Raw genomic sequence first — 288358 nt, forward strand, 5'->3', positions numbered from 1 at the left:
CGAACCTGCAACCTGGGCATGTGCCCTGACTGGGAACCGAGCTGCGATCTCCTGGATCCTGGGTAGACCAGGTAGATCCATGGCTCAACCACTGAGCCATGCCTGGCTGAGCCCTGCTCCATATTTTAAAGACTTATTAATCAAAAATCAAGGTCCATGGAAAGTTACAACTTAGCCAATCCTCCAAAGAATCTACTCTCAGGGGATATAACTACTAAACACTGTCAATCTGACTCTATTGGTTATAAAATGCCATGGTTCTTTTTATTGTAAAGAGCCTCTAGTATTAAGAAATTTTCTTCACATAATTTATTAAATTGCTATCCTAGAACTTCCTTTCTGGGTTGACTTTAGTAAATCTTCATGGAATAATGGAAATTGGTAGATGAACTAAATTATTTGTCAGTATCTCTCCCACTCCTCATTCTATAATTCTAAGTACAGGCTGAAACTCTTTTTTTTTTTTTAATTTTTAAAAAAAATATCTTTATTGATTTCAGAGAGAGGAAAGGAGAGGGAGAGAGAGAGAGAGAGAAAAATCAATGATGAGAGAGTCATTGATTGGCTGCCTCCTGCACGCCCCCCACTGGGGATGGAGCCCACAACCCAGGCATGTGCCCTGACCGGGAATCGAACCCTGATCTTCTGGATCCTAGGTCGATGCTCAACCGCTGAGCCACGCCCGGCCGGGCCAGGCTGAAGCTCTTATTGCTACCTCCTAATCCGTGCACATGGCGATTTTAGGTGATATCTGGAAAGACAGAGCACAGTTGTAACAATCTGAGTCTATCAGGAATTTTGAAATTTATAAGGTACTTTCCAATGTGTTTTCAAATTTGAGTCTCAAACAACCCAATGAGGTGAGCAAGGCAGAGGTCATATCACCACGTTTGTAGGTGTGGAAACTTGACTTTTAAACAACTTGCTGCTCCCACAGGTCTTTCAGTTCATCATTCATGAAGAGTGGCTCCATCACTTTCTAGCTTGTGGTAATGGGCAAGCTACTTAATTTCTCTGAGCTTCAGTTTTAAAAATTGGGGTAATTTTTGCAAGTTTGTAAAAATTACATTATGTAATGCATATAGTTACAATAGCACAATGCCAGGCACACAGTAGGTACTTCACAAATGTCAGTTCTTGTTTATAAATCCTATTGTCCCTCGAGGCTGAGCACAGTCACACAGAGAGCCTGTCCTGACCCCTCTCATTTGCCCCATTTACTCGGAGCCCTACTTAACTGTCCTCAAATTGTTTTATATGTTCTTATTTTTCATTTGTTTTACGAATATGTAATAAATGCAAACTCTTTTCAGAAACTGCACTAAACTCTGGATATAAGCTCAAGGAGCTTACAGTCGGGTAAGAGGCAGACCTCGTACCGGCAAACAGACAGGAGCAAGCGGTGCCAGGTGTGTGGATGCCGAGGCTGGAAGCACTGTGGACGACTGTTCAGCTCGTGTGGGGAACGCGTTCTCTCAGCGACCTTTAAACAGAGACATGACGGGTTAGAAAAAGCCGACCAAGGAAAGATAAAAATACTATAATATCCCACAGAGTGAGAACAGCAGGTGCGTGAACAGCCTGAAGTGGAGAGAAAAACTCTTTTTTTTTTTTAAATATGTCTTTATTGATTTCAGAGAGAGGAGAGGAGAGGGAGGGAGAGAGACAGAAACATCAATGATGAGAGAGTCATTGATCGAGCCCACAACCGGGCATGTGCCCTGACCGGGAATCAAACCCCGATCACCTGGATCCCAGGTCGATGCTCAACCCCTGAGCCACGCCCGGCCGGGCTTTTTTTTTTTTTTTTTTTAAAGAGAAAAACTCTTGAAGAGCAGGTGTGGCCGGAGCACAGTCAGTGGGAGACGCGGCCTACGTGAGGTCAGAGACGCAGCCCGGGCCCACCACGAGAACCTCGGACTTCAGCCGGACTCTCCCAGAAGCAGGTCCTGGGACAGGGTTTTGAGCATTACAGTTTATTTAGGAGATAGGGATGTGGGAAAGTTAGAAAGGGAAGAAACTGAAAGCAATGAGGCTGTGTTACCAAAGCAGGTCGCCACTGGGAACACCTGGAGCTCAGTCCCCTGGGAAACCGGGACACAGCAGGTGTCAGACGCACCCCGGGAGGCAGGCAGCTGGGCTCTTCGTCAACCATATTTCTATGTCCCACAGCATTAACTCTCTGGTACTTCTGGCTTTCCACATCCAGGCCCAGCACACTTATGGAGGGAAGGAAGCGAGGGAGGGAGGGAGGGAGGGAGGGAGGGAGGGAGGGAGGGAAGAGAGAGGGAAAGGGGTAAAGACCTAAACCACCCCAAGAAGACGTATTATCCATGGTTTTCGCTATCTTTTAAGTGCTCAGGAAGTTCTTCCCTAGCTCAAAGTCAAATTTCTCTTATTGCCATTGAATCTCAGCGCACGTTTACCTCCCCTGGGAGATGAAGCCTGCTGGCACAGGGAAGGGTGGTAGGGGGATGTGCTAAGCACTCTGCCGGAGCCGGAGCCGGAAGACTTGGGTTTGCAGCCCAGAGTCCCCGCTGGTTAGCCACGCAACAGCAGACTCTCCCAGCCATCCCGTATTCCGTTTCCTCATAAGCTGATAAAAGCAAAGGCCGGTTTCCTGAGGCTCTGCGGAGGGAGAGGGCCCTGAGATGGGGTCCAGGTCCTGCGCCCAGATGGGGGGCTGGGGGCTTTTATTCCTTGGAACAGGGAAGTTGCTGGGTTAACCGATCAGGGTGCAGGTTGGCTGCTCTTTCCCTTGTAGGAACGCTGGGGGCCCACTGAAGTCCACCTCCACGCCAGTAAAGCGAGGCGTTCTGGGATTATGCAAGACTTATTATGGGATGCAGGAAAGGACATTTACCAGCCAGGTATTGAGTTTGTCTCTGGGGTTTGTTGCTTGGCCTTAGCTCTGAAACACAGGCTCTGAGGTTTGAAGTCGGGTTAGTGGACCTTGTTTTACAGCTCCCTGTTGAAACCTGCCGGGGTCCCGGTAGGGCTTAGCTCGGCAGAGCACTTTGGGGGACACCTTATTCTTCCTGTTTCAGGGTTGCGTTATGCACCATAAAGGCCTCTTGCAGAGGGACTAGGATGTTATTAGAACTCAGCTTTCTCCTTTTATGAACAATTTTCCCCCCAATCCTGGCTTTTCCATCTCTCACGTCTATTAACTGAGTCTTTCTGTTCTCCTTCCCTCAGCCTGCAGCAGGGCTGAAACCCTTACAATCCTCTCAAAGGAGGCTTGTGCTCAACTTACCCCTGCTCCCCCGGGGGAAGCACCGTTACGCCTGCTTCGCTTGTCATATTCAGCCCTTGACCAAATGTCCACAGGACTGGGCCGCCTCCTACTTTAGGAGCCCATAAAGTAATACGTCACCCTGTCACACCCTCCTCAAAGTTCTCTGCCAACTCTCGGCACTTTGCCCATTTTACTCAGGGACTTCTGAAGAATGGTTACTCCCTCTTCTCGTTCCCACCACCACCTTCAGAAATGTCAATGCTTCACGCTAAAAATGCTTCTTACATTCTGGCCTCACATGTTCTTTTCATTTCTTTTAAATCCCAGAGACCAGTGAACTTTCAGTCTGGTCCAGCTAAATGTTTAGTGAGTTCAGAAACGAATTGCTGATTTACTGACCTGGATATGAACCTGAGACTTCTCTGTTCCTTTGAATGCTATAACTTTTTGTTTTGATTTTATTGGTTTTTAAATCTGGCAGTAATATTTGCTTGTTGGAAAAGTAATTCGAATTTGCCCAGAAGTATATAAATTGAAAAATTTCTTATATCTGATCTCCTTAATTCCAAGGAGTCTTCATTTGCAGTGTACTCAGTCACTCAGCAAGGCCCCTTGTACAGACTTGCATAGCCCTCAGTGTGACTCCACACTGAAGATGCCAGACCCTAAAACATCCTGACAATTATCCCCTGCTTCTCCTCAAATGCCTACAACCCCTAAAACTGCTTCTTAAACTTATTGTCACCACCAATCTCTCTCTGATACTTTAGTCTTTTCTATTACATCTGTTAGACTTGGCATGTCACTAACCATGTCACGAACGTGCTTATTGCCACTCCAGGATGCCTCAACCTCGAACTCCGCCTGTTCCACCTTGCCACCCTCCAGCCTTCAAAAACGGTTGCCAAGTGTTATTGGAGAAAACCTTGAAACCATTTGGACTGGATTCACAACAGATCTATTCTTTATTTGGTCTACTGATGCTTTATTTGGTCTCTAGAGATTTTTCAATCTCTCATTGTCCTCAAGGCGTCAGTTCTGCCAAGCTTCTCACTCATAGCGAATGACTTTATTGCCTATTTTACTGACATATGATCTCTTTCATTCGAGCAATTTCAAATTCTTTTCTTCCTACCTCAGCATCTCTGTGTGTCTTTCCTCTTCCTCTCTCCCTTGTTCTATAATCTGGGGTTGAAATGTCAGGCAGTGTTCTTGGTCCAAGTTCCTCCCTCCTCTTTGGCACTGAGTTTCTCCAACAGTTATCACCCTTCTCCTGAATCTTGTCTCCCTCTGACCTAACTTTTAAGTGCTTGCTTATATGACCTTCCCTAAGAACCCTTACTTATCCTAAAGTCTCCTCTCGTCACTTTCTTATCCCTCTTTAATTCCCGCTAGCAAATGTTTTGGAAGTATAATCAAACCAATCACATCCATTGGTTTTGCACCAACACTTCTTAACTTTTTCCATTAGGCCATGGCCCTCTCTTCCCTCTGCAAGGTCGTCAGTGATTTCTTCATTTCCAAGTCTCCTAGCCAATTGTTATGCTGATTAACTCTGCTTCAGCACTGGGTGGCATGGGCTATTTTCTCCTTCCTCCCTGACACAGCACTATTTCGATCGCCAATAACTTTGATCACTCTTTTTCCATCTCTGTTACTGGTTCCACTGCTTTCTCTGCCCTCCCCAATTTAAGTGTCCTTAGATTTCCTAACTCTTTATAGTCTCTTTTTCAAATATCATCCATTTCCATTACTTTATCACTCTATAAGAATGACTCTCAAATCTTGATTTCCAACCTATTGTCTCTTCTAAGGACTAAATTTACATTTCCAGATGACTTATCAGTATCTGAAACCCAAAATATACTAAGATCCATGATCCATCATTTTTCTCCCCCAATTCACCACTTCCGCTATCTTCTCTATAACTTCTAATGATGTAAAAGTTTTCCTCATCTGCCATTGTTGCCAGTGGAAATTGTGTTCTTCCACAGGATCATCAGGAAAGCATTCCATGGGCCCATGTATGGGAAATTGTAGTGTGGCAAGGTTAATTCAAGTTGAAATAGGAAGATGCCCCTTCAGTGTCCCATCTCCATTGTCCCACCACGGAAAAATTTCAATCTTATCTTCATCAAGGCCAAAACAAAGGCCAATGTCCAGAGTTTCTGCTTCATATTAAAGCTTAGTCCTTTGGAACCCGTGTGGTCTGCCGTTGGCCCGGTTGGCTGCTAGACCTGCATGGTTGCATGTTCCCTGGAGAGAGAGAGAGGGAGAGTGTAAGAGAGAGAGAGAGAGAAAACTCTGTTTCCTGAGGATTTTATCACCTGGGCTGGGGAAGAACCAGGAGATTTTTCAAAATAACCAATCAACTTCCTAAGCTTTGGTGGACTTCTGATGGGTCCACCCCGTAGCCTATGATCCCTTTCCCAGGTTAGACAAACAGGCTTCTATGGTCAAGCACCTCCCCCTGCTTATTTTGACTTCTATTAATCCTGGGCTTACTTACCTCCCCCTGCTCCCCCCTCCCCCCCCGCCACACACACACACACACACACACACACACACACAATCTGATACTGGAGGGAGGGAGGGATGAGTGTTAATCTTTGGAGGGGCAATGCTGTGATCCCCTAGAGTGTGTGTGAAGCTGTAGCTTCCTGGTGAACCAAACACGCTCATGCTCCCCAGCCCATTAGGATCAACAATGTCTGATTCCTTTCGCTTCCTTCCTTCCTTTATCAATATCTAGCTACCTACGCTAGCGCCACGACTGGCCTTTCCTCCCTCGCCCCACATCTGATCATTTGCCAAATCTAACGTAATAGACCTTCACATCCTCTCCAGAGTCAGACTCCCCCCTCACCCTGCCCTGCACCGGCTCCTCCTTTCCTCTTACTACAGCTACTGCAATCATTTCTCCTGTCCTTTCCATTCCATGTCTCCTATTCAGCCAGATTAATTCTCTAACCCATTTTAAATCACCTACATGCTTTAAAATCTCCAGTGACTCCTAACTATCTATCAAACTAAGTCTAGATTCAATAGTCATTAAAAACTGTTTACTTATTTTTCCAACACTGTCCACCGTTATTTCCCTAATGTGTGCATTGATCAGATAAGCAAAATCATTTAATTTCCCCATCTCAGATCTGAAACTTTCTTACTTCTATGCTTTTGTTTATGCTGTTTTCCTGCTAGAATGTCATGCTTCTCAGGAACTTTCTGTTGAAATCTTATCTTTGTTTCAGAAAGGCTCTTAATGTACCTGCACCGTGTACCTTTACTGTTTGAGATACAACCTTCCTTCATCAGATACTCTGTATCTTACTCTTAATCTGTTTTGTATCACGATCATTAGTGAATGTGCCACCTTCTCACCACTGGTGTCATGCTCACCATAGATTGTTTTTAAAGCTGTTTTTTCCAAGTACTTTGCTCATTTCTGCAGATTTAAAGATGAATAAACATTTTCCTACTTTCCCTGGGAAATAGAAAACCTCTTTACCCAAAGAAAGCCTGGGTTTATGTGTCTCCTCCTCATTACCCAGCGCAGGTTTCTCACTCACCCAGGAGGTGAGCCAGTGCCTATTGCCACTCCTTAAAGGATGGAGCACATAGACTAGAGAAAGTGGGGCCATCTTCACTGTTGTGGCAAAGGAGGGTTGTCTCAAATCCCCTGTTAGAATTAAGAATGCCCATCTTTGCCTGAGAGGGAAGATCATAGACTAGTGATAAAGACAGACTCCAAAGCACCCAGTTACAAATTTACTTGACAGAAGCTATGGTAGGAGTGTGCAATCTGGGAGCTGTAGGAGCCCAGGAGTGGACACAGGGAAAATAAGTCTGAAGGCAGGATGGAGGAACTTGGCAGCTACTCAGCTCAGTGAAGTTGTCCCGGCGTGACTTCATTAAGCGTTCCGAAACACAAATATCCCAAACACTAGACAGTAACATTCTCCTGCAAGTACTTACAGAAATGCAATAATTTTTAGAAGCTATGCTATTGTTTTATATGGTCTGGATGTAGAGGCCCTTCCCTTGCCTCCTTCAAGTGCTGGAGTTGGTGTGTTGGGCTCTTCCTGGCCACACCTGGCTGCTAGGGAAATCTGCGGCTGTTGGAGTGGCGAGCGAGGCACATCAAAGAATGGGAAACAAAGAATTGATGGTTCTGCCACATGGCGGTTGAGTGATGAAGTTATTGAACTTTTCTTGAATTTAGTTTCCTAAAACACAAGAAGATAGAAATAGTGCCTACTCCTTATTGCTGGAGAAGGCAGAAGAAAATAATATTTATTAAGTTTTTGCTAAGGGCCAGGTGACTTATATGTTTAATTCATTTAATTCTTATAAATAGCTACAAAGTAGGTAGTATTATTCTAATGGCTGAAGAAACTGAGGCTCAGAGGAATTCAATAACTTGCCCAGGGTTACAGAGGTGACAAACAGAGTTTCCAGAATAAACTAGTCTGATCCCAGAGATGCAGTCAGCCCCTCCAAATCACAACCTTACTTAAAAATGGCAGTGGCATTCAGGAAGAGTGCCCCAAATTAAGGACCTGGAGACTGACCCCTGCATCTACAAGGTGGGACTCTCAAAACACCCATTATACCCAGTTTTTCCTCTTCTTTGTGAAATTCCTCTTCTTTGGGAAATTCTACTCAAATGTCAAGGTTGCACTCAAATGTTACCTCTTTCAAACTTTTCCAGCTTGCACCTCCCCACTTGCCCCAAAGAAGAATCTGCGGCGCCATCTCCCAGGCCACCTGTATACAATCGTCCTACCACACAATTTTATAGTTCAAAGCCAGAGACCAGCAAGGTACTTGGCAGAAAGTAAGCACTCAGCAAACGCTTTCTAAATGAAAGAATGAAGTATAGCAGTGTGCCAGTCACTTAGTCTCCCTAGCTATCAGTTTTTGTCATCTTTAAAATAGATTTCTAGTCTTCCATATCTCACAGATATGTTAGGAGAATTCAATGAAATATGTTGCATGTCTTAAAAATGAAATCATTAGATAAGGCCAAGTAGTTGTTCTTTTTACAAAAAGAAAGAAAAATAGAAGGAAAGAAGGAAGGAAGGAAGGAAGGAAGGAAGGAAGGAAGGAAGGAAGGAAGGAAGGAAGGAAGGAAGGAAGGAAGGAAGGAAGGAAGGAAGAAAGAAAGAAAGAAAGAAAGAAAGAAAAGAAAGAAAGAAAGAAAGAAAGAAAGAAAGAAAGAAAGAAAGAAAGAAAGAAAGAAAGAAAGAAAGAAAGAAAGAAAGAAAGAAAAGAAAGAAAGAAAGAAAAGAAAGAAAGAGAAAGAGAGAAAGTTTAACATCAGGAGGTTTTCATTCATGTTAATCCATGTGAGCTCTCTAAATGATAAGTGATTGTAAGCCTCCCCTAAAAAGAAAAGTACATTGAAGTTTCTCATGTGTACTTTCCTAGATCCCCTACTTTTCTGTCACACTAGACATTTGTGAGTAAAGGGAGATGCCTACTTTCCCTCATGTGTAAACACACAAACGCAGAACTCATCTCCAAACTTCCCATTGCACAAGGAGTCACCGACTTTCTGACTGATTTGCACATGCCTGTGTGTTTTGATGGTGCAGATCTGCAGGAAGAAAGGTCCTTCAGGCTTTGTAGACAGAGAGCCTTGAGTCTGAAAGATAGTCCTGCCACATGCAAGTTGAGTGAGCAAGTCATTTAACTTCTCTTATATTTACTGTCCTAAAATTTTAAAAATATTTTTTAAATGAGACTAATGATAGTGCTTATTCCTTAAAATTGTTGGGTGGATTAAATGAGCTGATCCATATAAAGTGTGTAGCCTTGGCCTGGGGTAAGGCGTGCCCTCAGATATTGTTACGATCATGACGTTGATGAAAATAATGATAATGGAGGTGGTGATGAACCGGGGAAGCCGATTCTTTCTCACCATGCTGAGCACATCTCTTTTAGGATCAAAGAAGTAATCTGCACAGGAGCCCGCCATCTCTTGGTTTTACAGGTTTTCACAAAATCGAAAACATATCTACACGCAGTATCTTGTTTGTGCTCCCAGGAACTCTAGGAGACAGACGATTAGAGAGAAAGCATTGGTTCAGAAGTTAGTGAGCATGTGAGCACTACCTCAGAGTAGCTCGAGGCCAGGGGCACTGGCCTCCTGCCCCACCGGGCCACGCTTTGTGCTTTCTCTTTCTACTCCTTCAATAACGTTTCTGACGAGCATTGAGTCAGGCAGGGCTCAACTCCTCCTCCTGCCCTGAGCTAAAAACAATAGTATTTAGATCCAGCAAAGGTAATAACGATACTTATTTCTCCAAGAGACATTTTCCTTCTGCCTAGACTAAGAGCTCCAGCCACATGAATGCCAGAAATACATTTAAAAATTATGCCAAGCTAACAGCAGTAATTGAAACATATTATAACGGTTTTTCTGAAGAGCTTGCTACCGATTATATTTTTCTTATTTCCATCCCAATGTTTGGATTATCATAGCCACCTGTGAATAGCTTTCTCACTGAGGTACGACCATGGGCTTCCTGGAGACTGGGCGAGAGCAGTGACTCCCAGAGCAGGGCCCTCCTGGTGGCAGGAAAGTTCTGGCTTCCTTAACATTCAGACAGAATTCAATTCAACAAACATTTTTGGCACCATCGTACCTGCCAGGTTCTCTGCCATGTGCAGATCCAGGAAGGGACCGCATAGTCCAGCCATCGTGTCACTGTTTCCTGTTCTAATCCCAAACTTCCCTTGACCGGTGACAGCAGCCACACAGCTGGCAGGCAGGCCGAGGTAGCAATCTGGGGGAGCCTGATATCTCTCAGTCCCATATGTGTTCTTTGGTCACAGTTTAAATAAACATGTTTCTTTCCTCTCAGTCTCCCTTAGGGTGTGTACTATTTTTCAAAATCCACGGAGAATAGCAAAAATAGGTCACCTAACTTGCCTACGTTGGGCTCTGATTTCTGCACCTGGACTCAGTGCCGGTATCTGTTAATCATGAAATGCTCCCCTGGGCATTCCTCTGTGCATCAAGGAGGGACCCGCAGTGATTCCAGATCCCCTCTCTTGCCCTCAGTTCCCCTGCCCCTCCCACCCATGCTCTCGGGATAGTTTTGCTTCCTACTTTGCCAGGATCGGTTCTATGTGCATCTACAGGTCTCCTCCATTACCTTTGCTCACAGCATCACTGTCACCTTTGCTGTCTCTGATTCTTCTCCCATTATCTTAGTGACATGGTTCCTTTCATCAGGAAAACTAATCTCTCCCTGCATAGCTCAGATGCTGACCTTTTTTCTCTTATCAGAGTCATTCCCTCCCTCAAAACCTCTGAATACCTCAGGCCCCACACTCCCTATTCTGTTTCCCAATCCCTGAGCATAATTTGTTGAAGTCCCTCTAAGCAGGAGTGTCCCTCAAGTCTAGAGGTTCTCTCTTTCTTTGTAAACTGTGGGATTGCGCTTCTGGATCTTCTCTCACTTCTCTGACTATTCTTTTCCTGTTTCCTCTATTGATTATGGCCTCAGCTCTTCACCCTTTCCACACTATTCTCACTCACTCATCCATCCATCCATCCATCCATCCATCCATCCATCCATCCATCCATCCATCCATCCATCCATCCATTCATTCATTCATTCAAGATTTATAGAGGATCCAATATCTGCCTGGTACCCATCCTGCTATAGGACGACAACAGTGAACAGAACAAACAGGCTGCTTCCACAGAGATTTCACCTGGTGGGAGTAGACAGAAACTAAGCAAGTACATAAATGAAGAAAACAACTCGATATAAGAGAAGACAGGAAGAGCAAGAAATAGGGTAATGAGATAGAGAGCCGCTTCCGGTGGGGAAAGCGGGCAGGAAACTAGTTTACAAAGAGGAACCAGGGGGTGCCACTCTAAGAAGTCATTTCAGGAAAGGCCGAAATGCAAGAAACCAGACACAGGGTAAAAAGCATTCTGGGCAAAGGGGATATTTGGAACAAAATCTCTGTAATGGGGGAGGGGGGGAACTTGATACATTTGAGGTGCATTTAAAAATATAAATGTAACTGGAACATTGTGAACAAGACAAGAAATGGTAGACATGAGTGTGAGGAGAGAGCCAGGGCTCAGGGCAGGCCTTGTTAGGCTATGGTGAAGAGTCTAGATTTTGTTTAAGTGCAATGAGATGCCACTGAAGGGCTTTAAGTGAGAAAGATGCATGATTTTATAGAATGCAAAGAAGGCTCTGGCTACTGGTTGGAGACTAAAATAGATGGTTTCACCTATCAACAGTAAGGGGAGATGAACATCAAGCTGGAAAAAAGTAAGAAGAAACACCCAGCAAGGATTGAGTCCAAATGGCAGAAATAAAAACTCTCAGACAAGGCCAAATCTACTTCAAGGAACTTAGGTACTTGCAAAAGTAACTGAGAGCCACTGCCAAAACTCAAGAGAAATTTCAGAAAACTAAAAAGAAAAATGATCCTATTTTCAATAGAAGAGAGACAATTACATTGTTCTTACACCTCATGTAAAGTCCTCAAAGTGGCTATTTAAAATGGAGTTGGAAAATATTTATAAAATAACTATAATTATTAGGAATAAGCACAAAAAGAAGTGAGGACAAATTATGTAAAACTAAGCCAATTCTCACTGTGGTGTTGGTGGTGATGGTGATGGTGATGGTGGTGGTGGTGGTGGTGGGGGTGGTGATGGTGGTGGTGGCGGTGATGGTGGTGGTGGTGACGGTGGTGATGGTGGTGGTGATGGTGGTGGTGGTGACGGTGGTGGTGGTGGTGGTGATGGTGGTGGTTGTGGTGATGGTGGCAGTGATGATGTTGGTGCTGGTGCTGGTGGTGATGGCAGTGGCGATGGTGGTGGCAATGGTGGTGGTAGTGGTGGTGGTGGTGGGGTGGTGGTGATGGTAGTGGTGGTGGTGGTGGTGGTGGTGATGCTGGTGCTGGTGCTGGTGGTGATGGCAGTGGTGATGGTGGTGATGGTAGTGGTAGTGGTGGTGGTGGTGATGATGGTGATGGTGGTGGTAGTGGTAGTGGTGGTGCTGCTGGTGGTGGTGGTGATGATGGTGATGGTGGTGATGGTGGTGGTGGTGGTGGTGATGCTGGTGCTGGTGGTGATGGCAGTGGTGATGGTGGTGGCGATGGTGGTGGTAGTGGTGGTGGTGGTGGTGGTGGTAGTGGTGGTGGTGGTGGTGGCGGTGATGGTGATGGTGGCGATGGTGGTGGTGGTGGTGGTAGTGGTGGGGTGATGATGGTGGTGGTGATGCTGGTGCTGGTGCTGGTGGTGATGGTGGTGATGGTAGTGGTAGTGGTGGTGGTGGTGCTGGTGCTGGTGGTGATGGCAGTGGTGATGGTGGTGGCGATGGTGGTGGTAGTGGTGGTGGTGGTGGTGATGATGGTGATGGTGGTGATGATGGTGATGGTGGTGATGGTGGTGATGGTAGTGGTGCTGGTGCTGGTGGTGCTGGTGCTGGTGGTAGTGGTAGTGGTAATGGTGGCTGTTTATAGAATTATCAGACTAAAAATATCTCTATGTCACTCTCTATATTTTGGTAAGCCTTTCAATGATAGAATCTCACAGATGATTGGAACTTTTCAATAATCCATTTCAAACTTATAACCTATAGAAGGTTTTATATTTCCAAAATATCCCAGTAATTGTTTGGGTAACAGCTGCTTGAACATAACAAAAGGCAATTTGCTTCATTTTGGAATTGTTTGAAATACATTGCTGAAAATCTATTTACTTGTTAATGTAAACCATTGATCCTACTTCTTTCTCTGGATTATTATAAGGCAAATTCCTCTCACATGTACTCTTTGTTTGAAATTTTCTGACTGTGTCATGCTATAAACATGGAAAATCGGCAGATGTGTTTGCATTTTTATTTGTGATTGGGGAACCGTAGCAAAGACGTGTAAGTTGCAGCTCGTTGTCAAGCTAGAGTACAGTCTCTAAAATCATGACAAAGAACTCTTCCTTTTTTTCTACCTATTTTTTAAAATCTATGTTTGGATCCCATGATTGTCAAACCTAGAGATGAATCAAAGCTAAAGAAGAGAGATATGTTAGATTTAATTTAGATTCAATAAAAGTATTAACAGCATGTGATAATTGGTTGACACTAATAAATTTTAACAGCAATAAGTACAGAGTTTCATATTAATTTTTCCAGAATTCCCTGTGTAAATACAAAATGACTCAGTAACAGTTTGAGTGGAAAATACCTAAGGATTTTAATTGACCATAATCTTATTATGAGTGAGAGATGGCTGTAAACATATTTGAGCAGACATACCCTCTAAAGCAAATGTGGCCATAATCCCCTTGGATTTATGCTGGTCACACCACATAGAGAACAGTCAGTTCCTGTTCCGGATCCCACTTTGAGAATTATGCTGACAAACTAAAAATTCTGCTAAGAAAACGATCAGGGTGGTTAAGGGTTGGATACCACTAGGAAGTACCTGGGAGGAAACTTACAAAGCTCAGCCCCAAACAAAAAGTCTGGGGTGGGGTGCGGGGAAGCAAAGCTCAATTAAGGAAAATAGATTGAGGACACTTAATGGAGTTTGTAAAGGGAGGAGTGTGCAGAATTTAACTGAATATAAAGAACTTCCGAAACAATAAAAGGTACTGACTTATGAAGCAGAAAGCTGTCATCACTGAAAAGGTGAAGCCTGTTCACTAGGAATGTTCTTGGGGGATTCTTGAATTGGAAAAAAAAATATGTTGAATTAAATCAACTTTAACTTCTTGTCCAGCCCTGGCAGTGTTGCTCAGTGGTTGAGCGTCACTAGGACCCAGGAGATGGCTGTTTGATTCCCCGTCAGGGCACATGCCCCTGTTGGCCCTCGGTCCCCAGTCGGGGGCGTGCAGGAGGCAGCCGATCAATGACTCTCATCATTGATGTTTTTCTCTCTTCCTCTCCCTTCCTCTCTCTGAAATCAGTAAAAATACATTTTTAAAAAAGAAATTAAAGAAAAAAACACAAAAAGTCCTTCCCATCCAGGTCTAACACATTGTGCTTCAAGGGCTGCCCTTCAAAACACCATATAGTTCATGGCCTGGTGGCTCGCTGTCCAAGAAGATTCTATCTTGGGGACATTCCCTTGGTCTCTGAGGCTGGGAGGGGGGCTCCTGCCTGCGGCTCACTTGCCGTCAGCTGTCACCCTGCCCTTCTGTTTTGGAATATCAGTGTCAGGCTTCCCGCGTTGGGAATGAGAAAGGGTGGGGTGCGGGGGGGGGGGGGGGGGCTCTTGAATTAATCTCAGTCAGTCCCAGGCATTCCTAACCTGTTAGGTCAGTTTGGGTTTATAACTGAAGTGAAAGTCTCAGGTTTCCTCGGAGAGGAAGAGGCACTGAAACAGCTGCAGGACAAGGGAGTGGCCGCCAGCTGGAAGAAGCCAAACCACAGTATATCTGCTTTTAAACTGAATGAGTGAACGAACGAATGAAGGAATGAATGAACGCATGAATGAATGAATGAACGAACGAACGAACGAGTGAACGAAAGTGCTTGGAGCAAGGCGGAGCTGCCCGCTCCTCTAAGCGCGCTCGCACCCACGCCGGGCACGGACACCGGCCGCCGCCCTAGGTGGAGCTGAGGGAACAGGTGCGCCTCGCCCGCGCCCACTTCTCCGGAGCAGGGCCCGTCTCCGGCGTCCGGCGTGCCCAGAACCTATCAGTCAAGGCCAGACAAAGGAGAGAGGAGAGGGGATGGCGTGGGGTGGGGGACAGCAGCGGGGAGCCACGTGCACTGCAGATGACATCACTGCCTGAGGAGAGGTTGGCCCTCCCCTTCCCGGAGCTGCCGGCAACCGTCCGTGGGGGAGCAGGAGTGGGGTCGCTCGGAGGGGCTGCTTGGAGGGTGTGAGTTGCGGGGGGCGGTTCCGCGCTGGGGAGGTGTGGGGACGCGGCGGGGAGGCCTGGAGGCGCGCCCGCGGCGGCCGAGTCCCCGCGGCTGGAAGGTTTGCGCCGCTCGGAGCTCCGCCCCCGGCGCGCGGGGCCCGGGGCGGGGACGCCTGCTGGGGTGGGGAGCGCGCGGGGCCCGGGGCGGGCGCGCCTGCTGGGGTGGGGAGCGCGCGGCGCGGGTGGGTCCCTGGCGGCCGTGGGGGTGGGGAGCGCCTGCGCATGTCAGGACTGACAGCGCACACGGTCTGGGGGCGCTGGAGAAGGGTAGCTGGGCACCCGCCTCCCAGGGTCGGGGCCCGGCGAGATCGAGGGGCGGGCTGCGGGGAAGGGGCCCCCCTCCCGTCACCCCCACCCCATCTCTGAGGTCTCGGGCCAAACAGCAGCTTCCACCTCCCTCCTGGTCCTTCCGGGCCTCCCGGGGAGCCGAGGGCGGGCGTGGGCGGCACCGAGGTGGAGGGTTTGTAGCTCCGACGGCCGGCGGCTCGGGTGCGGGCACGCCCAGCCGGGGTGGCCCCGGGCGGAGGCAGCCGCAGCGCGGGTCTCGGCGCGCCCCGGCCGGAGCGTAGCCGCCCCGCGGGGAGGTGAGAGGCGGAGCCGCACGGTCCCCGCGGGCCGCCCGACCGCCGAGAGCGCCCGCAGCCGCCGCGCACGCGGCATCGGAGCCCGGGGCGCGCGGGAGGCGCTGTCCGCGGTGCTGAGCCGCTCCCGGCCCCGAGAGCGCGCGGAGCCCGCGACCCCCGCCCGGCGCGGGCGGCCCGCGGGCCGCTGCCAGCCGAAGCCGCAGCCGACTCAGCAGCCCCGCGGGCCCCAGGCAGGGCGCTTTGCCCTGCTTTCAGCCCGAAAGTCGCCCCCTTGGGGCAGTTCGTCCCAAAGGGTTTCCTCGAAAGTATCTGAGAGGGCGCAGTTCCCGACCGAGGGAACCTCTCCGCCTACCCCGGAGCCCCCGCCTGAGAAGATGCCCGCCTTCAACAGATTGTTTGCCCTGGCCTCCTTGGTGCTCATCCTCTGGGGTAAGTACGGGCGCCCTGCCGCGGTGCAGGCGGCACTAATAATGCCACCCACAGGAACGCCGCCGGGCCGCCGGTGCCAAACGGGCCTGGCTGGCTCCCTCCGCGGTGTCTGCGGGACGTGGGATGCATGAGGGTCCTGAGGCGGGATCGTGAGGCTGGAGAAACGCTCCCCAACCCCCTGTTGCTTTATTTCTGGACAGGCTCGTCCACCCGCCCTCTCATTTGCTAATTATCCCAAAGTATTTTTTCCCCCTTTGCTAAAAGGGAACGCAGGCATAAAAATTTTTGGCTGCCGTTACGTTTCTCAGTGAGGAGTGACTTGGAAACCTTATTGGGTCTTTGAGTGAATTTCTACATATTAAAACTAGCTGGGTGCATGCATTTTGAGGCTGAAAATACTTAAGCTGTTGCTCCATCTGCTTAATAAGAAATGCGGGGGGGGGGGGGGGCAGGCTTCAGTCATTGGCTGCGATGTGTTAAATAAATTGGCACCTGAGAACTGCATCTTTCTTTTTTTCATGACCATGGTGTTTGGGGAGCTGGGCTTTTGCTTCCAGTGATGAGTACTCGCTTGCTTGGTGCTGTGAGGGGCTGAGATGACTTTCTCCCTCCAAATAAGGGCACCCTGCACTTGCCACAGTGAGGCTGAGCTGAGTGAGCTGAGACAGGGACTCGGAATGGGGTGCCTGATGCGAGTAGCGGGGGTCAATGAGGCTCCGTGATACTACCTGAGTGTGCAGTTGAGAGAATACTTTGCTGTGTACCAGCGTATGCCTCAGTGGCTGAATGTGCGCCCTAGTGTGTGTCTGAGCATCTTAGGATGGACATCTGAATGGATTGGTGAGGACACTGGGGTGTGCGTGTGTCTGTGTGTGTGTAAAGAGTTGTGTAGTTCTGGGTATCTCTGCCTTGGCTCTCTAATGAGATCCTCAGGGGGAAAAGAGGTGTTTTTCAGTTGATATATTGCTTGTATATGATCTTAGTTACCTTCTTCCATGCTAAAAATTAATAAGTATAACTAGAAGTGATTGTGCCAGTCTGCCTTATTGACACTAGGCATGTGGAATTATGCTCCCATGGTTGGCATGAAACTCCCTGTGACTGTGCAGTGGCAGATATGCTAATGGGACTTCCCTCTTTGCCTTGGTATCACTTTATTAAACCTCTGAGATGAACTCTGACTGCCGGCATTATCTGGGTTTTTCATGTGACCATAGACAGAGCCGAGCCGAGCTTCCTGTTGAACAAAATGCCTGATGAGACAGTCTGGGAAGAAAGAGGAGGGGGAGCAGGGGCAGTCCCAAGGAATGCCAGTCCCAAGGACAGGCTCTGCCATCCAGCCCCAGTAGAGGGCACTAGACCTGGAGATGAAGCAGACACAATAGGTTGCCAAGGATCTCACCTGCCTTGGAGATTTAAAGCTGGGATTTTCTCAGGGGAGGCTAGACTAGGGACATGGGAAATGAAGTTGTAGAGAAGGGTTGGGGTGATATTCTGTAAAGCCTTTCTTCCCAACTTCGAATATAAGTTTTAGGGTCCCTGCCTGAAACCAAGTGGATGGGGAAAGCATTCTACAGACCAAAGACCTTTTGATTAAGACTTGAAAGGTGTAGACTGGAGTCTTAGCTCTGCTGCTAGCTTGCTATGTAACAACCTGGTTCCTCATATGTAAAGTTTGGAAGTCGGTGCTGATGACATCTGACATACCTTTCAGCTCCACATGAATGGTAGGGAAATATTTACAGGACATTACTAAAATTGGCAGGGTGTCCATTCCTCTCCTCACCCTCATTCGCCCCAAAATAACCTGTGGAAGAAGCGTGCATGTTTCACCCATCCTTGCTGTTTCTCAGCTTATTCATAATCTGAACATTTGTTCACCAAACTGGAAAGATGCAGAAACAAAAGAGGGGTGCTTCAGGAATCTTGGTCACTACATGTAAGAGAAAGGGCCTGGCTTCACAAAAGAAACTTCATTTTATTTGCATGAATTTCAGTATTGGAAAGTTCTTACCTTAGATGCACCCTCCCTTCCCAAGGTGACTTTTCACATGATGCAAATATGAGTACAAATAATCTTTTCCATTCTTTTACTTTCTGCACATATTGAAAAAGGTTCCCTTATTTCCTTTAATAATGCATATACTACTAATAATAATAAGTAATAACAATAACTAATGAAAACCCTACACTTGTCTGGGGCTTTATAGTTTACAAAGCTCCGTTACTTTTCAATCCATTACTTCTTTTGGCCCCCATATCGATCCTATGGGGTAGTCAGGAGAAGTAGTATTTCCAATTTAAAGGTGAGAAAAGGCACTCAGGAAGGGAACAGGGCTTCCTAGAGAACTCTGGTCTTGGATTTGATTCTCCCAGTGTTTGTTCTAGCACTTCTTATGAACACATTGCTGCTCTGCAGGATTGCCAGGTGGACACCTACCCTCTCATCTCTTCTCTGAGCCACCCTTTCTTCCTTCCCTCCCCCATGCCATTGCATTTTCTTTAAAAACAAAACAAAACACAAAAAAACAATTAGAGAGAGAGGGAAGGGGGAGAGAGAGAAAGAGAGAAAAATATAGACTTGTTGGTCCATTTATTTATGCATTCATTGGTTGATTCTTGTATGTGCCCTGACTGGGGATCAAACCCACAACCTTGGCATATCGGGGCAATGCTCCAGCCAACTGAGCTACCTGGTCAGGGTGCCATTGCCTTTCCTAGGGCCTCACTCATCCTTCAGCTTCTAGCACCTTCTCTACTCTCCCTCTGCAGGTCTACGGTCCAGATGTCCACTGTGGGGGAGTGTTTTCCTCTCTTACCCAGTGGCCCTTCTTGCATCCTGTCTTTTCAAAGCTCTGCTAAGTGACTGGCTAATCTGATAGACCAAGTCATTACAGGGTACTAATATCTGCACATAACTTCATTCATTACTCTTTGGGGGAAGTAGTTACATTCCAATCAAGCATTTATTATCTTAATGCGAAGGAAAGCATTCTAGGGAAAGCTCCCGAGGAGCAAGACAGCGATGCCCAAATAAGAAGACGATCTGGGCATATTAGAGGAGTTTGTTCACTATGCATTACTAACCACCTCACCATAAGTTGATGCTATTCCTTAGTTAAATATAATCACATTAATATGTCATATTCTCCCTTCTCATAAATTTCCTCATTATTACTGTGGAAAGTGGAAAGGAGACCAAAGGTGAAGTGACGTATCCAGATTATTCCAGGACTTTATTATTTATAGTCAGCAATGTGGGTTGAACACCTACCATTTCTACACTGTACCACGTGCAGGCTTTTCTTGGATATCTAGAGTATCTAGAGGATTTCAAAGAAACAGGAGCAGCGGTGTGTGGAGACGCATGGGGTGGAGAACCAGACCACCTCTTGATGGAAGGAGCAGCCAGTCACAGTGCAAAGGGCAAGCAACCCGGGTGAGAGGACTCTGAGGCCACTTTGCAGCATACTATCCGGGACCTCACAAGGAGAGTTTCTGTGCCTTGAAACAGGACTTGGGCTAGGAGGAGGGAATCAGTGGGGCCTGCTCTCTGCCGGTACCTTGGGTTATTGTCATCTCAGGGGTAACTCAGGAAAAAGAGAGGCCGCCATCCCACATTCACCAGCCTGATGGCATATATTCTGCCCTTCCTCCTTGGACTATAAATGAATGAACTGTGCTCCTATTTAAGACCAACTGATCTACTCCTTTATTAGAGCACATCACCTCTCATCTATTCAAGGATGTTAATCCAGCAAATTATTCCCTTTCAAACTCCAACAGCTTCTCTACCACCTCATCCAAGCAAAACCACTGACCAGCTCTCTCTGATCACGTACCAGCCTCTGAGCTGTTATTTTTGCTCCCACCCTGACGCTTCCTCACCTCTTTAGTTTATTCTCAACGTAGCCAGTCATGTCATGCAATTTTATATAAATCAGATCATGTCATTCTTCCACTCAGAACCCTCCAGAGCTCCCCATGTCCCTCTAAGCAAAAGCCGAAGCTCCAATCAAGGCCGACAAGACCAGCCCGCTCTGGCCCCGGCCTCTCTCTCCTGCCCGTCTCCTCTAGTCTCACTTTGTTTCCTGGACTTTATCATGCTCTTTGCTTCCAGCAGACACACTCCCCCGCTAGGCCCCTTGAGTTGCTGTTTCCTGTGTCTGGCACACTTCACACAGTCACACAACTGCTCCCCAGTCCTTCCCTGCGGCACCTGCTTGCTGTCCCTGTCTCGGGGAGGCTGTCTCCAGTCATCTTACGCCCTCCCCGTCTCCTCCATTCTGTTTCATTTTGTCTCATAGCACTCATTGCAGTTTAAAGTTGCTTATTTTCTCTCTCTCTCCCCTAGTGCAGGCGCCATGAAAGCAGAGATGGCCTCTGTGTCGCTCCCTATTGTACTTGGTGCCTGGCCCCCAGCAAGCTGAACAGCGAGCCTAGAAATGAAGGGTTTTAAAAATAGCATCAGCAAGTGGCATTTGTGTAAAGCGCACCTGCATAAATTATTCCATGGAATTTTCATGGCAAATCTATTTGATAAATGTTATTTTCAGCATTTTTGTTGGTGAATAGATGGGTCTCAGAGAGGTTAAAGAGTAAATCAAAGCCAGGCCTTCAGCTGCCAAATGCCACCTTCATCCTGCCTCGACGCCTGTGACTGTACCAACCTTGGAACATTTTCCATTCTGTTTTGGAAGCCATCCTGGCTGAACCAGCTTCTCTCTACCACAGCTCCTTTTCCTCCCGTTCTCTGTTCAGCCAGGCCGGTACTCAAGGCTCCAGACTCACCACAGACCATGTGCCCGTGAAAGTGGTGATCTGTCCCAGAAGCAGGCGGCCCTCCTGCAGACTTCCCGACAAGACCAGCCCTGCTTGCCCGAGAGTTTGAAACCAGTGAAGTTTATTTTTCCTTAATATGTGAAAGTTTGCATTAGTGCCACTAGTTTTTAGAGTCTGTGTTTAAAAATGAAACTTGTTGCCTTCTAAGTCAGTCAAATATAAAATTTCATTTTTTACTCAAAATTAATTGGTCAGTCTCATTTTAAGCTCTAAGTAAAGCTTCCCTCTGCTTTTAGAAATAACTGTCTGCCAGTAAAGGAGCAGACAAGCCATGTTTTTAGTTCTGTTTTTATTATTAACTCATGAAACGCTAGCACCAGAGGGACCTTAGCGGTCCTGATGCATGAACCTCGGCGGTCACCTCACTTTTGCGTCCTACATGAGCGAGTGCACACTTTCTTACCAAAGAGTGCTTTTCCTTTGCGAACAGCTTCAGCACAGAAAATCCTTTTTTAAATGAGCGAAACTTAATTTCTTGTCACTTTTAGACAGAATCAGTTTCATTTCCCACAGACCTAGTCCTGAGGAGCTCCTCACCAGAGTGGAGCCCAGGCCTCCCCCGCTTGCTCCCTCGGGCGTGCCCTTACTGGACGGCTGCTTTCTGCAGAATCTGACGCCCTGAGCGGATGCTCACCCTCCGACCTGCTCTGAGCGGGGCGGCGGAACTGGCTCTCCCACATCAGGCTCTGTTGCTGTGGCCCACCTTTGCACTTGCCTTGTTGGCAGCCACATCCCACTGTTGGCTCATTCTGAATTTGCAGTCTGATCTCTTTGCCTTTTTTAACAGGGCCGTGAGTGTCTGGAGGGCAGGAGCTGTGAGTCCCGACCTCTGTGTCATATGCAAATTGTCCCTCAGTCTGCGCTCTCTCCACATTTTGAAATTTGTCTCTCTGTACTTCTCTGCATAAAGCATTGCCCTGGCCTAGTGGTCAGTCAGCTCACCCCTTTCCTCCTTGCTGCTCCAGTCACCACCACCATGCATGAGAATTACCGACATTTTTCTTAAAACACAGATGTCTGACCCCTCATATTGTGAAGGACACAGTGGTCTTCACAGCGTGGGTCCTATCTACCTTTCTACCGCAAGTCTCACCACCCTCCTCTGTCGCTCTCCCCAGCCCCACCAGGAACAATTCCCCTCCTCTGGGAACAGAGCAGCCACTAGTGTGTCCCTCACCATGGTCTGGTTTGACCATACTTGGGAGTGTGTGTTCCCTGCTAGATTCTAAGTGTATCTCAGCCTAGCGTCAGCCTGGCACAGAGCAGGCCTCGGCCGTGGTGTCTGAATGAAGGGGCGCGTGGGTGGTGAGCGGGTGGGCACACCTCCTGTGCCCGTCTCCCACCTCGGTTAGATGTCTCCGAGGGCAGGGCTCAGGTGTGTGCTGCATCCCATCCCCCTGCTCCCAGGGAGGCGTTCAGCCCCTTCTGGGCCATCCGGGCCCCCTCGATGCCCTCCTTGCCTGTTGTGAGCTTGTACACTCGGGAGCACAGGTACTTAAGTATTTTCAGACTTATCTCACGGGCCTTCCTTCTCTGTCTCTTCTCCCTCCCTCCTTGTTCTCAACGCCTCCCTCCCGGTGCCCCGCCCCAACCCTGCCTGACCCCCCTTCCAGTCGGCGCCTGCTTCCCTGTGTGCGTGGAAGTGCCCTCGGAGACAGAGGCGGTGCAGGGCAACTCCATGAAGCTGCGCTGCATCTCCTGCATGAAGAGGGAGGAGGTGGAGGCCACCACGGTGGTGGAATGGTTCTACAGGCCCGAGGGCGGCAAAGACTTGCTGGTACGCCCGCCCGCCCGCGCTGGCCTTCCCGTGGGTGCCTCCGTGTGCGCCGGCTCCGGGAGCGGGAAGGGTGACCCATGCCGCAGACGCCGGCTCTTTGTCTTCAAAGCACTGGCTGCTTCTCAGCAGATCCGGGCAGCCCCGGTTCCCGAGCCTCTGTGGAAGGAAGGGCACTCGGGCAGCTGCGGGACCCCTGGGCACGAGAGGGGACGGCCGAAAGAGATAGTTGGCCCTGAAAGCCTACTCTGTGCTAGTCGCCTGGCCGGACTGCCCGGGGGGAGAGCTCGGAGTGTGAAGCTTGAGGCCGGGGCCTTTGCTCCACTCACCTTCCTCTGCTCTCTTACCTTGCTGTGTCCACATGTCCTGATACCTGTGTGTCTTTGCCCATCTTCCCTGCTCCTTCCTCCGAGGCTCCTTATCCCGCCCCACCTTGGCCCTTGTAACCTTGGCCCTTGTAACCTTGGCCCCTGTAGCCTTGGCCCCTGTAACCTTGGCCCCTGTAACCCTGGCCCCTATAACCCTGGCCCCTGTAACCTTGGCCCCTGTAACCCTGGCCCCTGTAACCTTGGCCCCTGTAACCTTGGCCCTTGTAACCTTGGCCCCTGTAACCTTGGCCCCTGTAACCTTGGCCCCTCTCCTCCTGTGCCTGCACACGCATGTTCCTTTTCCTGCCCTCAGCGCCCCTACCCCATCTTCCCTTTTGGCCCTGCCCTCTCCCACCCTCTGCGTCTCTGCCTGCAGATCTATGAGTACCGGAATGGCCACCAGGAGGTGGAGAGCCCCTTCCAAGGACGCCTGCAGTGGAACGGGAGCAAGGACTTGCAGGATGTGTCCATCACTGTGCTCAATGTCACCCTGAACGACTCCGGTCTCTATACCTGCAACGTGTCCCGGGAGTTTGAGTTTGAGGCACATCGCCCCTTTGTGAAGACCACACGGCTGATCCCCCTCCGAGTCACCGAGGAGGGTGAGGCTGGGCCACAGGGTCTCCAGAGTCCCTTGCCCTTGGGGGAGGGAGAACAGTGGGTTCCACACAAATGAGACCTTTGTAGAGTGCAAAGCCCATGTATTTTGGAGTGGTGGTTTCTAAAACGATCACCACTGACTTGTCTTCCTTTCGTGGCCCGCCTCCTGCAAACTGCCCGGCCAGCTGGCCTCTGCCTTTCCTCAGAGCAGAAAGGCCTGGAGATGATAGTACAGTGACGTCTCCCTAGTCATCGACCCTCATTCCAGGAGAAAGGGGACAATCTCCAAGAAGCCGCAAGCTGCCGAATCAGCCCGCCTTCCTCTCGGGCCTGGGCTGGCCCCTGCCTCAGTGGGCTCAGAGAAACTTGCCCTGCTGCCTGTGAGCCATGCACACCTCCAGACCAGCAGTGCTCAGCTCCAGTCAGCCTCCGAATCCCCTGCAGACTTCTTAAAACTCGGCCTTCCTGGTTCCATGGGTGGAACCTGAGAGCTTGCATGTCTAACAAACTGCCAGGCGGTGCTGCTGCTGCTGGGACGTGACTTGGAGAACGACTGCGCTAAACCAAAGTGTCTTCTGTCCTCCTGCACAGGAATCACGCAAGCAACCCCTCTCCCATCTGCAGCACCTGCATCTCATCACAAAACCTCATTCCCAGTTGGGAGAAGGGGAAACATTGATAGCTCTCGAGTTTTAATGTAAAATCTTCAGATTTCCTAGAGCTAATTCCTTGTTAGGGCGGGAAGTCCTTTCTCAGGTCTGACTCAATGTTTCTGTTGCGGTCAAGTCCAGGAGTCGCAGGAACACGGAACGTTCTCCTGCATGTTTTTGTTCTGCATTCAATGGCCTCGGAACTGTGGCGCCCGCCCCTGCAAACGTGCTCCACCTATCAGAAGGGCGATGTGCGCGGCTCCCTTTGTGTTTTCTTACCCAGGCTACTGACACTTCCACTTTACTCAGCCTTTCTCACACACTGAATTTCCAGCACATTCTTAGCATTCTTGCTACCCCAAGATGCAGTTTGGTGAAGAGGCAAAAGGTGTGGCATGAAAGAAAGAAGAGGTCAGATTAAAGGTAGGCCTCTCCCTAGAGAAGGACCCCAGGAGTCCAGCTTCCAGGCCGCACATTTATTTTTTGTCATGTTTTGTGATAAAATTTATGAAGCAAACTTGAATGTGAAAGACAGATGTCACGATCTAGACAATGTGACTAGAAGAAAAGGTAGGTCAATTCTGAAAGGTCAGAAAGACTCTCAGGCCACTTGAATCTGGATGTGATGAGCCACTTCCACTCCCAGCCATCGCCTTGTGTGTAAGGGGAGGGTTGGACTGGAAGCTGTCTGAAGTACTTTCCTGTTCAGAAGCTCCAACCTCCAACTCTGGTTGCACCAGGGAGGGAGCCTGGCACCCTCCACCATTCACCACCAGGAGGCCTGTGAGTGCCGGATGCCAGGGAGGGGCCTCTGTCTCCACCTCCTGCTCTCTCAGGCCTTCGCCTCCAGAGACCCTCCCACAGCAAAATGGAAAGAATGGCAAAGTTGAGCCAGTGCCTGCCAGGCACCCGAGCAAGGCTTGAGCAAAAATAGAAGGAAACCCAGTTTGTTACTAGAGCCAGAGTGCCTCTGGGGTTGTTAGGTTCCAGGCAAAGAATCACCCAGGGGGCTTTCTCTCTGCACCACTCTCACAGGTTGGGGTGCATCTGGCGCATGGAAGTTGGCGGGTGCAGCTCTGGTGCCTCTTTCTGTGGCTGGGAGGAAGGGCTATGGAAGGGCCAGGGGCTTGCCCAGGACACGAAGCCAAGGAGCACCAGAAGCAGGGCTGCGATCCAGAGCTTTTGCCTATCAGGCAGCTGTGTCCATGGCATCCTTTCCTTCCACCACCATCCTAATTCCTGCCGCTTTTTCTTTCTCTCCCTCTGTGGCCCCTCGGCAGCCCTCCTCCAGCCCCGACACCCACTGCTCCCTCCGACTGCTCAGAGCCACGCACGCTGCCAGGGCACACGCACCACCGCCCACCCCTGGCCCCAGAGATCTCCCTGGCGTTCTGTTCACGCGGGACTCGCCCTGGTGTAGGCTCTCGCCTCTCAGCTCTAAGGCAGAAATCTGAGGCCCCTTCACCTGGAGGCGACTGGCAATATGGGGACAGCTTCCTGTGGTGCTACTTCTGGGCTACTGCATTTAAAAAAAGAGAGGTGCTTTAAGCCGAGCACATCAGAGACTGGCCATAGCAAGCCTAGGAGAAGACACGTGGCGTTCTCCTGTGTCCCAGGCTGCGGCGATGACCCCTAGCTCCAGTTAGGAAACCTGGACGAACCTGGAGCCCTTGGACTGCTTCTCAGAGCTACAGGTCGTGATCGGCCACACTGTGCTTGTAATGGGCAGGGCCTGGAGGGGGACTGGGGCTCTAGGAATACGCAAGGACCAGGAGCTGGCCAGGACAGAAGCGGCTGCATCCTTCCTTCCCACTAGGAAGGCCTGTGCATCAGGCCATGTGCCATGTATTATGTCTTCATTCTCATTTTTATTGGTCATGAAACAAAGACGACCAATATTTATATTCATTCATTCAACAAATACTTTCGGAGTATTTCGGATCTTCTAGGACGAGACAACCAGCTGCCGGTTCAGAAATGAGTAAGACGTGTTTTCAGTAGGCACACGGTGAGCAGAGAGGAGAGAGACGCATCACAATACGGCCCGAGAAGCGCTGCCAGGGGCGGATGAAGAGAGCACAGGAGGAAGGGTGTGGACAGCGAGGAGAAGCCCAGGGAGGCTTCCCGGAGAAGGGGGCTTCCGGGGAGTCTAGAAGAATGACCGGGAGACTGAAAAGCAGGAGGGATGTTGGGACGAGGTAGCAGTGGGTGTGAAATCAATCTAGGAAGAGGGGAGAGGAAGCAGAAATGTTCACAGAGCCCCAAAGACCACAATGTGTATGAGGAGAGAGGTTTCGCTGGATGAGAAAGGCTGGATGGCACATGGCCTTGCAAGGGATACTAATATAAATAGGGCTTTATTCTGAGGGCAGAATGGGACCCTGAAAGGTTTTAAACAGGAGCATGGTAGGCTCCGAGCTGCGCCTCAGAAGTCGAACCTTGAGGACAGCGCGGTTAGGACATGGACTCCTCCAGCCTCACTCCTGTGGGCGTGGGAGCTGGGAAGGTCCTCGCGGGGACGCACCCCGTCACCGGGCGGCTGACTGCACTGGCCCCGCCGTGCTCCTGACGCTCTCCCCCTCTCCACTCTAAGCTCAGGGGACAGAGGCCAAACTAAGACGTATTACTTACATCTGTATAGACATTTAAATTATTCTTAAGTACATCGGGTAATGTGATAATGTAAATTATTTTCGTCACTTTGCAAATTAAGAAACTGAGTCTCAAATAAGGGAGATGACTGTTCACACACCAGTAAGTAGCAAATTGGGGCCCGCTATGTGCATGTCGCCTGGTTCCAGGGTCCCTCCCGCTGCTCATCTTCCCCACCCACCGGTCTCCCTCCTCCCTCCCTCCCAACGTCGGTGGGAGTCAGGAAGAAAGCTGGCAGGACGGCCAGCGGGTGTTCAGTTCCTTTGACGTGCTCGGTTCCCTCGGCCCCAGCGCCGTTTAAGCCGTTCTCGAAACAGGCCCCACAGAGCTGAGCCCGATGGCGGCCGGTTTGTTGCCATTCTGAGCCTGTTCTCCCTCTTGCAGCTGGAGAGGACTTCACCTCGGTCGTCTCAGAGATCATGATGTACATCCTCCTGGTCTTCCTCACCTTGTGGCTGCTCATTGAGATGATATACTGCTACAGGAAGGTCTCAAAGGCCGAGGAGGCAGCCCAAGAAAATGCGTAAGTCCAACGATGCCAAGATGACGACAGGTGGCACCTTAGCGCGCGTTCTCCCCGGGGAGATGCCAAGCAACGTACATAGCCACCACTTTCCCCACAACCACCTTTGAGGTGTCCGCATCAAAAATACTCATTGTACAGAGGAGAAAACAGCCTGGGCGAGTTTGCCCAAGGGAAAGCAAGGCTCGAATTCGGGCCTGCTAACCCTCGGCCTGTCCTCTTAACCAGTGATGTAAAGCTCATCAGCTGCACCACAGTCCCAGGAATTAGCATTATGATGACCATTTTATAGATGCTGGAATGGGCTCGTAGAAGGTAAGCGGCTTGCTGAGGCCACACAGGTGATGAGAGGAGAGGCTGGGACTTGAACCTGAGCCTCTCCATTCCCAGTGTCCAGGCTCTTTCTGCCTCGTTTGCTGTGCACCACGGAGCTCGTCAGGCCACCTGGGCACTTCATTAGTTCCAGGCAACATGTTTGTCCCTGGAGCTTGGGAGCAATTAGATACCTGGAGCAGGGGCTCTCGTTCTCAGTGTCCAGACGATACCTTGGCCACTTTTGCCCCGGCCCCAGTCACTGAGGAGTGAGCTCACGTGAGAAATAATGTGGTTTAAGGGATTAAGAGACCATGCTGGCCTGTTATTTGGGGAGAGGAAAAATTAGAAAAGAACCCTCAGATTTACAAGGCTCACAACATTGCTGAGGTAATAACCTAAAAACACTAGGCTACTACCACCTAGAAATGTTTACTAAAATAAAGCATCATTTGCATGATATCTATGATCTTAATGAAGAAAAAAATTACAACTGACCAGATATGGGGATAGATAGAATTGCTCTTCTGGGGGAGGCTGTCATTCCTGGTGCGTTAGGTGCTTGGATTTTAGTGCTTGGACAGGAAGTGCCCACATGTGGACAGGAAGTTCCCATGCTTGGGCAGAACGTGCCCACAGTGAGGCTGGCACAGGAAACAGCTTGAGCCAAAGCCCCCAGGAGAGCTAGGATCCTCAGAGAGCTAGCGCTCACACAAATGATAGATCAGGACATAATCAGCCCACCAGCCCAGGGAAAAGCCCAAGAAACTTATCCATCTTGGTCTGACTCCAAGTAAACCAAATAAAAGATTCTTGAGAATCAGTAACCATAAGCCTGCTCTCACAATGTTTGGGGTTTGAATTTATACTACTCACATGATCCAGGAACCTCAAAGCTGAGAAATTTAATAATTTAAGTTAAAAAAAGGCTCCCTAGCCAGTGACAGCCATGTAGAAACAAATGGAGACCATTCTGAAGAGACCACCTCCGGCCGAGGCTTACAGGATTCCCCGGATAAAGCGATGCTGAACCCGATTTCACAGTCTGATCCCAAACTGAAGGGCACAGCAGGACACCACCCAGCATGGGCAAGAGATGGAACGAAAGGCAGGACTAAGTCCAAGAACTTCAGACACAAGAAGGACCTAATAGAATACAGAAAATAAGTTTGTTCAAAAGAGTTGAAGCAATAAAAGAAGGAACCCAAAGCACAAGAATATAGTAAGTTGCTAAGAAAAAAGAACAGGCAGATTTGAATGAGAATTTTAAAAATTGGAAATGAGCCCAGCCAGCGTGGCTCAGCAGTTGAGCATCGACCGAGGATCCAGGAGATCATGATTGGATTCCCAGTCAGGGCCCAGGCCTGGGTTGCGGGCTCGATCCCCAGTCGGGGGCGTGCAGGAGGCAGCCGATCAATGACTCATCGTTGATGTTTCTATCTCTCTCCCTCTCTCTGAAATCAATAAAGACATATTTAAAAAAAAAAAAATTGGAAATGAAAAATACAGTTGAGAGGTGCAAGAGAGCTGTGTGGAGAAAGCACATAGGCGGACACTGAACTTGCCCCTCCCATGAGAAAAATCAAGTACACACACTTACAGAGAGCAATCACTCCTGAGAGACAACGGGAGCTATACGAATAGCTTCTGAACAACCAACGACGGCAAGAGACCAAGTAGAGAAGGCCGGGAGCCCGAGGGAGCGCTGCGGGAACTCTCTGGGCCAGAGGAGCCGGGAGCGCCCTTGTTTACACTGCCCTCCGCTGCCTTTGGGCAGCAAGGAGCTCTGCTGGGTGCTTTGCCGCCTGGGAGCCAGCAAAGGAACAACTGGGCTCCACCACGAACACTGGCCTCCCCGCAGGGAGCCGCTCCAGCTCAGCCCCACGCTCCGGGCAGCTGGAGCCCTCCCTGCCTGGCTCCCGCTGGCTTCCAAACCCCGTGGCAATGGAGCCTAGAAAGAGGTGGCTTCTACACAAATCCACTTTTTGTACAATAAACGAGAGAAAGGCTGTAAGCAGGCTGGGAGCCACAGGAGCCGTCCTGGGACTGCGGGGGCTCTCCGGTTCAGAGGTGCCTGTGAGCTACGGCTTACATCCCCTTCGACGTCCACATAGCGTGGGTGAGGGCTCTGGCCAGGTGCTCTGGCCTTCCTGCAAGGTCGCCGCAGTGTGTCCTGGGACACATCACTGGAGCCCCCCTTGGCCCCGAACAAAGGGCGCAAGTAGGATCAATAAAACATTACCGCCTGCACCTGGCCTCCCCACCAACAGGCACTCCGGCTCGGCAGGCCAGTGCCCCGGGCGCTCAGCACCCCACGGGCTCCTGCCAGCCGGGCCGACCACCCGCACCCCGCCTACAGGTGCCACTTTCTCTGGAAGGCTGCTTTTTCAAGACTGGGAGAGGGAACTATTTTATCTAATTCACATAAACAAACATAGAAAGTCAAACAAAATGAAAGGACTGAAGAATACTGTATCTCTCAGGTGAAGGAACAAGAAACATTCCCAGGAAGAAACCCTCAGGAAACGGAGATGTGTGAGTGCTTTGCCTCATAAACAATTCTAAGAAACTTGGCGGTGGACTAGGAGAACTTGGAGAGCTTCAACAAGGAGTTAGAACGTACGATGAACCAAGTCGAACTGATGGGAGAAGATATTCGCCACTGAAACATCCAATAAGCGATTAATGTCTAATATACATACATACAGAACTCATCCAACTTAACACAAAAATAGAGAAACAATTCAGTTTACAAATGAACAAAGGACATGGACAGATGTTTCTCCAAAGAGGACATACAGATGGCCAACAGACATATGGAAAGATGCTCAGTGACACTAATCATCAGAGATGCACATAAAACCACAGTGAGGTCTCCCCGCAGACCTGTCAGAATGGCTGCCATCAGTAAGCCCACAGCAAGTGCTCGTGAGGATGCGGGGAAGAGGGAGCCCTTGTGCACCGTTGGGATTGTAGGTTATTTCAGCCACAGTGGAGATTCTTCAATAAAATTACAAATCAGACAGGGAGCAATGCTTCGGGAAGCTTTGTTCTTGAGTAACAAGCACCGCGTTGGGGGCTGTGTGTCGCATTCCTGCCTTACCCCGTGCCAGTGTGGGCTTCGCACCTTGCTTAGTGCTCTTCTCTGTCTGAAGTTGGGGCCCAATAATGTGTGGTCTCAGCCACTAAGACCTTTACTTTCATGTGTAGGGAAAAGGCCCATTACTTTTATGGTATGTGGTATTTTATTAAGGCAATAACTTTTTCAATTGCTAACGGTTGCTTTTTTTCCATCAAAATAAAACTTGTTTAAAAATTAAAAATTAGAGGTGCTGTATAATCCCTCAATTTCACTTGAGTATTTATTTTAAAAAAAACCACACCCCAAAACACTGATTCTAAAAGATATATTCCCCCCATGTTCATTGCAGTGTAGCTAGTAATAGCCGAGATGTGGAAGCCACCTAGATGTCCATCAGTGGGTGGCGGATAAAGGTGTGGCACATGTGCACAGCGGAATAAAAAGAATTAAATATTGCCATTTGTGACAACATGGATGGAACTAGAGAATATATTAAGTGAAATAAGTCAGAGGAAGTCAAATACCATATGATTTTAATATATGTGAAATATATTAAAAATTAAAGAAACAAAACAGAAAAGACCTAGAGATATAGAGGTATATAGGTTGCCAAAAGGGGTGGGGGGAGGAATGGGAATAAAAATAAATATATAAAATTAAAATAAATAATAACATCAAATGCTGGCAAAAAAAGGAGGAGGAAGGAAGAGGAGGAGGAAGAGAAGGAAGGAAGGGAGGGAGGGGAGGGGAGGGGAGGGGAGGGGAGGGGAGGGGAGGGGAGGGGAGGGGAGGGAAGGGAAGGGAAGGGAAGGGAAGGGAAGGGAAGGGAAGGGAAGGGAAGGGAAGGGAAGGGAAGGGAAGGGAAGGGAAGGGAAGGGAAGGGAAGAAGGAAGGAAGGGAGGAAACAGGGAAGGAAAGAAGGAAGGGGAAGGAAGGAAGGGGAAGGGAGGGAGGAGGGAGGGAGGGAGGGAGGGAGGGAGGGAGGGAGGGAGGGAGGGAGGGAGGGAGGGAGGGAGGGAGGGAGGAAAAGAAATTGGAGTTAGGTGAGGGTAAGTAACATTGCCAAGGCTGCTGTGAAGTGGGGTGGGGTCTGTCTCCGGTCAGGTTCTTCTGGCTCCATCTGGCCCCCTCCAGGGGATTTAAGGCCACAGCTTTTCCTGAATAATATTGATTGATGGTGGTGACGCATTAGCACATGAAACCAGTCAGACCTGGCCTTTCTCTGTCTTCCTCCCCAAATCACACCCAGCCCGGGAGCTCTTCTAACCACTTTTCTATTTCACCTGCTCTCACCTACCAAGCTGCCTAGAATCCCCACCCTTTAAAAAAAGCACTCATTTTGTTTGAACCACCTCAGATAACTCCTATTTAAAAATTCTTTATTTAAACTAAATTCCCCAGGGACTGCGGCCAGTGACTCCTCGGTCTCTCTCCCCACAGTGATGCACACAGCGATGCTCAGTACGAGGTTAGTGTTGGGAGGATTAGGAAAAGATGGAAACCAGGCCTCTATGCAGCCTGGGGAGCTGTGAGCTTTATGAGCTCTGTTTGTGAGTCTTCTCAGTAAAGCCCTAGACCTCATGGTCTGGCAAGAAGGGAAAAATAAAAAATAAATAAAAAGAAAAATACAGTTACTACAATTTAAGACTCCCATGGATTGGCTCACCAGAAGATAAATGTAAAGATGTTACACAGAATGAAGAACGGAGATATAAAAAGATGAAATATCACAAAGAAACATGAAAAATGAGAAGATCCATTAAAGTAGAACAGGGAACAAGGAGAGGAAACCATTTCAGATACAGTGGCCAAGGACAGGCAGGGCTTTTCAGGTTAAAAGCACGAGATATCCTGAGCAGGATAAACACATATAAACCGAAACCCCAGCAGCGAGCATCTTTCGGCTGACCAAGGGCAGCTACTGAGACGACCTACAGCAAGGGTCGTCTGTGGGTCTCGACTTTAGAAGAATTGCCTATAATCTCTTCAATATTACATGGGCGATCCTTCGTAGTGGACTAGGTAAATACAAAGAAAAAAGAGTAAGAATCAGAAAGAAAAGTAAGTTATCATTATTCATACCACTATGATCACCTGCGTAGACAATCTAAGGGAGCTGAGGGTTGGCGAACTATTAGAACTAGCAAGAACATTCCACAAGTTTGTTGATATAAATAAAAATATAAAAATCACTATATTCTAGCCACTAAAATTTAGAAAAGCATTGAAATATTTAAAGCATTAAATTTTTTCAATTATAATAGCAACAAATACTCTCTGACAAATGTGCAAGACCTTCAAGGACAAAATTACAAAGTTTACTGAAAAACTTAAGAAAAGATTTAAATGGAGAATACAACGTTACTGTTGCGAACACAGTAGTTCTCTCCAAAATGAATCTGCAAATTTAATTAAATTTCAATCAAAATATTTCCTGGATTGTTCAAGGAACTAGATAAGCTGATCTTAAAAGTCAAACTAGCTAAACCAAGGGACAGCCAGACAGTAAATACTTTAGGCTTTGCAGGCTACACAGGGTCTCTCTCACATAGTATTCTTTGGGGGTTTTTTTGTTGTTTCTTTAAATATATCTTTATTGATTTCAGGGAGAGGAAGGGAGAGGGAGAGAGAGAGACAGGAACATCCATGATGAGAGAGTCATCGATAGGCTGCTCCCTGCACGCCCCTCACTGGGGATCGAGCCCAAAACCTGGGCCTGTGCCCTGATCCCGGGAATCAGACCGCGATCTCCTGGATCATAGGTTGATGCTCAACCGCTGAGCCACACCGGCCGGGCTGGTTTTGTTTCTTTGCTTGCAACCCTTTAATCGAGTAACAACCCACTGGCCGTAGTTTACTGATTTCAAAGAAAGAACAGGAAGTTTGGGGGAGGTGGCTGGCAGGACTTTTCCTGCCAGATGTGAAGATTTCTTAGAGCACTGTCAGAGCAGAGTCTGTGGTACTGACATAGGCACACATGTAGACAAGCAGAAGCAAACAGCCCCAAGTATGTGGCCCACGTGGCAGAACAGCCACTGAAAAGAGAGTGGGCTGTCCACAATGGATGGGGACAATTCCCTAGCTGCATAGAAAATAAAGTAGATTCCCTATCTCTCACACTAGCCAAAAACAAACTGTGAGTGGATTTAAAGGCAAGGTAAAATGCAAAACATGAAAACTCTGTTAAGGGATATAAGAGAATATCTTTGTTACCTTGGACTAGAGAGGATTTCTTCAGACAGAAAGCAACAAGGAAAAATGATCATTGGGATTATACTATATACAGGGGTGGGCAAAAGCAGGTTAATAATAATAAATAATACAAAAATAAGTAAATAAATAAATAATACAAGACTAAAGTCTGCTTTGTGTACTCATAATTGTAAATGTACTTTTGCCCACTCCTGTATGTCAAAATCACTTCTTCATTATAAGAATCCATAAGCAAAATTTAGAAACAAACAGACTGGAAGGAGAAAATTTCAAGATATGAAATCAATGAGAAAAAGACAGCTATCTCAGAAGAAAAACTAGCAAAGCAAACGAACAAATTACAGAAGTAGAAACCAAAATAGCCTTAACCTTATGAAAAGATGCTCAGCTTCAGCAGTAATGAAGGAAGTGAAAATTATAGCAACTATAAACTAGAATTTCACACCCACCAGCTTGGCCAACACTTCAGTCTCACAGCACTAAGTCCCGAAAACACTGTGGATCAATGAGGAGATGGCTGGCGGAAGTAAAAATCAAACACAAACTCCTATTATTCTAGCCCACCGCGAGGGCCCTTTAGCGTCCCGCTGGGAGGCACAGCCCGAGGAAGTGCGGAGCTGCTCTGCGGACACCGTCGCTCCTGCCCTTTTCTTGCGTTCTGTACCCACCTCCGGGTACAAAAGTACTGATTCTCTTCCCCCATTTGTCCTCCTACAGGTCTGACTACCTTGCCATCCCTTCAGAGAACAAAGAGAATTCTGTGGTGCCAGTAGAGGAATAGAGGGGTGACTCGAGGTGATGTACAGGCAATGGGGGGGAAGGTGGATTAGGACGGCAGGTGTACAAGTGACAAGTCACCCACCATCCAAGTGGCTTTAAACCTGGGCCCTTAGGTTAATTTCTACCCTCCCCAAGTCCCCACCCTCAGGATACTTCTTTAAGGTCAGGCCCAAATCACGAAGCTCCGTGTGGTGTCGGACCCTTCAGAAGGTGAACTGCTTTGGCCTGAGTGTTGGGGCCCTGGAACCCCTTCCCCAGTGACAAAGGCACAGTAGTTCTCCCTCTCCCTCCCCTGTGAGGGCTGTGGATTTGGTCAAGGAGTCTTTGGCAGGGCCGGACTCGGCTGGAAATGCTCAGTGAGTTGTTTTATCATTGATAGGTGACCTGAACACTGAGGGCTTGGATATGCCAGGTTCAGTGATGTCAACAGCATCAGGAGGGTGCCCCAGAGGCCACATCGCTTCCCATCCTGCATTCACCCTTCAGTTCACGCCTCATACATCCACTCGCTTCTGACTTCCTCACGCCATCGGACCCCTGCACACCATGAGACTTTGCCAGAACTGAGGAGCCGACATTCCCACACAGACTCAACCTCACCCCATCTTAGCTTTTAAGCAAGCAGCACCCATGCCAACTGGACTTCTCCCCTTGCGCCGAATGACCTTGAACAAGTGCTGGAGGTGGCGCGTCCTCTGTCCGTTACTGTCTGGAACTGGCTGCAGGCGAATGGATGTTTTAAGGAAGGAAGCAAGAGTGATTAGTTTAGGTTAAAGCAAAAGAGTGGCACGAGGTGGAAGCTTCTGGTCAGTTTTTCCAAGGTCCTGGCCCACTAGACTAGCGCATCAGAGCACAGCCCGCTTTTCTAGGTTCGCCACTGATGGAAAGTTCCCTAAGCATGGACTAAATGTTCTCTGGAGCTTGGTACCACGACTAGAACTGGTGAGGTCTCTAAGGCCTGGGTTGGTCTCAGTCCTTCAAGAAGACAAGGACAAGAGACTCGGGAAGGGTTTAGCAATTTAAGTGGCTTGTAAAAGTCACACATGTTCACGATCCTGTTGGCATGTATGCCCTCCTGCCCCCCCCATTCTCAACCCACCCCCACGCCAAGTGAACACGCCATATGAGTAGCTGGGGAGCCCTATTTTCCTGTGGGCATCGGAACTGAAATTCCTAAGTTCTTCCTCTCAAAGCTTTTGTGGATCAATATTATTGCTCGTGCTATGGGAGGCAGCTGAGACTCAGGGCTCAACTTGACTTCAGAGGATAAACTGGAGCAGGTGAGCCATAGGTGCTGCCGGGTTAAACTGCCCAAGGTGGGTAACTTTGTTTTAGAAAAGACTTCGAAATTGAAATTGGCTGTGACCACGCCTCTTTCACAAGCACGGATTGGGGTGGCTTGCCCGGCTGATGTTAACCCTGATTCCGGTAGCTAGAAATTATCCGAGAAGGCAGAGAGAAAGACGTGAAGTAGGCTGAGGGATTTCCTTAGCGACAGGACTGTGAACCTGAATCATCCTCAGAAGAATGCACCTTGGAGCGATATTTAAGAAACGTGGGTGACAAGCAAATGAGTGACATGATAAGGGAGGGACGGGGCTAGGTGGCTTCCAATATTGCACCTGGGAATCTATAATGTCCAGGTTTTCTTTTCTTCTTGAATTTGGGAGAGCAGATGAACACTGGATAGACTTGTCAAAATCTTTTTTCCTTTTAATGGAGTGATTGGCCCAAGCGTGGGAAGTCCTTCAGCACCTAGTGATGAGAAGGAGGATGCTTTACAAAATCTAAGATGAGCGTGGCTGGGACTTGATGAAGGAGATGGCCCTTAGATCTGCAGGAATTTATGGGGAAAGTCTGTACTTTGATGCTTTGAGCCTCACCTGAGAAATTCATTTTTTCATCTCTTCCATCCCTGGGGAAGTACTTAAAATAAGTCCTTGTTCACATCTTGAAGAAAATACTTTCAATAAATTCAAGGCCCTTCTCATTGGCAATTTCCCACATAATCTTTCAGAAATAGGGGACACTATATAGATTTTTCTCACTTTATAGTTGGGGAAACAGGCCTGCATAGCTGAGCTTTTCCCAGTCACGTGGCTGGTTGACAGCAGAGCTCGAGTAGAAGCAAGCTCCTTACTGCATGCTTTCCTCTTGGTTCCAGGGGACCATGCACCTGACTTGTAACCAAGTCATATGCATGACTACCTCTTTTTTCCTTTAAAAAAACAAACTCAAATGTTTCCTAAGTGGTTTTTAATGGAGCTGAATACTTTTTTTCCTTATGTATCCTTTGCAAGTAACCTCCCTATTTTTGCTTTTCTAACTTCTCAGCGTTAATACTTTCATTAGAACTAATGGTTTACAAAGCATTTTGATTTCTATTATCTCATTTCTTCTCCACAACTAGCCTCTGAGGTAAATATTACTAATGCTCACGTTACAAATGAAGAAACTGAGGCCGTCTGAGGCCAAGTAGATTTCTCACACCCTTAATTCACACAGTTGGCAAATGGAGAGCTGGAATCCAGATCTTCTCACTCATAGCCCAGTTCTCTTTCCATTTAGATCACAGTTGCTCCATTTCCTCTCCTTTGCTAACTTCCATCTAAACTTTGCCTCTCTCGCTATCCTGAGATATTCAACATCTCTCAGCCCTAATCCCACTCAATTGCTCCTTCTACCACTTTGCTTCTTGGCAGATGCTAGAAATGTGCGTTGAGTCAATCTCATTTCAGTTTTACCTTTCTAGTTGGTTTGTGTCTCATTATTTCTCCTGAATTGCAATTAAACTCCTTCCTGGGAGACTTGATGATGACTATAAATCTGCCAGGCACTGTGACCACCAGCCTCCTCCAAATCCTTGCCCACTGTTTCTCCTTGTATTCCTTCAAGGACTAAATGTGCATTGTGCTTGATCTGCATGCCGTTCTTATTAAAGGGCTTAGAAATGTTCTCAAGGGCTATTATCACTTTAGGAGCCCAATCTGTTGCCTTGGTGCTAGGTATTTCCCATGACTGATCCTCAACAACACATTTCACTAAAGGCCAAGCGAGGCTGGGTCTTATTTCCCTTTTCCTACTGCTTAACAGCCATGAACTTGGTTGCTCAACTCAACTGGCCCCTAAGCACTCTGACCGACTGACCTTTACTGTTAGCCTCGTGCATCACAGCCCCGGCTCCCGGGTGGGAACGCTTGGTCAGTGCCTGTCCCTGCCCCAACCTTTAGTTTCAGTCTATTTAAAAGCATTATCCTCTATCATTTTTCTATTCCAAAACATTTACACACACAGATTTCTGATTCTCTGAGCTTCTGGTTTCCTTAGATGCCAAACTAGAAATGTTCATAGGGAAGGAAGTTTTCAAAGCAGGAATATGGACAGAGCAGTGAATGGTTACGAGACAGTAGCCCCTCCCCCAACACTACTAGATCAAAAAGGCAAGTGCAGCCCTGTCTCAATGTGTGGACCCACTGCCATAAGTCAGAGGGCAAGGCCACGTAATTGCTTCTTTGCAGAAGGAGCAGCAAGAGCTAGACACATTTCAGATATTCTGGGTTCCCCTTTCCCAAGTTAGCACAGAAATGAAAGAAACAAAAACAAACACAAGCCTTCCTCTCACCACCTTTTGTAAATGAGAAATCCCTAATGCAGTGAATTCATCTGGTCACTGCAAACCTATGGGAATAGTATTTGGTGTGCTCACTGCTCCCTTCATCTGTTCATTCCTCATCTCAGCTCCACTGTGTCTAGCGCCATCGAGACCCTCCATGCGCCCCATGGTTTTAGGTCTGAAAAATGTCCTCACCCAAGACTTTGCTAATCTCTAAAACTCTACCGTGGTAGAGAACTCGTGTTTAGTTTCCTGCTTCCTTGAGTTTATAGTAGGACCCAGTAGGTAAGCACTTTAAGCAAGTCTGAGTTGTAGACCAGACTCAGTCCTGGTGTCAAGGCTCAGGCCAGCTAAGCCGTGACACCAGGAAGCCTCTGTCACCTGCCCCCACCCCCCAGTCACCATTTGACAAGAGCGGCTATCTGTTGGGCAGTGTGACGATGGGGGGGTGGGGTGACTGCCCAACTGCGAGTACCCGGTTTGTGAGGCGCCATCAAACACAATTAGCAAACTTAGTCTTGCAACCTGATGGACTCAACCACACTGTCACTTTCACATTGCCTTTTCTTGATTTTCCACAGCCATTATTTTTCTGAACTTTAGAGATGTTGTTTAGACCACCCAAGCTCTCCAACCTAATGCCTGTTATGTCATGTTTTTCAGTAAACTCCCTGCTCACGTCAATAAAGTCTCTAAACACTGCTGCTCTGGTTTTACCCACTGGTGAATAGCACAGGCGTGTGTGTCAAGTGTACTATGGCTTCTACACACCTCCCAGCCTGCGTCAGTTCCTCGGTGCACCTTCAGAGGACACATGCCCATAGAACAGAAAAGTCAGTAGTCTAGAATATATGGTGAATGTGTGACCTAGCCTCTCCTTTCCCCCTTTCGTCCCTACCCCAACACAAAGGAATCCAAATCACTTGTGTTCTCGCCTGCCTGACATCAAGTAAGTTTCCTACCAGGTGACAAAGGGCTAATTTCAAGGAGGACCTAATGACGGGAGGGGCCACACTCGCTTACCAGTTCACGTAAGTAAGGAAGTAAAGCCACGCTGCCTCCCAGTCCCCAAGAGGGAAAGTCTCAAGAAATTGTCATCAGGATTCGCAGTCCAAAATACTCTCCTATAATTCAAAAGTGCTGATCAACCATGAAATTAAAAATTATTTTACTATGGTACCAGCCACTATTCTAAGAAATTCACACACATTTTATATTACCTCCAAAAAAATGAAGGCTTAGAGTAGCGAATGGGGCCCAGTTGGTAAACAGTGATAGCGTCACTTGTACCCAGGTCTGATTCCTAAACCTCTTACCTATGACCCATCACCAGGTTGCCTCCCGCCCCTGGGAAGAAGTCCTACCTATTGGGTAGATGGCTGTGCATACGTGTGCGTGTGTGTGTGCCTACACACAAAGGCTTCCAGAACTTGGCCTGATCACATCTGGGAAGACCAAAAACATCTGGGACAATGAGCACTAATGAATCAAGCAATAAACACACACACACCATTTATTATTTGTACTTCAATACTTTTTTCTTTAATTCATACAGTACTTCCATGGCTCTAGCTACTTTACAGTAAGATTTGGCTGGGAAGCCTTGTATGTTCCTAGGTGCTAGCAGTACGTTTTCAGACCTTGCGCACAGCGCCAGGCAAAGTACAGTCACAGATCCAGACACCGGCGGCCAGACCACTCAGCTGCAACCGACCTGCGCTCCTTCCCACATGGCCCACTGTGGGTGCAGGGGCTCCACCCCATGTCAGAACTGTCCAGGGGCCACTAGAGCCTCTGACCCATCCCTCCCCACCTTGGGATCTAGGTTGAATGGGGTTGGGGGGTCGCCGGGGAGAAGCACCATGGGTTTGGGAAGATGATCGGTCCATGCAGAGAGCAGCCTGGCCCTAGAGTGTGGGATCGGGAAATGCATGAGCCACACACTATTGTTGGCAAAAATGGTTGCTTTACTATGCGAGCCCAGCACGTGGTACCCGAGCCCAGGGCCAGCTCCCCAGACACAGCAGCTGTCCTGCCTGGAGCTGAGGCCACCACTTCGCTTCTGCAGGGTCTCACTGTGCTGAGAGGCAAGGAGGACCAAGGGGCAGAGACGACAATGTTCTCTACGCTTCCACACGTCAGGCACATCGTCTGGCGGCAGCTCCTCTTGGCAGGCAAGGTGCTTCTCGCCAGCGGCCACGGCTCCGTCCGGGCTCCCAGGCCTGCTGAGGACCTCAAGTCACAACAGAAAGCACTGCCCAAGACCCCTGAGCCGTCCTCCCAGAACACCAAACGGGGAGCCGGCTGGGCCCTCCCAGCCACAGCCAGAGCGGGAGTGAGGTAACGCGGCTGGGCAGAGAGGCGGGAGGGGGCGCTCTACAGCGTGTGCAAATCCTGCTCCAAACCAGGAAGGCAGGGCTGAAAGGATGGCCTTCCAGAAAAACGCTCCTCTCGGACCCAAAGCGCATCTTCTGGAAGAAAACACAGAGGTGGAGAGTGGGACCCGCCGGCCGCAGGTTGGGGAATGAGGGTCAACGATGTCAGGGGGTGGATGGGATGCCTGTCCCACGGCCCAGAGACAGGAGGAGGGCGCTGGCGAGAGCAGGTAGCCGGGCGCATGGGGAGGGGGGACCACAGCCCTGCCCCGGGGCCGAGGGAAGAGCGCTTTCTTCAGGGCCAGGGAAGGGCTGGCTTTTTGCTGCCCCGCAGAGCTAAAGCAGCAGCATCGAATGGCACAGACAGAATCCTTCTGAGACCATACCCAGTCCACAGAGACTCGTTCCCTAGTCTTTTCTCCTGGATTTCAGCCTCGAGGTGCTGCCAGTGAAAGTATCAGACATGGTCTAAGCTCCGGTGGGGGACAGGGACACGGAGAGGATCGCTTCCAACAGAGCATTCCTCCTGAGGCTTCTCCGTCCTCTCCACCCCCTGGAACCCCAGGTGCTCAGCGCCAGTGCTCTAAGGCAACCCAAGATTTTCACCAAAGCGTCACACTTAATCCAAACCCCAACAAGGTTTGGGTTGAGCCAAAAGAGAAGTGCCAGAACCAGGAATGACTTCTCTGCACTGTTTCCTCTAGCAAGTAGGAAGGGGGCGAATTAAAGGCTTCGTAGCCTAGGGGTGAAAGACAGCATCAGTCCAAGATGGTGCCCTTCTTGCCATGATCCTCCTAGCTCAGAGAAAACCCAAAGGGGGGTCGCCTCCCAAACGAAGACCAGGCCAGCAAAGGAGGAAACACCATCTTAGGTTAATACTGAGCAACACGGCAAGCCTAATCTCTCTCTGTCCCTCCCCAAACCCATCCCTCCCCCATCTCACGGGGTCTCCCTAACCCTCCTAGCTCATAAAAAAGAGAGTTTAACTACCCATAACTTCCTGGGAACCCAGACACTGCCCTACCACTCATCTAAACACCAGGGGAGCTCTAGCCCAGAAGGGAACCTTCCAAGTCTAAGGAAGCCCAGGCTTGCCAGTCTCTGATGTAGCCTCCAAGACAGTGCCAAAGCTAGAACCTACATCAGAGATGGTCTAGACCAACCCTGTCAGAGACGGGGAGTGACTTGTCTAATAGCCGAGCCAGGACTTAGGCCCAGGTCTCCCGACTCTCAGCTCAGTGCTCTAACAGAAGCAAGTTGCTGCTCTTACTGTCCTAGGATGTTTTCCCCTTTACCAGGGAGGTGGATGGGGGAAAGGGGAAGAGCTGTAGACACGACTGGCTTCTCCAAGGCCAATCTTGTTAATTCCTCCACAGTAAGCTGGAGTAGAAGTGTAGACTCTATAAACTTTGCAAAATCTTTGAAACTGAGTGCAAGCTCTCAAATGTTTTACCACGTGAGTCCTAGCTGAAAGACTACTATGTGACCCAAGTTCTTCCATGAACAAAAACAAAAAAAGCAATGGCTGGGAGAAATAGGGTAAGAGGTAAGACTATGATTCTCCTGTGCAGACAGCCACAAGCCAGGCTGCCGACTGTGAGCTCCAGGGCTGTTTATGTCTCAGCCCAGACTTATCTGCAAGGGTGGGTGCCCTGCTCTTTCACAGGTTACTGAAGGAGGGAGTGAACAGAGTTGTTGGTTTTCTCCTGGTTTGAAAATCAGAACATCGTTTGAACAGAGAGCATCCATGAAACATCCATGATGGGTACACACTGTCTCCTGGGTTCAAATCCTGAGGGTTCCTCAAACCAACGAAGTACTTTGCTCCCTGTCACCTACTCTTCCCTGGAATGGGCCTGAGAAGTAAAGTAAAGTACATACGTGTAGCCAGGTCAACTCATGTCGCCTTACTCCCAGCAGAGAACCCTTTCATGTCACACCAAAGGCCACCAGGGACCTTTAATAACCTGAATGATTTAAATACATAAATAAATAAATATGGAATAAATTAGAGAATTTACCTTTTTTTTTTTAAAGTTTCTGGGAATAACCTTGGCTTCTCGCTACCCCAGCAGGACAATTTCTAGCAGTCTGCACGCTCCTCCTCTTTTGGCTCAGGGCCCATGGGCACGGTCTCCCATTCAAAGTCCTAGGAAGGTGAGCAGTGACCCCCTGGCCTGTGGGCGTATGCACCTGTCAACTCCTTTGTAAGCCCCCCTTCACTCCCACGGGAGGCAGGTACGCCAGCGGCTCCCGTGGCGCCCCCTGCTCCTCCCGGGGGATGACCTGGGCAGGCAGTTTTGTCCTCTCGTCCTGCCTGCACGGCAATGACAAGGCTACAGTCTCAGGCAGACTGAAAGTCAAGAACTTTTAATTGTCAAAGTGGGATGCTCAGGCCATTCCAAGAGGGGAATACAAACTGCCCTTCCTTTGGGCCAAATCAGGATAAAGTCTTCCTTTCCTCCGCCCCTTGCATCGAGAGGCCGAGCGGAAGACAAGCCACCTGGCAGAGCTCTCCTTGCCAATCGGGTGCACTCTGTCCTGACCAGGAAGCTCTGTGAGCTCTGCCTGGCTGGCTGGTTCCTTTGGTTGTTAGATGCAGAAGTAGTAGTTAGTGTATGAAGGGCAATAAGCGTGCCCAGGAGGGTCCCACAAAGTCGAGTAAGTGCATGGGTCCCAGGGAGCCAACCCTGAAGAGGCCCTGGAGGACTCCCGTTCCTGACCTGAGGTCTCCTTTCTACTTGTCCGTGATGTCAGACCCCTCTGGTTCGGATACTAGAGAAGACTTTGCTCCCTCTGCCAGGACTCCCATGGCTGAGACGCTGAGGACCTGGAGTGGCCCCTTGGGGCAGAGACTTCATCAGGCTTTTTCACGCCAAAGACACGCACCTTTGCCAAATCCATTCCCTCCAAGGGCTGAGGTCTTCGTCCACATGCAAAGTGTCTCAAACAGTTGTCTCCCTTGACCAACGTTGGTTTTCACTGAGAGTAAATGATGCTGGAGCCAAATCAGTGCCTGGGTGTTGGTGCTCACTCCTCACACAGCATTCTCTGGTGAGACCCTACAATCCTACACTGCTGGGCATTCACTCTCAAACCCTGGAGGTCAACAACACTCTGACTCACCCTGGAAATCAACTGACAGCTCAAAGGGAGGGAATCAGAGCCACAGACCTGACGTGCTTACAACCACAAAAACAGATTTAACAAGATCAAAAACACTTCACCCTGGCTAAGAAAGCATGTGCTCTTGGGGCACAGAGAAAAAAGAGGGCTTTAGGCACTAAAAAGTGACACTTCACCCAGATCCAGCCTGGGAGAAGTCCGGAGAGAAAGGGTGAAGGTGGGGAAGGAAGAAATCCCCAGCCCTTGTTGGGTCCACACCCTACCCAGGTTGGAGGACGGTGCAGGGGTGATCGAGGAGACTGTTCTTCAGAAGACAAGGCCTCAGGAGCCTGCAGCTGCAAAGCCCAACCCACAGGTGCCGCCTTCCTAGCTGGCCAGCAGCCCTCTCCACCCACTCAGTCGATGGTCCACATGACAGGTGGCCCACAGGGAGAGTTTAGGTCGGGCTGCTGCCTTCGATGCTTCCTTGTTCCCAAGAGAACATCTGCGGAAGTGCGGGGCAGGGAAGAAAGATTCCCTTTATTTTGGAAACAAATCAAAAGGGGATTAGGGGATGAAGCACCTTAAGCAATGCCCCCTTGAGACTTCTTTTCAAGACCCCAGAGTCTTCACAGGCATAACTTTGGCTCAACATTTCCCTTCTCAGAGCCAAGAATGGCCATCAAGGGAAAGGGCGGGGACTGGAGGACAGGCGGGAGAGTCGGGGAGGGTGGCTGAGAGGTGGTCCCTGCCTCCTCGGCCCCTCCCCGGCCAGCACGGGAGGCGGTGCAGCTCCTTCTCCCTGGTACATAGGCGTTATCTCTTTTTAAAATCAGTATATAATATATATTTATACTCTGTATATATATATATTTATATATATATATATTTATATGGTCTATGTACATGTATTGCACAGGCCTCTTGCAGCCACCCTGCTCCTGCCTTGTCAATGATAGCGGTTCCTCTTCTCTTCACTTTCTGACGTGTAGTCGCGGGACCTGATGCCGTTCTGGAGGTTGATGAGTGAGTCCTTCATCTGTAAGACAGGGAGCCCCGCCCCAGCCGGGTTTGTGCCCTCAGTGGGCTTCTCCATGCAGCAGCACCCGCCCAGCCCGCCCACAGCAGGGCTCCTGCCTGCCAGGGAGCTAAAGGGAGCCGGGCCCCTAAGTCAAGGGTGAGTCTCCAGGGACACAGTCTCAGGCCGACAGGGAAGAGTCAGTCTAGCCGGGGACTCCTAGCGTGCGGCTCGCTGTGTCTTAATGACTTGTGGCCCTTGATCACTGAATTTTCAGAACTCTCTCAAGGCGTCGATGGCTACAAGCAGCCACATGAGGCTGCCATTTCCTCCGTCTTCTACCCATCCCTCGGCTTCCCCACCGATCCTGACTGTGCTGTGCTCCTGGCTTCCTACCCTTTGCCACAGGTTCCGCCAGCCTGGGACTCTTCCCTCTCGCCTGTCCCAATCTCACCCATCTGTTAAGGCCCAGAACAAATCGACACTTGCTCTGGCTCATGACTGCCTTTCTTCTGCCCGGCCTCGCATACACCCCTCACTAAACCTGGGGGGCAGTCACCTTTACCTGCTTTGTTTCCTGAGTGTCAGGCCTGCGCCATCCCCTACCCTTCCCCAGCCGGGTGCCAAGCAGGGCCGAGCAGCCTGCGAGTTGTACCTGTGCCACGGACTTAACCTTAGCAAACTTCTTAGCCTCCTTTAGGAGACAGACGCATTAACTTTGTTAAGCTGTGGGATGGAGTCTAAATGGGGCAGTGCCAGTGGTGGCATCTACGCATGGCCCGGCAGACCGCCGCACACTCCGTCCTGGCCTCGGCAGCTGCTCTGGGACGACAAAACAGGGTCCGCTTCCGCAGTGCACGGCGGCAGACCCGAGACTGGCTTCTCTGCCTAACCGACCACCTTCTTCTCTGGTTCTTCTGTATCCTCTGCTTAATAGTTAGGAGGAGGGACCATTACTGTTCCTTTATAAGTTATTTTAAAGGCAATGAAACAAAGTCCCCACCTTAACACGATCCATCGTCCTATAAACCTGATGGCTCCAATCTCCAACATAAGGGGACCCACCCTGAAACAGGATGGCCATCCAGTTCAACCGCAACCCCTCATTCAATTCATAAGTTCCTTACCCAGCATCATCTTGTCACCCCTTGAAGCACTTTCAGGGATGGAATCTCAGTCCTTCAGAGTAGCCACTCCACCGCCAAGTAGCTCTAATCAGAAGTACTCTGTTTCTACTTGATAACGCAAAAATCCAATGCCCTATAACTCCCAGCCCTCATTCAGCCCCCTGCACTTTTACAAGCAGTCTAACCTGCTGGACCTCAACGTCTGAAGACGATCCTGTTCACTCCCATCTTCCCTTGTCCTGAACATATCTCCAATTCTGTCAACCCCTCCTGATACGACAGGGCTTCCAAACTCCTCGCTATGCTGTTTACCCTCTTTTGGTAAAAAAAAAAAATGTCCTCCTTAAACATGGCTCCAAAGCTAGACAGGACACTCTAAATGCATTACACTAGATCCTGAAAGCAGCATTAAAACACTCTCCCTGGCTCAGAGCTAAGACCAAACCATGAAGGGAAAATAACTCAGTACTAATGAGCGCCTCCAACTGCCATCGAATCCTCAGCAATTTCATGCAGCAATGATTATAATTCCCACTTCATAAGTGAGGAAACTGAAGGTCAGCACTATTAAACCGCTTGCTCAAGGTCACCAAACTACTCAGTGGCGAGGTTAGGGGCCCAAGTCAGGTCTGGCCGACCACAAACGTCAGAAAGAACCCCCTCGGGAACAGGATGTTCATGCAACAGAACCGGCCCTGCCTCCCGGCTTCCGCTCCTGCGCAGCGGAGGCAGCCCCACGGCATCGACGCTAGAGGTCGGGGGAAGGAGGAAACTCTCCCCTCTGATAAAAATAAGCTCCTTACTGATTTTGCCCCAGGACTATTTTCTTAGATAGATGCACCTAAGTTTTAGAATACAGGCAACTGTACTAGGAAGAAGGTGTTATGAAGAGAAGACCCAGAGCAGCGATCTTCCCAGGGGATCAGCACAGCCTCGGGGCAGGTGCGTTCGAGGTTGTGTGTCTGTGTGTGTCAGATGGCAACGGGTGCCCCTCCCTCCAAAAAAACTCTCCTTTATCTAACCTACAGCCTTCTCGTTGTAAATCCAGTGTGCTGTTTTATTATTTGGGGGAATACACCTGTGCTTCCAACCGCTCACTCAAAGATGGCTTTAAAATCAGAACAATGGATGGCCCAAGGAAAGAATGAATGGGAGGATGAGGTCTGGGGGGGTGATGGAGATGGCGATCTTTCTAGAACCCAGGAAGGAGCTCCATCTCCAGGAGAGGGAGGGGGGCATCTTACCTGGTCGAGGAGCATCACCGAGGATTTGATGATCTCTCTCCACTTTTGGAGCTCAGTATCGTGGTACTTTTGCTGGGACTCTAAGAGCTGGGCCCACTCTGTCTGAGACTGGGGTAACCTGTGGGGTGGAAGAAGGGGTCCCCCAGCAGCTGGAGTTATGCTCAGTGGGCTGTCCTGTGCTCCCAGACCCCTAAAGGACAGAGAATCACATCACAGCGCTGTCCTCTGCTCCCTGCCCGCGTGCCGTGCCCCGAGTCAGAAGCAGACTGAAACTACGCGCACGGTTTTCAGAGCTTGCTTATGGGCTCGTCACAAGGGTTACCCCTGGCCAAAGGCAGCAGGGCAGTTCCCAAGGGGACTGGGAGGCAGGAGCGAGGGCACAGTACTGGGCAGGATGAAGGTGGTGGCAAGGGGGAAGAGGCCAGGGTTACCTTTCTTGGAGCCGCAGGCCCTGCCAGGCAGTGAGGGTCTGGGTGGTGTATTCCAGCATCCAGAGTTTGTAGAAAAGCATCATGTTAAGGAGGACCAGCAGCACCAGGCTAGGAAAGAGACATGGGGGAAAGCAATGGCAATGAGACGTAACCTGAGAAAGTGTGCTCCTCTGTGCACCGGGGACACCCACCCCGGGGGCTGTGATCCTTGACCAGCAGGTCACCTGAGACACTGCCATGAGCGAGCGAGCAGAGGGATGCAGCGAGGGGAGAGAGAGGCTCTAATCTGGAGGGCTCAGAACAGGACAGGAACGCTATGAAGAGGTGTGTGGGGTGAAGGCCTGGAAGGGACAGGCACGCAAAAGTCACCCAGACTCTGAGTGCCTGGGGGAGAGGGGTTCAGATAGAGAGGAAAAGAATGAGAGGGTGAAGGAAGCCACCACAGAGCCAGGACCTGAAACAGATCCTAACAGGAGCGGGGCAAGAGTAGGGAGCAGGCAGGTTTAGAAACAGACTTGTGTGGGGAAGGGGAAAGCTGCCCTTAAACTGAGGCAGGGGGAGAACCGGAGCAAGAACACCAGGAGCGGAGGCCAGCCGGTGACCCGCGACAAAGGAGCTTCCATGAGAAAGCAACTTAAACGAAGCCTTAGGATGTCAAAGCTGATACACGGAGGTAAGAGTCCTTCACCAACCCAACTTTAGGGCACACCCGAAGGGCGAGCTGTAAGAGGAGTTCGGTGGATCCCAGCTCTGTCCCGAGTGTGCCTTACAGATGTTGGCAGCAGTCTCCTCGCACCCGCCACAGGCCCGCAGGGGTCACCAGGACCATCTGATTTCCCAGAGAGGGGCCGGGCTGGTGGGAGGAGGGAGGTGGCAGGAACAATCCGGGAGTCAGAGGGCCAGGAGACGGGACACCCTCCTACCCTGCCTCAGTGGCTGCCTAAAGACCATTTTAGGACAGTTCACAGGACAAGGGGATGAAGACTCGGGTAAAGAGGGGCTCCAGAGATGTGCAGCTGGCTGCGATCAGGCTCGCCACTTAAAAGGTTAACTTCTGATCAGGTCTGTCACTTCTCTGAAAGGGGGGGACACCTACCCTGCGTCTGCTCTGGGGATCAAAGGGAGACACGGAGAGGCCTGCACCCAGGCGGCCTCCACAATGGGCCTTATTTTCATTAAAGGGGGAGATACAGACCCACACAGGGAAAAAACGACAGACGAGAAGATAAAACAGAGATGGAAAAAGACCACAAGGAAAGAAAATCTTATGCTGTGCCTTGGACCTTACAAAGTACATGTGGAGCATGTGTGTGTGCGTGTGCGTGATGCTGAACTTCTCACCTGTGCTTCCAACTGGCCCCTGCAAACCCCTGAGGCCCCTCAGCTGTGTTCTCAGGGCTCCTAGTCGCCCACAGAAGTTCTACATTGTGTGCTGATGTCAGTGGCCCTGTGCGCAATCCGATCAGTACACCGGTCACCTGAATGCCCACCTTTCCAGTATGAGCTGAGACCAATCTTAGCAGCTGCTTCGGGTTTGTGTTAATAATCCTGCCTGTGCTCAGTGAAGGTCAGGGCCACCTTTCATGCAGTTTAAGCGAAGGCTCAGAAGTGGTGTAAAGAGAGAGAAAGGTGGTCACGCACAGGCACACGGTGGCCCGGGCTGACCAGACTCGGGGTGACTGGCCCTGCCAGTCTGTCCACACGCTTGCCGTCAGCATGCCCCCGGGGCCTGCTGGTGTCGAATGACGAGACCTGATTACCGTGTGGTGACAAAGGCCCAACAGTCACTAATACCAGGCTGTGCAGTGTACTTTCTTTGAGCAGGCCTTTTCTATCCAAATAACATCAACACGTAGAGCGAGCTAAACACAGAAGCATCTACCAAACCCCAAACGACACCAACAACCTTACAGAGTTGAAGCTAAATGTGAATTCAGTGGCTTTGTCTTTGTATTTAATGCTGTAAAACATCTCTTAGGCCACATTCAGAAGAATTTTACTTCTCCTTGTTATACAGGGTGGGCAAAAGCAGGTTTACAGCTGTTCGTATGGGAGACTCCACGCGGGTTACGCTGGTCACAGCAGCCCCATTAACTCAGAAGAATGTCACAGCGACCGCGAGCCTCCTCCGGCCGCCCAGCATGCGCGGTCAGGTGAGTAAGGAGGCCCCCTCGCAGTCCGCGCGCTCCTCTCCTCCAGGGGCCACAGCCTGTCCTGAGCCCCACTTTCTTTCTCACTCCTTCTCTCTGGCGATCTCAGTCACACCTGCAGCCTGGACGCTGCCTGTAATTAAATCAGCAGCCGCGCCTACGCTTCCCTCTTGAGCCCAGGTCCACATCAACAAGTATTCATCCGTCACCTGCATTTGGGTAACCTGTGGCCCCTCAGAGACATCCAGAGCCCACAGCATCTTCTCTGACAACTTTTCACTAAGTCCCACCTACAGACACGGGAATCAGTCAGTCACCTTCCTCCCTGTGTAACCGAGGTCGAGTCTCTCCGCAGCCCCTCATCTCAGGCTGCCAGCCACTCCTGCCACATCACCGCAGCTACTGCTCTTGGCCTCCTTGCCACCAGCCCTCTCTTGTCTCGTTCACCCATCACAGTGCAATCAGGGGGAGGTTTCCCCAAATGCAAATCCGACCCAGTTACTGCAGGGCATCCCTTCCTGAGGGCAGGGTTGTGTCCTTGCTTCTGCCTCTGAAAATGCTTTAGTGACGGCTGGGGTAGTGGTGGGTCACAGAAGCAAGACTGCACTGGATACAGTCCAGTGCCTGACAGAGCTGGTACAGCAAACATCTGGACAGCTCCTGTCCCCCACCTGTGCCCCACATTCTCACAGCACGGGACCAGCCAGCAAGGGCCAGGCGTCAGGCAGTGGGCTGGAGCAGGTGCAGGAGCGGTCTGCACTCACCTGCCCCAGCTGCTCCCTGCTCGCGAAGCTTTACAGAGTCCTGAGCGGCTGTGGCCTGACACACCAGGAGCTGTGTTCTCTCATCTTATGCCTTCACTGTTTTCAACCAACTTTCTCCTGAGTCCAGCACCCTTCTGTGTAAACTACTGAGCCTAGAGTTTTATAGCACTATGGCAAATATTATAAATTGTTTACAATAAAATCAGCATATACTTTTCCTGGACTGAAGTCATTGATTTCACTTGGCCACCCTGCCAAAGTGTGGGCCCCACGAGGGCACAGCTCTAATTCCTGGCACAGAACAGACCCCAGAACATCTTTCACAAACAAGTGAACGGGCTCCTAAATGCTCTGTAACATCCCAGGTTAGTGTCTGCAGCGGTGGGGTAATTTTGAGTTTCCTGTCTGCACCACCTACTTGAAACTGAGGCCCTGAAGGGCATGGATGCTGCATGCCTCCTGGAGGCACAGCACAGAATCACTGCTGAATAAAACACAGGAAAGAAAGCAGAGGCAAGAAATGACAGAAAGAGCAACTGACCCAAAGAGAGAAGACTAGAGGACAAGCAATATAAAACCCAGGACAACAGTAAGGGCCTCATACAGCTGAGGAGCCCGGGAGGAAGCAGCAGCAGGAAGGGGGGCAGTGGGGCAGGTGGGAGGAGAGCCTGGAATCCCTTACACACAGCTGATCACCAGCAGCAGCTTGGACACACTCTGCAGGTGGAAACCGTTGGGGGTGTCCTCGGGGATATGCCGTGTCTGCGTGGAACCTGTAGGGAAAAAAAGAGGCCATTACCATCGTGGCCCACAAGTCCACCAACGGCTGATGTGACACGGGTCATGCACAGAGCTTCAGGGAGTGGCAGAGAACTGTCCATGTGCTGCCATGGCAACAATGCTACACCCTGCCTTCCACAAGTAAAGGGAAGATCCTCAAGGGCAAGGGCATGGGTTGGGTCAGGCAAAATGAATATTAAGAGTCACTGAACAAAAAAGGAAATCAACAGACCTACACAGCTAGGACATCAGGTGCAGGGCACGTGATCTGCAGCTGTGGCAGGAAACAGCACTCTGTGAGGGCTAGAGACAGCGCTCAGCTCTGGCCTTCTCCATACCGGCCACATGGCGCTGAGCATGCCACATAAGCTCTCTGCGAGTGGCTTACGCAGATGCGATGCTAGTCAGCAATCCTGTGTGCAACATGCAACCTAGGTGTACTCTGGTGGGAGCTGGGGGAAGACACGAGCTGGCCCTCTCCTGCTCTGCTCCTGCCTCCTCTCCTGTCCCCATCTGCCCTGGGATGCTAAGCTGTGTGCAAAGCACAGCGTGACAAACCCTGGATTGGTTAGTTCCTAAGGCCTCTTCTAGCTGCAGGTTTCCATGACTGAGTAAAGACATGAGGTTGTGCATGCTGGATGGGAAGAGGGAGACATACCAGGGAACCCACCACCTGGTAGGGCAGGTCCTTGGTGGCCTGCTTTGGACTCCCTGATCTCTGTGGGTTTGAGCTCTGGCTTCTCCTACGTGCAATTCCCAAGAACTTGGAACCTGCATACTTGAGTCTATCCAGGTGGATAGGAGCCTACGCAGCTCGGAGGCATAAACCCAAAGGCCACTTCTGTTCAGCAAAGTGCACATATGGGTTCAGCAGAGGCTGAGTAAGTTAAAGGGCAAATGGAAATAGGAAGAACATCCAGAGCTTAGATTTAATGAGTTATGTGCAAATTATAGACAATCCATGTGCAGGAGCTCACGCTGGCACAGGCGTGCCTGCAGCCTGAAGCCCTGAGAAGCTCTAGTCGTCCCCACCTGCACACACCTGCCACTTGCTTGATCCTGTGGCCCACATCTTCATCAGTGGGTGTGGTGACGGGGCTCATCACCTCTTCCAGGTGGGGCACCCGCAGGTGGGCATGGGGACGCTTCCTCCTCCGCACCGTGGGAGGCTTGCCGGCCTTCTCTTTGGGAGACTGTCTGTGCATCTCCGCCAGGTAGCTGCTCTCGATTTTGGTCAGCTCGCTCTCTGTCAGAGACAAAGGGGCCGCGTCAGGGGCGACCTGCCCCACCTCCCACCCAACTCACCGCCTCCAGGAGCAACTCTGTCTGCTCCCAGCTGGGTCCTCTCTAAGGACAGCATTTCTACATAGTTCTCTGGGGTGTGGATGGGAAGGGCAGGGTTCCTCAGGGATGCCCTGGAGCCTCAGGAAGTTCTGCAGGGACCCAGCCCTGCCCAAACCCTCCTCTGGGTTTTTCAACACTGTGTGGAAACGTGAGTTCCTGACATCTGCATCCTCGTGTATATAATTCAGGGCGCGTCACATTTCCTAATGGATGCATTCACAGGCTACCTCCTCTCCACAGCACTAAGCCCCAGCGTGGCTAGATCTGAGGTGCACTGCTAGGGGGCGGGGGTTGTAGATCCCTCAATAATCTCATAAAAGTTGCAGGCGCAGTCTCTGGGAAAATGCACATGTCCACACACATGTCAAAATTTTATATCCACTTCTGGGGCAGACTTAGGGGCCCTGTGACCCCGTCAGCCTCTCCTGTTCCCCTGAATGGTGACAGCGGGACACTGTGTGCTCACCCAGGTGGCGGAAGTAGTCCTCCAGCCCACTCCAGAAGTTCTTCTCGATGAAAGTCTTCACCAACCCCCAGGGCTGTTTCCGATAGCGCAACTCTGTGGAGACCCTGGGGAACAAGCCGGAAAGGAGATCAGCCATTTCCCAGACAGGTCAATCCATGTCTAAGTCCAAAGCAGCTTCACAGGTAAAAAGTCCCTTCACATCCATCGCACCACCTGGCCCCACGGCCGCGCTGAGGTCAGTGGAGCTAGTGGCTGTACTCTCATTTCTATACGGAGCGCGCCGAGTTTCAGATATTTAAGCAGACCAACAGACAAGGGCTCGGACTCCGAGGCCAGAGTGATCCCTGTCACCAGGCTGCCTCCCCCAGAGGGCTCCTGATGGTGCCCAGCAGCCTGCCAGCCACGGTCCTCCTCTCCTTCTCCAGGGGCTCCAAGTCCACACAGGCTCTGGGGTTCCACCATTTCCACCTTGGAGAGCACCCACTGCCCCGGTCTTGGCTCCTACCTCTCCCCTTTCCCCTCTTCTCAGCAGCCCTGGCTTCTTCCCGCGCCTGCCCTCCCAGTCCTGCATCTCCCCGGCCAGAACGTGTGCAGCTTCAGCTCCTTCCTCCCCTAACGGCAGCTCTGCTCTGTGCCTCTCCTTAGGTTCATACTTGTCTGTCGATACTTTCTTCCAGTTTATGCTCCCGTGTTAAGCCTGACTGCCTGCCTTCATCTCCTTCCTTAGGGACCCCGGCTCTACCCTGCCATGTTCAATGCCTGTGCTTGGAGCCACCTCCCCCCACCCAGCACCCCACCCAGCACCCGTTTGCTGGGGTGAGAGTGGGGAGCCCTCTAAAGGTCTGTCTGAGGTGAACCCACTACCTCTGTGTGAACTGGACAGAAAGAGCATCCATTTAGAAGCTCCTCCGAGGAAGATGGGGATGAAAAACCTGGCCCCTGTGGGGAGAGGGGTGGAGGACAGGAGAGCAGGAGAGAAGGGAGGGAAAGGGAAGCGAAGGGGAGGGGAGAGGGAGAGGGGGAGGGGGAGGGGAGGGGGAGGGAGAGGGAGGAGTGGACGCTGAGAGCTCCACGGAAACAAACGACTTTTTGAGAGGACCACGAGAGACACAGGCCCTTTTTCAGGTGCGGTGTTCAGATCTTCCTGATCCCCAGTCCCCAGGACACCTCTCTGGGGCCTGTCACTAAACAGCTATCTTATTTGAACTATACGAGTGAGGTTCCGTTCCGTACAAGCAAAAGAACTTGGTCTAAGACACGGGCATCCAAACTGATTATTGTCAAACACGGGGTGTCTGGAGCATGTCTAGACTTCAGATTACAGCTTCTTAAAATTTCAGGGTCTAAATTCTTTCCTTCCTCGAATGCACATCACAGTGCCCAGGATACGACTGCCCAGACAGAATCCTAATCGTTCACTTGACTCTGACAGTTGTGGGCCCTGTGCTGAGGGCTAACGGGAGTGAGAGGCAGGAGGCGTCTGTGCGGGGCGGCGAGCGCAGGCACGTGGGTCTAGACCTGGGTTTTAGCTCTCGCTGGGGATGTGACCCTTGGCAAAGTTATTAACTTAGACGACCCTCAGTTTTATCTGCAAAGTGAGAACAAATCCACCTCCTCTGGTCACCCTAAAGAATGTGCTCTAAACACAGTACTTTATAAGCTCCAGGCAATAAGGAGCAGTCGTTATGAGCCATGTACTGAGGAGAAGCAGAGCGGTAAAGGGGCACATGGGGAGGAGAGGAGCTGTCAGGACAGAGGGGTGGGGGGGGTCTCAGGAAGACTCGGAAAGATGGCAGAAGAAAGGGTGAGTCAGCAGGCCAGGTTCCCACCTCCTCCTACTCCCCCGGAAGCAAAGGAATGTTCCCAAACGCAAGGACCTCATGAACTTCCTTCCGGAAGCTTCCTACGGGCCCCCCCAGCGCTGAGGCTGCACCTGAGCCGGCTCTTGTTGCGGGCCACGCGCGTGAGTGTGTAGCGGTTGATGGTGTAGAAGTAGTCGTGGTACGGCACGTCGTGGGTGAGGACCTCGGCGTCTATCACGTAGCACTCACTTTCCTGGCTCGCCTTGTACATGGTCTGTGGGAAGAAAGGCCGCTGGGCGCAACTGAGAAGCAAGATGGGAAAAGGACCTCCTTCCCCGGTCTCCCCACCCGACCCCCCACTTCTGAATGGAGGACCTGGAACTGCTGGAATCGGCGGCCTCCAAGCGTGTGAGGTGCTGCCATTTCAGGTAAACACCTGCCCAGAAACTCCCCCTAACACCTGGCTCAGTCCTTGGACAGGACAGGACAGGACAGGACAGAGGCGGCTCGGGCTCTCCCACTGCCCCCGTCCTCGCCTCACCTGTGTCTCCCTGACAGTGGCAGTTTTGGGAGCCAGGGGGTTGGTGAGGGTGATGGTGTAAAGAATCAGTCGGCTCTGGTTTCCATTCTCTTCCTTCTTCCATGGATGGAAGATGATATCTGAGGGTAGCGAAGGGCCCTGGAATGAGGGAGGGAGACAGGCATGCCCTCCCCACAGCTGAATTCCCCCCATGCTCCCACCCCCGCCGGGGGAACGGCTCTTCACTGCGCTGAATGCCAACTGGCCTCCAAAAGGAAGTCAGTGGGAGCCTGAGAGCCGGAGGAGGGGGGTGGGAGGAGGGGAGTTGAGGCAGAAAGAGGCTCATTGTGGCACTGCCGAGATTTTACACTGGCCCCAGTATGCTCCTCGTTCCTGGGGCTGGGCAGGAGGTCGCAGGGCCACCCACAGGGGTGCTGCCAACACTGGAGTTACTGTGAGGAGGGCCTGGGATCCTTGGGAACAAGCACTCTCCCCTAAGGCATGACCTCGGTGCCCCCAGCCTGCCCTCTGCTCCTGGCTGCAGGTCCGCTGATGCCCAGCCACTCTTCCAGGCTCAGATGCCCAGCATCTCGGCTGGGCCAGAGTCGCAGCCCCTGCTGAGCTGCAGGACAGGGGCAAAGGGCGAGACAGGAGCACGGAGGTGTAAAGCGTGACCTCTGCGACTCCTAGATTTGAATCCTTAGCTGCATGGCCTTGGGCAAGGAACAATGGTGTGAGTTCCAGTTTCCTCGTGGGTACGGTAGGGTCACGATGCTCCCACACAGGGCAGAGCTGAGGGTTAGATGAGGTCATGTAACGTGGTAGCTGCTCCCCTTCACTACACGGTGAGCCCTGTAAGGCCCTGATCTCTGAGCCCCTGGGGCCTGGCACCACACGGGAGAGCCTCGGGCTGCAGCACCCGGGGTGGGGGAGAAGCACACAGAGCCCTGAGGGAGCTCTAGCACTAAGGCCAGAGAGAGGTGCTCAGGCTACTGGGTGACCAGGAAAGGAGGGTGCTTGGGAGGAGAGGAAAAAAGGGTGGTAGAGAGGGAAGGATGGGAGGCACCAGGCTGGGGAAAAGCCAACCTGAGAAGCGCCGCTGCTCCATGAAGTCCCGCTGGAAGGGCGAGTCGGTGAACAGGAGGTCATAGAGCTTGTCCACGCTGAAGTTGAAAATCTCATTCACATACTGCCGGCCACTCAGGTCCTCGTAGAAGGCCTGGACCTCCCCTGCACGAAGGGTGAGGAAATGACAGTGAACGGGAGGGGCAGGTGACCCTGGGGAATCCCAGAGCACTTGTCTGGATGCAGCTGTGGGAACGGCCACCAAGGGCGGGGGAGACCATGGAGTGAGGCAGCTGCCTCCTTCCCTCAGATGTCATTCGACTCATTCAGCTCTGACCAGGCGCTCAGGAAGGTACTGTTTGCTTTGACACTTCAAGCCTCCCAAATTAAGGTGACCTTAGACTGCAATTTAAATAAACGACCACTTCCTGAGCTTGCCTGAGCCCAGAGGATCAGTTATCTGGAGGGCCTTGGGAGCCCCCTCCAGGCCACCGCCCAGGACTGGGCAGGACGAGCAGCATGGGGGGAATGTTTACTTCTCGGTTTATATGAACGGCACCCCCGTCATTATTCAGGACCTAACCTGTACAGTCCTTGCCTTGCCTTGCCCTGCCCTGCACCCTGGATGGGAGTGAGGAAACCAACCAAAGGTGAGAAAGCCACGGCAGGCGACCCACAGGAGTGACCGTCCACAGCCTGAGGATGAGCACTGTCTGCATCTACTCACTAAGTCAGAACCCTCCGCCCACTCCATGGAGGCGAACCATCAGCCACGTTCATCAGCACTGAGCATTCGGCTTCTCGCCCTGGAGTGCAAGAAGCAACATGTTCCCAAGCGAGGGCCCAGAAGCTGGCCCTCTGCAGGAGGAAAGTAAGAAGCTATCCTCTAAGAAATACTAGAGAAGGGCAGTGTCCAGAGCCTGCCTGACCTCTTTTCTAGCCGGGTCTCAAGCCCCATGCTGGAGTCACTAAAGCAAGTTTCGACTGCAGCCTACTCATCTGTAGGTGCAGCTGGCTGACGGGCACTTTCCTGGTGGCACGCACATGCTGCCATGCCTGGCACCTCTCTGAGGGACAGAGCTGCAAGGCCAGCAGTGTCAACGGGTAAACTTAGTGACAAGACTGGGGAGCAGGACAAGGCATTTATCTGTCGAGCAAAAAAGGGCAAACACGGGATGATGAGGTTCACGCAAGCAAGCACCTGAAAAAGAGACCTAAGCTAACAACGAATGTACGCTTTTTTGAAAAAAAGCTCTGCTACCACCCAGCCTTCCACCGGGAGCCTAAAGACTGACTCTAGTCTCCATGTGGGGACATCCTTTAAGCCTCAAGACAGAGAGAGGAAGGGCCGCTCTGCACCCATTCTCAAATGCACCTTCATCGTGGGTGTCAGAGGAGTCGCTGAGCTCGGTGGGGATGTCCTCATTGTCGTTGAAGTCCAGCGAGGGGGAGTTCACAGGCGCGAGGATCTCCATCTTCTCTCCCATGATACTGTCGATAGCAAGCGCCTTCTCTAGGGCCCCGTCACCCTCCAGCCCCTCCTCCTCCAAGGGCAGGCCGTCAAACTGGGTGGAGACAGAGAAGTCCCGGGGCAGTCAGGGCCCTGGCCTGGGAGCCCTCACGCTCACAGCAGGAGCTGATTTCCCGAGAACAGTACAGGGTTCTGCCCTCCTCTTGCCGTCCCATAGCACAGCGTTAGCTCCCCGGCCACAGGTCCGCTCCCGGGCCGCACCTCCACTGTGGTATAACAACGCCAGCCTGCCTCCCGCTAGGACCTGGTTTTCTAAGAGGCTCAAAGGCTTCATAAGCATTTTTTATTCATTTTCCCATTAGTGCTGGAAGGGAACAGATACAAGCCTTTATATTTTAAAATAACCCCGAGGCTGGAAATGGAGCCTTGGCATGAAATGGTGTCCGTGTTCCAAGGCCAGGTAGGAGGACCCCTGAGCCACTGCAGTGCAGGGCTCCCATTCCTGGGGGTCCTTTCTGAGGAAGCCCATCCCGCCCCCTACCTGCCAGCTCACCCCCGGCACTCTTCCTTCACCCAGCTTCCGTTTCCTCTGTGACCCGTCCCAGAGGACAGAGGTCCTTCTTATACATTTTATCTTTCACAAAGTCTGGCACAGTGGGAAAATACATCAGAGTGTGTATAGTAGGGACTCAAACTATTATTTATTGAATAGGTGATTAAACAGTTCTAGTCTCACACTCATGGACAACTTTGCCTTAGGTCCAGGCTGTGAAACCCGGACCTGGCACAGCTCTCCAAGGGCTGAGTGGAGCCGTCAGCATGAGCAGAGCTCACAGTGAACCTGAGTGGTTTTCACCTGCTCAGCAGCCAGACAAAATCCTAACCCGCGACATGGAGAGCCCAGCGCAGGCCCTGGGACTGCAGTTACTGCGAGCCAGGCAGCCCCCTGCTCCGGTGTCTCCTTCACAAAACTGACTGCAATGCGCCACCTCCCCGCCGCCCACTCCCAGGTGCGGGGCCCACAGGGTCAGCCAGGCGAGGACGCGCTGGCCGGACGAGGGCTCACCGCCATACCGAGACAGGGGCTTCGCTGCTCCCGGTGGACGTCAGCGTGCTGTTGGTGACGGACTTCTTGGGCAGCTGCGGGCTGGCGTCTGCCTTGGTCTCTATGCTGCTTTTGGACGAGCTGTCATTCACTTCATTCTCTTCTACGGGGATTTCCTCACAGTAGCTACAACAAGACACCATACGCCACGCTGACCTCAGGGGACAAAACTGTTCTAGGACCCTCAGACCTACCTATCTGCCCAAAACTGCGGCTTTCCTGTGTCCCTGCTTTGCATCTGAGCCCCCTCTAACTACCCTACTCCCAAAACCTCTCCTAAAACCACACCTCCAACCCCCAAGTAAAATTTCTGGCTCCAAACTCACCTTTTCTAGGCACCCTCCTTAGATATATTCCTAGTAAAGTAGGACCATTATTTGTCTTAAACTGTTTTTCCCACCCCAGCCCGACCATTTGCATCAGACGCCTGGACTCTGACCACACACTGTCCTCCCCACACAGTGACAAGGACAGACTCGGACATGAGTGTCCTTTGGGGGTGTTGTCCAGATTCCAGATCAAAGCTGGTCAACTTCTGGGCATTGTACACCTAAGGCAGGGGTGGGGAACCTTTTTTCTGCCAACGGCCATTTGTATAGTTCTAACATTATTCACGAGCCACACAAAATTATCAACTTAAAAATTAGCTATGAAAAAAGCTCCTAGGTATACTGAATTTTGAGTCCCGCCTGCGGTTGCCTTGGCGGGGCCAGACCAAATGATTTTGACCTGTGGGTCCGACGTTCCCCATCCCTGACTAAGGGGAAACCCTCCTTGAGCTAAAGGTGGGTGCCCTTCTAGGGATGCCTCAGACATGCCACTGCAGCCTCTAACAAGGGAGAAATCGTCATCATCATCAATGCCTGACTTATACTTTATACTGACCTCACCTGGAACACACTGAGTAAGGCATTCCATGCATTTTAGAGATAATCAAGTAGACATCCCAGAAGTTAAGTGAGAGCACTACTCGGAGCCAGTTCCTGCCTGAGCCCTGGTCTACGTAGCCCACATCGGATGCTCTTTCGCGGCATCCTGCTCCTCTGTGCCTCTCACACTGCCACCGAGCCTCTACCTACCTCCAAACCTCAAGCATGCTTGTATCACTCTGCAGTCCCATCTTTCTTAACTACCAAGGCACGTGATACAGTGAGCCACCCTTCTCCTTCAAATGTCCTTCCCTTAGCTCCCCGGACACAAAGCTCGCAGCGTCCTCCCCCCTCACTGAGCATCCTCTCGGGATTTGACTCTTTTGCCGCTTCTGCCTCTTGCTGAGTATCCTCAGGCCCAGACCCTGAGCTTCCTACGTCCATCTAGTCACCTGGGCATTCCAGCCAAATTCACGGCAGGGGCTGTCCACTAAAACACCACATGTGTCCCCAGCCCAGACTCCCTAGAGAATGCCACAGACAGACGCCATGTGACATCTCGTTCCGACCGAATGACAGTCATCTCAAAGTCAGGTTGTCTAGAACCAAGCTCCTGTTCTTCCCCCTGAATTTGCGCTGTGATACTAGTGTCCACCTCAGTGTGGAACAACTCTATCCTTTCAGTTGGTAAATCCAAGAAAAACTTAACCACCTTGGGCTTCTTCTGGATGCATCAGCAAATCATTCAATATACTTCTGGTTCTACCATCAAAATATATTCAGAAACTGACCACTCATTTCCACTTCTACTGTTACCCTCCTGGTCCAAACCACCATCACCTCTCATCTAAATGATCTAAATTATTCAATAGCCTCTTAGGCAGTCTGCTCTTACTCCCCTTCCGTCCATTTTCAACCCAGGAGGCCGGGTGATCCTGTTAAAATGTTAAGTCAGACAGTATCAATTATCTACTCAAAGCCGTTTCACAGCTCCTCCCTCGGCTCCGGGTAAAGCCAATCATCACGTTGGCCCGAAGGCCTCATACTCTGCCTCCCGACCTCCCTGACCTCGCCTCTTCCCATTTGCCCTTTTCCAGTCCGCCCAGCTGCCATCACTGTTCCCTCTGCCTGGGAGGCCTTCCTGAAGGTGACCTCTGGCTTACTCCTTCACTTCCTTCAGGGTATACTTGGGTGTCATTCCCCAGTGTGGCTTCATGCCATCCTCGCCCCTCCCCAAAAGGCTCCCTGGCAGCCTCCTCTGCCTCTCACCCCATCGTGTTGAAGTCGTCGTCGGGGGGCACGTAGTCCTCGTCGTCACTGGTCAGGCCCAGCTCGTTCCCGTAGCACTGGTGAACGAAGTGCCAGAGCTCCTTGGGACACAGTGGCTGCAGGAACAACAGAGACTGACGCTTCCTTCCTCAGTACCCCTCTGCACAGAGGCACTGTTAGCTGGTCTCCCCTGAGGGTAGAACAGCCAAACTCCACTCCCCCTAGCAGAACAGAGGGAGCAATGCCTCCATGGTGACCTCGGCCACCTCACTTGCCCTCCTCTCAGGATCTCAACAAGGCACCAATCTTCTGTGCAAGAATACGTCTTTTATCAAAGCCAGGAACCTGGCCTGTTCACACAACTCAGGTTTCCATATGGGACCAACTGGCCCCTTGTCCACTTTCTGCTCCTGAGGATGAGGTCCAGCATTAAGCAGCATGATCTGATGTCACTGTGGGCCAAAGCGATCACAGAGCTTCTGGTTTGGAACATGGAATGAGCAGCAGAGATCCTCTGAGCCACTTTCACTGGGGCTGCAGAAAACTCCTTACGCTAACAGTGACCAAGCAAACCCTGCAGGACGCCATCCAGGAATGAGGCACGACCTCAAAGGTGGCCCACTGCCCAGCTGCCAGTTCCTGTGCTTAGAAAGAAGTCCTCCTTCTCAAAGATTAAGGGGCCCCAAAGGTCAGTGCATCTAAACTTCTCCTGACCACCTGAATGCTTCCTTCTTTATTCTTACGTAGATCAGTTTGCCTACAGCTCTATGCATCAGTTCTAGTTTTCCTTATTTCACTGGGTGTCCTCATTTCCTCCTCAAAAGCACTGTCCTAAGAAAAGTTAGCTCTCATGAAGTTCAAAGACTTGGGAAAGAGGCAACAGATTTTACAAAGAACTGAGATCAGAGGTAGAGGCCATGAACACGTCTCGGGTTGGGAGGAGGGGGAGAAGGTGGGAGGATAAGTACATGAAAAACAGAAGCAGTCAATGCCATCAAAAATAATTCAAATTATTGAATAATTATTCAATTACTCAAACTAGCCAACCCTAAGTCTGCTTGGCCTGCCTGCTCTGCCTCACCTGTTCCTTCTTGGGAAAACCAAAGGCCCCTGCCATGCTCTCTTTGCCTCCTGACTGACCCTGATGCTTCCCCACGTGGCCCTGCATGGCCCTGCATGATGTGACGTGCCTCTGCCTCCAGAGGTTAATAAAAGGCTGTTTTCCACCAACAGATGTGATAGAGAACCTGAGTCCTCTCCAAGTCCATCCTTCAAGGTTTAGTTTAAGAAGCAGAAGCCATCAGGATGCCGTGAGCCAGGTTCCAGTTTTCCAATGAAGGAGACCTGCCCAGGATACCATAGGCAGGGCTCCCCTAAGCTGGCAGGGCTGGGGTGGCAGTTCTGTGCTGGCCCTCACAGTGCCAGAGGAAGGCACTTCTCTTATCTGGACCTCCTCCTCGCTCTGGCCTTATGTCTACCATTAATCCTGCCTGGGCCACACTTGTACCTCTGCCCCTTCTGAACAATTTCCCTCCTTCATGCAGCCTTCCCAGACCAGTTCCACATGCTCAGCTTGTCTGCCATCGCCAGGACAAGCCCAGTTAGCAGGTCCTGTTCATGAGGCAGGACTCTTAGTCACTTTGCTAGAACTTTAGTGAACCATATGGACGACTCTGTCTTACTCAGAAATGACAGTAATTGTGAACTGAAAATTCAGACCTGCCAGTGGAGACTCAAATACATTATCGCTTTACCATTACTGACGGCTAATGAAGGCGGATGATCTCAGACCAAACAGGCTACCAGGACATACCAGGGCTGTATGGACTTTCGGGTTGGAACAAACTCTACATAATAAATCTACTCAATTTCCTTTTGATAGTAATAAATTTGGGCTAGAGTCAAAGTAGATACACTCATATTTAAACATGTCATAGATAATATGATTATAACCATATTATGTAATTTTCCCCCCATGTCCCTTTCCTGGCTTGGAGGCTGTCTCTCAGCACCTCACGGTACATCCTAATGGGAGTTCTCGAAGGGCTGCCACCTTGACATCTTCACCTACATGTCCACAATGTCCTTCAAACACTCAAGTAGTCAACTGTATTAACTATTTTTCTGGCATCTGAGGCCTTGCTGAATGGGGCGCACTTGCCCCTCCCAGGGTCAGCTAATTCCCAGACATAGAAAACTCACCTAAGAGCACACCTTTCACATGTAACCAGCCAATCCAAAGCTCATACCCCAATACCTTCTTTATCTAGCTCTTAGGGTGCACGCCAATATTCCCCCGCCTTCATTACCTAGGGACAGGTACCAGGCAACTGGAGACAATCTCTATACCCCAAAGCCACACTCAGTTGTTCAAACTAGCCAATCCTGGCTGCTTGGCCTGCCTGCCCTGCCTCACCCGCTCCTTCTGGGGAAAACCACAAAGGCCCTGCCCGTGCTTCCCCGTGCTCTTTGCCTCCTGACTGCCCCCGGTGTTTCCCCACGTGGCCCTGCGTGGCGTGCCTCTGCTTCCAGAGGCATATCTGTAAGTATAAAAACTTACAGGGAGTCTGTGTCTCATCATACATGACATGAACAAATCCTGGACCATTTAAAACAGTGGGCTGCAGTTAGTGAGGGCCCTGGCTGAGCAGCAGGCCGTCCACAGGAGAGAGAGGCTACTTCCAGGACTCAGGCCAGCACTGCCATGAGAGCCCACGAGAGTCCAGAGGACCTCCAGGATCACGAGGAAATGAGGGCTTCCATGGACCTGGCCAAAGCCCCAGTAAAGAGCAGCCTTTCCACAGGGTCCATGCCCAAGGAGAAAGAACATTCTAGCTGGACCTGCATCATTCTCAGGCTGAAGGAAGGGGCTGGGCAGGACTTACCTTTTCAAGGAGCGCATTCTGCCACAGCCGGAACATCATCATGTACGTCCTATCCCGGGCCCCAAACGAAGTAAAAAAGTGCTAGATTGTAAGAGAAAATGGAAAAAGTGTCAGTTAAGACTTATAACATAATGAAGACCTGCTGCTCTTTCCTTTGAAAACAAGCTACTGACTTTAGCCTCAAATGTGATGACTCTCAGCCCCCGTGATCCCGGCACAGGTGCTCGAGAGATGAGGAGCACAGAGGTACCTGGGCCCTCCAGCCCCCCTGTAATCCAGTCCTGCCACAGCCACAGCCACAGCCACTCACTTCCCTCGGGGCTCCCTTGTCCTGTCTGAAGCTTTCATCTCCATGAAAACCTTGCTTCACTCACCTACTGGAACTGGGTGAGTGGGAGCTGTGAACTAGCCTAAGGGAAGGAAGACAAGTCCCTCACCCACTAGCCTAAAGGGTTTTCATTCAATTCAACCAGTAGTCCAGTATGAGCATGTGCCAGGCTCCATTCACAGGCTTGGGGTAAAACAGCAAACACAATGGAAGGAGATCCCTTCTCTCAGGAGCTTGCTCATTCGAGGGGACCCTTTATAACACGCAGGAAGCAAGACAAAAACCAGATGTGACTGAAGATGTTCTGGGTGCTTCACAAACACTGCTTTATTTACACCATACGAAAGCCTCAGAAAATAAACAGAGGTGCTAATACCTAATAAAGAGGAATAGGCTGGGAAGCTGGGTGACTCCTGTAATCACAAAGCTGACCTGTGCCAAAAACAGAATTCACACCAAAGACTATCTGAGCCCAAAGTTCTTGGCGGCCCGAGTGCAAGGGCACCGTGAACTGCGTGGGGCAGAAACCTGATCCGCCCCAAGGCCTGAAGGCATCATAGCATTTTCTCTGCCCTAAATTTTACCTTCCACATTTTCCCCAAGCCCATAGGAACAATTCATTTCCTCCCAGACTCGCATCTCTCTGGATGAGCTACGCTGATACACAATGATAACAACCACATTTGTATTATGCCTTATAGTTCAGTGTTTTCAAATGTGTGATGTCATTTCAAGACTATTAAATAGGTCTTGCCGGCTCCATGTTACACACGAGAAACTTGAGGCAGAGAGGTTACATATGTGCCTACAGTCACAGGACTCGGATGCAGGTTTCTGGCCCCAAGTCCATGTTCTGGCACTCCTTCCTCAGCCCTGCCCTTCCCAGAGGTGGTTCTGCAACCTGGATGGCTCCCCCATCTCGCAATCCTACCACGTCCACATTAATGCTACTGAAGAGCAGAAATACAGAAGTTGGGGGGCTGGGGCTCAGGGGAGGGGGAGTAAAGTCCAAGATTAGAATCCACTTACCTTTTCTGAATCAGTGCAAACTTGGATGGCATTGGGAATGAGGCGAGCTGTTTTTTCTTTAGTCATGGAGCAGATGTCTTTTAAACGGACAGTCAGCTGGCATTCCCATAGGGACAGAGATAGGATAAAAGCAAGAAGAAGCATTAATGCAGCCAAAGGGGTCCACACGGCACCAGTTCAGACAGAAGAAATCGGATCTGCCTACATATCTCTAAACCTCCTAAGACCTCATCTGGGTTAGTCCCTAATTTCACAGAGGCCCCACAGTGAGGCGGTGGCCAAGCCTTGCCCAGAGCCCACAGGTGTCTTGGCTCTTGATCCAGGAGCTTCCTGTCTCGTTTTCACAGTCTGATAAAAGTGCAGAGGTCCCTTCACTATGCCACTTACAGAAACATGTAGCAGTAGCACTGGAGGGGACATAACAGTCACCTAGTTCACCTTTCCCCTTTGCTTTACAAGCTGAGGAAAGAGAGGCCAAGGAAGAATAAAGGACTGGCCTAAAATCACACAGCTAATTAGGAGCAGAATCCAAAAAGTGCACAAGCCAGTTCTTCTGGGTCCCACGGCCAATGCCCTTTTTACTCCACTATACTGCCTTCTGCAGTGACTCTTGCCAAATATTTGCTTTTAGCAAATGCTTTCGGCACTTCTTTTCCACACCCAAGAGGGTGGGAGGGGCACACAAAGTACAGGAGATCCAGCCTTCAAGGCTCAGGCACCTGCTTTTGTTAATTATGTGAAGCCTGGATAGAGCATAAAGTCCACAAAGGGAAGGAAGGCGGCAGCTGGCTGAGCCACAGCCAAGGGGACAGCCCCAGGGAGCACGCCCAGGTCTTTACCAGAGTTTCCCAGCGGAAGATGTTGCTGTAGAAGCAGATCCAGTTTTCAGAGAGGTAGAGTCGGCCCTGAAGGAGAATGTCTCTTTGGAGTGCACACGAGTAATCTGTGTTGGGACGAGGGACAGGAGCTTAGAGATAGCATTTTCCACCAGCTGCTCCCACACAGGCGTGCCATCCCTCCCACCAGCGGAGCCCAGTGCCTACCACTGACTGGGCAAATCTGAACTAGTGGCCAAGGGAGCCCTTAGCATCTCACCATCAGGAAAATGAAGGATGTGAAATACACTAGTGCCCACAGGCACAGGAATGGCTGAGATGATAGAGGGGAACACAAAGGTGGAGGCAGAAAAGCCTATAACATCATCAAAGGCCCCTCTCCAACCCACGATTCTCCCACCCCTTCAGTGCTGAACCATCTGCAGAGCTAAGGGTGGGAGTGACTCTTTCCAGGCTGGGCTCTCTCTTGAAGCCGCCATACACGAGGTGCTCAGCCCTGGGCCCCAACCGTGGGGGTCAGCGCTCTGGACACCCTCTCTCTCTGTTCCCAGATAGACTTTCTTACTGGAATTGACTCCTACTTGGGGAATCTCTAGACAGAAGAAGCCTGAGTGATATCCTAGATCCCCAGACTTCCTTCCTGGCCCCCCTCACCCAGCACCCCACTCACCAACAATGAGGCGCTCCGTGTCTGGAAGTTGCTTAAAGAGCTTTCTGAAGTCTTCGTTTCTCTGCTTGTAAGTGGGGCTTAACACCTGCGTGACAATGGCCATGGTTAGCGATGTTCCCAGATTCTGTGGGTTGGGGAGGAAGGTGCAGGAGGAGCACCTGCCTGCGTATTTAAAAGGCAAAGATGAGGCCATTACCCTACAGACCCTAGGAAGCCAGGGCGGCAAAGGGGGCAAGGCACGGGAAAATCATTGTGGAGAGAATTCGATGCTGTGAAAGGCTTTGTATCCAGTGTCTGTCAAGGAGAAAAATTACTCCTGAGCAGGGCCCACACTACAGCCCAAGAAGATGCAGGGTGAGGGTCGACCTCCAGGGAGCTCCCTGGGACCCACCACATCAGGTATTGCTGTTCTGCCTTCAGCCAGCAGGAGCACTATCTACCTTGATAATAAAGCCAGAGCCCAAGGGCCCCCCGTTCCCCAACAGGGCTCAGAGTAGGAGCCCATCACACTCCTCAGGACAAGTTATCATGACTGACAGCAGGCACTTGCTGGGTGTGACATTCATGACTGGAAAAAACGTCATGAAACACAAGACTAGCATGATGTTATATGTCAGTTATCTCTCTCAGGGAATCTCATTTTTACAAAGACTATTAACAAACCAACCCACAAAATCAGTAACTAAATAAGCACACAGTAGAGAACTTGAAAGTAATTAGAAGCAATTAGAGACACCTGAACTCATTCCCTCACTATCCTTTACAAGATTATCAAAGCCAACACTTATATTATCAGTGAGGAAACTGAGGCAAGAGAGAAGCCTCCCCCTGCGCATGGCCCCCGGGCTGGTCAGTGGCAGATCTGATTCCTGGTCCAGTGCTCACCTCCTGCCACCACCTGTGTGTCTGGATGCCCCTGTGCCCACTTAGCTTTTCAGGTACCTCAGTGCAGACTCATGCCCAAAAACTGCCTTGGGAATACCAGGAGCCAGTTGAATACACAAAAATCCTGCTTTTTCCAAGCTCACAATCTTACAAAAAAGAAAGAAAAAAAAAAAAACATGCCCTGTGGATGAACAGCACCAACGATGATACATAAAGTGCGCGATGCAGGCAAAGCCTTACATCGCAACAGAGATGACTGCACTCCACCCAGGCCCGCTGATGACCTACTTATGCCAGGAGCACATGCACACACGGACTGTTCTGGTGCCAGCGACAGACGGGTCTTGGCCATTTACACTTTCTCACCACTTTCCTAGGACTCCACCAGCACACAGCTGTTGCGACAAAGGCATGAGCGTTGGACCTTTCAACTTTAGTCTTTGTGCAAAGCTGGACGGCCCACAGGAAGCTGGGGCTGTGGCCTGACCACATTTGTATTGCTCACTGACTGCCTGCACCCGTGGCCTTGTGGCTCTCGTGCTGGCGGGAACAGGAGTGCTCCAGGGAGTTAGAGGGAGAGAAGGGATGGCGACTTCAGTGCAGAGGTTTTCCAGAAAAGAGGGAAGAGAAAGTTTTCAACTGCTTGTCTAGTTAATCTGAATTTTAAACTTTTGTTTGGCTTGCTTATAAAATGAGTTGTACTTGCAATAGTGGACATCCTGCCCCCGGTAAAGCAATGCTATGTTGTAGAATCCAAACTTCAAAAGCCACCGGCCATGCTTGAACCAAGTATAGGGGCGACTGGGAGTGACTATCTGGCAGCCAGCCAATCCCACGACTTCCACGGGTAGAAAAGACCTCAGAACACAGCATGCCTCCAGCCCAACCATCACGTCCAGACTGATCCTGAGGTGTCCAAGCCAAAGAGCCCCTCAGTCTCACAGAACGGAATCCACACACTGGAAACCCTTGACTATCTCTGAGCTCCTAATGATGCCTATGTGACCTCTAGAGCTACAATTAAGCTAACACGGAATGTTATCACCACACGCCAGGCTCTGTCCCAGGCCCTTCACCTGCAGCATTTCATCTGACCAGAGTTTTTATCGCATTTTACACGAGTGAGTTGAGGCACCGGAGAATGCGGTGACTAAGCAGAGCGTGGACTATGAATTGAGGAGGCCTGACCCAGCCCTGGTCTGAGCACCAGCCCCCTGGCCTCAGGTCACTGTGCCAGAGTGAAACCACAGAGGTGCCCATCAGAACACACTCCTTGGGAATGAGATGCTCACCTACTTTGAGCTGCCCACTAGCCTTCCATGCCCACAGGCAGGTCTTTTTATAGAGGATGGGAGATTATCTAATCCAATCCTATGTTGCCGGTGGGGAAAGCTAAGGCCCTGACCGGCCTCCTGTTCTCTCCTACAGAGCTGTGCCCAGCACGAAACTGAGAGGGTGTCGCGGGCAGGGTTCTGGGACAGGCCAGTCCCCGGGACCGCGTTCTGCTTCACCCGCTCAGCTCCCGCAGTGTGGGAGGTCTTCTTGCTAAGGGTGACCCAGAGGAGGTGTGGCTTTGCAAGATGCAAAAGCTCTGGAAACTGATCGTACAACAATGTGAATGTTCTTAACACTAATGAACTGTATATTTAGAAGTACATATGATGGTCAATCTTATGTTACTGTATTTTACCACAGTTCCAACATCAACCTGAGGATGAGCCTCCCAGGTAGCCCCCAACCCCTCCAGGTAAAACTGGACTCAGGCATCCCGCAGCCTGGCCAGCCTCCTATTTCTGACTTTCCTTCCATATTGTCCTCTCGCCCTTGCATCTCTCATGTCCAATGGGAACTCAGGCATGTGGAGGCCAGGGGGTCTGGCCATAATCTCCACACCGCTCCTCTCCTCTCCTTGGAACAAAGCTGTGACAAAGGGAGGGGAAGTCCAGCCCTGCCCTCTGAAGTCAGCCCATTCTACAAGGACTGGCTTGGACACAGGAACTCCTTAACCCAGGCTTGCGAATAAATGCCTGATTCTACCAGGCTGCCGGTGCGGATGGTGGGCCAGCCTGCCTCCTAGAGTCTCAAGTGCAGAGGCACAGTGGATCGGCTGCCACCACACACCCTTTGACACAAGACCATGACCCTTTCCCTCCAGCCCCATGCTCTGAGAGCAACGTCCTCCAAAGGCAAGGCTCACCTATTTTAATAACAAATTTTGGTTCAAGGGTTGTCAAATCTGGAGCCCTCAGGGAGCAGGGCTGAGTGGGGAGTGACGGGGGCAGCGGGATTGTCACACAGGCATAGAGAATGAGGCTGCACACTCACGGCCGGGACGTCCTCAGATCCGTGCCAGCAGCAGAGCTCCGCATCAGCAGGTACCTCTGCAACCCTCTTCAGGTACCACTGCAAAGGCTGGCTGTCCTGCTCCAGCAAGAGGCTCCAAAGGATCCCAGATTCCGTCAAAGATTCCATTGCTCCCCAAGGCTGCACCTCTCAATGGAGCCCAGCAACTTGAGCTCTGAGTCCCTACTGTCCTCACAGGATGAAAACAGTCGGGCTCGCTGGGGCTGAACGCAGGTGAGTGACCTTTGGCTTCTAGGCAGAGGGTCTACGTGTCCCTGACTGGCCTCCTTTTTTCTCCTAGAGCTCTGTTCCAGCACAAAACTTCACAGTGGGAGGGTGTGGTCAACACGGTTCTTGGGACAGTCTGGCTGGCCTGTCTCCCATGGCCGGGTTCTGCTTCACCGGCTCAGCTCCCAGTGTGTCTGGTTTCCGAGCTAAGGGTGACCAGGAGGGATGTAGTGGCTCCCTCCTCCTGGTCCGTGCGGGCAGCCACTCCAAGATGCCAGCCGAGGCCAGCGGAGGCAGTCGAGACGGCAGGTGCACAGAGCTAGCTGAGGTCTCGGAACAGGCCCCCGGTAGACAGGCACACTGCACAGGAAGAGCACGACCCCGCAGCTAAGTCCCGAGGTCCACCCCACTGTTACTCACAGACAGCGGTGGCTCAGGGTTGGTCTGAAACTCCAGGGAGAGAACTAACGCCCAGCTCTCCAGCTCCTTCTGCCCTGTCCCACAGCACAGCCCATTCACTGTGCAATCTCGCCTCTGGGCGGACAGTGTGACTCATGGCCCTCGCCCAGGCAGAGCAGCCACCAATGGCTGTGCCAACAGAGCCTGCTCTCACCCCCACCCCACACACACCCCTTTTCTCCCAGACCATATTCCTCTTGGCTGACCAGCAAACAGCTTCTTTGTTAGACTGGCTGGTGGCAGGAGGGAGGAAAGGAGGGAGGGAGGCAGGACGGGTGGGCGGGCAGGGCCAGAGCCCTACACATGCTTCAAGTTACAGGATCTGGTGATGGACTGGCCAGCGTCCTCCAGTAACCCCCAACTGGCCTGGCCTCCCAGCAGATGTTTCCTGCAATGGAAAGTAGCTGGCCAGGGTGCCAAGTGGGGGAGGGGTGAGAGGTGCCAGGGGCACTGCTGTTATGATGAAATCTGAAATTTGAGGCTCAAACAGCCAGGGACTTCTTAGAGACAACTCTTCCCTCGCTGATCCATCCATTTACTAAATTCCCTATAGCAGCAGCAGCAACAAGAGATTTGGAAGTTTAACTCATTGCATTGCAGACGTTGGACAGATGGCCTGGGGAAGTCGAGGTCAGCAGCTCTGGGGGCTGAGGCATCTCCTTCCTTTCCAGGGAGCCTGCCCTGCCTCCAGCACTAGCAGGAGGGGGACCAAGGCCAAGAGAATTCCCAGGCAGCCCAGACCTTAAGGGCCAAGTAGCAATACTAAGAACAGAGAGTCTGGCCCAGGTCAAGAGGAGACGGCCCAGTGCAGGGAAGCTGAGATCTCCCGGAAAGGAATGGGAGCCAGGCCAACGAGGGCACAAGGATCTGCAGAAAGAAGCTGGGGCAGGAATCGGACAGCACTAGCGCTGGGAAGGCTGATTCCAGGAGAGGCCAGACCTGGAGACTAATGGGCCCTCCCTCACCCTCCCCAGCTATGCCTACTTGCCAGGAGGGCCTCGGCCTGCACAGGATGAGTGGTGCCCTTGCCCTGGAAGTCTCCTGATTTGGTGAACAGCACTCAGACGGCAGTGCTGAACAATGACCTAACGCATTGAAAGTGTGGGTTCTCGACCCCAAACCCGAAGATCCTGATCAGAGGAACCCGAGGTCTCCCAGTTAAATGGTGTTGGAGAAAGTGGAGGAAACATCTGAATCCTTCCCCAAACTCCTGTCCCCTTCTCTCAATGTGCACACACTGGGCACAGCCACTGCCTCCACCCACCACATCACATCGCGCAGGGCGATGGCTCCGTCACATGACTGTCTCCCCCAGGAAGGACCGACACCTCAACTGCTTCCTATCAGCTGCATCGCTCCGCATGATGTGCTTCAGCTGTCACCTACTCCAAAACCATTTACCAAACAAAGCATCACTTACTCACCTGTAAACTGCTCCTGTTCACAGGGCATTGTGTATGCACGTGCCCACACAGACCGAAATCTATACGCATGGGTTCCCGGTGTCATGTCCCTGCCAAATTTCTCCAACCACACATCTGAGTACCTCTGCACCCCTGCCAGCCTGTTCTCAGCCATGTTACACAACTCGGCAATCCATTTTCCAGGGTGAACATGCCTGTCTTGGGTGACACCAGACCCACAGGGCTGATCCTCACAGGGATTCCTTAGAAAACCTGAATACTGCTGTGGGAGCTGACTGATGGGTACACTGGGGTGACGCTGGTGCAGGTCAAGCAGAAAGCTCAGGCCCAGAGATGAGTTTGGGTGTGGCAGCCTTTGTCTCCCACACCCCCTCACACAGCCACCCGAGGAGCAGGGTGGCAGCAGCTCCAAGCCTGAGAGGGCACTGGCCCTGAGCTAAACATTAACTCTATGGCAAACACTGGGAGCTGGGACAGAGTGGTACCCCCTCCCTGGGCACAGCAGGGGGGAGGAAGGCGGGGAAGAGCCCAGGAGAAAAACAGGTGGATCTTGGTAGAGTGCTGGCCTTGTCTAGGGGAAACTAATTAAGACCCTCAAAGGAAGCCCCAATCCCCAACCAAATCCAGGTGGGGAGGGGCCAGATGTGAGATAAGGAGACTGGGGAGAGATGGGAGAGATAGGGGGGTGACTGAGAAAAGAAAGGAGAGACATGGTGGAGTGGGTGTAATACAGAAAGGTGGAGAGGGAGTGGGTGGGAATGGTCTCCTCCAGATATGGGACACCCTGTGGAAAGGGAAGGATGGCTGTGGGTGGGTAACAGGGGGGATGAACGAAGGCAGAGGGAGCAGTCAGTCCCGGAAACAACAGCAACTGCCAAGACTGTGGCTGGTAGCTCCCTTTCTGGGCTCCCACTTCACTGGCCCTCAAACATGCAAATTTCATTCCTACAAAGCTTTGTTCTCAATCTGATACCTGCCAGCCATGCCAGACCTTTCCACAGAATGGGCACGACCCCTTCCTCACCACCAGAAAGCCAGCTCTGGTCCCTAAGCAGGGGCATTAGGCAATGGGGCTCTACATCTAGGGAGCTGCCAGGGTCTGGGTGCCTGTCCTCTGACCTCAGAAATGCTCCTTCAGCCGGTTGCTATGGAGCTGACTGACCCCAGGAGAGAGGTGAGGGAGATGAGGGTGGTACCTCTGCCCACCTGAGGCACCAGGAAGACCTCTTCGGCTGCTTCCCCGAGATGCAAGCCCACTGGGCACAGAGGGGCCGTCTGCAGGGACAGCCTGCACCCTCCAGCCTCCAGCTCTGCCCTTGGACCCCTGCTAAAGCTAAAGCCCTGTTCCTGCTATCCCTCCATCTCCTGTCTACAGGGCTACACCTCCCGAACTGGGGGCCATGATGAATAAACCTGGGACGGTTGAGTGGGGGAGTAGGTGTAACGAGGCCCGAGAGGGACTTGGGCAGTTATAGATGGTGCGCCCTTCACACCTCGCTCTTGCCCTGAGGAGCCTTGGCTGGAGAAAAGTAGCTTCCAGGACTGGGCCTCCCCACATGGTCCTGGGGTCTAGCCACTTCCCCTGGTGGGGACCACTCTTTGGGCCGAGGTGCTCCGTCATCATGGCTAAGTATGTAAAAGTAAACTGCAGACGAGACAGATGGAGGAGGGGCTGTGGGTGGGCAGGGAGGTGCTGAGTAGCTTCTGCTCACAGCATGCCCAGGCCACCCAGCAGGCCTGACACGTCCCCACAATGGTCAGCAAGGCTGCATGGCTCTCACTGCCCCGACTCTGGCCAGGGAGTTTCTTTCTGCCCCTGGGGCGGGGACTGCAGGGCCCCCTCCTGTCTGCAGGACTTCAGTGCATGGTGGGGCCCAAGCGGCAGGAGTGCTGCACCACCGCAGTGGCGAGATTATAAAGGCTGTGAGCAGCTCTGAGGGGACCTGCAGTTCCTCCCCAGAGGTCAGGGTCCAGTAGCTCGGGCAACACAGGCTGGTAGGAGGAGCAAGCAGATTAAGGGAAACAGAAGACCAGGCCAAAGCCATAGGGGCAGGGCAAGGGTCCTGAAAAACCACGGACAGACAGCTGGGAGGCAGTTCTGCAGACCAAGGGGGAGCGGGTTGAACCAAAGTTTCCTGGCAGAGTGTTTGCACACAGAGCACAGACACATACACAATGCACTGCACAAGCAGGGTGTCCAGCCCCGAGGGCAAGTGCACTAGGCGGATGGGGCTCCTAGGCCCAGGGGCAGTGATGCAGGTGGCTCTGCAAACAGCCAGGCCAGAGCTTCCTGGTTAAGGCAGGCAGGCGACCTAGGGGAACAGCCCACAGGCAAGCACACAAACGAGGGGCATAAATGGGGGTGATGTTTGTTGTGTGGAACAGACACCCTGAAGTGGACAAGCCCAGAGCCAGAGCATGGTCTTGACCTTAGGAAGAGGGCCCGGTTTTATTGGAGGAGGGGCAGGAGGGGCCTGGTGTTACTTGAAGCCAGTCTCTCCAGGCTCTACCCACTGCAGCAGCTGCTGATTACTCTTTGGCTCCTGACATCTGTAGCCCAAGCCAGCTGGAAGTCCCTTGTCACCTCTCAGCTTCTGCCTCTTTCTCCCAGTATTTCCTGCCATTTCTACCTCTGCCCTCCCTGTCCTTCTGGTCTGCTCCCTGCCCCTACCCGAGTCAGGCCATCCAAGTGGAAGTTCAGCAGAACTGGGGACAGGGCAGCACCGGGCTCAAGGAGCCACATCTGCCTGGTGACCCTAAATCGGGGAGCAGCAGGAAAACATTATGGATGGGTCCCAGGACATCTGGCACCACTGAGAACCTGGAAGGACCTTCAGTATGACAGCCTGAGCCCAAGAGAGACAGGAGAGAGTCACTACACATGGCTCAGCAGTCCCCCGTGCCCTTGGCCTCTGTGAGTGGATGATCTGCGAGGGATGGAGAGTCACCCATGTGTCTGTAATTCATTCGGGGTGAGGGGTGGAGGGTGAAAAGACATGACCAAGGATTAACAGGGGGGAGAGGCAGGAGAAGCCTGAGGACCAGCGTTCTGGGGATGGTTTTGTAAGGAGATGTGCAGTCAGTAAGGGCGGACGGCCTCCGCACGCCTCCAGCCACGCCCGCTCCTCTGCTGCCTCTCACTCATCTGTCTCCAAAGCCCTTGGCCTCTGGGCCCTCAGATGGCAGCCGGCCCTTCCAGCCAAAAGGCACATGCTCTGCTGAGCGCTCAGGCGCCAGGATTCAAGTGTGGGGCCGAGGGAGGAGACATCGAGGGGTGAGGCTGGGAGGACAGGATAGAGTAAAGCCTGCAAGAATCTGAGAGGGGGAAAGCTGCGAGGAGATGGGAAACCAGAGAAAAGAGGTGAAACAGAGGTGGGAAAGGGAAGGGGGGCGTCAGAGCGGAAAAGGCAGGGAGGACTCAAGGGAAGGAAAAGAGATGCCACAGAAAAGCGTGATTGAAAAGCAGAAAGATCAGAGAGGACAGTGTAGGACCTGCAGTCCCGATTTGAACATGTCCACTGTTTGATGGGTCTGCAGCCATGTGTCCAGTTCCCCTTTGGGGGACCTAATTTGCCACATGGCTCAGAGGGTAGGCTTCCTGAGGCGAAGGATGCTGAGGTCTCACTGAGCCCCTAGAAAGCCCACCGCCCCCCTCGCCCCACTCAGGAGCCTCTCTGCCTCCAGGATATGGGCTCTAAGCAGCTGGGAGGCCAGGAGGCCGGGGGAGGGCCATGTGGTCCAAGGCGCAGGGAGGGACTGAGGAGACAAGCTGCTTCTTCCTCCTGCGGGGAAGTCAAAGTCCCTCCCATCAGCACAGCCAGCGTTCTGCCCTGTTTGTGCCGGTTGGGCTAAGCCGGGCGATTAATGAATACAGGGAACCCACCCAGGGACAGGCATGCCCGCTGAGCAGCATGTGCTTCATTTGGGGACTCACTAAGCTGTGTGGGAAGACATCTCCCTCCTCCACGCCCAGGTTATTCTGACGCAAGTCCCTACATCAAACCCAAGTCTCTCCTCTATCCTGACCCTGCCTGCCGCTTCCCAGAGTGTCATCCACAACCTTCTTGGCCCACACCTTCTCCAGGCCCACGTGACCTGCCAAGGCGGAGCCTGGGGAGGGAACAGGGAAGGGCAGCATCCACCTGGTTAGTCAGGATCAAGCGTGGGGATAGCCTCAGAGAAGCACGGACAGGACCTGAAGCAGGATGCGGGCTGCCAGGCCCTGCAAGTGCAGCCTAGAGGGTGGGCACAACCCGACCAATGGGCCAGCCAAGACCAGCCAGCTGCTCATCAGAGGAAAGGGTTCAAAACCCTGCAGCCCAGTCTCCATGCCCAAGTGGACGTGGCCTTCAGATGGGGTGCCTACTCCCCAGGGCAGTCTCTGGGTGTAGGGCAGCTGGCTGAGCCACCCATGACCACCCCAGGTCCCAGCAGTGATGTCTCCTAGAGGGGCTTCTGAGGCATGCCTTGCAGGGGTGGGGGTGGGTGGGTACCGGTTGTCAAATTCCATGACCTGCCTCAGTCTCTCTGTACTCCTAGGGGAAAGTGTTCTTGCTGCATTTCTCTTAAGCATCTTGGTTAAAGACACCACGGCCCTAAGTTCTAGACCAGGGCCATCTCACTCCCAGATTGTCTGGTCTCTTGACTGGTCTCCTATAATCAGTGTAAGGAGCCCTGCCCAGGCAGCTGGGAAGGACAAGGTACAACAGCTCTCCTTGGTCCCCCTGACAAACCCTCCCTCCTCAGCAGGCCTAGGCTACCACCAAAGACCTCCACTGCGGCTGGGTTTGATAGAGGGGCTGGTGAGGGAAGAGGCCCCCCTTCTACGACCCTCTCTTTGCTGCAGATCACAGGCCGCCCAGCTGCGCTCCACGCTGCTCCGTTCCCCAGCACGGCCTCCCCCTCCCACTCCACACGTACCAACAAGAAGAGAAACAGGGATACTTACATTATACCAGCTCTGGCTTTTCTGAAAGGACAAAATAAGAGAAAGTAACGTCAGTCAAGGGGGAGGTGATGGGCACTGCCAGGTATTCCTGGCTCCAGAGGGCGGGTTACACAGACAGCGAGGGCGGGCAGGGAGCAGAGCCCAAATGCAGCTGAAGGCCTCCCACGCGGCTGCTCAGGAGGGGCCTCCCTTCTCAAGGCAGCTCCAGGGGAAGCCCGGGGAGCAGCCCATGCTGGGTGGGAGCTCTGCCGCGCTGGGTGACAGGCAGGGCAGCACCAGCGAGGGCTCAGCTGGAAGGGAGTCGGAGCCCCATCAAGCGTCTGATGGGGGGGGATGCACACAGGCATCCAAGACCCAGTCCCCATGGCCCTGACCAGAAGCAAAGTGCAGACAGAGAGCAGCCCGCCCTACGCTCCGGGTCAGCCTGAGGAGGCAGGACAGGGCGCTTCAGTGCCAGGGAATAAAAGGGTCCCCTAGGAACTTCTTCCAACTGCGTTGTCAGGGAGCAGGTGAGTCGGTGCCCACTCCTGCTCAACAACGCTGATGGCCTTGGTGATAAGGCAGGGCGGGTGGGGCTCTGCACTGGGGGAAGGTCAGAGCTAACACCCTCCCCAACCTGGGGTGCCATAACTCAGGCCATCTAAACCAGACTCTGCCCTAGCTCCAGAATCCCGGTGCTCGCCAGGCCCAGCCCTGGGCAGAGGTTACTCATCTTCATGGCAACAGAAAGTTTCTAGGGAAGAGAAGGAAGGGCCAAAACTATGCCTCGTCTGTCTCTGATCTCGATAGCCCTGGTCTTTCATGCCTCCCCCCCCCACTGGAATCAGACAGATAAGAGGAGACACACACACAGACATGCATGCACTGGCCTAGGCCTGGCCCTGGAAGGGGCTGATCCATAGGTTTAGCTTGGGGCAGGAGTATTTCCAGTTTTAAAAAGCTTGCCAGGGGTGTCACTCAGATGGAAAATCATTAGGGAGAGAAAATTCTGCCCACAGGTCAGCATCATAACTATAGGCAGAGGTGCAATCCTGGGCACGATTAACAACCTTTATCACTCTACCAGGCCTGAAGGGGCCCAAACTCCCAAGGGAGGAAGAGGGCGTGTCTGGTGGGGTGCAGGGCAGGTGCCCGCATCAGTGGTGAGGAACGCAGGCCCTGTGACCCCCAGCCATCAGCTCTCCCATTCAGCCAGAGCTCTAGAGACTCCCACCTTTTACTGTGAGGGGAACCATGTGAGCAGAGGGGACAGGCGTGGATGATGCCGCCTCTGACTGGTTTTATTTCCACCTCACACCTGATCTCAGAGGCCACGATGTGGCCAGAGGGGCAGATGGCAAGGCAGGCCCTCAACCTCTTCCCGCAAGATGCTTTCCAAGGTCATTCCAGATGGAGGCTATTCCCACGGCCCCCTGGAAGTCACATACTCCCACTATGGCCTCATCTCCTCCAATCCAGAGGCCTTAGCAGGTAAAGGGGCCAAATCCAAACATCTGAGACCAACTATGTCACCATTGAGGGACTTACTACCACATGGGATCCGGGACCTGGAGCTGGAAACTAGCCTGTAGGCATTTCAGCGCAGGGACTTGTAGCTCCCGGGTCCCAGCTGCCATCACAGGGCACAGGCTATGCAGATGTGCCCCAAAATACACTCCCAGGAGTGAGAAGGCTGCTCTGGGAGCGGCAGCCTCCACTGCCGAACAGTTTGCCTGCATCTCACCAAACCAAAGCCAGGCTGTCAGACACCTGTCTCACCCTGAGAACACTTTGTGACCCACCCCCAGCTCCTCACCCCACGGTCTGGCCTTCATGTAAGGCCCAGGAGTAGAGGGGCAACAAGATCCTCTCTGATTACTCTGCCCGTGTCCTCCCTGCCTCTCAGGTAAACAGATGCAGAAGTTCTCTTCCTCACATACTGCACACAAACACGTGTCCCTCCTAAATCTGTTTACACAAAGAGCTCCAGAGTGACAGAGTCACAGCCAGAGAAGCCGTCTCATCTCCAGTCAGCTATGTGATGCCTCTGTGTGGAATGTTTGCTCTTCTGTAAAGGGAGCTAAAAATGTGTGTTCTCAAGTATGAAAATGTGAAATACACCATCGAGAGCAAAACTTTTGTCCTGTGCCCCAGGGTGAGACGACCCCTAGGCAGCTACTTCTGGGCAGCTTCTTACCTGCCCCCACTGAGGGCGCCACTGGGAAAAATGGGCATCCAGCCCTGCAGCCCAAGCCATGGTAGTCCCTGAGAACCCCCGCTGTGGGCATGAGTCCCTGAACTCTGACCTGCCTCTTGGAGGCAGATTTGCTCCTTCAGGCTCTGCCCCCCAGGACTGAGTCCTGACAAGGTGAGCCCAGCTAGTGGGGGCAGGAAGCCAGAGGGGCTGCGGGCCTCAGGGGGTGAGGGCGGTCGTCTGCTGGCTGGAGGGGGCTGCTGCCCTGTGGGCTCACTGGATGCCCCACCTTGTCCAGGGCACGCGGAGTGGGGAGAAGGGCTCTCTGACAGGTTATAAATGGATTTGGCTGAAAGGGGAGGAGGACATCAGGAAAACTACCCAAGACAGAGCTGCTGGGGTGGGAGCTGAGCAGAGCACATTCCTGCTGCCACCCAGAAGAGGTCCAAAGAGCAAGCGCCTGAGGGAATACAAGACCCCTGCAAACGGACCCATGTTCCTTAAAAACACCTCCCCAGTGGCGTCTGGAAGGTGAGGGCGAGGGGAAAACAGCGGGTGCAAGAGGACTCTACGTCTAACTGAGGTTATGAGGAAAACAGCTTCTTACTTTGATCAGGTTAAGTCTGTCATACTGAAAAGAAAACCACAAAAATTAGGAATGAAAAACAGGGAAAAGTCAAAGGGACAGGAGCCCAGAGACACAGAGCCAGCATGACACAGGCACCCAGCAGAGGGAGGACTTGCTGGGCTACTGGGCACCTCCCGGTGGCCTCCTAGACCAGAAGCTGGCAGGGGCAGGAAACAGCCTCTAGCTCCCTCTAGTGGCTCCCAGACAGCAATACAGGGCGGAAGCCGGTGGCAGCAGGACTCAGGGGGTCCTGGGAAGCGGAAACAAGCCTGCCTGCCGTCTCCTAGCCCTCTAGGGCCAGGGCTGCACTCAGGTCAGCCTCAGCAGTGTCGTACAGATTCACAGGACAGGGACACTGCTGTTCATCTAGTCCAGCCCCTACACGTTAGCACTGGAAGAAAAGGAGGCTTGGGGAAAGGCAGGTGGCACTGTATGAGGCTGGCTGCAGAGGAGTGGAAGCACTCTCCAGCCTGCCCGACCTCATGAGGCCACCTCCTCTATGAGGTGGGCTGAGGACTGGGAGTGGGGGGCCTGGCTTGCAAAACAGTGACAACAGCTCTAGTTACCAGATCCCTTGCCCTGGAAACATTGGTCAACCTGAGAGCAGGTTCCATGGAAGGGGAGGGGGCCTATCCCCACCATACAAGCACTCCCCTCCTCGCTCCACCTCACCTCTGCAGCTTTCTTCACTGTTCCCTCCAGGCCCCGACCATGTGAACCTAATTGCTATAAAGTCTGTGTGGCCCACACAGAGGTTCCCACACCAACCACAGCTGCTACCACTCCTCCCTGGGTGGTGGGGTGCTGCTCTCTTATTTTAACTGCATTTAGAGGATCATGGTGTTGGTGGAGATGGTCAGTGGCTGGTGAGAGAATGGGATGGGGAGGCAGGTATCCCAAGCCAGGGACTCAGAGAGTCTGTCTGTGGAGGACAGGCACTGCCTCACCCCAGCTCTACAGAGGGAAAGGAAATGTAGAGGCCCTCAGTCACCCCCTCTGCAGCTCCCTATGAAAGGGGCACGCACGATTAATGCTCAATTCACACTCAGCTTGTGGTCCCTTCTTAAAACTCGTTTCGCCTTTCCAGGACCTCAGAGACCAGCCTGGCTCAGGCATCCAGCTCCCTGAATGTGGCCCAGCTACCCACTCACAATGAGTCTCCTGCCTCTGAATTCATGGAGCATCCCAACTACTCCGTGGTTCCACTTTCAGGTTCAGTCTGTGGATAATCTGGGTAGTTTCTTATCTCCCTTCTCAGACTGTTCTGCCTGAGAGCAGAAAACCCGGTTTTCTCCTGTTCCAAAGACCTGCTCAGGACAAATCCGCGTTCCTGGGTCCTCACCCCAGCCCACCAGCTGACTGGAGGAGGCACCTTTATGTGCCCCGGTGACTAATGACATAAGCAAGTGCTGCTCTGCTCACTGCGCACCTCACTGGGTGCAGGGGAGGAAGATCAGGAAGCTCGGAGCTGCACCTGGGGTGGAAAAGAGTGCCAAGCCTGGGGGCAGATGTGGAGAGATGGGGTAACCTGATGCCACACAGGCAATGTCTGCCCTCCCCCCACCAGAGGTGTGAGGGGCTCAAGAACGGATGACAGAGGTCATCTCAAAACCCTGTTGCCAGATAAGCCTGCACCAGCCGAGCTGCCTGAACACACAGGGCACTCCTGGCTTCCCCCCTCTAGGTAGAGCTGGTGTCGACACCCCTTCCCGGGTTCACAGCCAGCAGCACTCATTTAACATGCGTATCATATCCTGATCCTGACCTAAAACACCTACTGCTCACCTCCACTCCTCCAAGTTCTCAGGCCTCTGGCACTGTCCCCCTGACCTGGTCACATCGCTGCAAAGCCCAGCAGGGGCTACTACCAATGTCCAGCCACTCCAGGGTGCTGGCACCATGCCCTCTGGGAGAAGAACTCCCTTCTGATCTTTCTCCACCATCCTAAGAACATGGGGAGCCCCGGGCCGGGTAGTGGAGTGATGGGTGGGAGTGGTAAGGGGTGCTCAGGCTGAGCAGCTATTACTGGGCAGGCGGAGGGAAGGAGGTGCCAGCTAGGCCCCTGAGGGCATTCTACTGCCCCACGGAGCTCAGCTATAGGAATCCATGACCCTCAGTCGACTCATTCAGGGAATCAGGAATCATCCACCAAAGCAGATCCAAGGGGGATCAGTACAGAGGCCCAACTGGACAGAGCCTCCCTTCCCCAAAGAAGTGAGACTGAGCCCCGGCCAGACTCTGCTTCTAGGTGGCACCATGTAAGGAGGGATCAGAACCCCAGCCCAGGCAGAGTTTGGGGAGCAGGCAGAGACAAGGGGGGGGGACGGGGCACAACAGCTCTGTTCTCTGACTTCAGGTGCAACGGAAATGGTCCCTCAGTCACTTCAAGTCAGCCTGCCAAGGGCAGTGGGGCCGGCCTTCTGGGAAAGGGACCAAGCAAGACACGGGCCAGATGGGCGACGGCAGAGGGAGGGATGCAGAGCTCTACAGACAACTGGACAGCAGAGGGGAGACCACAGACAGACGAGAGATGGCTTACTTTTGAGAGGCGCTTGTGAGACTAAGACCATGCATGCAAAGAAGTTATTGGGGAATGGTGGGGAGAAGAGGGAGAAAAGGAAATCAGAAGACACGTTCAGGGGGATGCCAGTTCCCGTGCCTCCCGGCCCCCCACCCAGCCCAGGGTCTGCGAGTCTAGCAAAGGGGCATGTGGACAGATATGTCTCCCACTTCCCAAGGACTGAGGGGGAGAAACTCTCTGGGCACCACGAGCAGCCCAGGCCCCGGGGCTTCTTTATGCCCATCCTTAGGCAAGGGCTTGAGCTCAGGTGGCAGTGCTGACACACCTGGGAGGGATGGAGAGGCCCGGTCACCGCCTTCCCCCACAGATGGACAGGGGAGTAGCAAATGGGTATTACCAACGGCAGACACGTGAGCGCGGGCGGAGGCTAGATACAGCATTCTGCCGCACTCCCTGAGGGCTCTCCCTGGCACGCTAGTCACTCCAAAGAAGGCTCCCTTCTGCCTCAAGGTTGAAAAAGATAAAAGAGCTAAACTGATGAACCCCCTGATCCCCGGAGCATCCCTCCTCCAAATCTCAAGGTGTGTGAGGCTCCCTCGCTCCTACGGAGAGCAGCAGCATGGAATCATTTCACCAGCGCCTGGGCCCTCTGAGTGCTCAGCTGAGAAGATAAATTTCACCAGGGTGGCCATGCCTGCCCCGCCCTCGCCTCACTGAGCAAAGACTCTCTGGGTCCCTCGAGGAAGGGGTGATAACCTCGCCACCCCTCCAGCACCACCCTCCCTGCATCAGCTAACAAGCAAGTCGAGTCCCCGGCAGGGCAGGGACACCCAGCTCACCTTGGAATTCTTGCCACCACTCCTGCCCGACTGTGAGGAGCAGCTGCGCTGCACACCCTGCTCCGGCGTGGAGGGCGACTTGTCCGAAGAGTGGTCTGATCCCTTCTCCACCATGGTGTCTCCGTCAGGGCTCTGTGGGGTTGGCGAGCGAGACCGCTTCCGGAGGACCGGGGAGCAGGCTGGCGAGCTGCGGTTGGAGTTACTGGCAGTGCTGCAGGGGCAGGTGAGGAGGGGGCGTGGGGAGGGGAGGAGGGCGAGGAAACACAGGCCATGAGTGATTGAAGGTCAAGTGGGGTCAGGGCTCAGGGAGCCGGGGTTTGGGGTTGGGGAGAAAGGGAGACAAGGGCCCAGCTACACTCACTGCACCATAATACCGCTGCCGGCCAGAAGAGGGCGGTGGTGTCAATGTGAAATGGAAGTAGGAACAGGAAGGCTACGGAGGGCAAATGGACATTTAGACATCCGCCCATCCACCAGCCATCTGTCTGTCCATCCACCCAAATATTGTTAGAGCCGCTAGTACAAGCCAAGAACTGCCTGGGGAAAAAACGATTTTAAGGGCTGAAGACTCCTTAGAGATTACCGAATACTATCAGCTCATTTTACACATGCTGCCAGTCCAGTTTTTACATTTTGATTGGGAGATATTTGTCCATATAAATAACAATAATGATGCTACTTTTCAAAGCATTCACGTGCATATTATTTCACTGGGTCTTAAATCATTCCACCGAGGTAGTAAAGAGAAATGGCATAATCCCCACTTTAAAAATGAAGACACTACATGGCAAAGAGACCTTAGTGTCCTCAGTCGCAGAGTGTTTAGAAACAAAATGTGGTCTTCTGACTTGTAACCCCCCACGCCACACAGTCTCCTTGCAAGCCACAGCGGCTGCTGCACCCCAGCCCAGGGTAAAGACAAACAGGGCGGCAGGTCTCACACCCGTATCACCCTCCTCCCAAGTTCACTCCAGCAGCACCTTGCACAGCCCACGGTACCAGACTCACTCACAGCAATACTCACAAGCGGCACAAACATTTACTTCTGGACTAGCTTGTGTTCTTAATGGAATAAAGGAGAAGAGATGGAAAAAAGGAGACAAAATTAAATGTGGTTAAGCTCTCATAGGTGTTGGCTTAGCTCTGAGGGAATGAGGGGGTTAGAAAAAGGGCCCGGTGAAGTAGGAAAGAGACAGAGGAAGCGGGAAGGAAAGCAAGCGTGAGACTGGAAAGCCAAAGAGGCACAGGGAGGGAGATGGGACGCCGAGGGTCCCGCTCATGCACTCAGCAGTCGGAGAGCACGGGTGGGCTCTGGAAACAGCCCAGAGCCCAGGCTGCAAGGGCCCCAGCGTTTGCTCAAGGCCTTCCCAAAGCGAGGGGAGTGCAGCGTAGGGAACACTCATTTGCATGAAATTCCAGCTGCAACCTCAGATGTCCCATCGGACCCATTTGCAATGAAAACCATGCCCCTTTCAGCAGAAACTTCCACCTCGGGACCCTTAGCAGAGAGAACGGGAAAGAAGCCCAAAGGCCAAACCAGCAGGTCAGAAAGAAGGGCGGCACTGGGGAGAGGCAGTGTTCTAACCTTTGGAAGAAAACTGATGGAGGGAGGGGGGGAACAGAGACCAGAGAGGGGGAAGGCCAATGTGACCCAGGATATTTGAAGACACATGTATCCCCAAACAGAATTTGAATTAGAAACTCATTTGTTATACCAACATTAACTGTGATTCAGAAAATGATGCTCTTCAGGTTCTCGCCCGTCCTCTGACTCTGAACTCATTCACTGCTACAAACCCGAAAAAAAGGAAGTCACGCCCTTTCCCTCGGCTGGAAAAGCTGAAGCAAGTGGACCTTCGCACACACCCTTGGGTGGAGGGTCCTGAGAGCGGGCTCAAGTGCTCACCTTCCTGGGCAGCCTCTTTTCTCTGGGGCCAACTGCAACCCACAGCCAAGGGCTCCACATTTCCAACTGTCTTCTGGGATTTCTCTCCTGGAAGACCAGCCAGGAACTCCACCCCAGCCTCAACCAGCTCGCTGAGAGCAGCACTGCAGCTCGGCTGGCATCTAGCAAAGCCCATCCCAGACACAGCGAGCCCGCAGCGGGGCTCCCGTCCTTTCCTTAGATAAGGGACATCTTCACATGGGGGGATGCGGACTCGGGAATGGAGGGGATCCCTTTGTCCTCTGAATTGCTAATGGGGGGGATTCAAGCAAGGGGTGGGCAAAACGTTCTCTCCTACAGGAAACTCACGCCAACTGTCCAAACACCACAGGAATGTCACTCAAACAAAATGTCCCCGACTTCCTCACCCCCGGTGGCCCCACATCGGCTGACCCAACACAGGCCTCCCAAGGTACCTAAAATTCTGCTCTCAACACATCAGTCAATGAACAACTGATAGTGTCATTTGTCACTTTAATCTCTGCACCCGTAAGACTGTTAATCCCCGCTGCTATCCTTGAGAGCCTGTCCCCTCCTGGTGACACCCCCCATTCTTCCTGTCTGGGCCACTGGCTGCTCTCTTGCTTCCCCGAATGACAGGCAGTCCCTCTCCGAAGATGAGTCCTTTACCTCCCAGCCGCTCCCTGCCTCCTGGGACTTCGACTGTGCCCCCAAGCAGAGGCCTCTGCTGCTGCTTCAGTCCTGCAGGAGGACACTTCCTCCAAACAGATGCCTCAGGAGCACCCCAAAGAAACCCATCCTCCCTCCCCTACCCCTCCCACTTCCCATTCAGGAGCATTATCATTTCCTGGCCTCTCAGGCTGCAAGCCCACCTCTTCCACCTCACCCCACAAAAACTGAGTCACAGATTCCTGTCAATTGTATTTCAGTAAAGCTCCTTAGCCCATCCTTTCCTCCCACCCCCAGGGCAGTAAGGCCGGCTCTCGGTGCCTCTCGCCTACACTGCCAACAGCCTTCTCAGTGGTACTTGCTTTCCTCTTCCACGCTCATTCATAATTTTGTCCTTAACTCTGTCTAAATATAAGCCCGACATTACCTCTCTGCCCCCTACCAGCATTCACATTAAAGTCTAAAATCCTCAGAATGGAATTCAAAGTTCTCTACTGAAAATAATCTGACACATACCTGTATTTCGATACCTTATCTCTCCTGATACTGGGTGTAGTCTTGTTCATGCTTTAACGCCCATCTCAAACCCCATCTTTTCCAAAAAAGTTTTCTAAATCTCCACCTCTGAACTGCTGAAAGCATTTAACACATCCTGCCTGGTATAAAATTAAGCCCTACAACACTCCTGGAGGCACAGACCTTCGCCCCCCATATGGCCCAGTGTGAAGCTCTGTACTTGATGGTTTGACTCTCACTGCAGTGAACGCCCTCACACCCAAGGCTCTCACACCCCCGGTACCACCACATCCCCAAATCCGAACCTCCAACTGTTAATATTAATAAAATAGCAAAACGTTTATCAATGTTCAATAATTCCTGGCACAGTGCCAAGCATCTATTAAGTATTATCTTACTTAATCTCAACCAACCTAGGAAGCACTAACGGATATTATTATTAGTCTTACTTTTCAATTGATAAAACTGAATTATTGACTGATTAAGTGATTCACCCAAAGTCACCCAGACAGGTAAGTGGCAGGACAGGATTTGAAGCACAGGCCTATCAGATTATCGAGTTTGTTCCCAGAGCGACGCATTCAAAAATGCTTGTTTGCTGGGGTGGATGGGGGGCTTGGTGAGCAGCAAGAAGGAGGAAGCAACCTCCTGCCTCCTGTCTTCAATCTGTTCTCTACTTTGCTCTCAAAACGAACCTTATAAAAAGTAAATTTGCCATTTTTGACGCTCCTCTCCCATGGTTAAAGCCCTCTACGGTTCCAGCCCAAGTACCCCCCACACACTCTGACCCTGCACTATGCAAGAAGTTAGGGAGCTACAGCTTCAACTCAGCAACATCACTACTAGACTTGCTGGGGTCCTAAAACTCTTAAAGGCACCTGATAGATTTGGATGTCCTGCTGAGCAAATAAAACCAACTCCAGCCCTGGCCGGGTGGCTCAGCTGGTTGGAGCACCGTCTCCTACACTAGAAGGTCACAGGTTCAATTCCCGGTCAGGGCACATGCCTAGGCTGTGGTTTGGTCCCCAGTCGGGAAGTGTTTGGGAGGCAACCCATCAATATTTCTCTCTCACATCAATGATTCTCTCTCTCTCTTTCTTCTGCTCTCTCTAAAAATCAATAAACATATCCTCAGATGAGTAAATGAAAATTCCTATGTATCTCATAACCTACAACATTGTGTCTTTCACACAAACTCTTAAGATGTGCCATTAACCTGACCCTGCCACCATTACTAATAATAGTATTGCATTATATTTCAAAATCTTGGGATTTTAAAGCTAAAAATGACCTCAGATTTGCTACAGAAAGGGAAGAAAGACTGGTAATGAGGGGCTATTGGACTGAGATTCCCGTCAGAGTTTAGAATTAATATATCCCACTCTTTACTTCACTTGTGAGAAACCTGAGAAAAGGGGAGGTTAAGTGCCTGGCCAAGGAAATGTGACTTCACATCTGGGTCTCCCTTCCACAGGCGTTTGCTGAGCACCTGGCGCAACGCGAGGCATCTGCGCCCGCACCGGCGAGTGAGCAAGGTCCTCGCGCTGGGACATCACAGTCAGGAGGAGCTAGGCACGTGCTTCTCTCATTCAGCACCCGCAATGAGTGGGTGACAAGTGAGAGAGCAAGGGACTCTCAGCCGGACCAGAGGGACCAAGGGAGGCTTCCTGAGCGTGTGGCCCTTGAGACGTAAGCTAGGCTCAGAAAAGTGTGTTAGAGTGAGCGAGCCGAGAGCCATGACAGCAGGAGAGAAGAGAATGTTCCCGAAAAGAAACAAACCAGCCCCCCAGTGTGAAGGAAGGTGTGCAGGCCTAAAATAGCAGGAGGTACACAGGGCATTGCCAGACACCGTGTCGCTGAAGCAAAGCCTGCTTGAGCTGACGCTTTAGAGGCTCCTGTAATAACCCTCCCCAATAAAAGGTGCACGGAGACCCCGCCAGCCACCGTTAACCCACGCGCGGGGCTGGGGAGGCGGGCGCACTCCCTCCTCTCCTACTTCTGAGATCTCCAAGGAAGGCTGTTTACTCCTGTCCTGGTTACCTGGCTAGCAAAGTGCTTCCTTAGGCCTGGCGACCAGATCTCATGCTACAATCTGGTCCTACTTCCTATAGTGAGGTTTGGCTGAAGTCCTCGAAAAAGAGGGACACATAAAACGAGAACAAAGGCTGCCTGGGCCTCTGCATCTCCACCCCCCTCGAGGCAGGGGGGCGCCACACTGCTCTGCTTGGCATTCTTTTCCCACCCTCCTGTCCTACGGGCACAGGCCGGTTTTGTCAGCAAGCCAGCTCCCTGGCCAGCCACCCATACGCTGTTCAGAACCCTGAGCAGACAGAATAGTTAGGTAATGTTCCCGAGTTCCTCATTCAAGTTAACTTGTCTTCAAAGAGATCAGTTATTTCTGCCCCAGAGATCACAGACTGTACCTGTCGCCCTCCACCCTGGCCTCCACCTCTGGGACTGGGGCAGCTCCTTGCCCTGTCTCTTCCCACAGCACGTTCCACCGCCCTGCTCCCTCTCAGTCATCCCCCACCCCCAGTCCTGGACACCTCATTTCACTCTACTGTTTCCCCGAAAGCCCAGCCCTGCAATGACCCGGAAGAGCAAATGTAGAGCCGGAATCCTCCCAGTGACAGGCACTAGTGGTTTTACTAAGACTGCCTGATGCGTCCAAAGCACCCCAAGCTAAGAGGAGGCACACTTAATTAAAACTTTAGAAAGCAGCTTTCACAAGGAAGGTGTTTGCTGAGGGCCTGCCTGAGTGCCGCAGGGCCAGGAATAATTGCGTCTATGGCATCAGCAGGCTCAGGTTTGAGTCCCAGCTCGGCCACTTGCTGTGTGACCTTGGCCCCTAAGCCTCATTTTTCTTATCAGATGAATGAGAGATACTAATACTTATCTCATAGGGCTATTGTCTTAAATGAAATAACATCAGTATAATACTTAGGGCAGGGCTTCACACATAACAGATGCTCAGTAAGGATCGCTGAGGGGTTGTTGTTATAAAGGCTACGTTCCTCCCCGGGAAATGTGGAATAAGGGTCCTCGCCCCCTTTCCTCCCAAACATTACGTCCCATAGTGGGGACCAGATACACCTGGCTGGTTCCTTACAGGGCAGAATCCGGCCCCACCCCCACTAGATTATGACCACTGCCAGGGGCTGTCTTATGAATGTGCACTTTAAATGAGCACACAGCTGATTCTGATGTGCCCTGAAATGTGAGCGTCACTGCTCCCAAGGACTAATCCTATAGGTATCAGGGAACTGGTGACGGATCTGCCCCCGGAAACAGAAGCTGGCACACAACTCTGAGCGTATCTGCTGCTCAGTGTCTACCACGTGGGGGGACTTGCTGGAACAGATATCAGTTGATCTTGTCAGACAAACTGCCATGGTGAGGAGTCTGGAGCTGATGGGAAATGAGCACAAAGATGCGGTTCTCAAGGTATGGCTCCAACTCCGTACCTGGTGGGGTAATGTCACCTCCCCACGCCAATTCTGAAGGTTCGTCCCTAATCCTCCGCAGCTCTCTATAACATCACTGCAGAACCCATGCGAATTTCCAGCTCCACCATGAATTTCCCACAGCACATGCTCAGTGTCTGAGATATAAAAACCACAGGTGTGTTTGCATAACATTTGCATGAAATTTACATACTTCCTGCAAATGCCTCCATGTAGTCAGTCTACCTAAACAGGTTCTAAACCCAGAGTTTATTTTACCAGGACTCCCTCAATTCCTCTCTGCATTTCTGCGTGTCACTTAGCCATCTCTGTGCCCTCATGAAACCACAGCACGGCAGGTGGGAAGGACAGACCCAACTAGAACTTTGTAGAGGGGGAAATGGCCCAAATCACAAATCCCAGCAGGGCCCCAAATTTCCTTGGAAAGCAAAATACCAAGTCACTTAATCAAAACATCTTCCCAGGCCTGCTCACTGCTTCTTATAATATCCTGGACCTCCTGGTCTTGGGCCCCTATTACCATGAAAATAAAACCTTTGTCTCAGGAACCCCAAAGATGACTGGTGCAGAGTCAAAAGGGCTCCTCCAGTCAAATGCACTCACCATGATGCTGGGAAGTACAGGTCCAGAGATGACATGACTGTCTGCCCTGGGGTTTATAGGCTCCCCTTCCTCACTTTTTAGGATATTGGATGGGAAGGGGGTTTGAAAGGGTGAGAAATGTACCACTGCTCCCCCAAAGAGGAGCTCCCGTGACCACACATGGAACCCACTCTTTGTGAGCCTATCACCTGGAATTTAAAACTGGAGGCAACTCTACCACCAGGTCCCAGTTCCTTTTCTAAGGGAGGAAGGTTCTGTGTTAAATTGTGATTACCTGGATGAAGATAGGGCCACGCAGCTCTAGGACAGAGGCTTTTTGCTGTTGATATTTATTTATTTTAAAAATATATCTTTATTGATTTCAGAGAGAGGAAGGGAGAGGGAGAGAGATAGAAACATCAATGATGAGAGAGTCATTGGTCAGATGCCTCCTGCACGCCCGCGACTAGGGATGGAGCCCGCACCCCGGCATGTGCCCTGACCCAGAATCAAACTGTGATTTCCTGGATCCTAGGTTGATGCTCAACCGCTGAGCCATGCCTGGCCAGGCTGCTTTTTATTTTTTAATGGCGTAGAGCAGCGATTTTCAACCTTTTCCTCTCATGGCACATAAACTAATTATTAGAATTCTGTGGCAAAACCAAAAATACATTTTTTGCTGATCTGACCGAAAAAAGACAACGGGTATATTTTTGCTTCATTCACACCGAATGGCTATTGTGTTGGCTACTGACATTTTTTTTCTTTGACAATCCCGGGAAAATGCGGTCAGTGCTCCTGACTAAATAGGTATTGCATGTTTTAAAAATTCTTGTGGCACACCAGTTGAAAAATCACTGGTGTAGAGGTTCTCTCCCCCACTTCTGATACTGCAGGTCTCAGGCCTGGCCCTACATGCCATAGCTGGGCCTGGATGCAGCAGCACTCTACACCTGGCCCCGATGCAGCAGCACTCTACACCTGGCCCGGATGCAACAGCACTCTACACCTGGCCCCGATGCGGCAGCGTTCTACACCTGGCTCCGATGCGGCAGCTTTCTACACCTGGCCCCGATGCGGCAGCACTCTACACCTGGGCCTGGATGCGGCAGCACTCTACACCTGGGCCTGGATGCGGCAGCACTCTACACCTGGCCCCGATGCGGCAGCACTCTACACCTGGCCCCGATGCGGCAGCACTCTACACCTGGCCCCGATGCGGCAGCACTCTACACCTGGGCCCCGATGCGGCAGCACTCTACACCTGGGCCCCGATGCGGCAGCACTCTACACCTGGCCCCGATGCGGCAGCACTCTACACCTGGCCCCGATGCGGCAGCACTCTACACCTGGCCCGGATGCGGCAGCACTCTACACCTGGCCCGGATGCGGCAGCGCTCTACACCTGGCCCGGATGCGGCAGCGCTCTACACCTGGCCCCGATGCGGCAGCGCTCTACACCTGGGCCCGGATGCGGCAGCGCTCTACACCTGGCCCCGATGCGGCAGCGCTCTACACCTGGCCCCGATGCGGCAGCGCTCTACACCTGGCCCCGATGCGGCAGCACTCTACACCTGGCCCCGATGCGGCAGCACTCTACACCTGGCCCCTATGCAGCAGCACTCTACACCTGGCCCCTATGCAGCAGCACTCTACACCTGGCCCCGATGCAGCAGCTTTCTACACCTGGCCCCGATGCAGCAGCACTCTACACCTGGCCCCGATGCAGCAGCATGTTGCTGTTTAGCAAGGGGCAGGTGAGGTGAGAGCTCCTGAAATAGTGCCTTTCTCTCCTGTCACAGTTCACACACTGCAGACCACAGAGCCTGGCAGAGAATGGTCCTCCTTTTACTGCCACAAGAGCAAGATTTTGGCAGAAATGAACATCTTGTCCTCTTGCTTTGGGTAACTTGCTAAAATTCCCTGGGGGCTTTCCCAATTGGCCTTTGAGTAAAGTACACAAGGTTTCGGGGACAGGTTCCGTCTGCCCTGAAATTTGGAACCAAGAAGGGGAACTAGAACTCATTCTAGTTCAGACCCCTGGCAGAGAAGAGATAACTCACAGTGGACGCCTGACAGTTCTCCAGACTCACTAACAAGCCACTGCTCATCCAAACACTGGTCCCAAGATCCACCCTGGCAGGCCACACCCTCTCTCAGCACTTGGTCCCCTGCTGGTCACCATCTCTGTAAACATTGTGCAGACAGTTAAGGGCACTTCCTGTGACCAACAAGCTCCACTGACTCATTTCTGCTTCTCTGTCTTGTTCAAGTACATATAGAAAATTAAAAAAAAAAAATTTTAAATCCTGCCAATGGAGTAAAAGGTGGCAGAGCCCACCTAAAACACTGCATCCAGCTGACTAATTAAAACCCAGGCATGTTCCCATTGGGGATCTACGTGAGCCTGGAATGAACTGCTTGTTGTGGGGAAAATCTGAGCAGGGACTTCAGTTGTTGATTAATTTATTGTAAGGGCAAGGTCCACAGAAAGTCTTTGGCCAAGCAGAGTGAAGAAGAACTTCAGTTACCCTTCTGCTGGTGTGCTTGGTCCAGAGGGGTGATGGGTGGAGGGCTGGAGACTGGGCAACAGCTGTTTGCCTTTCCTGCTTACGCCACAGAGAAGAGACCCCTCATCACAATGGCTAGAGCCTGTATCTGTCCTACACCCCCACTCCCTGGCTTTCCTGCAACTTCTGTTCAGCCCAGAGATTGGAATTCAATCCAGGAACAGGCATGACAAACACTCGTTTTCATTTCCATGGAGACCAGGGCCTGCAATAGAACCAGGACTCCATGCCTGAAATGCCAAAACAGCCTGACCCACTCTCCCCCTTCTGGCAAGAACAAAATAAGTTTGGTTGGGTCCTGCCAGACCTGGGGGAGAAGCCAGAGCTCCTGTTATCTCTAAGGACATTTTGAAGAGGAACAAATTATGATAACCTTTGAAAATGCAGATGATGCTACAACCAGTGTCAGAAATCAGGCATGAACTGTTTTACCCAGAGGGCTCACAGGCTGTACCAAATTCCTTCTGCACCCTTGTCCTAGCCTTCTGGAGGGAGGCGTTCATACCCTCTCAGAGATGTACTTATTGACCAGCAACCCAGCTCCCGGAGTACAAATTTCACCTTGTACCACTTTTCCCTGACTCTACCCTGGCCTCCTTGGACTTTTCTGGTCCTTGAACACACCACATGCACCCCTGCCCCAAGATCTTTGCACTTGTTGGTCCCGCTGCCTGGAGCTCTTCCTCTAGAGTTTCAAATTCTGGTTCCTTTTCAACCTTCAGATCAAAGCTCAAATGCCACCTCCACTGAGTACAGATATGTACTATATGAACAGGGAACGAGCTTTTATTTTTATTTTTTTTTAAATATATTTTTATTGATTTTTTAGAGAGAGAGGAAGGAGAGGGAGAGAGAGAGAGAGAATCCTCAATGATGAGAGAGTCACTGATCGAGCCCGCAACCCGGGCATGTGCCTAGACCAGGAATCAAACCCCGATCTCCTGGATCCTAGGTCGACGCTCAACCGTTGAGCCATGCCCAGCTGGGCAGGGATCGAGCTTTTAAAAAGCTGTTCATCCCACTGTTCCCGTACTCTGTTAGATACTTACTTCTGAAGCTGATCCCGAATCTGCCTTTCTGTAACACCCAGCCAAGTGGTTCTTATTATGATTTCTGGATCCAGGAAAACTAAAATATGACACCATTTCCAGACTTTCTGCTGGACGGGTCACATCATCTAAACCTGTGTGTATGTCTGAGTTTAAATTCTGAGTTGTTTTGTGTCCTTTCTGTGCACCGGTGTTCCCTGTCGAATGAGGAGAAGAATCTTTTAAAAATATAACCTAATTAGACAGCGCATCCCCAAAGTAAAGGACTTTGGAACAGAAAGAGTGTTAGAAGAAGTGAATTCCCAGCTAAGAAACTGAATCCTGTTTCTACGTTTTCTGCATGGCAGGGGCGGGATACAGACTGCCGCTATTCTCACCTTCCGCTGGTCCTACTTCCACAAGGCTGGGCAGGAAAAGTTATTATGAGAAGACACGGAAATTAAACACAGGAACCTACCGGTGTTGAACAGTTTCCTTTCCCTGGGACTATTTTCAGCAGGAAACACCTAACCCGCGGGCGGCAGTCCTGCTGGGTCCGCGGCAGGCTGGCTGGCCTCGCACCTGCCGTGCAGAAGGGGCCTCAGGGGCATGCGGCCCAAACCCCCCTGGTGGCGGAGGCCGAAGACAGCCCGCGCCTCTGCTTCAGGCTCCTGAGGAGAAAGCCCGCACTAGGCGGCTGCTCCAAAGGGACTCTTAAGTGCCATGGTCCTTATTTCCCCATGTCTGGGTCCTTATTTCTCCACAATTTTTGGCGATCATTACCCACCCGGCTCTCTCTGAGCTTCACTGCTTTAGAAATTAAGCTCACCTTGCTGATTGGATGTTATTACGCATTTACTGAGCACCTATTATGTGCCTCCAACTTTGTGATACTCATCCCCGGGGCCCCGTAGGGCAGCGACCACGTGGCATCCGTGTTGTGGTTCTTTGTAGGTATGCAAAGGTTAAACACACAATATCAAACATGACCTTGGGCACACAGTAGGGAGTTAATGCCGTTAAACTTGGCTCATTATCAATCTCAGCCAAATCTAAGCACAATCCCACCCAAAGTATTTTAGACATCTCAACACTCAGAACACGGATCCTGTGAGAGCAGAAGGGTTAGCTAAGCTTTCCCAGGAAGCCCTCTCCTTAAAACAAATGTCCAGCCCACTGAGAGGGACAAACCACTGGACAAGGGCAGGAGGAGTTCAACTGGATACAACTTCCAGCTTCTAAGCCTGTTCTTCAGGGGCCCCGTCCCCACCCTCAGCAAGGGAAATGTTGCTACCAAAACGGAAAGAACTCATGCAGGACCCATCCATCCAACCAACAGCTGAGGAGACCGTGCTGTGCCAGGCAATGTCCTAGGCATTCAGAATACAGGCTCTGCCTCTAAGGACTCCCAGTGTGGTGGGAGAGACAGAGATGCCATTAACTAACACCATGCACACATCTCCCTCCCCACCTACGACGGAGCCGGGCAGGCCTGACCCGGCCCCTCCCTTTGCATGGTCTGGGGCAAACCACCACCGTCTGAGTTTCAGCTTCTATTGTGCGAGGAGAATGCGTGTGAATGCTGCCTAGCCCCCAGAAAGGTGCCAGAGGATGACAAAGAGGCACAATGGATACACTGTGAACTGAGGAGGCCAGAGGGACTCAGATCTAAATTAGCCAAAGGAACCAGAAACGAGAACCAGGCAGGCCGCCCCTAGTTAACTCAGCATCACCAGCTTCCCTCAGGTCAGGGCCCCCACCTTGGGTACCAGGGGTGGATCCGGGCAGGCAGGCAGACTAGAGGGGGGGGAGGGGGGGAGGGTAGGTGAACACAGCAGCCGGTGCACCCTCCCCTCACACCACTCCTCCCTGGCCTCCCTCTAAGTCCAAGTACGTGACCAATTCCTTTTAGACCCCTGTGGATTCTAATCCAACTCTGACTTACTTATCTGCTAGAGACCAAACAGAAACAGGCTGAGGAATAACCATTATGTTAAAATTATAAAAGTTTTAGAACAAAGGGCTGAGAGACATCAGCCAACCCACCTGGTTGCAGGTAACTACAAGTCACCCGAGAGACACTTGACCCTAATTTAAAATATATTCAGGGCACACAATCCCAGGGCTTCCCTTTGTGGTCCCATTCACTGTCTCCTGCTACCATCGGGAAGTTCCTTATGATCAAAACACTCTGCTACAATAAACTTAATACCGCTTTCCTTTGTCCCCACTTTCCCAAGCCAGAGTCACCTCCTTAGCTATAACCCCTCACCCAGCCCCATCTTCCTGTCTTCAGATAGAACGGTTCTAATTCCTCAAACCTATCTCCACAAGTTAAAAATCATTTCTCCTACAGCATCGCCACCAAATCTTTGTTTAGATTATACCTCAAGTGACAAAGACATAAATGATGATGTAACTCATTTCATCTTTGGACAACTCTTTTTAAGTTTAAACTGTTTCTTGTGGCTTTCTACCAAAAGTCCCATTTCTATCCCCTTTCTAGGCGTAGAATAAATCCAATTCCCCTTCCACGTGCAATTTAACCTGGCCTGTGCTCCCTGTCTTTTCTCTTCTGACTTGCTGGTCCCTCCAGCCCTCCTCATACAGCATGGCTTCAGGTTCCTCTCTCCTCTGAATGAATTTCAGTTTATCTCAATCCCCTTAAACAGTGGTCCAGGAATTGCTATGTTACTGCAGAGAAGGGATGAGCCCCAACAGGGCAGAACCATCACGCCATGTGCTTTGGAAATCAGGTGCAAACATATATTTTTGGAGTCATCCTCTGAATGGGGGGAATCTGGAATGAGTCCCTGGCTACAGCCGGCAGGCGATGGGAGGGCACGCATGTGTAATGTACGTGCGTGCATCCCCACAGGGAACATCCCTCCCCCTCACCCCCAACCAGACAACAAGCCCGGGGTTCTGGAGGGATGCTGCCAAATCCACCCAGCTGTCACCCACTAGCATTGTCCTATAATTCTGAGTGTTCACATGGAAAGCTCCAGGCCAAAGGCAAAACCACAGCCCTGAGATTCCCAAATCAGGACATACCAGGTCCTTAGCCTGGAGGTCCCTCCTCCCGTCCAAACATGTCATTCTGGACCTCACTGCCAGACTCACAGATAAGCTGAGGTTTTCGTCTGATGGGATGATAGCAGCAGTGAGAGGCTCCGAGGTCACTAGGAAAGTGGATCCAGCCCTGCTGTCTGCAGCCAGGAATAGAAGGGGATGTGTGTGTGCAAACGAGGGGGTGCAGGCAGCCTTCGTTTGCACATGCACACCCTTCACACCCTTCTAAGGAGGCCTCAGGTGACCATCTGGACCTTGTAATCAGCACTGCCTAGTTCGGGGCTCAGCACATGATGCCCCGGGGGCCAATCCAGTCCAACACCAGTGTTTGTATGACCCACCAGCTAAGAATGGCTTTTACATTTTTTAATGCTGGGAAAAAATGAAGAATATCTTGTGACATGTGAAAATTACATAAAAAGGAAGTTTCAGAGTCTATAAATAAAGTTTTATTGGGAATGCTGTGCCTTCTTCCCCTGGACAAGGCAAAATTGAGTTGTGGCAACAGAGACAGCACAGCCCACAGATCCTGATATGCCTACTCTGGCCCCTGACACAAGCAGCTGGCCAACCCCTGTGAGACCCTGAAACGTCTTTTCTGTGAGCCCACTTCTGTCAGGTTGGGGAGGAGGGCGTCTTGTGTCCCACAGACAAGGAACCTGTGCTTGATGAGGCCACAAGTTGAGGGAGGGGCTGCAGGCCTGTCCCACCTGCAGAGGAAACCTGAAGAGAGGAGGCGTGTCGTGTAGGTAGGATGCCCAAAGCTCCCATTTCTTCCTCTCTCCCAGTGGGGTACCACTGTCCAGGGCCCTGACACTGCCACTCTCCAGCCGTGAGCAGCTCCCCGGAATATCGCTCTCTCCTTCCTTCTTCCGAGGCCACCTTTCCACCTGGTCCTGCACCTCTGTGACCTGTGCATGCTCTCCAAGGCAAGGAGAGGGCAGGCACACTGCTCACGGCTGGCTGGGGAGGGCAGGGGTGGGAAGCAGAGGAGCCGGGGTGTCCACAGAAGCAGAGTTTGCCAGCAAGTGTCAGAGAAGGTGAGCGGCAAACATCCCTTTCCCTAGCCCTGGCTGGGGGCTTGGCTGAGTCCCCAGGAGACAGGGAGCTCCAAGTCCTCCCCCGCCCTTCCACTTGCCTAAATCAAGCAAATAACTAACCACGCAAGGAGGTGTGGGGGAGTAAGGCCCAGCCACTGACTATCTGTTTTCCAAAAACACATGGCAAATCTCGGAGCCAAATGCCCACCAAGCCAAAGAATAAACAAGCCCCTTATTTTCCGGAGAGGGGAGCTATCAACTTGCCCTCTCATCCTGTCCTTCCCTGGCACACCCAAGGCTCTCCCTGTGGGAGAAGCACTGTCGGTCTGTCTCTGAGAGGGTGGCCTGCCCCATCTTGCTAACTACTGCTCTGGTCACCGCCCCCCACCAGGGGCACCCCGGAGCTAAGTGGGCGGGTGGAGAGCAGGAGCACATGGCCTGTCCACACCTTCCCCAGGAGTTGGGCCAGCTCTCCGTGACGCACTGCTAATTCAGTGCTCTGCCCCCCAAGCCAGAGGATCCTGAGTACGTCCTGCTGGTCAAGAGGACCCCGTCAGCCGCAGCCCCCCTCCACCTGCTGGGGCCCACCCCTCGTGCTCCAAAGCTCCCGAGGTGCTGCTCTGAAGGCAGGAGGAAGGGAGGAGAAAAGGACTGGAGAGCAGAGAGCGTGGCAGCTCCGCAGCATGATGTCACACGGCGCTTTCAGGTCCCCGACACAGAACAGAAGCAAGCAACATGGACTCCGATTTACTCTCCTTAAAAGGTCTGTGTTCTGGGCAGCTCTGAGCAGCCCCCATCAGCTGGCAAAGGCACACAGCCAGCCAGCCAGGTGCTCGCTACAGCCCCCAGGGCCCTGATCCCATCCCTGGGCAGGGCCACCCCTTCAAAAAGAAAACCCCAAGGAAACAAAGACACACACGCGCGCACACACACACACACACACGCACACAGCAGCGCGAGTCAGCACTAACCTGGAAGCCATTAGGAGCAGTAGTGGAGTGCAGACGGAGAGGACCTCATTCATTCATGCACTGGGCAGTGGGGTGGGGCCGGGGAAGGGGGCCCCCCGGGACGCTGAGGGCACTCACGTCCATGACCACCCACAGCCCTGATTCTACTGGGGAAGCAGGGGGCAGGGTCCTCATGAGCTGGGGGAGCTTCCTTTCTCTGCTGTTTCACAGGGCTCTGGAATTTTAAGCATGACTCCCCTTTATTTTCTCTCCCCCCACCTCCCCCTGCAGCAGGCTTCCAGAAGCCCCTCTCCCTCACCCCTGCTCCCTCTCTCTCTCCCCGACTCGCTCACAGACAGCTGTTCTCCAGCTCCCGCACGCACGCGCACACGCACACGCACAGACACACTCGGACACGCGCGAGCACGCGGGCGCGCACCCTGCCGCCTGCCGCTTTACATAATGCACCTCGGTGCAGGCAGCCGGCAGCTCTCAATTATTCATCCCAGCCTGGAGCACGGAGGCACTGGGGCTGCAGGCGCTATTTCCTCTCCGGCCCCAGTCTGAAAATACACAAGATGATGCTCCAGAGAGATTTTGCTCCCTTTGCTGCCACCAATTATTTCCCAGGATGCCTATTAGGTCAACCTTCATAGAGGAGGTGACACTAGATCAAAACACAGGTGCCCAGCTCAAAATAGAGCCTTGCATCTCTCACAGGCTGACAGCTGCTCTCACCGCCTGAGCTCTGGGAACAGAGTAAAGAGGAAAGCAGCCCTGGAGACCAGAACCTGCTAAAGAGAAGAGCGGAGGGCCGCCTCCGGGTGGCCTCCCAGACTTCCGAGGCAGCAGATGTGACACTTGCTTCTCGAGCAGACCGGACTCTTACAGACAGGAAAACACTCAAGTAAGGCGCTTCCTCATGACAAAGCAGGGTCATCTGAGTTTCCAAACTCTAAGCTGGCCCTCTTAAATTGTTTCTTCTCCTGTCCATTTGAACTGCAGCCTTGGTACTGAAACAACTCCCAGAAGAAGGCTCTGTTGGATGAGGTGTCTATTAAACAACCCTAACGACTGTTTTCAAAGTCACCTGCAGCTTCCCCAGCACTTTCACTCAGGCTGGTTTCCTCAACAGCTATCTACAGGCTCACCTGGAGATGCTGCAGGTTTGGTTCCAGACCACCACACTAAAGCAGCTATAGCAATAAAGCAAGGTGTCACCTTTTCACTGGAGGAGGGCCTTGCCTTCAATTTGTAAAAAAACACAACATCTGTGAGGCACAGTAAAGGGGGGAGCAATAAAGGGAGGCTGTATACAGGCCTCATGTGACCACTTCTAATAAAAGCTGCTACGGCCAGAAAAGCTGAGCTAGGAATCCAGATCCCTAACTCAAACCCCATGTTAATTAACTACCTAACACCCCATGTATATTGTATTGTGAGTCTTTGGAGAACCACCATCATCTTTTGACAGGAGTAGCACGAGAAACCCAAACCTGAGCCAAAACACACAAAGACAGTGAAGATGGTTAGCTCATTGCCTCTCAACTTTCAATCGCCTGAGGGTCTTGCTAAACCACCAGGTCTGCTGTTGTATGTCCAGGGAAGGGCCCCAGTCAACCTTCCTAACAAGCCCCCAGGTGATGCCCACGTTGTTGCTCCATGGGCCACCCTAGGTAGCAAAGGACAGGTTTATGCATTCTCACTCTTTGAATGTGCTTAAGGGACAGTCAAAATTTTGTCTGTCTGTTGCAGCTGCACAGGACAGCATGCTGAAGGTGAGTCACAATTACAGTCCCTGATGTCACCTGTGTCCTGCTCACCAGGCTCATGCTGGGAGCTGATACTGCTTGGGCATCTATTGACAAATATCTCACTCTGGGCTTGCCTAGGCTCGTTGTGACAGGTCTTTGCAAGACTGTCTGTTACCTGCTGAGAACAGCAGCCTCCTGGTATCTCTGAAGCACATGGCCTGGTCCCCACCTCACCTAGAGGAATTTCAGCTCCACAGAACGGTGTACTGGTAATGCCAGGCACACGAGCACCACCCCAATTCTACCCACCCCTCTCTTCCGGCTCAAGTTCCACTCTTTAAAATGCCTTCCTGGCTTTGGACTACCCACCTGCCTCCTCCTGTTACTCCACAGAAATGCCTTAGGGATTAGATCTGCATTCAAAGCTGTTTTGCTGCTCTCTGACTCTGTGACTCTAAGCCACTCATCGACCCCCAACTCAAACTGAGTTTCTGCATCTGAAAAAGCCAATAATATGTATTTCCTTTCTTACACTGTTGACAAAATGGTATTTTTAAATGGCATGGAAAAGCACCCAAGAGAAGGTGACCACCTCCCCCAACCCTGTCCTTAAGAACGACAGTACACCATCTAGAACTTAATGACAGACTCTGCTTTCCCGGCTGATTTTATCCCCATTAAGAAGATTGTGGGCTATTCCTTTCATGTCCCTCCAACAAGCAGGAGTAGTGGGCACAGCACAGGTATCAGGCAATACCTGCGCCGACTGCCCTGTCCTCCATCACGATGTAAACAAAGGTCTTGGTGGAGTCACTAGCCAGCACTCACTCACGGTGACTCTGGACTAATCATGCGAACTTCTCCAAGGCTTTGCTTCTCCGCTATAAAGTGCACAGATCCAACTTTCTTCCAAAACAGCTCTCCACAGCCCTCCAGTGTTGGTGTCATGGTCTGGACTGACAGCATGAGTTCAAAGGGCAGGCTCAGAGACCAGACGAACCTGGGCTCAAATGCTGGTTCTCTCAGTTACTAATTTTGTGACTTTTGAAAAGTTAGCCTCACTAAGCTTCAGACCTTTTAACCTTTAAAGCAGTCACAAAAAATAACAAAATCTTATTGAATCGTGTGAGAATTAAAAGAGGTGAATACATACAACAAGTTTTTCACTGTATCCGAGACAGAGTATCTCTCCAATAAATGAAAACTACTGTCAACATTGGTCAAAAACAATAGCAATTTCTGAAAAACACAAAGGTGTCTTCCATTGGTGAGCCAGGTATTCACAAGCCTTCCACTGAGTCTGGATCTAAGAAAGAGCTCAGTTCTTCAAGATGCATGAGGTATGTGCATGTTATTTCCTCAGTCACCCAAAGACTTTTTTCCCCATCTCCTCCCAATTTGGACCTTATTAAATAATGAGAAAGGTACAGAGAAAGCCAATCAGAGTCTGGACTGTCTACTGTGTTATAAAGTGTAACACCTTTCTTTCATAACTAGAAGCTCTTCACTTGAGCTACATAACACCTTATAATACACAGAAAGAGTCTTTTTTATGTGCAATGTGATTTGCCAAGTCTCTAATGTGAATGGCCTTATTTAATCCTACCAGCAAGGTTACGAAACAGGTGTTTATCACCCTCATTTTTCTGATGAGGAAACTAAGAGGTAGAGGGTTTAGTAACTTCCTATAGTATATGATTAATAAACAGCAGAGCATGTATCTGACACCCAGACTGTCCTCCCTGAGTCCTACTGTTAACCATCATATCAAGTATGGAAAGAAAGGTGCTACTGAAGGGGGGGGGGGGGGGGGGGAGGGATGCAAGACTAGGAGGAAGGGGCCTCTTTCCCTAAAGTGTTCACAGACCTGCGCTGCAATCCTTGCACAGACTGGCAGCGCCAGCTGGGTCTAAGACCACATGCTGTGGTCAGAACACAGCTAAGTGGACTCCACAGAAGGAACCTACACCCGGGACTCAATCTCCACATTTCAACAGCTGAGCTATTGGTGCTAAATTTCCAAACTACCTTTCTGTAATTGAATTTAGGAAACTGAGGTACAAGTAGGTATCTTTTCTAAATTAAACCTTTCCCTTAGAGGTATGGAAAGCTGACATTTGTTTCTATCTTTGAAAGGAAAAGAGGTTTCTGAGGGTGCTGTGCAGAATCCAAAACACTTTCTAAAGCGCACCCTGGAGGGGAGATTAAAGATGGGAGCGGACTGAGTGAGAGCTACACTGACACTCTCCCAGGACCAAACTGGAATTACAACTAAAATAGAAAAAAAACATCCTGAATAATCAACTGCAACTAAAGATGAGCTAGAGAGCACCCTCATAACCAAGGAGGAAAAGGGGAGACCACATAGAGACTGGTAGGAAGTGCGGGTGCAGGAGGGCTGGCCGGGCTCCCACAGGAGGCAGCAGCTGAAGGTCCGGAGGGATATCTCAGCTGTGCGAGGTTCCCACTTAGGGCTCTGGGGTGTAAACCCCAGGCTGGGCTCTCCAGCCCAAAGTACCAGAACTGAGAAAGGTGCCCACATAACATCTGGCTGTGAAAAGCAGCCAGGTTTCTGTCTGCTAGAGGGAGATGGCTGGAAATGCAGGCACCCTCATAAAAAGCTAACGCACAAAGTTTCGTGTGCAGCCACTCACCTTGGGCTCCAGCAGAGGGAGGGCAGAGTGGGCTGGAGCTGTGTGGGGAGAATCTAGGGTTGTGGGCCCTGGAGACAGAACTCAGAGAACACCCATCTGGAATCCTGTGCTGGGTCATTCCCCCAGACTGCAGAGGACATCTTTCTCAGGCAGATATTTTGCTGCTGGAAAACCTCTTGCCCTATCCCATGGAGTTTCTACAGCCTTAGGCTCATTAAGAAACTGATAACAATCAGCAGACCCACCCCTTGGAGTTTCTATAGCCTAAGGCTCCTTACAAGAATCAAATTAATCAGGCAGAGGCAGACCTCAGAGTACTTTGAGTCTCTGTCTGATCTGCTTCTGGACCTGGGGCTTGGAAAAGCAGACTTTGGTGTGCACCTTGGTCCTGTCCAACTGCACCCAGCCCCAAGAGAGGAGACCTCAAGCTGCGTGTTGTTGATAGCTCCAGACAGGGTACTCAGGGCCAGTCACAAACTGCATTAGACATTGGCCTGTACCAGAGACCCTCCAAAAAGACTGAGAGTCCTAGTAGATCTACCTAATACATAGAAACAAACCCAAACAGGCAGCCAAAATGGAGAGACAATAAAACAAGCCCCAATTGAAAGAACAAGAGAAGTCTCCAGAAACAGCGCTAAATGAAATGGATACAAGCAATCTATCAGATAAAGAGTTCAAAATACTAATTGTAAGGATGCTCAAAAAGATATGAAAACTATGAAGGAAATTAAGGATGACATAGCAGAAATAAAGAATACAATGAAAGGAGCAAAGAACAGATTAGAGGAAGCTGAAGATAGGATCAGCGAAATTGGAAGACAGGGTAGGAAAAAAATCACTCAATCAGAAATCCAAAAAGAAAAAACAATGAAAAAACAGGACAGTTTAAGGGACCTGTGGGACAACATGAAATATAACAATATTTGCATCATAGGAGTGCCAGAAGGGGAAGAGAAAAAGCAAAGGTTAGGGAATTTGTTTGAAGAAATAATTGCAGAAAACTTCCCTAACCTGGTCAAGGAAAAAGTCACACAAGTTCAAGAAGCACAGAGAGTCCCAAGCAAGAAGAACCCAAAGAGGCCCACATCCAGACACATCATAATTAAAGTGCCAAGGATTCAAGACAAAGAGAGAATCTTAAAGGCAGCAAGAGAAAAGTAATCTGTTACCTACAAAGGAGCTCCCATAAGGCTGTGAGCTGAATTCTCATCAGAAACTCTATAGGCCAGAAGAGAATGGCATGAAGTATTCAAGTTAATGCAAAACAAGGATCTGAAACCAAGACTACTCTATCCAGTAAGACTATCGTTCAAGATAGATGAGAAATAAAGAGCTTCTCAGACAAAAAAAAAAACAGGCTACAGGAGTTTATCACCACCAAACCAGCACTGCAGGAAATGTTAAAAGAACTGGTATAATTCAAAGTAGAAATAAAGAGAACGAGAAACATAGGCATAAAAAATTAAAATAGCAATAGATAAGTATCTATCAATAATAACCTTAAACGTAAATGGATTAAATGCTCCAAACAAAGACATAGGGTGGGTGAATGGATAAGAAAATATGACTCAAATATATGCTGTCTACAGGGACCCACCTCAAAACAGAAGACTTGTACAGGATGAGAGTGAAGGGATGGAAAAAATTTGTCCATGTAAATGGAAATGAAGAAAAGGCTGGGGTACTAAAACTTACATCTGAAAAATAGACTTCAAAAGACCATAACGAGAGACAAGGAAAGTCATTACATAATACTAAAGGGATCAATCCAACAAGATGATATAACTCTGATAAACATATATGCACCCAATATACGAGCACCTAAATTTATAAAAAAAAGTCTAGGGGACTTTAAGGAAGAGATCAACAGCAAGACAGTCATACTAGAGGAATTTAACACCCCCCTGACTTCACTGGATAGTCTTCCAGACAAAAAACCAACAAGAAAACAGCAACCCTAAATGACACACTAGAGCAGATGGATATAAATGACATTTACAGAACATTCTACCCCAAAGCTCCAGAATATACATTCTTCTCAAGTGCCCATCAGTAGATGAGTGGATAAAAAAGCTGTGGGACATTTACACCATGGAATACTATGCAGCTGTAAAAAAGAAGGCTCTCTTATCTTTTGGGACAGCATGGAGGGAATTGGAGAGTATTATGCTTAGCGAAATAAGCCAGTCAGAGAAGAGAAGTACCACATGATCTCACTCATATGTGGAATGTAATAAACAAAATAGACTGATGAACAAAATAGATCCAGAGACATAGAAGCACAGAACAGACTGGGGGATCTCAGAGGGAAGGTGGGGAGGGGGGAGGGGATGGGGAGAGATTAATCAAAGAACTTATATGTTTATAGGCATAACCCATGGACAATGACATTGGTGTGGGGAGGGCCTGGGGGTGAGGTGGATGCGGGATGGAGGGGATCAATGGCGGGGGGCGGGGGGAGTGGGACATCTGAAATATTTTCAACAATAAAGATAAATTTAAAATTAAGTAAATAAATAAAAATAAAGCACACCCTGGAGGAATCCAGGAAGAGAGAGGAGGGAAACCTGCGAACCCAGCTGAAGCAGACAGTCCATTCCACCCAGGCCCGTCCAGCCATGCTCTGTAAACAGAAGGCCCATGTCTGCAGTGTGCTGTTCACCTCAAGGGCTTAGTAACTGCTGTCCACAAGAAGGGGAGATAGAGGTGATAAGGCATAGGTCTTATATCTTTGAATCTATTCCTATCCCACTGAAAACAAAAGACTCTTGCATAGTAGGGACTTCAAACATTCAGATCAAGTCTGAATTTGTTAAATTATGGGAGGTGACAGGCAAAAGTGAGCCTGACTCCACTACTATCATCATCCAAAAATCGGGTGCTTTATAAATCATAAACATCTAGGAGATTCCTGGTGTGGGGGGGGGTAAGTCAAAGAGAGAAGAGGAACAGAGATGTGACATTTACTGAGAATCAACCATGTGCCAAGCACATACTCTGTTATATTTACTTATAAAACTTTTATTATCAAACAGATGAGGAAACTGGATATAGAAGTCTATCCTTACCCAAGGCCACACAGGTATTTCTAAAATCCATGCTACCTCCATAAACAAACACCTACTAAGTAAAATGCACTTCAAACAGAGGTTGCTGCATTTACTCATAACTGGTTACAATCATAATATTGCATCTAATTCTCCAAATACCCCGCAAGGTAAGCTCCACGGTTCTCACTTAGGCCAGTCATCCACTTACTGCCTCTGAGCTCCGAATCCATGCTGCTCTGCCCTCCCGGTGACGCCTCAGCCAGCCCCTGCAGTCCGTTCACCAGCCCCCCAGAAAGTCTCACTGACACCCTGAGGGGCAGCTCCCAGTTCACCTGCCCAGCCCGCGGCGCCCGGTCCCCCTGGGCCGCAGCCATACCCGGTCCACTGAGCTCCGCGCTCGCCTGGCTGGGGAGCCCGACAAGGCAGCTCCTGCCCCAGGGGCTCTGGCACCCCGAGGCCGTGCTGCTCCTCCCACCGGGTAACCCTGCTTTCTGTAGGGTCCTCTGTCCCCTTGCACTTGGGCAAGAGTCTTGGCATTAACTTTCCCTGTTCCAGCTGTTGGGTGGCGTCCGTTTCCGACGCGCACCGCGGGGATGAGCAGGGCGGCTCAGGCGGAGGCGGCGGCGGCCCCGCTTCCGCGCGAGTGGGGATGCGGCGATGACGGCACTCGGGACACTCCGGGCCAGGCCGCTTTCACACGTCGCCGTGCGATCCCTCATCGAGTCCTCACGGCGCCCCGCCTTACACGCGCGGGAGCTGATGTCTCAGAGGTTAGACAGTCCCCCATCCGACGCCGAGAGCAAGGGTTTCTCCCCAGCACTGACCCAGTCTGTGGTCAGCCACGCTACCCGCCTCAAAGCCGCCTCCCCCACGCTGCGGGAGGGCCCCCCCACGCTGCGGGCCGCCTCCCCCACGCTGCGGGCCGCCTCCCCCACGCTGCGGGCCCGCCTCCCCCACGCTGCAGGAGGGCCTCCCCCACGCTGCAGGAGGGTCTCCCCCACGCTGCGGGCCGCCTCCCCCACGCTGCGGGAGGGCCCCCCCACGCTGCGGGCCGCCTCCCCCACACTGCAGGAGGGCCTCCCCCACGCTGCGGGCCGCCTCCCCCACACTGCGGGAGGGTCTCCCCCACGCTGCGGGCCGCCTCCCCCACGCTGCGGGCCACCTCCCCCACGCTGCAGGAGGGCCTCCCCCACGCTGCGGGCCGCCTCCCCCACGCTGCAGGAGGGTCTCCCCCACGCTGCAGGAGGGCCTCCCCCACGCTGCAGGAGGGCCTCCCCCACGCTGCAGGCCGCCTCCCCCACGCTGCGGGCCGCCTCTGCCACAGCCGAGTCAGGTGAACCAGGGGCAGGGAGGCGCCCGGGGACACTTAGACACAGCGGTCTCTCACAAAGTTTGGAAGGAGAAGGAGTGAAATTGTGAGTCAGAGAAGTCCGTGTATTTCTAAAGAATTAAACGAGAAGGGGCCATGAAAGGGCGCCCACGTCAATCCCCGGAGCCTGAAGAAAGCCGCTGCGCCCTGCTCAGGTACAGGGGACCCTGCCCGGTAACTCTTCCCAGAACTGATGCTCAGGAAACCATCTGTGTTTTATGAAGCAGCAGCGCAAGAACACGGACGCCCGCAGATTCCCACTCTGCCCTGTTTCCCAGCCTGCACTGTCACCCGTGGAGCCGGGCGGGCATCCACGCGGGTTACTGCCTGCTCTGACCCAGCTGTAACCCAAGACCCTCATTAATACTGCATCTCGCACACGAGGAGCAGCGATGTCCGTGCAACTAAACCCGAAGCAAGAAACGGCCAGGCGTGCGGAGAGGGAGCCGGAGTCAGGGGCTCGAGCCCCACTCTCGCTCCAGGGCACGCCAACACTGCCACCAAACCAATGTCTACCCTTTTGGCCAAACCTTAGCAGGCACGAAAGCTTCCCCTCGAGCTTTCCCATATCAGCCCAGTAGGATAAAACTGTGTAGCCATAGCCCACTGGGCAGAGGACTTGCTGGGGTGGGGAGCACTGTACATACTACTCAAAGCCCGTTTCACCAAACATGACAATCCCCCCGGTGCCCTGATTTATGACAACCGGCATCACCTTCTTCCTGTCCAAATGGTCCCAACCATCCATGCTGGATTTGCAGCCTGGATCCATTATAAACTCACTGAATGGTGTAAACTTTACTATTTTATGGGGGTGACACTGGTTACGGATGGGCTGGCTGCACTTTAGAATCACCTGGGAGTTTTCACATACACCACTGCCTAGCTCATGCCCTTTGCCGATGAAATCAGGCATCTGGGGTGAGGGGCAGGCGTCCGTACTTTTTAAACATCCCCAGGTGATTACAATGTGAGCAAAAATTAGGAATCGCTGGTCTACACAATTCTACCTAAATTCTCTAGTAAACATAGTATAAAAATTACTTCTGAAATTACAGTCAAATGAACTGTACTTTCTAGAAGTCAAACTGTTTTCTTAAAGTCACTTTTCCTTTATTTAAAATGATCTCCATGTTAATAATCAGAGCTAATCCTCATTGAGAACTGTGTGCCAGGCCTTGTTCTGGGCACTTTACACACTGGGTCATAGCCCATTTAACTTATCACAGTTGTACAGAAGAACAGAGCTTATGTGCACATCTGCAAGTTTGTTCAGGATACCTGGGATGCCCCTCACCTGGTAATGTCCTCCCACCTCATCTTTTCCCTCCTTGATCTTTAGGTTTTAATTCCACCCAATTACAATTCACGTTACTCTTCTGGTTTTGAAAATTGCTCTTCTTACAAAAGACGACAACTTCCTGTAGGTAAGTTTGGTGATGCTCTGAAAGGCACTGAAAAGAGACTGACAATTCCACTTTTCCTAGACCTTCAGAATTAAAGTGGGTGCACAGTGGCCGCAGCAAGAGCCTGTGCAGCTGGCCGGCGCTCGAGCGCTCTGAGCGAGAGGACGCGCACACCTCCGCGTGCCCAGAGCCACGCGCCCTGCATGGGAAAAGGTCTGCGCAGGGACCTAGAGTTGATTCCTCGGGAGGAAAATTAGGCTGAGGAAAATGAAGATACATTAGATAATCTATGGTCGTGCATCTATGGGAAGCAGGTGGTAGCAGGAGTGTGTGTGGATCCCATGGGCTACAGAGAGGCACAGAGAAGTGAAAGTCGAATCGTACTTAGTGGGAAGAGGCAGCCTGGATCCATTATAAACTCACTGAATGGTGTAAACTTTACTATTTTATTGGGGTGACACTAGTTATGGATGGGCTGGCTCTCTCTGGACAATCATGGCCCCCACGCGGGAAGGCCCTGAACCCAGGATCTGCCGGGAGGGTGGCTAAAAATGGGGCTAGGGACCCTTAAAATTTGGGTACGGATCTAATCTAATTAATTATGCAAATCAAAGTAGTCTAACTTGTCCCGAATCCCAGGGTTAACATAAGTTAACAAGGAAGAGAAATAACACGAACTACTTAATCCAATGTTCCTTCCACCACCCTGAGTCACCAAGTTCTGGATATGATTTGCCTCTGCTGCCCTCCAACCTTCCATCTGTGACTTTTCCTGTCAAAGGGAGCCAACGCCTGCTCCGTAAGAGGATGACTGTGAGGAAGAAACAATATAAGGCAAAGCACAACGTCCTGCAGTACTAGACATATGTAGAAACAGCAGGCACAATGGTGACCTGGCGTGCGGCTCCCTTCCAGAAGGGGGCGCTCGCTCCCCGGCTGCCACAAGCAAGGGAGCAAGGCTGCTGCTGGTCATAGCTGGCTCCTCTTGGGAACTGCCCTTGACCAAAGAGAACATCGCTGAACAGTATGTCCCCTTCCTGAGGACAGACTACAAATACCCAAACCTGCCTCAGTTTGGAATAAGCCTGCGGGGCCAGAACCAGAGCTTGTCATGGGATTGGCCAAGGCCTCTTGGTGTCCATCAGAGTTTAACTTTCCCTCTGCCCAGTCCTGACTCTCACTTATAACAGGCTTGTTCCCCAGAGCACTCCTCCATAAACCTCCTACAGGCCAATCTGTCTCCAGGTCTTGTCCAGGGTCTCCATACAACCTGTGAAATACACTAACGACCTTGAAGGAATGTAAGTAGGGAGGTGACAGGACATGCTGCTGAAGTTTAGGAAAAGGGCCAGATCTCAGGCTCAGGGGTTAGTGCCAGTCCTGGCCTCTGGGATGGGCAGATGAACATGCTATGGCTTCTACCTCTGTCCACTTCAGGATATTAGGAGAGACTAAGCCCCTTTCCAAATCACCTCGTTGCAGAGGTGACTGACCTCTCCTTAATCCTGGATTATGGTCTTAAGAGGGAAGCCCGCTTGCTGGTGCCCCAGTTAAAATGTTGACGTGTTGTACTTAAGAACAGATCCTAAGTCCCTCTGGCCACTGGCCTGGGGCTTGGGGCACATGACCATCCCCTCCATCTCCCTCGACCCCATACCCATTCTTCCCTGATCACTGAGAGAACCAACCAGCTCTGGCAGCTAACAAGGCTCACATCATGAAAACCCCACTGCCAGTCTCCTGCCCTAGGAGCTGGTGAGGAAGCGATGAAGAGTGCTGTGTTGGGTGGGGGGTGGGTGTAGAGGGGTCATGATGAGTCAGGGAGGAATCCTAGTAAAGCAATGACCCTGCCCCAGTTGGGGGTCCTTGGTTTGTGCTGGAGAGGCTGCTGTCACCTCCTGGCCCCGTTCCTCACACCCACATCTCAGGAGTTTGGTCAGTGGGACAACCGGAACAGAAAACCCAGGTAAAAAGCAAAGCACCTGAGCTCATTTTCAAGCATCCTGACCCAGCTCCTCTTTCATTCAACTCAGACTCTCCAGACAGTAGGGGGGAGAGCTCTTGCACAGGTCCTGGGCAAACTTTCACCTCCTCTCCTTCCATGTAGGAGCACAGAGGCCGGGACTCCTGGAAGTGCTGTCTAGTGTCTGGCCTCCTGCAGATGGGCCCAAGCTGCTTTCAGAGGTTGCCAGACCCTGGTTGGGCTTACCTACATGTAGATTATTTATAAATGTGGAAGAGTTTTCCCAGCATCCATTTTCTCCACACATGTCCAGTTGTGGCAGCCTGCCCAGTCCCTTCCCCAGGACAGCACCTGGGCTGCACATCCCATTGTTCCCAAGCCAGGCCTCTTCCTAGTTAGGGACACGACACATGCCTCACTCTTGATGAAGACAGTCCAGCCTAATGGAGGAGTCACCAGCGTGCACAAGCCAGGACTCGCCTTCTCAGACAGCATTGCCTTCATGGGCAAAGCACCTAGATGACCCTGGGGAGTGATCCTGGACATATCCCACCCTTTTCCTGGGCCTCAGTTTCTCCACTTGTCATGAGAAGGGGTTGGTCTAGATGACCCTCAGTTATTTCCTGCTCTAAAGGTCCATGACCATTCTTCCCCTCACACATCTCCACATGCTAATAAGAAGCAAAAAAGACGAGCCCTGTGGCCACAGAGAGTGAGGCAGGACAAAAGCAATGTTGACCACAGCAGGCAGGGCCTGAACCCGGGCCGTGAGCCCTGTTTTCTCTTCCCTTTCTCTCTTCTGACCACATCATTGCCTTGAACTATCTGCCTCCCTCTTCCTACCTCTGCATGTCCTATCTGCCCAGAAAACATGAGCTAAAAAGCCATCAGGGTGGCTGTGTTGGGGCAGCTGGGCATCTCTCTCTCTGTAAACTCTAAACCAATCCTCGTTAAAGAAGTTTAGCATAGCCTGCCTATTCCAGTCAAAAGCTAATGGCTGCTGGAAGGGAACAGGTGGGAACAGAAGAGATACGACTAAAAGATAAGCAGCTGAGTGGAAGCTGGGACACTGACTCACACGGACACAGGCTAAGGCATCCTGGCATCACCGTGCCCTCCAATCAAACTCCCTCTCCACAACCTCCACGCTGCTGGTCATCAGCCAAATGCCCCAGCCAATGGAGCTCACCTATGAGGGGTCCTGCAGAAGGAGCCCCTGACTGAGGACCTTTCTTCTACAACACCTGCAGGAGTGTGCAGGCAAAGACCACAATGCTCAGCATGGACTAAAACTACACTGTGGCTATGAGAAGAACTAAAATATATCAGAAGTAAGCGAAGGAGGTAATAAAACCACCAGTGGGAGCACACTACCTGAGGTCAGCTGTTCAGATAAGATAAATACAACAGCGTGGGCCTGGAAACCCTGCCCTGTGCAAAACTGTAAAGTAATAGGGGTGTTTAGACTGAACGAGAGATAACTTAAGTATACAGGATGCCAAGATTTGAAGAGAGAAAGAGAAGAGAGAAAGCCACGGGAGGGGACAGTCCAAGTTTTTGTTTCTCCAAAGGGGAGTTATCAGATAGCAAAATGGGTCTGAAACAATAGGGAATATTCTAAGAGTTGAAGCGGCCACACACTGCACGAGGGTGGTGTGAGCTCCCCATCGAGAGGCCGGTTGCACAGCTTCATCTCCAGGTGAATCCAGGCGACCGTCCCACTCCTCCCAGCTCCGAGACGCCGTCCGACCGTCCCACTCCTCCCAGCTCCGCGACGCCGTCCGACCATCCACTCCTCCCAGCTCCGCGACGCCGTCCGACCGTCCCACTCCTCCCAGCTCCACGACGCCGTCCGACCGTCCCACTCCTCCCAGCTCTGAGACGCCGTCAGACCGTCCCACTCCTCCCAGCTCTGAGACGCCGTCAGACCGTCCCACTCCTCCCAGCTCTGAGACGCCGTCCGACCGTCCCACTCCTCCCAGCTCCGAGACGCCGTCCGACCGTCCCACTCCTCCCAGCTCTGAGACGCCGTCAGACCGTCCCACTCCTCCCAGCTCTGAGACGCCGTCAGACCGTCCCACTCCTCCCAGCTCCGCGACGCCGTCCGACCATCCACTCCTCCCAGCTCCGCGACGCCGTCCGACCATCCACTCCTCCCAGCTCCGCGACGCCGTCCGACCGTCCCACTCCTCCCAGCTCCGAGACGCCGTCCGACCGTCCCACTCCTCCCAGCTCCGAGACGCCGTCCGACCGTCCCACTCCTCCCAGCTCCGAGACGCCGTCGGACCGTCCCACTCCTCCCAGCTCCGAGACGCCGTCCATGGCTGAGCAGGGCTGCAGCAGACGACGCCCAGCAGCTCAGGTGGGACTGAGCACAGGCTTCCTGCTGTTTGTCCCGAATGCTACTAGGCCTCTCCACCTGCTTCTGTGCTAGGACCCTGCTCCCCAGGCCCAACAGTAAGATCTGTCTTCCCTCTACTGTCAGGGGCCAGAAATACATTCACAGACCATGAATCTCCAAAGCACAAAGGCCTCTGGATCCTACTCAGCCCCGTTTCCCACCCAAAGCAGGGATCTCCGCAGCTCCTCCGAAGAGGAGAAGAAACCAAAATAATGAATCAGTATTCCTAAGGAATGGGGCAGGAGGCCAAACCCCTCTTCCAAGAGGGGCTGGCGAAATGTCTCTCAAACCGCCGAGGTACTGATCCTGACCATCACTGTGGGTCTCGAGCCACCAAAGGTATCAAAACCCCACCAAGAACAGAAACGCCGCTGTGAAGCTTCCTGGAAATCTTGTAAAATGTGCACAGTGGGAGTGAGTGGGCGCTAGGAAGACTCTGCCCACTGCTGGGCTCCCTGTGTGCTGACATTTACAATCAAGATGGAAAATACCCACGAGATATGCCCTAGAGGACTGGCTTGTTTTCTTCTGAATAATCTAGCATTTGACCCACCAGAAGCCCTTGTATTAGGACCTATTAAATACCACTGCCTGGGTGTATGGCATTAAAATTCTCTATGCGACCTTTTGTCCAGCTTCGATTATTTCCCTGGGGGGCAGGTGGCATCAGAACAGCTCAGCCCTCCCAGGCTGGCGCCCTCCCACCTCTAACCTCCTGCCTGGTCCGTAAGCAGCTGAATCAGTGTGACTCTAGAGGGGTGAGGGCAGAGAGAGAGACTAGAGAGCCCAGCAAGAAGCAGCAGCCTTGGGCTGGACACTAAACAAGGAAAAATTTAGTCCAACAGGATCATTTTCAGAAAAGTAATGGTTGAGCAAAACCAAAAAGTTATAATAACGACTTGGAAGCATGCTAAACCGTGGTGCCCATTTTGGCTCAACAGAGTTCCTCAGGGAAATGCCACCCACGTACCCTAGGTTGCACCCCAGAGTCCCCACACACACTTCTGTCCATTCTCCCTCCTTGAGGTCGGGAGGCTGTGCAGCAGGCTCAGTGTAACTCAGGGGATGGAGCTGGGTGTGGGTAGTAATTATAAGACCTTGTATTTATGTCTAGCTATTTCTGGCCCAGAGCTTGTTTTCTCTTCTTTGAATTCCCTCTTTAGAGACCAGCCAACCTTACAGATGTGGCTTCTGGCCTTCCTGAGGCCGCGTCCAGTGCTCATCAGCATCACCTCGCCTGGAGTGGGAATCAGACAGGATCTGCTCCTCGCTCCATAGGCGGGGAGGCAAGGAGGGAAAATGGTAGGGCCACCTCCTCAGAGCAAGTCACACAGACACGTCTGAGCACCTCGGGCATCTGCTAAAGCATAAAAGGCTTTTTCCTGCCCAAGGCCAGCCTCTCCAGGGGACCAGAGGGCCTTGCCACTAAAAGATTATTCAAATCATGATCTCTAGCCTGGATGAGTGTCTACAAAAAAAAAGTTTCCTGAAAACTTACATAGTACCACAGATACGCTGGTTCTGTTGTAAGAACTCTACAAATATAAACTCCTCTAACCCTCGTCACCGCCTCTACAGTAGGAGTATTTTACAGGGGAGAGAAACTGAGGCACAGAGAGGTCGAGAAACATACCAAAGATCATAAAGACAGTAGCTGGTGAAGCCAGGACTCAAACCCAGTGGGTCAGCTCCAGGGTATCTGCTCTTAACAATGAAAGAGAAGCTGTCGTGCTCGACTCCGTGGGCCCTGCACAGATATTCCGACTCCGTGTGGCCCCACATGATTCTGAACACCAGCCGGGTCGGGGGTTGTTAATTAAGTCAGTGGTTCTCAAGCTACCGTATGCTTGCTGATAATCAGACTCCTAGAATGCAGAAATTCTAGAACTGGAACCAAGAATCTGTGGCTTTAACAAGCACCTAAGATGACTCTCATGCAGGCTGTTCACCAAAGGCCCTTGTGGAAAACCAGTCATATCGCCTCGCCCCCTCACCTGGGACAAGTAAACAACTCGCCAGGACACCTCATCCAGCCTTCAGACACCATCCACGCTCCTGTGGCGTGGTGCCTGGGGCAGGGGAGCTGGGGGACCGCTGAGAGCTACTCTGTCCTTTAGCCTCGGTGACAAGGCTGCCTTCAGACAGTGGAGGAGGAGGGGAAGTGGGTGGGAGACTAAAGAGAGCTCACCGTCCCTCCACACTTGACAAGCTGCACATCAGAGAGGGACACGCGGTTGCTAATGGGAAAGGAAAAAAGACTGGGCGTCTGGGCCCCTGTCTCCCATCGCCAGAACAATGGCCTCTTCAAATCCCTGGCATCTGAACTGGCAGTCGGCCACCAGCAAAGAAAAGAGCTCACTGTCCCTTTAAGGACGCCCTCTCTCCACAAAGGTCAGAAATGCCAGCTCAGCCTGCCCAGCAGCTGCCTTATTGCCACTTTGGTGCCCCAGGGCCCTGGGCCATGCTCACTCTTCCAGCTACTTTTCCAGGCTCTTGCTGACTTCCCAAGAAGACAGAGCACCTGGGTGCCTGCTGCCACTCCAGGAGATGGCAGGAACTGCTGATGTGGACGGAGGGAACCCACGACGGCATTTGCTTTTCATAACTACCCTCCCACCCTGGTCTTTTTGTCTCAGTGGTTAGAGCGCTGGCCCATGGGCTAAAGGCTCCCAGGTTCGATTCTGGCCAAGAGCACATACCTCGGTTGCAGGCCTGATCCCTGGCCCTGGTCAGGGCACATGCGGGAGGCAACCAATCAATGTGTCTCTCTCAGATTGATGTTCCTCTCTCTCTCTCTTCTCTCTCTGAATAGCAATGGAAAAAAAATATCCTCAGGTGAGGATTAAAAAAAAAAATTACACACACACACACACACACACACACGACATCCTCCCAGGGAGAGTTAGCCCCAAGGAAGTGGGGCTTGGAGTGAGAGTTGGGGAGGCCAGACGATGACTGCAAGAAGAGTGGGGTCAAAAAGAAAACTAAAGGAGGAATGGATGCTCCAGGGAAACATATTCACCCAGAAGAGCGAAGGCTAGGGGGTTCTTGATCCAGAAACCCAACGACATGGGAGCAGGGCATAGGGTGGAGGAAGGGAATGCGGATGGCAGGACACACAGGGCTGTGTTTGGTGCAAGAGCTTTTTCTCTTACAGACCGGGCTCAAATCCTGCCCTTTTACGTCACCTGGGACACCTTTCCTAGCTTCCCTGAGCCTCAGTATCTCTGTAATACTGGCATACATCGAGCAGTAAATAAATATTAGAAACAAATAACGTCTCTTATTAGGGTCCTAGCACCTCCCCATGGGTCTCATAGGGCAGCTCAATGATCACAGTGTTCTCAGCCTGAATCCCAGACCACACCACTGGTTCCAGCAAAGTCACCTTGCAAATATGTGCCATGAAAAAATACAGCGCTCATTTAGAAAACTGCACGGGTGGTGCAAAGCATAATTCTCCCAGGAAAAAAACTCAAAATTAATCAACCTTTCATGATATAAGGCAGGGGTTGGCAAATGTTTTCTGTAAAGGGCCAGACAGTTCACATTTTAGGCTTTGGAGACCACACCATCGTCTGTCACCCTACTGTACTCAGCAGCCGCAGAGTAAAAGCACCTGCAGACAACAGGTAAATGAAAGAATGTGGCTGTTCCCAGGAAAACTTTATTTACAAAAACAGGCAGCATGCTGAGGCTTGCTGACCCCCGGAATGAAGGGTGGCACCGGCAGAGGTCATGGTGAACCCTTAGGGAGATGGAATAAAAGACACGGAGGCACAAGCCTATTTCTTGCCCTTCGACCGTGGGACTGTGAGTATTTTACCCAATCACTTGACTTCTAAGCAGGGAATTTAGGGCTAACGCAGCCGACTGCAACGGCCCCTTCACGTGGTCCCCAGCATCTCTGCCCGGTCCGCGCTTCCTCTATTCCCTGAGGCTGGGAGCTCCCCCAGGACAAGGGCTCCCCCCTGAGCAGGCCAGGTGCCCTCCCCACTCACACCCACAGCAAAAGGCCCTCCCTCGCCGGCTTCCCAGGGAACAGCGGGCTGAGCAGCCGGGCCTGTCAGGACACCAGGCACATTCGCACTCATTCACCCCTCGCTGAAGTGGGGAGCACCTGCTGCCTCAAACTCCGCCTGGAGGGGAGCTGAGAGGGCGGTCTGACCGAGTCCCTCGCGGGGCCTCTCGGGTCCCATTTGCTTCCCGCTCCCTGGTGTCTTCCTACCCGGGTGCCCCCGCACTTCAAAAACAACGTCCTCAGCTGCACTAGCAACCTCTCTCCTGGCAGCCTCACGACGGCCCGAAAAGCAGGAAGGAAAAGGAAAGCTAAGAACGAGAGGCAGGGAGGCCAAAAGCAAAGGCGAGGCAGCCCCGTGGGCTGGAGAGTCATCCTGCGCACCAAAAGGGTTGGGAGTTCGAGTCCCGCCAGGGTGCAGGCCGAGGTAGCAGGTTCGATCCCCAGTTGGGGCATGCACTGGAGGCAACCAACCGATGTCTCTCTCTCTCCCCCTCCCTCCCTGTCTCTCTGAAAATCAATAAACATATCCTCAGGTGAGGATTCAAAAAAAAAAGCAAAGGAGGTGAAAAGAAAAGAGAAAAACAATTTCAAATTTTAAAAAAGTACTACTTGCTTATACCATTCTCTCTGCACGAAATGACCTCATGTCACAAATCCACCCTGTGTAGCCCCAGCCTTTCTTCAAAGATCTGCTCCCAATGCACCTTACCTGTCTGATAAATTCCCCCCAATTTCAAGTTCTAGCATACCTCGCAGTTCTCCAGTACGGCTCACACTTGCTCATGAACCTTTCGTATGGTGTACGAGAGCCTATGGGCTGTCTCTACCCTCAGACTGTCACCTTCTTAAAACCACATGATGACTGTTCCTCCTCCCACACTGCCCACGGCACGCTGTAACTTGCAAGTGCTCTCCCTGTACAGTTGCTTGGCCAAGGTGCTGCTTTAGGGGAAGAGCTGCTGCTGTTTTACACTATCCTCAGTGTCCTGCTACCACTGTTCCCACCACCGTTCATTCATTCACTCATTCACTCAATACAACATACGTGGAACGTTCAAGTGCCAAGCAGTGTGCTTCAAACCGTCATGTATCTACTGTGCAAATTCAATGAATCCTCGAACCCGTCTGCTGAGATAGGTATTATTAATGTATAACACGTGCACAGTAACAGGTGACTTCAGAAAGGGTTATGAAACACGGACGATGGATGGGAGGTGACGGACTGTCACACTCTGGAAAACAGGCACTCATCTACCTGTGCAGGTGCTCTGGTGCTACAAAAATGGACACGACCCATTAGAGTTCCTTTTAAACCCAGTACTGAAAATTCAGTCACCTGGGTTTTATAGAAGTAGATACAATTTTATATCAAAATGGACCACTGTATTAAATTTTAAAAATAAAATCACAGAAGCACTCAAAGAAAGAAGAGGTGGCTATGTGTGCTCTTAAGGTTGGGAAGAACCTCCTATGAATGCCGACACAGAAACCATACATGGAAACGGTGATGGACTTGGTCACACTCGAGCAAAGGAACAGACGTCCATATGCCAAAACTCAGCCCGAAGTTAAAAGTCAAAACTTCCAGGGAAAACACTCACAACATGTATGACTAAGGCTCCTGAGGAATGAAGACAAACATCTCAACAGGAAGGTGGGCAAAGGGGAAAAGGCACTAATTCAGGGAAGAAATAACAATGTGTGATGAGGAAATTAAAAGCACGTCACCAATGATCAAACTAATGCAACGCCGAGAGAGCGCCTGGGGTATGGGGCCGGCCAAGGCTGCCGAGGACGGTAACTCAGAGGCAGCGAGGCCGGGGCGGGGATGGAGCAGCACCTCGCAGCCTGCCGCTGGGTGTGCAAACCCGGGCCCCCTCCAGGTGGCCTGGCACTGTGTGTTAAAAGCCGTGGGCCTAGAAATCTGGCTTCTAAGTTTTTACCCGAAGAATGTTAGTATGACATTATGTTTAATCTTAAAAAATATGACATAACCTAAATGTGAAACGTGAGAAAGGGCAAATCCTTGCATATTTACAACGCTACTCTCAAAAGTAATTACGAAAATAAATATTTATTATTACAGAGAGATCAAATATTATTAAATTAAAAAACTTCAAAACAGCATATAGAATGAGTTGTAACTTTTATCTATCTACATATTTCTATGTATAACAGAAAAAATAGCTCAAAGAATATAAAACATAATGTTAGCAGTGACTGTCTCCAGGGGGTGGCATTATGACTAATTTCTTTTTCTTCTGACTTTATATTTTCTAATTTTTCTATAATGCCCACAATATGTTGCAAAAAAAAAGAAGTTAAAACTACTGATACTTTTTCTTCCAAAATTCTTTAATTCTGATTTTCAAAAGAGAAGAAATATGTAAAAAACTTTGAAAAGCAAAAAGAACTATACAAATTCAAGAGGGTAGTCAGTTACCCACCAAATATTTTTTGAGCACCAACTGTGTGCAAAGCCTTGTAGGGAGTACCATGAGCATGTAAGATAGAAGTCAGACTAACTCTGCTCTCAGAGAAGATTTCGTGCTGAACGAGATAGAATGGCATCTATTTCAAGACAATGAATTAATCTGGGAGTCCAGGCAAAGTGCTCAGAGGGTGAGAAGGAACGAATTCCTATCTGGCAATAAGATAAATCCGGGATGGCTTCTCTAGGAGGAGACAGTGAAACGAAATGCTGAAGGATAAGGAAGATTTCCATAGGCACAGAAAGGAAAACACATGCGGAGAGGCAGCGAACCCCAAGACTGGCGATGCGAAAAGCATCTGACATACGCTGCAAAGTGGGGGGGGGAGGGGGGGACAGAGCGCGAGGTCGGATGGACGGGATGCGGGGCAGTCTGCATGGGGCCAGACAGGAGGAGGCCTTGAATGACATGCCAAGATGTCAACTGCATTTTGTACCCAACAGAGAGCCAAATTCAGTGTTTAAAGAAGGGCTGGAAATCTGACCCGTGTGACAGCTGAATGGGAAGTGGACCTGAGAGTTATGAGAAGCGGTTATTCAGTCATAAAAGAGGAATGAGGTACTGACGCAGGCTACGACTTGGGTGAACCTTGAACACAACACTTAAGTGAGAGGAGCCAGTCACAAGTCTGCAATACAGGGCGGGGCAAAAGTAGATTCCCAGTCGTGACTTCGGGAAACACAGAGATTATTCTTGTCTTATTATTTATTAATTATTGCATTACTTATTTGTATTACAACTGCAAACCTACTTTTGCCCACCCCTGTATATATGCATGACTCTATTCATGAAAGTCCAGAACAGGAGAGTAAACAGAGACACAGAGGAGGCCAGTGGCTGCCTGGGCTGGGCTGGGGCAGTTACTAGCTGAAAGGTTCAGGGCTTCCTTTTGAGGTGATGAAAATATTCTAAAACTGACTGTGCGGATGGTGTATGTACCTGTGCATATACTAGAGACCATTAAATTTTACTCTTTAAATGAGTTAGTTGTATGGCAGGTGAGTTATATCTCAATAGAGCTGTTTAAAAGAAGAAGGAATCAGCCAGGTGGCTATTGCAACAGGCCAAGCAAAACATTTGAAGGTTATGAGTTAACACAATGGCAACAGCCACGAGTCGAGGACAAATCAGAGATGCTGGACAGAAGCGATGAGCAGTTGGTTCAGGGGCAGCCGGCCCGCTCCAGGAAGTGAGGGCACAGAGGGAGGCACCGATCTGGAGCTGACAGTCCTTCTGGCAATGGTGGCACAGGGTATTTTGTGACTGGTGATGACAACCGTCAATTATTTTTAACACTACTGACCAGCTCCAGTTCAAAAGTGGTCCTAACGTATGCCTAGAGCAGCTGGCGATTTTCGACCACGGTGCCACAGGAACTTATAAAACACACAGTACCTGACTGTTGAGTCAGGGGCACTGACCTCTTTCTCCTTAGATTGTCAACTAAAAAAAAATGGCAACCATCCAGTATGGATGGATCAAAATTATACCTATTTTTTTGTCAGATCGGCAAAGATATATTTTTTGGTGTGCAGAATTTTAGTAATTAGTTTATGTGCCATGAGATGAAAAGAACTGAAAATTGCTGGCATAGAAATATACTTAGAATTTAACCAGAAAAAGGACTGCAGCAAGCTACAAAAACCAATTCTATAGCTGCACACGCAATACTCTCGGAGCTCAGAATTCAGAGCTCAGAGTTTACTGTAAAAACCCGAGCACTGATTTTGTACAAGGGAGTACTGACATTGCAGCTCTGAATATAAGGACTCACACACTGCTCAGGAGCTGAACGGCAGTGGTTAGCTCCTATTACTAATGGGACTCACAACAGTAAGAACTTATTTTGCTTGTCTTTATCAAAGAAGGTAAGAACTAAAAGTGCTTCGTGAAATCAGAGGGTTAAAAAAATCATTTGAACATGCCAGAGTCAGTAGATGCAGAATAATAAATATATTTAAAAGGTTTATTTTACACCAAAACATGGCTAAGCAAAGTAACATGCAACCGGCAGAGCAGGTCACCTTCTGAAGCTAATGGTACAGTTCCCCAAATTTGCATCCTGAGGTTTGAAAAGTTAAGCCTCTGGGAACGAAGGGGTCTTGCATGTCGAGTCACAACTCTACCAACATAATCTCTGACCGTTCTGCAGGGATAAAGTGTTGAGGTTGCTATTGGGAAGCGATCATGACACAAGGAGCCTCCCACTCAGGAGAAAGGGTCCAAAAAAGGGCTTAAATGAAAGATGAATGTATTTGCGCTGCAGCAGGAGAGGCATCTGAGGGCTGTGGAATTCTCCTGTAGTACATGAGCGCTGTGGAGACCCCTCCTGGAAGAGTCCAGGTCTGGCTCCCCTCCAGGGCCAGCACCAGTTCTTTCCCATCCTTGTGTCCCAACCACCTCGCCCAGTGAGTGCTCAAGGAATGTCCATCAAATAAACAAATGAAGACATGAATTAAAGAGAGGGTAGGGAGAATCCAGTGGGAACTGGGAAGAACATTAAAGAGTCTTGTACTTTGGAGATCCTGAGCCTGAAACCAGTGAGGATCCATAGAGATACCTGCTGCTCTAGTCTCACCTGTGATCTCAGAGATGAGAGCGCTGGTCACTCCGTGAGTGGTGGGAAAAGTTCCAGCCTCCGGTTAAGTGACCAAGTGACCAAACCCACGTGGGACAGAAGACAGAGTTCCAGCAAAAAGACAGGCTAAAACACACAGGACCAGAAAGGTTGGGAACTTGAAAGGAGAGGCAAGATGAGCTGGTAGGGGCTGAGACGACATTTCCTGGCTCCTCTAAGAAAGACAATGATGAGAGGTCTCTGTATCCATCTTGGGCACGAGAAACATCTGTGGACTTTAAGTGTATGGAAAGCAAGCACCATGCTCTCTCTGAACAATGCCAAACATAAAATAATAAAGACTGTAATAGCACTTAACACGTAGAAGGCATTTCAGAGTGCCAGGCTCCTAAGTGCATCAGGAATCACCTCACCTGACCCGCCAGGCCTCGAAACAGGTGAGTGTAATCAGCACCATTTCATGGATGAGAAAATCAAGGACCAGGGACACTGAGCAGCCTCCCTGGAGTCACCCCACTAGACAGCAGCAGAGTCACCTGCACTGCCCCTTGGGGTCCACCACAGCTCAGGGACATCATGGAGCCGCCAATTCTGTCGGCTTAGAACAAAGAGGCACTGGTTGAGAAGCACAGCCCCTCTCCCTCCCCCGGGCGACAGGATCAACCCGGACTCAGGAAACCAGTCAGTGCAGGTCCCAAAATTTGTACTTTGGGGACTTGTCCTCTCAGCCTTTAAATATTTTCATAAATCTTATTAAACAAACAAAAAAACTAGGCAGCTTCCAAAGGTTTAGCTAATGTTATGCTTAACCAGAAGGTACAGACACTGTTTAATTACAGGTGACCCTTGAACAGCATGGAGGTTAGGGGCACAGGCCTCCCCTCACTCAGAAATCAACATGTGACTTCTAAAACTTAACTACTAGTAGCCTTACTGATAACATACAGCTCATTAACACGTATATTGTATGTTACATGTATTATATACTGTATTCATGCAGTAAAGTAAGCTAGAGAAAGGAAATAAGAAAATCATCAAGTAGAGAAAATACATTTACAGTATTTATTGAGAAAGATCCACGTATAAGAAAGCCCCCAGGTTCAAACTGGTGTTGTTCAAGGGTCAACTGTGCTGCTTTTTTTTTCAAGGAAGGAATTAAAAAAAATATATATATATATATATATATATATATATATATATATATATATATGTTTTTATTTCTTTTTAGAGAGAGAGGAAGGGAGAGGGAGAAGGGAGAGCAAGATAGAAACACTGATTGGCTGCCTCCTGCACGCCCCCTACTGGGAATCAGGCCCACAAGCCGGGCACGTACCCTGACGGGGAATCAAACCAGTGACCTCTTGGTGCACGGTGTGGCGCTCAACCACTGAGCCACACTGGTGGGTATGCTGGAAAAATCATTCTACTGTGTGATCAACTGAGAAAGAGCATCACCAGCCAGAAAGATTTCCCCACCTCCTTGGCAAACCTTTTCTAAATAGTTAAGTTTAAAGCTCCCAATTTCTACCAAATAAACACTCTTTTCTCACTAACTCAGGGACAAGAGTACAGAGGTTAAGAGCACAGGCCTCAGAGCCAGACATCTTCAGTTCATCCCAGTCTGCCACTTACCCTGCGATTTTGGGCCTGCCACTTAAATCTCATTGAGACTCAGTTTTCTTACTGTAAAATGGGATAAATACCACCTTTCCTGTAGGGTTGTATGAGACTTTAAAAAACACTCACAGGAGCATTGTTATAACGTCTAGCACTATTCTTCACGCATGCCCTCAAACCACGGGTGTTAGGAACAGCATCTCCACACTCTGGTCTCCCTGCGCCTGGGGTCTCCCGTGGGAGTGCAGCAGGCCCACGGGCTCTGGCTCATGTTGGAGGCTATCTATAGCTGAGCTCTGTCCCGACACTTAAACCTCTACCCCAGTGACCCCGCATCCCTCTGATCTGACCAGGCTGCTCAGCCCTCTCCCTTCCACCAGGCCCTCATTCTGGGTCCTATGGCCCAGTTCTTGCTTTCACCCCAGCCTGAGAGACCCTCTCAGCTCTTAAAATCTCAGGGACCTCCCTCCTTCAGGGACCAGCCCACATCCCAGGTCCTCCACTCAGCCCTCCCCTGTCTACTTTGCCTATTACTTCTCTCTCCTTCCCTCTGTTTCTGCACATCCTTCGTAGTTATAATTCATATCATTAACAATCTTCATAAATTACCTTCGGGTATTTCTCTAACTCTTCACGGGTATTATTAGTCTTCTTTCTTCTCACGGACAAAGACCTGCCCCTCAATTGCTTTGTCGCTGTGCCAATTAAGAGTATGGATGGACGGCCAGCTCCAAAACTTTTTGGCAGTGTGACCTTGGATGGATTATTTAACTTCCTTGTGCCTTAGTTTACTGATTTAGAAAATCTGGCTAACAATAGTACACAGCTCAAAAAACTGCTGAATTAATGCATAGAAAACATTTAAACTATTTCATATAGTAAGTTATTAATTATTAGCTATTACTAGTAATAGCCTTATCATCACTGTTACCATTATGGTGACTAGAACAAGATAGCTAGCTGGGAAGGAGCAGTAAAAACATATCACTCTGTTGCGTTCGAGAGGCAGCAAGCTTTGTGTAAAGGGCCAGACTGCTCAGCTCGGACGCCGTGGCATGGAAACAGTCCCAGGTAATGGGCAAACAGATGGACTTGGTTGTGTACCAATGAAACTTCACGGACACCAAAATCTGAATGCCATACAGTTCTCACATGTCATTAAATATCAGCCTTCTATTGATTTTTTCCAACCACTTCACAATATAATAAAAACATTCTCAGCTTGCATGCTGTACGAAAACAGGCAGCGAGCTGCGTGTGGCCCGCGGGCGGCTGAGGCACGCTGGCCCCTGGTCGAAGATCACTCAAGGTCTTCAAGGAGGATGTCTCCAGTCAAGGCCTTTGTTCCACAGGCAGTAAAGAAACATGGTTGGGTTTCGAGAAGGGGAGAGACCCCTGCCTACACTTCCATAAAAGCAGCTGAGATGGGCAGAGCTCGGGCTCGGCAGTATTTCCAGGCCCCCTCCTCCTGCCACTCAGAAGCCCACACTCCCCAGCTTTCCTGAAGGCAGGCAGGGCCACAGGGCTGATCCAGCCAACATGCTGCGAGGGTGGTGAGCCTGTGTTCCCTCCCAAGGAGAAGCCCTGAAGAGCCATGTTCTCCACCCTCTGCAGTGACTGTAGAGGAGGTGTCAGGGGAGTCTACAGCCTGGGTCACTACCCAGTGGAGGGTGACTTCCCTGGAGAGTCTCCCGGAGCCTGGGAGGGACCCAGAGTAGTCAAGAACTAACTTACGCTGAGTTAAGCTACTGAGTTTGAGGGTGGGTACAGGGTGGTGTTTGTTTTCATGGCATAGCCTATCCTATCCAGTCTAATTCAACATCTTTCTGCAAACATGAGCCAAAGCACAGCATTAGAGATAAGTACACATAAATGCATCTGGTGATACTTAGTGGATCACATCCTTTTACCTTAACACCTCGACTAAGAAACAAATCTCCAGCCTTCTGGACAAATTAGCAAGAGATCAGAGCATTTTCCTCTCCTTCAAGTTCTATCACAAGAAGCCCTAAAGCACCTCTTCCAGCTATAAGATTCAACAACAGGGGTACAGTGGCGAGGAAGGGTTCTGGCCAGCAGCACAGAGCCCAGCTCTCATGATCTCTGCTGGATGCAGTCCCTGCCATCGGAAGCTCGCATTCCAGCAGAGTGAATCTCTTCTTAGAGAAATGATGATGACAACGGAAAACAAGGCAAGTGATGTTTACTGCTCCTTTTTTCAAGCCAGGGGCAGTTTCCCAAAGTAGAAACCTGGGTAAGAGACGGGAAAGGCCTATCCTTTTAAGAAACCCTCAGTCAGAAGGTTCAGTCCTTGCCCAGAGGTGTCTGGATCACTTGGAGAATTTAAATGCTTAGGTGGCCAGCACCCAGTGCCCAGAGGGTGGGAAACTCCTCATTCTCATCCCACCAAATAATGAAGAAATCTCACACTGCTAGCAGGAGGCTGTGCCTGCTGGGGGTATTTGTGAATGAATACTTAATATTTTCAAATAAACGCTTATTTTAGTGTCTTCTGCTGGCTAAGAAAGAGCACCAACAGTCCACAGCACAAGTGACCCGCTATCAGGACTGTGGCCTTTTTCTAAACCATTAGTAAAAAGGAAGCTGAGCACTGTTATTTAATCCCACTTTTGAAACAGCTGCCCCCCAAGGCAAACAAGTCACCCACAAGGCCACACAGAAAGGTGGCGAGAAACGTGGTTACAGACACGGACTCAGAGGTGGCTCCAGGGTCTCAGGCTATGGCAGGAGCCCAGCCTTCACAGCAGCCCCCTCTCTGGTCACCATGTGACTAGCTGGGAAGCCTGGCTCTAAAAGACGTGTGCAGAAGCCACATCCAGGCTGCCTCATCTCCAGAGCAAACTTCTCACAGAATGAGCCTCGAGAGAGAAATCTACATCCTGATCTTAACACTGTAGAGACAGAAATTCCAAACTTTTTATGTCTAATTTTAAGTTCTCCCTGCTGCAATCTAACCCACCTCTCCTTTTGCGGATCTAAACCAGAGCTGAAGAACAGCACTCCATTCGTTAACAAGTTTGAAGAAAAAAAGTACATTGGACAACTGACCTCCACTACTAAATAAAACAAGGCTGACCATTCACGTCCAAGAAATTCAGGAGCGCCAAGTGAATTTCTGCTCCGGTACCTGGCAAGGACATGAAGGAGCAGGTTCCCTTGCCCAGCACTCAGGCTCCTGATAAACACTGTAAACCAGCACAACTGTCCCTCACACCTACTTGCACAAAAAGAGAAACCAAATCCTCTCATTGTGGCCGTGGCCCTGCTCTGTGGCAAGAACTGGCCTCTCTTTATTGCCTCACAGCCTCAAGTTCTCCCAGCACACAGACTCTCCGAAGGTCTGCCTCAGCCTCCAGCTGCAGAGACCGCACCCCACCCCAGGTGTGAGGACCAGCACGAGGACAGGGAATCAAGACCAAGGTCGCTGCAGTCGGCCAAGTCCTTTGGGGCCAAAACGATCTGCATGGGGAGCAGCCCCACAAAACCGGACCCCTTCTTGGAGTCTGAGGTTCTGACGCTCCGTACGAATTTGGAATATCTTTACATCACTCCTCCATACAAATCCACTTACCATGCAGCAGCTAAGGAGAATATTTGCTTTATTTTAAAAAGTTACTTGGCTTCCAAATTTTGTGTGTCTGCCGTGGCCTGGCCCTGCCTGTCTGCATGTGCCACCTGCGCTCTCAGGCTCTTTCACTGCTGACCATCCCTTGCTCACCACCTTTCACAGAGCCTGAAGCCCCTGCCCCACCGAGGAAGACACTGGATTGCGGGGAGGATTTCCATCTCACCATCCAGCCACGTGTCAATCACAGACACACACCTCAATCACATCCCACAGCATCCCCTATGGTAACTTCTGAACTCCACCAGCCTCCAAACCCCACTCAAGTGCCAGGTACTCCAAGAAGCTGCTCTGCTTCCCCAGCTGGAGTTTTTGTCTCCTCGGAGCCTCTAGAGCGCTTGTCCATTGCATGTATCCGTCCCTTAGCATTTACTGACTTGTTTTACAGGTTTCGTGTGAGTGTGGAGGCGAGTTGGGCCTCATTCTATCTGCAAGGCCACCAGTCCCTAGAAGTCAGAAGCAATGTCCTTTCCAATTTTTAACCCCCACAATGCCTAGGCACAGGGCTGTGAAAATAATAATTACATGTTCAACATCAGTAGAATGAAGGTTTGGACAGATAACAAATGTTTAGGCCTGGACCCTGCTCTCTGGGAAAACAGGTCCAACACAGACACTCCTCACTGTTGTAGTCACAAACCTGAGGTAATGGTCACCGAACAGGAGTCTGCACCCTGGTTTCTCACTAATTAGTTGCATGAATTAATGTAAAACCCTTTGTATACCACTCCATACCTCAGTTTCTGTACCTCTCAAATGCAGACACCCATATTCATGGGATTACAGTAAGGACAGAATGAGACAATGCATTTCCATACACTTTTAAAAGTCTAAATAACCAACCAAATAAATATAAGGCTAAGAGACAGCAAAGCACAAAGGAAAGTCAATCTATAATACGACGTTACGTACAGAGGAAAGTGCCCTACAGAAGAGCAACCAAAGACGGGCGAATCACGGGGGGGGAAATTACCTGCAAATCCAAAGCCCAGTTACTACCTGTATGCCCCCAAACAGGTTACTTAACCCCTCTGGGTCTCAGTTTCCTCACCCTGTAAAATGGGATCTTAATCATATGCCGTAGGCACCATGTGACTGGATGCAGGTAAGCGCTCAGGATAGCCTGGGCACATGGCAAACCTCCATACAGTTAGCTGCCATTCTGCTGTTATTATCAGTATTATCATCTTTATATCACTGACATACAGTAGGCATTCCAGAAATGTTTCCAGAAATAATCCAAACAGTAGAAAGTTAGTTTCACTCTCCCTCTTCCGGACGCAGGCAGTGCTGTTACCCAGAACAAAGCAGCCGATATGTGCTCGTCTTGTTTCCCGCAACTCTCATGTTGGGACAGCAGAGGATCCCGGACACAGGATTCCCAGACCAAAGGTCCTCAACATACAACAAGACAGGCCACACGACCTAAGAGTGTCCACACAGACACAAACGGCAAAATCTCCCCGCCTTGCAACATTTTATTTGGCTGAGAAGGATAAGGTTACGCCAATCACAGTTCCCGGTCAGCACTGCTTTCCAGCCGAAATGCATCCAGATACTCCAGGCAGATTTTTAAAGCAGAGGCCTCTGCACAGCTCTGGGGCACCGGCTGGGCCAGGCGCAGACGTGCTGTGTCCCAGCGGCGGCTCATCCTGAAGGGGCGCTCAAGCGCCCTCAGTCCCGCGGCTGTGCCCACAGCGGGAGCTCAGAGGGATGCTGAGGGACTCTGATGCGGGCCAGCCTCTCTCCCAGCGGCACCTGGGCCCCCCTGGGAGGCCTCGGCCACGGCACAGGCCACCTCTGCCCTGCTGAGGGACAAAGGGGCAGCTCACACTCTGAGTGGGCCCGGAAGCCCAGTGGCAACACTCTGCTGACAACTTCCAACTCAGAACAGGGAACCTGGCCCAAGAAAGCAAGGAGGGCCGACAGGATCGGGCCTCCACCCCGCTCTCAGACTCAGAGGAGAGCTGAACACGGCGGGAGAGAGAGCAAATCTTGAGAAGAAACTATAGGCTGGTGGTCACTCATGCTCACCCCTACTCAGAAACTCACAGTTGTTGTTTAAATTCATTTTTTAAAAATCCAAACCTAAGGATATGCTTTTATTGATTTTAGAGAGAGAGAAACATCTCCCGCACACACCCCAAATGGGGACCAAACCCCCGACCCTCTGGTGTACTGGAAGACGCTCAACCCTCTGAGCACCCTGCCAGGGCTGGACCTCAGAGTTTTTAAGAGCAAGAGCAAAGCTTGCAGGAACTAAGCGCCTCCCTTTCCCTTCTGCAATGTACCTTTTCAAGACTCACTAAAGGACACTCCTGTCTGAGGGGGAAGGGCCTGAGGGGGAAGGTGGCGGGCTCCACGAACTCTGTCAGGGTTTCACCCAGAGGAGGGCTCTGGGAAGCCAGGTGCAGCCGGAGCCAGGTGGGGCTCCACGGGCCAACTGCTCAGTACCTGCGACTGAGAATCAAGCTCCAATTCGGAGAGATGAGCCTGTCACCACCAGAGCATCCCTGCAGGAAGCTCTCCACGCTCTCCCTCCCCCTCCCACCTCCACCGCCTTCAAGGACAGAAGGCTCCATGCTCAGCCTCAGGACCCTGAATCCTGAGCTGTACAAGATGCCCTACAGGGAGATATGACCAAGTTTTCCAAGCAAAATCTCACTGCAGGCAGAGAAAAGCCAACTCACTTTCCTTCTGATTCAAAGGAGAAGAGGGAGAAGGTTTTACTTTTAAAATGGAAGGTAAATATATTCGAACTACTACTGAGGCTAGAGTATAGCCACCCCACATCTCAAGCACGAGGTGACTCTAATATCCCAAAGTCAAGCCCGGAAAGGGGTTCCTGCACAGCCCCAAGGTGTGTGGGGGCGATGGGGGTGCGGGTGGGGCTGCTTCTCTCTCCTCAGGACACCAGGCTGCCAGAGGTTGGAGCCTGGCCCTCCAGGACTCTCCTCAGAAGGAAGACCTCACTGGACCTGGACCAGGACTGCCCGCAGGGTGAGGTGCCCTAAGGGGCGGGGTGAGGAAAGCCCCTCTGCGGGGTTAGGGATCCTACACCGCACCGCGAGCCTGGTGGGGACACAGGACCTCCTGAGAGAGATCTTTCTTTATCTGGTTCCTCAGCGGGCACCATCCCACGCCTCTCAAAGTTAGAGATGCTTTTAGCTTGGTTTGGTTCTCTCCACAGCCCCCCTACTTCCAGAAAGCCCAGGACAGTGCTGGCAGAGAATACTGCAGCGGGCAGGCGCAGGGTGAGCCAGAGGGTAGCCCAACTTTGTAGTGTGTGTGCCCATCTTAACCCCTCGACGCCAATGTGGGGACACGACCCGACCCGTCTGAAGGAGAACCCGATCGGAGGATGCTGCTGTGCTGCAGGAACACGGGGCTGACGAGGAAGGAGCCCGATCCCTCCTCTACTTACCAGGAGAGCTTGAACCCTTTCATTAGTACAGTCACGAGAAGCCACCGACCGTGTCCTCAGCATCCCTGTTACAGCTCCGGAGGTCCCAGGACATATTTGAAAAGATGACGAAGTCCCCAAAGGACAGAATCCCGTGTAATGTGACTTGAACACAGGAGGAAAGAGAAGAGAAGGGAGAGCGCGGCGAGCAGACGGGCGCCGCTGCTCCCCTCCCGCTTCCCAGCGAGCGCCGGGCTCTGCGGCCACCGGCAGCTTCTGCAGATCCCGCGGGCGGGCGGGCGGCCGGCCGGGCTGCCTGTGGGAGCCGCTGCCGCTGGGCCGGCCCCGCGAGGATGGGGAGCGCTGGCAGCGCTGCAAACTGGCCCCGGAGTCGCTGCCAACAGGCAGGCCCGCCACCCACCCAGCCTCACCTCCGGCCAGCTCAGAGGATCCGAGGAGAGCCCCGGGGGAGAGCTGGAGCCTCGCGGAAGCTGCACCTCTCTTCCCCCAGGCGGCAGCTCCCGCAGCTCCATGTAATCTCCTAATCGATGCAGCGCCCCGAGAAGCAGCGCCAGCCCTGCCGCCCACTTAAAGACACAGCACACATTTGTCCCAGGACGGGACGGAAAGTCGGGGAGAGGGTAGGTGAGCAGTGCGGCTCTGGAGAAGGAGGAGGAGAGATCTGAGGACAGGCACTTCCAGGGCATCCCCAAGGGAAAACGCCCCACCCTGGGGGGCTGGCCCAGGCCCTCGCAAACCTGGGGGATCCGAAGCAGAGCGGACCGGGAAGGCTGGGTGGCGCTGTCTGGGGGGGGGGTGGCGGAGGCCGGCGAGCTGCACTAGACCACCTTAAACAGAATCCACACCCTTTCCTGCAAGGCGGGGCGCCCTGCCGGGGAGCGGTTCACAGCCCGGCACACAGCTCTCAGCCCCACGGGGAAATTACCTGGCCCACTTCTAGGGGGTGTGGTGAGGCGACAACTAACTGAGGCAAAGCAGCGCCCCCTCCCCAGTCACCTGAGGCCAGGGATTCTTTTAAGGTGGCCGCCAAGGCCTGGTGTAGGAATTAGACAACAGCTTATCACCAGTGCAGAGCTCCAGCAGACGCAGACCAGGCACAGAGTGGGTGAGGAGCGGCAGTGAGGCGGGGCTGGATTTTCAAAGTCAACTCAAACATATGATTCATGGGCATGGTGGGAGAGGTCACCCCCCAAATTCTCCAGGTTGGGCCCAGGAAGGAGTTCCAGCCCCCAGGACTTCCCTGGCTGACCGCTTTGGTCTGTCCTCCCCTAGGTTACTGACTATCTGGGTCAGTAATGCGGATGGCTGAGAAGGAACAAAGGGGAGATTAATTATGAAATAGCAACGGCCCACCGAACCATACCAAGCTTTAGCCTGGAACTCACCCCAAAGCAGTCCACAGACATGCATATGTTCTGTATGTGCGGCATCCACACTGGACCCTTGAAAGTAATACTCTTAAAAAAAACTGGAGCAAATCCCAGTTGGTAACACTCACTGTCCCTGTGACTCCTTGTTTATTGCCTGCCTTCCGCTCTAGACAGCAAGCTCCAGGAGGGCAGGAACTGTGGCTCTCGAGGCTCCATCTCCCTGAGACCAGGAAGGCTTGCATAGGGCAGGGGTACTACCAGCAAGTGCTAAACTGAAAGAACTCACTCAAACCTAATTAAAACACCGCAGTCTCTCTCACCAGTGTTCAGAGGGCCCAGCAGAAATACTCTTTAAGGAATCCTGAGCTTTTAGAGATGCACCCTAAAGCAGCTCTAGGCTATGGACTTTCCTTCCACCCAAAGCCCCCAGGCCAGAATATACTGACATACTTCCAAGACTTCTAAACACATCTGTAGTTATGTGTTTACAGCTCTCTGAGCCTGTATCCAGGCCCTACTTTCAGCCAGGTATTGTAAAGATGCAATAGATAACCTACATATGTCACCACCCGGCCTCCCAGGTCATGTGATCCAGCCCCTAAAGGAATGTCACTTAGGGTATGAAAAGTAGATGAAATAGTCTCATCCTGTCCCATCAACCGCTCTGATCACAGGTAACATGCAAAACCTGAATCAAAGCTCTCCAAGCATTACATTAGAAACACACTATTGTAAATGTTAACATTCTTTAGCTTTCACTCTTTACCTGTTTAAAAAAAGAAAACTCTCCTTTGCAACTATTAGTGAGAATTTGTTGCAAGCTTATTATGTCAGGCATCATACTAAGTATTTTACATGCATTATTTCATTTAATCCACACCTTTATTTTATAAAGTAGTGACTATCACTGTTTGCCAGATAATGCAGCTGAAAACTAAAGAGTGTAGTGTCTTTTTAAAAATATATATGTTTTTATTGATTTGTATGTGTGTATGGGAGAAAGTGAGAGTGAGAGAGAGAGAGAGAGAGAGAGAGAAATATCAATCAGCTGCCTCCTGCATACACCCTGACTGGGGATGGAACCCGAAACCCTGACCAGGAATCAAACCAGTGACCCTTTGGCGCAAGGAACGATGCTCTACCAACTGAGCCAGACCAGCCACGGCAAGAGTGTGGTGTCTCAATTTGCCTAATGCCAAACAGCCAGCAAGCTGCAAGCTCAGGACTTGAATACAAGCATGTCCAACTCCAAAACCCTACCTTTTAATTGCTACGTATGCTTACAAAAAATCTCTGCCAGACAAGCAGATTAAAAAGGGCCTCTCGTGCTCCCAGGACAAAAAGAATCCAGGCAAAAGGTAGAAAAGAGGCTAGGTCAGGGCAGCTTCTTCCATTACTGATGAGTTAGCTGGCTTAAGAGAGAGAGAGACAGAGCCAGAGGGAGAGAGGGAGAGAGGGAAACATGAACAGGAAGGAAAAAGAAGAGCCTAGCTGGCTGGAAAATAATCGTCTACCTAGAATCCCACCTGGCTCTTGTTCGTGAATCCAGGGCTTCCACTGAGCTCTAGAACCTGGCTCTGTTTTTGTGGTTGGTAAAGAAAAACTCAGAATAGAGCCCAAAACATGGCTTTAAGGGGCATGGGACACTGTTCTTCCCCAAAGTAAATTAAAGAGTAAGACCAAGAAAATAAAGAAACAGTCCCTCTTTCTCTTTCTCATAGAGGACAGTCTGTTTTGTGTGGTTTCAAAGTTTCCCAACAGGGAAGTCGTCAGAACTGACATAATTCTAGATTACTCTGGGGGTGGATATAGATTAATGCTCAGGCAGGTGCAGTCAATTCTCCTGCTTCTGCCTGACTGCAACCCGGTTGCTCCTTGACAGTCATGTTTCAGGAAGAGCAAGACTTTTCAGAAATAAACTAAATTCTGAAGTCTTCCATTTCTGGCAATGTGGCAGATTAGACATCCTACAACTAGAAATGCTGGATAAAACAACATTTAGGAAGAAAAAAATCTTCTAAAATGCTTGATGAGCTATCAAAATATTATATAAATAAGAAATATTTAGAGGCCACAAATTTAGTGAGGACAGAAGCTCAGAAAGTTAAGGAAAAGCCTTGTGGATGCGTTTTCTAGAAAAGGCACTTGCAGAAGCTGGGACTCTGGGCTTTGGTTCTCACAGCCTCACAGAACACAGGGGGCGAGAGACAACACCAAGAGCCCACTAAGGTGACAGGTGTAAGAGGAGCTCTGATAAAGCGGGTCCATGCTGGCCAAACCATCGCCCCAGGAGTAAACCTGAAAGAAACTCACAAATGCTGTGGAGGGCTTAAGAGGAATCTGCCTGTCCTCAACCCTGGCAGTGAATGAAGGGTTCTCCACCAAGAAGTTGTAATTACAAACTAACCTCACACAGATAGCTGCCTGCTTATTTACCCAACATTCACCAAAAACAATGTACAGAAGGAGAAGACTGACAAATTAAGACCATCTGGTCATTATAATTGATCATAAATAGAGACAAAAGACAAGGCTTTTCTGGGAGAAAATATTTGTAACATATAGGGTATCCCCCCAAAAATGTATCCACACACTTTGAAATTATAAAGGCAGTGTTTATTAAAATACATTTCATTTTCAAAATTGAGCTATCAGCTGTTAAAGTGTGTATACATTCTTTTGGGACACTCTGAATGTAACTAAAAAGAAATTGTTCGCAAAATATATTTAAAAATTCTAAAAATCAATAAGAAAGAAAAATAGACAAATGATTAATAAGCACTTTCAGAAGAGAAAATGATCGATAAATATATAAAACGGTCCTTGACCTCACTAGTACTCAGGAAACTGCAAATTTAAATTCCAGTGAGATGCCATCTCATGCCCATCTAAGAGTCAAAAATTAAAAAGTCTTATGACATCAAGGTGGGAAAGGAGCTAGTGGAAGTGTATACTGGTCCAACTACCTAAGAAAACTATCTGGTATTATGTAGTGATGTTTAAAAGCTGCATCCCCTAACACCTAATGGGTTTTCCCCACTGACTGCAAATCAATAAAGAATGCATACAATATGATTCCATGTATAGAACAAACACAAAAAACGACAGATAATGTTATATCCATTTTGATACAGTAGTCCCTTCTTCACAGTTTTGCTTTCTGCAGTTTCAGTTACCCTTGGTCAACTAGGGCCCAAAAATATTAAATGGAAAATTCCAGAAATAAACAATTCATGAGTTTAAATTGCACGCCAGGCTGAGTAGTGATGAAATCTCGTACCATCCCGCTCCAACCCACCGGGACATGAGTCATCCTTTTGTCCGGATATCCACACTGTCGATGCTACCCACCCAACAGCCACTGGGAATCACATCGACTGTCACAGTATTGTAGTGCTTGTGTTCAAGTCACCCTTATTTTACTAATAATGGCCCCAAAGGGCAACAGTAACGATGCTGGCAATTCAGATATGCCACAGAGAAGCCCTAAAATGAAGAGAGATGTATTCAAAGGGAAAAACACAGTATACATAGGGTTCAGTACCACTGAAGGTTTGGGGCATTCACGGGGGTCTTAGAATGTATCCCCTGTGGACAAGGGGAGGACGACTGTATTCTGTATCCATAAAATGAAAAATCGAGGAAACCACAGATAACATCCAGAAAGGTGGCCGCCTTTGGAGGTTGGGGAGATAACAGGGTCAGCAGCACAGGCAAGATGTTTGTTATTTCATCTTTCAGTATACTTCACACGTATTTAATATTTTATAAATAATCTTTGTATCTACTCTGTATTTAGCAGAAACCATTTTAAAATAAGCATGGTAACTGGGAAACACTGGCATCAACCTTCTCTGGGTTTTGTGAGCAGCACTGATGAAAGGCAGGAGGTGATGCGATGGATCGATGATGTTTTGTATCATCTGCATTTTCAAAAATCCAAGCTCAAAAAATTGGCCTTTGCAGACTCTTGGATATTCAGAAGTATGTTGTGTTTGCAAGGTTTGATTGACCTACACTTGGTCTGTAGGGCTCCAAGCTTCTTGTTACAATGGTTTCTTCCAAACTCCACTGGGTTCAGAATTAAAGTTGGGAAAAGTTCCCTTTAGATTTTAGCTGCTTTGACCTTCTCTTGGTCTCCTACCAGCCTAAGGTCTTACCCACCCTGGTGCCATTCCTCTCCTAATCTAACAAAAACACGATTCTGCCTCATTCTTAAGCAGGGACTAGAATGGTGAGGTCTCAACTAGAGCAAACTGCTGGTGGGTCCTAAGCAGACACCCAAGGCCAGGCCAAGGGCAGCCCCAAACCTGTGACCCCCTGGGAGCATCCAGTCCCCCTGAATCCCACCTCCCCACCAGTGGCTCTTTCTACCACCAGAAGCTCAAGCCTCCTCATGACCTTGGGAAGTCACTGGGAACATATCTGGAGCAGAAAACAGAGAGACTACAGGATCCCTGAGGCTCTCTTTCTGAGCTCCTGGACCCCTGCTCCTGAGTGGGGCGGAGCCCGGAGCAGAGTCCATGGCAAAGCTGCAGGCCTCTGAGCTGCAAACTGGGCCAGAGCAGTGCTGCAGTCACGCTGAGGAATCAAAGCTCCAGGCTCAGGCAGGGGAGTCGTCAGGCGCTGAGAGTGTTATATTTAAGGAGCATTTTGGAGGTCAGGAAGCTAGAGAGGAGCAGCGGGGGAGGGAGCAGCCTCCCAAACACTTCATTTTAACAACAAGCCTCCTCTTGGTGCTCCAGCCAGAGCCCCCTTCCAGATTCCCAACTGCAGTCAATAGAGGCTGTGTGATGGGCCGGCAGATGGCCAGAGCTGCTGCTGACCAGGTGCTCCCCACCACCTCCCTGTCCCCGCCCCCCTCGGCATCTCTCCACCCTCTGCCACCATTAGTCACTGGCTCTGGGGTGACAGTGTGGGCTGCGAGCACTAGCCTTGCCTTCTGGTCTGTTCATCTGTGTCAGCTCCCAGCTGGGAGCCTCCCCAGCCCACCCCTACCTTAGGGACCCCTGCACACCCCTGTCCTCCAGCCCCAAGGTACACTGTTGGGAGAGGGGGAGGGGAGGGGAGGGGAGGGGAGGGGAGGGGAGGGGAGGGGAGGGGAGGGGAGGGGAGGGGAGGGGAGGGGAGGGGAGGGGAGGGGAGGGGAGGGGAGGGGAGGGGAGGGGAGGGGAGGGGAGGGGAGTTGACAGGCTTGTGTGGAAAGCAGGCTGGAGTCTGTTCATTTCAAGAATGCTTCCTTCTGCCTCTATGACCCCAGGGATTTACTTAGGGTGCTGGAGTTAAAAAAGAAAGGACAGACCTACCACCCCCATCCTTCTCTGCCCCCCCTACACAATCTGCTAATCCAGAATGTTCCTTCAGGCAGCCAACAGGAGAGGAAGGTCAAAGCCAAGCTCCAGTAGGCTTCATCCCACCCCCAGGGATTTACTAGCACAGATGGAGGGCCCAGGGGCTTCCTGAGATGCTATCTGCGCGCTCCAGGCCGTAAAGCGGTCACCTATACCCTGTGCCGTGTGGTTCTCACAGCAACCCAGCCGGGTATCACTAACCCACATTTAACACAGGAAGAAACTGGGGCCCAACTGCTAGGAACTGCTCCTAGCCCCGAGATGAGGTGCAAGTTGGAGAAAACAGGAAAAACTAAAAGCTCAAGCCCTCCGCCTGGGTCCCACAAAGCCCCTCCGCTCACTCCAGCCTGGGGACCTGCCCCGTTAGCCAGGCCAGGGTACACCGGCCTCCGGCGCTCACCTCTCTCTGGGGACTTCCAGGCTTGATAAAAGAAGACTAGGGTTTCCCTGGCTCTGCTCTGTTTGCCAGTGGAAACCTCAAAGAAGACACCCTCCTCTACCCTCCCTTCCCTTTCACCTCCAAAATCACTGCGGCTTCCTGAACGCTGGCCGGCCTGCTCGGTGCTGGTCCACCTGTCTGTCTCCCTCACCAGCTGCCCTGGTCATAACTCCTTCTGCTGCGACACGGGGGGTCAGGGAGGGGACATACCCCTCGGAGAAACCCACCAACCAGGAGAGTGGACAGGGCCTGATTTCACTCGTTCTAATGAACAGCAGAGCAAAAGAAGCATCTCTCCTGCCAGATGGAAGAGCCGAGGCAAGGCGGTTTCTAAGTACCCCAACTGCTCCTCCTGGCTCACTCTCAGGGGGGACCCAGGTTCTCTCAGGGAGGGAGCCCCGCAGCACCGCAGCCAGCTGCTGCTTCTCACTCTCTGCCCACCAAGCGGCACGTTCTCCTTTCAACTAAGTCACACAGAAAAATTACCATTAACAAGCAGATGAATGAGTGTTAACGCATTTTAACAGTGAAAAGTCTCCTGGCCAAGGACACAAGAATCTGCTTTGGCAGAGAAACTGCCTGCTAATACAGCAAGGCTAGAAATACTGCATTCTTAGCTGACAAGGGCCTGACACCATCCCAGAGGTGTGTACTCGGTTTAGCACAAGGATGCTGAAATTAGACTTGAGTTCAAATCCATACTTAACAGCTGTGTGACCTTGAGCAAGTCACTTCATTTCTCTAATCCTCCGCTCCATCTATAAAAAGGTGACACAGGCAACAAATCATGAGATTGTTAGGAGTTAATGGCACAACACATGACATAACATCGAGTGTGTGCCCAGCACATTTGACCATGATTATGATTATGCCCAGCCAGTGCCCACAGGCCTCCTCTCTCCACTGCAAGATCAACAGGCTCCATTCCTATGTGTCCTGATCTGCTTTTTCTCCTGCACCTGGATAACGTTTCTAATGTTTCCTATTTTGTTGGGGATATTTTTGTAATTTTATTTGGTGATATTTCTGCTATTTATCCAACAATAACTATCCTTGGGTGCTCAATATGTTCATGCCCCGTGCAAATCATGATATTTCAACAGTAAATTCAATATCCTCCCTGGTCTCTAGAAGTTTATAATCTAGTAAGAACAATAAGATACGGGCATTAAGTGGTTAGATTAAATAATGCTAACATAGAATTTAAAGCAATAAGTTCTGCAAGAGAGGCACAGATATCTGGGTACTCTGCTTTCCAAAATGAACATAGTTGATTGAAAAATTGGCATAGTGATTATGAGCCTAACGAGTAATGGTGAATATTCTCAGCTAACCTACACTAAATCTATCTGTGATCATTATTTTTGATTATTCTGGTCTTAACACAAAAGAGTTACCCAGAAAAGGGATCCAAGATTGAACATCCTTTATGGAGAAAACTTCCTGTTTGCACCAGAGGTGTCCACAAATAGCAGGATCCTGTTACCACTGCTGCCAATGAGCACGATGTGGACGGGGCAGATGCATCTAATCGGGGGGATTTTGACGTTGACCATCAGGACATTCTCTCATCAGTGCCTTAAGGTTGAAAAAAAAAAAAAGCTCAGAGATATCGTGGACCCCTACACCTACTATAGTCTCTTAATATCACAACCGACATCATGAAACTGGCATAGTCGTGAGTAAACCTAAGCTCAGGTCCCATCTGTCTGGTGACTAGAGCTACTCAGTAAATGCTCCTGTGGCTTCCATACGAAGCCACCAGCCACCCCCGATGACTCAGGGGCACCCAAGTGCTGGTGTGCATGTGCCACGAGGAAGGTTCACGTGCATCTGTGAACAGTTAAGACAAATAAGGGTCACCTGGTAAGTTTCAAAAGCTAAATGTACTGAATTTTTAATTTTTGATAACATGTCCTTTCTATTTTCCTGTTAAAATAGTCTTTAAATCTAAATAACGGTGGTGGTAATTTTATATTTTATTTCACTTTTGTTACCTTTTATAGGTAAAATAAATATCTGGCAATTCAGCTTCAGTCCACCAATTTTTCTCTACAAAATCCATGAGTTGGGACTCTGCTATAAAGAAGGCCTTAGTCCGCTGGCCTCACATTCCACTGAGCGAAGCCACGGCCTCTGGGTGCTGGGAGGCTCCGCAGCTCCACTCCCTGGTCATTAGGTGGTCATCGGGGCCGCAGGGGTTCCTGACCCAGTTTTTTTTTTCAACTGAGATATAATTGACATATACAACATCATATTAATTTAGGTACACAGCATGGTGATTCGAGATATCTATATATGTGCATACACACATATGTGTTGACTGTTTATGATATTGGTAAGGCTTCCTTCAGGCCAACATTAGGCTTTTTTGTTTTAATGTTTTTATTGATTTCAGAGAAAGGAAGGGAGAGGTAGAGACAGAAACATCAATGATGAGAGACAGTCATTGATCGGCTGCCTCCTGCAAGCCCCCTACTGGGGATCGAGCCCACAACCCAGGCATGTGCCCTGAGCAGGAATTGAAAATGTGACCTCCTGGTTCATAGGTTGACGCTAAACCACTAAGCCACACTGGCCAGGCAATATTAGGCTTTTTAGAAGTTAAGTTCTGGAGGAGAAAAGAGCTATATGCAGATTTTCAGCTGTGCAGGGTGAGGGTGCAGGTAGAGTGGGGGTTATGTTGACACTGCAAATCCCCACGCTGTTTAAGGGTCATATTGCGAAATGGTCACTACAATAAATCTGGTTAACATCCATTCCCATATACAGTTACAGGTTTTTTTCTTATGATGATCTAATCTAGTCTTGAATGCTTTAACAACACCTGGGAGATACCCCGGTGTTTCCCAAATGTATATGCACTATTACCGAGACTCCCTTGACCTCAGACGCAAATTTCCACCTGTTCCTGAACACCTTCACCTAGATGACTGCACGACACTCCTTACTGCCCCCCCGACTCCGACTCCTGTGCCCATCTCAGTAAACGGCACACCAACTACCAAGCCACCAGTCAGACACCTGGGGTTCACCCCACACTCCTCTCCCACCTCCAGTTTAATCGGGTGGAAAGTCATGTCAATTCTAACTCCCTAAACATAGCCAGAGCTTGTTTTTATCTGCCTTTCAATTCTGACCTCTAGGTTTGCAGGTGTAATTACCTCTCCCATTTGTTCATTCACCAGCTATTTATTGAGCATCCACTATATACCAACTAATACACTAGATGCTACGAATTTGGGGGCTGAAAAAGCAAAAACGTACAACCCCTGTCCTTAAAAAGCTTATAGTCTAGTGGGGAAAGACAGACATGGAAAAAAATAAAGTGTCAAAGATGGCACAAAATGAGAAAATTATCAATTATTTGCCTACCTCGTAGCCAGGGAGTACTTTTCCCACAGCACTCCCACCAGAATCCACAGACCTCCACTCCATCTTTTTTGCGAAATACTCTCTCTGACAGGCTAAAATCCTTCATCGTCCCTTCAGCACTGTACAAAGCTGCCATGGCGTGTCCCCTCCTGCTCGCGTCTCCCGTTACAGCACCTGCCTCCGGTCTTCACATGCGGCCTACTCGGAAATCCTGCCCAGCTCCTCTCAGTGGCCTGGGCCAATGCTGCCCCCGTCTCCTGCCCAGCTACTGCTCCATGAACATCTCTGGCCCGGTCTCCTGCCCAGCTACTGCTCCATGAACATCTCTGGCCCCGTCTCCTGCCCAGCTACTGCTCAGAGAACATCCCTGGTGTCATCTCATTTAATCCTCCCAACAATCCCACAGGGTCAAGTCTCACCCTCATTTATACGTGAGGAAGCTGAGACTAGAAAAGGCAAGATAACTCAAGCAAGTTCACATCACCAGAAAGCGGCTGTGCCAACATTTGAACCCAGATATATTCAACTCCAAATCAGAGCTAGATCACCTCTCCTCCGTCCACCTCATAAACTCCCACCCACGTTTCAGTTCTCCTGCCAAATGTCACTTCCTTTAGAAAGCCCTCAAGCCTGTCCCCACGACATCAGATCTTCAGTACTTCCCTGATGACTTGAACTTCTACCACCACCCCTAGCACCGTGTGCCATCATTACCTGTTTACTCACAGGTCTCCCCAAGACCCCGGCGTGCTATCCATCGGAAACCTCCAGACTGGACTCTGCAGCCATATAGCTGGTATTTAATGAACATTCACCGAGTGAGTGGATTAATGAATGCTAACCACCTCTTTCTCAAGGTTGAAATAGAAACCCTCAGGACATAGTTTATCATCTACATATCTTAACACAGTCATGTCATGTCAGGACATCAGATGGACCTGAGTCTGAAACTGAACCTTATGAAAAAAAAAAGTAGAGCCAGAGATGCAGTAACAGAGCCTTGTCATGGGACTCCAGGTGAAGTGACGCCTCCCGCAGCCCTACTCAGGACCTGGGCACAGTCCGAACAGGCGGTGTCCTCACCCCGTGGCCAGCCTCCAACCTAAGCTGTTTCATTCTTGGGTAACTGAACTCAACTCGTTGGGGATTCAGAGAAATCATGGGAACAGGGCCTCAGAGATAAGAGGGAAAAGGCAGGGGAAAGGGGGATGCATTTACATGTACTCAGACATTAAAAATCACGTCCAAATCACACATACATGACTTCCCGTAAGTCGCCGTATGACTTTCACTCAGCGGCCCCACTGCACCTGCACATTGTCAGAGGTTCAGTCCGGCAGCCATAGCACAGAGGTTCTCTTTGTACCTGGTCTGCAAAGTGCAAGCAGGATTTTTAAAATATATATATTTGTATTGATTTTTAGAGAGAGAGGAAGGGAGAGGGAGAGAGGAGGAACATCGATGTGAGTGCGGAACATCGGTGAGCTGCCACCTGCACACCGGGCCATATTTTGGTGCACAGGGCAACACCCAGCCAAGCTACGCCAGCCGGGCGCAAACGCGTTCTTTATGGGAGCATCCTGATCACTTAACGGGGATCTAATGAGAGCCATGGATACACTGCCCAGAAAAATGCAAAGCTATATAACTCTGCTCGTGGACCCTTTCCTAAAGTCCAGCCAAGGACCCAAGTGGATCCGGGGTCCAGATTGAAAACACCTGGACTAAACTCCCTCCAAAGGGTTGGGGCTAGAGAAGGTCAAGGAAAAAGAATTGCAGTGCTGAGGTGAAATGGCGTCTGTTCCTGTGACCAACCAGATTCGCTCTGTGGTCCAGGACCTGAAAGCAAATGCTGGCCTCCGGAATGGTCCAGCTCCCAGGTGATTCCACGCCCAGTTAGATCATCTGCCATCTGCACCGAGGGTGAAGGAAAATAAAGCTGTCTGTTTCTACCCCATATGCAGATGCAAACATAAACACACATGTCCAAACTATCTACAGAGCAACTCGATGCCCGCCCCCGCTTTCCCAGAGCACTCGCCGCTGCCTCCCCAGCACAGCCAGCTGGTTGATCCCAAACCACTTCACTTATAATTTCAATGCCAGTTGAGTAGCAGGTCTGTAAGGGTAAGTAAGCCTGGTGAGAGGCGACACTCGACATCATAGATAGCAGCATTGCAGCCAGAGAGCACCTGGAGCAAACTGTTCCGGATCCAAACAGTTCCAGATGACTGCTCCCGTGGCTGCCTCTTCCCCCCACCAAGGCGGCACAGCACCTGGCACTAGCCATTCTTAGAGTAGGTACCCAAATGTTTGTTGAATCAAGGAAAAGAGAGGGGAAGAGGGGAACAAAGCAGGAGTGAGAGAGTGAGTCAGGGAATCTAGGAGTCCAGGGAGGCCTGTTCTCATTCGGTTTTTCTCTCCCTAGCTCTTTTGCAAATTTGATAGATCTAAGCTAGTTAAAACAATGGATACATAAAATTTCCACCAGTGTGCAGAATAGGGGATGAAAGCCGAGAGATGTTAAGTAACTTAGATCAGATCATACAGCATGTGGAAGTAGGAGAAAGGAGCCAAGAACCTAGTTCTGTGATTGCCAGAGACACGTCCTAACCACAGTAACATAGTTATAGTTGCACAGGTGCTCCTTCAGCCTCCCACTTCATCTTCTCTTCCATACACACACAGGATCCCCAACCTGCTCCAAAAGTCTGAGCCTCGTCCAGTCTTCCATCTCTGAGGAGCAGACCCAGGACCTAGCCGAAAAGGAAGGCCCCCAAACCAAGGACTGAGATATTCTAGAAGGACCACAGGTCTCTCTCTTCATACAGGGGCAGGGGTGAGGCCTACACATACAGCACCCTCAGGTCCCCCACTCACTCCCAGTGGCTCAAGCTCCTTGTTTGGAAAAATGCACAGAAGAATAAATTGCAAACTTCAAGCAGGACTCAGGAGACATTAGACATCTATCTCAGGAACACCTCTAGCGTGCCTGCGGGGTCCACACAGCATGGCACCCTAGTACCATTCCCAAGAGGTGCCCAGACCAACTCCTCGCCAGTCCCACAGTCAACACCTGCTGCTGGACAAGAGGCAGCCTAAGCAGCCTCTGCTCTTAAGAGGGTTCAGCCCACAGCGACCCCGCCCATTCCTTACACAGCAGAGGGAAACGAGAATCGAGATGGCACAGAAGGCCGAGGGAAAGTGTGGAGAAGGCACACCTAGGTTAAGAAGCACCGTGGTGCAGGGACAAGGCAGGGGAAGGAGAGAGAGGAGAGAAACAGAGGTGAGGGGTGACTAAAAAGATACGATAAAGAGGAATGAAAAACGAGGCAAAGCTAAAGTGAAACACAGGCATGTAACTCTGCCCAGACAAGGCTATAACGCCCCCACGCACACCCCGTCACCCCACGCACTCCTGCCCAACTCCCAGGCGCGTCAGGCTGTGTGCCGGGTAGGACCAGCCCCGCCTCCCCTCGCCAGAGCTCCTCAAGCTCACATCACTTCCCTTCGCTCGGACACAGCCCTGACGCTCAGGAGTGGTGGCTGAGGGGCAGGGGGGAGAGAAAAGTGAACGAGGCAGAGTTGCCAAGCGAAGCCACTTACGCACAGTGCGGCCGGCAGCATTTCCATCCTACCTTTGCCGTCGCCACATCGGCCGGCTCCATGATCTCTGCGTGGCCTAAGGAGCAGTGGCCCCGTCCAGAGAGAAAAGGCAGAGTCACAAACATCCACCAGAAAGAACAAACCACCCCTCCGTAAGGTCAGGGAGAAAAAAATGACTTATTTCTGCTTTCTGGCCCCCCAGGACCGCCTCTGTTGTGGGAAGGAAAGAGCCTTGGGGCCCCCAGACGGTTGGGGGGCCTGTGGTGTTCCCACAGGTGCCCACATCAGGCTGAGTCAGGGGGCATCTCCCCTTGCCTGGTATTTCTTCCCAGGAGTAAAATGTGGGGCTCAACAGGGCGCCCCCTGCTGGGAGAGAGCCTACACAGAGGAGGCCCTACCCTCCCATCACCCAGCCAATGGGCCCCTGGGTCAGCAAGAGGGGAGCATGTGGAAAAGGCCAACTGAGCAAGTGCTGAGGGCAGGAGGGAGAAGGCTGAGGGCTGCTGAGGGGCAGGTGTGAGAGCCTCTAGAAGGTGCAGCACTCAGACGGAAGCAGGGGGTGCTGTGCAAGGCGGTGCTGGAGCCACAAAGCAGAGCCCCGCACGGCAAGTGGAGAGGAATCGCCCGGTGAAGCCACTCACCTTGCAGTAACATTCAGACTGACTGAGGCCTACACAGGAGCCAGGAGCGGCGGGCGGCTCGCAACCCCCACTCCACTCCCAGAGACTCCGGGCCTCTGTCTAAGGATACATGAGAGCAGCCGGCACTGGCTGGATCTGCAGAGGCCCCGGGCTCTCTCTGCGCAGCCTGATTGGAGGAGCAGGATGACTTCATCCGGCCCCATTCATCACTCTAGGTTTCCTGCCCAGCAGGGACAGGCCTCTCCGCTCGCTCGCTCGCTCTGCACACAGTGACGACAGCCTCCTCTCTGGCCCATTTTACTCAGGCAGCCTGGGACAGGCTGTGTGGACAAAGCAGCCTGGGGACGGGGGTCCGAATACCCCAGGGAGGTATTTCCCTAAGGGGCAAAGGGGACCAGGCTGCTCACATTTCTACCTAAAACACAGTGTATGCTCAGCTCACTGTGAGCACCTGCCAGAGCTGCCACCAGCATGAATGCAGGAGAGCAACCCCCCTCCTCCAAACAATCAGCAAAGAGGTGAACCACTTCTCTTCCTGCCGAAAAGGTGAACTCAGTCGGGTCTTTAGAGATACTTCTCCCTCTCAGAGACAACAGACTAGGGAAAAGCAGGCTTCCCCAAGTGCATACCCCTTCCCAGCCTTTCCCATCAACTCCAGCTCTGCCAGCTCACCTCCTGCGCCAGCCTGACCGCGCTGTTCCCGACACAACTCCCCTCAGAAGTATGAGCTCCTATGAGAAAGGATGCCCCTCATTCCCCCTCCCTCTGCCCCACCCCCAACTCCCAACCCAGCCCCTAGAGCAAAAAACATCAAGCAAACAGTTAAATTCATTAAAATACGGACTAGAAGTGTGCTCACTCCTCCAGCCCCACCTACATGTCCCTGGTTCTTTCCTGCTCACTTGCTTCAGTTCACACCTGGCTTCACCGGGAATGCACACATTCAGGGAGCCCACAGGCTAGGAAAGAGTTTTCCCTAAGAACCACCCCAGTACTCCACCAGCTCATTTTACCAGTGTCTGAGCTTCTGCTTAATAGCAGGAAAAGAGTAACGAGACTCCCATTTGTACAGTGCTCCATACTTCACAATGCAGTTCAAACTTATTACCTCATGTGAAAAACACAGGAACCCTTTGAGGTCAGTACTGTGTTACCATTTCAAAGATAATTACACCAAGGTTTAAGTGACTGGACCAAGGTCACAGAGCAGAACAGATGTGGGACTCAAACCCGTGCTCACTGCGTTCAAATCCCTGCCCACTAAATATCATTCTACCAAATATCCCACCACTTCACTTCTGTGCAATCTGTCCCCAACTCCTGTTCCCATTATTATAGAGATTATAAAATCTCGATTAACTTTATATTTCCCTTTGGCACCCTTTTTTTAAAGATGGCAAAACAATCATTAAAATTATAAGAAAATACATGCTCAAATATAGGGAAAAAATCTTGGGCCTGTCCACAGATTAGCGCATACATTTAACAAATCTGTGTCCAAAGGAAATGGCTTTTAAAAAGTCAAAGATTCACTCATGTTCACTTTATTTAGGCAGAAAAGTAGAACAGGACACCTGACCAATTGGCCAACTATCAAGATTAAAATTAAAGGGGGAAAAAGGATGTGTCCCCTGGTTCTAAAGGCACATTTTTTGTAGACATCATAAACGCAGAATACATCATTTCTCCTTTCCTAGTGCATCTGCCACTGTTAGCCAAGGGGCACCAAGTTCCACAAACCATATAAAAGAGGGCAGAGTGAGGTAAGAGAATATCATTTAGGCCAGTGGATTGGTCTTCTTTTACTCTCTGCCTGGTTCCCATGAGCCTGGACTGTGGTCACAGACGCAATTTGAAAAGGGCAAGGGGCTTAGCTAGTACCACAGTAGAGGTATCCCATCACCTCCTCTCCCCCCGCCCCCCCAACACGGGTGTGGGGGCCATGCCAGTCCCACACGGCCTCTCTGCTCGGAGGCCTGTAAATGCTCCTTCTGGCCACTGCTGTGGCCCACAGACCACTCGGTTCCCGGGCTGACAGTCAAATGTACAAACAGATGGAGAGCAGAAGGCTCGTACCCACGAATGAGGATGTTCTGTTTTATCAGAATCACACGGAAATCGGACTCATGTTAACAAGACTCCATCTAGTCTCCCAAATGACCGAACACATTTACCCGCCCAGGTTTCAAAGGCATTCCACAGCCCCGATAATGGACACAGCACTTAGGGGAGCTGCCCAGCCAGAAGCATCTGTGTCTATATCACAAAGCAATTATGCGTCTTAGACTCAAAGAAGCAGGAAGGGCGCTGTTAGCTCCAGAGCAGAGCACCTAGAAGATGGGGCAGGCGGGAGGCAGGGGACCACGCCAGGCTTTAATGAGAGGAGGGGAGGAATGTGTCCCAGGGTCCAAAGATAATTCCAGGAAGACAGAAAGGAGAACGACACTGAACGGGGAAGAGGACAGGTAAACTGAGGCAGAGTCTCCAATTAAGAAGCCATTGAGGGGGCACCTCAGCCATGTACGTGAAGGAATCAATCGACATAATCCTTTACAGGATCAATGACTCCGCTATTCCATGCGTTTGCTTTTTGAACTAGAGACCAGAAACTCTCTCTTCTACAATTTCATCTCATTCCACTTTGCCTAATATTTAGTGAAAAGACAGGTAACTAGATAGACCACTTTATAATATCATTTTCTTGTACTAATTACTTTAGTATTATATTCTAACTCCTTAATCACTGTACTTATGTACCAAGTTAAGGGAGGGGATGCTGGAAGAGAGACTAGAGTGAACGTGTCAGGGGCGGCTAAGGTGCCTGGGCACAGAGGCTGGACATGCATCCGCTCCTTTAGGAAACGCCTCCTCGAGGCAGCCGCCGTGGTGGGAGGGGCTGCGAGCAAACCAAATGCAACAGCTTCAGCCCCGGTCAGACCAACGGCCCCTGCACCGTGCGAGTCTCGGTTCGCTGGCCGGGGCAGTGCCACAGCCACGTCTGCACTGCTCGTACAATGTGCCGCGTGATGGCTCTGCCTGTCCTGAGACTACACATAAGGACCAGGTGCCTTTGCTAGAAGGTGAAATGCCTTTTCTCTACTGTCTGAGTGCTGAGTGTGAACTACAGAGACGGCAGTGAAACAGGGAGAGACCCACGGAACTACAGCAGACTACGAATACGACAGACTTCGGGAGGCCACCTGATGTCTCCTCTCTCTGTACCCAGAAAATGGCAGCTTCTCTTGACAGGAGAGACAGGAAAAGAGGAAGGGAAAAAAAGAGAGGGGGAGAAAAGGGCAGAGTGTGTGTGTGTGTGTGTGTGCCCATGACTGTGTGTGTCCAATTGAGTGTTTGGAAGGTGACGTCCCATCTCTTCTGCTCATTAACCATCAACTCTTTAGAGGCAGGTGAGCATGAAGAACATGCCTCTCAGGCCACTGTGCTTACTTAGGTTTGAATTCTGACTCAACCAGTCACCATCTGTGTGGCCTTGGGCAAGTTACTGAGCCTCTCTGTGCCCCCATTTCCTCATCTGTAAGCCAGGGATGGTAGTATTCCTTACCTCAGAGGCTGCTATGCAGATTAGAGAACATGTGTGTGGGGCTGAGAACTGTGTCTGCCACAATTATAACAAAACTATCTAAGTGTTAGGTAGTTGGTTTGTTTTTTAATTCAGTGGTTCACCGCTTGTCTTGCCCTAGGTATATGATATACTCCACCCCCAAAGGAAATCCCAGCCCCATGAAATTTTAAGAACCCTGTAGAGTCGGTGATGGTGTGGAAATAGACTGGACAGAAAACGAACCTACTTTTTTCTTTTTTCTCTACCATAAGAAAAAGTTTATTTAGAAAGTCACAGAGGTAGAAGAAATGGGCTCAGGAAACAAGTTACAGAGGCCAAAGGGGCGGGGGGGGGGGGCAGCACTGGAGCTTAGGAAAGGCCCGGAAAACACGCCTGGGGAAGGGGGTGGGGAAAGGCCAGGGCAGGCTCCCTAGAGAGCTGCCAGATCCACCTGCTTTTTTAGGGGAATAAAGACATTAAAACGGTGAAGCAAGACAGTCATTAGAGTAAGAAAAAAGGCAGAAGAGGAATGAGAAGTACTGCAACAGAAGGCCCCCCAGGTAATGCTGACCGGGAGCGGGCTTCAAGGGGGGGTGTAGGGAAATCTGGGGGGAAGAGGACACCAGAGAGCAATGAAGGAGTCCAAAATGAAAATGAGGAAGGGAAAGGAAGACTCACAAAGGAAATCAGGGAGTGATCAAGTTGGAGGTGGGAGGAGAAAGGAGACCAAGCAGTTACAAACTCAAAGTGGAAATTTCCACGGGAGGCCCGCTCAGGCGTCTGAAAGGGGCTCTGGATGGACGGAACTGCCTCGCACGAGATGGCAGAAGCTAGAGAGCCGGCAGCTGAGGCTGCCATCCGCGTCCGGGTCTGACGGGCCTGCAAAGCTGAGCGCTCCCCGGGGAAGTCGGTGCCTTGGAAGGCGGGCAGGCGGGCTTTCGGAAGCAGTCAGGACCCGAGGTGGTGAGATGGGCGGGAAGAATTAAGGTTCCAGGAGAAAAGGAAATCACCCTAGGGACCGTCACCTAGTTCTGCCCCCCACCTGGGAGGGAGACAGCAGGAGGAGGGAGAAAGTGCGAGCCCCGGCTGGCTGGACAAAGGGGGGCTCCCACAGCGGCTCCCCAGGGACGCTCGCCCCTCATGTGAGACTCCTGGGATCTTCGCTGGTATCAATGCAGTTTACATCGGGTTCCTCACAGAAAAATAGGAGGCGAAGGGGAGACCCACCTCCCCTTAGCCGCTGGCAACTTCTGAGACCTCTCAAGTAACAGGGATATCAATGGTGCCACCTCAAAGTGGGTTTCTAGAACTGGGCGGCCGTGTAGGAGGCGGTTAAAATCTAGTCAGATGGCCTGGATTCAAATCCCAGCCCACCACTTACAGCTACGAGGTCTTCTAAAAGTTACGAAACCTCTCTAAGCCTCAGTTTTCCTCTCTCTAAAATGGAGGTAATAGTAATACTATTTCACAGAAAAATGGTGAAATTTAGATGAGTGCTGTGATTGACACATGACAGGCACATTCCATCATTTAACCAAAATGTTGTCTTTACAATTACTATGCAGGGTGCTCAGGGGGTAGGAACAATCGGATCTCCATGAGTCCCCAAACCTCCAATATGTCCTTGGTGCCAATTCCAAGCTGGCACTGGTCTGATCACAATTCCTTCCCTTACTTACCATCTCCACACCCAATCACACCACCTCCAGCCAGCAGGCCCTGTACTGTAATTTAGAACGACAAATTTGTGCAAGTGCTTCAATAATGGAAAGTCATACACACTTAAGGCAGACCATTTGCCCCCTCCCTGCCCTGGAGAAAAGACCACCAGGCTGCAGAGGATTTCAGAGCCTTGTGCACAGGGTGCAGGGTGTGAATACATGGGAAGCCACAGGACTGACTGAGCAGGGGGTCAGCAGGGAGGGGAGAGGAGTGGGGAGAGGCCAATTACGTCGCCTGGCCTTTCCATTGTAAACTAGGTCTCCATTGCAGACTGCAGAGGCTGGTGCTGGTAAGAGAGTTAGGATGGAACGTGTAGGGGTTGTTGAATGCCATTGGGACATCACTGGATGCATTGGAGAGAGGGTCTAGCGATCAGTGCTGAAGCTGAGAGAAAAGCAAGACAAGGTGGCAGATCGTGGGCACAGATCCCTGGACAGTCCCATGAGCAGCAGCAGCCTCAGGGGCTCCTATAAAGGAGAGGGTTTCCTGCTCCCATTTTTCTCAGTAGCTGCCAGGAGAGGCCAGCGGGAAGGGAAGAGGGACTGAGAGGAAGTCTCCGTGTCAGCAGCGCTGCACTTCAGCAATCAGGTTTCTTCCGGGGACAGGCTGGGAGATGCAGTTACACACCTCCACCAATTCTCGGAGCAGGGGCTGGGGAGCAGACGCAAGGCCAGCAACACACAGAGGAAAACACGGAGGGGCGAGCTTCCCGGGCCTGCTACCCTCTCCAGCCTGTCCTTGGGTTCTCCTCCGAAGGATGCTGGGTGCCGTGTGGTCTACGGCTTATAGCCAGAAAACAAGAGGCTATGGAAGCTGGGTGGGACGGGAAAGAAAAGAAGGACCGAGGAAAATGCTGTTTAAACATCCAAGGAAGACTTCATTGGCCCCAGAGGAATCTTAGTAGAGGGCCTAAAAAGAACATGTAAACCCATCGGCTCAGCAACTCCAACCAGTAACTCTTCCTTCCACTGACAGTTCCCTTTTCCAGGTGTCCCCTCTTCCTAAGGGACCAGAGCCATCCTGTCCTCAGGCAGACCGCCCAGCCCTCCACAGTGGGAGGAGTCAAGTCCAGGCCCCTCCTGTGCCCCGGGCCTGCAGGCTCAACACAGACCTCAGTCCTGAGGAGGGAGCCAGTGGCCGCTCCCTCCCGTCCTGACGAAGCGCCGCCAGCTGGGGGTGCTGTTGTGTCCTGTGTAGAAAGAGGGGAGGTGAACTTCTGCAGGCCTAGCAAACACCAGAGGGGCTTCAGTGGCGCCTGCCCAGAGTTAAGAGTAACGGTTTGGTTCTGCAGTTTAGAAATCATGAAAAAAACAAACAAACGCACCAGAAAGAGTGTCAAAGAGATGATATACGGGAACTTTCCTACATATATCGTGTTAGTTCAAATCCTAGGGCACTTCTCAAAATCAACGAGGCATTTATTCCAGCATACTTTTAAAAGATTAAAGGAGTGACTTGGCCCTCGGGCTATTTAACTGGATCGTTTGGAATCACTGGGGTCTATTCTCTGGTGGTCACTTCGCTGCCTGTTCTGTCTGGTTTTGAAGCTTTCCAAGAGATAACCTTCATCCATATGGGCATTCATTCGCCTCCACTGGGGAGCTTGGTTCGAGGAAGCTGGTAAAGACCCATGAGGCATAAGAAAGAGCCGAGGCTCTGCACTGGGCTCCACGAGCCCCAGCAGCCACGTGGGTCCTTTCTCAAGGGGAGCCATAAAGTGCTGCGAATCAAAACGAGCTCTGAAGAGAACCTCAGCTCTGCCCTTTACAAGGAGTGATGGTGGACAAGCTAGCCTCCGTTTCCTTACCTAGAAAATGGGTAGAAGAATAACTCCCTTTATAGGGTAGCTATTATGGTGCAATAAGCTAGAAAAGCGTTAAGCACATCAAAGCCCTCAAAATAGCAGCTATTATTATTCTACTAATAATAAATACCTCAGCACTCACATTGTACCCACAAACTAAGTACACACCCACTGCTGTCTGGGGTTTGCTCTCCTCCTCTGTAGATGCGCAGTATCTCCTGTAATGACAGGTCTGTTTACTGAACGATACCCCAGGTAATGCCCTCAGCAAGTTTCCCATTATGGAAGTTATTCATAGGCAGGCAGATAAAACCCGACGTAGATTTGAAGAAGAAATTCATGAATTAGGAAGAATTAAAGAGTATTTGACCCCTCTGAACCCCTTCTTAAGGCCCCTTAATCTACGGTCCAGATCTATGTCCTACACCCTTACTTGTATGAATAATGATATATCGCTCAGCCAGATGAGACTCTACCCATCCTGTAAGAGGCCCCCAGAAGGACACAGGTAATAGTTCTGTTTCACTTCTAGAGGGAAGGTGTGGAGCAGGTGAAATTGCTCTTTGTGGGTCCCCAAGCAAGTCTGCTGTGCAGCTAAATTAATAAACTAAGAGTTTCAAAAGTCCAACCCTGAATTCTACTGACTCACTCGTCAGGCTCTCGGAAAGCATGACCCAGGAGCTTCCATGTCTGTGCACTAGAGAGAGAGGGGCACTTGGGCACTCTCCACTCCACAGCCCTCTCCCAGCCCTGATCCACCTGAGCCGGGGCTGCCGTGGGCTTCTCTGCAGATCAACTACAAGAGTTTCATCTTCAGACAGTGAGAAAGGAAAAGAAAGGGAGGGAGCCCAGCAGTCAACTGCTCTTCCCTCACAAGCTGAGGATAAGAAGTACTGAGCAACCGAAATAGGTGGTGACAGATAAGATGAAACGATTAACTGAGTTACACATCCCACCTCACCCTCCTTCCTCCTTCCTGCAGGATGGCGAATCATGGGCTCCAAAGAAGATAATTAAGGGGAAACAGAAACTATGCCCTGACCCCAGTGTCCCAGGCTAGGGGTAAAAGCCACCAAGGGTCTGCCAGAGGCTCCCTAAAACTGGTGTCACAGGCAGGAATGGGACACTGGGCCCTCCCTGTCCCATCCTTACTTAAGTGCGTGCTTGACACTAGGTAGAGCAGGGGTAACAGGCTTCGGGCCACAGGGAAGTTTCTCAAAGCGTGGTCTGAGACCACCTGAGTCAGCATCACCTGGGTTTCATGCTCACGTGCAGATCCCTAGGCCTACCCACGCCTCTCTCGGAGCTGGACAGAGGGCCCAGGACGCTGTGTAGGGAGCCAGCTCATGGGACCCTGAAACCCTGGAAAGGTGCTGACCTCTGCCTAGAACACGGGTCTCCAAGCAGGCAGCTCATTATCAAGGGCACAAGAGTACAGGAAGAAAATACAGAACTTGTATTTCCTTTTCATCTCATCCTTTTAAATTTTCTGCCTAATTATACAAGAAACAAAATATTTAGTACAGGAGTACACATATATGATTGCTATAAATACACTTCTACATTATATTGATAGTACACGCTCCACATTTTTTCCTCACAGCGGTTTGCAGTGACTTCCCTGCCCAGATGGAAAAGCAGTGAGGTCTCTGCCAACAGCTGCACTGAGCTTAGGTTCAGGATCAGCAAGATCCTGAGAGGGAACCCGCGGGGCTGGGCCTCCAACTGCATCTCAGCGCTGAAGTAGGAGGGTGGCAAAGAACGCAGCCGAGCGGGCAGGCCTGCGGGAGTCTGCTGAGCCTCTCGGATGTCACCCGCCAGGGGCCTCCTGGACCCTGGCTGGCAGGAGGGCAGGAAGCAGAGGAGCTGGGAAATAAAAGGTACCAACCATCCCACTAGTTGTCCAAATCTCAGCTGTCGCATCAGCAGAGACAAAGTCATTTGCTGAGCTATAATTAATGCCCCTTTACCGGGCAGAGGAGAAATGCAGCCGTAGGAGTAACACAGAGCAGGTGACTGCTCTACCTGCAGGCTGTTCTGCTGACAGCAAGGGAAGCGGCCGGACTGCGGAGAGGAGCTGCACAGTGAGGATGGGGGGTGGGGGAGGGAGCAGGAACGCCCGCTTGCCTCTCTGGCCTGCCCCCAAAGTCAGAGCTTGGCCTACACCTAAAATAAGGTTCTCCTCTCTGAACACCCTATGTGCTGTCTTCCACAAGACCAAGCAATTTTCAACCTTTTCATCTCATGGCATGCATAAACTAATTACTAAAATTCTGTGGCACACCAAAAAAATATGCATTTTTTTGCTGATCAGACCAAAAAAAAAGAATTGGTATAATTTTGATTCATTCACACTGGAAGGCTGCTGTTGTGTTGGCTGTTGTCATTTTTTCTATTTGACAGTCTAAGGGAAAAGAGGTCAGTGCCCCTGACTAAATAGTCGGGTACTGCATGTTTTAAAACTTTTTGTAGCACATGGGTTGAAAATTGCTGCCCTAAGCAGAGCAGTATGTGAGTCAGAGAAAGGCGGCGGCGGTCACAAATCACACCACTTCCAGGACCATGAGAACGTCGGAGATTAACAGAGGTAGGAGGGCCAGTCAGTGCCCTCCGTCGGGGGCACGGCCGCAGAGTCCCATCACTGTACACTGTCAGAGCTACAGCTACAGCCCTAGGGAGCTAGTCAAGTGTTCATCTGCTCACTTAACAAACGTTTACTGAGCACCTACCGTGTGCCCCGTACCCAGTGTCGGTTCCCAGCGGTGACAAAAGCAAAGATGTCACCTGCTCTTGAGGAGTTTAGGGACCAGTGGGGAACACAGACAACAACCAAGTCAACACACAGATACACTTACAACACGATCAGTGCTGAGATGGAAAGTGAGCTGGGAAAGGGAGGACCGGAGTTGATGTGACTGGCTCCCCCGGACAATTAAACACTCAGAAACCTAAGCATACACGTTCTTTTTTACAGGCAAAAGGAAAGAAACCATTATTTGTACAGTTGATCCTGGAAAATATATGGAGTTTGTATGATGCTGTCTTTTAAATGCCATCTTTTAAAGGTTAAGGAGCCATCAAGCATCTCTCTCATGGACTCATTCATGGCTCATCCAAACCAGTTCTCCAACCTGCAATCCTCTAGCGCCTTAGAACTCACCTTCCTCTCCCTCGCAGGCTCAGCCCACGTCTACCGTGTGCTGACAGCAACAGGAACAGGAGCTGCATTTACTGAGTGTCAGACACAGTGCCCAGAGCTCTTCCCATTTTATCGCATTTTGATCACCACAATCACCGCAAAGTAGGTACTATTATCTCCATTTTTAGGGGAGGAAGCAGATTTAGAGAGGATACAATGATTAGCGAAAGGACCACAGCCAGGAAGTGGCAGAGCCAGAATCTAAACTGAGGTCATTGGGTCTTCTCAGCTTCCTAAGTTCCACATGACAACGGCAGAGAGAATCTGCCTCTGCCACCAGCACTAACCATGGGACCAGAGAACCTCCGACTCTGTCACTGTCTGTCAGCCGTCTGCTGTGTGCACGGCACAGCCTGGTGGTCAGGACCTGAGAAGTCACCTCGTCAGAACGAGGACTCGGTCTCTGTCCCCACCTGCAAAACTTCTGCCATGAGAGCACCCCTAGGGACAAAACTCTTGTTAATAGATGGCCAGACCCTCATGGGCATCTATGCCTGTATGCACACTGTATGTGTGTGAGAGAGAGAATCAAGATCAAGTCACCTCCTACCTCTAAAATCCATTTAGACTCTCTCACTATCGTTCTTCTTCTTGTCTCTCCTCACTCCATTTGCCCCATCTTTCCTTTTTTTATTGCTATTTCACTCACTAAATCAATAAACAAATAAACAACACAATCTGCCCATAGCCACTGCACCACCACCCTGCCGGGAACAGGGCCCGTGTGGAAGAGGCACACCACACCTGCTTGGTGCACGCTCAGGTCTCCCACAGCCTGCTCGGGCAAGCTCCGTACTCAGAGCGAAGTCCCTGAGGAATGGGTGTAAGAGTGAACACAGAATTAACAGCCCCAAATACCCCCGATAGGTCCCTATCCCTGGAAGGGAAGGATCAGCACCCCCGGAGGCCCCAAGGCACCCTAAATCAGGTAGAATACACCATTCTCTATAGCACCTTTCTCTTGGGACCTCCAAGTTCTCTACCAACTAATTTACTATGAAAGAGGGAAATAATGATCCTGGCTGATTATGAAGAACCCAAACAGCCTAGTAACCTCCTTGGAAGATACACAGTGAGCCCAGTCCAACATTCCATCCTCACAAAGGCCACAGGACATCTGTCCCGTCAGCCTCTTGCAACAAATCACTGACTGTCTCCCTCTTGGGAGCCTGTCACTTGGCAAGAATATCCCCAAACATGGGAGCCAACCCCAAAAGCACTCCCGTCTCTGTCAAGAGTCCCAGGTAATCCCAACCAGCCAAGAGCCAGCTCCTCATGCTGTAATCGCCAGGGGCCCCGCCACCTACTTGGCTCGCAGAAAGAACAGCTTCCTCCTCAGGGAAGAGACATGGTACAGACAGGCCTGCCTCACAGCCGAGCTGCAGGAGATGGTCCCGGAGTGCAGGCTGTGCACCATGCTGGGCTCAGGGCAGGGCCCGCGACATGGCAGCCAGGGCCTCGATGGCGGGGGACTGCTCTGGAGCTGCCTGGACCTCTGCAGCTCCTTCACTGTCCACCGTGGTCCTGCACATGAGCTCCCCCTGATGTTCAATACAAAACACAGGCAGGTGGAGGCCTGAGAGGTGGGGGGGCCAAGGCTCTGTGTTACCAGGATCCCCTCTGCCTTCAGCCCAGGCAGGCCTCAGCTCCAAACAGAGCCCTCCTCCATTTGGAACATCTGGCAGCACTCGAGCCCTTGGTGAGTTTCCTCTCCTTTGTCCTCAGGACAGAGCTGCACCTGCAGGTGCATTGGCTGCTGGCGCAGGAAGGAGGGGGAGGCTGGCGGGCACTGCTCCCCAACGGTTTTACTGGGCTCCTTCCTCGTGGTGAGGGAGCTGACTGGGAGATCACCTGAGTGTCCTGGGACCACGGGGAATTCAGGGGCCAAGCAGGCAGATGGAGCTAGAGGGCTCTGGAAATATGCTATTTTGGGACCATTTCTGGGCTAGAATAAGCAGAATTGAAACATCTTTCCATTAATTGGAAGAGGGTGGCTGGACCTATGTCAGAAGTGGTGAGCCTGCATTCTGCCCTTGCTTCAACTCCAGAGGCCTGTCCTTTGACCTCGAAGTCCATTACCTTGGTTTCTCCATTTGTTCATTCATGAATTCCACAAGCATCGGCTAAGCACTTTGTGCCAAACAAAGCAGATACAGTTTCTACCCTCCAGGGTCTCCTGGGCTGGTGGGAAGACAGATAAGTAAACCAAAGAGTGCACACCACGGAGCAAGTGCTGGGCAGGATTAACCACAGCCGACCCCTACACCTGTCACCCAGGCAGGACACAGCTCACCCTCCCTGCCCGGCACAGCTGACCACTACACCTGTCACTCAGGCAGGACACAGCTCACCCTCCCTGCCCGGCACAGCTGACCACTACACCTGTCACTCAGGCAGGACACAGCTCACCCTCCCTGCCCGGCACAGCTGACCCCTACACCTGTCACCCAGGCAGGACACAGCCTGCCCTCCCTGCCCAGCACAGCTGACCCCTACACCTGTCACCCAGGCAGGACACAGCCTGCCCTCCCTGCCCAGCACAGCTGACCACTACACCTGTCACCTAGGCAGGACGCAGCCCGCCTTCCCTGTCCCAACCAGAAGAAATGAGTGTGAGTTCCGGTAAAACATGTTTAGCTAGTCAGAGAAAAGGCAATACAAGAAAGCCCCCAATTAAATATACCCAAACCTTACAGTTCTCCCATTCCCCCTTCCTTGATCTAAGAGGATGATATTTCCTACCACACAGAGAAAATAGATCCTGCTATGAACCTCACCTTCCTACCACACACCTATGAACTCACCTGCATCCGCACCCACTATTATCTCCTATTCAGAGGTAGTCCTTCAAAAGTAATCCTTTCCGCTGTGATCTATATCTGCCTTTTCTTGCCTCAACCAGAAACCTTGCTTCCTCATCTTTCAACAGATGGTACCACCCAGCTGAGCACGTTGGGATCTCAGTACTGACTCTGAAGGCCTCCCTTCTCTCCTCTCCCCAGGTCCAATCCATCACCAATTTCTCGTTATTTTATCCCCTAAACATGTCTTGAATTTACCTGCTTTTCTTTTATAATGACCACCAGCCAAGTCCACAGTACCAACATCCTTTGCCTGTACTACTGCAATAGCCTCCTAACTGCCCAAGCCGATCTCTGCATCCAACAGGGCTGCCTCTATCCTTTCCATACATTGCAGTCTTTTCAGAATAAAAATCTGATCCTGTTGTGGTAGGCAGTTAGACAGACGTGAGCAGAGCAAGAACGATGGGCCAGGTACAGGAGGTCACCAGGGCAGAAGGCCCTGGGTGCCTAGCAACGGACAGAACTGGGAAAATAAAGACCTCACTCCAGAGTGACCTTTCCTCCCCTAGCATATCGCTGCTCATGAGGTTTAGACCCCCTGACCTTTCATATTGCTGGTCCTGCAGTTCGGACCCTCTCCCAGCTTTCATATCACTGGCCATGAGGTTTGGACCCTCACCTGACCTTTCCTCCCCTGGCATATCACTAGTCATATGGTTGTAGACCCCCTGAGAGGGAAAACAAGGGGGCAGAGAACAGCCTCATAGGACGCCCATACTTGCCCTTGCATGGCCACTCCCTTAAGCATTGGGTCCTCAATACAATGAAGTTCTGACCAGCATCAAATAATCTTAGGAACAAAGCCTGGGGTCTGTTGACCAGGGAGTCAGAGTTTGGTCGAACTAGAGATGATATTTAGACCTCAGCTGTGTTTCAGCTCCAGGCCCAGAAAATCAGCAAAACCCAAAGGGGCGACGACACCACGGCTGACATCAGACCAGATGCAATGACCAGTGACCCCCTCCCCTAGAGCCAATCAATAAGTGGAAACTACAACCCTAAAAAGACACACCTGGAAAGCTGATGAATATTCTATTGAGATCCTCCCCTGAAATTCCCTGCCTTTAGAAAACAGATAAAACCCCTCAAGATAAAGCGAGTCAGCAGGACTCCCTCTGGAGAACGTCCATGCCTTTCTTCCCCCTTTTCAGGCTTGTATCTCTGCTCTTTCTCCTAAGCTCTAAGAGTCCCAGCGAGACTTGCAACCGGGGAGCAGCAGCAGCTCATCCTGGTCTAACCCCCCAAATCTGTCCCAAGGCCCCCTTTTCTCTGACTCTCCAGTGAGCTAACAGCAGCCCAGCACTGGCTCACTTCTGTCACTGTGACTTTTACTTCAGTGAGTCCACACAGCCCAGCATGGCTCACTTCTTTCCTATAATTTTATAGTTTCTAGAGATCCAAAGCAGAGTACCGCCGAGGCTCTCCTGTTGCTTCTTCTATCCTAAGCCCTCCCTTTGTTTCACTGTCCCCAGCTTTAATAAACATACTCTCAAAATCATGTGGACTCATGTCATGAAATCTTTCCTGCACGAAGTCAAGAAACCATAGACTACTGGCCAGCCTGACCCACTGGGGCCCTGTTCCTTTCAGGTGACACTGTCACCTCCCCTCTTAAAGACTTACAATAGCTTCTTGATGCTCTTAGTTTAAAGACTCAAGTCCTTGTCATGGCCAACCAAGCTCCTGCCCATCTATCTCATTTCACTGCATCTCACTGCTTCCTTCTCACCTAAGACTCATCCTTTGGTCTTATCTCAACCATTACAACCTCACCCTGCTCCCTTCATACCTGGTCCAATTTCTTTGATATACTCTCTCATGGAACCATGTTCCCTTCCTTTAATGCATATATCCAAGTTTGTATTTTCTCTGTCATACACTCAATTTTGTTAATACTGTCACCTCAACAGACTGAAAACTCAATGAGTACATAGTACATAATCGAGTTTGTTGAGTGAATAAATGAATAATGTCCTCTATGAAATTGTCATCCTTGACCTACAGATTTCTACTTCAGAGATTTAAAAAATGCTTGCGTGAACTCTCCCCAGTCACCTCGGACTTCTCCTCTAGGTATCATCTCTATTTCTCTTCTTCCCAGGCAAACTCCTAGAACGAATTAAATTCTCCATGTTCAGTCTCTTCTCCCTCCTCTCATAAACTCTTCTAAAACTGCTCTACAGTCACCACTGAACTCCTAATTGCCACTGCAGAAGATCCTTTTTAGTTCCCATCTTACCTATCTCTACCCTCTTTCTGACTCTTTTCTTAACCTCTATGATATTTTGGTCTCCTAGTTTTCTTGGCTTCAAACTATTGTAAATTCCTCCTTCCTTTGCCTCTGCTTGAACTTTGCTAATACTAAGACTATTGTCTTAACTACAGTCTAATGTCCAAATAAGTAGTTTTTTTTACTGAGCTTCAACAGGTATAGCCAACTGCTTAGTGCAAGGAACCAAAGTTCAGCCACCTTGAAGTTGCCTTTTGAGATATTTACTTTAAGCTAGTTATTAAGAAATAAAAGATCCATAAAGAACCTTTGACCCTCCCCCCTTTCTGCCCAAGATATTAAGATAAAAATACCCACTTCAGAAAGGAAACCATAGGATGTTCCCCTTAGCCTAATTTGAATTAAGTATGCTAAAAAGGAGAACTTCATGCAGGGCCTGTTAGCTAGATACCCCATGTCCCATTGTTTCTGAGTTGCCTAGCAAGAATTTGCCTGCCATGTGTGTTCCTGCTCTACCTCAGCTTACCTGTAAATCGCCCATTCTCACTTCTGAAATCTAACACCTTGTTCCTCCCTTTCCTCCTTTGTCCAAAATGTCATATATACCCAGTGTTGCCTCACTGCCTTTGGAATTTTCATGCATATGTGAATTCCTCATGTGCATATATTAAAATTTTATTTTCTCCTCTTAATCTGTGTTAATTTATTAGCCCAGCAAGAATTTAGAAGGTGGGAGGAAAATGTATTAATTTTGTTTTAGCCCTCACATTAGTGTTATCTCCCTACGTATATGCTCTATGGGTAGTTTAGACGCCACATGTCTAAATTAAACTCACCAGCATTCCTGTTCTTCTCATTCTTCCCCCTTTTAAATCCAATATTTTAGTAATAAGTAATAATATTAACATAATAATAATAGGGAGCACATATATAATACTAGTCATATTCCACGTACTAGTCCTATTCTAATCATCATATACAGACTCAATTCTCAACAACTCCATGAGGTATGAACTACATTTATATCCACTTTACAGATGAGGACAGTGAGGCACAAAGGTGAGGTGATCTGTCCAAGATCACAGCGCATGCAGCAGAAGCACAGTCCCAACCCAGACAGGCACTTAACATCTAGACTATGCTGCCTTTCATTTGCTGCCCAAACCAGAAACCGTAGGTTACCCTTCCTCAACCCAGATGCAAGTCTTTTAAACCTATTTACTAAATTTCTTCCATTGGTTCCGCCTTTTGTCCTTACTACCACAATTAAGACATGTGCCCATCGGGTCTCAGCTGAAAACATCTAGCCATCCCTTCCCAGCCAACTTACAGTAGTCTCAAAAAGCTTTGCTCCATGGCACCATCCTTTTTCACTGTCTTTACAGCACTTATTGTTACTTGATTTTTTGTTTATTTGTTTACTATCTATCTCCTCTCTCTATAAAGTAGGCACCATGAAAGGAGAGACCATGGTTAATCCTGTTCATAGCTGCACCAATGCCTGCAAGAGGGCACACTCAATAAATGCTCGTTAAATATTGGAACCAACGAGCAGGTCAACAATTCCTCATCTATCTGCTTCTAGTGTTTGCCCCTGAAGTCCATCTTCCACATTAGGGCCAAAGCGATTTTTCTCACAAGAGAATCTGGGAGTGACCTGGGCACCCCTTCCTCAAAATCCCTCCCAGGCTCCCCTCGTCTATAAAGGAAGCCCAGTCTAGTCTATTAAGACAGGATGTGACGTGATCGGGCACCTGACTTTTAGCTACTTGCAGGCTACCCCCTCCTGGGACACGATCTGCGGCAATACTGAAGTGTCCCCAGTTCCTGATCACGCCTTGCTCTCTCAGCTGCCAGGCTTCCCTCCGCTCGCTCCCCTGCCTGGCAACACTGCTCACCTGACAGGCTCCTGCTCACCTTGCAGCTCCAACTGATGCACAACCCCCTCCACGGAATCTTTCTAGATACCCCCTCACCTCCTCCCCTCCCCACCCTCGCCCCAAGCAGAGTACTTCTGTTTCTCTTGGGCAAATTTCTTTTTATTTATTATAATCAAGTTGATTATTAAATTTTTCTCATTAATAACATAATATACACTATTCTGACAAATAAGCAAGGAGTATATAAAAAAATTTAATAAAACTAGTTTCTCCTGATATATCGATCACTTTATTATTTTTCTGCTTTCTGCCTTACATCTAGGAAGATACTTCCTATTCTAAAGGTTTACTAAAAAACTCTATTAAATATTCAAGAATCAGGGAATTCCCCATATTATGCAAACTTCCCAAACACACACACAAAAAAGTTGGGCAAATTTCTTAACTCCACTGAGCCGCAGCTTCCTAAACTCTAATATGAAGATAATAATAGCATCTATTTGATAGGGTTGCTGAGAGGATTATATTTAATTTAAAAATGTATGCAAGCCCTGGCAGGGTGGCTGTTGGTTGGAATGTCGTCCCACACCCCAAGAGGTCTCGGGTTTGCTTCCTGGTCAGGGCATGTACCCTGGTTGCAGGTTCAGTCCCTGGTCAGGGTGCATATGCGAGGCAATCACCCCAAGAGGTCTCGGGTTTGCTTCCTGGTCAGGGCATGTACCCTGGCTGCAGGTTCAATCCCTGGTCAGGGTGCATATGCGAGGCAATCGATCAACGCTTCTCTTTCATATGGATGTTTCTTTCTCTCTCTCCCTTCCTCTCTCTCTCTAAAAAATCAATAAAAAACCATATCCTCGGGTGAGCATTTAAAAAAAAGTGTGCAAGATTCATTGAATAGGCCTATTAAGTACATTAGTAAACCAATTTCTCAGTTGTATTAATTCCATATGTCAATTATTACACTGCATTTCACTTGCTTGCTTACAGGGATGCCTCACCATAAGGAAGCAGGGCTTTGAGGAGAAACACCATGCCTTAACCTCTTTATCCTTAGTATCTATATGAGGCACTTCGCAGGTCTTGGTATTCTATACGTTCTTTCCGTCTCTGCTGTCTTCAAGGACAAGAGAGTACAGATCTGCTAAGAAACAGAGTAAATCTCATGACACCAAAACCACCAGAGGACTAGCAGCTGCCAGGCACACATGTTGTCTCATTTATTTACAGTAAAAGGTTCCAACAAACGAGGGACCTATATAGTTGAGGAAGGCCGAGTAAGTTGCCTTTTAAAACGCGCAGTAAGAAAGAAGGTAGTCAAAGCTAAGTTGGTCTGACTCGAAGGCTCTCTTTTGCTCTTTCCGATCCACCACAGAGCCGCAGGGCAGTGAGCCTCTGCCCTCCTGCAGCCCAGGCCCCAGCAGGCTCCCGGTGGGCGCACAGGCTATGGGGTGAACGCGGGAATGGCCCCGCCTGCACCCGCACCCTGCGCCTCACTTTCCTGTACCTAACAGGCTTCCCGACTCATGGCGCCCGTGGCCTGTGAAACGAACACCGCCACATAAATGTCCCGATAAAACAGCTCCTTTTCCTACAGTCCAGCTTTGTTCAAAAGTTTCTGCCACTGGGTGAATATACTAAATAAAAATCTGGCAACCCGAGAAACCCTAACGATTGGTCCAGTTTGGGCTGAATCTGGGAACAAGTGTTTTTTACATGCACCCCTGACTTTACCTAGAAATATAAAAATGGATTAATGTCCCATATTCCATTACACACACATACACATACCTTAGGAAGTTAGATCCGTTTTGTTTTCTACTTAAAACCTGGGGGGGAGGGGTATTTCTAACTCTGAGACAATCCCCCAAATCCCATAAATTCATTATTTCCTGAAATCAACCCTTCCCCCTGACGCACACCGGCTCAGGAAGCAACTCCCTCCCTCACACCCACCCTCTGCCCCCCCTCGGCTCCAAAGGCTTTTCCCTTCAGGACAGAAACCGATGTGAGTGCGGGACAGGTTCTCAGGCGCCCTAGGTGTGGACACCACGCGGAGCCTGCTCCCCTTTGCTGTAATGCGGACATTCTTAGACTACGGTAGGGTAGCGATTGTCTCTAAACATTATATCCATTCTGACCCTTGTACAGGAAAAAGAAAAATCAATGTTAAAGTACATCTCATACTGAAAGATTAAAATTCTGATTTTTAAAAGAGAAAAAAATAAATTTTACTTTTCTTTGGCCTGATCTATGAAACTATCCTTCGTCTTATAATTTACCACATGGTTTGCAGAATTAGGAGCAGCCACTGAAAAGGGACCTTATTACCTGCCTCATACTTGACCATTTTCAATCCGTGACAATAACACCTGCCCTACCTGCCTCCCAGGGGAGTGGCAAAGGGTACATGAGATGTAGGAAACGCCACTGAAACCAGCATGGCACAGTGCCCACAGTGCCCAGAGGCCCGGAGCAAGGGGCCTGAGCCAGACCCCATCACTGCGGAAATCTCCCGTCTCACACCTGCCCAGGCCAGGGCGTCACAGACCAACGTCTGAGCTGTCCCAGAGAGTCTCTTAATTGGGTGGAAACATGTTAGAGAAAAGATTAGGGGCAGGGTGTATGGTTTGCTCTGAGCTGAAGCTGGGCGATTAATTGGTGCTCCGGGGACTTGCTCTCTCTGAGAGAACCCATGGGCTGAGAAGGGAAAAAGGCTTCACTCAGAAAGGCCAAGGTGCACACATACCCTCCTGAGTCTCTGGGAGGGGTCCGCAGGGACCGCCATGGGGAGCACACTTCCGCTCACAGCCCTGTTTCCCATACTGCCAAGGGGAACAAAGCCACATCCACTGTCCCCCAGAAAGAGGGTAGGGAGCTCTCAGTGAGCCAGGCACGGGAAGAAAGGGCAAGGAAACACCTAGAGATTTTCCTTGGCAGAGGTTTTAGATGGGGGACCCTCTGTAACAGCTGAATTGGTTAGAGGAGTGGGCAGAGAAGGAGCCAGAACAGAATTTATATGACCACATAATCCCAAATAGGGAACCAAAGGCAGGGCTCTCTAATGTGCCGGCAGCGAGCGTCCTGAGTCAGGTCGAGTGCCTTGGGAAAGGCGCAAGTCAGCACTTACTCTCCCGGGAATGCATCAAGCAGCAGAGAGAAAATACACGCAGTTGCCTTTGTCAACCAAAGAGCTGACAGGAGCAGCTGAAGACGTCCCGATTGGAAATGGAGGGCACCCCTAGGAGACCAACACAGGGAAGGGGGCGGCGCTGGGGAACTCTACGGCCCCTTCCGACTTGGGGAGCATGGCTGCCGAAACCCATAAAACTTTCAAAAGAGAACGTAGGCCTTTCTAGAGGCTGAGGGGACTGCCATAGGATCACAACTGATTAAGTGTCTTAACAGGAATGGCAGCCCTTGCTCCTCGGGGCCCCGCGCCTCCATATACCGTCTGCCTAAATTGATGAGCTGAACTGTTCATTTCAGTTAATAATGAACATAAAACAACTGAGAACTAGGGCAGAACTCACAAAACATTATAATCTGAAGAGATCAGGGTTACAGAGGTCCCACCGCTGGCCCAGGACGAATCCTTTCCAAGACACACTATGTAGCTTCTGCTCGAACACTGCGTGAAGGGGAGGCTCACTCCCCTGCAAGGCCTGTTCCGCTGCGGGCAGGTCTCCGCTAACCCAGGAGAGTTCTTCCTGAGCTGATAATCCTGCTGTGGCTTCTCCCCTCTGGTTACATTCCTTAGGCTTCCAGATACTTAATAAGTGCTGTTACAGGTGCCCTAAACCTTCTCGTTTCCTGAACTCCTTTCCTTCAACCGACATTTATAAGATATAGTTATCACCTGCATTACTTTTTCCTGGGCTCCAATTTATCAGTATCTGTTTTCAAATGGATATAACAGACATGGTCACACTAGGAAACCACAGTGAAACTTTTCTTTTTAATCCCTGCCTCCACGCTTCCATCAACAAATCCAGACTTTCAACAATCATTTGGTACTTGTGTCTATTATTGGCTCACATTGGTCTGGTAAAAAAGCCCACAAATTCTGTTCCACATAGAATCCTGTCAAAACTGCTGGCTACTATGTTGGCTCCCTGTGATAATCCTACATTTAATAAACTATTTATTCTAATATAAATTCATAAATGTGCCATATAAATATAAATATATAATAACACATTTACTTTAAACAGAAAAGTCTCCGTGTTTCTACCCATAGTTCTATTTGAAATAATACTAAATCTTGATTCTGTAATCTGGGTGTTTCTGTTCCCTCGCAGCTGTGTGTCTGCCGTAAGTTTGACAAATTGAAGTAAAAGTACCTTCTACTTTTTCCTCCAGCTTGTTGATAAACATGGTCATCGGAGCTGGACGAGAGGCAGAGCCCTGCGGAATGCCAGCGGAGGCCTCTTTTCATGTAACATCAACTGTGTCCAAATGGGCACAGTTCTGCTTGGACACAGCCCTCCCCTGTGGCCCACGGGCACCACCTGGGCAGGGGCTGGCTGGCCCTCAGCCTGAGCTTTAGCGAATCACCTCACATCTTCAGCTGAGCGCTTCGGAACCTCTTCCCACTGCACCCCACACCCCCAGCCCACTCTCCATCAACCTCTGACACCCACAATCCACAAGACACCTTCCACTCCCAGCACACTGACCCAACCTTCAGAGTGTGCCTCAAGTCCCAGCTCCCTCTGACGGCCTCCCACACGTCTGGGTGACTTCTCCCCCAGGGAGCCCAGAAGCCTGGGCCCAGCCCCTTCCCGGTGTTCCCTCGCCTCCGGGTGAGCCCGTCTGTCCAGCCATCCCTGAGTACAGAGGTCTGGCATCTCCTACTTCAGTTACCCACAGCTCTCGCTCATGGTGGAAGCGCAATCTTACTCCATTTCGCCCCATCCCTACAATCTCTTTGTTATAGTACAGTATGAAGCTGGGAAAATTCCAGGACAAGGAACAGGGAAACTAGGACAGACAGTTCAACAGCAGTTTACAGCCGTCTAGTAAGTCCCATCTCCCCTAAGCCAAGGACACTAAAGGTAAACGGTTTGCACTTCTCCTCCCCAGCCAGAGGGTAGATAGCTTAAATCACCCTACTCAGGGAGACAGCAGAAATCCAATTAGCGCCCTTTGTCAACCACACCCAAGGACAGGTGGAGTTAGGGGAATAAATCTCATTTGGACACATCAGCATAAAACCGATGAGTATTCTACTGATCCCCCCCAAGACTCCCCTAAACACCCAGCCTTTAAAACCCCTGAAAATGAACATCCCGGGGCGCTCTCTCCCCCCGGACCCCCAGGGGAGCATGTCAGCGACATCTCCTCCCCTGTGCGGGGACCCCACGAGACTTGAAACCAGGGTAGCAATGGGCAGCGGCAGCTCGTCCCGGGATCACCCCTGGACCTGCCCCATCTATCTCCCCGACTTCTCCATGAGCCAGAGCAGCCCGGCCCGGGCTCTCCTGCTGCTTCTGTGCCCTGCCCTGTTTCGCCGTCCCAAGTACAGTTTTGCTGCAGCCAATAAATCCTTGCTTTCTTTTCTACACTCTGTCACTTAATCAAAAGCTTTTCCTCAAGAAGACCAGGGCCACGGTCTCCTCACGGTCCCCCGGCACATCTCCCTGCGCCCTCTCCCTCTTCCTGGGCTCACCTTCCGTCCTGCACCCGAGGACTCAGGAACCGGCCAGAATCATCCTCGTGGCTGCTCTGCTGGCTGCTCTGCTGGCTGCTGCGGAGACACAGGAAAGGGCCGTTAAGGGACAGCTTCTTTCTCAACCCTGCGGGAGGTCGTTTAAGCTTCAGCTTGACAAAGAAACGGGGGTTACAACAGTTTAGAAATACAAGTTCCCCGTGTAAGTTTGCCCAGAGAGTGTGCTGACATCAGTGGACCTGAGAAATGACACAAACTTGGTGACAACCCCACTCAACACACCTGGAGCTGAAGAGGCAGGTCCTAACCTCCTTCGGCCCTGGCTGTGTGATCTGAGCGAGCGACTGCCTCCCGCATTCTCCGCACGGGCCTCTTAATCCCTAGGACAGGACCCTAAGCCCTTCTTCCCCCTCACCGGACTCCGGAGGACCTGGCGTAGGCGGTGGGGGAGACGGCACACAGAAGAGGTATGGGGGGGGGGAGAATTCCAGAAGGGCGGAGGGGACCCGCTTCTCTGCCTCCAGGGAAGGCTGGGAGGCTGAGGGGAAAGGAAGGGTTGGCGGGTGGAGTCCGTCCACCCCTTAGAGCCCTGGAGGCAAGATGGTTGCCGAGCTCAGTTCAGAGTTTTCAAGATGCTTACATTAAAGTTACTGGGATTCAGCTGTCCTTCATCTTACTCAAGACAAAGAAAAGCTGTCCACACACCTCAGGACACTAACCAAACATGCAGCTTACGGACAAATACCTTTATTAATTGCTAGTTATTATCTACTCTAAGCATCTCACCAGAGGTCCCCAACCTACAGGCCCCAGGCCAGATGTGGAGCAGCCTATTCTGTGCAGCCCATGGAGCTAAGAATGGTGTTTGCCTCTTTTGGGTGTTTTTTTTGTCTCCTTCTTAGTTCTTTGAAGTGTTTGCCTTTTAAAACGGTTGGGAAGGAAACAGAAAAAAAAGTTTCCTGAAAATTACATGAAATTCAACTGCAGAGCCGAACCATGCTGGCCGAGCCGTGAGCCCACCCGTCCACAGACCGCCCCTGGCTGCTCTTTCGTTCTCAGGGCAGAGTAAGCAGTGGACCCCTTAGGCCCACGGAGCCCAGAATGTTCAGCACCTCTCCTTACAGAAAAAGCTAGCAAACCCCCGCCTCGCAAAGATCTTAATAATAAATTCCTATTACCATAAGTGTCACCATAACCCAGGCTCCATAACAGCAAAGCCGCCACCTTGTTCTGACCAAACTGTCCACAGCGGGATGCACTGAGCTCGAGTCTAGTCCTCGGACCCACTCCCAGCAGACTGCAGCCTGAAGGGCCCCACAGGGCGGGCGCCTGCTCCAGCGCCTTCCTCCCAATCAAAGAAACACGATTTTCTGGGGCCACAGTTATAACCACACACTATGTTCTGTCCTTCTAGCAAGAAGTAAATGAACTTAGAAGCAGTTTATATCAAATTTTCAAACACAGAAACCAGAACAGACCACACACAGAGCCTCGGATGCTTGGCAGGAACTAAGCGTGTGCACAGTCCCCTCCTCCTCACTTGCCAACACGAAGCAGTTCGCCCCTTGCTCACTTATGAAGTGGCTGCTCGTGATTCCCCCTCTGCCGGGTCCCACAGACCTTCACAAACTCCCTGTGACAAAGTTACCCTGCTGTGTTGCTGACCCACGGGACCTCTTACAGTGGGAGTGACCTGCTACGCGCCTCGAGGCCCCTCTTCCATGTAACGTGAGTACGTGTTATACTACAGAAGGCAACCCAAAGAAGATGGAACCAAGTTCCACGGCAGGTACAGCTCGAGGCGAGCGTGGGGAGAGGGACAGCAGTCTAGACGGCCGCTGCGTGATGGGCAGTTAGACAGACACGAGCAGGGCAAGGACCATGGGCCAGGTACAGAAGGTCAGCAGGATGCAAAGCCCTGGGTGCAAAGGACAATCACAGGGTGAGACCTCGCCCCCAGGGTGGCCTCTCCTCCCCTAGCATATCCCTGGTCCTGAGGTTTGGACCCGACCTTTTGTCCCTAGAGATAACATCCAGGCCTTGAATGTATTTCAGCTCCAGACCCAGAAAAGAAGCAAAACCAGCCACGGCTGACCTCAGGACCAGCTGCACTGAATGATGCGCCCACCCCGTGCCACCAATCAGTCCGATCAATCAGTGGAGACCACAACCCTGAAAGGACCCACCTGGAAAGCTGCTGAATGTTCTATTGGGATCTTCCCCTGGGACCTCCCCTAAAATCTCCTCCCTTAGAAACATTAGGATGGAGGACCCAGCGCCCTCCCTCCCGGGAGCATGCCCTTGCCTTTCCCTTTCCCTCCCACCCCCCCAGGCACCTTACCGTTAGCTTCCTCACTCCCAAGCTCCAAGGGCCCTTCCTTTGCCTCTATAGCTTGTTTCCTAAGCCCATTTCTTCCAGGAATTACTTCTTCTACTTCTGTGATTTACCAAATAAATGTTCTCTCATAGTTCGGGTCTTGGCTCTGAATTCTTTTCTAGCCAGGACTTAAGTACAAAGGTTGCTGAACCCAGGTCCAGTGTGACCCCACCGGACTAACACCCAGTGCCATTCCTACCACCTACAGCAGCAGCACCTGGGAGAAGTAGACGGGAGGGCGCCTGGAGCCAGCCCACGGGGCTTAACCAACCCAAATGACCAGGTTACGGCCTCGTCACGAGGGAGACCAAACCTGACTTCACATAAACTACAACGGGCTGGTTCTTCCTACTTGCCCTCCCCTCTCTCTGGCAATCAAAACGTAAAGGTAAGCTAATAAAGGGGATCCCAGAACTCAAGGACAATTTACCAGGGGTTCAGAAAAAGAATTCTGAGCTGACATTAGCAAATTGTCCCACAAGGTGGCACTGTTGACTTCCAAACGCGAACCTTCAGGAGGCCAACCCATCCAGACGTCTGGAAGCGAAAGGAGAACCAGCCTCTGGCACCCCCTTCTGGCCTTCCCATTGCTTAGAAAGCAGCTCAGATGGTAGAGATGAAAGCAACAATGCATCGCCTTCAACTGCTGATTGGTTCAAAGTAACTAAGAAATATCCACCTGCACGCACTCAACAGTATTTATGCAACGCCCTCTACGTGCCCATGCCAACCAGGGGCAGCATCAAGGCAGCGGTTAAGTCTAGACCCTGAAGTGTGCTCCTGGGATGGAATCCAAGCTCCTCCACTTCCTATTATAAGACCTTGAGCGAATTATTTAACGTCATTTCTCTTACCTATGAAATGGAGACAGGTACTCATAACAGTTGTTACCTGTTAAGCCATTGTGAGGATTAAAGAATGAACATGTGAAGTATGAAGAACAGTGCCTTGCACGCACTAACTGTATGAATGCTAGGACTACTATGTGCAAGGCATTGTTTTGTGAGTCATGGAAAACAAAAATATGAAGCAGAGAGGACCCTGCTCTCAAGGTGTTTACAATCTGGAAAGTCAGAATCAAAATCAGTAACTACATTTAAACGGAGAAAACGATAGCTCTTAGGAATAAATATTAACTGCTACAGAAACACAGGACAGAGGCAGATCACTTCCCTCGGGGGCAGATAAGATTGTCTCTACAACTGGTTTGGTTTTCTGTGCTGACACTGGAGCAGGACAAGCAGAAGTGAGGAGAAAAGGCGTGCCAGGCCAGCTCCATTTACCACGCATTCATCACGTAGCAGGCACTGCACTAGGAGACGGGCCTGAAGGGCTCCTGGTCTAGGAGGCACAATTATTCCCGGTGCACTGCGACACAGCGACACGAAAGACAACCAACCGACAAGGTGCCGATGGCAGCCACTCCTGTTGGGGCATCGTCAAGGAACACGCTGCCAAGAGAGGTGAACACTGACCAGCAGGGACTGCAGATAAATCCGTGGTGGCAATTGCTGTGGGGTGCACAGGATCCTTCCCCTCTACAGCCCCAGGAGGCTCCTGGTCCTCTCTCTTCCCATTTGTGGAATATGTTTTTCAACAGTGAGGTGGATGCCAGCCACTCCTCCACTCACTCCCATGAAATAATATTGTTCAGCAGCATTTCCAGAGACTCAGACATTCCCTCGCCCTCTCACATAAACTCTTAGGTGCGCCTTTCGGGTAACAGGCCACCTGGATACCCAGGCAGCTCATCACACTCCCTGAATGAATCAGCAAGTCCTCTGGGTCATGACAAGGCCACCATCGCACTGGATGTCTGCAGGTAGAATGGATGCCACCGGTCAGGGCCACATCCCCACCCCTGCACTTCAGTCAGGGCCCTGGTGAGATGAGGTGTCCAGTCTGGCTCTACCCCTTGTGGAAGTTGAGGAGAACTTGTTGGAAGTCCAGCTGAGTGTACTAACAGATGAAAATGTTTGTTTGGAAGCCTGAAAAAGTCTCTAAACAAGGATTTGGAATGACTTCGCCTGGGCGGCATATGACTGAACACTGGCTTAACACTGCCAGGACTTGCATAAGCAACCGCGGCTACTCCCCAAGACAGCAGAGACCTCGGGGGGACTCAAATCCCTCCTGCTGCAAATTCAAGCTTCAGGTACAAATCTCTGTATAGTTCAAGTTCTGGGACACTGGACTGTGCTCCACAGAGCAGGAAGCTCTTCTTTAAATTCCAGAGTATTCCCGAGGGAGAGGACTGGATGAAAGCGAATCTGGATCCCGGCTCTGTTCCTCAGCAAGCTAGTGCTCGGAGCTTTTCCCAGGTCGCATTAAACTAGTAGTAACGCTGGGAGGGAGGAGCTGGGAAAGCTGGCATCTCAGGTGAAGCACACTTAGGGGAAATTCAGAGAGGAAAGTCACAGGCTCTCCCAGGAAGCTCGGCAGCCCAGGCTGGGCAGTGCCCATGGTTCCCCCACTTGCCTCCCCCAGCCCAGGACACTCACCACAAGTGCAGGAAGGTGTCCTTTCACCCTGTGGAAAGTACAGTGTCACTGCTAGGGAGGCTGAGCTTGGCCCCTTTTCTAAGCTGGTGCTTCCTAAGTACAAAGAGCTCTTTCTCTCACAGACACCAAAGGGGTCGCGGCCTCCCAAGCCCAGAGGGGTTTCGAGAGAGTCCGGGGATTCCAAGCAGCTATGGGGATGTGCGAGCTATGATTTAGTATTTCCAGTCAAAGGGAAACTACATTTATCCTCACTAAGGCTGTGCAGACTAATTCATCACGTTTCTTTGCTGTTGGCTGAATCTGAGCAATCTCGAATGTTAGCACCAATTATCTAGTGCTAATTGGAAGCTCTGAAAAGGCTCAGAGTTGCTTTGATTGATATGACTCTGATTAGGCAGTGGATGTAACAGAAAGAGCATGGAGACAGACACACCTAGGTTAACCTCCGGCTTTGGTTCCAACTGGCCCTGTAACTTTGGCAAGTCACTCATCCTCTTTTAGCCTGTCCCTGAGGGATGGGACAATGAAATACCACCGTCCTGAGGATGGAGCGGTGAGTAATCCCATCACACATCTGAGTTCAGAATTTGGAGTCAGAAAGACACAAGTTCTAGTCCCCACTCTGCCACTTTGGGTGGCAATGGGCAAAATATGTAACTTCCCTCAGTGTCCAATGCCGGTCTACCGCCGGCCTTAAATGGTTGCAGAGGGGATTAGAAACGGTAGAAACCATCTAACGGAAAGTGTCTGGGCCCGGGCAGGTACACCACAGGTGGTGGGCATCAACTGTACGTAGCATTCACAGTTAGTTTGGCACGTAAGTATTTTAAAACACCGAATGCTTGGGAGGGAGAAGAGACCCTCATGGTGAAGTGCTGAGAGCCTCTGACCTGAAACGTAGGATCAGTCAACCGTCACGGCAGAAGGGAAAGCTGGTCTGCGGGCTGAGTCACACGCACCTGAGTGACGCTGGCCTGCTCGGCTGAAGTAGGGAAGGGGTGTGGGGGAGAACAGAGAGCAACGCAGCGATAAAAGACCAGCTTGTTTGTCATCTGGCGAGTATGGGAAAGGCTAATAATAGAAAATAAGTCAACAGGTGATCTGGGGCACTGCCAGTGACTGCCAGCTTCTTATACAACACACCTGAGTATTTTCTAAAGCCACTTAGAAAGCAGCACGCTCTGGGTGAAAACGGATCGTCTGTCTACAGTCGGCAGGACTTTCTGCTTAATGGCTCCCATGGGAACCTGCAAGGTGCATAGCTGGTCAGAGACTCAGGGATTCAGGTTCCAGTTAAGTATCTTTCAACTCACTAGCATTTCTCTACTTAATAGTTCTTTTACCTGTACACATGTCCATGTCTCTGATGTGGGAGAGAGGGAGGGAGGGAGGAAGGAAGGGGGAAAGAAATGAAAGAGCGAGCCCTGGCCAGTGTGGCTCAGTTGGCTGAGCACCGTCCAGCGAACCAAAAGGTCGCCAGTTCAGTTCCTGTTCAGGGCACAGGCCCGGGTTTCAGGTTCGGTCCCCAGGTTAGGGTGCTTATGGGAGGCAACGGATCAATGTTTCCCCCTCTCTCTCTCTCTCCCTGCCTTTCTCTTCCTCTCTCTCTAAAAAGCAATAAAAACATATATTTTTAAAAAAAGAAAGAAGAAAGTTCTCTCCCTCAAGTCCTTTATTTCTCCTTCCTTTCCCTCAGGGCCGTATTTTATTGGAAGAATACACTCTTGCCAAACCATCAAAACTGTATCAGAATAAGCTGGGAGCTTTACTGTGGAGAATCCTTGGACCCTCCCCAAACTTACCAAGTCAGAGTCCGAACCTGCCCAGAAATGTGTATTTCTTAAAGCTTCTCAGAGATTCTGGTGGGCAACCAGGACCGAGACCCACTGGACATCGCCCTTCGCTGCCTCTGTTTCCTAACCGCTGGTTCATGGCCCATGGCAGTCCGGCCCGTACCCCCCCCCTTGCTTTTATCTACCGGGACCCTGCCACTGCCTAAGCCAACGGCAACTGTGACCTTCTGCTCTCATTTGACCAGCAGCAGGTGTGACACTGACGATCCTTCCCACTCTTCACGCCCCAGCCTTCTTGCCTTCTCCCGCATCATGCTCTCCTAGTTCTTGGATTTTATCCAACTTTCGTTTTTCTCTTCTTTTTTGGGAATTTCATGAACTCTTAGGCTTGGTCCTGCAACATTTCCCAGGACTCATTCAGCCACTCATTTAATAAATTATCAAACACCAACGATGTACCAGGCACTGTACTAGAATCTAGATACTAAGTATAGGGCAGTAAACAGAGCAGGTGAGATCTCCACTCTCAAGGAGTTTATATTCCACTGAGTTCCTTCCTCTTCCAGCTCTTAGGTCACCAAGGGAACCTAAGTTTCATGGACCCCTGAAAATCTTATGAAAATACTGTGAAATATTACACAGTAAACCCTCGATTTCGTGGACCTTGATTTAACAGACTTCAGATTTAACTGACAAAATTTCCAGTCCGTATGTCATATGTGAAAATTAACACCCTGTTAATTTTAAAATGCTTTTAACCAAGATTTGCTTATAATTTAATTAACGGGGTTTTTTTGTTATTAATTTACTGTCACTTATTAATTTTTTTCCCCTCATCCAAGGATGTTTTTACCACTGTATTTTTAGAGAGAGTGTAAGGAAGGGAGGGGGGAGAGAGAAAGAGAGAGGGAGAGAGAGAGAAACATCGATGTGCGAGAGACACACCGATTGGTTGCCTCCCATTCATGCCCCGAACCGGGGCCGGGGATCAAACCTGCAACAGAGGTACGTGCCCTTCGCTGGGAATCAAACCCGAGGTCCTTTGATGCCTGGGCTGAAGCTCTAACCACTGAGCCAAACCAGCCCGGGCAATTCACTGTGTGGGTTTTTTTTAAATATGTCTTTACTGATTTCAGAGAGAGGAAGGGAGAGGGAGGGAGAGAGAGAAACATCGATGATGAAAGAGTCACTGATCAGCTGCCTCCCACACGGGCCCTGCTGGGGATCGAGCCCGCAGCCCTGGCATGTACCCTGACTGGGAACTGAACTGCGATCTCCTGGATCCTAGGCCAATGCTCAACCGCTGAGCCACACCGGGCTTCAATGTTATTTTTAAGACATTTTAGCAATAGGCCATATGTTGGAAAAAAATTGTAGTAATTTTGCCGACATAAATAAATATTACACTATCTACAACTACAGTCTACAGATTTAAATGCAAGAGTCACGGCTCGTAAACAAAGTTCAGGAACGATGAGCTCATGCCCGCACCCCACTGTGTGTGGTAAGGGGCTCGCTGTCCTGCGGAGTGACTTTCTGCAGCGGTTTTACTGACTGCTGGCGATGTCACCACGTGCGCTAAGCCCCGCCCCAGCCTGTGCATCAGTTTACTCTCAGCGACTGGTGAATGCACGTTTACTAGCCCTACTCATCCAAAGTTACAGTAACACATATAGAAAACTTTTCTGTGAAATCAAACTTTTCATATATACTTAATTTTAATTATACAAATGTGTCTACAGAAGTAGAAACAGGTAAACTAACTAATTTGTCCATTTTTTAACATATGCATTCGGAAAACCTACTTTATTATTTAACAGACTTTTGGCTTTAACGGGCACCCCCTCATCCAGATTAGTCCATTAGTCCTGGCTAAAATCCGTCAAGCTTTCCATAATTTCAGAACAAAATTCAGCCTCCGTAGCTTACCAATAGAAGCCTGGTGAGCTGCCTGCTACCTTCTCAGATCCCACCTCTCTCACGCCCACTCGAGAATTTCGCTCTCCAGTCCAGGCCTCCTGGCCGGGATCCCCTCTGCTCCCCTCCCCTCGATGCTTCACTCCTTCCAGTCGTGTGACTAAGCCTTAGGCTCCGGCGGTGCACCCAAGTCTTCACTCTGCCCACCTGCTTTCCTCAACCTCGGCCTCTATAAAATGGGGGGGGAAAAGTATCTTCCTCGCTAGGGCTGTAGAAATGAAACAAATTAATAGCCGCAAACACTCAGAAAGATCCGGCATTGAGCAAGGTCTCAGCCCTGTAACTACTATCCTTGGAAAGCGGTCCCTGCTCAGGGAAACCTTCCTTGCCGGTCGACGCCACCCTGTACTCCCTTTATCATAACACTCGTCGCTCTCCCTGGGACGCAGCAACGAGGGACTCGGCCTCTGCCACATGGTACGTCAAGTGAGAGCAAAGGTCCCATTTTGTCACTCTGTCTTTCCCCAGTGCCCAGCACATCCTAGGTGTGCACGGATCTCCGGCCTTGTCCTCTCCCCGGTCTCCACGTCCACTGAAAACTCGCCGGCCAGTCCAGGGAGACACCTGCTGAGTGCTCGCAAACATGCACCGGTCACTCTCCCTCCAGGAAACAACGTGCCTCCCAATGGCCAACAATTTCTGATCTCCGGTGCTGAAAGCATCCTGCTAGGCCCTACTGGATGTGTCAGGCAGGGGCACGACCTCAAGAAGCCCACCATTTTATACAAATTTATTCGTCCACATTTCCAACAGACTCCGTTTCTGGCACTGGTCTCTAGAGACACCAACTTGAGTGAGACGTATGTGAGCCATCCAGGTAAGGCAGCCGCTGTCCGAACACCCACCAGGCTGGCACTGCCCTCCTTCGCCCCCCCCCCCCCCCCCCCCCCCCCGGCAGAGCTGTGGTCCAGCTCTCAATACCCAAAGTGAGGAAGCTGCATCTCCTGAGTGACAGAGCCTCCCATGGAGCGTGGAGTGTGGGAGAGGAGAGGGTGGAGGGAGGGAGAGGAGAGGGTGGACTATGAGAGAGGAGAGGGTGGAGGGAGGGAGAGGAGAGGGTGGACTATGAGAGAGGAGAGGGTGGAGGGAGGGAGAGGAGAGGGTGGACTATGAGAGAGGAGAGGGTGGAGGGAGGGAGAGGAGAGGGTGGACTATGAGAGAGGAGAGGGTGGAGGGAGGGAGAGGAGAGGGTGGAGGGAGGGAGAGGAGAGAGTGGCTCTAAGATTACATGCTACTGGCCAAAGTTAGTAGGAAATGTTTTGAATCCCAAGGCTACAGCTTTCTGTTTGTTTGCTTGTTTGTCTGTTTGTTTCTGAAATGTCTGTGAGTTATGAATTTCTGTGCCAATCCTTGCCAAGCTATGATTTGGGGAAAATGATTATTCTCTCTAATGCTCTGTTCTGAGGGGTTTTTTTCACAAAGGGTAAAGGATCCCTTACGCAAAATAAGATTCTAGACCTCTCACCACACACAGCTAAAAGAATTATATTTAGCCCCATTACATCCTCAGATGGGTCTGAAGGAAGGGGAAGGAGAACTTGTCAGCTTAAACTCTCTCGTTTGCTCTTAGCTAAAGGAACCCACCACATTTCTCTAGTTCCCCACATTTTCTAATTTCCATCACTACTTAGCTCCACAGTGAAATCTCAGGCCCTCTTAAGAGAATACAAACTGACCAGGTCACGTAGTGGTAAACCTTCACTCAGCCTGTGATGTGAGCCCCCAAGGTGCTTCCCGGGACGTGAAGTGTCCGAGAATCTCGGGACAGCGGGGTCTCAGAGGCCAGCCTTCCCCTTCCCCCGCCCCAGCTCCCTGCGCCCCTCCTGCCCCTAGGAACCCTGCTCTCCAGTCCAGAGCCTGGGCAGTGGAGAGGGGGCAGTGCCAGGGAGCTGCGGAGTTCTCAAATGCCACGCGAGCGCCACAAGCCATTTTGTCCAAGATAACCCCAAAATCTTATTTTGGACAATCATCGCGCTCCTGGTTCCTTTATCCAAACTGCTCAAAATGAGGAGTTAAAGTTCCTTTCCCACTGATTCCCTCTCATAGGGCAAGACAGGGGACCCCCAGAACACAGTGACGCCCCTACTTCCTCTGCAGCAATGACCCTTAAACCACATTCCCACCTACCACGTTCTGAAAGAGGTAACTGATGCAACACAGTCTGTCTCCTAGTCAGCGTGCGCGTGTTTTTAATCAAAGGCACGCAGCTACCGCTCACAATGGCTGGAACACCCTCCCCACACTGGGATGACAGGAGTCAAGCCAAACGAACCCAGTGCTGCAGGTTGTCTTGTTACAGGAACGTGGTTACAGGTGTGGTTTCCGCTAGGCTTCTGGAAATTCCGGGAGCCCCTGAAGGAACCCTCCTTCCAAGAAACCACTAACGTCACTAAATATATTCAAACTGCCATTTGATTTATCTCTTCTTGGCTTTTCTTCTTCTACCAACCTCTGAAAAGTTGTTCCTAGAGCTTTGACCACAGTCCCCTTCTCTCTCAACACACTGTCCCCAATCTCACCCAAATCTGTGGCTTCAACAACCCACATTGACGCCCAAACCTCTACCACCAGCTCTGGCTGTTCCAACAAGCACAGTTTCCTGAATCCAGCTGTTTCCAGGAATCGCCAAAACCCGGCCTCCCCGGGCTCCTCAGGGTCAAAACCTCCCCTCCCCCTCCCCCACTCTCACCTCCCCTCTTCCCTGAATACCTCCGTCCTCCTCAGTTCAGCTGCCTGCATCATCAACCACCGCTCAGCTGTGCAAACGGGGAAACTCAGAGAGCTCCGCTGTCCCCTCCCCGCGCTCCCGCCTCCATCCTGTCCCTAACTTTGGTTGCTCTTCTCTGAAGCATGTTTTATACTCATCTCTTTGTCTCTATCGCCCCGCTGTCCCTGTGCTGGTCCAATGACCAGGACCAGACTGGATGCATAAGAATCGCCTGAAAGCCTGGCTGGGCAGGGCTCAGCGGCTGAGCACTGACCTAGGATCCAGGAGGTCACGGTTCGATTCCCGGTCAGGGCACATGCCCCGGTTGTGGGCTCGATCCCCGGTGGTGGGCACGCGGGAGGCAGCCGACCAATGGCTCTCTCATCATTGATGTTTCTCTCTCTCCTTCTCCCTTCCTCTTTCTGAAATCAATAAAGACATATTTAAGAAGAAAAAAGAAAAAAAAGAATCGCCTGGGAACTTTCTTATAAATAGTATCCTACCCCCTCACTTGCCCTAGATTCTGATGCAGGGGGTCTGGGATGGGGCCTGAGGGGTTAACACACAACCCAGGCTTGCTGAAGGGTTTTTAACACACAACTGTAGTCCAGCTCTAATAAAATGGCCCCTTAACTGTGCTGATGAATTTTTAACTACCAGCCTGGGGAGAGAGGGGGCTGACTGCCATTGCTCGCTGAATTCCATGATGTAAGTGCCCCCACTGCGGTCGATTTCAAGCTGCCAACATGATGTGGCTGAAGCCACAGCTGGGAAGTGCTGTGCACATGGCCAAGGCCAGCGGCCCAGCCCACAGACGGGCCTACGCCACCTGGGTATCTTCTAAAACAGCTCCAACCATGCTCCTCCTGGGTGAAAATTCTTTGACGGTTTCCTCACAGATCACAATCCAAAGACCTCTGCCTCACACGCAAGGCCTTGTGACATGAAACCAACTTCCTCCCAACTTCTCAACTTCTCTACGGAAAGTCTGGTTTCAGCCCCAGTGTTCTGTTTACACTGGGCCACCTGAGCTCCCCAAATGCACCATGAGCACGTGTTCCTCCCCACTGTGCTCATATTGTCCTCTCTGCTTCAAACGTCTCTTCTGTATGACCCCACAGACCCCCTCCATGATAGCATCTTCCACTCAGGCCAAGTGAGCCCCATGTCACACAGAAGCCCAGCTGTCCCTTCCCTCTGATGTAATCATGACCTAAATCAGTGATTTTCTTTTTTTCCACCTGCCCAGAGCTCTGCTCACTCTGAGCTATGACAAACCCAAACCTGAGCAAGTGTCACCAGTGACAATGGTGGCTCTGCCCAAGCCTTCACAATATACCGGCTACATCAGAGAAAACCTCCCTTAGTGCAAACACTGCCTGCTTTTTTCAGTGTATTTGAGACACTGCATACTAACATGTTATATTTAATACTAACGGTGACCCTTCACACTTAAACTGTGCTTTCCTGTCTACAAAGTCTCCACGAACTGTCTTCTGCCTGATCTTTCCATTCATAAAGTGGATTATACATATACATACACTTATCCACACACATGCATGTATATATTCTGATCCCCACTGCAAAGAAGATGAAAGTAAGGGTTCAAGGGGGTACATGACATGTCTAAGAGCGAATTGTTGGTAAGTCAAAGAATGAGGATTCTAATTCAGGTTTTCTGCCTGAATTCTTTGTTCTTTCACTTTGATGACACTGGCCCATAGCATGCACTTGGAGCTGGGAAGGGGGGTGGCAGGAATGACCTCGGTGATAAGACTAGGGGAGGTCTGGGTTAGAGGAAGGGGCTGGGAAGAGCCTGAATGCTCATTCTGCTGAAACTATCACTCCTCTCTGCGCTGCAGGAGGCCGCTCTTAGCCAGAAGCAAGATTATCTGGAAAATCCAGAGCAGCAAAAATCTCAGAACAAAAAGGGACAAGAGTATGCCCTGACCAGTCAACGGACACTGATGTGAGATGAAACGGTTTGCAAATAATGGCACTTGCTATGAGGTCACAAGGCCACAAGTGAAACCATAGAAATAAACAAGTGTCTGACCATTCTTAAGAAAAAATAACTTATGCCTAAGAGTAGAGCTGTCCCAACAACCAGCTGGTGAAGAGCCAGAGGCAGGCCGACTGAGAGAGCAGCAAGCCGGGGAGAGGGCAGGGCTTCCCAGAGCTGGAGCTGGGCCCAGAGAGACTTCTAGGAGGCCAGTGACGAGCTGGCCTGAAGCCCAAGGGGGAGTCTTTGGTGACTGAAGTGACCAGTACCATCCCATTTAGGCACGAGAGGGACTCAGGAGGGAAGGCCAGCCGCAGAGCAGAAATGCTGGTGCCTGAGGGCTTCTTCGAAGAAGCGGGTTTAAGAAACCCTCCCAGTGGCTGCGTCAACTAGATGCTCTGCCAGCCACAGTGAAGCAACTTCATTTAGGAGCCAGCCTGGAGTAGACTGAGTCACCAGAAACCACTAGCAAATTCCTATAAGAACATTTTAAAGCCCAGGAAAAAGTCGCAAGAGTCTGTTTTACATCTGATTGAAGACCAAACTCAAGAATAAATATAGATGTTTTATGACTATGGTTTCCCAACTGATACTTAATTTTGTCACCACCTGTCTGTTCCCCTGCCATTAACAGAAACCAAACCCCTTGTTGAAGTGTAGGAGTCCTGAAGGTAAAGTGTAGGAGTCCTGAAGGTAAAAGGAGGGGAAGATGCAGAAAGCCTGGCATTGTGCCCCAGAGCCAAGGAGAGAAGCACCCAAGGGCAGGAGAGGCTGACGCATCTGGAAAGAAGGATGAGTTCTTGAGTCCTAAAGCACCAAGGACGCGTGGGGGAGTGTATTTACACAGAAGCCTTATCGGACAAATTGCCGGGTACATGGAGGCACCATGACCTCAAGGACAGGCTGCAAGCCGTGCTGTTTCCCAAAAAGAGTCCTTTCCAATTCCCTGCCTCCCCTTCCCCACCTTAGTCCTACCTTAGACCTACCCCCACCCCCACCCAACTTCATTTGCCCTCAGCCCCAGGAAAAATCTGGTTTAAGGTAAAACTGTATCTTATTTTTTTTCCAATTAGAAGAAATAAAAACAGCCCTACCCAAGTATTTTGGTAATTGTCAACTCCCCGAGAGCCCCTCGGGGCCTGCACTGTCACCCTTCACCAGCCAAAAGGCCAGAGCCCTGGCTACTTCTGAACAGCAACACAACCAACGAGCTGAGTAACGCTCAGATCATTTATTTGGCTTGAGAGTGCTAATGAAACACACGCCCCCATTCTGAAGCCGGACTGCTCCCCTGTGAAGTGAGCGTGTAAAAGACCGTCACGGAGGCCCGTGGGGCCTTAACAGTGCAGTGAGGCTAAGTAAGGCCTAACTGGGTAGGGGCGTCTTCCCGGAAAACCAGTCTGCAAGCTAAGTGACTGGCGGAGAAGGGGGCTTTAAGCCTCCGGAGGAGCGCAGGGCGGCCCTGACCCGACCCCAGAGAGAGGAGAAAGGCACCGGGAGCAGCAACCTGAAAACGACCCCAGTTTAAACGCCCAGAAGGCAATTCACAGGCGCAGGACAGGCGCAGGCACAGGCACAGGCACACATAAGTGTGAACTCTTTGTTCCCTGCTTCCTTTCATTGCTATTCTGTGTCCAGTTTATCATTTTCTCATAGTCTGTCATTGCTGTAATAAAATCACCGTCCAACCCTCACAGCAGGAAGGGGCTAAAAGTCTCCCGCTTTTCAGAAGAGGAAAGCGAAGGCCGGAGACCTTAGGAGACCCGTGTAAAGCCACAGAGGGGTTGAATGGCACTGCAAAGAGTGTAACTCTCAGGGCAGAGTCCTGCCCACAACATCCCGCTGCCCTCTGGGTGCAAAAATATCAGCTCCCGAGTAGAGGATGGCTTACATTTTTCTTCTTAACCCTCTGGTGCTGTCACTCGTAGCAAAGATGACTGCTAGCCGCTGCTCGTCCACAACGGGTGTGCGTCACTTGCTGCTGAGTGTGTTCTGGGTACCAGCTCTGCTCTAACCACAAAGACAGAGTAGTGGACAAGCCCTGAGCTTAAAGACCTCCAATTCTTGCTTACCAGTAGGGGCACAGATGTGATGCATATCATCAGCAAAGACAAGAGAATACAATACTTTCTAAAGTAGACAGTATTATGAAGACAATAACATTGGAGGATGAGTCTCAAAAAAGCTAAAAAATATGTTAAGGTCACATGGATAAGAGACAGAGCCTGGACCTGAATCCATGCAGATCCCTCCGGAGCTCACAAATTTAGGGGCTGGGCTGCAGGAAGTGATAGCACTGCAGCCTGCATAACAAAGGCTATGGAATGATGTGAATGCATACAATCTGAAGGAAGGGTCTTGTGTATTTTTAATTTGAAAGGGAATTCAGAAGGAGATTCCAGCGAATTCTGTTTGGTTCAGTTCATCTTACTGAATCTCAGGCAGTCATACGGGAAACATAGTTTATAGTTTAATCAAACATATGTGTTTTTCTCTCATCTTATGTCTCTATGTGCTAAGACCAAAATGAACTTAAATACTTGCTTTCCTACTTTCCTAAATATTAAACACAGCTCTTACACATTATATATTCAAACAATATTTACTGTTGATGTCGGTGGGGATGAAACAGATCACAATACTCCAATACAAGACTAAGTGCTCACAAAATATTCAGATATAACAAGTTCAAGTAGTTCTCAAAATATGAGAATTACATGAACCTAGTTCCACAAACAGTCTCAACTAAAGATGGAGCGAGCATTGCAGAGTGCACACAAAACCAATCCTAATCTCACAATCTCTCTTAAAGACCATCTTTAAGTCTTACTTTGGCTCTTTTTCACAAGTTCTTCTCATTTTTCTATAAGTTCTCACTCTGCATCTTCTCTTCTAATTACATCTGACACCACAGAATGTCCCTCATCTCAAACTTGGCAGAAGGTCCTGTCCTCCCTTCGTTTAGATCCCTCCACAGAGCCTGATGGGCACTACTGATTAAGCTGAAATCAAAGATTCATGAAGCCAGATCACAGGAAATTCAGATGCGCACAACACCCCACAGCTGGTTACCTGTCCCCCTCCCTTACCCACAAGAAGGGGGATCAGGTTCCAGAGACCCACCAGGAAATCCTAAGAGACAGTACAGGCTGCCCTAGCTGATCACACACAGCCCTGACCACCCTCTGGACCACTATTTTTCCCTGGCGTGCCAACCCCAAGTGACTCAGCAAAGGTACCACAATGACAACCAACCAACCACAAGCCCCAGCACCTGCCCTTCACACCTGATGAGGTGGGCCCAAAATGACCAATATGAAAATACCTCTTTCCCCTAAATTTAAAAGAAAGGGAAATAAGAGGAAGTAATCCAATAGTGAGTACCTACCGTGAATCAGGCCCTCTGCGAGGTGCCTTACCTTTATCATTTCATCCTCAAGCCAGCCCACAAGGTAGCTGTTGTCATGTGCCCCATTTACTAGGAGACATGGTGCAAAGCAGGCTGCGGGCAGAAAACACGCTCCAGGCTGGAATTTAGGACAGCAGACTGGAAGTTGCTATTGGGATAAAAGTCATCTGCAGCCACTGGGATGCCACCTACACCAGTGACGAAAAGTGTCGGCCTAGACTGTTCTCAACAGTATTTTTCAAAGATAAACAACCTTGGAAGAGAGAGAAACACATTCACTTTCTCAGCTCTCCTGAATCATTCTCAAATTCACAATCAGGAGCCACTTGTGTCTTTGGACACTCCGTCCCTCAGCCCCAGCTGGGCTTATCTTGTCCTCACCTAGAACAGGGCAGACCAAGTCTCTACGTCTCCCTGGGGTAGATGGATCTAACCCAACTGTTGACATCAAGACAAGTATTATATTCAATAGGCAAATGAAAACTTCTTGCTGATAACAGGTGAGTCACCAATCCCATGGGCAAAGAGCACCTCAGCTGCCCTAGGGTTAAAAATACACACACACACACGTGTAATATCTATATATATTAAATATATATAAAACATACATCTATTTTAAACAACCCATTCATTCATTCATTCATAGGCACCTCTCCACTTAAACAGAACGAGTGTGTTTGGAGTTATCTGCATGGTGCCAACTGTTTCTTACTCACCCTCTAAGGATACTACTGAGCTGAGTAAGACAGTAAGTAAATGATTTCCAACCACCCAAAGGGGCCTTAACCTAGTAGGCAACTGAGGGCAGAAGCTCCAGAGCCCTAGATTCTCCGTGGCTGTGAAAAATAAGTCAGGAATACACACAGATAATAACCCAAAAGTGCCTAAATTTTGAATGCTTAGCATCAATAGTGCTGATAAAAAACAACTTCTATTTCCACTGCCCATCCTCTCCTGGCCCTTTGACTAATAGAAAGAAAGGAGGGAAGAGGCCTGGTGCTGCCATGCCAGGGCCGGACTGCCCAGCCCGCACAGCACAGGCCATCTCCGCCTGTTCTGCGAAACAAACGGGCGAGGCCCTATGTCGAGAGCACATTGCTTCTGCTCTCCTAAGACAAAATGTCCATCCAACTGCACTGCTGAGAAAGGCCGTCCACAGGAGAGGATGTCCTTCCCAACAAGCTCTGCCAGCCACCAGGACTACCAAACGGACAGTCCCTGCAGTGCTCGCACGTGCCACATTATAAAATTTTACACATATTTGTATGACTTGCACTGACTGCCTCATAGATGCGTAATAAAAACAACTCTGCTGTTGAGCAAATGAATGAATGGACAATCAATAAACTGAATTAAATCCTTCAGGAGCAGAAGCCAGTCAAGCTCAGGGGCCAGCACATGGCCAGTAAGCTGTGCGTACATGTGGACTCTGGACTCTCCTCCCTGCGCAGCCTGAATATTTAATGTGTCCCTCCACTGGGAAGGAAACCAAGGGGAGGTAATACCCAGGCAAAGCTTTCCACAGGCTGCTGCTTTGGAAGAGTGAGGCATGCTGAAATAGCTGCTTATGATGTTTGGTCTTTATTTTCCATTCCCTGTGGATCTGCATAACCCACATTGTCAGCACATGTACAGAAACCTCGGGGTAATGTCAGATATATGAATGTTTTGTACAATTCAGAAAAAGGCCTGAATTAAAAGTGACACAACACAGAGTCATTACTTAGCTATATGAATGTGGGCATGCTCCAGTTTCAATTTCCTTAAGTGCCACGTGGCATGCTCATTACCTCTGCCCCCCAGGATGCAGGAACAGATGAAGCAATGGATGGCCATGCCACAGGCATGTTACTGGGAGGCTCGGTGTGTGCCAGGAATTGTGGTAAGTGCTGGGCAATACAAAGAATAGTTACACTCTGCGCCAGCCTTTCTGGAGCCCGTGGCCTGGTAAATCACTTTGAAAGGCTCGAGTGCTAGTCAGATGAAGAGACCAAGATAAACTGCTCTTGCCAACACTGCTTTCGTTCGTGTCCATGTGGACACCATTCTCTGCCTGCTGTAAGTCCCAGTGACAAGTGTCAATGTCCCCTCTTTCCTCTGTACCTCCTCCCTGGGCTCCCAGTTCAAGGCTCCACAGTCCATGGTGGCTCAATAAGTGGCATTAGTGGCCTGTCTCAACAGGCTGCCACACACTGCATATGGAAGGGCCATTCCTTTTGGGGACCCTTTGGCTCTTGGCTCCCACTAGAACTAAGGGAAGGAAAGAAGCCAAACACCAGAACAGTTGCTCTGGCATCTGACAGCTGCAGAGAGAGATCCAGTTAATACCAGTGTCTCCCAGGGTCTTGGAGGATGTTGGAGCAGCAAATGCAGCTGCATTCCAAACGCCCACACTAATTAAATGAAGTCCTACCCTCAAGGGGAGAGGAATCAGTGGCCCGGTCAGTCCCAGCTCCTCCTTCACTCATATCTTCTTCAAATCAGGTGCAAGACATTACTTTTACAACTCCCAATTTCCAAATTTTAGAAAATAAACCAATTCTCTTTCAGCGTTATGCCCAAGTAACTGGGCATAAGTTTTTCAAAGGTGGGAAAAGGCTAAGGCTAAGCATTGCATGCAGATTGTACCTGGGCCCCAAGTCGACCATCAGCCACAGTATTGCTCCCAATGTGGCCCTGCAGTCTGAGGCCGTGTTTAGGGTCAGATCAGCCACTCTCCCTCTAACTATGCTAAATCTGACTCAAACAGAGACCACCCTTAGAAGAACAGCGGTCTCTGATCTCTACGCATTTTCAACCTGATGGAAGACACAGACCGCATAAAGAAAATACATGAAAGAAACCAACAGGCTTAAAACAGACAAACCAATACAAAAAATCCAGGTTTACACAAATGACATTCAATGAGGTGGTAATTATTCAGCTTCAACAGGATGTCTTGCTTTGCAAAGTGATTTATAACAGAATTTCATGAAAATCAAATTTCCTTATAGTCCTTTATTCATTTGATTATTTGTCCATTCCCTAAATACATATTTACTGAGCTCCTACTATGTTCCATACAAAGAGCTTGGCAGGCACCAAATAAAACAAACACTGAATCAAACGACCCTGCCCTCACCTCTACAATCCAGTAAAGGATGCGCCATAACCAAGCAATCACAACTTAGGAAGGCAAATATAACACACACCTGAGTCAGACACACGTCCTGGGGAAAGGACAGCTAAGCTAAGATCCAAAGAGGGGGACTCAGGGTGGCAAACTAGGTCAGTGTCACAGGAGAGGAATTCTATCCCAAGGAACAATGTCTGTGAAGACTGGAAACAGAAGAAGGCACTGAGAGGTCACTGGCTCGAGGAGCAGCTGTAAATGACACAGGAGGGGGAGCAGAAGTGAGGTCACAAGAGCACTCAGGCTGCAGAATTAAAGGGGTGGAGCTGAAAGACAGTCAAGAGACAGACAGGAGGGTGCTTGAGTGACACCCCAGAGATGTTAAAGGCCTAGACAGGTGCAGTGGTGATGAGACAGACGAGGGACACTGTCTCCGAGGAAGGGAAGCCCTGTGAAACTGAGGGGTACCAAACCGCAACGCAGTGAGCTGGTTTGGAGGGAAAGGTGAGGGGTTCAATTAGGGAGAACATCCCCATGGAAATGCCCATTCACCAGCTGGATGTATGAGCCTAGGGCTCAGAAAAGAGATGAGGTCTGAGATACACATGTGAGAGTCATCATCATATAGAAATAACTGGAGCCGAGAGAGGAGAGAACAGCCTAGGGAGAGCGTGTGCACTCAGGAGAGAGGGCGTGGGGAGCAGGAGCGGGAGAAATCAAATGCCTGGCGTTGGAACGTAACATGAATACTGAAAAGACGGACAGGAGCAGCCCATAAATTATAAAACCTTGTCTTCAGTGCCCATGATTAGAGTGGAAAAGTGACATCTCATAAATAAGCAAAGACACAACAAATCACTATTCCAGCTCACAGAGGCCTCACAGACCACCAAAAAGCCTCACTTTATTAACACAATTCTTCAAACACATCTACTTAATTCTGTCTTTCAAGATGAAGAAGGAATGTATACTCTCCATTTAAGAAATGAGAAAGGTACCGAGGCCCAGAGAGGTTAAGTGACCTGCCCAGGACCACACAGAGAAACAGTGAGCAGACCCACTGCCCCTGCCCATGCTGCCTCAGATGACCCCGGGGACCGGGGCTAGGGCAATTGTCCTAGGAAAAGCCATTACCCTGCCTGCCCTCAGACAGTGAGGCCTGCCCGAGTTTTCCGGCTTCCCTGATGAAGACATGGCTCCATCCTGGGCAAAGAGGAGCTCCCAGGACCTGGGGTAGGCTGAACGCGCAGCTGGGTTGTGGGAGACCTGTATCTAGAGCCTTTTCTGCCCCTGACCAGCTTCCTGGTCCTGGACTTCTCTGTTTGCTCAACGATGAAGTAGCCACACAAAGCCCATCCACCATGCAGAGCAGATTCTCTGAGACGCAGAACCGGGACTGCAGGTCCTGACAAGTAGCAGCTGAGTGTGAGATGAGGCCGGGCCGGGGACCCTCTTCTCCCCTCCCTCCCAGCAGATCTTTTCCTCAGGCTATTTTTTTTTCCGGCTTTAGTCTGAATTCCACATTCTACTGAAATTATCTTCTACACACTGATCTGCCCCACAGGCTGTGAGGTCCTGCACCTTCACATCCCAGACCCTAGCACACACCTGACTCCCTGCGAGGGCCCAATCGATGCTGTCGCACACCGAAAATTACGTCTCCTGAGTTAACATCATCAGCCTAATCTCTCTGGATGCTAAACAAAAGGCATGTGGGCTAATACAGGCATTTGGGCAGCAATCCGAGCATGGAGACGTCACTCCTGAGAACCTTCTGAACGGCAGGCCACCTCCTACGCTGCTCACCTCTAAGATGGGCTCTGTCCTCTAACGTGTGACTGCCAATTCCTCCAAGAAGCCCACAGGGCTGCGCAGCCCCCACCGGAGAACCCGTGAGCTCCACTGAGGCAGCACAAGGCCGGGGCTCCCCTCGGAACCTGGAAGGAGCCGCCCAAGGTGCTGACAGTAATAGTCCCAAAGGGCAGTGACCAAATACTCCCTCACCTGCACTGAGGACAAACAAAAGGAAACGAGTCTGAACTGTACCCGGGGGGTCGGGATTCCAGTTAGATACTAGGTAGAACTTTCTCGATAGTACAGTTTGAAGACAAAAGTAGTAACCACAACGGGTGGCACAATCCTCTGTCCCAGGAGTTGTTTGGTTGGTTTTGTTTTTTTAAATGTCCAGAAGATGGGGCTCATCGTGGACGGAGACAGAGAACACACGTTATCACCCAGCCGAGGGGACCTGCTCCCTGCAGAAGCGCCACCCTGTTCAGAGCAGCCTCTGTGAACTGCCGTGCCACCCAGCCCTGAGGGTCAGCAAGGTCAGAGGGCCTCCGAGTGTACTGACCCAGCGAGAAAATGGTGGGGTGTCGGGGGGAGGCAGGGTGCTCCGGAAGCGAGGCCGGCAGGGACACAGGGCAAGCTGGGCTTACGGAGGACACGGGGACAAGGCTGGGCGGCAGCTTCTTGAAGAGAGGGCTCCTGCTTTGAGCCGTATCAATCTGATGGCTGCTCCCTCCACGAGCAGTGCTTCAGAAAGTCATTTTTCCCTCACTTCACAGACTTACCAGCCCTCAACCTAGGGACCCAGGCTCTCTCTTACCCTCTGCAGGCACCAGGTAGAGAAGAGGTGATGAAAAAGAACAGAAGGCCTTCAGTGGGAAAGAAAATGAGTGGGAACAAATACAGGGAGACGCCAGCACCGAACATGCTACTGACGGGTCAGCAGGCTAAAACGACCACCGGCCTCCCTCTTCCCTGCTTTCCAAAATGTTTATATTAACTCGCTATTTTATTACACACACAATACTCACTGACTTTTATAACACAGCAATTTACTTTAAGACAGCGAGCTGGGAGACCCTTGGAGAAAGTAAAAAAATGTGTTGCTAACCTAAACTTACTCCGCTGTCTTTCAGTATTTTCCTAATTGCTGGGGCACATTTTGCAAGGGTTACCCCACTCACCCCAAACCAGGGCCCCAGGCAAATGCCGTTTTCATAGTTACAAAAGAAAGGGGGGAAAAAAGAAGTGGGTTGTTGTTGTTTTTTTGGTCTCTTTACTCAGCCCCCTGGTTTCCTGACTGAACTTACTAACCAGAAGCAAGACTGAAACCCTCTGTGGTCAGGCGTGGAGGTAGGAGGCACCCGGCGGGAACCGCGCCAGCGCCGCGCTGTGCTGACGTGGGGACGCCCTCAGAGGAACCAAGATGCTCCGGAGACGTGCGGGTTAGAAACGGGCCCAGGCTGCAGATGAGAGGCCCGAGTCCCAGGCCACGGCCCAGACGTGCCGCCACGACAAGGCTGATCGTTTTCTTTATCTCGCCTCCCCATCAGGACTGACCACCCAGTCTCAACCCGGTCGGAACATGACACGGATGCAGCAGAGAGGCCGCGCGTCCTCACAGGGCCCAGTGAAAAGCTGTGGGCTTCCCTCCTTCTCCCCTCCTACCAGTGGTCGTGGCTGCAGCACAGCCCGAGTCGAAAATCCAGACACGTGATCTGAAAACAGAGCAGAATATCTGACAGCAGGGCTATCTTTAGGAGGTGGCACACGGCCACCCACAGTGGCAGATGGGGCGGCAGGCCACTGCCTGACATCTTTCCTCACCAGCTCAGAGCACCTCCGTCCTGCCTCCCTCCTGCCATCTGAAGCCCACATTTGGTTTTCGCTGTGCACCCCGACGGAAGCTTTCCCATCTCCCCTAAGAGAGACTCCTCAGGCTCTGAAGTCACAAGGCAAGAGCACCCTCCCATCCCCCAAAATGCTTAAAGCTGTGTCTTCCTTCACACCAGGTATAACAGCCCCTTGGCAAGTCACCACGCTGATCTGGGCTATGAAAAAACAACCGCAAAGGGGCAAAGGCTCCGGGAAAAGCCCTCAGACTCCGTGACACTCTGTACACCCAGCAACCACCCGGGCTCTTGGGCAGGCCAGGGCCCTGCGGCTCACCACTGGGTCAGGAAGGAAATCCCCTCTGGCAGCTTAGCCATTCAGACGCCTCAATGGAAACTTCAGAGCTGCCCTAGAAGCAATTATCAGTGACCATCATAGCAACTGGCGCACAGATAACACCTGGGAGGAAGTAACCAAGCAGGGCAGAATTATCACCTGTGAATGCGCCCCAGGATCGCCCAGGCTCTTGCCTGACATGCAATTGGCACCCCCTGAGTGCATCACCACCATGGCAACACTCACAGTACCAACTGCCAGAGAGAAACCTTGCCGGTGCCAATCAGCCCACAGGCCCCCTCTCTGCCTTCTGTATCCACAAAGCATCTGAATCTGGGAGCCACACCTACAGGCAAAGGTTAGCTGCTTCCCATGGGCCTGTTCATGAGGCCAGTGGCACCAGCCTCACACAGGCCAAGCTGGCCACAACCCTCCACATTCTCCTCAGTGGCCTCCCTGTCCTCTGACCTCGCTCGGCCTTCCTTCATCTCCTGCTCCACCTGCATGGTCATCCATGGTCACACACACGGCTGACTGCTTCCAGGCCCTGGGAAATGGTAACATGTCTGGTTCAAATCTCACTCTTGCTTCTGTTAGTTCAGCCAGGAACAAGTTACTCTCGGAACTAAAACTGGGCCCTAAAACTCACCTGGGGGTGGCGGGGGGGGAGGGTGAGGATTAAATGTGATTGTGTATTTAAGGTGCTTAGCAGAAAGCTTGGCAAAAAGTGAGACACAGTCCCCGCCCTCAAGGAATTAAGGGCCTGGTAGAGATTTTTGCTAGTTTAACTTTATCCGGCCCTGACTATTTACTTAACCTGCTGACATATCACAGGTTTCCTCTGCATTTGTTTGATGCTGTGTTGAGTTTTTTTCTCTCCCACATTCCCTGTGCTTCTCCTACATGGCAGGGTAGGCACAGAGCTGTGGGGCAGAGCACTGGGTCACCCCACCCCTGGAACTGACTTGAAACCGGAAGCCAGACATGCTCTGAAGGTTAAGAGGAAAGGGGTGAGAGTCAAGATAAACGTACCAACGATGCACAGTCCCCACCTGCAAACCCACACTCCAGCGAGGCTGGCACCAGCGAGGTGACCCGGCCTGGCAGGCTGGGCAGAACCACTGCGAGTCGCCACCTGAGGTCAGGAGTGTAGCTCAGCTAAAACCCCGAGGCTCCAGGTGACAGACTCTCTAGCTGCCGGCCTGCCAGAATGTGAGCAGTCACGACAGGCAAGTGTGTTAGACAGAAGAGGGGACAGAACCATGAAGGGGGAAGGTGTCCTAAAAGGATGGCCTGGGGAGGGAGAAGCAGAGAAGTCTCTATGGGCCCACGTTAGCCACCCAAGCCTACATGCTACAAGCTTGTCAGCTTGCCCTGCCCATCCGGAGGATAACAGGATGCCCTCCTGGAGCATGTGGCTCCGTCTGGCTTCCGACTTCGCCACTGTCCAGCAGGTCAGAGAGAAGCCTGCACGGCATGGGACTGTGGGAGACACACAGTGCTCATTCTCAGAGCTCGCCTCATCAACCTCAGGCTGCAACCTGCGGAGAGCTCAGAGGCCAGCAAAAAACCAGAGCCACCTAATGCTAAATGGTGGCAGCCCAGTTCCCAGCCAGACCCTTGGAAGAACAGCACATGGCTCTGGCCTCTACCTCACCACCCCATTCATACAGAAGAGCAAGATTTAGTTGCTTCAAATGCCACTCAGATGATGTCTCTCCCAGGTTCCGGGACCTACAGTGGTTCCCCATTGAGCTGAATCCTGTGTGTATAGAGCACCATCCACAGAATCTCATGGCTGGCTGGCTGGCTGGCTAACTAAAATCCAAACTCTCCCACAGAAATCATAGTCTGTCAGCCCATCACCTCCCCACCCTCATTCTCCCACATCCCTCAGCAAGACCACACATGGGCATCTATCCCCATCTTGAAGCCAAAATGCCCAAATTCTTTCCCAACAGGCGTTTGGTTCCCAATCAAAACTCAGCCCCCACAGGAAGCAGATCCCAGGTTGCCTAGGGAAAGGAGGGGGGAGCAATATGGGGACCAAGGGGAATATCTAAAGGGTACAGTTTGTTTGTAAGGTAACGAAAATGTTCTAAAGTTCACCGTAGTGATAGTTGCACATATATGCGTGTATACTAAAAACCATTGAATTGTGTACTATAAAAATGAGTGGATTTCAGGGTATGTAAATTATATCTCAATATAAGAAAAAAATCTCAGCTCTGGACCCATCTCCACAAGGAGATTTTCCCTGACTCATGAGTAAAGGGGAATCAGTCATTCGCTCGTTACTATTGTGTTCATCGGCAAACATCTCCAACCACATGAACAGCCCAGTACAGCGCCAGACAGCGCCAGTGCAAAGCCGAACTGCACAGGATGGCCTGGGAGCACTTCAGTGCTAAACTCCTGGGCCCTGGGCCCCCACACCATGCTAACATTGCCACTTCCTCCACTTCCTTCTCCCCAGGGTGAGGGACAGAGAGCAGTCTCCTGATCCTCTTTGTAAATTCAATTTAGCAGTGAAAACCCACAAGCTGTGGCCTTGGCCCCCGGCCTCCTACCAGATCAGTGAGGACGCCGCAGCGGACCTCACGGTGCTTTTCTCTGCATGTGGAGAGGGAGGTGTGGGGTGGGCACATGAGGAGGAAAGAGGCCAGGCTGAGGCTGGTATGCTTAATCCCCCTAATCCAAGCCACAGCAGAGTCCTCTTCCTAATCCTGTAACATGAGGAGTCCCAGGTGTGGCTCCAGGCCAGGTGAGTACATAACCTCCCACTCTCAGCACACACCACGCCATGTGAGACACCCAGCCTGGAAGTCCTCCTTCACCCTGCGCAGCACTGGGAAGCTTACAAAACACTTTCACGTGTATTACTCTTAAGACTTCCCATTAACCCACAGATATCCTTCCCCAGATGGGGCAGGTAAAACCTTCAAGGGAGGTGTTCAAGAGTCCACAGTTGCCCGGCCGGCGTGGCTCAGCGGTTGAGCATCAACCTAGGATCCAGGAGATGGAGGCTGGATTCTCGGTCAGGGCACATGCTCGGGTTGTGGGCTCGATCCCCAGTGGGGGGAAGGAGGCAGCCAATCAACGACTCTCTCTCATCACTGATGTTTCTCTCTCTCTTCCTTCCTCTCTCTGAAATCAATAAAGACAGCTAATAAATGACAAACTTAAATGTAACCCTAAGTCTCCCAACTTTAAGACCAATATTGTTTGTATCCTATTGCCCCTAAATGCCATTTCCTTCCCAGGGAATCTTGTTGGGCACCCACACTTGATTGCTTTTCTTTCCAAGAAGCCCTCCATTTCCAAGGACTAAAAATGATGGGGGTTTGCCCCAGCTGGTGGCTCACTTTGGTTGGAGCATCATTCCATACACCAAAAAGGTTGTGGGTTCGATTCCCAATCAGGGCGCATACTTAGGCTGTGGGTTTGGTCCCTGGTTGGGGCACATACAGAAGGCAACCAACCTCCCTCCCTCCCTCTCTTTCTCTTCCTCTCTGTCTAAAATCAATAAAAAATAAATTTTAAAAATGATGGTGTTTTGTTTTAACCACAATCCAGACAGAATCCAACAGGAGGCAGTATAACAGTGGTTAAGAGTAGAGATTTGAGTTGGATAAATTTGGTTTGAATCCAGAGTCTGCCTTTTTATACAAAATGCATATATTCTTCTACTGCAACAAGCCACCATTTAGAAGAACTGTCTTAAATCCTGCCTGATTTTAAGACTGTGTTCTCTACTCCAACAAAAATGAAGATTCCACTTAATCTTTAGACAATTCTCAAAAACAGAGAAGCTTTCCTTCAATCTAACCACATCTACTCCCTCCCCACCCTGGCCAGCAATGCAGGACTCTTTCCCCATATTTTGTTCTCAGCAATCTCAAGATCAAAACAGGGTCTCCCTTAGGGTCTCTCACATTTGAAAAGAAAACTGACAAACCATAATGAACTATTTTAGTTCAAGATTAGCTCCCACCAAGAGTTCCCCATTTCCCTCTACGCTGTGAAAAAAAGAATTGTTATCTCTGGGTCCACAAAAAGCCCCAGAACAAAGCTCTCCACGTGCATCTGCTGGGATACCCACATCTAGTCACTGCACCCAGGAAAAGAGAGGCCCTGGGCAGCCTAGAAGACTCATTCTCTGTGTGACCCTGCTGACTCCGCAACGGAGCCTCAAAGACACAGGGCTCACCCTGTTCCCTTCTTTTTTGTAGTATTATTTTATTTATTTAAATCATTTTTTATTTTTCAATTACAGCTCACATACAATATTATATTAGTTTCAGATGTACAACCCAGTGATTAGACATTATATAACTTGCTAAGTGATCATCTCCACAAATCTTGTACCCACCTGACACCATCCATAGTTATTAAAATATTATTGACTATATTCCCTGTGCTGTACTTTACATCCCATAACAAGTCTGCAACAATCAATTTGTACTTCTCATTCCCTTCACCTTTCTCACCCATCCTCCCAACCCCGCTTCCATCTGGCAATTGTCAAAATGAGTATTTCTGTTCTGCTTGTTTATTTTGTTTTCCAGATTCATTTGTCGATAGATGTGTATTTATTGCCATTTTACTGTTCATATTTTTGGTCTTTTTTTGGCTCACCCTGTGCTTACACCTTTGTCCAGACTGTCTCCCTTTCCTGATGACAGGCCCCAACCCCAAAATCCCCTACCATTTTCTACTGCCTATCTGTATTTGTCCTGGTTTGAGTCTCTTCCTTCCAGAAGTCTCCCTCCTCTCTTTTCTTATACAATCAGCACCATGTGGGACACAGAGTATGTCATCCAATGGTTCCATTTCTTCAATAGAAGTGAAACTCACATGTCTTAATTTCTTATCCAAGTCTTTTCCCATCCAGCTTCTCCACTTCCCATCCAGCTTCTCAACTTCCACACCCCCTCATTCTACCCAGCCCTCCCCCCAACTCCCTCCTGGAGCACCTCACCATGAGCTGATACCAGACAGGGCTGGCAAGAGCATTCAATAAGTACTTGTTGAGTTGAAATGAATGAAATTGATCCGATTGGGAGGAGTCCCAGGGGAGGTGGCCAATTGCCGTTACTCCACACAAGGGCACAAACCACTGCTGAGAGATAGGGCCCTAGAGTCTGAAAGTAAATGGATGAGGTCCTCACAAGGCCGTGGGCTGGGCTCAAACACGACTCCTGGCCACAGCTCTATAGAGCAGCCCTATGGTTTGTTTTCTTTCTTAATAAGGTTGTTTATTAAGGCTTGTATTCTCCTAGAGGAAACGTTATCCCATGTTGTCCGTGACTCCGTCCAGTTCAGAGACACGGTCCTACGGTATTCTATATCGATTCTCGGCATAGGGAAAGTGAGCTTCCCCCACTACTCAGATGCTACATTTACGCGGGCAAAACAGCTGCTGGCACCCACCACCCCACCCCACACCCCACCCCCGCCACCTCGAGCACAGACTGGGCCTGGAGGTCTAAAGGCTCAAGAAAGGCAACCTGTTGCTGCCAAAAATAACAGAAATTGAAATGGAGCATTCAGAAATACAAGTGTAAGTGGGGAAGCCTTGAGGTCTCTCCCGTCCGCGGCCTCCAGTCTGCAGCCTGCCTCGGAGCGTTTTCGCGCGCGTTCAGTTCAGAGGCGGGTGGGGAAGCGCTCGCCCCGAGGCCGGCACAGGACAGGGGCGCAGTCAGTTCGAGCCGCTCGGGCGCTCAGCATGGGTTGCGCCGCGAGGCTCAGAGGCGTGGAGCAGCCTGAAGCCCTCGCAGACGTTAGACACTCGTCAAAGTCAGGGCCCCGGGCCGGAGCCGGGACAAGAGCGGGCGCCGAGAAGCCAGGACCCGCGGAAGCCCTGGGGTGGGGGCTCCGCGCGCCTCCCCTAAGTTTCCGCCTAAGTTTCCGCGGCGCGGCCCGCGGCGGGGAGGGAGGCGGGGAAGGGGCGGGCGCGGACCTACCTGCTGTCGCTGCGCTCCTTCCGCTCCCTCACCCTCAGCCACTTGCGGAGGAGGAAGCGCTTTCGGCGCGGGGACGCGCTGGGTGTGGAGCAGTTGGACCACGGAGTGTCCTCGTCGCTGGAGGGCGTGATCTCGATGGCCGGCAGCTGCAGGAGCTCCTTGCCGGGAGCCGGGACCCCGGGCAGGTCGCGCGCCAGCTCGGCCTCGGGGCTCTGCTCCTGCACGTTCCTGGAGCGGCGCATCCTGCAGCGCCGGCGGCGGAGCGTGGGGGTGGACGCGGGGGACCAGCCCGGGGCGCCCCGCCGCGCGGGCACCTGCAGGGCGGGCGGCTGCGGGCTCTCCATCGGCTCGGCCGCCGGCATGGGCCCGCCGCGCTCACGCTGGGCGGCGCCGGCGGCGCGGGCTGCGGGCACCGGGTTCCCCGGGCGCCGCCCGCGCCGACTGTCCCGCCGCCGTCCCCCGCGCCCCGGCGCCTCCGCGGGCTCGGCAAACTCTCGGCGGGTGCGGGCGGCCGGGCGGGGCGCTGCGGGAGGCGGGCGCCACGGGAGGCGGGCGGAGAGGAAGCGGGCGCTGCGCGAAACAAGAGGGGAGGGGAGGGCGGGGCGGGAGGCAGGTCGCCGCCGTCCGTCCGTCCGGGGCAGGCGCCGCGGCCGGGAAACTGCGCCGACGCCCGGGCCGACCCCCAGGACGCGCTGTGCCACCAGCCTGCCCGCACGCACAGCCCAACTTTCCCAAAGCGACACCGGGCCGCGCAGCGCCCCATCTCTCTCCCCGGCTTTAAGGGGGAGGGCGAGCGAGGGGGGGAGGGGTCAAGGAATTCAGGGCTCGCTCCCCAAGGCCGCCCCCGACACGGGGGGGGAGGGGGGCGCTTTCCCCTGGCTCTCTTCTCCTAAGGGGTGCAGGGGGGCACGGGGGCCTGGGCGTAGTCAAGGGGAGGGAGAGCAAGTTTCCTGGAGGCTGCTTCCCAAACGACAAGCTGAGAAGAGAGGACAGACCTGTGGAGTAAACTGAGACAGCAGACATGACATACCAAGGAACGACAGACAGGGTCTGAAAGACACAGGACACACAGGACCAGAAAGGAAAAGGACTGGCCCCTGTACATCTTGAGCTACGCTGTCAATTCCATAGCCCATGCCAAGCAAAGAATCAAATCACAGGGCGAGCACCCAGGGGCACAGCATCCAGCAGAGCCCCAGGGTGCCCAAGGGAGCTGAGGGTGCTCCCTCTGCACCCCTGGGGTGTGATTTAATTCTGCATTAACCTGCAAGGGGAAATGGACTGGGTCACTAAAAAAGTCTAATATGTCTCCAGTCATGGACCCTAGAAAGTTTGGGTCAGTCCTGTAGTGTCCCAAGCTGTTCCGAACCACTCACTCCCTAGACCCAGGTACCAACCTGAGAGATTGGCTCTAGACATGATCCATCCTATTGAGCACTCTGTAAAGACTGAGTCTAAAACAGCCCAGTTTTTAAAAAATATGTTTTTATTGATTTTTAGAGGAGGGAGAGGGAGAGGGAGAGAGAAACACCAGCTGCCTCCTGCACGCCCCCTACTGGGAATGGAACTTGAAACCCCAGGCATGAGTCTGGCTGGGAATCCTAGGGGGGGCCTCTTGGTGCATGGGACAACAACCAACCAACTGTGCCACACCAGCCAGGGCAAAACAGCCCAGGTTTTATTTTTTATTTATTTATTTAAAATATATATTTTTTTATTTCAGAGAAAAAGGGAGAGGGAGAGAGATATAGAAACATCAGTGATGAGAGAGTCATTGATCCGCTGCCTCCTGCATGCCCCCAGACTAGGGATGGAGCCCGCAACTGGGCATGTGGCCGGACTGGGAATCGAACCTCAATCTCCTGGGTCATAGTTGGATGCTCAACCGCTGAGCCACGCCGGCCAGGCAAAACAGCTCAGTTTTTAGAGCAGAGACTCTATGGCCCATTCTCCTCCCAGCACAGCACATTTCCCTCATCAGAAAGTCCTGCAAATGAGAACCCAAGTAGAGACTAGCTTTCAAACAGACCAGGCGGAACACAAAAGGATGCACCATCAGGTCCACACTCTGATTCACCTACTCTTCTCTGTTCCTGTGTGAGTCTAATTTCTGGTTGGGAGCTGGTGCCCAGCTTCTCTGCCAGGATGAAGTTCATGGGAACATTTCACAAGTGTCCCAAAGCTGAGGGAAAATCCCATCCCTAAAGGTCACAAGAACTCACTGCAAGAAAATATGTTCCTACAGTCCAGCAAGACATCAAGTGTGACAGCTGGCCATGGACCCCTGGTGCCCTGCAATGACACATGGGAGGGGTGGGGGGAGTTAAAGGCATCCTGACATTGCACAACCTCCAAGAGGCAGAGGAAAATGGGAGTACTTTCTGCCCAGGGGAGAGAGATACTGTGGCCAAAAAGTAAAGGCCAGGCCCACCCATAAGTGACTCCCCAGAACATCAGTTCCCTCTTATTCCTGAGTCTCCACATCCGGCCATTGGCTCTCTCAAGGGTGGTTTAGTCACTCTGTTTTAACTCCCGGATATGGCACAGAAAGGAGAAACCCCTTCCCGTCAGGTGTCAGGCCTGGCAAGAAGCAGGACACTTCTTCCGGCTCTGGCTCTGGCTCTGGCTCTGGCTCTCGCTCCGGCTCTGGGGATGACAAGGAGGCTGAGCTGTAACTGCAAACTTCAGGACCCGGAGCTAAACCCAGGCACCATGAGGATTTGCTCAGTGCCTGGGATTTCCGCCAAGGACCGCTCTGCAGGGGATCTGATAACCTCCCAGTTCAAGGAACCTGCCTACTGAGACTGGGGTCTCCAGCGGTTCAGGAGAGAAGGGAAGCTGGGATACCAGCATTCAATAGGAAGCCAAAGACAGACAGACAAACAAACAAACAAAAGAGGGGACTCCACAATAGAGGGGCCAAAAGATTCATTGGGTATTCTGGGGAAAGGGAGGTTCACAGGGGAGCAGGCCCCTTTGAAGTTTACAGTGAGCACCCTGAATTTCAATGCAAGCCTCTTAAAAGGAAGGACAGTCACCAGCTCCTTCCCACACACTTCAGCCACTTTTTCCACCCACGATAGACTCGACCTAAAATCTAAAATCCTATGAGATTTAATTTAAGCAGTCCTTGAGGATGATCATTTACATTTCACCTGACCTGAGGAAAAATCTCCTCCAAACTAAATCTGAGATGGTTTCAGTTGGCTGGGAAGCAGATGCCCAGGGTTCCTCGAGCATTTCACACTGTCCTTGCTCACTTCCACCTGTGCTCCCTTCTTTGCTTCAAGCCGTAATTTTTTCATTAAAACCTATTCAAAACACATCCTCTGCCCCCACCCCAGCTGGTTCTGTTTACTTTTTACTATGGCACTAGAAAGTCAGGTGATAAAGGGACACTTGGAAAAATGAAATACCCTACAACTGTGAGCGATCACTGCTGTTTAGACTATAAGCAGCTTGAGGGAGGAAGCAAGTTTCCGCTTCCTCTGATTCACTCCAGAGCCCTGGATGTTTTGTTTGTATAGTAACCTTTACACTTCTGTAAATGTCTTCCTTATGAAACATTTTATCTTCCCAGCAACCTTGGAGTGAGGTAGAACTTTACCCAAGGATAGAGATAAATAACAATAACAATCCTCAATGACAAAGTCAGAGCTTGAACTGGGTCTTCTGAAGCCAGTTAGAAGCCCCCCCAAATCTCAACAAATGCACGAGCCCTGGGAAGCAGGTCCCCTGTAGCCCAGCATTTTTTCAGCCCTGATTTTAGTTGGATATATCAGGAAATAACATGTCAGTTATTTTATTGCAAAAATGGAAGTGCAAAGTTTTGAAAAGCTATTTCCCAAAGCAGCTGGTGTCAAGGGGTCAGGACCAGAGTTTCCAGGACCTGTTTCGGAATCTCAGCCACTGCTTTCCTCTCCAAGCGCCCCTCCCACTTCTCTCCAGTTTGGCTCTCAGCAGACTCCTGGTTCCCTGGGAAACTGGCCTCCCAGACAGGTGGTGGCCAGCACAACCTGGCCTCCCCTGCCCCCACCGGCTGCCAGGCCTCTGACGTTAGGTGCGAGTTCATATTACCAAGCAATTGTTTATTCTCAGCTGTTCAGGCTCCTTTTTCTACAGACACAAGACACCCAACACCTGTCTGATACTTCTGGAGACCCACAAGTTACACAGCCATTATTCAGCCAAAACTTCCAGGAGGGACCAGAGGTGAAAACGTCAGCTGTAAAGCTTGATTTCTCCTGGTGCACATGCGGCTGCGAGTGAGATGGAGGGGCAGGTCCCCACCAACCCACCATCCTGCCTGCCCAGGGATGCCAAGGGTGGGCGATCCCTGTGAGCACAGAAAGGATACCCCTCCAACATGGGTGCAGAGGACAGAGACTCTCCCAGCACCGTCTTTGCCCCACAGCACATCGTGAACGGCCAACCCAAGGACTGGGCCCTGCACAAGAGAACGAAGCCGGTGCTGGGCAGACAGGAAGTGGAACTTGTTGCTGTTGGGGACACTGGCAATAGAGACAGAAGTTGGTGCTGCAGAGCAGTGTCATTAACTGTCTGCAGATACGAAAGGAAGCATGGCCAGGTACTGTTCTCTAGCTCTCCTGTTACTAAGCAGGAGGGACTGAGTGTGTGGGGAGCTCAGTGTGGAGATTCAGCCTAGATGAGGAACATTTACTGAGAGTAAAGCCAGTTAAGGACTGGAACGCATGGCCACGGATGGTCAAAGAGTGGCCTCCTCTGCACATCTGTAAAGGTAACTGGAGCCTAGTTAGAGGCAGTAACGGGAGATTTTTCTCTTAAAGGCCCAGTCCCCACCCTATCATTGTGGGTCTGTAAGGTCCAGATTTTCTCTCTCTAAAAAAAAAAGCAATTCATTTATGCTAAAACAAAGTTCATTTGAATCGACATATTTCTGGCCCAGGTGTTTTGATTATTGGATACTAAGCACCTCCCTGAATCCCACAAGCATTTTAATATCTTGCATAATGAGAGAGAAATACAGGGATCAAAGAGTAAGTGATGAGGCAAGGAGCTGGGCATGGGGAGTATATTGTTTCTGTTACTTTCACAGATCCCTACCTCATCTCCCCATGGAGCGGCTAGCTGCTGAAGCAGCCAGAGGAAAGCACACTGAATTCATGTGGCTAGAGGAGGGTGGAGGGTGCTAGAAACAAAATTTACATAGAACACAGTTGACTGGCCGCAGTGTCCAGCTTCTTCTGAGGAAAAGGCAGAAAATGCTGCAAGACTTGATGGCATCTCAGTTCCTGCGGACAGAGGGCCGATGAAACCTCCCAGCCGTGGGGGACGCACAAGGTTGGCCGAGCGCTTCCTGCAGCCTTCGGCAGGGGCCAGGGTGAGCAATGACGTTGCCTCGGGAGGACTGTCACAGATAAGCCTCCCTGGGTTTTGCTCATCAAAAAGCTTAGGAGCCTAAGAAGAATGTTTGCACAACACTTGGCTGCCCCTGTTCCTGACACCGGGATACCAAGGCACAGGCCAACATCATGTTCTGTCCTCTAAATCTTACAAGGACAGTATGCAAACCAGGGCTGGAAAAGACGTCCTGAGGTTGCTCCATCCATCTCCCTGCTACCACCCCTAGGAGGGCGGGTGGCATGCCCTGGGTGTCCGCTTCTGTCCTCGGAAGGTTCCCCACATGCTATCTGCACCACCCACTAGTGATTCAGTGCACAGGCCCAAAGGTGTGCCGTGGGAGCTTTAGACGCCTTCCTCCAGTTATTAGCTGTTTGACTTGGGGATAAGTTATTTAACCTACCTGTGTTTCGGTTCCCTCATCTGTAAAGTCTCCCTCCTCGTCTGCTGTGAGCATTAGAACAGTGCAGTGCACTGAGAACAGAGTTAGCACACAGGAAGTGCTAGGAATGTCAGTCTTTGTTACTTCTAATTAAGTCTTCTTTACAATACCCGTGCTGGGAAACAGGACTATTCATCCTTGATTTTCAATTCAGTCTAACACCATAGGAATTGTTAAGCTGGGGCACTGTGTGCGCCTCCTTAGTGAGTGAGCGCTGGGGATACAGCGAGACACAGTGTGTGCATTGCGCACACAGCCCAGCAAAGCAGTTAATTAAGAGAAAATATAAGTGCAAACAAGGTGTACGTGGAAAGGTAGATACATTTTAAACAGAGGGAAAGAGGCGGCCTAGGCCGGCTGTATGGAGGAATTGGTATTTAAGAATTAGTATGAATTTCAGTGGAAAAGAACAGGCATTCTGGAATAAGGGAACAGTCTGAGTAAAGGCGCTGAGGAGTAAAACCTCAGGGAGAGTTTCTGAAAATAGGGAGAGAAGTTGGGCATATGGGAGGGCACAAGAGATGAGGCTGGGCAGGAGGGTCCGAGTGCAGGGAGTGTTGAAAGTTTAGATTTTATTCTTTAGACAATGGGATGCTTTTCAAGTTTTTTGGGAGTGGGGGCAGTGCCATGATCGTCCTGTATTTGAAGAACATCAGTTCTGGTGACAGCGTGGAAAGGTACGGGAGAAGCAAAAGGCAGGACTCACAGGGGCCGGTGCAGAGACTATGACTCAGCCAGTCCATGTCTGTGGACTGTCGGCTGCGTGCAGACAGTTCCGGGAAGAGACGGGGAACACCTGAAACAGGGCAGGAGAGAAATGCGGGCTGAGAGGCGGGCAAGGCAAAGAAAAGCCCTGTGGAGATTTACTCAGAGCTGTGAATTGGAAGGAAACCGAGAATGAGGATGGTTCGGAAGCCAAGGGAGGAAAGGAGGCGCCATTTATCGAATGGTGACTGCAAGCCAGGCACTGGCTCTGTGCTTCACACAAAATCCTACGTGACCTCCCAGCCACCCAAATGGATACGGAAACACCGCTGGAGGGAGACAGATTTTAAAAGGCGACTTGTCCAAAGTTCACACAGGTAGTAAGGGGAAGGGGAGCTCAGATTTAAACTCGGTCTTTAAAACTCATGCTTCTCAATCATACCGCATTTCAAAAAGATATTTGATGCCAAATGCCGTGATGAAGCCAGGCAGGGGGAAGACTCACATAATTCTGGTAGACTTTGTAATTCGGTCCCTGATGCCCTCCAAGAGGGACGCAGCTGCTGCACGTTAAAGGGTAAGGAGGGGATGAGCAAGCGGAGGTAGTAAAATGAACGAGAGCCGACTATTTTCTCTCCGACAGTCAGTGTTAAGCACCATCCTAGGACCTGGAGTCGGAATGTGAAAAGTAACGCGTGTGTGTGCATGTGTGTGTGTGAGCGCACGCCTTTTATTGTTGATAGATTTGTGTTTCAAAGGAACAAAATGTGCCTGTGTGATTATGCCACTTACACTGAAATTCTGCCTGCATCTGCTAAGAAAATTGAAGCTTGATAGTACCTGGTAATCTAGCAAATCAATCAAGAAGTATTTAACATGCCCAAACTCTAAACGCACTATAATACTGGGTACTGTAAAGGATTTCTGAAAGTTTCTGTAAAACTATTCATTTATTTCAAAAAATAATTTTCAAGTGCCTGTCAAAAATGACCCTAGCCTTCGTTGCTTCAAATCTGGGGGAGGGAGAAGCAGAAAGCCAATCCAAGAACTACAATTTGGTAAGAAACTCCACTTCAGTAGAAGCCTGTACCAAATGCAGTGTGAGCCCAGAGGAGAGACATCTTGATCCGGAGAGAACTTCACAGAGAAGGCAGTGCCTATCCAAGGTTAGCAGAGTTTTCCGTGTAGACCGCAGGGGGCATGTTTCCAGGCAGAGGGACCACATGTGCAAATGATACCATTGTAATTAGTTAGTTATTAATAATAGGAAAGGAGCAAAAGGGAGGCCAGACATTATAGGCAGGTCATTTGGGCAGCACCACCAGGAAGCTGCAACTTCACATTCCCCAGGAAACCACTGGCCCATTCCCTGCGAATCATGGGGGAGGGGTCCAACAAAGGGGAGATGGGTGCATGCACAGTAAGGTTGGGGTGATGTAGGGAAGATGCCTGTCGGTCAAACCTGGCAACAGAGATCAACTAGAGGGAGCAGGGCCACCCCAAGTCCAGAAAATTGAGGGATACATATTGCCCCAAACAAAGAAGTTCACCCTCTTGGCTCTTGGTTCTTGTGGCTCTTGGCTCCCTGGTTCCTTGGGCTTTGCTCCAGCCTGTGTTCCTTCCACAGCCGTGGGACACTGCGGACCTCACACACAATGGACTGATGGACTGCAGTGGGGAACACACACTAAGCCAGCCTGATGCTGGACTGGACGCTGCTCCAACATGGAACAGAAACTCTGGGCAACCACTTTAATTCTAGCCCTACTGCAGGCACAGCTGGACTTCTTTCCTGGCAGGATGAAGGGAAATGGGTCCTTAGAAACTCAGGAATTTAATGCCACAGAAATAAAACTTTCTACAATATCTCAGCCTCCCATGGAAGTCTCAGAAAATTCTTTTCTTGGGATGTCACAAGAAGCCCATTCCCACCAGCAACTGGTGGGGACAGGGAGCGCTCCCCACCGATAATACAAAGGCAAGGGCACCCACGAGTCAAAGACAGCATGTGTATTCCTGGAATTACAAAAAGAACAGTTTGACTGGATCATAATGTTCAGTTGGGTAAGAAATGAGAGCAAGAGATAATATCTACTATAAATCTTCTTTCATTCACCCATTCAGCACATTTATCGAGCAGGCTATGTTCCAGGTGCTGGGAAACCGGTACACAAAGCAAGTCTGTGCCCTGGAGGAATTTCCATCCTGGAGATCACAGAACTCCAGAATGACGGAACAGAGATTCCAAAGAGCTGGTCTAATCATCACTTTATCTCTACTGTTCATTCTGTTTTGGAAATTAGAAAATGGAGACACAGGGGCTTTTTTTTAAACTGATATTTACTAAGACCACATACACCAAGACTCAAAGAGTGGGAAGCTGAAGCATAACTCGCTCATGGAGAGCTCTGGGAAATGATTCCTTTCAGGTGCTGAAGCCACCCCCCACCTGAGCCTTTTGTTTCTGACCGGAACCCGCCTCCCTTAAATCAGAAAAGTAGCTGACTTTCCCAGGCAAGCAAACCGGGATCCAGAGAGGCCGAGATGCTGTGCTCAGCCTGCTTCTAACTGCTCCCAAGCTGAGCAGAACGGTGATAACTTACCCTGAGTATAATGCTGAAACTCTAAAAAGTGCCATTTGTTCTGATGAGATAAAACAGCATGTTTGCCAAGCACCAGGGGGGATATTAGTTTTTACATTTCAAACAGAAAATGGGAGTTGTTTTGCTATGACACAGAAAGGAGCTGAAGAAGGCTGGACTCGGTGGAGGATTCCCAGTAGCGGCCCCTGTAATCCAGCTCTGGATAACCATTCCCTCTGCACCTAAGTGGTTTATCTTTCTTCGAGGAAAGCATCTGGAGGGAGTTACTGTAAAAAATAATTCATTCCTGTAAAATTCAGCATCTGGCCTTGGCTCTTACGTTGATGAAGGTCACACTGTCGATGCTCCAGTTTTTCAAGAAGAGTCCCTTTGCCTCCCTGGCTGTACTCCGAGCTGGCCTTATTTGCAAGGGCCAGTGCCCGCATCCCCCATCCCTCCTCTAGGAGCTGAGACAATCCACTGACCACAGGGCATTTTAATACCCTGAAGTTGGGATTTGGGGATTGGTTATGCTGAGTGAACCCTAAAGTCTCCACTGTAACTCTGAGTCTATGAACTGGAAAGGTTTAAGCAATTTGCTTTAAGCAATCCTTGGGTATGAAAATGCAGATTATTTTTAAATGTATGAGTTGGAATGATCATATAATACAAACCATTTGTTTTACAAAAAGGTTTCGTTGAAATAGATTGTTCCTTTACACGTATGAACATTTTTATTCAATTAACTAACTTTAACAAGTCACATTCTATGGGGAAGACACATGTTGAATAACTTGGGGTGTCCCAATAAACATGAAACATCACTAACCATGGAGTGACCTTGCTTCTCTGTATTTTCAGGAAAAAAATTTCCCATACCTTCAACCCTCCTCTGAAGTAAGCAGGTACTTTTGGAAGGAGAATTAACCCTGTCTGAGAGCTGGAAAGTTTTATGAGTAATAGCCCTGCCTTAGGTGAGAGGATTATAGGCCTGAAAGAAACATTAGATTCTCAGTACAACTCCCATGCTTCCCCCCTTCCCCTGTCCCACTCGTGTTCACAGACGAGAAACTGAGGCATAGGCCTTGGACCAAGGTCATAAGGCTGGAGCTCAAACTGCTTTCTGTAAATCAAACATCTTTTAGTCAAGTTCTCCCTTAATTTTTTTCAGTGTTATTTTGGGAGTAGTGTTTCTGCTAGTGGGCCGCTCCAGCGCCCAGGCTGGCCCTGCCTCGGCAGGTCCGGGAACTTTCTGTGTCAGGGAATCCAGGCCCTTGAGTCGCCTGGAAAGATTATACTGTCGGATGGGAGAATGAAATAAGTGTTATTCAGGTAGAGAAAGAAAGAGGCCTGGGTGCAGGCGCCACTGTTGAGAAGCGGAAAGTAAGCGTCTGGACGTGGGACCACTCGAGAGGGAATTGCTAGTGACGGGAATTAGTTCTGGGGCTTTTATGTGTTTCGGAGGTGGGGAGGAGTTGTTGTCTCCAAGCTCCGTGGTGCCAAATTCTGACTGCACCTTCTGGTTGGGAGAGGGCCTTGCGGTTGTGACTTCCAAGGCCAAGGCCCACCGACCACGCCCACCGACCACCGCAGGGGGTTCCTGCCATTAACTGCTTCCCTCGTGGTGCCCGGGGGCCTCTGGTGAAGGCTGTGGGCTCCTACTTCCTCATTCCACTTGTCGGACTTTTCCCTGACTTCTTGCTATCCTGCCTCATTTCGACCTCAGAGAATAATTAAAAAACAAATGGCACCAAAAAGTCCAAACGCTCATTTTGCTTTTGTCTGAACACATTCTTTATGCATCTAATTCCCTCATAAGCCCACACAGAGCAAGAAGCTAACCAAACACAAACACCTCACTAGAACTAATCCCGACATGTGAACATTTAGATTTGCACAAAAGATAGAACAGAACGTGTTAGACAGACATGAGCGGAGCAAGGACGATAGGCCAGGTACAGAAACTCACCAGGGCTAAAAGCCCCGGATGCCTAGCAAGGGGCAGAACTGGGAAAACAAGAACCCTGTCCTCAGGGTAACCATTCCCCCCCTAGCATATTGCTGGTCATGTGGTAGAGACCTGCTGAGCGTTTCCTCCCTGAAGATAACATCTAGGCCTCAGTTGTATTTCAGCTCCAGGCTCAGAAAAGCAGCAAAACCAGACAAGTGGCACTATGGCTGCCTCAGGACCAGCTGCATTGACTGATGACATCCTGCCCTGGCACCGACTCATCAGTGGAGACCAGGACCCTGAAAGAGCCCACCTGGAAAGCTGATGGGCATTCTATTAAAACCCTAAGATTTCCACCTGCAAGAGGGAGATAAAAAACGCTCAGGACAAAGGACCCAGTGCACGTTCCCCGCCAGGAGAGGATGCCAGTGCCATTCCTTACCCCCTTCTTCCCTCCGCAGGGAGCCCGTAAGGCTTGCAACCAGGGCAGCAATGGGGAGTGGCAGCTCCTCCCAGGCAAACCCCCTGAACCTGTCTCCACAGCCCCTTTTCTCTGACTTCTCAGTGAGCCAAAGCAGCCTGCCTCGGCTCCACCGTTACCCTTCCTCCAGGCTCTTCCTGTCTCACTCTCCTAAGTACATTTTAGCTGCCATCATGGACCCAACAGCCTTTGACTCAGTACTGTGTAGCCCTTCCCTTCGGATATCCCCAGCCCCCAGCCCCTTCTCCTTAAAGAAATTCCATTTTTCTTTACGCACCGTTGGGATGGCTCACTATCTGCCTGTGCAGCACTGACTTCACCTTTCAGAATGGCTATCTGCTTTTGGCAAGGCCTTTTTGCTTTGCCCAAATAGAATTCCTTTATGCGGGAAATTTCCCTAGTGCATTTTAAGTGTTACCTGATTTATACACACCTTTGCAACACCATCACTACTCAATAGAGTAGATCTGTCAATAATCAACTCCCAAGCTCCTACCCTTTCAGTTCAAAGCAGACAGAGAGCAACGAGGACTTGAACCACGTGAAAATCTGCTTTGGTTGGGCATAGATTAGAAATGTCCCATTGTCCTAAACATTTTCAGATTCACCTAAAATTTCTTGAGCCACACACTGCATTTTCTCATTTAAGCCTTATAAAAATCCTATAAGGTAAGGGTCATTTTTCCCATTTTAGAGATGAGGAAACTGAGGCCCAGATTGATTAAGAACTTTAGGCATCAAGATGTGATTCAAACCCATATGGATGTAAAGGGGCCACACACTAAACCTGACAAGCTCAGGGGAGGCCTGCCTGGCAGCCTTACAAATTCAGGGACAGAAAGTAACCACATAAGATGATCTGAAATTAAAACTCCCTAACTGAAAGTAGATTATGGCGGGTAGTCATGTCCTAGGCCAGCACCTTCCCTGACAAAGGTCAATTTTCACCTTAATTAAGCCTGTCTTTTGCCTTTTTGCATCTACAATAACATATCCTTGGGATGTCAAAGTAATTTCTTTTTCTCAGACCCTTCAAAGCACGGGCATTGCTCTGCGGAGACCACAAATACCTTCATTATTATCAACTTGATTGTTGACTGTTAACTATCCTGCACCCACCTAAGTAAAAGGAGCCTGTGTCTATCATTTTACTTTTCATCGATCCCAGAGGTTTCCCCACTTTGCTTTCTCCCACCTCCCTAATCTGTCGCCAATGGATTTCATGTAACCCACTTATGTCTCCTCTTTTGACTGTAATGTATAAAATAAAGTGTAAAACTGCCATTCTCTGGAGCATTATCTCAACCCGTTGAGATTTTGCTCCCTCGCAATTGTCGACAGTTTGGCTCAAATAAATTCACAAACATTCTCTACAGGTTTGAGCGTTTCTCACGTTGACACCAGGTATTCTGAATCCCTAACCAATGTTTTCTCCACTCCACTGTATTACTCTGTTTCAATTTCCTGTAAGACATCATTTCAATCACATTCAAACTGGTTCTCTCTGTCACTTTTTGTGAAGACTTTTATTTGATATGCAATTTGGTAAATAAATTAATATTTGGGATTATGATTCTGCAAACGGATGCACTTTGTTCCCTGTTTAATTCAGTCAGTTTTCATTTGTTCCTTAATTAAAACATGCCATAAAGTTAATACCAACACTCTTGGGAGTTCCTACTGAATTCTAAATATTTTAAAAGGAAATGCCATCCCAATCATTTAGCAGAACTCGCTTGCTAGAAATACCTGCAAGACCTATTTTTTATGGCACATTCGGTCCACCTAAGCAGTTTCTCATTTGCAACAAATAATGTCAGTGTAGTCCTAATTCCTAATTTGTACCCAAGTGTTTCTGATACCTCTTACCTGTTAAGAAGCCCACCTGTAGATCTGCGGGAGTCAGAAGGGCCCTGCAGGTGCTGGTGCCTGGAGGAGGCTCCTGTTATTCAGGTTGTCCCCACAGTATCCAAGTGGGCCCCTCAAGCACACAAAGGAGGAACCGCTGGCCCCTTGCAGGTGGGGCAGCTCAGGCAAGGTTAGTTTGCTTAAAGTGAGCTCGCCACCCCTGCTGAAAGAGTAGCTTAGCAAACACTAAAAGACCTTTCAAAGCAGCTTCTCCGTGGCCTTCAGGTTCTAATTTAGCTCCCCAGGTAGCTCTAACTTGTTTCCAGGATGTTGTAAGGCAATGGCTTAACTCTTGCTGGACAGAGCAAAGTCTCTGTTCTTGAAGGCAAGCTCACATGCCCTCGTTCTGTGCAAGTTCCCCCTTGAATCCTTGGACCTTGGAACCAGGACAGTAGGATCCATCCTGACCAAAATTAAATCTCCCCAGATTAACTCAGCCAGTCAGTTAAGACCAACCAGTCAGCACACATTTGTCCCACTGTCCTTCAGGCAGAGCCCCACTAGGACACTGAAAATCACAGTCTTAAGTAAGGTGGAAATTGACCTGCCTCTTTCTCCCCCTCCTCTCCCCCTCCCCTCCCCCTTTCCTCTCTCCTCTCTCCTCTCTCCCCTCCCCTCCTCTCCCCTCCCCCTCTCCTGTCCCCCTCCCTCCCCCTCCCCCTCTCCTGTCCCCTCTCCCTCTCCCCTCTCCTGTCCCCTCTCCCTCTCCTCTCTCCCCTCTCCTGTCCCCCTCCCTCCCTCCCCCTCTCCCCTCTCCCTCCTCTCCCCCTCCCCCTCCCCCCTCTCTCCCCCTCCTCTCCCCTCTTCCTCTCCTCTCTCCCCTCCCTCCCTCCCTCCCCCTCCCCCCTCTCTCCCCCCTCCTCTCCCCTCTCCCTCTCCTCTCTCCCCTCCCTCCCTCCCTCCCCCTCTCCTCTCTCCCCTCTCCTGTCCCCCTCCCTCCCTCCCCCTCTCCCCTCTCCCTCTCCTCTCTCCCCTCCCTCTCTCACACACAACATCCTTGGAGCTACCCACTTCCTTCAGTGACCAGACACTATTAACCCAGAAACAAACAGCGAGTCCCCATCAGCAGAGACACTCAGGCAGAGACTGAGCCTGCGGGGACGTTCCCACATGGATGTTGAGAGCACATGACTCCGGAGGACACTCCCAGGTCTAACGCTCCACAGCTCCCACAGGCTCCCCGGTTCTGTGACAAGTCGCACCCACTCCTGCTTGTCTACATGTCCCTCTGTGACGCCGCTTCCCTTCCTCCTTCGGGACTGTCCTCCGCGCTCACTGAGATGGATCCTTACCGGTAGAAAGGCCGTCTTGGAGCAGCTCGTCCACACGGCTTTTCAACACCTCACTTTCCACCTGTATCCTAACCGTCACGTGCAATTTCTACCTCCCCTCACACTACAGATGCCATCGAAGTAAGATTTGTGTCCCATTCGTCACTGCCGTCCCATTACCAAGCTCACTGACACTTGCCCCCGGTGCACCTGTGCCTGAAGTGGTGGCGGGAGCGGTAAGCTGGAGGACACGTGGGTCTGAAGCCACCCAGGGCAGCCGGTGTCCGCCTCGGCCCTCGGAGGCCTCGCCTGCGCTGCAGTGCCCTCCGGGGAGGCGGAGGCTAAAGAGCGCACCTGTCCGAGCCCTGCCGCCCCCGGGACAGCTTGGGCTGTGGCCACACTTTCCTCTGGATTATCATGTCACACTTGGCCTGCATCACCCAGGAGGTCCCAGCAGAAGCCGCCTGGGACTGCAGGGCTCTTTGCCCAGGACACGCATTCCTGATTACCCAAAGCTCAAGTTTCTTAGGGACCGCTGTTTGGACTGTGGGTCTTTGGGGAGCAATTAAAGAAGGAACAAGAATGCATTTGGAAACAGCTGCTTAGCTATCAACCCTAAAGAAAACAGTTTCATCAACCCTCTTTCCCTTATTGGGGAGGGCCTCAGGTTAACCCTTCTTTAGAGAAGGGATTTCAGAAGTGAAATATTTCAGAGATCTCCAGAAACGCAAACTCCCAACTTCCCCTCAGGGAAACCCAGGCCCGCTTCAGTTCTAGTGCTCCCTGCACCCCAGAAAAGAGCCACCTCTTCCACAGTCTCCTGTCCACAGGGTGTCTGCCAATCCGGATTAGAAGGCCAACATTAAGCCATAATTTAGTTCCCTGTTCATTAAATATCTATTCATTCCACTTGAGTTTCAAAATGGAAAAACACCTTAGAGGAAGCCAACCCCACATTTTACAGATAAGAAACTAGGCTCCAGAAGTGCCTCCTTTGCGGCTACCGTTGTTAGCCTGTTTGCTGTGCTACTAAGAGGAAGTTAATCCATTAATTATGGGAGAACTGAGTCCAGAAACACATTATCACGCACTTTTTAAAAAATAAACTTTATTTTAAGAACAGTCCTATTACTACATTGTACACCTGAAACTAATATATTGTATGTCAACTGTAATTGAAAAATAACTTTAAAAAAGAACAGTTTTAGAGTTACATAAGTTAATGCATACTTCTAAACACTAACCTACTTCATCCTGTTACTGTTTTACTAACTGTCCTCTTATGTTCTACCTCAGGACTACAGCACAGAGTCAGAATAACTCGTTTTCCATTTTATTGGCACTAAGTACCTGTTATGGGTAAGTGTTTGACCCAGGTTCAGGAACAATCTGTTTGTTTTCTGAGGGGAAATGTTACAAAGGACAGCTTTTGTACACAGGTTCTATGCTGAAGGTGGGAAGAAAATTTTATTTAAATTAGAGCACTGTCCAAATATAATCATGATAAAACTAGCTAACATTTACTGCACACTTACTATGAATCAGGCACGATCTCAATTAATCTTTCAATCAATCCAATGAGTTCTCTGTTATCCCCACTTTCAAATGAGGGGAAGTGAGGCTCGGGAAGAGCATCGAAGGCATGCGCCGGGAGTAAACCAAGCAGCCTGGTGCCGGGGGTATGCCTTCCCACGCCTGGCCTGTCTCTCCGCTCACGACGAATGGTCTTGGTCCAGAGTTGATAGCTCGCTCATTCACACACCCACACTGCATTATTACTGCATGTGCCTTGTACAAAACATCGTACGAATTCCTAACATCCACCACCGGCCTACTTGAGATCAATGTGAACATGCCCATACGTATCCTGGACATAATGTTCCCAAAGCTTGGCAAATATATGTGCATGTCCTTGAGATTTACAGCACATTTCCAGTTACATGAAACTTATAATATTCATTTATTTCCTCAAGGGAGATAGTAGGACTAGCAGTTAAGTGCAGCGTTCTGGAATTAAAATGTCTGGGTTAAAATCCTGGACCCACCAGGTATTAACAAGTTAATCTCTCAGTGGCTCAGTTAAGCCACATGAAAAATCATATTGATAACCATAGTGCTCATCTCATGGGCCTGTGAGAAATAGACGAGATAATACACATAAAGCACTCAGCATAGCCCCTAGGATATACTAAACGCTAGGAAATGTTCACGGTTTTATTATTTTATGTCACATACACATCACTGATGTAATCATGGACATCGGGCAGCAGGATGTCTGGCGGCAGACACCTCGTGCACACACCACAGAGCACTGTAAAAACCCACGCACCCAGTGTCGCCCAGGCTGCAGGCATGAAACCCACTGATCATTTCAGTAGCTCCCCACTCACAAAGAAAAGAGATGGGTAAAGACTGAGGTCAGCTTTCTAGCTTAAAATACAGGTTTATTTTTCTTAAGGCCTGTGGAGAAAGGGGAGGTGGGTAGAAAATGGTAACAACGGGTGCAAGTATGACCATTATTGTTATTATTATTACCAGTGTGAATAGAACTTTGGGCTTCCAGCATCTCCGACTTCAGTAAGGAGGCAACAAGAGAGTGCTTCCTTGCTTTCTTACAATGACAGTAGTTTTGCCATTCAATCATCATCTCCATCACACTCCATAATTCAACCATCATCTCCATCACACTCCATAATTCAATCATCATCTCCATCACACTCCATAATTCAATCATCATCTCCATCACACTCCATAATTCAATCATCATCTCCATCACACTCCAGACACTCAATCATCATCTCCATCACACTCCATAATTCAATCATCATCTCCATCACACTCCATAATTCAACCATCATCTCCATCACACTCCATAATTCAATCATCATCTCCATCACACTCCAGACACTCAATCATCATCTCCATCACACTCCATAATTCAATCATCATCTCCATCACACTCCATAATTCAACCATCATCTCCATCACACTCCATAATTCAATCATCATCTCCATCACACTCCATAATTCAATCATCATCTCCATCACATTCCAGACACTCAATTATCATCTCCATCACACTCCATAATTCAATCATCATCTCCATCACATTCCAGACACTCAATTATCATCTCCATCACACTCCAGACACTCAATCATCATCTCCATCACACTCCATAATTCAATCATCATCTCTATCACACTCCAGACACTCAATCATCATCTCCATCACACTCCAGACACTCAACCATCATCTCCATCACACTCCATACACTCAATTATCATCTCCATCACACTCCATAAATTCAATTATCATCTCCATCACACTCCAGACACTCAACCATCATCTCCATCACACTCCAGACACTCAATTACCATCTCCATCACACTCCATAAATTCAATTATCATCTCCATCACACTCCATAATTCAACCATCATCTCCATCACACTCCAGACACTCAATCATCATCTCCATCACACTCCAGACACTCAATTACCATCTCCATCACACTCCATAAATTCAATTATCATCTCCATCACACTCCATAATTCAATCATCATCTCCATCACACTCCAGACACTCAATCATCATCTCCATTACACTCCATAATTCAATCATCATCTCCATTACACTCCATAATTCAATCATCATCTCCATCACACTCCATAATTCAACCATCATCTCCATCACACTCCATAATTCAATCATCATCTCCATCACACTCCATAATTCAATCATCTCCATCACACTCCAGACACTCAACCATCATCTCCATCACACTCCATACACTCAACCATCATCTCCATCACACTCCATAATTCAATCATCATCTCCATCACACTCCATAATTCAATCATCATCTCCATCACACTCCACAGAGGTTAAAAGATGGCATTTGGGTTTTCTATTCAAACAGGTGATCTTTCTATCTTTATATCTCTTTCATAACAGAAGAAGCAACTGGTAAAGCCAATGCAATGTGCTGTAACTAATGCCTTGGAAATGCCCAAAGCACAACAGCCCTAATCCACTTTGGAGACTAACTGCATTCAGAATGAGAGGTCTTATATTAAGCTATATATTATAGTAAAATCAGCTGCAGGGAAAATCCTCTTTGAACCAGAGATAAACCATTTTCATTTATTTCAAAAGCTTACAAGAGCCTTGTGCAGGAGAAAAAACCTCAAACAAACCTTAATAATAAGATACCAATTTAACCCTTGGCTGAGTGACAGCAATGGCAGCTATGTGGGTTTTGCACAAAGGCCATTGTATGTGTGCATATGTAGAACCCTCGGGGGCATCACAGGGCCAAAAAGTGAGACTATTTTAATAGCAAACACTAAGAGCAAGCTTCAAAGTCACTGTTTGACCAACGGAGCATAATGGCAGAAGTCAGTAACTAAAGGAACCTCACTCATCATGCATGTTCTGTGGCCCTTCAGAGAGGAACCAGTAGAAGGGAACCCCATGCTTTCTCTCTGATCCCTTCCCATGCGCTTAATAGAACATTAAATTCATGCCTAAATTTCAAAAGGAAAAAGTGGAAGGTGTCAATGATGGTCCCTGGCTTCTGTGGAAGTTTCCACTGCCCCCTCTCCCATAATTACATTCCCTGATGATTGCTGATCACTTCTTCACACAAGACACATTACCCCAGTACTGCCATTAATGCAAGAAGGGAAACACAGGAAAGATCAAAGAAGAGTGTCCTGGTCTCCCATTTTCACAGAACATGCGGTGCTGCATTCCTCAGAGTGATGACGGGAATGAAAAGGGGATGGTAATAAACAAAAAAGGAGGCGTGATTTCTCTCCATCGCTGGTTTGGAGGGTAGGAGACCACAAGTGCCTCACTTTTGAGTTAGGGTGAAAACCCAGGAACAGGTGAGCTCAAGGCAGACTGTAATATAACTGATGCTCGGTTCCAAGCAGGTAATACTCCAGCTCAGGATGGATTCAGGCTAAAAGCATTACTATGAGGTAATGAAAAGGGTGGGTGTGGGTCTTTGAATTTCTTAGCTTAAAACACAAAGTCGGACAAAATTATGGGGAAAATAGTCTACTCAAGGAGTGGGCCTTTATATAACAGCACAAAGCTTTTGGAAAGCAACATGGAAAAATGTGGTTAGAGCCATAAGCTGGTAAAACCTTTTGACCTTCCAGAGATTTGCTCCTAAGAGATTTGTGGTTTGGAGGAAGAGGGTTTGGGAGTTAGGCCGATCTGAGTACCAACCCCGGCTCCCTATTCACCCTGTGTGACTTAGCCAAGCTCCTTACTTCTCCAGATTTCAGCTTTTTTCTGTGCAAAAGGGGGAAGAATAATACTTCATGGGCTGTAAAACTGTAGCGATACACTATAAGTAAAGTGCCTGGCATGCAAAGTAATCAACAAATGGCTTTAGATTTTTTAAAACGGTAATAATAATTATTTCTTATGCAAGAGAGAATGTTTATTTAACAGTGAAAAGTTGGCAACAACTAAAATATCAAACAGCAGAATGACTAGAAAATCATGGTATTTTCACCCAAAGAAGAAACGTGACTTTAAATATATAAACTTACATCTGCTATATATTTAAATTGTTTATGGTTATTTTTGTATCCATTTGTATCCATTTGCTGCAAGTGGAATGGTACTGCACATACGCTAAAATTACACTGTGTGTGTGTAATTTTCTGTAATATTAAGTGTTATCAAGGAGCGGAATTTTGCCACTCCAAAATATGTCTCTTTGGCATAAGGATCATCTGAGGCTGATTATTTTTAGCAAACAAAAGATTCAAGAAGAAATTTTGACCTTCCCCCTAACTGCCTAAAAGAATTTAGAGGACCTGTTCCAAGAAAGGACCTATCACCATAGATAACAATAGTATAATATGAATTAGGTGTAATAGAAGGGAGGGACCTAGCAAGGGCTCATGTGACCAAGTCCTCTCCTTGTCCCATTGTCTCTGCATCGCCCAGCAAACATTTGCTTACCAAACATTTGTTTTTCTATCTCCATGTGAATTGCTTTCCTCCTTTCTGAAGTCCCAGACTCCTACCTCTTCTTAGTTCAGAATACTATATGAGCCCCAATTTCCTGACCTTCTTTGGGTCCCCATATTCTTTTGGAACCTCCATATGTATGAAATTAAATTTTATTTCCTCCAGTTAATTTGTCTCATGTCAATTTAATTCTTAAACCAGCCAGAAGAACCTAGAAGGACAGAGGAGAGATTTTCCTTCCCTGACAGTGGTATCATTATATTTTTCACTTGCTCATTTCATTTTTTCATCTGTCTTAAGATAACAAAATATGTTTAATCTAAAAAATGTTAAAATTGAATTCATTCCTTAATTTAAAATGGAAAAAATTAGGGATGTGCAAATAGTCCCAAGGCATTTCTCAGTCTCTGGGGAAATATAACTTAAGCCAGCAACACCACGCCCGCACTCGCCACATCAAGCCAAAACAGTAGCAGAGCAGCTCCAGAACTAACATTAGGATTTCCAGAGAGCTACCTGCAGCTTTGCTAAAAGAAAACCATCACCCTCCTTGTTTATTTAATTATTAGATATGTGTTGCAGATATTTGCTACTCCTGCTATAATCTAGGTACCATGCCAGGTAATGAATCTGTAAGTATCTTGCCCTCCATGAGCACATACCTACTGCAGAAGATAAGCTACTCAGATGCTTAAACGGAGGCAGCGGGGAGTGCCAAAAGAGATACACAAGGCACTTTAGGGTTTGCACCAGTTACCTCAATAAACCATAGGTAGGCATGAAGACGGGCATAGGTTTCAGAGGTAAAAAGCTGAACATTGCCTGGAAGCCCCTCAGCAATTAAGTGGCAGAGCCAGGGAGCCTAATCCCTTGCCCTCTAAGGACACATTCTCCACTCTCATCATTCGTCACAGCCTCCCCCCACATGGTGACCTGGAGGTTCTCTTTGCCAGCATCTTTCTAGGTCTCCCCTGTCCTTCCTCCAACCCTGAGTAGGCACGTGACGTTCCAGATCTCAAGAAGAGGAAACGCGGCACCGCTGCCCCGGCGGCTGGAACAGGGCCTAGCGGCACTTGGGCTCTTGTGTTGGTGGAGAACTGGGGACTACGGAGTCTTGAGTCCCTGGAGATCTTAGAGCCACACACGGACATCCAAAGGACGTCTAGGCACAGCTGGTTTTGCTCTAAAACATCTGTCCCTGCTCCGTCTCAGTAGGAGTTTGGAGCAAAGAAGCCTGCGCCTTAGAGCCCCCGCTCCCCCTTCCACCCCATCCTGACCCCTCACTCTCCCGCCCTCTCGCTCTTCTCTCCTTTCTCAGTGGGATATCCCTCTGTCCTGTCTGTCCCACATCTTCTTCCACTTCTATTGACTCCTTTTTGTCGTCCCCAAAGGTTTGAGTCCTGAACGCCTGGCCCCTGGTCTCATAACCACGGCCCCCACCTTAGCCTGCCTCCCGGTCTCCTGAACTTTCTAGAACCAGAGATGCCCCCGGCGGAGCACAGTAAGAGGCGAAGGAAGGATCGCAGCCGGTGTGCCCTTGGCCAGTGACCACCGCTGTCTACTGAAAGCGCCTGCCTAGCAGCTGTGCGGTAGGACAATGACCGTGTAGGAACCCTGGTCTTTTTACCACCTAAAGATGCCTAGGTTACCAAACCATCTCATCAGACTTCTTTTTCCTCCAGCCCTGGATACGGATTACTCTAATCCGTGCCGCCTCTGAGCAAATAAAAGAAAAAAATTGAAAAGAGGACAGCCTGGGCATCTTGCCTCTCGCCTCTGGAACACTGAGTGCTGCGCTGCGCCTGGATGTTCTAGAGGCTGCATTGCCCTCTAGAGAGGACCCTGTTCTCCAGAGGTCGGCCTGGGAAAGGACAAGAACCTGAAAATGGACCGGCTGCATGGCGTCAGTGTTAGGAGGCAGGGCTGTCCCGCATGAACTCGTGCTCAGCAACTTAGAGACAGCCCAAGCCGTCCCAGCAGATTCCCTGTGTATCCCAGCCATTCCGCTGGCTATAAACGTTCACTGCCCGTCAGTGCCTTAGCAGGTAGGTGGCCCTGCTGACTTTTTTCAGTCTGCTGTATGGACAACCCTGGCTCAGAGGTCTGGAATGGGAGAGGCGGTCCCACCATTCCTCCCCACCGCATCCTGTTTCCTTAGAAAACAGTAGCTGTAACATGGCATCCATTTTCATACTCACTCAGCCACATTATTTTGAAAAATACAATAAAATCTGATCCCTTGGTTGGACAATTATTGCCTATTGGGTTACAATACCAGTTTTAACATAACCCAGACCCTGTGTCTACACAAAATAAGGGAGCTGGCAGGGAGAGCCATGCAAACAAACAGCTAGCTATACAGAAAAACAAAGAGGCTGGCAAGACCCCAGCTGCCCCCCCCCCCCCGCCCCCCGGGCCATGTCTCATAACATCGTTCTCTTCCTGCCACTTAGCTTTCTGTCAGGGCCCTGGCTTTTTCTGAGAGTGGCTGAGAAAGCTTGCGTCCAGCAGGGCCGATGACTGCTGCAGGTTTACACAGCAAAACAGTGATTCCTGGCTTAGGACTCGCAGTAGGGCTCTGCATCAGCTCCAACTGGTGGGCCAGAGTCAAAAATCCACTGTCTTAAATCACATTTGCAGAGATCTGCATGCTCTCACTTGAAATTGCCAAGTTTGTGATCCTAATGCCTAGAATATAAAGCTCACTATAGAAAACAGCTTCACAACGCCGGATTCAGGGTCATTTGGAACCATCTTGGCAACAAGCCATTTTCTTGTCTGTGGACAAACCTAGACCATGAGCTCTTGGAGAGCAGAGGCTTTGCCTTGATAAAAGTTGGGTTCACAGAGTCTAGCTCAGTGCTTGGCATGTAAACAGCATTCAATAGATACCTGTTGAATGAGTGAATGGACCTGCATGTTTAATTTTGGAAGACGAGAGGGACAAGTGTCAGCCTACCAATTTGCTCATAGCATTGGCATTCAGGGGCTCTGACCTGGCCCAACTCACTTTGAAAAGGTCATGTTACCAGCCCTATTTAAAGCTGCCAGGCTGTAACTACATAGAAATGGCAAATCTCCGGGTGGTGTGGAACAACTTCTTACGCCCTCTAGTGGCCAGGGCAATTTCAGACCCAAAGCCACCAGAGCACTCCTAAGGCTTTGCATTTAAGCATCCTAGTAGCCAAGGGTCTGCAGGTTTCATTTCACCCAACACTTCCCTCAAACAAGGGAGCCACTGGCCTATGGGCCAGAAAGAGTCCGGGAAGGAGGCTTCTTACCTCCGTGTTTAGAGCAGACGACTGTCAAAAAGCAGAAATTAAACCTTTTAAAGTGAACCGCCTTTCAGTGAGTGGTCTGTGGTTTCTTTTTCCAGTCTGGAGCGTTCAGATTTCCATCTATTTGGGGTTATCAGGTCAGGTTACCCTTCTGAGTAAAAGACCTTCAGAAGCCATTTCAAACTTTCTCCAGCACGCCCTCGAATGACATTTCGTTCAAGTTGTTTGGTCATAAAGTTAATGAGATGCCCTAGGAACTTAACGCTTGTTCGTATCAATAAGACTAGGGTAAAAGTGGGTTCCCTGCATGTTGATTCCCTGAAAGTCACAGGCCTGTTAAGTGAGGACTCACTATATTGCTAGCCTTCCATGACGACATTCCCACTTCACAGAAGGAGAAACTAAGAACCCAAACCAGTTGTTGCAAAATAATAACTATCCTCTCAAGTCTACAGAAGGTTTACAGTTTTGTTTTTATTTTTGTTTTCAACGTGGGGTAAATGAAAAAATGAACTGCGTCATAGATCCTACGGTGAGCACCACATGTGCAGGGGTTGTGTGTCCACTGTTGGTTCTAGTCCCTTGAACAATATCTGACACAACAGCTCATATTTGGTGAACTAAAGAGTGAACTAACCCTAAAGGAAAAGAGGTTCTTGCGACGGGAAATTGGGGCATATTGAAGTGGATGTCATCTCCTTCCTGAGAACCTTTAAAAACAGGCGGAATTCTCATTTGTCTTAAAAATGATAGAATTTGATGGCTGGAAGGAACCTTAGAAATCATCAGTTTGATCCCACCCTTTGTTTTCTTTTATTCATTCACTTCACAGATGAGGAAGATGAACATCAGAGAGGTTAAACAACGGACCACAGGTCACACAGCAATTTCATGGCAGAGTCTACAGTGAATCCAAGTCTTGATACTCTAAAATAGCAACGATGCTCAAAGTTTTTGGCTGTGACTCACAGTAAAAAATACACTATGACATGGTACACACCCACCCACCCACCCCCACACAGAACACTAAAAAGGGTTTCATGGAGTGCATACTGGTCTATTGTCTATTTATTTCATTTTTTTGTAATATTCTGATCACAACTCACTAAATTAAGTTCACAACTTGAAATTTTAAAGGCATTCCACTATAGCATCTCGCCCACTGCACCTCTCCTCTCGTAGAGGCTGAAGTCCTCCAGGCTCTTCTGCGAAGGAAAACTAGTGGCCAACTCGGCACCCCGTGGCCCAAAGATCCCACTGCTAAGTTTCATTTCACTTCCAAGAGTGCAGCCCAAGCAACCCCCTCCATCCGGGAACCGCAGCAGTGCGCCCCGGCACGCACACCAGGCCAAGGCGGCGGCCTTCCCCGTGTCCTTGGCTGGCTCTCTAACCCACGTTAGCAGAAATCTGCGCCTTACGTAAAGAGCTCTTATCTCTCACTAGCCTCTCTGCTGCACTGCTCCCCAGGCTAGCAGCTAGGAAGGGGGGTTGGGGTGGCAGAAAGCAGAGCTGGGAAGGGGAGAGGACAGTCAGTGGGTCTGAGGTCATCAGCTGCAGAAGTAGGTGTGAACAGATGGACTGCTCCACAGTTTCGGGAGGCAGGCAGCCTCTCTCTCTCTCACACACACAGGTTACACCCACCCTCCCTTCTCCTAACCCCGTTTGATCATTTCCCCTCCATCTGTTCCCCAAACCTTTTCTACCAAACAATCTCCCCCCACCCTTGAGCTAAGATAGTTAACATGGTAGGAGGCGGTTCCTCCGCCCTTTCTCTTCCAACTGACAGGTTGGCCCTTCTAGTCCAACTTCCACTTTCCTGCTGAGAACCAGCAAGACAGGACTTGGCAGTGGGGTGCTTTGCGGCAGCCAGGGCTGAGGACCTCCCAGAGCAACCTGGGCACATTCCCGGCTCCCGGCTCCCAGGCGGAACCTCCAGGGTTGGCGGCTCCCCCTCCCAGGGCCGCTCACAGGCTGCAGGCCCTCCCGGCCCTTAGCGAGGAGTCTCAGCCTGGCCGCCGGCGCGGGAGCGAAGGCAGAGCACAGAGGGCAGCCGGCGGTGCCTCCAGCATTGCCTGGCATTTCAGGTGCCCTCAGAGACAGCCTGGAGCCCAGGGTTCCGGGCCTGGGCTGTGTTCCTGAGAGGGAAGATGAAAGTGACCGAGGCAGGAGGGCGCCCGTCTCCCCATCGCTCTGACCCAGCGTGCTCTGTGATGGTAAGTCCATTATTTAACCACTCAGGCTCTCAGTCACCTCATTTTTAAAATGAGAGATTAGATTTAAAAAAACAAAATTAATTGGTCACCTTCAATGATCCCTTCAAAAGTTCAAGGAATTAATTCATTATGTTGAAAACTGGCAAATAAAGGGAAAGAGCCAAGCATTATCCTCCCTCCCCTATGCCAACCACAACAGTAGATAAACAAATAGTTGTTACGAGTTAGCACCTCTTTTTAAAAGTATTCCAACAAATAAATGAAAGAGCAATGATGGAAAACCACCATCTTGCAACATCCAGTGAGCTGATGAACCAGACATTGAGCACCAACAGGTCACAAAGGACAGACAGCCAGACATTCTGTGCTTCCTGAGGAGAAACCAATACCACCCACTGTCTCGCAAAAAGATCTACTCAGGTCACACGTCTGGGTCCAGAGACCGATTTGCAGAAGAGGAAGAGCACGGAGAAGCCAAGGACCGCACCGTGGCTGTGCAGCAGCCCCGTCCAGCCGCAAGAAACTCCACAGGTCGGGCGCCCGAGCGCCCAAAAAATAAAGTTTAAGGAGAAGCGAGCCTGGAGAATAGCAGAGGCCTATCAGACATGCTGATTCGCTTTAACGGAAAAGACGACACTAGAGTGTCAAGAGTTTGCAATTGGCTGAGAAAAGAAGGAAACGAGAGTCAGGAGGGTGATTTTGGGGGCGAGGGGCGTCCATTCTGAAATGGCAGCGGAGTTTTACTGCTCGTGTGTGATTTGTTTGTTTTTATGAGACAGTAGAAAAACCACCCTGAATTCCCACAGACCTAGAGCACTGCGTTCCGGGAAACTACCTAATTCCAGAAAGCTACCGGGGTTGTAGGGAGGGAGGGCGCTGGTCCTAAGGGCACTATTCAGCAGGAAGCTGGGGGCCGAGTCCCGACCGCCACCTCTCGGCTGCCATCCTCGGCTAACCTCTCTCGTCCCATTTTCCTCACCCACTAAGTGGAGGTGATAGTCCCTGCCTTATCATTCTGACAATTAGATGACCCATCAGAGGTTAGTGTAGTATCTGGCACACAGTAAGTATTCAATACAAGTTGATTAATAATTATTATTATCACCTATCTGGTTATTAGGATGCTCCGAATGTGGACAGAAGTAAACCAGAAGGTAGATTTCTTCTTTCAAAAAGGGATACAAGAACATGCCCCCTTTGGGACACTAGAGACCGGGGCGGCTATAGAAAGCGTAGCTTCTCAAGCCTTCCAGCCAGCTCTCCCAGTGGGACCCCCGTGGACTCCTGCCTTCTCGATTCCCCCTCTCCCTCCCCATTAAGCACTAAACCAGACTTCCACCCAAAGCCATTCTCATCACTTCCTCCCTAAGCCATTCTCATAAAAATCTCTGCTCATCAAATTAGTCTGGTGGTCTGTCTGTCCTCGGTTCTGTGGTCTCCAGGTGACTGAAACCTTAGGGCACCACTAGCTTGTGCACTGGCCGTGGAGCTACTTGGTGTGAGGAAGCCACTAGGATGAGTAATGCCCATGGGAGGCAGGAGAGCCAGGGGTTAAGAGCATGATTCTGTACAGGACTGAGGGCCCACACTCGCCTCCTGGGGTTGCTGTAAGGATGGGGCTCTGAGTGGACACCTGGGAAGCATCACACCCTTGTCACGAGTCACTATGATGCCTCTGGCCGAATGGTCAGCTGTCCACTGCTGTTCTTACTTTAACTTCTTAGGAGGGCAAGGGAAGTAAGAAATCCCACTTGGAGCTGCAGCTTAGTCAGTCTTCCTTCACAGTATTATTCCAACCATGTCACCTTATCTGCGTGACCGTGGGCGTGTCACTTAACCTCACTGGGTCCTCATTTCTTCATCTATAACATGAAGATAAGACAATCTGCTTCATACTGCAGAGGCTAAATGAGTTACAAAACACAAATTGTTTTCAACAAAGCCTGGTGCACTGCCTTTTTAAAAAGCTCTGCTTTCAAACTTTCTTGGGTCAAGTACTTGTTCCTTCCCTGAATGGTTCAGCAACCCTGGAGAAGGTGTGTCGCCCCTCTGCATATCTGCTTACCCGTCTATAAAATGGGGGGAATGATGGAGCCCCGCTTGCTGGATTGGTGTCACTATGAAATAGGGTTATGCAAGATCCTGGCTCACGCATAATATTTAATAAATATTAGCTATTATTGCCAAAAAATAAGCAAAGTTTTATTTTTCCTCTCCGTCCAAAGGAGAGCAAAATCCACAAAATGCTCCAAGAGGATACTGAGTAGACATCCCCTGAAGTAAAGTCCTCGTCTCCAGGAATGAGATATTCTTGCAGAATGTGAAGCGGAGCTTCTACTGGCAAGGACAGGCAGCCTCTCAGGGTCCATCATGTCTTGGGGGGCACTAGAGCAGTAGGACCATGGTGCAGCTCTTCTAAGCCACAGAAAATTGAGATACATAAAGGGCAAGTGGACTCTCCCACGGAATGGGGGTGAGTAAGGGGGAGGAGTGTGAAGGGAGTGGCAAAGAGAAGGCGGGAAGCTTTTATCTCTACCACGGGGAGGCACGTTCATCAACCCATCTCACTGTTCCGAAGAATGACAAAGCCACTGCTACTGAGAAACAGCAGCTAGAGCTGCTGGGGTAACAGAATTCTCGGGGTCTTTACTTTTAGGTGCCTTTTTCCCGATACTTCATCTCTCAACAGGAGAGCAGGAAGAAAAAACTTGAATGGGAAACTATTTCACAGAGGGACTGTAGGCAGAAGACACAAAGACACTTACTCAAGGTCATGGACAACTTAAGTCCTTTACCACCCAACCAGGGCCGTTGGGTTGAGCACAGGGCTTCTCACCGTTGGTTCTTCATTGGAATCACCTGAGAAGCTTTAAAAAGTATAGTGCCTGGGCCTCGCCAGGTGGCTCAATTGGTTGAGCATCGCCCTATACACCAAAAATGTGTGGTTCAATCCCCAGTCAGGGTGCGTACAGGAGGCGACTGATCTCTCTCTCTCTCTCAAGTTAATAAAATATTATTGGGTGAGGATTTTAAAAAATCTATTCTCTAAAAAAAATAATAACGCCTGGGTCTCACCCACAGAGCCCCTGATTTCTTCAGCCTGAGGTGCAGCTGAGACGTCAGATTGCTAACCAATCCTCAGTTGACTCTAATGTGCAGCCAAGGTTGAAAATCACTACTTGAACATATTTGACTCCTTGGGTAATAAGTAAAACCCACATTCCACTTAGGGAAACATTAGCTTCCCATGTGCTTTGGGCTAGGCAGGCAAACGGGAAAGAAACAATGTGAAAATTAACTCCTTCCTTGCTAAATGAGTCCAGACATCATTTAGGGCGGATGTATCTGAAGACTTCAAAGGAAGCCCACTGTTTCCCTCCATACATTTCCAGAATTTTACAATTTAATTATATTTGTGTTACAGTCAAGAAAGAAAACCACTCTGAATGGAAAAGTCCTTTCTTAGTATAAAGATCAAGATCTTCTTCCAGAAGATTTCTTTTCCAGAACCTGTTTGATTTCATTAAACTAAAGTATAGTAAGGCTCTACAATGTTTAATGGTTTATTCAACATTCATTGGGATTTTGCTAGATAGGTGTGATATGGTCCCATACTCAAGGGATCATAAGTCTGTGGGGCACAAGATGGCAGGCAGGGAAACGCTGTGCGCACCTCCTCCCACAACCACTTCAAAATTGCAGCTAAACCACAGAACAGCCATTATTGAGAACCACCTGAAATCTTACTGAACAGAAGCCCTATAACTAAGGATATGCAGAAGAAGACGAGGCGAGACGGGTAGGAGGGGTGGAAGCACGGCACGGACAGGTCCCACACCCACGTGTGGAGGTTAAAAATCGGGGGGGTATCTTGGCTGCACAGGTCCCCCCCGAGGAGCGAGGGTCCTGGCCCCACACCAGGCCCCCCAGCCCAGGTTTCCAGAGCCAAGAAGAGAAATCCCCATAACTTCTGCTGTAAAAACCAGCAGGGATTGTGTTTCAGTGAGAGGAAGGACTGCCAGAGTCCCAGGCGTTCCTCTTAAAGGGCTCACCACAGATTTACTTGGATACTCTCCCTCAGCTCCAGCACTGGGGCAGCCGCTCAAAGGCACCAGGGACATACAGAGAGTTAATTGTCCAGCGAGGGCTGGAGGGGCAGCTTTCTTCCAGACAAAAGTGCTGGCAGAGGCCGTTATTCCTTTGATGAGCTCTCCTCAAACAGAGCCAGCAGATGGGTGACAAATCTATCTCCATCAACTTGGCTCACACTGTTTGACCAGCCCTGGTGATTCCCTGAGGCCCCGCCCCACCCAACTTGTGGGCCCACCCAGCTGTTTCCAGTGGCTTTTCCATACAAACAGCCTGTCTTGGCTTATGCTGCTAACTTTTCTAAAATCTCTCAAAGGTTCACAAACCCCAAACAAGCAGCATCTGACTTCAGTGTGACCCATACCTCTTGCTAAGTGGCCCTAAGCCCAGCACTAGCGGCAGCCAGCCTTGGTTCACAGCTTGGTCTCTCCTGGGAACCTCCAAGCCCAGCACAAGCCACAACCATCTGCAGATCATTTGTAGCTCATGCTGGGTGGCCCCAGGCAGGGCACAGGCAGTGGCTGGCATTACCCTGCATCTCCTGGGAGGCCCCAGAACAGTACACTCAGTGGTCAGCTTCAGACCATGCTGGAGCACCACCCAACCACCTCCACGAGCAAAACTTTCATGTGGCACACATGGCACGCACCAGAGCCTCAATGAAGCCACTCCTGCTCCATGGGGTAAGCACTTACACAGCTGATCCTTGACTGTGGTCTTGCCGGTCCTTGAAGCCAATCAGCCTGGGGGTAACCCCTCCCATTGACATGCCAAAGGCAACAAGTCTCAACTACAACAGGAGGGTGCACACAGCACAGAGTTGGGGTGGACCTGGAGCACCCAGCTAAGGTGAAAGGGGAGGCTGCGCCACTGGACCCTACAGGACACCTACTACATAAGGCTACTCTGCCAACCCCAGGAGACATAGCAGCTCCACCTAATACATAGAAACAAACACAGAGAGGTGGCCAAAATGAGGGCACAAAGAAACATGTCCCAAATGAAAGAACAGAACAAAACTCCAGAAAAAGCACTAAACAAAATGGAGACAAGCAATCTACCAGATGCAGAGTTCAAAACACTGGTTATAAGGGTGCTCAATGAACTTAGGGGAAGAGTAGATGAACTTAGTGAGGACTTCAACAAAGAGGTAGGAAACATAAAAATGGAGACAGAAAACATAAAAAAAGAGCCAGTCAGAAATGAAAAATACATGAACTGAAATGAAGAATACATTTCCATGGAAGCAACAGTGGAATAGATGAAGCAGAGGATGAGATCAGAGATTTAGAAGGTAAGGAAGCAGAAAACATCCAATCAGAACAGCAAAACGAAAATGAAGCCGAGACAATGAGGAGCTTCTGGGACAACCTCAAGCATTCCATGGGGGCTCCAGAAGAAGAAGAGAGAAAGGAATTGAAAACCTATGCGAAAAAATGACTGAAAACTTCCCTAACCTCATAAAGGAAATAGATATACAAGTCCAAAAAGTACAGAGACTCCCAAACAAGAGGGACCCAAAGAGGCCCACACCAAGACACATCATAATTGAAGTGCCAAAGGTTAAAGACAAAGAAAGAATCTTAAAAGTAGCAAGAGAAAAGCAGTTAGTTACCTACAAGGGAGCTCCCATGAGACTGTCAACTGATTTCTTGACAGAAACTTTGCAGGCCAGAAGGGAGTGGCAAGAAATAATCAAAGTGATGAAAAGCAAGGACCTACTGTACAACCAAGATGACTCTACCCAGCAAAGCTATCACAGAACGAAAGGATGTACAAAGAGCTTCCCAGACAAGAAAAAGCTAACGGAATTTATCACAACCAAACCAAATGCTAAAGGGTCTTCTTCAAGAAAAAAAAGGAAAAAAGTAAAAAATATGAATAATAAGATGGTAATAACTATATATCTATCAATAATCACTTTAAATGCAAATATGTTAAATGCCCCAATCAAAATACATACAGTGACTGAACGTATAACAAAACAAAACCCTTACATACGCTGTCTGTAAGAGACTCGCTTCAAATAGAAAGACACACACAGACGGAAAGTAAAGGAATGAAAAAGCATATTTCATTAAAATAGAACAAAAAAAAACAGGACTTAGCAAAACTTATACCAGTCAAAATAAACTTTAAAATAAAGGGTATAACAAACAAGAGACAAAGGAGGACCAGCAATTTCTCTTCTGGGTATTTATCCAAAGAAACTCAAAACATTAAATCAAAATTATATATGCATCCCTATGTTCACTGCAGCTTTATTTACCATAGCCAAGATATGGAAGCAACCTAAGTGTCCATCGATAGATGAGTGGATAAAGAAGGAGTGGTGCATATATGCAATGGACTATGGCTCAGCCATAAAAAATTAAACCTTGCATCTGCAACAACATGGGTGGACCTAGAAGGTACTGTGCTGAGTCAAATAAATCAGGCAGAGAAAGACAAAGCCCATATGATTTATATGGACTTATATATGAAATCTAAAAAACAAAATAAATGATCAAGCAGGATAGAAACAGAGTTATAGATACAGTAAATATTTTGACAATTGCCAGATGAGAGGGAGGTTGGGGGATGGGTGGAAAAGGTGAAGGGATTAAGAAGCACAAATTGGTTGTTACCAAGTAGTCATGGGGATGTAAAGTACAGCCAAGGAAATATAGTCAATAATATTGTAATAATTATGTAAAGTGCCAGGTGGGTATTGGATTTATCAGACTGATTACTTCATAAGTTATATAATATCTAATTACTGGGTTGTACCCATGAAACTAATATAATAATGTGTGTCAACTGTAATTAAAAAATAGAAAAATATTAAAAAACTTGAAGGGCAGACAGAATAGATACACAAGCAACTACAAGGAAAAATGTATGCTAAGTGCATAGATACTTAGTGCTCGGTACACAGAAGACACTCAGTAATTTTATGGGAAAAGGAGACTGAAAAGAAAAAGAGAAAGAAAGAGAGGTAAGAAGAAAGAAGGGGAGGATGGAAGATTGCAAAACACGCCAGAGGCCTCAAGATGAAAGGTCACAGTGTGTCCCAGGGGTGCACTCGCAGCCTTTAGAAGAGGCTGGAGTCGTGAGATGTGGAAGTGGAGAGGTAATTCCATGTGCAAGCAAAGGTGATGCAAAGGCAGGAAGAACGCATTGAAGTCTGACTATGTTTGGGAAACACAAATAGTATCATTGCCTAGAGAAGGAGAAATGTCACCACTGACAGTGGTGATGAAAGAGAAAGCTGTTGTCACAATAAAAAATGGAGAGAATACTGTTCTTATTTTTAATTGGTAGCAATAGATGACCATGAGTCCTGGTTTTGTCAAGACAGTATTAATTCACATCTCTGGTTCCTGCATAATTGCTAAGAGCACCCTGTTTCACCCTCAAAAGCCCATGGTTTGGATAATAAATTATACATACCATAGCAACAAGAAGCCTTTCAACTCTTTAAAAAAAAACAACAGAGGACAAAGGAGTAGAATTAGAATATTACCAGAGTTGTATTTTACCAAGACTCATCAGGAAGTTCCATGGGATTTGCACTCAAAAGAAAAAGAAATTAGAGAAGGGAAGATCATTCGGAAGTTCTGGCTTTACTCCGGACAAAAATAAAGAGCCTCCACTGAGGGGCTGGCCAAATGCGGTAGGCAGCCTCTGAGCTGCCCCAGTGACCCCACCTGGTGCTACTCACCGTGGGACCCCCTCCCACCCTGAACAGTGCTGCTGCGGAACCAGTCGGATGCTGCAGGAACGACAGAGGGCGGCCTCTGGGGCTAGCTCATGAAAGACACTGGCTTCCTCCGTGCTCTCTCTTTCTTGGACCACTTGGCCTGGGAGAAGCCAGCTGGTATGTTGTAGGGACCCTCACACTGCCCCATTAGAAGGTGCGTGTGGTGAGTAACTTAGACCTGTCATCTCCAGCACAAGCCGGTGAGCCCTGTGAGTGAGCCACCTTGTAGCGGAGCCCGCCAGCCCAGCACCGCTTCAGGCGCCTGCAGCTGCACCCAGGCACAATCTCATGTGAGGTCCTAAGCCAGAGCCATGCTGCCAAGCTTCTGAATTCCCAACTCAAAGAAACTGTGTGCGATAAAAATCTTTATTACTGTTTTAAGCTGCTAGGTTTGGGGTAATTTGTTACACAGCAACAAATAGTAGACCATAGAAATAAAAAGGAAATAATAAAAATGAATTGCAGCCCAGCTGGCGTGGCTCAGTGGTAGAGCGTCAGCCCATGAACCGGGAGGTCCTGGTTCAATTCTGGATCCCCAGTAGGGGACATGTAGAAGGCATCCGACTGATGATGTTTCTCTCTCATAGACGTTTCTCTCTCTCTCTCTCCCTTCCTCTCTCTGAAATCAATAAAAACATATTTTTTTTAAAATGAATTGCACATGAAAACTTAGAGTAACTGGCATTTGGTTCCTTCTCCCAGATCCTTCCTTAATTAACTGTGTGACATTGCTGAAATTACTTAATATATAAGAGTCTTGGTTTCCTCATCTGCAAAATACATAGGCCTGATGAACGACAGTCAATGTTCTGTTTAGCATCCAAATTAAATTATTCCATTATTTTAAGAGACACTTATTAGTCAAAGAGCAGGGTTTAAAAATTATCACATTGACTGGAGGGCTCTCGGTGTCTCTGGCCTCATCTGTTCATCAGTATTATCAACAACTAAATTGAAGATATAAAAGGTATTCTTGTCAAAATTAGAGGAAAAGTGATCACAGTGGTTGAAGCAAAACGCCTAAAAATCTTGAAATCCTGGAATATGTGCCAAATATAACAAGATGAAATGTAACACAGACACAGACAGCCTGTGAAGGTCTGGAAATTTATCTCTAGGAGCATAAGAGTGTGGTAAGAAAGCATAATATTCATTACTAATCAATTCCATGAACTGGGTGCCAATAAAGGAATTCTGCTTTTCTTCACTGGATTCATAAATTCATTCAGCAATCAGCCAGGCACTGTACCAGGCACTAGGGCTATAGCAATAACTAAGACACAGATTTAGACGACATTGTAAGAATTATAGGATCTAAACATAATGGAGAGAATCCCAGTTTCATCCTTGCTTGGTCAGATCATATGTGAATATCGGGCCACAATTCAACTGCTCTAAAGACAAACCAGAGTTTTGGTCTGAGAAGAGTTAACAGAATGGGTATGGAATGCAAGGTAATCAGAATCAAATAACCTTTACTAAGTGGCTGCTCTGTGTCCTGTCTGGAGCAGCATGTCCAGAGAGAAGAGAGGGTGGCTTAGCATAGCACCTTGCCAAATATCAATATGTAAAGGACAAGCAGAGAAGAGAGGCTGAGTAGGAATAGCAGGAGAACAGCCTGGAAGCTAAACCAAAAATGTTTCAAAGGTCAAAGGTATGTGACCTGGGGCCTCTTCCAATCCCTTCTACGCTTCTAACTTGCTCACTCTGGTCCTCTGGTCATTCTTCAAATATACCTCCTCACTCCAAACTCAGGGTCATTGTTTTTGCTGTTCTCACTGGTGGTCATGCTCTGCCCCAGATCCAAGAATGGTCCAGTCCTTTGTTCATTCAGATCTCACTTCAGATGCCACCTTCTCAGCGAGGACTTCTCTGATCACCCTAGCTAACATGATAACCCTCCATCTTACCCTGATTCATTTCTCATCTCTGCATTTATCACTCATCCCCTGACATTTATACATTTACTTGCTCCTTTATTTACTATCTCCTCCCCAAACCCCCCAGCCCCGCACACCAATACCGATTCCACCTGCCTCTTTCACTGGCAGATTCACACCGCATAGTACAGTGTCTGGTGCACTGCAGGTGCTTTGTAAATATTTGATAAAAGAATGAATTAAGTAAAATCATGATGCCAACCAGGACTTTGGTAATCTTGACAAGAGCAATTTCAGTGAGGAAACAGCTATACGAGCGACAATGGACTAAACAAGGTCTGAGAAAGCAGGAGGTGATAAGATCTGAAACACTGATGGTAAAATTAGCCTGAGATAGGAGATGGGAGCTGAGAGGGGAGGGGGAAAAGAAGAGTAGAGCTTCAGGTCAGCCCTTAGGTATAGAGTTAATAAGTTGGAGGATTCCTTATATCATAACTTCTATTTTGTTTTTAAAGTAGTCTTGAGGATTTATCAGCTGAGATAAAATGGGGCCAGAGGTGGGCTGGGGAAGAAAGTAAAGTCAAGGTGGAGTTTATAGACGGGGTCATGTGGAGCAGTCAAGAGACTGGCCTGCACAGGGACAAAGAATAATGCCATGCCATCCTGTCACTAACAAGCAGCTGAAGGGACAGGAGTATCTATGCTATATAAGAAATGAGCCATGAGGATGGGGAGAGGAAAAAGTATCTGTCTTCTAAAAATAAAACATGACCATGAATAAAACTCTATCTGACATTTATTCTGCATGAGACTAAAGCCAACAGATAAATTGTAAACAGATTTGACCTAATGTTTAAAAAAGTCAAGGAACAACAACCGTCATAAAAAGTCATAAAAATATAAACAGCTGGTTTCCTGGAGGGGTACCCACTGTAGAGGTGTTTAAGGATAGACTGGGGTGTTACAGGAGAGCAGGATCCCGGCAGAGAGCGGGGTGCCCAGTGGATGCTCCTCAGGGCTGCTTCAGAGGCAGCAGGAGGGGAGGAAGGGACCAAGCAAGTGAGCGCAGGGGCGCCTTCTGCTCCAGCCACCAGCCAGAGCAAATCGACATTTATGTACAAAGAGCTGGACATCCGCTCAATATTTTGTTTAAATAAAGTGGGTTTTTAAAATAAATAAAGTGCTTTTGTGTAAAGAAATAAATATTAAAAAATACTTGGACTAGGTGGTTTTTAAGGTTCCTTCCAAGCCAGAGGGCCTCCCTTTTTTTTTAATGAGTTGATTTGAATGTAGCTATTTTTAAATAAACTTTTAAATTTTAGAATAGTTTTAGACTTACAAAAAAGCTGTGAAGACAGTACATAGAGTTCATATATACTCCATACCAACTTTCCCCTATCACTAACATTTTACATCCACATGGTACATTTGTCACAATTATTGAGCAAATATTGACATTATTATTGACAAAGTCCATACATCATTCAGGTTTCCTTAATTTTTACCTAATGTCCTTTTTTTCACTCCAGGATTCCATTTGGGGTATCCCATTACATTTCTTCATCATGTCTTTTTAGGCTCCTCTTGACTGACAGTTCCTTTTTTTTTTTAATATATATTTATTGATTTCAGAGAGAGGAAAGGAGAGGGAGAGAGAGATAGAAACATCAATGATAGAGAGTCATTGATTGGCTGCCTCCTGCACGCCCCCAACCGGGGATCCAGCCCGCAACCCGGGCATGTGCCCTGACCGGGAATCGAACCCCAATCACCTGGATCCTAGGTCGATGCTCAACCGCTGAGCCACGCCCGGCCAGGCTGACTGACAGTTTCTTAAACTTCCTTATTTTGATGAGCGTCACAGTTTTGAGGAGTGCTGAGTCAGTTATCTTATAGAATGTCCCTCAATTGGGATCTTTTTCTGATCTTTTTCTCACGATTATACTGGGCTTATAGGTTTTGGGAAGAACACCACAGAGGTAAACGGTCATGCTCAACACATCATATCCAGAGAGTACACACTATCAACATGACATTATTGTTAATTTTGACCTTGCTCACCTGGCTGAGGTAGTATTTGTCAAGTTTCTCCACTGTAAAGTTACTATGTTCCTCCTTTTCATACTAACCATAGCTATTTTTTTTATTGTCATGTATAATCTACATTTGTGGGTCTGGTAATTTTAAAGAAAAACTGTTGCACGTTGTGATTGTCAATTTTATGCGTTAACTTGATTGGCTAAGAGATTCCCAGGTAAGTGGTAAAACATATTTCTGGGCATGTCCGTGACAGTGCTTCTGGAAACGATTAGCACTGGAGTCAGTAGACTGAATAAAGATCACCCTCCCCAACGCGGGTGGCATCATCCAATAGGTTGATAACCTGAGTAGAACAGGAAGGCAGAGGAAGGGCAAAACTGCCCTCTGCTGAGCTGGGACATCCGTCTTCACCTGCCCTTGCACATCGGTGCTCCTGATTCTCAGGCCTCTCGACTTGAACTGGGCCTTATACACCACTGGCTCCCTCGATTCTCATGCCTTCAGACTAGGACTGAATTACCCCACCAGCTTTCCTGGTTCTCTAGCTTATAAATATCAGAACCACCTGTAAACCAGGCCTCAGTCTTTTCTTCCTTTGCCAATTGATGAGTCCGTAGATGTGGGCGGGGAGAGAGAAAGCAATGTGGCAGGAGTGGGGACCACAGCCATTTGGGCCACTTCTTCATGTAACTTGTGCTTTCAGGGCCTGCTGGGACCTAATCATGTATATACTACTTCCACGTGATGATGGCTGTGCATGCCAAACTTTATGGTTTGGTAGGTCAGGTGACAACCAGCTGACGACAAGTAGCTCAGGTCACATGGTAACTTGGTGTCCCATGGTCAGTGTTCAGTCTCTGTGTAAGCCCAGCAGCAGGCCAAGAGGTATTTTTCAAAAGGGAGTGGTTATTTGCTGATGGTGGCAGGAGGGCCTTCCTCCAACATCCTGGAGGCCTGTGCTGTGATTCGCCTACAGGCTTCTGCCAAAGGCTCCAGATGACAGCCGTCTGCCACTGCCACTTCATGCACCATGGCGTCTGCTGGCTCATATGGCCCAAGTGGCAGAGCAGCTAGCACAGCAGCCTGGACCTGTTGCGGAGCCTTCTCTTATTCTGAGCCCCACTCAGAATGTTTTGGCTTTTCGGGTCACTCAGTAAATAGGCTGGGGTAATGCATCCAAATTAGGACACATGTTGTCTCCAAAATCCAAAGAGACCTACTAGGCATTCTGCTTCTGCCTTGGCTGTAGGAGGAGTCGGATGAACAGCCTGTCCTTCACCTTAGAAGGGATATCTCAACACACCCCATTCCCAGTACCAATTTCTGTCTCAGTGCTTTCAGACTACTAACAGACACAGCACAGACCAGATGGCTTATAAACAACAGAAATTTATTCTCACAGTCTAAAGGCTGAGAAATCTAAAGTCACGGTGCCAGCAGACTCAGTGTCTGGTGAAGGCCTGCTTCCTGGTTCGTAAATGGCCATCTTCTCCCTGTGTGCAGAGGGATGGAGGAGCTCTCTCAGTCTCTTCTATAAGGGCACTAATCCCATTCATTAGAACTTCACCTTCATGACCTAATCACCTCCCAAAGGTCCCACCTCTTAATACCATCACATTGGGGATTAGGTATCCACATATGCATTTGGGTGGGACACAAATATTCAGTGTATGACACTAGGTCAAGCAGGGTACCTTGGTGGCATTAGCAGGCTGGTGCTTATTTTTGTGCACACAGAGGGCCAGAAAACAAAACTTTGAGACCTCTGGGGACATTAGAGTCTGAATTCAAGAAATCAAGGAATTTGTTCCATCCTTGCTTTGTGGAACTGTAAGTGGGGAGCTGAGGCTGGGGTGGGTGCTCTGTCCCTTCCACCGTGGCACAAAAGCCCACACTCCCTAGAATGACCATCTTTTATCTGCCACACCAAGAATACTAATACAGTGACTTTGGGGAGTTTTTGTTCCTCATTTCCTCCTAAATACAGTCTGTGTGATGACAAACACTGGGCCTCATGCACATGTGTGTAGGCCTGTGTGTCAGCAAACACTGTTTCTGAAGTGTGTGGCAATCCACTGTGAGACGTACTCCGCATGGGGACCTTGCCAAATTAGTCCTCTTTTGAAAAATCTTCCTGGGGATACTTCACATTTAGAGCCATTACTCATGAAGCCAGATGATGCTTCTTAAAATGCCAACATCCTGGTATCCAACAGCTTGGCACCCCTCAACTGAAGTGATGGTAATTCTTTTGGGAGGCTCAGAGACTGCCTCTGGCCACTTCAACCTTTCTCATCTCACCTGCTTCTTTGAAAGGAGCACAAACACAAAACACTTCTACCAAAAGGCCCTCCAAGCACTTAACAAATGGTGACAATCTTGGTCCAACAGGTATGCAACAAACGTGATGTACTGGCTCAGTGTACACAAAATGGACAAGCATATTTCCTGTCTCCCTCATGAATACCAGAACAGGAACGGATGTCGCCACCCCCACTCACAGATGAGCCGAGGAAGGAGGGTGGGTGGAGGATCTGCTCAGCATCGCACAGCCAGTAAGGTATTCACTGGTAAACTGCTCTCGTTGCTGCGCTACTTGCCACTCATGGCAGCGAGGAGACACTGTGCAGCTTTCTGTTGCTTAAGACAGAAGTACATTCAAAGTGAGTCAATTCAAAGTGAAACTCTAAGAATATGAGGTTGGAGGAGACTGAGAGCCTTGAAACACAGAGAGATGATAGAATCTGGAAGTCACCCCTACAAGCAAGTCCAACACTTTTTAGAAATAACAGAAAATATGACAGAGAGAGGGCATTTCCCTTCTCTATCTGCCTTCCCTCTGCCATATTTTCTTTATTATTAAGAATATGTATATTCTTAATTTGATCCTCATAACAACCCTATAAAGTTGGTATCAGGACCCCATTAACAAATGGAAATATAGAGACGTTTAACAACCTGCTCAAAGTTAGCTAGGTCAAAAACTAGAATTCCAAAACTAGGTCAAAACTTAGAATTCCAACTCAGGTCTGTCAAATTTCAAAGCCTATATAGTTTTCTGATATTCCAGGATGTCTGCTTGACAGAGGTGGACAAAGAAACTGAGATAGTATTTTCCCAGACCTACTTTGGACACTCTTCAAAACATAATTGCAAAGACAGGAAGGAAACAATAGAGGCCGATGTAGAAAGATTGCAACTGGACATACACATACACACACAGCAATGTAGTCAAGGGCCTAGGACATCCACCAACCAATAGAACTCATCCCACGACCCCAGTAAAGAGTTTTTTGGCTAAACGTGCACTTCAATTCAACAAGCAGTACCTCAGTGTGCTAAGGCTTTAAATTAAGTTTGAATCTATGAGGATGAATATGCCATGGCCTCTGTTCTCAAGAAGCTCTCAACACTGAGGAGGGAGGGAGATGTAAGCAACCAACCACACTGCAAGGCAGAATGGGAGTGCAGCAGACACGGAAATCACTCAGGGCTGGGAAGGTAAGTGGGCCTCCAGGTAAGTAGCATTGTATCTAGGTCCTGAAGTATAAAGATTTTCCTGGGCAGTGGGGAAAGGAAGGACATCCCAGGATGAAGGGAAAGAAAGAACAAAGGCATGAAAGAATGAGTGGAAGCCAAGAAGAGGGTGAAAAGGCTGAAAACAATGTTAAAGAATTTGAACTGCATTTCGTAGGCAACAGAAAACTAAGAAAGGTGTGAGGGGGTGAGTAGAATGGCTCAGTCAGACCTGCTCAAGAACAATAGGAGTTAAAGATTAGGAGGAGAATGCCGTCATCAAGATAAAGTTCATGAGAGGTTCTGGTCAAGATGGTGGGTAGGTAAATGCAGTACTTGCATCCTCCCACAACCATATCAAAATGACAACTAAACTACAGAACAATCATCATTCAGAACCACCTAAAACCTAACTGAACAGAAGTCCTACAATTAAGGCTATAAAAAAGAAGCTACATTGAGACTGGTAGGAGGTGCAGAGACTTGGAACAGGCGATCCCACAACCACGTGCGGCAGATAAAAATTGAAAAGATCTCTCAGCTTTAGAGGGGCTCCCTGAAGAGTCAGTGGTCCCAGCCCCACACCAGGCCCCAAAGCCGAGGGTTTCACTGCCAGAAAGACAAGTCCCCATAGCTTCTGGCTGTGAAAACCAGCAGAATTATTGTTGAGTGAGACAGAAACTTCTGGAGTTCCAGGCATTCCTCTTAAAGGGCCCACATGGACTTACTCAAAATCACTCCCTCTGAGCTCGTGTGGGGACAGCAGCTTGAAATGCAACAGGGACACATGAGGATGAACTAAATCATCAAGTATCAGGGCAAGAGCTGATGGGGGCAGCTTTCTCCCAGACAGAAGTGCTGGCAGAAGCCATTGTTCCTTTGTTGAGCAGGTGGGCACCATATCTGAGTCTCCATCAACTTGGCTAAAACTGTTCAACCAGCCTGGTGATTCCCTGAGGCCCCACCCAAGCCAACTTGTGGGCCCACTCAAGCCATTTCCAGTGGCTGTTCCATACAAACAGCCTGTCTTGGCTAATGTGTCAGACTTTCCTTAAAATCTCTCAAACAAGCAGCATCTGGCCTTGGTGTGCCTCGTATCTCTCACTAAGTGGCGCTAGGCCTGGCACTAGCAACAGCAGGCCTTGGTGCACAGCTTGGCCTCTCCTGGTCACCTCTAACCCCAGCAAAAGTATCAGCCATGTGCAGATCACTTTGTAGCTCATGCTGGGTGGTTCTGGGCAGGGCACAGGTGGTGGCTGGACTTGGCCTGCACATCCTGCGAGGCCCTGGCACCAGCACAGCCAGTGGACAATTTCAGACCATGTTGAAGCAGCACCCAACCACCAGCACAAGAGATACAACCAAGGAGTGGACTCAGTGGGCACCGGAGCCCTGCTGAAGTAAGTCCTTCTCTGTGGGATTGGCCCCTGCACAGCTGACTCTCCACATGGTTGCAGCCAGTCCTCCCAGCAGATTGGCCTGGAGATTAAGCCCTCCCATTGAGATCTCAATAGCAATCAAGGCTTACAACTACACTAGGAGGATGGATGCACACAGCCCACACAGGGAATGCACCTGGAATACTCAGCTCAGGTGAACAGGGAGGCTGTGCCACTGGACCCTATAGGACACCTACTACATTAGTCTATTCTACCACGCCCAGGAGACAGAGCAGCCCTATTTAATACATAGGGACAAACACAGGGAGGCACCCAAAAATGAAGGCATAAAGAAACATGCCCTGAATGAAAGAACAGAACAAAACTCCAGAAAAACCACTAAACAAAATGAAGACAAGCAATCTACTAGATGCAGAGTTCAAAACACTGGTTATAAGGATGCTCAATGAACTTAGGGGAAGAGTAGATGAACTTAGTGAGAAGTTCAACAAAGAGGTAGGAAACATAAAAATGGAGACAGAAAACATAAAAAAGGGCCAGTCATAAATGAAAAATACACTAACTAAAAGAAGAATATATTAAAGGGACTCAATAGTAGATGAAGCAGAGGATCAGATCAGAGATTTAGAAGGTAAAGAAGCAGAAAACACCCAATCAGAACAGTAAAAAGAAGCCAAGACAATAAGGATAGTATAAGGAGCCTCTGGCACAACTTCAAGCATTCCATGGGAGCTCCAGAAGAAGAAGAGAGAGAGAGAGGAAAAAAAAAAGAATTGAAAACCTATGTGAAAAAATAATGATGGAAAACTTCCCTAACCTGGTGAAGGAAACAGACATACAAGAACAGGAAGCACAGAGTGCCAAACAAGAGGAACTCAAAGAGGCCCACACCAAGACACATCATAATTAAAGTGCCAAAGGTTAAAGACAAAGAGAGAATCTTAAAAGCAACAAGAGAAAACCAGTTAGTTACCTACAAGGGAGCTCCCCATAAGACTGTCAGCTGATTTCTTGACAGAAACTTTGCAGGCCAGAAGAAGTGACAAGAAATATTCAAAGTGATGAAAAGCAACGACCTACAACAAAGATGACTACCCAGCAAAGCTATCATTTGGAATCGAAGGTCAGATAAAGGCCTTCACAGATAAGAAAAAGCTAAAGGAGTTCATCATCACCAAACCAGTACTACATGAAATGTCAAAGGGTCTTCTTTAAGAAGAAGAAAAAAAAGGTTAAAAATATGAATAAATTGGCTTTAAATATATCTCTATCAACTGCTTTAAATGCAAATGGATTAAATACTCCAGTCAAAACACATGGAGGCTAAATGAATAACAAAACAAGACCCTTACATACGCTGTCTAATCAAGACTCACTTTGGATGAAAAGACACAGGCTGAAAGTAAGGGATAAAAAAAATATATTTCACAAAATTGGAAACAAATAAACAAATAAAACTGGGGTAGCAATACTTATACCGGACAAAAATCAACTTTGAAAGACTACATAACAAGAGACAAGGAAGGATCCAGCAATTCCACTTCTGGGTATTTTTCTGAAGAAACCCAAAATACTAAATTGAAAAGGCATACACTGTACATCCCTATGTTCACTGCAGCATTATTTACCATAGCCAAGATATGGGAGCAGTCTAAGTGTCCATTAATAGATAACTGGATAAAGAAGTGGCGCATATATGCAATGGAATAGACTCAGCCATAAAAAGGAATGAAATCTTGCATCTGCAACAACATGGATGGACCTGGAGGGTACTGTGCTAAGTGAAATAAGTCAGACAGAGGAAGACAAATGGCATCTGATTTCACTTACATGTAGAATCTAAAAAAAACAAACTAACAAGTAGAACAGGAACAAACTCATAGATACAGAGAACATTTTGACAGTGGCCAGATGGGAGGAGAGTTGGGGGGGACGAAAAAGTTGAAGGGATTAAGAAGTACAACTTGGTAGTTACAGTATAGTCACAACATAGGGAATACAGTCAATAGTATTATAATAACGATGCATGGTGTCAGGTGGGAATTAGATTAATGGGGGTCATCACTTAGTAAGTTATAGAATGACTAATCCCTGGGTTGTACACCTGAAACTAATTATAATATTGTATGTCAACTGTAATGGAAAAATAATTATTTAAAGTAAAAAATGATAAAGTTCATGAGAGCTCAAGCTATAGCAGTGATTGTGTGGCAAAAGTTGCAGAAATGAATTGTTCAGAATTTGGTCATCAATTGGGTAGGGAGAAGGGAAGGGTAAAGATGAGCTAACTCAGGTTCCTCCTGGGTAACTAAAATAGACATAATAGAAACTGAGTTAAATACCACAGCTGGTGGAAAGGCTTTGGGGAATGAAGGAAGAGATCATTTCAGGTCAGCTGAATTGCCTTCTAGGAGGCATTAAGTCAGTCACGTGACAATATCCACTGATTGGAAGCATGAGCTAGTGAAGAAGAGGTCTGCAAATTATGGCCTGGAGGGAGCATGTTTTTGCAAATAAAGTTTTATTGGGACATGCACACTCGTCAGCATATTGGCTGCAGCAGCTTTTGTTCTAAGCACCACAGCTGAGTAGTCATGACAGAGGCTGTGTGTATGGCCTGAAAGCCTGAAATACTGCATTTACTATCAAGCCCTTTAAAAAAAGTTTGCTGACTCCTGATCTAGAGTCCAAAAAAGAGGTCAGAAATGTTCACTTGGAGAGCACATAGTGAAGTAAAGAAAGAAACATCGGAGGAATATTAGAGTCCATTCTCTATTCAGCATGTGTTGAACACTTGCTCCGTATCAAGCACTGGGATGCTAGGTCAAGTGGTAGGATTAACACCATGAACAAGACAGGCAAGGTCCCCGCCCTTCTGACCTTTACTGTAGAAGCAACAGGAGGAAACAATCAGATAATAATTAATTACTAGCAACATCTATATGTTGTGGGTGAGAAAGAAAAGAGAAGTGAATGGGGGGGGGGGGGGGGGCAGGAATCCTGGACAGGAATACTGAGATAGGCCAGCAGGAAACCAAGAAAATCCACCAGCACGGAAACCAAAGATGAAGGCTATTTGAAGATGAAAGACTAGACTGGGGGCGTCAAACGCTGTAGAGCAGGGCGAGGCCTGGAAAGAGGCCACTGGATTTGGCGTTGGGCAGTTAGACTTCTGAGAGGATTTTTGGCACTGTGGTGGGAACAACCCAGTCTGAAGAAGTTAAGGAGTCAAGAGGCAGTGAACAGTTTGGGGAAATAAGTGTATATGCTGAGTTTTAAAGACAATCAGAACAATAGAAGCAGAGGATAACAGCCAAGCTATGGAGGAGCTGGGTGTTAAGGTTGAGAGAGAGGCTTCTTTTTTAATGTCAGGAGGATGTGAGTGTGTTTATAAAGAGGAAAGAACCACTAGAGAGCAAGATATGGACAATTTAGGAAAGAGGAAATAATTCATGGAGAGGATTTATGACAATAGCCAGCATTTAGTGGACACTTAGCAGGAGCCAACCTCTGTACTGGGAGCAATAGATATTATACAGAGAAAAGCTGTGTTTGATTCTCAGACCAACCCTGTAAGTTTAATATTCCCTACCTTTTACCAGCTGCCCAAGGCCCACATTTAATAAGCAGTCGAGCTGGGATGTCAGGCGAATATTATTTAGCTCCAGAGTCCATGTACTTTTCACTTAACCAAAATGCCACACTGTAAATAAGATTCTTCCTGCCACAGGAGGAAAGAAACAGAATGGGTGAAAAAAAAGAGAGAGATTCTGAGGTAGAAACACTTAGGCGCAAGTCCAGGTGAGCCCAGGTGTCCTGAGAAAACTGTCTGCAATTACACATTAGACTCTGGCCAAGTGCAGGTAGTTCCCATTTGCCCTCCAATCTACTCCCTTTGTCTCTCCATCCTGCTGTGACCAGGAGGCTGACCCTTATGAACAACATAGCTGGCTCCCTCGCCTTCTGGTAGGATCTGGCCAAGGGAGGTAATGGCTGGAGAGGATGGGGACATGGTTGGACCCCGCTCCCTCCTCGCCATGTCAGCGCGCTGACTGCATCCTGGTACTAAATGCTACAGCTCCTGCCAGGCAGCCCCTCCTGCAGCTGTTGCCAGCCTCCAGGTGCTTCATTTTCCATCCCTGATTTCCCTGAACTCCACCCACACCTCTGCAAAGAGTCCCTTTGTTAAACTTCCCCCGTTACCTTTAGTGAGGTGTCTGTGCCCTGCCAAGCCCCGGCAAGCCGCACGGTCACATATGTTCCTGGGTGCTCTTTCACGATGCATAATAGTCACCCCCACATGCATCCATAATCCCACACACTTAAATACCACATTCATATGTGCACCTCAGCCAACTGCGAGGTCTTCATAATGGAAACACTGAGACACTTTTCACAGAATAAGAGATTATTCAGCTGAACCTTGGAGATCAACATCAGTTAAACCTCACATTCAAAATAATTTAAGAAGCCATGACGCTTAATCATGGGCCTTGGTATTCTCAGCTCCTTTAAAAATCCCCCACAGAACTAGATCCTGGATTTGACTGACCAGGCTCAGAAGTAAAGAGAAATGCACCAGGCCTGAAGCTACAGTTAGGCTCAAAGCTCTTCCCAGTCCAGGTCTTGAAAGTGAGGCTAGCCAATCTTTGTTATGATTCACGCTCTGTGATAAAAACTTAATTTAAAATATTAATTGGCTTTTCAAAAGGGTAATTTAAAAAAGCATACTCTCAGAACTGCTGTCCCCTGCCTCCCCCCCCATGCCCCATCCTCCCCCCAAAACCCCACAGTTTTTCCATTGCTGTCATTTGCTTATTCTGGGAAGGTGAAACCACCTAAGTTTTACTTTTACTGTGTAGTTTCTTTCCCAGGCTCTGAGCTAGCACTGCTAGGTGCTGGTCAGAGGCCTCTTTTGTGCTGGAGATGTGGTAAGCACAGCAGGGGGTGCTGACATGTACCCCATGTACTCCATTCAAAGCCTCCAGGCCTAGCTGGGACTTCTTGCCAGTTACCACCTCACTCTTTTGCCCTCTGGGCCCCTGTTTACTTTATTTGTAAGATAACAGGTTTACAATAAATCAATAGTTTGCAATTTTTTTCAAGCATGGGAGTTGCTTTTTATCATAAGAAAAATCGCACAGTCCCAAGAGACAGTGGCTTTGTTTATGTGTCTGGTCCACAGGTAGTCCTCAAAACATGCGTGGCTCCTTGGAGTCTCTGCAGTAACTCCAGAGGCCTCAGGGAACCTTTAATACATGTTTCATACATGTTAGCCACATGTTAGAACTTCTGGACTCCAAAATCCCTTCCAGTTCCAGCATGTTGGTTTTTTATGTGAGTGCCTAAGACCTGGCATGTGAGAATTTCAGTATCTTTTCATGCGGGGGTTGGCTCCAAGCATGACAAGGAATAGCCTGAAACGTCAGGGGGATAAGTTCCTGTTTAGAGTTAGACCTAATCTACTCAAGAATCAGGGGTCAGGTTTCCCTCACTTTGGATCTCAAACCTAACCAAAGCTTAGATTTGAATTCCCGAGGCAGTCAGAGATTTTAGAGAGAACACTGTAGACAGCCCCTAAGGAAGGGTATTTAATATCAAGGAAGAGGCCCCACTACAGGCTGCAGTTCACAAGTACACCTCCAATTTGCCCTAGATCTCTGGAAAGTTAGTGTGTACACAGGATCTACCTAAATGTTTCGCACTCAAAATACCACATTTCAAAAAAACAACCTTGTTGTACGGGACTAGATTTTTAAGGTATGATTGACCCAGGTGTGATCAACCAAGGTGTCATCCCCCAAACCCAAAATCTTTCTTAGGATTTTGAAACCAGCTTTGCCCAACATAGAGAAAGGCACCTGGATGAGTTAGCCTGAGTGTTAGTTTAAATGCAGTGTCATCGAGAGGCACGGGATGGCCTCCATTTCGTCCAATACCATGAACACAATGGTAGTGATTTGGAACCCAACTCTTCTAGCCAGCACTTGCCTCATGACACAATAGAGGGAACCTGCATTGCCAAAAAAATCCTGCCCTTTTCCTGTGAAACACAGTTTTTCTAAAACTGCCAGACAACCACCCAGCAGGAGCCTCCTCCCAGAACAACTCTCAGGGCCACTGTCACCACCATTTGTTCAGTTCTAAGGCTGAACAAGGCTCTGGGGCTCCTAGACTATCATACAAAATCAGATCCCAGAGCTGCTCAAAGAAGGGCGGGGAGCGAGTAGGGAGAAGAATGGGGGAGACACCCCCAGAGCCCCACAGGAATGAGTAAAGCTTGATCGTCTCACCCTTGTTCAAAAGTTCCCTACCTCTGGCCAGGAGTTTCCATGGAAACCTCCTAAGTTCTATCTATAGCAAGAGAAAAAATTAAAAAGAGACATCATCCTGAGATATGTATAAATTAGCTCCAGGGCAGGCAGGAGGAGGAGGAAGTGGGGGCTCCCGTGGGAGGAAACGGGGCTGGTCACTATCCTGATACGTCCTGAAAAGGCCGCGTGGAAACCAAGCTGCCTTCGGGCCCAGGATGGGAGGGAGGCGGGGCACACAGGTAGGCGTGAGGCACTGGGGCTTGACGTGGAGGCGCGCCAGCCTGTGTGAGTAACTACGAGGGCGGGGGACCAAGGGCCAGCTCCGGAAAGGGTCTCGGGCCAAAGGTTCTCTGCGGAGAAGGAAGGACGGCAGGCAGGGGTGCTCAGGGGAGCAGGCGGCAGCCTCCTATACTCGTCTGTCACCCACATTTCTGCGTGTGAACACTGCAAAATCAAGCCTCACAATAATAACAGAACCTCTGCGGTGTCTAGTAAATCTCTGTCTTATAAACAGCAACACTCTGGATCACCTGTAAGAAAGGCTTCTGCTAAACTCCTTTTCTCCTAATCTTGATGTCAGATGAAGTTTGAGTGAGACAGGAGTATCTGAGTCTTAAATGTCATGCAATGTGCCTTTTAAAAAACTAAATGTAAGAGCTGAATCTATAAACTCTCAGAAGAAAACATAAGCATAAATCTTTGTGACCTTGGGTTCTTACATATGACATCAAAAGCAGAAGCAATAAAAGACAAATGCATTGGACATAATTAAAATTTAAAACGTTTTTGCTTCAAAGGACACCACCAAGAAAGTGAAAAGACAACTCCAAGAATTGAAGAACATTCTGTAAATCATATATCTGATAAGGGACTTGCATCTAGAATACAGTGAGTCCTCACTTAGCATGGTCGACAGGTTCCGTGACTTTAAGTGAAACAACATATAAGGAAACCAATTTTACCACAGGCTAATTGTATAAACAATAGTTAAGTTCCTACATCATCATCAACATCTCATCAACATCATAACAAAACGACAGTGAATGAAATCTTATTTGAGGACCTGCTATATATAAAGAACTCTTACAGCTCAATAACAAAAAGACAAAAAAGAATCAATTTTTAAATGGGCAAAGGATCTGAATAGACATTTCTCCAAAGAAGATAAACAAGTGGCCAATAAGTACATAAAAAAATACTCAACATCACCTTCCATCAGGGAAATACAAATCAAAGCCACAATGACATACAACTTCACACCCACTAGGATGGTTATAATAAAAAAGACAGAAATAACAAGTGTTGGTAAGGATGCGGGGAAATTAGAACACTTATCCATTGCTGGTGGGAACAGAAAATGGTGAGGCCACTTTGGAAAGCAGTCCAGCAATCCCGCAAGAGGTTTTCCATAGTTAGCATATGATCCAGCAACTCCAGTGCTGGGTGTATGCCCAAGAGAAATACAAAAACTTGTATTCGCAGCTACATTATTAACAGCCATAAAGTAGAAACCACCCAAATGTTCATCAAAAGATGATTGGATAAATAAAACGTGGTATAACCATACAATGAAATATTATTCACTGATAAAAAGAAACGGAGTACTGATACATGCCACGGCATGGATGAATCTTGAAAACATTAAGCAAAGTGAAAGAAGCCAGTCACAAGACTAGATATTGTATGATTTCCATTTGTAAGAAGTGCCCAGAATAAGCAAATCCATAGGGACAGAAAATAAATTAGTAGTTGCCTAAGGTTGTGGAGATTGGGGGTAATTAGGGAGTGACAGTTATTTGGTACAGGACTTCTTTTTGAGGTGATGAAATGTTCTAAAATTGTGACGATGGTTGTGCAAGTCAATGAAAATACTAAAAACCATTGGATTTGCCACTTTAAGTGGGTTAACTGTGTGGTCTGTGAGTTAGAGCTCAATAAAGGTGTTGAGAAAAATAGAGCATGAAAAACCATAACATACGAACCCTGCCTTTATTTAAAGTTTCAATATTGTGTTCATAATGGATTTTTTGCATTACTATTATTTCAAAAATATACTGCATTAATATTTGTCTTGATTACTGAGTTTTCCGTCACCTACTTAGACTCTTGTGCCTGAGGAAAGTGCTTCCCATGCATCCCCCTGTTGCGGCCCTGAAGTGGGTGTAGCAGCAAAGACACTATATTTCAAGGAGCCTTCCCTGATCCCCAGGGATCTGCTGGAGGCTCCCTCCCTCCCACGTTCCCGTCTCCTGCTCCTAATGCCCCTGAGTTGCTGGCTTCCTGGTGTAGCTCTGCTGCTCCTGCACACACTTTCTCCATGTGCCTGTGTATGTGTGCGCGTGTGTGCTTGTGCCCGTGTGCATGTGTGTGTGTGCACCCACACAATTATGAAGAATAAAAAGATTATGTAAAACTGAAAGTGAGAAGAAAAGAAAGCAGAGACTACAAATTACAGACCAGTGAACATGAAATGGGTCTCCAGCAGAATCCCAAAGGATTTACAGGATGGTTTTAAGAACATTCAGAAAGTGAAGTGGTTACCAATAGCAGCCGGTCAAGTTTCACTAAAACCAAGGAACGTCAGGTGGACCTCACTGCCCTTTCGGACAGTTATCGGACTGCAGTGACAGGTCAGGGAGTTGTGAAACACAGTGAACACCGAGGTTTTAGTAATGCCTCCAACAGTATCTTTATGTCACTGCCAACAGGATAAAAAAAATACAGGCAAAATGATTGTATATTTTGAAGAGCTGTTGCTATTTAATGAGGTACACAAATTTGTTTACTATAAGCTCAATATAGGACAGAGCAGAGCAGCTGCAAAAAACTCTAACTGGACCTTGGGCTCCGTCCAAGTCCAAACGTCTGGAAAGAGGCCGGCTCTGCCTCCAGCTGACCCTCCAGGAGCACCGTGCTCAGCTCTGGGGGCCCCGCTTTTCAGGGAGCACTAACCAACAGGAGTGCTCACAGAGGATGACAATGTGGCTGGAGCAGAGAATCGAAAGATTACAAAACATTGCTTTATGGGAAAATCGAGGTCAAGAATTTAGTGTACAGTAGTGAAGACACAGGAAAACATGGTGGCTGCCTTTTACTTTTCAAATCCTCACCCAAGGACTTGCTCGTTGATTTTTAGAGAGAGGGAAAGGGAAAGGGGGAGAGAGAGGGAGAAATATCAATGCGAGAGAGAAACATCAAGCTGTTGCCTTCCAGTACACACCCCGACCAAGAATCGAACCCATAACCTGCGTACATGCCGACTGGGAATTGAGCCCACAACCTTTCGGTGCATGGACAGGATGACACTCCAACCAACTGAGCAGCATCGTGGTTCCTTTTGATTATTTGAAGGATAAAAAACAACCACCAGCTGATTCAATTCAATGTAACCCAGAAGGGCAGAGTTACAGCCAGACAATAGAAGGTACTTTTTAAAAAGTGAGCCCAGCACAATGAGGCCCCCCAGCCCGAGCTGGCGCAGTCACAGGGCCGGCCTGGCGAGGCAGACAGCTGCCCTTCCATGAAAACAGCCCAGAGAAAACTCTACTGGGATGCTACAGAGCGAATTTAAATAATTAGAGGAGGCTGGAGCTCATGTCTCACTGCATCCCGTTCAAATCAGAGATGCTCTGAATCTGCTTCTGGCCGCCTCTTGCTCTGCTGCAGGGTGTCTGGACGATGCCCAGCTGTGACCCAGGGCTCTCCCCTTCCCGCCCCTCGCTCTGCTCTCCGGCCTCCCTCCTCCCTCCCTTGCCACGGCCCTCCCGTGTTTCTCTTTAGGGGGACACAGTTCCAAGCTTCGTGCTCTTTCCACAGGCCCGCTGAAACTGGGTTACGTGAGAAAAAAGAGTAGCAGAAAAAAGGGAAAGAGAAGGAGAGTGGGGAAGAAGGCTGCACCGAGCTGGCACATTGTGTGGGCTACGCTCTGATGTCGGGTCCCCACTGCTGGCTCGCCTGGGACACACGCAGACGTTCACAGAACTGTCTGATCTCGGTTCACATGATCTAGCCTCAGAAACGTCTGCATCTGCTGTAATCTTTGTGCATAACACTCAGGGCTTGTAGCACATTCAGTGCCTGTTTCCCCTGCTCTACTGGTAAGTTCCAAAGGCCAGACCATGAAAACCTGGTCCCTGCTGTATCCCCAGGGAGGAACACTAGGCAGTAATTAAATGAATTAAGAATGTCTCTTATCCTTCCCCCATATATTCCAAACTGATTAAGATCATGCTGATGAAAATTCTGCTTAAAAATAAGCATCAGACAATGCACAGAACTTAGAGCAAGTAGGGATGTCAGACAACACCTAGCACAACCCTCCACCTGACAGATGAATATGCTGAGTAGCAAGAGATTCAGCTAGGAAGCAGCAGAGCTGGAATCACAACTGGTTCATCAGGTCTCTTGGAGAAACAATGCCATCGGACTAAAATGTCCTGGGAGTACATACTCACAGGTTTTAGAATCAGGTGCAACTGGGTTCCAATGCCAAGTCTTCCTCTAACTAATTCCAGGATCTTCAGCAAACCAGACTGTCTTCAGAAGTGTATGGGAAAGATAATACCTTCAACTATTTTGCTGGCCCAGAGCGTACGCTCAGTAAGTGCCTTGATAACTATTACCAAGTCTAGAGCTCTGTCCATCGCAGACACGGGCCCTGGGCTTTGCGCCTGAGGGAAAGACATGCGTCCATGCTGAGGGGGAAGGGCAGGAACAAACAGGCACCGAGAGCCTGCCGAGTGCTCAGCACTCTCCCAGGCTCAGTCTAAACACACAGCAGCACATGCACTCACAGGCGCCCTCCTCCAGCTGGGGGCCTGAGCCGTGGAAGGCGGCCCATTTCAATCACGTTTAGTATCTCTCATGCGTCTTTTCTTTGTCAGGTTCCTACTTTAGGGCCTTCCATGTACAGAATGACAGAAAGCCACTGGAACTTCTAGGTGTATACTTTCTTCCAGCTGGTACTTGAGGGCAGAGGGCAGGGAGCACGCCCAGTTCAGAGACTGGCCACCGTGGGAGCGTAATTAAAGCCAGGACGGATAAAAAGGGCACAATGAGGACTTGCCCTGCCCCTTACAGCTCACAGCTCGCTCCTGGCCTCCTCACCGGCATCCTTGCTGCTCACAGATCCAGCTCCAGCCTCCTTGGTGATATGCCAACTTCTCCCCTTTTTTGACGGTGTTACTGCGGACAGGTTACACTCTGGAGACCCCCTGACTCAGGTCCTCCAAGGGAACTTCCCTTTCTCCTGCACCCAGCACACATCTGCCCTCTTAACGTCAACACTTTGCCTGCCCAGAACTTTGCATCAAACTGGAGGCTGAGCACTGCGTTTGCACGAGTGAGATAAATTCTGGAATTAATTTGGCTGCTGATGTTTTGAAGCATTTATCTTTGATTTTTATAACAGCTTTCATCACGGTGCGAGGTGTACAGACAAGACTGAAGAGGTGCTTCCCAGGATAAATCGGTCTAGAGGAAATTAATGCAATAATCTTCTCTTATTGGACTTATTTATTAGACTGTCAGAGAAATTTAGAAGCTGAGAGGAGAAGCGGTGGAAGGTGCATGTGGTTTGTTTGTCAAAGTAGACACTTGTGTTTTTGTAGAGCGGTTCTCGGGCGTGATTTAAGAATGGCTGGAAGGGAGGAAGGACAATGCCCATTAATTCAGGTGGAACTCCATGTAAATGTTGTGGGTTACAGACTTGCAGAACTACAGGAATTGTGAATTACAGTTGTGTGTGAGTTACATTAGTTAACTAGCAGTTACCGAGTTTCCAAAACCCCATGGCAGGTCTAAAACAGCAACTACTTGAATCTCAGAGTGCGCAGGAAGAGTCACCCAGAGAGTCCCTGCGGAAGGACAGAATTCAGGTTCCAAGGACCTGGTCCAAGCTCCGCCACTTCCCTTAAAGAAAGTTCTTGCTCCTTGAATAGCTGCCAGACAAAAGGACAAGATGTGGGCAAATAAAAACAAAAAGAGAGAATCCACCACAGTCACAAATGAGAGAGATTTTCTTTGCGCTTAAATGATCTTAGGGATGAATGGTGTCAGTGATCTGGATCTCGCCCCTGCCCGTCAGTGTCAACATTCACGTACTCAACACAGCTTATGAGCTCTGACTGTAAATAAAGCAGGGTGCAAAATCGTGCATACTCTCTGACGACAGGCACGCTAAAAAGCATTATTTCTGTGGTAAAAACTACAGGAGATTACACCCTGGTTTATCAGAGAGGTAGGATATGGATGATTGCCTGTTTTTAAAAATATTGCTGTAACACTGCCATAGTGCTTTGATATTTTTCAAATTTAGGAAAAGTCAATAAAATGGATGTGCCAGAGCTGTTCCCTTTCCTCCTGAGGTACTGGCCAGGGGCGAGGGCCTGGAGACGGGCATGCTCCAGCAAGGGTGCACCTCTGAAGGCGGGGGCGCTTCTGCCCAGACGCTGACTCCCCACGTTCGCGGGAGGCAGACCAGCCAGGCAGCTCCTCGCAGGGGTACTGAGAAAGGTACAGTGCTGGCATCTGACCTGGAGTCACTAAAACCCAATCTGTAGGAGACTCGTGGCCCAGGCCTTGCTACCGGCACCGAGTGTCTGTATAAAGCAGGAGCGTTTGCTCCCAGCTTCTCTTACCCAGCTTTTAAATAGTTCCACGGAGAAAACATGAGCTACCTGAAGAACAGCCCTGCCCTTATTCCCGTCTGTCGCCTCCTGAACTCTCTCCTGCAGACCCCCCAACAACTTCCACACAATCCCAGCCTTGGAATAAGCCCTGATTAAGGCCCGCGAGGCATTCAAAGAGGTAGAAGAGGAGTCGGCTCCGCGGCAGAAACCTGAATTTGTCAGTTTTCAAGAACCAACCTGGGGATGAACCAGAGCAACTTCTGAGAAACCCTGTGCTTACCTGAAAAGGAACAGGCAACGCCAGCACCACCACGTTCCTCTTCTTTCCACCTTGTGCCTGAACATGATACCTGAGCAGCAACAGCTTCTTACGACCACAGAGCAGTGGAGCGAGGGTCAGAAGCAAACATGGTGAGGATGGCATGGTGGAAATGAGCCCGAGTCCTCAAATGCATTGTCTAGACCAATGCCAGAAGCCTCCTTTCTCTGGGCTTCTTATCGCATGAAAAATATCACCACATATTTATTTAAGCCGCTATCAGTTGAGTTTTCGATAAATTAAAGCCAAAGACCTTCCTAACTGCATCATTCTCTTGAATCAATCACTTGCAGTCAGACTAGATCCGCACATAAATATGATTATCACAATACCCTGCTTAAATTCTTCAAAAGCGCTCCACTGTTTGTAGAACAGTCTAAGGACGTTAGCATGGTACATAAGGTCCCTGATAACCCTGCCTAGTGCACCCATCCACACACACCACACATCCTTCAAGCCATCCCTCTGACTGTACATCTAGTCATCCCAAATAACAATGTTTTCTATAAAAGCCACACTTTCTTTGGCCCCTGTGAGTTTGCTTGTTTTCTCTGCTTAGGATGCTCTTCCCACCTTCCTTTGCCTGCTGTCACTTACCCTTCAAAATATAAACATTAACACCACCTTATCCAGGAAACTGTTTGTCGTGAGGGACATACTTCCATCTCTGCCCTCATTGTGTTAGAGATAAAGTGTCTGTTTGCAAGCCTGACTTGTTTCCTAAAGAGTGAATTTCTCTGACAGCAGGGCCTAACTTTAAAGTAAAGTTACAACTTTACTCTTTGCAACTCCAACACTTAACACAATCTCTGGTGCAAAGTGGTTGCTCAGTAGGTAACTGTTGAAAGCCACTGTGTTTCAGATGAGTGTACACAACATATACACACACACATAGTGTGTTCCTGGGTGCACGAATCTTTGTGTCAAACAGTCATTCTTCATTCATTCATTCATTCATTTTTATAAAAGGGCAAAGCTCCAATAACCCAAAAGTGCTGTCAAAAAGATAGAAACTGAAGAAAAACCACCAAATAGAGAGAAATTTCCTTAAAATGTTGTAAATACACTCCACATGTTGTAAACTCACCTGCCTGAGAAACAAGACAGCTCTAACTTAAATGGCAGCCACTGCGGCACAGCCATCACCAGCGCAGGCGGGGGTAGGGACAGTGTGAACTGACCGTGGAAGGGCCGAGAACTGCGTGGGGAGGCGGGTGGTGTGGGAAGGAGGTAATAACTGCACCAATGAATCCAGTGTTTTTAAATTTTCATTATCCATTATCTTTGTTGTTGAAAGCATTCCCGCTGTCCCTTTTCCCCCTATCGGCCCCTCCTCCCCGCTCCTGTCCTGCTCATCCAGGGATTAGAACAAGAGCCATGAAATCCCAGTGGACAGGAAGCGTTCCCTCTGATACATCTTTTGTTTCTTCTTTAATTTCTTCTTCTGTCTGTATCCTCTGTCTTCAACTATGTACTGGTTTTGCCCATTTTGAGGGGAGAAAAAATCTCCGATCAATTCTGTGCCCCAGCCACCATCTTCATTTTCTTCTCCTTGGCCACGGAACCTCTAAAACGGACAGCCTGTTCTACTGTGGCCATCACCTCTCCTTCTCCTTATGAATCCCCTGCAACAGGGCGGCTGCCCTCACTGCGCTACAGGAGCAGGGCGTGACCCCCTCCCTCCGCGCCTCCTTCAGGCTCCTCCTGAGCTTTGGCCACCTGCCCTGCTCTGCCCTCTGTTTAACAGGTCTTCCCCTCCCCACTGCCGAAACGTGGGTGTTCTCCACGCAAATTAATGGGTGGTTCTGTCAGAGGAACGAATGCCGCCCCCAATGTGAAGCCCAGGGAAACCTAGGGAAGGGGGACGTGGCCGAGGCAACCAGCTTGGAAACCTGCCAGAGAAGGTCTCACACCCGTCTACAGCCGCTCCCCTACGGACTGTGCACTCTGGACCCACAAGATGAAGCCCAGCTCCTGCACTTGGTATCAGTGAGGCTCTAACCTACATTTTTTAGAGGCGATCACCCAAATTTATTGCCCATCATTATCTTATACAAAAATCTAGGAATAACAGATTTGTAAAGAAGAAATAAATAAATGGTAAATAACAGGACAACAGAAGTTATTTAAATCTGAATTATTTCCCATTGTATTGGACGAAAGCACGTCTGGCTGCGGGGCTGTGCTGAGCTCCACCGGCTCATCTGCAGTTGCTCTGACCGCCCCTCGCTCTGCAAGGAAACCCACCGGGAGCCACACGAGGCCCAGGCCGGGGAACCCGTGTGCGGCGTGTAATCGTGCCCTTCCGTTGGTATTCGCCAGCGGGCTGAAAGCTCACTTCCCTGACGGAGACAATGTCCCTCTGGTTCTCCTCTTCCTGTCCATCCTCAGGTTCTGGACAGTGACCGTCCAGCAAAGGGCCTTCTCGCCACCGTCTGTCATCACGTCCGCCTGGACGTCGGAAGTGGGTGTCAATTCAGGCTCCTGTTCTTCAACCTTCTGCCCTCGGGAGGGCTCCTCCTCCCCATCAGACGTTACTGCTGTTAATGTGAAAGTGACGGTGACCTTTCCGCCAGCAGAATTCCGCCCTAATTTGGCTTCTGTCCCATTCACTTACAGCTCCCAACCTCCAGACAGTCTGATGGCTTTGTTTCATGCAACAGTGGTGGTGGGGAGAGACTTATGTCTCTGTCTCTTCTTTTCCTCCTTAACTTCATCACTCAGGAATTCAACAAAAAGCTCTGTCCCCTCAGGTGTGCAGCGCGAGGCCACCGCCACCAACTCAGCCGCAGGAGGCTGGCCCCGTGCAGACCCCATTGCACAAGCTGAGAAGCCCAAAGGGGCACAGCCAGAGTCGCTGCTGGGGCTCGGGCCGCGGCAGCAGGGGGCCTGGGCCTGGGCCTGGGGGCAGGGAGGGCGTGGTGTGGCTCGGGCCCCAGCGAGGGGGGTGGGCAGTGCCCGGGCACGCAGCGCAGGAGAGGTGACAAGGCTGATCCAGCCCGTGTGGATGAGGGTGACCCAGGCCAAGGCTTCCCCTACATTTTCAATTATCTCTCTTTCTTTCCCTACAAAACACCTCCGTCGAGTAGGCATTCAGTAAATGTATGCTGACCAAACAGGCCAGTAGAAAAAGACCTCATTCCTGGATAACTCATCGTGAACCCCTTCAGCAAGCAACGCGCCTTGGACTTACTTGCTCATCCTTAGGTTTGTTCATGTCGCCTTCCTATTTATTTTCCATCTACGTAGCTCCGCCCATTCTTCGTGTCCCAGTGTGAATTTCACCTTCTCCAAGACCTCCTCCTTATTAAAATGTTACTTAGTATGTTCCCCATATTGGGCATTTTGTGTATTTTTCATTATTTTTGAAATGACTTCTTGCCTAAGAATATCTGAAGCCATGTGGGGATGGGAGGTGTCTTATGCCTTTCTGTACCCCCAGCCCCATAAACATAATTGGCACCTTCCACGGAGGAGATGCCTGGTAAGCCGTTTCCAATGGCTTCGTTTCATAGAACAGTTGTGTCGGAAGCTCGGGCTCTGAAATTAGACCTGAATTTGAAGCCCAGCTCAGAACACTAGTGAAATAACCTGAGGACATCATTAAGTCTCTCCAGTCTTGGCTTCCTCCTCTGCAAAGCTGGGAAAGTCACAGCACTGACCACAGTGGAGCGTGAGCTAAGTGAGGTCGTGAATGTCCTGCGCTATGCAAAGTGTTTGGAACATGGTAAAAGTTGCGATAAAAGCTGTTGATGACAATGATGAGTAGGATGGTCATCCTTTAATATAGATTAGACCAGGATCAACGCCAGCATCAAACAACATCTACTGAAACCCTGACTACTCCGCGGGAGCCTCGCTCACGGAAGAGCACTCTCGTGCTCTATGTGACAACGGGGAAGACAGATGCCATCGTGCCCCACCGAAGCAACAGAGGTATTTTGTTGAATTCCTGAGTGATGAAGTTAAGGAGGAAAAGAAGAGACAGACACGTAAGTCTCTCCCCACCACCACTGTTGCATGAAACAAAGCCATCAGACCGTCTGGAGGTTGGGAGCTGGAAGTGAATGGGACAGAAGCCAAATTAGGGCGGAATTCTGCTGGCAGAAAGGTCACCGTCACTTTCACATTAACAGCAGTAACGTCTGATGGGGAGGAGGAGCCCTCCCCAGGGCAGAAGGTTGAAGAACAGGAGCCTGAATTGACACCCACTTCCGACGTCCAGGCGGACGTGATGACAGACGGTGGCGAGAAGGCCCTTTGCTGGACGGTCACTGTCCAGAACCTGAGGATGGACAGGAAGAGGAGAACCAGAGGGACATTGTCTCCATCAGGGAAGTGAGCTTTCAGCCCGCTGGCGAATACCAACTGTGGCAACTGAGCAACAGAGCTGTAAATCATGTTTTAATACAGCTCGTTCCTAGTATTTCTTCTCCCACATCTGCTGCCTCATGACCCAAGCCCTCAGCAGAGAGTGAGAGCCCATTAGCTGAACACTGGGTGATCTAGAAACAAAAGCAGAGGGGCGCTGTCTGTTGCTTTGCAGTAATTTAAACAAATGGTAGACAAGTGCACCAGGAGGCTATTACCAAAGCAAAGCTTGCAGGCTGTAATGTCCGTAGGGTCAGGATCTGAAGAATGCCAAGACTGTACTTAACTTGCCCTTCCTGCATTAGACGTGAGCTAGGCTGCTATCTAGCTTTTATTCCAAAGATAGTAAGTAAGACTGTGGTTAGAAATCTCTGGACCTTAATGATACTCATGTTTGCGAGATGGCTCCCTGGAACGCTGGGCTGTGGTTTCAGTTAAAGTTCAACAGAGACGGTGGTTTCTTATGAGAGGAAGGGGGCTATAAGAAGTAATGGTACTTTATATTTCCATTTTCTGTCTCAGAGACTCAATAGCAAAATGGTCTACCTTGGAAAACTAGGTTCAGTTTCACTGGGAAAGGGAAGAATTGGACAGACAAACACAAAATTATTGAACGAGTAATTTAAGAACAGATGGAAACAATGACACAGATAACACAGGAACAGTCTAGACAATAAACACATAATTTATAACATTTTTGGAAGCAGTTAACAGCATTTGTACAGGCCAGGAAAACAGTAAAGCATAGAGACCATGAATATATTGAAACCTGCCACGTCTCACACTGCTCTTCACGGCTCGCGTGCCTGAGCGAACACTCAGTAAAGCTATTAGCATGGATGACTACTGGCTGTTCACTGATATTTTGTCCAGATGGGATTCTCCCCAGGGAAAGCAAAACCAGAGAGTGAAATAATTAGCAAGTAGGAAATAATTCTCCGAAATGACCATGAGTTCTGGGCAGCTAAACTCTTAGAGGCCCCAAGCTCTGGCCAAAGAGCCTGGGTGATTTCTTTGAGGGCTTCACAATATAACTTACTCACTTGTGTTCTAGGAAGACAGAGGTGGGAGACCAGGAAACTTCCTCAGAAGACGTCCATCATTTTCTTAGGAGCAGTATAACTGGTTCCCATACATTTTCGTGTCTATGACCTTTTCCCACCTATGTATGGAAGAGATAAAACTTGGAGATGGCCTTCTTCCTAAGCATGTCTTACCCTTTTCTAGCATGCCTTTCCTGTGGGGGTGACAAAAATCTCAGAGGTAGGGACATTAGCTTAGTACTGGTTTCTGCAGCCTTAAGCATCTAATCCAGCAAACTGCCCGACAAGACAGTAACGTGGGAGAATTTCCATTTCTGAAAGAAGCACTGGCTCAGATTCCTCACCGGGGTGGTCACACAGTCTGCGCCACACCTCAGCAGGCAGAGCAAGCTCGTCGGCGACTGGCAGTCAGGGAAATCTGTGCTCATGTTATAGAAATGTCACCTAAACCCACAGGCCTTCCGCTCTGAGACCTGGTGAGTCGGCTGCTGCTATTCACGGTTCCGGCCTCTCTGCCATATGAGACCAACAACGGAGAAAGGGTCAGCTTTCGAGTATCCACATAACTCTCCGCTTGTTAACAGAGGGAGACGTTATAATAATCAGAGGATTCGCTTTTATTTGCTGACTTGCATATGGTTTTTAAATGTGTGGTGGTGAAACAAATTTACCTGCTCAGATTACCCTCCCTCAAGCACACACACAAAGACAACGATGGAGGAGAAGCTACTTTCGGCGGGCGCAGCACGAACGCTTCGCAAGGTGACCTGCACACAGGGCGAGCAGAGCATGAGAACACTCAGCATGTTGGCTCACAAGCAGTCGCCTAAATGGGAACATCATTCTCCCGCACCTCAAAATATCCTTCACCCGCAACTGCACACTTAGTTGCTGGCACGAAACCCTGTGTTAGGAGATAGGGTGCTAGTCCCAGGCCTGCTGCCAACCAGAGTTACAGGCTTGGGTGATTGACTTCCCTTCTCTGGGCTTCATTTTCCTCATGTGTAGAAGGTTAAGTCAGATGATTCTAAATAGTCAGGCTTCTAAATGGACAGGAACATAGAAAAGTGAAGCCATGGAAGGCAACCGAGACCCTAATTTTTAGTACTTCTTATCCAGAATTTATCATAAAACTAAGTAACGACTGATTCACTGGAAGGGCGCTCTCGCAGACTGCGCCCTGCTAACTGTATTGGACACCTACACTGAAGCCTTGCATTCAGTCTCCCACTGTAGCAGCCGTGGAAGGAACCAGAACTGCCCGTCAGAAAGGATAGCAGACTGACAGAGACAAGAAAGGACGTTTCAAAGCCTTGCTTCAGTGCTCTGTAATCGAGGTGAACAAACAGGCAGGTAGATAAAACATAGCTGAGACACGTATTCTTCTGATTTCTAAAGCTCTCTTTGGATGACACCAAGTGTTCACGGATACCTGGAGGCTTGTGTTCTCTCGGTGTTTGTGTGTAGAACAAGACAAGCAAGTGCACCAAACTGCAAAGTTGCAATGACGCAGCAAACAAGACCCAGACAGGGGCAGCCTGAGGCTGAGGGTGGGTGTGAGGGGGACGGAGTCAGGGCACACAAACTGCGGAGACGTCTAATAGAAGAACTCAGGAAGGGCCAGACAAGCGGGGCTCACCACCCGCAGGTGCTGTTCCCCGAGTGACAGAAAGTTCCTTTGTCTGCCTCAGCAGGCCCCACATTTGCTTGGCTTCTGATGACAACACTTGTGAAAGCATGTGGCTCAGCAGCGAATCAACTCCACAGAACATGCTGGATTAAATGAAAATGGAAACCATTATGCTATTTGCCTGGAGTGGAGGTGTGGGAAATGGCCTAGAAAATTCACTTCATGAACCTAAAATTTCATGAAGCAAGAGATAAGAACTGTTCTCTGGAAGAGACAAAATTATTTTAAGGTATTGATGAAATAAAATAAAACAATAAGGCCCATTTGAAAAATAATGCTGTGGCTTGAAGTTTCAAAAGTCCCAGAGAGGAAAAGCTTACATTTCGAAGCACATTTTAGAAACTCTTCTAGATACCTGTTAATTGGGCTCTGCACCTGCACACGATCCTAAGACCTGGCGGCAGGCAGACCTGAGACGTCACCTAGCACAGCACTCTCTTCCCAGGGAGGCCCGCACTTACCTTACCCAGGCGGGCGGGGACTACCTGTGTGGCCTCCCACAGCCTTTCCTGGTCACCCATTTAACAATAACGAGCTCCACCTTGGATCATACCGAACGACGATGATAATTTAAGGTAGGTGGTCACGCACGCATCCTGCGGAAACAAGCTTTTACCTCAGTGTCGACCCTAGAACCTCACGGTGCCTCTGAGATCTGTCAGCATCTCGAGCTCTAATCCTTTGACAGCTCTCCGTCTAGCCCTCCCTCAAGCCTCCTCTCCTGACCTCACCGTTCCTGCCGATCATCAGTCATCTCCGGCTTCACGCGCCCCAGCAGCAGCCTCACCGGCACTGTCAATGCCTTGTGGTTGTGCGAAACCTTCCCGATTCGTCTCCTGCTCAGCTGAGATCCAACCAGCTGCTCTTTCTGCCCAGCCCGTGGCCGTGGCGGAGCGGCGTCCACAGCGCCACGCCGAGGATGCTTTCCAGCTTCCGAGCCACCAGCACTGTGTGGAAATCTTTTTGCCTGCCCACAGTCCGTACCTGTGACCCTTTAAAGCTTTTCCAGGCCGGAACTCCCTACGCCATTCCTACTTCACTCCCAGAAGGTGACTTCCCCTTCTCTTCGGGGAGGAAATAGAAATTATTGATTAAATTCCCTTTTGCAGTTATCTCTTGAAGTGGCTTCAAATGGCTCTTCACATTTACACTTCAAAAAGGAGCACTCGTCTTTTGCTGTTTTCCTACTTTCTCCAAGAAAGGGGCTCTCATTTGCTCCCTATACAGGGTTTAAATGGGAATTAAAACAACGAATGTAAGATACCAAGCACAACGCTGGTATCCCATTCATTCTTCCCGCTACAAATTTAATTGTATATAATTATATTATATAAATATATAAATTTAATATATAAGCATATATTATGTATTTAATTTAGTACTATATATAGTTAACTCTTCAGTTCTTTTTTTTGTTTTGTTTTTCAGTTCAACTTATTTTAATGAAAAAAGAATATGCACAGCACATGCAGTGCTAGCATCTAAACCAATAGCATAAGCAATTACGAAAGCTACAGCGACTTGAGGTTCAATCCTTACATTCAGCAATTCTAACTCCATTCTTATGTTTCTCATTTTCTCCCTTCTGCCCCCTCTGCCCAACCCTGCCCCACCCCAAGCTCTCCCAATACTATTGTCTGTGGGTTATGCATATATGTTCTTTAGTTAATCTCCTCCTGTCCCCCTCCCACTGAGATCTGTCAGTCTGTTCCATGCATTCATATCTCTGGTCCTATTTTATTCGTCAGTTTATTTTGTTCATTAGATTCCACTTATAAGTGAGATCATGTGATATTTGTCTTTCTCTGCCTGGCTTATTTCACTTAACATAATACCCTCCAGGTCCCTCCATACTGTCCCAAAGGGTACGAGATCCTTCTTTTTTTCACAGCTGCGTAGTATTCCATGGTGTAAATGTCCCACAGCTTTTCTATCCACTCATTATCTGATGGGCACTTGGGCTGTTTCCAGATCTTAGCTATTGTAAATAATGCTGCTATGAACATAGGGGTGCGTATATTCTTTCTGATGGGTGTGTCAGGATTCTTAGGATATATTCTTAGAACTGGAATTGCTGGGTCAAATGGCAGCTCCATCTTTAATTTTTTGAGGAACCTCCACACTGTTTTCCATAGTGGCTGCACCCGTCTGCATTCCCACCAGCAGTGCACAGGGCTCCCTTTCCCCACACCCTCGCCAGCACGTTGTTTGTTGATTTGTTGATAGAGCCATTCTGACAGGTGTGAGGTGATACTCATTGTGGTTTTAATTTGCATCTCCCTGATGACTGGTGGCATTGAACAATTTTTCATATGTCTCTTGGCCATCTACAGATGTCCTCTTTGTGTTTATTCAAGTCCTTTGCCCATTTTTAAACCGGATTGTTTGTCTTCCTGGTGTTGAGTTGTATGAGTTCTTTATATATTTTGGAAATTAACCCCTTATGAGATGTGTCACTGACAAATATGTTCTCCCTCACAGTGGGTCCCCTTTTCATTTTGTTGACGGTTTCTTTGGCGATGCAGACGCTTTTTAGTTTGATGTCGTCCCATTTGTTATTTTTTTCTTTTCTTTCTCTTGCCCTAGGAGATGTGTTGGTGAAAATACTGCTACATGAGATGTCTGAGACTTTACTGCTTGTGTTTTCTTCTAGGATTTTTATGATTTCATGAATTACATTTAAGTCTTCTATTCATTTTGAGTTTATTCTTGTCTGTGGTGTAAGTCGGTGGTCGAGTTTCATTTTTTTTCATGTTCCTGTCCAATTTTCCCTACAATGTTTATTGAAGACACTGTCTTTTCTCCACTGTATGCTCTTACCTCCTTTGTCAAACACTGTCACCATACTGGCAGGGGTAGCTTTCTGGGGCCTCTGTTCTGTTCTGTTGGTCTATAGGCCTGTTCTTGTGCCAGTACCAGGCTGTTTTGATCACAGTGACTCTGTAGTATAACTTGATGTCTGGTATTGTGATCCCTCAAACTTTGTTCTTTCTCAAGATTGCTGTGGTTATTCGGGGTCTTTTTTTGGGTCCATATAAATTTTTGAAATATTTGTTCTGTGGAATACGCCATTAGTATTTTAATGGAAATTGCATTGAATATGTAGGTTGCTTTTGGTAGTATGGACACTTTAATGATTTTAATTCTTCCAGTCCCTGAACATAGTATATGCTTCTACTTGAGTATAATGTTGGCTGCAGGTTTGTCACAAATGGCTTTTATTATGTTGAGGTATGATCCCTCTGTTCCCACTGTGCTGAGAGTTTTTATCATAAATAGGTGCTGGATTTTGTCTAATGCTTTTTCTGCATCTGTTGATATAGTCACATGATTTTTGTCCTTCATTTGGTTTTGTGATGTATCAGGTTTATTGATATGTGAATAATGAACCATCCCAAATCCCCAGAATAAGTCCCACTTGGTCATGGTGTATGAACTTTTTAATATATTGCTGGATCCGGTTTTGTTGAGGATTTTAGCATCTTTGTTCATCAGGAATATTGGCCTGTAAATTTCTTTCTTTGTAGTGTCTTTATTTGGTTTTGGAATTAGGGTAATGCTGACATTGTAAAAGAGCTTAAATAGTCTTTGACCCTCTTGAATTTTTTGGAATAGTTTGAAGAGAAGGATGAATGTTAATTCTTCTTTGAATGTTTGGTAAAACTCACCTGTGAAGCCATCCAGTCCAGGGCTTTTGTTTTCTGGGAGTTTTCCTTACTACTTTTCAATTTCATTATGTGTTATTGACCTATTCAGATTTTCTGTTTCTTCCTGAGTTTTGGCAGATTGTATGTTTCCAGGAATTTGTTCATTTTTCCCAGTTTGTTGGTGTATGGTTGTTCAAAGTATTTTCTTACAATCTTTTGTATTTCTGTGATGTCAGTTGTTACTTCATCTCTTTTATTTTTTATTTTATTTATTTGGGGCCTCTCTGTTTTTCTGGTGAGTCTGGCTAAAGGTTCATCAATCTTGTTTATCTTTTCAAAGAACCAGCTCTTAGTTTCATTGATCTTTTGTATTGTTTTTTAAGTCTCTATGTCATTTATTTCTGCTCTGATCTTTACTATTTTCTTCCTTCTACTTCCTCGGGGCTTTTCTTGTTGTTCTCTAGTTGTTCTCAATTCTTTTAGCTGTAGGGTTAGATTGTTTACTTGAGCTTTTTCTTGTTTTCTGAAGTAGGCCTGTAGTGCTATGAACTTCCCTCTGGGGACTGCTTTCACTGTGTCCCAAAGATTTGGGTGGTTGTATGCTCATTTTCATTTGTTTCCAGGAAGTTTTTTACTCCTGCCGTGATCTCATTGGTAATCCATTCATTGTTTAATAATAAGCTATTTAGTCTCAATGCATTTGAATGTTTTTGAGGGTTTTGGTTTTTTTTATTGTAGTTGATTTCTAGTTTCATACCATCGTGGTCTGAGAAAATAATTAATGTGATTTCAATCTTCTTGAATTTAAGACATGTGGTCTATCTTTAAGAATGTTCCATGTACACTTGAGAAAAATGTATCTTCTGCCACTCTGGGATAAAATGTTCTGTAAATATCTATTAAACCCATCTGACCTAGTGTGTCATTTAAGGTTGCTGTTTCCGTGTTGATTTATGTCTGGAAGATCTATCCAGTGATGTGAGTCAAGTGTTACAAGTCTCCTAAATGACTGTATTGCTGTTGATCTCTCCCCTAAAGCCTTCCAAGAGTTTTTAAAATATATTTAGGTGCCCCTATGTTGGGTGCCTATACCTTTAAAAGGGTTACGTTTTCTTTTCTTTCTCTTTTTGTTTTGTTAATCCTCTCCCAAGGATATTTTTTCCACTGATATTTTAGAGAGGGAGGAAGGGAAGAGGGAGGGAGAGAAAGAGAGAAAGCAAGAGAGAGAGAGAGCGAGAGAGAGAGAAACATCGATGTGAGAGAGGCACATCAATTGGTTGCCTCCTGACTGGGGCAGGAACCTACCCTGCAGCCCAGGTATGTGCCCTTGTCTGGACAGCAACCCCATGACCCTTTGGCGTGCAGGCACTCTCTTACCACTGACCCACACAGGTTAGGGCAAGGCTTAAATTCTCTTGTTGGACTGATCCCTTTAGTATTACGTAGTATCCTTCTTTGTCTCTTTTGTGGATGTTGTTTTCAAGTCTATTTTGTCAGATATGAGTATTGCTACCGTTGTTTTTTTATAATTTCCATTTGCATGGAATATTTTTTTCCATCCCTTCATTTTCAGTCCTGTGAATCTTTTGTTCTGAGGTGGGTCTGTTGTAGACAGCATATATATGGAGCATTTCTGTTGTTGCTTTTTAATTTTTTTAAAATGTATCTTTATTGATTTCAAAGAAAGGAAGGGTGAGGAAGAGAGAGAGAGAAACATCAATGATGAGAGAATCATTGATCGGCTGCCTCCTGCACGCCCCCCACTGGGGACCAAGCACGTGCCCTGACCAGGACTTGAACCATGATCTCTTGGGTCATAGGTCAATGCTCAACCACTGAGCCACACCGGCTGGCTGGATCATGTTTTCTTATCCATTCAGCTACCCTGTCTTTTGATTAGAGCATTTAGTTCATTTACATTTAAGATTATTATTGACAGGTACTTATTTTTTGTCATTTTTTATTCTTTATACCTATGTTCATTTCTCTCTCGATTTCTTCTTCTTCTTACAGCAGGCCCCTTAACATTTCTCACAGTGCTGGTTTGGTGGTGATGTGCTCCTTTAGCCTTTTTTTCTCTGTGAAGCTCTTTATTTTGCCTTCAAGCCTTGCTGGATAGAGCAGTCTTGGGCTCAGGTCCTTGCTTTCCATTACTTTGAATACTTCATGCCAATTCCTTCTGGTATGAAGTGTTTCTGTTGAAAAATCAACTGACATTCTAATTGGTACTCCCTTAGAGGTAACTTTCTCTCTCCTGATGTCTTTAAGATTCTTTCTTTGTCTTTAACGTCATTTTAATTATGATGTGTCTTGGTGTGAGTGTCTTTGGGTTCACCTTGGTTAGAACTCTCTGTACTTCCTGAACTTGTGTGATTTTTTTCTCCACCAGATTGTGAAAGTTTTCCATCATTGTTTCTTTAAACAGGTTCTCTATTCCTTTTGCTCACTTTCTTCTTCTTTTGTCAACCCTATGATGCAGATGTTGTTATATTTCATGTTGTCTCAAAGTTTCCTTAAACGATCCTCCTGATGTTTAATTCTTTTTTCTTGTTGCTGCTCTAATTTGGTGGGGTTTTTTTCCAGCTTGTCTTCCAAATCACTGATTCGATCTTCTGCCTCTTTCAATCTACTTCTTTTTTTTTAATCCTCACCTAAGGATATATTTTCCATTGCTTTTTCAGAGAGAGTATAGTGGATGGAGACAGAGAGAGAGAAACATCAATGTGAGAGAGACACATTAACTGGTTGCCTTCCACACACACTGGGATTGAGCCTGCAACGAGAGTATGTGCCTTTGGCTGGAATCAAACCTGGGACCCTTCAGTCAAGGCTGACGCTCTAACCACTGAGCCAAACCAGCTAGGGCTCAATCTACCTTTGATTCCTTCCAGTGTATTTTTGATGTCCAATATGTTGTTGTTCATTTCCAACTGGTTCCTGTTTATGGTTTCTACTTTTTACTTCATGATGTAGTTCACAGTAAGTTTCTTGTAATTTCACTAAGTTCCTTGAGCATCCTTATAACCATTACTTTGAAGTCTTTATCTGATAAATTGCTCGCCTCCATTTCATTTAGCTCTTTTTCTGGAGTTCTCTCCTTTTATTTGGAGGTTGTTTCTTTGTCTCCCCAATTTTGTTGTCCCTTTGTATTTGTTTCTATGTATTACATCAAACTGCTATGCCTCCTAGTGTTCATGGGGTGCCCTTAAGTAGTAAGTGTTCTGTGGGTCCCAATGGTGCATTCTCTTTGATCTCCTGAGGTGGATGCTCTAGGAATGTCCCTTGTGTGGGTTATTTGGGCTCTCCTCTTGTAACTGAGTTCTGACTGTTGTTGTCCCATGCGTGGGTGGGACCTCCTCTCAAACAGCTGGTTGTGAAGCTCACCCCAACCACGTCGTGTGAGCTGTTGTGCGGATGCTGACACAACAAAAAACCCCACAATACAAAAACCCCAACAACAACAAAAACAACTACAAAAGAAAAGAGTTAGGAAAGAGAAAAGAGAACAAGAATAATAAAAGAAAAGAATATGATAAGAAATGAAAGGGAAGAAAAAGGAACATGAAAGGGCAGAAGGGAAAGAAATAATAAATAATAGAAAAGTGAAAACGGTACAAAAGGAGAAAGGAAGGAAAAACCTTGAACGGAAAAAGGAGGAGAAAGCAGAAAAAATAGAGTAAGAAAGGGAAAGAAAAAAATAAAAGAAGACAAAAATAATAACAAAGCAAGAAATAAGAAAAGATTAAGCAGACAATGCAAAAAAAAAAAAGCTAAGTGGCGTTGCCCTTGGCAGAGTTTAGTGCCTGCTGGGATGTCCTCTGGGTCCTGCTCTTCTGTTGACCGAGGCCGACTGTTTGCGTTTCTGGGCCTCCCGGGAGGTGCTCTGGGCACACTGTTAGAAGCTGTCCACGTCTGGCTCTTGGAAACCCGTTTGAAGCTTCAAGAGACCCAAATTTGTGTCTGTCTCCATAGGACCTGGCTGTGTGTGGGAGGGCCCACGCTTCACGCTAGGGCTGGTTTGTTAGCAGCAGGGGGCCCCAGGTTCCCCAGGCTCTGCCTCCACCTGCCTTCATCTGCAGGCCAGCTGTCAGTCTTAATCACTGAAAAGGCTGTTTCTGAAAGGGCTTTAGGTAGAATTGGGAGTCTAGACCCCTGGTCTCCTGTGAGGGGGAGGTGCTGTTCAGATTTCAGGGAGAATGGTGGGTGTGTTTCCCCATCCCAGAGCTTTTCTCCTGAGAGTGTCCCAGAATATTTCCCTGCCCTTGGCTGGGCAGAGATCCTTATATGCAGTCTGGTGGGGTCTGCTGGAAACCGGGAGTTTTCTATCAGCCCTCCCATGCTGAGGAAGCACCAGTCAGGTTCCCAGGACAGTGGGTTGGACAGCCCCACCCCTAAGCCAGTCACTGACACCCCGAGACTGTTCAAACCCATAGGCTTGGCCTCTGCAGCTGTCTTCTCTGCAGGGGTCGAGATGCAGGGTGTGGCAGGTGGGATTCCTGATGGTGGGGTGAGCTACACCCCCTAGGGTGGGGTACTTGCCTTTCCCTGAGTTGTAGCTGCTGGGAGGGGCCTTCACCTCTCAGGAAAAATGGCTGCTTCAGTATGGGAGGGGGAACAGATTGCAAGTCGCCCAGCCGTCCTTTTCTACATCTCCCCGCAATGCTTCCCACCCAGCCTCTCCTCAGCCAACTCCAGTCTGGACCATCCTCCCTCCACTGAAGCCTGGGGTGAGTAGCTGCTAATGAAAATCCTGTTCTCTGGTTTTAAAAACAAACAAAACAAACAAACAAAAACAGTGGCTTTATCTCAGACCAGGTCCGGTCTCCCTGGCATTCACGTTGACATTCACAGCTGCATGTTACATGGGCCGCTGTTCTCAGCTCTGGTGCCCTGGACTGGGAAAGGCAGCCTCGGTCCCGTGAGGGGAATCCCTCCCCCCCACAGGCTGGAGAGATCCCTTCTCACTCCGCACCTGCTGCCTGAGGAAGCTGGGCCAGCCCCTCTCTAGACCCAGTCCTTTTCTCACTTTACTTCTCTTCCAACTGAGCTAGTCAGCCAGGGCTTTGTTCTTGCTTCTTGACAAGCCAAAATATATCATTCAGCTTGGATTGGTCTATCTGATGAATCAAGCCATCAGCACAGCCTTCTTTACCTTGGTTTGCACTTTCTTAAACAAACAGCAGGAAGCTCATGCATGCAAAAGACCAGCCAGAACCAGAAGTTAGCATTGCTCTACTGATTGCTGCATACTGACTTCAAATAGAGGGAGCGGCCTGCCAAGGTAAAGAAAGGTCTCAAAAGGCTGATTTATAGATTTGAATCTCAAAGGACTTTCCTCAGCTCTCTTTTGGAAGTGATAGCTTCCCTCAAATTCTCATAATTTCTTGGTCTTAGAGAAATGCATTTAGCTGTTGTTTCAGGCGGGGCAGGGCTGTTCCTTTAGAATAATCTACCAAAAAGGGAGGACATCATAGTTCTAGGAGTAGGTATAATGCCAGCCTTCATTCAGCATTTTCTTTGACTTAAATGTCAAGACAATTTGGCAGTGATTAAAATACCAAAACCCAAAAGAAATTCTGTAGGTCCCAATGAAAATAATATGGTCTACCTCTCTATTCTCAGTTCCTTTCATTGGGTTTGCATGGGTATCCACATTTTAAGGAATCCCTTGGTGTATCAGCTAGAAGTAGGTGCTTGTAAATTCTTATCTACAGAGGTAGCAAACTAATGACAGATGATGAAAAGGCTATGAGAGAAAAAATGGCACTGAAAACTTAAGGTCGAGTCCACAGGAGAAAGAATGGTATATAATATTTAAGACTAGAGTGGTTTAAGAACTGGCTGTACCACTTATTGCCTATGTGATCTTGGGCTTCATGTCCCTGTGCCCCAATTTCTGCAACTAAAAAATGTGGATAATAATAATTTATTTTGCATAAGGTATTGACAAATAACAAAAGAGATCTATGAGCAATGGCACATAATGTGAATGACGTTTTAGTAAAATAACATCATAATGATGAAGAGCTCCAGGTGCTTTGTCTCCTGTCCATACCCAGGAGACAGCTAACTAGTCTCCCCACCAGGAAAGGGAACTTTCAGATCAGGACTTTGCATAACCTCTACTTTCCAACACGTTGAGGAACTCATTCTGGGGACACATTTAAATAAAGACTTGAACATGAAGAGGCTCAGGGTCCACGTATAGAAGTCTCGGGAATACATATGACAAAGCAATGACGGGCACAGTCATGCTCGGCTCCAGCGGCTGAGGAACGGGCACTGGGGATCATGCTTCACTCTGAGCACTGCAGAGCTGACAGGCCTGAGTGACAGGCGGAGGCTCTACTCTACACCAAGGAGGCCATACTTTGAACTTGAGGGTAGTACAGAAGTCCTCACTACATTTATCTTGTTGCCCTTTTCCCCCAAGATGCATAAGAAGTCTCCTTGGCTTCAAAGCCATGCCAAGATGAACCTCCTGAAGCAGAGAGCCAATAAGAAAGGACGCTGAGAGAAAACACACTTGGGTGCCTGGCTGAAGGGAGGGAAGGGCACTGGCTTCTGCTTTCCTCCTAACGGACTGTCAGTTCTTCACTCCCTCGGTCTCTGAACACACACCCACATGGCTCATGTCGATGCTGTCCATCGTTCTCTGCAGCAGCGATGAAGATACCTTTCTACAGTCGCCACAGGGAATGTTCTCTGACTTGTGTGCCTATTTCATTCCAGATGAAAAAGCAGCCCCTGCAAGGCCACCCAGGAGGAAAAGAGCTCCTCTCAGAGCCCCGCTGTCTGATCCACTGCTCCTTTTGAAGCCAGAACTGACTCAACAGAGTCTTTATTGCTCTCCAGTTCAGATACTAGACTTGTCAAAACAGCATTTTAGAGGTTAATAGCTAGGGGAACATATAAACTTTCAATATGGATAGCAAAGAGTCCATAAATAGCCTGTTAAACACAAACACCTGCATGGGAGCGACAGGCCTCTGAATATTCTTCCATTTTCACATCCACCCAAACAAACCTGTCTTATTAATTGGTCCCCTCAACATGCATTCTTATCATTGTTTTCTCCAAAAGAATGGTTATATGCAAAGGGGCGTGCATTTCGTATGTCTGTGTCTGAGCCAACGACTGTAAGTCTGTGCCCTGGGTTCTAACCAAGTGTGAAACGTGCGGCCTTGTTACTCTTGCTCCCTGAGCACTGTTGCACCAGCAGAGAGCACGGGAACTTCCTGACCAGGCCAACGAATGCTGCGAGAGCCCCCACTGTGAGCAGGGCTTTCACTCAGGGCACGTTCCACCGAAGAAAACGTATTTTGTTTTGTTTTTTTTTGCATCAGTGTCATCTCCAAGGAGAACTGGACCAAGAAGTCCCACAAAGGCTGGAATCAAACCCATTGCAGAAAGAAAAGAGAAAAAAGAAGAAAAGGAACGCTGAGGCCTCCAGGATTCAGCTGACTGGGATCCTTCCTGCTAACAAGAGCCATGAAGGCAGAGAATGAGGTTCCTTTCTGGCTCCCTTCGCCCTCACCGAAGCCGCTCTTCCCAGGCTACCCAAGCCCAGGCCCCTCCGGAGGATGCCTTCATCTGATTGAGTGGAATATTATACTAACTGCTCAGCCACCCCAGCACTGGCTGAGTGGGTGTGCTGGATAAAATCTTCATGAAAACGCCGTCACAGGGTCATTTGTTTAAGTGCAAAATGTAAAAATAGAATGAGCTGCCATGAAGGGTTGAGCTTGACAGCTTCAATGAGGCTCCAAGAGCACAGAAACCACGCTGTTCCCTGGATCGCTTGCTTTCTCCCTCCGTCAGAGGAAAAGGGGAAGAGACAAGTCATGGAAGCGAGGTGCTTTCATTTATCTCCTGCTCTTCGCCCCCTCACCTCTCCTCGAACTTGCTGTCTGCATCTCCCTCTCATTCCACCTGTTTCCTGTCTCTCCTCCCACTTCTCTTGCTCCCCCTCTCTGCCGCCCGGCCCGTCTATCCTTCATCATTTTAAGTGTCATTTCTCTCTTTCTCCTTCCCAGGGACTGGTCTGACCCCCCCACCTGGGCCAACCCTCTTTCTGGGGCAGCCTGTCTCCAGGCAGCTTGGGTCTTCACAAACGTTTCTAGAAATTGCTCTTCTGCCCCACTCCCATCTCTGTCCCCACCCTTCCCTAAGTCCCATACACTGAAAATGCTCAGAAAGATGGGACTTCAGGGATCAGTTAGATGAGGTGGCAGCTGAGCTACAGGGGCTGCCTTTTTTCATACCCCTGCATCTAGCCAACTATGTGTATTACTCACTGAGCTCAGCAACTTCTGGTGAGGGGTGGGGTCTGAGTGTTTCGGAGCGTGGGAAGGCCAGTAGTTTTGGACAAATCAATTTTTAATTTTGTGAAGTTTTTTTTTTTTTTAAAATAAATGTTCAAGTTGTATTTTTCAGTTCTTATCCTTGAAGCCAACAGCCACCTCACAGCAACTTTATTATAATTCTGGCTCAGAAAGTGGAATCCCTCTTTCCCAGGGCTCCAGAGCTGCGCCGGAAGCCCCTGCAGGTGCTGAGAGAGGGACACGCTTCCTGCTTCATGTCTGCTGGCGTCTCAGGAAGGGTCCGATGTTTGACCTAGTCTCAAACCAAAGGGTTCGTCTGTTTCAAGTCTGTTAAGATGGCTGGTGGAACCAAAGTTTAACTCCTTTATTCCACTAGAATAGGCTCCTCTCCCATGGTGGTGACGAACCAGGAGCTATCCTTTCCCAATCCTGCAAACTGCCAGGAACTTTCTCTCTGAAGAGAGCTTCACCGCTGGATTGAGGAAAGCCTAAGAGAAAATGTGGCCAGCAGATCACTAACTCGCACACTGACTAATGCCAGCTCACTCTAGAAGAGAACTTAAACTCCTGTTTTTATTGCCACCTTATAGATCTGTACTTGAGCCCACTGACAAGTGTTCCCCTGTCTGAAGAAGTCTATCTTCACACACCAATGCGGCGACCCCCATAACAGCAAATGCCTACTCAGGATCCCACCCTCTCTTTGCTGTAACAGTTCCCACCCTCCTGCCTCTTGTTGGAGACGTTCATTCACACACAGATGTGCAATGCATACCCACCAGGTACCCAGCAGGGTGGATACTGGGGCATTCCTTAGAAGGCAGAGCCTTGTAGAAACCAAAATAAAGGGGATGTGGAATCCAGGCATCTAAGAGATACAACAGTGTTTCTGCTTTGTGCATCTCAGGGTTCCGGATCAAATCATAGAATGATGATTTTAGTACAGTCTCAGGAGTGATCGTGCCAAGGCAAAAATGAAATGTGGTCCCACAGGTGCCAAGGGGGGAAGGAGAAGAAAGAAAAGATCCTAATAAAGCTGAAACAACGATGAAAACCAAAACATTGTAAATTACAGCAGGCACCCCAAGAGAAGACACCCCAACAGCTGGGCAAGGGGAATGGGTGAGAATTCACAGCAGAACTGTAAATAACAGGCCAAAGCCACAAGCAGCTGGTAACTACATGCCAGCTGTGCAAAAGCAGCAGCCAGTGGGAGCAGAGCCGTGCAGGCCTCTGGAGGGCAGCTGCAGCCGGGCTGGTGACTCCAGTTCAGCGGACAGGCTACAGATGTGTGTGACGGGAGAGCCCTGACGGGGGGTCAACAGTGAGTCAATCTACAAAGACATCAAATGACTGGTATGGTCCAAAAGTAAAGGCTAGAAGGTGGTGGCAGGAACGACCTTTAGGATGTTATCTCCTTATAAAGATGTGATTTCACTCAAGGCCTATGATCCTTAAAAACGGCTGAGCAAAAAACCAAATAAGGCATTCACATTTGGTGACAATGTCAAATTGGGATACTACTATATAGCAGCACTCCAGTTTGTCTAGGTATCGATAAGTTGCTCGTGATGGTTTCTTTCCAACACTAACACCAGAGCCCAGCCGCAAATCTCCAAAACCAAACAGCCTTTGAGTGTGGACAGGGAACCCAGGGTTTCCACATGCCCTTTGGAGACCCTGGGTCTCCTGAATACCTGTGATGCCCAGCAGAGCTCTTGGCCCAAGTTGCAAGTTGAGGACAAGATTTTCTGAGCAAGTTACAAAGTAAATGAGCCAAGGGGAGGAGCCCCAGACAAACACAGGCGATCTCACCAGCAACCTCACTGCATATCATCAAAGGCAGCCAGTTCAAGTCATGAGAAGCAGTGAAGGTGGCATGGCTAGGGACATCCGGTAGGAGCAAGAGACGTGATCTTAAGTAAAGGAACAAAGGCAGAGGCACCACTGAACAGTGGGAATAAATGTTCACCTCCCCAGAGCACAAGACGGATTTGCTCATACAGGAAACGCATGTCCATACTTAGTTCCCTAACCTTCTAAATGCTGTTTAATGGGGGGGGGGGGGGGGGAGTCTGCACTAGAAGAGTATGGATGCCTCCCTCTGAGTGTGCCTGTTCCAAAGTGAGCCTTAAGATCCGATTAGGGGAAAATGGGACCTTGGGGTGGGGGACAGAAAGGCAGCATTTGCCAACTGTTTCTAATATTAGCTTTCTGAGCTTGAAGAGAGAAGCCCAGCTGAGATACGCGCCTCTTGAGAAGCCCCCAGGCAGAGGGCTGGTGGTCCATAAAGCACTGTTTATGTCTCCAAAAGATGATGTGCCCACAGAGGTGCTGGCACGGCAGAGGGCTCGCCTCCTAAGCACGTTTCTTTGCCCTCACCTAGAGTGCAGGTGGGTTCCTACATCTGCTGCTGTCGTGGAAACATTTTATTTTTTACAAGTCTTTAAAAATTTTCCTTAGATAAAACTAGGGATTTCCAATACATGTGATACGCACAATCCTCCCACCCTGCCCCTTGGTCCTGGGCGGGGGAGTGTCACCGCTCACACGGCTGCGGGCCCACCAGGAGGCACAGCTGAAGAGCAGCTGTCAGCTGCTTGTCCCCGTGGCCTCGGCCTGTGCACCCGGCTAAGAAACTTCTTGAGGAATAAAGTTTCTTCAGGCATGAGGCTGGCCGATGGGTGCACACAGGTTGTTTGATGGCTAACAATTCTAATGGGCACCCCCTCACCCCTTCATCTGCTCCCTACGAGCAGCTCCATTTCTTCTGGGATGGGCTCCACGCATCCCTAGGCTCAAACAGGAATTCCTGGACCTCCCACCTCCACTCCAGGAGGAAATCGGGAAAAGCGGACCTTCTCCTGGTCTTGCTGGGGATGAACCCCATGCCGTTCGCCCTGTGTTTCTTTCCAATCGTGGACTCCTACAATGCAAGGGGAACTGGCATAGGGTTGATGAGGGTGGCCAGATGGGTGAGGGAAGCCCTGCCCAGAACAGGGAAAGCCAGTGTCCCCAGGTCACACTTTGCCAGGAGGCTGAGAGGGGCAGTCATCACGCCCACCGCCTACCCTCACCGGCTGTCTGAGAACCTCTCCAGAGCTGCCCGAGAGGAGGTGAGCTTAGCCATCTCTGGAGATCATGAAGGAGGCAGTCTGTCCCAGTGGCCTCCTGGGGACACCAACTCTCCGGTGCGGACACCACAGCCAGGCCACAATCCATGTTAATAGCTTTACCTTGCCCTCTGGAACTTTGAGGTGACTCTAGGAAACTGGTCTGAGAACAAACAGCGCGACCGACCCCCACCCCCAGTATTTCCACAGCCCCCAGCACCCAGGGTGGCCCGCTGCGGCCCCGCACCCCGCCTGCTCCCCTGGGCTCAGGAAGGTGGGGGTCCTACCTGCGTCCGGGGGAGGCGCTCATGTGGGCAGACGCGCGGCTCTGCACCAGCGGCGTCGGGCGCGCTGCGGGCCGTCACCGCACCTCCCGGGCCGGCTGCGGGAGGCGCGCGGGCAGCCCCGCCCGGCGCGGGGAGGGGCGCGCAGCCGAGGGCGCGGGCGGGCAGGGCCCAGCTCCGGGGGCGGCGCCGGGCACGGGGAGCAGCGGGCGCGGGGCAGGGGGAGCAGCGGGCGCTGGGCACGGGGAGCAGCGGGCGCCCCGCTCCGGGCTGCGCGGCTCCGCGCCCCGCGAGCTGCGGCCCCTCGGGCTCCACACCCCTCCCCTCCCCGCGCCGAGACGCGGCGGCGTGACCGCCTCGGGCTCCCGCGCCCAGTGCCCTCCCGCTCCCCGGGGAGGCCGGTCCCGCGCCCGGCGCCTGGTCCGCGGTTAGCGCTGCGGTGTAACTGGGGGCGCCCGCCGCTGCCTTCAGAGCCGCGCGTCAAGTTTGCTGCGGAAACCGGCACCGAAGCGCCGCGCCTGGCGGCTAGGGGGAGATGCTGGCCCATCTGGAAGCCGGGTTCCCCTCCGGCCAGCGGGGGGGGGCCGTGGCACGAGCCCACAGGGACCTGGAGGGTCTTCAGGGTGGGGTGCAGTCCGGATTGGGTAGAGCTGAAATCGGGGCACTAAAGCGGGGCAGCACCTGAGGAGTCATCAGTGCAAAGTGCCCTTTTTGCAGATGAGAAAACTGAAGCTCAGAGAGGTGCGTTGACTCACCCAGGGTCACACAGCTGGCTAGGAAAGTGGAGACCTGAGATATCCCGTTATCAGGGCATCCAACTTTCCAGGCCTAAAGAAGAACGCACTTTCACTCATCCCTGCCCAGTGCACCCGTCTCCAGGAGGCCACCCGAGCCCATGAAGAAAACATAATCAGCCAATTTACAGATTAAACTCTAATCTCACCAGAACCACTTCTAAATGCCCCCTTCTTCCAGCAGGGCTGTGGAAAATGAGAATAGCGCAGGTGCGGCACTGACGGTGAAGTGGAAGTCCTGTCTCCAGAAACCCAGCGGGCAAGCCCTGCTGTACAAACCCCCGTTTCCACTCGCCACTTCCACACTCCTCCCCATCCTTTATTGCATTCTGGCCAGTCTCTGACACGAAAGGGAACATTTTCCCACCTGTTTCTCAGCCTGCACTAAAATACTGCCTACTATAGCACTTAGCCTGCACTAAAATACTACTAGGCCCCGTTAATCAAAGGGGCTTTCTCACTGGAAGACAGCTGAGGGGGTCTAGCGTTAATTCCCTTCGCAGCAGATGTCCTTTCCCCTGGCAGAGTCCTCTCACTCACAATGTCCTTCCCCAGGCATTTCATAGCCCAGTGACAGAGCTCCTCTGGGACTGCTTCTCTGAGTAAGGGCGTTTGGTGCCACCAGCTGCCCCTTCCCGCCTGCCGGGTGGGTTACAATATTTTGCCCACACTCATATAATCAATCCCTTTCGGAAAGTTACAATACCCATTTCACAGCATGCGCACTGAGGTAACTCAGAGAGTGGCGAGAGCGCCCTGGGAGTTATGCTGCTGGTCAGGAAGCGTCGCTTTGCCAGGTGTGGCCACTGAGAGGCAGGCGGCCAGCGAGTGGGGCTGGACTCTGAGTGGGTACTGCAGGCCCGTCCTCGCCAGATCCATCAGCTTGGACAAGCTACCCAAGCTCTCTACGCCTTCGTTTCTCTGAGTGAAAAGTGGAGAAAGTAACTGACCCTGCCTCGGGAGTAGATGAAATTCTGCATGCAGACTGCCTGGAGCCCAGCATACCTAAGCTGCTCCTTATGTTGTTCAGATTGCTATTCAGGGCCAGAAGACCTCTTGGAGACCCCAAGCCTGACCACGTGTTTAATCCCTCCCGCCTCCTCTCTCAGTCCAAACTGGCTTAGCCTCTAGAGTGGGGGCATCAATATGTCCTTCACAGGACTGTTGAAAGGATTAAATAAAACCACGCGTGAAGAACACCGAACATGGTGCCCCACGTCATAAACATCCGAGGCACACTAGCTCCAGCCTCATGTCTCCTGCCACCAGACATGCCTCACTGAGTTGCAAAGATTAACACTAACACATGTAAATTATCTGGCACATAGTGATGAATGTATGTTAATTACCTACCTTCCCTTCAAAACTGCTCAAATTTTATTTTTACCTGGAAGCATTCCTACCACATCTCAATTACTCATGATCTCACTTATCCTTTAGTTAAGATCCTGTTATGCCAGTTTGCTTCATTTAAATGTATTTACAACTTTTTCACATTCCCTCATTCACTTAGCAAAAATGTGTTAAACATTTATTATGTAATGTCAGGCACTGTGCTCTGCACACATGCATTTATTTTACATGATTTTAAACCCCCAGAAGCTAGGAATGTACTTTCCTTGTGTTTTCATCTTTCACCACCTTCTATAAATGTACTCATAGTTATGGATTCACTGAGCCAGGAGACTGGGTATTATCTGGTCAACAATCTCATTTTACAGCCCAGAGGATAACTGACTCGCACACATTATTAAAGCTAAAGTGGGGGTGATTTCATGCCTCACTGTCCAGTGTTCTTTCAACTACGCAAACTTCCTTGCCGTCTGGTCCATGGCATATTAATAGGAGGCACTTTAATGAAGAGCCATAGGGCCACGTGTGTTTGAGAAATAATGGGTTAAGCAAAGTAAACAATATTATTTTTTTAACTGCAAGGCTTTTCAGGACCTTAATTATGTTTCCTAGCATGTGAATTTCCGAGACAGGGATATAATGCACCTCACTTATAAAACTCATTCCATCAAGAAACCTTTTCTCACACAGAGCACTTGGGGAAGTGATCTAAGATCCACAATGAGAACACGATGCTGCTCCCTGGAAATACAATCAACCAACGTGACTGCCCAGGTTGTGGGACCTGCAGAGAGGAGATGAGTGTTGACTCCTCCTAAGCTTTCAGTCAGTCCCCTCTGTCGGTCTAGGAACTTGTCTCTTACAGATGCAAACCTCAGATGAAAGGGGAACGCGTCACCACGGGCCCCCTTTTCCCTAAGTGACTTGCTTGGCACAGGGAGCAGGAAAGCAGGCTGATCAGAGCTCTGAGGTGCAGCTGTTCTTTCCTGCGTTACACAGGCAAGTTCCCAGGCGCCCCAGGCTGCTGCGCAGTGGTTAAGAACAGGGCTTCGAGTTAGGCCATCCTACGTATTAATCCCATCTCTGCTCCTCAGCAGCTGCTGGATATGGGGCAAGTTGCTTAACCTCTTAAGCCTCAGTTCTCTCCTTTATAAAATCAGCATAATAATGCTGGATAAACATTGTTGCATTCACACCGCTGACAGTGACTGGCACAGAGTAACCACCCCAAACTCGAGTAGTACCACTAAGATGGTGAGAGTGGTAGTGGCAGAGTAGGCAGAGCACTTGGTTGTCAACACAGAGCTGGGGAAGACAGCGGAGCTGTGCTGACTCCAAAGGCATAGTCTCTTTCCCCCACCCCATACCGTGCGGAGCCCACTCATCCTTCCAAGCACTGCTATTTATCATCAATATAATGCAAAGCTTCCGTTAACTGAGCAGCTGCTAAAGGCCAGGTGCTGTGGTAGGGGATTTATATTAATATTTATATTTATTATCTATGTCTATATCTGTCTACTCTTTACAACTACTTGAAGGGGAGGTATCCATTTCCCCATTTTGAAAATAAGAAAACTGAAGTTCAGAAAGTTTATGGGCAAGAGGCCAAATTGATCCAATGACAAAATGAACAGCTACCAGCGTCCTGTGGCCGTTTCAAGCCTGAGGGGGCACAGGCGTACTGTGTATGGGAGCGGACGTGGGGCACGGAGGGCCTGGGGGCTTTCCTCTCTGGGAAGGAGCGATGTGGAACGGGTGTTAATTGTTGCCCAATTAAGCAAGAAATTGAGCCCAGAAAATTTCTCAATTACCAACCCCCAAGGGCCCATTTGCTGGACTCTACCAGTCAGAGTAGAATACGTGAAGGGTACAGGACACTCCCATTAGCTCGCCAAAGGGGACTATGGCCTCAGCTGGTCAGAGAGGACATTTTGCATAAACAAGGGAATGAAGATGGTTTTCCTCCCCCTGCCAGCAGGAGCCCAGGCACGTGGCACCAGGACGTGAGCTGACGCCTCCTCTTGCCCTCTCACTCTCAGCCCTTGACCTCCACACCCCTCGCCCTCCACCCCCAGCAGGAAAGCCACACCCGGGCCCCTGCCTTCGAAACCTTCCTAATTAACTGCAGCTCACTGTTCTCAGTCCGCCCCTGATGGGCCCAGTCAAAGCAACAGACACCCTTCGGTAGCAGCCTCAGGATGAGAAATAGCCTAATTTCACCCCCTTTAGGGAGTCAGAACCCTAAAGGCAGCCATGCTGACTCCAACTCCAGGCAGAAAACACAACCAGGCTGTTTCTTTTAAAGGGGATTTGGAGAGAAAATAAACTCATAAGAAAGAAAAGTCAAGAGGGAAGAAGAGAGAAAAGCTGCGTTATTTTCCCCCAGAAAAAATATGAGAAGAAACTTCTGCAATAAAAATGACACCTGCATGGCAATGACTGGAGAGGACAGACACCAGACACCCACGTTCTCTCGGCGGGACCCCAGCTTGTCCTTCTCAGAAGCACTCGCTGTGCAGCCGTGTGGCTGTGCCGCTGCAGGTCTGTGTGTGTTCGGGGCAGGGGTGTGAGGTGGGTAAAACACCAACTTTTTTTAATAACTACTCCAACGTATCAGGTATAGTGCTAGCAGTATGAGATTTTCTATAATCCTCACAATAATCCGATGAAGTCAGTCTAATTATTCTCATTTTATAGAAGAGAAAGCTAAGACTTAACAACAGTTAAGTAACTTGTCCAAAGCCACACAGTATTTGATGTGGGGTTCTAATCCTTTCTCGGTGACAAATAAAAAAATCAATGACCTCACTCGTCAAACATATTCTAAGTGGATAGTAAACGACCTTGTGAGGTAGGTCAAACAGCGCTCCCAGTTTGCACATGAGGAAACTAAGGCTCAGAGAGGTGAGTTCTATTAAGATCAAACAGGTAGACAAGGCCATCGCTGGGTCTTGAACTTCAGGCTCATTCCCCCACTCGGTCACTCTAGCAAAACAGACACTGTCCAGATATTTGGAATCCTGATGCCCCCAAGAATCAGAAAACACACCCCTCCTGGAAGAATGCCTCTGATGACTTCCCATAGCCCAGCAGCCACTGCAGAGGGCAGGTGCTGGGGGAAATGAAAGCCAGGGGAAGGCCAGAAGATTCCCCTGGATTCCCACTCGCGGGGCAGGGGTTCCAGGAGCTGGGGCCACTCTGCCTCTGCCCATCAGAGACATTCAGGCCAAATGTCCAGTGTTCTCTGTGTAGGAAAAAAAATATGAAACACTGATGACAACAACAGTAAAAGCATGCACTGACTTAGTTCTTGCGGTCTCAGGCACTGTTAGAAGTGTGTTATATATTACTTACTCATTTAATCGGGAGTCATGCTATGAGGTAGGTGATAATATCGTGCACTATCATGATGATGCTAACAATAATAATGCACAGTGAGGTGCAGTAATTTCCCAGGGGACAGAGCTAGGACTTAAACCCCAGAGTCTGATGCCAGAGTCTAAGTGCAAAAGTGCAAGTTGCTGTCGAAGGACCTTGTTAGCTGCTCTGATGAGATCCTCTGAGCAACAGCTGGCCAGATGGGTGGGTGAGGGAGACCCTGGGGTGAGCACCTGCAACTGAGGGAGGGGCGCTCTGGGACGGACATTCCCCCTCCTCCAAGCTGGCCTTCGCCCACGGGCACTTGGCTAGTTCCGATGCCCATCTTCTTGCCAGCATCACCAGCTGTCCCTTGTCAGCCCTGCACAAAGGGAGGTCAGGTTGGCTAGGGGACAGGCGGCCTGTCTGCCCCCTGCCTTGCCAAGCAGGGAGCCCTCTTCTTCTCCCCAACTCCGGGAGCGCCTGTCTGGCCTGTATCACCAGCTGATTTGTGCTTTGAAAAGCCTGTTTTCAAGGGAGAGCAATGGGATTCAGTCCCATGAACCACGTCCCTCGACTCAATCAGGGGCATTTTCCCTGATGATCGCCCAACCCTGCAGGGTTTACTATTGTCTTTGAAACGAAGCTCCACCTGAAGTCCAGCCACAGGGAGGGACAGGCATCCAGACCTTGCTTCAGGGCACATTTGACCTCTGGGGTTTTAGATCCGCTTCCTTCACCCTCTCCTTCCCCACTGTGTTGTGGCCCATCGGTGAAAAATAGGGTCAAAAGGATATGAGCTGGGGTGTGGAAGAGCAGCAGCCCAAGCTGGGCGATAAATACAAGCTTGGAGCACACAAGGCCCAGGCTCAAGTACCATGTTCACTGGAAACAAGCTATTTGAACTTGGGAAAATCATTTCCCTTCTTTAGGCTTCACTTTTCTTATCTTCAGAATGGGAGAGGTTAATAGATGGACCCTACGCAGTTCTTTCCATGTGAAATGGAAAGATTCCCCCAAGGGACACTCTTCCACGGAGAGAACTGGGAATAGCCCAAGGTTGCCCTCATGTGCCCTGCCTTCCGGGACATGTCCCCTGTCTCTCATAGACAGAACTACCATTCTCCAGGACTCCACCCGTTGTTCTGACTCGGTGGCACTTGTGCAGGCTGGCGAGACAGGGTGGCTAACCCTAGAGGATGACTCCAGCGACCTCTTTAACTCAAAGCAGAACCCAAGTCTGGGTTCTAAGCTGCATCCTGTCCCAGGCCCCACACAGCTGCTCTCAGCTGAGCCTCGCTGGCTGCCGAGACCTAATCTGAGGGTTAGGTCTTTATTTGCCTCTGACTTTGCTTTCCTCTTTTGATTAATACAAAGTACAAAACTAATGAACCTGGTGAGGTGCCAGCCATTAGCTAATCAGAAATATAGTTAATCAACTTTGTGACATGAACTGTCTCACAGAGAAGCTCTGTCCCTGACAGGCAGTGGCTACTTGGAATGTCTCAGGGTCGAGGCTGTGTTTAAAAGGCTCGCCCTGGCCCTAATTTACCCCGATCTGAAAGATGCTGCTAAAGCAGCAGTCGGAGCATGTGAGGAAAGAGCCGTCTTAGGAAGCAACGTGCTCTCGGGGGTTGTACTATAAGCCTGAGAGGTGGGCCGCGTCTCAGACAGCTTGGCGCAGCACTAGTGGGGCGCGGCACCAACGAGCAGTGCCCAGCGCCGGTCTGCAGCAGGGTCCGCGATGAAAGGCCTGCTCCTTTCTAAGGGCCCTTCACTCTTTCTCGTTTCACATTAGGGGCTATCAGAATTGGGGTTTGACTGCAGGACCTTCCAAACAAAGGGTCTAGGGCCCCAAAGTTAAGCCTCCAGCCATGGATGGGGCCTGTACTTGGGGACAGACATGACAGCAGGTCATGAGAAAAGCTCACCCAGGCAGGTGGCACATGACATCTGGAGAGGACGGTGACAGGCACTAGGCAGTGACCCAAGCATAAAGGTCCCCAAACAGGAGATGCTCTGAAAGATGGAGGACAATGACATAAGCAATGTGCAGGTGCAGTGAGCATTGGGAGGTATGTGGGAGGGAGTGCCTAGCTCCTGAGTCCCACTCCCGAAAGGGTTAGTGGGAACAAACGGAGGTGCTGCCCAGAGGAGCTGGTACTGGACAGGTAATAAAGTCAGGACCATGTACAGAGGAGAAGACTGAAGACCACGTTTACATCACCTGCATGTGGCAGAGCTGTGGGATGCAAACTTGGGCAGCCAGAACCAGATCCTGCAGTGTCAACCACTCCACTGCCCCCAGAGCCAGGCTGGATCCACATGTTTAGGCAACTTGAAGCCTGACAGGAGCCCGAGATGTCATTACAGCGTCCGTCACTCCTAGAAAATGTTTTCCCCCTGACGATAAGCCATTATGTGAAGGGCCTCTCCCGTGCGCCCTAACGGGAGGCTACAGGCTCGGAAGGAGCATGATGAGAGCCCGGATGCGAAGCCCAGTTCAGCGGAGACGCCAGGAGAGCCTCTAGCGGCTCTAACCCTTTCAGGCCTGCAGGCTCGGCCACGCTCAACCCGAGTGCCGCAGCGACATACCAAGGGCAGGATCAGGCCCACAGCCAGTCGTTCTGAAAGAGCCTGGGAAAGTAAAGGACCAAAGCGTGAGCTCAGCTGTAGTTTCCAGAAAAGCAGAGACTGGAAAATCTCCGACACAGTGGTAGATGAGACGGTTAAATATGTAACAACCCTCCCAAAGCAGAGTCAACCTAGAGTCTCTAGGAACCAGTCGTGCCAAATGTAAATTAACTTACCATAGTTTGGATAGGCTTACTGTGGAAGTCAAAATACACGTATTAAATCCTTGTGTTTATCTTTCATTTATCCAAATAAACATTAATTGAGAATCTTCCACGTGGGATAACATTAGTTAACAACACAAACATCTTTTCTCTCACTGTGTCTATTGGAAAGAATCAGAAAATAAACATGTGGACAAACAAAATTTCAAATAAGGGTAAGTGCTAAGAAAGAAACTGAGCACAGCCATCAACTAGAAAATGATTGTGAGTGAAGGACTCCTTCAGCCTGAATGGTGGGGTAAGCATCCCTGAGGCGTCTGAGCTGGGACTGGGTGATGAGAAGGGCCCAAGCTGTGGAGCTCTAGGGGGCAGTGGTTCCAGGAAGAGGAAACAGTGAGTGCGAAGTTCCAGACACCTGCGCGAGTTTGGCATGTTTCAGAAACCGAAAGAAGGCCACCGCGTCTGGGCTGCAGTAAGGAAGGAAGGGGAAAGTTGGTGGCAATTAGTGGGAGGAAGTGGGCAGCTTTGCAAAGCTTTACAGACTGTGGCCAGCAGGATCTTGGATTTTTGTCCCCAGGAAATGGAAAGGAACAAAGAATTTAAGCAGAATGGCATGATTCAAATTCCTTTTCAAGGAGCGCTCTCTGGCTGCTGTGTGAGAAGCCGTCTGGAGATAGAGAAAGCGTGGACATGAGAAACCAATTAGAGACCCAACATATTTGTTTAGGGGAGAGAGGTTGGTGGCTGGCACATGGGTGGTCCCAGTAGAGAAGATGCAGTAAGTCAGATTCGGGATATATTTAGGGGAGATAGATGATACTTTAGTTTTAGAGCTAACATCAATTTATTTTAAATTTTTATGTTTAATACTTAAAAAATGAGCCAGAGCTCCCTGGGGCAGAATTCTAAAGAACTAACAGAGCTTGGCCTTGGCCTTCTCCTACTTGGTAATACCATGCACCTCCTTTTAGGGTTAGGACTTGCACAGTCCCTTTGCTATAGTGTCTCCCTAACGGCCATCCCACTAACATCTAATGTGGCTCCCATATTTGTGAACTGCAGCTCTGACTGAATGCAATACACTGGCTTTGCAGGCTTTCTCTTACCGGTTCTGGCCAGGGTGATGGGGACTTAGGAGAGCAGGCAAGCCGGTGACTGCCTAGTGCATATGGCTGTTGCAGAGGCAACGTCAACCTGGGTGAGCTTTTATGAGACTCGGGCCTATTTGACAGTGTTTACAGTCTAACTGGGTTTCTTGATCATTCCATGGCATCTAAGCCACAGGTCTGGTTGGCCTGCTCCTTCCTAGACTGTGCAGTCTTTCCCTGCACCACTGCGAAAGCAGCGTGGACACACGGCGCTCCTTTGTTAACAGGGCACAGAGACGTGGCTCTCACTAGGCCCACGGGGTGGGGCCAGCTGCTGCAACGAGAAAAAGAGCTTCCAGAGGATTCTGAGGTGTCCCTTTCCTCTTAATATGCCTATGAAAGGGAGCTCCAATAGGTGAAAAAACTTTCATGAAATCCAAAGATTATAGAAATGGCCAGTTTTATGCCAAGAGCCTAACTTCTAATGTCACTGGGGCCCCAACTGCTGAGTCTACACTAGGAAACTCTTTCTCCTGCTGAGGATCTGGCATATTTTATACCCCCTGAAGGAGCATTTTGTGCTGGAGACAGAAAGTCATGCAGGATAATAATCCCAGCAGACAAATGAGAAGAGAGAAATAATAAATTTCCCCTCGAGAAGAGCATAAAGGAAATAAAAGCTCGAGGCATCTCAGGAGCACCAGCTGCGCAATTATAAAGGCAATGATGATATAATTCCCTGCCAGGCTGCAGAAACGTCTTTTAGTTACAGATGTCAAAGTCCGGGTGTCTGGCCCTTGCTTTATGACTGTCGTTAGTATGCTATCGGTGTCTGCTCCCAGCACAGGCATTTTTTTTTCTGGCACCAGAAACACAAGGCTTTCTCTCTGAATTCCCAACGTCTCCTAATCCAGATGCCCATCTCCTTCTCAATTTTCTCCTAACCCAGAATTACCTGGTCCTTTTGTTACAAAGAGAAAGAGAACTTACTTTCCAGGAAGGCTT

General features: G+C 49.6%; 2 protein-coding genes and 1 pseudogene across 3 annotated transcripts; 1 reads left to right on the forward strand and 2 right to left on the reverse strand.

The window, feature by feature from the left end:
• The first annotated feature begins 16104 nt into the window (after positions 1-16104).
• On the forward strand, positions 16105-35707 carry SCN3B (sodium voltage-gated channel beta subunit 3). The gene is made up of 6 exons (XM_016217471.2): positions 16105-16159; positions 22615-22778; positions 23520-23745; positions 27430-27568; positions 34893-34970; positions 35335-35707. The coding sequence occupies exons 1-5, from the start codon at positions 16105-16107 to the stop codon at positions 34954-34956; spliced, it is 648 nt and encodes a 215-aa protein (XP_016072957.1). The 3' UTR covers positions 34957-34970; positions 35335-35707.
• A 9211-nt stretch (positions 35708-44918) lies between these two features.
• Positions 44919-199718, reverse strand: GRAMD1B (GRAM domain containing 1B). 2 transcript variants are annotated; one of them, XM_087828688.1, is made up of 20 exons: positions 199357-199718; positions 169556-169633; positions 83670-83880; positions 77509-77529; positions 67222-67306; positions 66555-66658; positions 65716-65811; positions 64359-64439; positions 61474-61589; positions 59305-59461; positions 58135-58324; positions 56781-56924; positions 55716-55834; positions 55306-55448; positions 53373-53476; positions 52605-52808; positions 51465-51555; positions 47869-47976; positions 47438-47555; positions 44919-45087 (listed from the first exon to the last, which is right to left on the reverse strand). In XM_087828688.1, exons 1-20 carry the CDS (start codon positions 199716-199718, stop codon positions 44998-45000), a joined length of 2622 nt encoding a protein of 873 aa, XP_087684814.1. In that variant the 3' UTR covers positions 44919-44997. The 2 variants fall into 2 exon arrangements, with proteins under 2 accessions (XP_087684814.1, XP_087684813.1); XM_087828687.1 differs by having other exon boundaries at positions 47438-47627.
• Positions 199719-255448: 55730 nt separating this feature from the next.
• Positions 255449-261333, reverse strand: LOC148090772 (complement component 1 Q subcomponent-binding protein, mitochondrial-like; annotated as a pseudogene).
• Between the last annotated feature and the right edge of the window lie 27025 nt (positions 261334-288358).

The sequence above is a fragment of the Miniopterus natalensis genome, chromosome 20 (genome assembly GCF_054644295.1).
Source record: "Miniopterus natalensis isolate mMinNat1 chromosome 20, mMinNat1.hap1, whole genome shotgun sequence".
Lineage (NCBI taxonomy): Eukaryota > Metazoa > Chordata > Mammalia > Chiroptera > Miniopteridae > Miniopterus > Miniopterus natalensis.

Bases quoted from the DNA above. Each gene is read 5' to 3' on its own strand.
- GRAMD1B (XM_087828687.1), bottom strand. From the start codon at position 199,718: ATGCCGGCGGCCGAGCCGATGGAGAGCCCGCAGCCGCCCGCCCTGCAG. The intron at 58,325-59,304 runs GTATGGCGGTGA...GTCTCCACCCAG, and splicing joins GCAGCGAAGCCCCTGTCTCG to TTTGACGGCCTGCCCTTGGA. The intron at 47,628-47,868 runs GTAACCCTGGCC...TCTGTCCTTTAG, and splicing joins GGCCTGCGGCTCCAAGAAAG to GGGTCTGGGAGCACAGGACA.
- SCN3B (XM_016217471.2), top strand. From the start codon at position 16,105: ATGCCCGCCTTCAACAGATTGTTTGCCCTGGCCTCCTTGGTGCTCATC. The intron at 23,746-27,429 runs GTGAGGCTGGGC...TCCCTCTTGCAG, and splicing joins CCTCCGAGTCACCGAGGAGG to CTGGAGAGGACTTCACCTCG. The intron at 27,569-34,892 runs GTAAGTCCAACG...GTCCTCCTACAG, and splicing joins GAGGCAGCCCAAGAAAATGC to GTCTGACTACCTTGCCATCC.